Consider the following 261,162-nt stretch of genomic DNA (forward strand, 5'->3'; position numbering starts at 1 on the left):
TCCCTTCCTATTTGAAATCAATTTAAAAATTTAAATTTTTTTAAAAAGAATCCAGAATCCAGAAATAAATCCATGCCTATATGGTCAATTAATATTTAACAAAGTATGCAAGAACATACAATGGTAAAAAGAGTCTATTCAATGAATGGTGTTGAGAAAATTAGGCAGATCCATGCAAAAAAAATGAAATTAGACCATCCTCTTACACCATATATAAGAATAAACTCAAGATGAATTAAATACTTAAATGTAAGGCTCAAAGCCATAAAACTCCTACAAGAAAACAGGCAGTAAAATCTCTGACATTTCTCTTAGTAACATTTTTTTACAAAATAGCTCCTTGGACAAAGGAAACAAAAGAAAAAGTAAACAAATGGGATCATATCAAACTAAAAACATTTTTCACAGCAAAGGAACCCATCAACAAAATGAAAGACATCCTACTGAATAAGAGAAAATATTTGCCAATGATACATCTGATAAGAGGTTAATATCCAAATTTTATAAAGAATTCATACAACTCAACAACAACAAAACAAACAACCCAATTAAAAAATGGGCAAAGGACCTGAATAGACACTTCAAAGAGGACATGCAGATGGCCAAGAGACATATGAAAACATGCTCAACTCACTAATCATCAGAGAGATGCAAATTAAAACCACACTGAGATATCACCTCATGCCTGTCAGAATGGCTGTCACCAATAAATTAACAAAAGATGTTGGAGAGGACATGGATGGAGAAAATGGAACCCTCATGCACTGTTTGTGGTAATGCAGACTATTGCAGCCACTGTGGAAACAGTATGGAGGTTCCTCAAAAAATAAAAATGGAACTGCCTTATGACCCAGCAATTCCACTTATGGGAATATACCCAAAGAAATCCAAAACACTAATTTGAAAGAATATATACACCCCTATGTTCATGGCAGCATTATTTTCAATAACCAAATATGAAAGTAACTAAAGTGCCCATCAATAGTGAATATCCATTTCCAGTGGATAAAGAAGGTGTGGTACATATAGACAATGCATAAAAAGAATGAAATCTTACCATTTGTGGCAGCATGGATGGACTCAGAGGGTATTATGCTAAGTGAAATAAGTCAGTCAGAGAAAGACAAATACAATATGATTTCACTTATATGGAATCCAAAGAACAATATAAATGAACAAGAAAACAAAAGCCTCAGATACTGAGAACAGACTGATGGTTGCCAGAGAAGAGGGGATTGGAGAGGGGGTGAAAAAAAGTGAAGAGATTAAGAAATACAAATTGGTAGTTTAGTCATGAAGATATAAAGCACAGCATAGAAAATATCCTATACGTATAATAAAAGGCTAATATGCAAATCGACTCTACAGAGAAGACCAGTTGCTATGACATGCACTGACCACCAGGGGGCAGACGCTCAATGCAGGAGCTGCCCCCTAGTGGTCAGTGCGCTCCCACAGGGGGAGTGCCATTCAGCCAGAAGCTGGGCTCAGGGCTGGTGTGTGCAGTGGCTGTGGTGGGAGCCTCTTCCACCTCTGAAGCAATGCTAAGGATAGCTGACTGGTGGCTCCCTGTGGGTAGCAGGCCTAAGCTGTCAGTTGGACTTCCCTCAAGGGCTCCTGGACTTCAAGAAGATTCAGGCTGGGGCTGAGGGACATCCATCCCCCAGCCAGTGAATGAATTTCATGCACAGGATTCCTAGTAGTCAATAATCAAACCTAATAATAGAGCAATATGTAAATTAACCATCACTCCGCTACACAAGCCGCAGCCACTGGCCAATCAGAGGGAGTATGCAAATTAACCCAACAAATATAGCGGTTAATTTGCATACACAGAGGGAGGGAGGAGTGAAGACTGAAGACAGCATAGAAGGAAGAGGGAGGGAAAGTAAAGCAAGGTGGCTGCGACTGCTGGAGGGAAAGCACTGGCAGTGCATGCAGGGCAGGGTGGGGCGAGGCGTGCAGCAGCAGCACATGCGGCAGAGGAGGCGGCTGCCGAGGCAGCAGCAGCAGGCGAGGCGGGTCGGGCATGCGGAGCGAGGCACACAGCGGTGATGGCAGCATGTGCTCAAGGCCACGGAGACAGTGGCAAAGGTAGCCTCAGGCGCGGTGGGGCAGGCTGGACGGGCAGGGAGAGGTGGGGGTGGTGGGAGAGAAGCCCTCAGGAAGTCTTGCAGGAATATTCCTGCAACAGGTGCCTAGTGTTGTAATAACTATGTATCATGCCAGGTGGGTCCTAGAAATAACAGGGGAACTCTTTGTAAAGTATATGATTGTCTAACCACTATGCTGTACACCTGACACTAATACAAAATAATATTAAAGGTAAACTTTAATTTAAAAATGGTTCATATGGTACGTTTGATGTGATGTATATTTCATTACAATAAAAAAAAAAAAGTCAAAAGCAAATGGCCAAGTTATTCCTTGCCTTGTCGTTGTAGCAGCCACCAGAGCTGAATCAAGGTGACAGCCAGCCCCCAGGGTTCCTAATCATGGCCCCTCCCAATGGCTTAAGAGTAGTTGGATTAGACAAGTTGGCCATCTGATCTTCCAGCCTGGCTTGCAGCCCCAGCTGGCGGCGAGGGAGGGAGACGGAGGCGGGGGGGGGGGGGGGGCACAGTGGAGGGCCTCTCCTATTTCTCCTGCTGCTCTTCACTCACATTTCGCCCCCCTCCTTGTTCTTCATCTCCTTCTCAAGTGCCGCTCCTCTTTCATCCACCATAGGGTGGTACCCGAGTGAGTCACTGGACCTTGGGGAGCGCACGTGTGTGCCCAGGTGCTGAGTGACTCTCCAGGGCAGTAATCTGCTTTCTGCTAAAACAGGACTTGATCTTCTGTTAGCCCTAATCATCAATTAGCACCCTACTCTGCAGAGCCAGTGATGGCCCAGGACTCACTGCCATCCCCACCTCCTCCTGCCTCTGCCATCTCCCCTTCCCTTCCCCAGGCTCTTGGGGCCAACCCATGACTGAGCTCAGTGGGGCAAACCAGTGTGATGCTGGGCAAGAGAGGGCCTGGCAGGTGGTGGGCAACTTCCAGGGCTCAAGCTGGAGGCTTCCCCCAGATGTCCTGACCCTCCTCTGCCAGACTCTCCCTGAGATGGCACTACACATTGTTCTCAAGGGGCTTCCGACCGTCACGGCCAGGGCTGGGGGCAGGCGGGACTAGCCTTCTCCCTTTATTTTATTTTTTATTTTTTAAATACGTTTTTATGGATTTCAGAGAGAAGAAGAGAGAGGGAGAAGAGATAGAAACATCAATGATGAGAGAGAGTCACTGGTTGGCTGCCTCCAGGACGCCCCCTACTGGGGAGTGAGCCTTCAACCCAGGCATGTGCCCTGACCAGGAATCAAAGTGTGATCTCTTGGTTCATAGATTGACTCTCAACCATGGAACCACACCTGCTGGGCATAGTCTTCTCCCTTTAGACAGAAAGCAAACCCGGCCCAAAATGTCAAGGTTACCCCATCCAAGGCCACCCAGCCAGTCCATGGTGGTGCCAGGAACAGGTGGTCCTGTGTCCGGTGCTCAGAAGGGACCAGATGGGACAGGCGATCTCAGAGGAGGCCCATTTCCAGCTCTCACATCTTCAGATGCTCTGATTCTTTGACCCTGGAGCTTCCTACAACCCAGGAAGAGGGAAAAGTGTGGATTTGGAAGTCACAATGACCGGAGGTTGACTTCTAAGGATCTGACATTGTCACATTAAGCTACACTGTGAGCCACTTGAACATGTTCCCGCTAGGAGCCCCCTGCTTTCGCTTATTTTGGGTATATACCCAGAAGTGGAATTGCTGGATCACGTAGTAATTCTATTTTTAATTTTTTGAGGGATTGCCAAACTGTTTTTTCCACAGTGGCTGCACCATCACGATCTAATTTTAGGATATTTCCATCACCACCAAAGGTATCTCTGTTCCCATTAGCAGTCATTCCTCATGGCCCCACCTCCTAGCCCCTGGCAACCACTAATCTCCTCTCTGTCTCTGGATTTGCCTATTCTGGACATTTCCTATGAATGGAATCAGACACTATATGGCCTTTCTGACTGGCTTCTCTCATTCAGCATCATTTGAGGTTCATTCATGTTGTGCCAGGGGTCAGAACTCCATTTCTTGTTATGGCTGAACTCCATTGTCCACATCTTGTTTATTCATTCACCTGTTGATTCAATTTTGGACTGTTTCTATCTTTTAAAATATTTTTTATTGTTTTTTTTTTTTTTTTTTTTTTTACATAGAGGAAGAAAGTGGGATAGAGAGAAACATTGATGGGAAAGAAACATCAATCAGCTGCCTCTTGCACACCTCCCACCTGCAACCAAGGTACATGCCCTTGACCGGAGTCGAACCCGGGACCCTTCAGTCCACAGGCCAGTGCTCTATCCACTGAGACAAACCAGTTAGGGCTATCTTTTGACTTCTTATGAATAGTGCTGCTATGAGCATTCCTGTACAAGTTTTTTTGTGTGTGTGTGTGTGTGGACATGTGTTGTTGTTTTTTTAAAATATATATTTATTGACTTCAGAGAGGGAGAGGGAGAGAGAGAGAAACATCAATGATGAGAGAGAATCATTGATTGGCTGCGTCCTGAGCACCCCCTACTGAGGATCAAGCCCACAACCCAGGCATGTGCCCTGACCATGGAATCAAACCGTGACCTCCTGGTTCATAGGTCAACGCTCAACCACTGAGCCACGCCAGGTGGGCTGTGTGTACATGTTTTCAGTTCTTCAGTGTAGATAGATACCTAGGAGTGGAAGTGCTGGGTGTGCTTTCTCTTGCAGTTGAGAAAACACAGCTTTCCAGGTGCCCTTGGGCAGCGAGCCCAGCTTTCCAGGCTGCCAAAGGGCCCTGGCAAGGCTGTGGCCAGGACTCTTTCCTTTAATTTCATGCAGAGCCTCTAGCCCGGCAGCTGGCACGTGGCAGGCACTGACCAATGCCAAGAGCCATTCTTGCTATGGGTGGCCCAGCCGGGGCTGCACACAGCTACAGCCCTTAACTTGGCAGCCAAGGCTTTCCCTCCACCTGCAGGAGTGGCTGCACCACCGGGAACTTAAGTGTGGAGTGCTGAAGGGCCATGGCACTGAGAACAGGGCAGTGAGGCCATGAGGCCTTGGCTTTATTGAGCTTATGGCCAACGCAAAGGAGGTGGCTAAAGGCAGCTGGATTTCAGAACTGGCAGAAGCCACGAGAAAGGATGTGCTCCCTAAGTGGGGGTTCTTTGGAGGAGGGTGGAAGGTCCTCAGTAAAAACAGGTACCTGGACAGTGTAGCTCAGTGGTTGAGCATCAAGATATGAACCAGGAGGTCACATTTTGATTCCCGGTCAGGGCACATACCTAGGTTGCGAGCTTGGTCCCCAGTTGGGGTGGGGGAGCGGGGGTGCAAGAGGCAGCCAGTCAATGACTCACTCTCATCATTGGTGTTTCTATCTCTCTCTTCCTCTCCCTTCTTCTCTGAAATCAATAAAAGTATATATTTAAAAAAAAAACACAAACAAAGCAGGTAAGCCCTAGCCGATTTGGCTCAGTGGATATAACATCGGTCCTCGGACTGAAGGGTCCCAGGTTTGATTCTGGTCAAGGGCACATACAATACCTCGGTTGCAGGCTCCATCTCTGGCCCTGGTCTGGGCATATGCAGGAGGCAACTAATTGATGTGTCTCTTTCACATCAATGCTTCTCTCTCTCTCCCCCTCCCTTCCCCTCTCTCTAAAAATCAATGGAAAAATATCCTCAGGTGATTAACAATAACAACAACAACAAAAACAAGTAAGGCTGCAGAATGGGGCAATTAGCAGGGAATTGGTGCCCCTGCTAAGTGCAGAGCCAGCAGCAGCCAGACTACGGTGGCTGAGGAGGGACAGCAGAGGTGACTCATCTGGAACACTCTGTGGAGAGGTTTACCTTTGAAGGCAAGTGTAGAGGGAGGCTGTAGTCAGGGGCAGTGCAAGGAAAGGTCGTGAACTCAGGGGAAGGAGGCATGAGCAGGGGAGTCTGAGTGTGTGGGCACCTTCAGGTGCTGGGGAGGAGGGGGTGGCATAGATGAGCTCCCTGGTAACTGAAGGAGCTGGGGTTCATGGTGAGCAAAGGGAGGGGAAGCAGAAAACAAGTGAACTCTCCCCACCCTCAGGCCGCCCCTCCCCTCCGGGGGGAGGAGCCCCCATCAGTGCAACTTGCATGCACATGGGCACAGTGAGATGGCCTGACCTTCAAGGGGCTCCATTTCCACGCCTGAGCCTTACAAAGCCTCCCAGCAGCCCCCACCTCCAAGAGCTCTGGGGCAAACCAGCTGAGAAAGGAAGATTTGGGCTTTGGGCTGCTCCCCTTATCTGAAAATCCTGACCCTTGAGCCTACTTGACCCAAGAGTGGGTGTGGGCCTGGCTGGCATGGCTCAGTGGTTGAGCATCAACCCATGAACCAGGAGCTCATGGTTTGATTCCATTCAGAGCGCATGCCCTGGTTGCAGGCTCAATCCCCAGTGTGGGGCATGCAGGAGGCAGCCAATCAATGATTCTCTTTCATCATTGATGTTTCTATCTCTCTCTTCCTCATCCTTCCTCTCTGAAATCATATATATTTTTAAAAGAGTGGGTGTTGGATGCTGGAGCTGACCAGTAGCCCCTGAATGACAGGTGGACAGATAAGTCCAACATAGTTCCATTGTGAAAGAGAAAGCTAAGGGACAGCCTGGCTGAAGGAGCCAGGGGCAACCTTGATTGCCTGCCTTGTTAAGCCTTATGGAAATTTTTATCTTTAGATACAATCAGTAGGGTGAGTAATCTTGGGAGGACACATGCGTTTATATTGTTCTCTATGCAAGGGCACCCAGGGGTTAAGCATAAGGATTCCAGTAAACACCCAGGGGCCTGCATATGCACAGACTTGTTTGAAAAGGTCAAGGAATAATTAGAGGTACCGCCTTGGACACTTTGCTAAGTCTCCTCTAAGTCTGAATTCTGATAAACAGGGCAGGCAACCTTCTACACACTTCCCTTTTCTCAGAATGTTCTACTTACAACTTTCCGACCAAGTCTCTTGTGCTCCCCTAGAGTTGGGCAGTAGGACAGAACAGAGGACACATGGACAGGAGCGCAGGTCCTTGGCGGCTCCTGCAGCCGTCTCAGAAAGCCAGGTACTGTGGGTTTGGTTGCAGGCCAATCCCTCTGAGCTGCCCTCATGGGCTCGCCTAAGGAGCCAGGAGGCCAGGGCTGAGGGAGGAGGAGGTCTAAGTCCAGGGCCCAATTAAGAGATCAGATGGTGAAGAGTTTGGGGGCTTTTGAGGTGAGGAGGCCCAGCTGATCCTGCAGGCTTGTATAAAGCACTGTAACCCCCAGACAGCTCGAGGGCTGGCGGGCACCTGGGACAGGGCTTCCCAGAGCCATGACCCAGGAGTGGGGCCCCCAGAGGCTTGCAGGCAGGCAGCTGCAGGCCAGCTTTGAGGACAGCACCCCTTCCAGCATCTTCACCTACACCAACAGCAACGCTACCAGAGGTGAGCGGGCAGGTGCCGTGGAGGCTGGGTTCCGATGGCTGAAGCAGGGACACCAGGCCCAAGTGGCCACACGGGGGGCCATAGTCCGCCCACCCAACCCAAGAATGTCTTCTGCACTGTGGTGCCAGCCAAAAGGGTTTTCTCTCTTAGTTTATGTTTTTTTTTTTAGCAATATATATATATATATATTGAGTTCAGAGAAGAAGGGAGAGGGAGAGAGATAGAAACATCAATGATGACAGGAAATAATTGATTGGCTGCCTCCTGCACAACTCCTACTGGGGATCGAGCTCAAAACCCAGGCATGTGCTCCGACTGGGAATCGAACCATGACCTCCTGGTTCATGGGTCAACGCTCAACCACTGAACCACACTGGCCTGGCTCCCTTAGCTTTTATGATGACATGAATTGGGGGGGGGGGTCCTTTCTGAATAGAAAAATACACAAGAATATAAAATATGAGCCCTGGCCTGTTTTGCTGAGTGGTTAGAGTGTCTGCCCATGAACAGAATGGTCTCAGGTTTGATTCCTAGTCAAAGGCATGTACCTCAGCTGCAGGCTCTATCCCTGGTCCACAGGTGCTGGAATGTGTGGGAGACAACCAATCAATGTGTCTCTCTCACATCGATGTTTCTCTTTCTCTCTCCCCCCTCCTCCCCCACCTTCCACTTTCTCTACAAATCAATGGAAAAAATATCCTCGGATAAGGATTTTTTTAAAAGAATATCAAGTATGCATTTTCTCATTTTAAGCATTTTTATTGATTTCAGAGAAGAAAGGAAAAGGAGATGGAGATAGAAACATGGAAATATCAATGATGAGAGGGAATAATTGATCCACTGCCTCCAGCATGCCCCTCATTGGGGACTGAGCCTGCAATCCGGGCATGTGCGCTGAGTGGGAATTGAACCGTGACCACCTGGTTCAAAGGTTGATTTTCAACCACTGAGCCATGCTGGCATGGCTCAAACATGCACTGCAAACCTCGTAGGCTCCCCAGGCCCTTTGAGAATCCCTTTCCCATGCAAGTTCATTACTCTTTCCTCGTGGCCCCTTATTCCAAGTGAGCACTCATTACATTCACGTCTGAGAAAGGATCTGGTCTGACTCACCTTTGCATGTTCTGAAGCCAAAAAGAGGCAAACTCCAGGAACAGGAGGCTTGAGGGTAAAGATGAGTGACTTCTAGAACCTTCGGATCAGAAGAGGCTGTATTGGTCACCTTGTGCAAGTCCGTGTCCATGTCTGGGGCCTGCGCCTTACCCGGCACATTCTGGGGGTAGAAGTTTGCTCCACTCCTGGGGCTGCCCTTCCACTTAGAGCTGGCCCATGGCGAGAGAGAAAGGCCCCAAAGAAACTCAAAACTGATGAGGTAGCTGAGTTCCGCCCTGGGAGTGACCCAGTCCAAAAGCTTTGCCTGTAAACCATTCAAAGAGATTAGGGCACCAGTGATCCCCAGCCCTAGACCTGTCCCCAGGTCCCTCCTCCAAACCAAATGTTTCTTGACTGCCAGGGCAGTGATCAGCAACAGGGTGCCTGGACCAAACTGGTTGAGAACCCTGAAGTTCCCATCAATCAGAATAATTGATGGAGATGGAACAACGCTCTCCATGAGGGCCTCTGAAGCTTCATCAGTGCCAGATTCCTTTCTGTAAATTTTATCTCCTCCCCCCCATCCCCGCCCCCAAATTCAAGTGTCTGTCAAAGTAGACAGAAAAGTATAGCAACGCCCTGGGTCTCAATCATTTGTCTTATTTCATCTCTAACTCTCTCCACTAATCCCTTCTTCTGATTTCTGGGAGCAGATCCAGGACATCACCCCATTTCCTTCAGTATGCACCTGTAGGAGAAAAGGACTCTGGGAAACATAACCATAGCCTGACCGGCGTGGCTCAATGGTTGAGCATTAAACCATGAACCAAGAGATCGCGGTTTGATTCCTGGTCAGGGCACATGCTTTGTTTGCTTGAATCAGAGTTCATATAAGACCCACGTGTCCTTATTAATTGATAGATATGTCTTTATATCCTTTTTTAATTTAGAGGTTCTCCCTCGACCTAGTTGGGATTTATTTGTCAAAGTAAATGAGTCCCTGGACTCACTCACCCACTTCAGACTCTGCTGATGTCTTCCTATGTGTGGCTTCCCATGCCCAACCCACTTTCATCGTCAGGATGTTTCTGTAAAATGTCTACTCTGAAGGTCTGCTGAGAGGTCAACTGGGTTTGTCCTGTGTTTTGACAAGACTTGGGGGGGAGGGGCTTTTTATCAGGGTGTTGGCAGCTCCTGAGCCCAAGGCCCAGACCCATTAAACCACTGTGGGTTGCAAAAATGGCATTTTTAAAATATTTTTTTTATTGATTTTTTACAGAGAGGAAGAGAGAGAGATAGAGAGCTAGAAACGTCGATGAGAGAGAAACACCGACCAGCTGCCTCTTGCACACCCCCTACTGGGGATGTGCCCGCAACCAACGTACATGCCCCTAACAGGAATCGAACCTGGGACCCTTCAGTCCGCAGACCGACCCTCTACCACTGAGCCAAACCGGTTTCGGCAAAAAAAATGGCATTCTGACTGTCTTCTTCTGTTAGCTGGATTACATCGATAAAGAGAAACATGCCCTCATCTACTATTGTGTTCCCTCGGGAGGGGGCGTGGTGTACTAGTTTATGGGAAAGACAGGAGAAATGTTTGATTCTTCCCTTTTATCTCTCTAATTTCAAAATAGTGACTTGGTTCCCCAGTGAAGCCAATTAAGGTTGATCTCATAGGTCGATGCTTAAGCACTGAGCCACGCTGGCTGGGATCCCTTCTGGTATTTTTTAAGAATACCTTCTCGTGCTCATTTCTTCCCAAAATGAGTCCCAGGGTTTTCAGGAGGGAGGAGCAGGGTTGCGCTGCTAGAGGCCACTCCTTCTCGGCCCCCCACGTTCAGAGTGCCCCAGTCCCTCCGTCACCATGCAAGGCCCTGTTCCTGCCCTGTCCCTCTTATTCCTGCCCACCCAGTCTGGTCTCTATGGGTTGTCTGAGAAGGACACTCAGTCTGTTTCACTTTTTACATTTATTTATTGATTTTTATTTTATTGATTTTTTACAGAGAGAAAGGGAGAGAGCTAGAGAGCTAGAAACGTCGATGAGAGAGAAACATCGACCAGCTGCCTCTTGCACACCCCCTACTGTGGATGTGCCCGCAACCACTGTACATGCCCTTGACCGGAATCGAACCTGGGACCTTTCAGTCCGCAGACCGATGCTCTACCAGTGAGCCAAACCGGTTTCGGCCAGTCTGTTTCATTTTGAAACTGCCTCAGCCCCTTGCATTTGCTTGCAAGCTGGAGTATTTCAAACATCTCGCAGTTCCAATTGCTATTCTCACACTGACCTCTGTACTTTCCGGGGAACTCCGATGTACACTAGAACATCTCAGAGTCTCATCGTGGTGGTCCCAAGGGGTTGAGTTAACTCTCAGCTGGGGAATCTGAAGAGGTTTCTAGAAGCCAAGAGCATCAGAACTGGGCTTCATAGCATGGAAAGCAAGAGGACCGGGTGCAGGGAAGAGTGGGAGTGATTATCCAACAATAGCCCAGCTGGCATAGCTCAGTGGTTGAGCGTGGACCTATGAACCAGGAGGTCAAGGTTCCATCCTGGTCAGGACACATGCCTGGGTTGTGGGCTCGATCCCCAGTGTGGGGCGTGCAGGAGGCAGCTGATCAATGGTTCTCTCTCATCATTGATGTTTCTGTCTCTCCCCCTCTCCCTTCCTCTCTGAAATCAATTTTAAAAGATTTTTTTTTTAAAGAAGATCTAACAAAAGAAAGACGTGAAGTGCGCAAGGAAGACAGTATAGGGGGTGTGGAGGTTCAGGAGAGCATAAGCCTGCCAATGGCACTACAGGGGGCTGGCCCAGTGTCCGGGGGGGGGGGGGGGGGCGTGAATCAGAAGAGGGAGAGATACCCAGCAGAGATGATGAGGAATTTCACTTTGTCAAGTTCAAAGATGCTTGTGCAGCTGTCCAGCGAGCCAGGTCCTCTGGCCTAAGAGATGGGATTAAGGGCAGGTTGTTTGAAGATGTACAAAGCGAGAGAGAGAGAGAGAGAGAGAGAGAGAGAGAGAGAGAGAGAGAGAGAGAGAGAGGGAGAGGGCACTGCAAAGGCAGCAGGTAGGAGAGCGGGAGCGTTGATGGGCGGCCATCTCGGGGGGAGAGGATGGATGGGTATAGCTGTACAGGCAGATGAGGCCACTACCTACCCTGTCCCTCCTGCCTCCAGGCCCCTTTGAAGGCCCCAATTACCACATTGCCCCCCGATGGGTGTACCACCTCACCAGTGCCTGGATGATCTTCGTGGTCATTGCGTCTGTCTTCACTAATGGGCTCGTGCTGGTGGCCACCATGAGGTTCAAGAAGCTGCGCCACCCTCTCAACTGGATCCTGGTGAACTTGGCTGTGGCTGACCTGGCGGAGACCATCATCGCCAGCACCATCAGCGTCGTGAACCAGATCTACGGCTACTTTGTGCTGGGCCATCCTCTGTGCGTTGTGGAGGGCTACACTGTCTCCCTGTGCGGTAAGCCAGCTGAGGGCCCGGGCTCCGGAGAAGACCCAGCCTGCTGTGCATAAAAGGCATGCCCCACGTGTGCCTGCAATGCACACGTGTGAAGAAAGACAGACGTGCAGGAGAAAGCGGGCCTGGGCCATCATTCAGGTGGTGGGGGGGGGGGGGGCTGCTTGTGCAATCCAACACACCCTAAGTGCCTACTCTGAGATAGGTTCTGCCTGTTTGTTTGGGTTTTTTTAATGTGTATTTTTATTGATTTCAGGGAGGAAAGGAGAGGGAGGGAGAGAGAATCATCGATCAGCTGCCTCCTACATTCCCCATACTGGGGATTGAGCCTGCAACCTGACCGGGAATTGAACCGAGACCTTCTGGTTCATATGTCTACGCTCAACCACCTTGAGCCATGCCAGCCTGGCCAGGTTCTGCCTTTGGACAGCCACTTAGGGGCCATGCGGCTGTGAGGAGACAGCTATAGAATCAGATGACCTCAAAACAATGTGGGAGGGGAGGGCTGTGGGCACCCCGAACAGAACTCCCACTATCAGGGCCGTGTTCCCTGTCAGCTCACCTGTGTTGGCTTTTTCCAGGGAAAGAAGCAATTCTCAGATCTCTTTCCCCATCCCCATCACTAATGTCTCTGTGAGCTGTGGCTCTATTCAGGTCAACATTGCCATGTCGTGGAGGAGCTGAAACATTTTTAAATGATTGATTTCTTTATTTTTATTGATTTCAGAGAGAAAGGGAGAGGGAGAAAGAGAAAGAGAAACATCCACAATGAGAGATAATCATTGATTGACTGCCTCCTGCATGCCCCTCACTGAGGACCGAGGCCCTGGGAATCAAACCATGACCTCTTGGATCATAGGTTGATGCTCAACCACTGAGCCATACCAGCCGGATGCCTGTACTTCTGAACCAGTTTTGGTGCCATGGACACCCCCTGGCCCTCAGCAGAAACATATGCACCCCTTCTCAGAAGAATATTTGCAAATGCACACGAGGTCCATGAGATTACAAAGGACTACAATGATACTGAAATATAGTTATCAAAGTATTAAACAGTAATTAGCAACATAGTCTTCATTAAGATATTAGTATTAAAATTATAATACTAAGTTATAGTATATTATCTATAATAATAAAAGCTTGATATGCTAATTATCGGGTCTAGTAATAATTAATGTCGTTTTTTAACATTCGTTTAAAATCTTGCTTGGCGTTGACTTGTATTGACATAACCTTCAAACACGTGGTATCTACAGAACGTGTGAAGTGCAATTAACAAGTTTTACTTGAAAAAGTTTGTGTTTGGTTTGGTTTTTGTTGCAAAACTAGGGCTAAGAAGATGGCGGATGAAGAGCATATTCGGTACTGCATGCTTTACGAGTTCCAATTAGGAAGAAAAGCAAGTGAGGCTGCAAAAAACATCTGTAGTGCTCTTGGTCAAGATGCAGTTAGCGCCAGAAAATGCCAGCATTGGTTTGAGAAATTTCGCGAGGGAAATTTTTCGTTAGATGACAAGAGTGGTCAAGGCCGTGTGTCCAATTTTGATCAAGAAGCTCTTCAAGCTCTTTTGGTGCAAAATCCTCAAATTACCCAACAAGAGCTTGCGACAACTTTAAATTGTTCACAAGAAACAATTTCCAATCAATTGCGTGCACTTGGCAAAGTCCAAAAGTTTGGAAAATGGGTTCCTCATGAGTTGACCGACAACAACCGTAATCAAAGAGTCACAATTTGCAGTTCGCTCCTCTCTCATCAAAACCGTTTGCCGTTTTTAGAGCAAATTGTTACCAGAGATGAACAATGGGTGCTGTATGTTAATTTGAAAAGGCGGCCTCAATGGTTGGACAAAAATGAGGCTCCGCAGCCCACGCCAAAACCTGACTTGCATGCGAAAAAAGTGATGTTGTGTGTTTGGTGGAATTTTAAAGGAATTCTTCATTATGAACTTTTACCATCTAACCAAACCATTACAAGTGCAGTGTATAGTGCCCAATTGGAAAGGTTAGCCCAAGCTTTAAGAGAAAAAGAACCCGCGCTGATTAATCGGAAGGGCGTAATTCTTCACCACGATAACGCACGACCGCATACTGCAAGAATCACTGCTGAAAAACTGCGCCAGTTGGAATGGGAAGTTCTCCCTCAACCTGCATATTCTCCTGATATTGCCCCTTCCGATTACCATTTGTTTTGTTCTTTGCAAAACTTTCTTCTTGGAAAAAAATTTAATAATGAAGAATGCCTCAAAAATGCATTGACCGAATTTTTTGCATCAAAATCACAAGAATTTTACAACAGAGGGATTAAAATGCTTCCTGAGCGTTGGGCACAAGTAGTAGAAAACAACGGCAACTATATTGTTGATTAAATTTTGTTGTATTGTTTAAATAAATTCGATTATAAAAATATTAGAAAACGACATTAATTATTACTAGACCTAGACTGGACATCCTTCTGGATAAGCTGAAGCTGCAAGAGAAGCCCAGGTCGAGGGTGCCAGAGGGAAGCCGGCGCAGGCAGCCAGGAGAAGGAAGGCCTACTCTTGACAAATTTTGTGCATCGGGCCTCTAATAATTAAATAAATAGTATTGAGTATTTTCTAGAATATTAGTGACACCATTTTTTTGAAAGATATATTTTTTTGATTTTCTATAGGGATAAAGGGAGAGGGATAGAGAGTTAGAAACATCGATGAAAGAGAAACATCCATCAGCTGCTTCCCGTACACACCACACTGGGTTTGTGCTCACAACCAAGGTACATGCCCTTGACCGGAATCGAACCTGGGACCCTTCAGTCCACAGGCTGATGCTCTATCCACTGAGCCAAACCAGTTAGGGCAGTGATACCATTTTTTATTAAAGTATCAAATAACTGGACCTGGCCTGAAAGTCATTGAAATTTCAAAGTGGTGCCCTAGCCAGTTTGGCTCACTGGATAGAGCATTGGCCTGTGGATGAGAGCGTCCCGGCTTTGATTCTGGTCAAGGGTATGTACCTCAGTTGCAGGTTTGATCCTCGGCCCTGGTTGGGGTGCATGTGGAAGGCAACCAATCAACGTGTCTCTCTCATATCAATGTTTCTCTCTCTCTCTCTCTCTCTCTCTCTCTCTCTCTCTCTCTCTCTCTCACTCTCTCTCTCTCTCCCTCTCTCTCCCTCTCTCTCCCTCCTTTCCACTCTACCTAAAAATCAATGGAAAGCCCTAGCTGGTTTGGTTCAGTGGATAGAGCGTCGGCCTGCAAACTGAAAGGTCCCAGATTCAATTCAATCATGGGCACGTGCCCAGGTTGTGGGCTTGATCCCCAGTGGGGGGCTTGCAGGAGACAGCCAATCAATGATTCTCTCTCATCCTTGATGTTTCTATCTCTCACTCTTCCTTCCTCTCTGAAATCAATAAAAATATACATTTAAAAATCAATGGAAAAATATCCTCATGTGAAGATTAAAAAAAAAAAAGAGAGAGAGATTTCATAGTGGTAATAAACGTAGTGATATTGAGAAATGCCTGCCACCTCTGTAAAGTGACCGAGCCATGGGCACTGCTAATACTGTCACACCCATAACAGAAGGAAATGCCGGTGTCAGTTAGAGGTTAGTAGAAACAAAGATGTCATTTTTCCCACCCCAGTCCATGGCCACCTGGATTGTGTGCACAGACCTCTGGGTCTGAGCAGCACAGAAGACATTGTCTTCACCTGCTAAACAGAGGAAGGGGGTGAGATATCAGGGAAGGGTTCCGAGGACCTAAAGGAACGTGTGCTTACTGGCAGGAGGGGCACAGCTCTTGGCTGGGATCAGAGCATGTCAGTGGGTCGGGCTGGTGTGTTCACGGCCATTGGTGATTACCTCAATGCCCTCACAGGAAAGGCTGGTGGCCAAGTAGAAGAACAAGGGGAAACAAGGTGGACCATGGTCGAATCAGAGGGGGCAAGGAAGGGCCCAATGGGGGAAGACGGGAAAACAGGACTTAGAAAAAGAAATTGACCAAGCCTGGCCGGTGTAGCTCAGTGGTTGAGCATCAGCTTATGACCCTGGAGGTCATGGTTCGATTCCTGGTCAGGACACATGCCTGGATTGCCGGCTTGGTCCCCTGTGTGGGGCGTGCAGGAGGCAGCCGATCAATAATTCTCTCATCATTGATGTTTCTATATCTCCCCTTCCTCTCTAAAATCAATCAATAAATATTTTTTTAGCCCTGACCGGTTTAGCTCAGTGGATAGAGCATGGGCCTGAGGACTCAAGAGTCCCAGGTTTGAATCCAGTCAAAGGCATGTACCTTGGTTGCGGGCACATACCTAGTAGGGAGTGTGCAGGAGGCAGCTGATTGATGTTTCTAACTCTCTCTTCCACTCCCTTCCTCTCTGTAAAAAATCAATTTTATATATATATATATATATATATATATATATATATATATATATAAATTTTTATTTGTAATTGACCCAGAGACCCAGTGCCCCCTGGACCTGATAACACGCTTTGGAGAATGAGGGTTCGCAGGTGCTTGGGGAGCACCTCTGCATCCAGAAAGCTGCCGGCTGGTCCGGGCGGAAGAGGTGACGTAGGAGGCTCCAAGCTGCCATCTGTCTGTTCTCCCCCGCAGGGATCACGGGGCTCTGGTCCCTGGCCATCATTTCCTGGGAGAGGTGGCTGGTGGTCTGCAAGCCTTTTGGCAACATGAGATTTGATGCCAGGCTGGCCATCGCAGGCATCGCCTTCTCCTGGATCTGGTCTGCGGTGTGGACAGCCCCGCCCATCTTTGGTTGGAGCAGGTAAGGATGCCAGGGTGCCCAGATGGCGCCTTGCTAGGACCAAGAGGGGAGGGTCAGACTCGTGATTCCCTTTGTGACCTCGGGGCAAATGGGTTTCCGTCTCTGGGCCTCCATGGCCCCACGACTAACGTGACGTCAGGTCCAGCTCTCCCTGAGGCCCCTTCTAGCGCGCAGTGTTTATGAGTGTGTGAATCTGGCCGCTGGAGCATGGCTCCAAGCTTTTCCCGTGGTCTCCAAGCCGGAGGTGCTTGCAGGAACACGAGGAGAAATGCCTACAACTTCAGGCAATGGGCTGATCGGGTGGCCCCCAGAAAAATGATTCCGTTATTCCCAGGTTCTTAGAAAGCAAGAGGGTGAAAAGGGGATGTGATCAAGGTGATGAAAATGTTCTGAAACCAGATAGTGGCAGTGAAAATACTAACTGCCACCGAACTGCTCACTCAAAAACGGTCAGCCCTAGCCAGTTTGGCTCAATGGATAGAGCGACGGCCTGCTGACGGAAGGGTCCCAGATTTGATTCGGTCTAAGGCATGTACTTCAATTGCAGGCTCGATCCCCAGGGCCCGTGCAGAAGGCAACCAATCGATGTGTCTCTCTCTCACATCAATGTTTCTCTCTCTCTCTCTCTTTCTCTCTCTCCTCCTCCTCCTCCTCCTCCTCCTCCTCCCTTCCACTCTAAAAAAAAAATGGTTCATTCATGTAATGTGAATTTAATTTCAATAAAAAACAACCAACAACCCTACTGGTCAGTGGCATGGCTAGTCTGGGGGTCACATTGCGACAGGCTGCCGTCTCTTCTCTCCAGGTACTGGCCCCATGGCCTGAAGACTTCATGTGGCCCAGACGTGTTCAGCGGTAGCTCGTACCCTGGGGTGCAGTCGTACATGATTGTCCTCATGATCACGTGCTGCATCATCCCACTCAGCGTCATCATGCTCTGCTACCTCCAAGTGTGGCTGGCCATCCGAGCTGTAAGCCCCCGTGCCCTCCTGGCTTCGCCCCTGGCTGGTAGGATCATGAAGGCCAGGGATGTGTGGGCACGGACAGAGGGTCACCCGGTCTGCTCCCCTGTCCCCAAACCAGACGTGAACCTGGCACTTACAGCTCTGGCTCCCTGTCCTTGTCTTTATAGAATAGCAAGGGATTACCCCAGTAATGGAGCGGTGCTGCCTTCCTCCTGAGCCGGCCAGATCCGGAAGTGAAACCTGCAAATCAAGGAATGTTGTCAAAAGGGTGCCACTGGAGGGCCCTGGTCCCCTCCACTGGCCTGTTGGGGCAGGCTAAGAAATGAATTCGCATGTGCCATCTGCCCTCCAGGCCCCTCTCCTCCCTCCTCTTCCTCTTGGGAAGCTGATCTGTCCACAGCCACGCCCCTCCTCCCCTGGGCGAGCTGGGCTACCACGGGGGCAGCCCTGTAGGAAACGAGAGCAAGACAGCAGAGTGAGGATGGGTCCTGGGATGCTGGGAGCTCTGTGCTCCCCTTGTGGTCTCCTGGATACAATAAGTTGTCCCTTTATCAGTGAGCTAAGCTGCCATTAGCTTGATCTGGATGTGCCATCTGTTCCTGTTGGGATCCTGCTTGGCCCCCGTGGTAGATGGCCCCTGGGGTGGCGCCTTTCCTATATGAAGCTGCCTGCGCCCACAATCCGATCAGCCTGGGCTTATGAGCTCTTTTTAGAGTGGAGGTCATGGGCTCGAGATAAGCTCCCCTCATCTCACCACCTTCAGCCTGGGATATCCGCCCCCCACTTCCTTCCCCCACCCTGTTGGCAGTCAGGGATCAGAAGCAACTTAGCTGGCTCCCAAGGCGTCCAACTACAGCTTGGGCCATGTTACGTCTGAGTTGTGGAGCTCAGGCTCCAGAATGTGTTCCCTGCCCTCACAGTTTCCCCTCGTGCCCACTTGGCTGTCTGCAATCAGATCTTCTCCTGCTCAACCCCTCAGATCTGAGCACAGGAGGGAGCATGCTGATAAGGGGACCAGGGGAGGCTAAGAACAGCCCCCTTGACTCCTGCCCAAACTCGCAATGGGAGCCAAGCTAAGCCAGGAGTTTGGAAGGAAGGCTCCAGCTCGGGGCCATATCAGCCAGGTTCAGCTGCATGTTGCCTCAAAGCTTGCACAGCTCTCGCGAGACCACCCTCCAGAGAGCTGTAGGCCAGGCGTGCACTCACTCAGATGGGAGCTGGTTGCTGGCTGGCGAGGTGCTATAGTGGGTGAGCCCATCTCGTTCTCCCCATGACCCTGCCAGGAACACAAGTCCCTTCAGGTTCAGAGCCCTGAGAAACTCTCCTCCTCACTGTCCCTTGGCACGACCCTCTGTCTCCCCCAGGTGGCGAAGCTGCAGAAAGAATCCGAGTCCACCCAGAAAGCAGAGAAGGAGGTGACGCGCATGGTGATGGTGATGATCCTGGCATACTGCCTCTGCTGGGGGCCCTATACTTTCTTTGCCTGCTTCGCTGCTGCCCACCCTGGTTACGCCTTCCACCCTCTGGTGGCTGCACTGCCAGCCTACTTTGCCAAAAGTGCCACTATCTACAATCCCATTATCTACGTCTTTATGAACCGGCAGGTAAGTCACACCATCGACACAGCAAACTAGAAATAGACCATGGAAGAGCCCCGTGATGTCTCCCAGCTGGAATAGTGTCTGGTCTCCGGAACAGTAACCGGAGAAGGCTCAGCACGTGACCCAGGCAGCCCTCCTTCTGGGTCATTTTATGGTCTGTCTCTGCCTGAAGGTGGGCATTGCCTGCAGGGCCTGTGTACTGTGGCTCTCATCCTTTCTGTTGGCTTGAGGGCTAGCCTAGAGCTGGAACACCGGAGGACTGCCTGGACATGGCTACTTATTCTTAGGTGTGCACTTCCTGCCATTCTTGGCGCAACTCTTCTCTCAACCTTCATCTTTCCATCTTCAAACTCTAATTCTGACAGGACATAAAAGAGGCTCTTCTTGCCAAAACCGGTTTGGCTCAGTGGATAGAGAGTCGGCCTGCGGACTGAAAGGTCCCAGGTTTGATTCCGGGCAAGGGCATGTACCTTGGTTGCGGGCACATCCCCAGTGGGGGGTGTGCAAAAGGCAGCTGATCAATGTCTCTCTCTCATCGATGTTTCTAGCTCTCTATCCCTCTCTCTTCCTCTTCGCAAAAATTCAATAAAATATATATATATTTTTAAAAAGAGGCCCTTCTTGGCTGCACTGACCTCTGGCTCTCGTGGCTTTATAGATTAGTTTAGGGTGGACACACTGTGGTCCCACCCAAAGTCTCCCTAGATGGCAGCCAGCATGGACTGGCATACTGGGCCTCCACAGCAAACTGCCCATGACTCCTAGACTTTTATTTTAAGATATATGTTATTGATTTTTTTTTTTTTTTACAGAGAGCAAGGGAGAAGGAGAGAGAGCCAGAAACATCGATGAGAGAGAAACATCAATCAGCTGCCTCCTGCACACCCCCTACTGGAGATATACCCGCAACCAGGGTACATGCCCTTGACCGAAATCGAACTTGAGATCCTTGACTTCACAGGCCGAGGCTCTATCCACTGAGCCATACCGGCCAGGGTGACTCCTAGACTTCTTGATAGATATAGGTGACTATTGAGGCTCATCATCTTCCAAGTGCAATTTGCCTTATTCTTCCTTGAATCTATCACACCCACTTCATTAGGGTGCATCTATGATGTGACTTGGTGACCAGGAAGGTCTTGGGTTAGAAATACTGCCCCGCAGGGACCTCCTGTTGCACCACATGCAGCCTACTCCTTCCAACTGGCTTTCCTCTGCTCGTCCATTTCACAGCTGCTCCATGGCTGTGCTCCCTCCTGCCTGGCCTTGAGTTCCTTAAGCATGCATACTTTGGGTAATGTTTAAATATTCAGTAGCCCGGCCAGCATGGGCTAGTGAATATTTAAACATTTCCAAAGGAATGCATGCTTAGGGAACCAGGAGGTCACAGTTCGATTCCCGGTCACGACCCCCAACGTGGGGCGTGCAGGAGGCAGTCGATTGATGATTCTCATCATTGATGTTTCTATCTCTCTCTCCTTCTCCCTTCCTCTCTGAAATCATAAAATGTTTTAAAATAAATAAATATTCAGTAGCACAATTGATTTGCCAGGGTTCCATTCCTGGCACCTCAATACCCAGAGGACAGTTCAACCCCAGATCCCTGTTTTCTGTCTTTCATGCAGGTCTCTTTTTAGGCCTGGCTTTTGTTTGTGGAATCCTAGGCTAGCTTGACAGGTACTGTCTTTGCTTGAGTCTTTCCGTTCTCCCCCCTCCTAGACAGATGTCACACTTCTGGACCTCTCCAGGCTTTCAAACTTTCTTTCACCTTTTCACACTGTTACCCCTTCCTATTGCATTCTGAAAGAACTTTCTGGAATGGAACTCCATGAGGACATACATGATGAAACCCTTAGGTCACAGTCTGGCACAGAATGGGTGCTCAGTGGGTAGACGTTAAGTGAATGTGTTGAATGAATTCTTAGCCTCATCTGCCAGCTCTTCAGCTGAGTTGATTCTGCTCTTCAGCCCATTTCTTATGTTATCAATGTCAACAATTACGTTTTTCATTTTTTGAGAGTTCTGGTGTTGGAGGAAGCTGGAGGTAATCAAGAATAGGCTTGGGCTCTAGCTGGTTTGGCTCATCGGCCTATGGACTGAAAGGTCCCAGGTTCAATTCCTGGTCAAGGGCACATGCCTGGGTTTTGGGCTAGATCTCCAGTAGGGGGTGTGCAGGAGGCAGCTGATCAATGATCCTCTCTCATCATTGATGTTTCTATTTCTCTCTCCCTCTCCCTTCTCTGAGATCAATAAAATTATTTTTTTAAATACATTTTATTGATTTTTTTTTTTTACAGAGAGGAAGGGAGAGGGACAGAGAGCTAGAAACATCAATGAGAGAGAAACATCGACCAGCTGCCTCCTGCACCCCCCACTGGGGATGTGCCAGCAACCAATGCACATGCCCTTGACCGGAATCAACCTGGGACCCTTCAGTCCGCAGACCAATGCTCTATCCACTGAGCCAAACAGGTTTTGGCATAAAATTATATTTTAAAAGAAAGAATAAGCTTAGAATATATAGGAATGCATCATATCTGTGTTCTCAAAGCATTTTGGTTAGCTGTGATGATCTGAAATCTAACCTGAGAAATAAATACGGCCCAGATCTCTTTAGGGATCAAGCAGCAAAGAGCAGGGCCTTCCTGGTGACAGAAGACTCTCTTGGCTAAAGAGACCAGGTGGTGGCTACACTGTTGTTTACCTAGTCCTCACCTGGCCTCAAATTGATGGAATAGAGCCAAGTCGCATGGCTCAGTGGTTGAACATCAACCTATGAACCAAGAGGTCACAGTTCAATTCCCAGACAGGGCACATGCCCGGGTTGGGCACTTGGTCCCCAGTGTGGGGCATGCAGGAGGCAACTGATCTTAATGATTCTCGCTCATCGATGATATTCTCTCTCTCCCTGTCTGAAATCAATAAAAATATTTTTTAAAAATTGATGGAATAGAAGCAAGATGGCAAACACATCCCCTTTCACTAAAATGCCTCTTACCAGACATTCTGGAGACAGGTCACTCTATGTATGCATGGGCCCCTTAGCTGGCATCATCTTTGGTCACTGCATGAGTTCCCTGGGGTGCCATGACGAACTACCACAGATTGGGTGGTTGTAAGTAACAGAAACATTGGGTCTCCTAGTTCTGGAGGCCAGAAGTCTGAGATCAAGATGTCAGCAGGGCTAGCTTCTGCTAAGAGCTCTGGGGGAAATCTCTTCTACCTTCTGGTGAGTACTTGCTATTCCTTGGTTTGCAGATGAGTCAGCCTGATCTCTGCCTTCACCTTCACATGGCCATCTTCTCTCTATGCCTGTGTGTCTGTGTCCAAATCCCCTCCTACTTACCAGGACACCGGTCATTGCATTAGGGTCCACTCTACTCCAGCTTGACCTCCTGGGAATGTATATCTTTTTTTCAAATATATTTTAAATGGATTTTTAGAGATAGAGAGGAAGGGAGAGGGAGGGAGAGAGAGAGAAACATCAATGAGAGAGGAAGTCATCGACTGGTTGCCTCCTGCACGCCCCCCATTGGGGAATCAAGCCCCCAATCCGGGCATGTGCCCTGACTGGGAATCAAACCAGCGACCCCTTGGTTCCTGGGTCGGCACTCAACCACTGAGCCACACCAGCCTTGTGTAATGTATATCTTAACCACATCTGCAAAGACTATTTCCAAATAAGGTCACATTCATAGACCCCAAGCATTAGGACTTAAACATACCCTTTGGGGGGCCACGATGTGACCCAAATAGTCACCATCAGCTTCCAAATTAGATGACTTAGATGACCAGACAGTCAGAAATAGACCATCCTCTCATGCTAGGAACAACCTGAGTCTTCCTCCATTCACTTTGTAGAATTGTGAATGATAGGAGAGAAGGTGTTGAGTCATCCGGGTGACACTTAATGAATACCTTCCTCTGAATGCCCTAAGCATCCCCTTTAGCATAGCGCTAAACAACCCTTCCTACTCTGCTGAATAACACTTTCTGTCCTGCCAGTTTCGAAACTGCATCTTGCAGCTTTTGGGAAAGAAGGTAGATGATAGCTCTGAACTCTCCAGCACCTCCAAAACAGAGGCCTCGTCTGTCTCTTCGGTGTCACCTGCATGAGTCTCTCCCAGCCCCAACCACAAAGAGATCTGCCTCCTGCCAGAAAATGTCACCCCTGTCCCACTCACCAGGGCTTTGACCATCACCGCCACCATCCCTTCTCCATCCTGTGAAGAAAATGTAACTTCTCTTTGCCAGAAACAACCAAGTCACAGAGGGGGGGCCTGAGCCCCCGGGTGTTCAGTCCCTGGGTCACTAGAGGGCACGAGGGGTTTATAGAGGAGTGCAGCACTGTACTTCTGGAGACTTTAATCTTTTCCAAAGTCTGCAGATGATAAGGAAGGATTGTGAGAAAGGGAACTGCGGGCTGGGTGGGCACCCACACACCTCTTACGGGCCTGGTGTTGACAAAATCTGAAAGCCAGATCTAAGAAGTGGCCTCCTGGGGAGGGCTGGCTGGATGCCCTGATGCCTGGAAAAGAGAGGAGCTGCCCACCCAGACCCTTTAAGGCCCGTCTGGCAGAAGCTTGGCATCCTTGGAATACAGTCTCCATGTGGAAGCGACCCAGACCTGCCAGTCCATGGCAGAAATGGCATGCCAATTCTGCCAGGCCAGGATCCCAACCCCGACCAGCACGATCACGGTGCACATGCGCAGGCGCGACTTCAACAGTGTCAATGGAAAGGCACACCCGGTTGAGAAGAAGACCAAGAAGATGGTGGCCAGCATGAGGAGCAGGTTCAGAAATCGGAACACAAACTTCCGGGGACACTGTCTGAGATTCTCTGTCATCTTCGCTTGCGTCACTTGCTGTAGAGTTTCCAGCTTGGATATGCGACACTGGAACGTTTCCATGACCTCCTGTAGGTGATAAAAACACAGGCCCTTGCCAGAGGTCAGAAGGAAGGTGCGGACATTGACCTGAGTGCCTAAGGGTTGCACAGCAGGTGTTGGTGAGCTGAAGATTTAGGAGGGAAGCTGAGAGCCTACAGCACCTATACGCTGAGGGCCCTGTCCTGGGAGGGTCCATGTTTCCCAGTAACAGTGAAGGTCTCATCTGACTTGATCCTCATCCAGCGTGGTCTGAGAGGTGTAAGGTCTGAGCAAGGTCAGGTGTAAGGTCTGAGGGTGTGGAAGAGAGTAAGGCTATCTCTCTCAGGAGAGGGGGATCCATCACCCATGCTTGCCGCTCCAGGGTCAAAAGCAGGGGTTCCCAGCTGGTGTTCCCTGCACCCCCAGCAGCTCCTGGGTACAAATCAGTTCCCTTTACAGGTGGCTCTGGGCTCAAGGGTGAGAACTGCAATGCCCAAGTTCCCAGATCAGTTAAGGTGGGGGGAGAGGGGAAGTGGAGCATGAACATAAAGATTGGGCCCCGCCAGGTCTCAAACAAATGTGGGGGTTGCCATTGAACCCTCAGTGGGGGTACAGCTTGAATATCTGTCTCTTTCCCTGGGTTGGAGGTTGCCAGAACAGATTCTCTCATCCTTGGCTTCTCTCCTCCCTGCATCCTTCTCACTGGTCCTTTCTCAAAAAGCTCCCCCGGGAGGAACTCACCCATATTTCCTTGGCTTTTTCGTAGGAAAGATAGGCCATTTTCTCTTCAGCATAGGACAGACTCTGTTTGAGGCAGTAAATTTCATCCAGGTGCTGCTGCAAGTGTTCGTTCACCAGTTCTGCCATCAGTGATTGCCTTGGGAGCAAAAGAGAAAGTACAGTAATACACCCTGAGTACCCCGCCCAGAGCTTGTGCTGGCAATGAATGGTCCTCCATCCAGACTAGACTTGGGTGTTCACTTCGGCAGCACGCCTATCATAATAAAAGTGTAATATGCTAATTAGACCGGACAGCCGAACGACCTTCCGGACATCCGTCCAGATGATCTTCTGGACGAAGCTGTGGCTGCGAGGGCTGAGAGCCCAGCCCCTTGCATGAATTTCATGCATCAGGCCTCTAGTACACTAAAATTGGAATTATAAGAGGAGATCAGCATGGCCCCTGTGCAAGGATGACACGCAAATTCATGAACCATTCCATATATTTTTTTAAAAAGACTAGACTTGGGTTTAGGATCTGCTTTCCTCTTCTGGCCCTCAGCACCAGTCAACCCCAGCCTACTCTTCCAGGTCTGCGCCTCAGCCACACCCACGCCGACAGTCACGTTATCTCCTATATACCATCCCCCTTTTGTAACGGCTTTGCCAAAATAGAGATAGAGTAGACGTTGTAGAAATCAAGATCTAAATTATCCCCGTATGCTATTAAATTCCATATGTATTCCCAGCGCCAGTGTTTGGCATGCAGTAGTTATTCCATAAAAATCTGTGGGTTCTAGAGATGGAGCAGCCAGGAAAGACCACATAGTATATGCTTCTATTTATATGAAATGTCCAGAATAAACCAATCCAGAAAAAACGGAAAGAGAATAGTGGTTGCCGGAGCTGGAAAAGGGGAAGGTGCGGAGTGACTACTAATGGGGACTGGGGTTTCTCTTTGGAGTGATGACAATGTTATGGTCTGTAATGAGATAGTGGTGATGGCTGCACAATTCTGTGACTATATAAAGACTACTCAAGTGTACACTTTAAATGGATGCATTTTGTGGTATGTGAATTATATCTCAATAAAGCTATTATTAAAGCAAATAAGTAGAGGATTGTGGTCATGGTTGCACAACTCAGTAAATTTACTAAACATCATAAAAATGTACAGTTAAGACAGTGAATTTTATGGCACGTAAACTATATCTCAGTGGATCATTAAAAACATATAAACGAGCCTGGCAGGTGTGGCTCAGTGGTTGAGCACTGACCTATGAACCGGGAGCTCATGGTTTGATTCCCAGTCAGGGCACATGCCTGGGTTGTGGGCTTGATCCCCAGTGTGGGACATGCAGGAGGCAGCTGATCAATGATTCTCTCTCATTGTTGATGTTTCTATTTCTCTCTCCCTCTCCCTTCCTCTTTGCAATCAACAAAAATACATTATATATACATATACATATACATATACATATACATATACATATACATATACATATACATATACATATTAGGATACATATATATGTATCCTAGTATATATAAGATTTGAGGCAAAAATGCTAAATGTGAAAATTTGAGAAAGATCGGGGGTAGGTATACAGTGTCGATCATGTTATTCTCAAATTTCCCCTGGGTTTGGAATGTTTCATAGTTTAGAAAAATCTCTGAGGTTCTTCATTTAGGCAACAGGAAGGACAGGGGGCTTCTAGAACTTTCTTTTAGGGAATAGCTGAGGAAGGCTTGACCCAAGCCAGGGGCAGTGACACCGGAGAAGAGGAAAGGTACCAGAGAGCGCTGGAGTCCAGGGCAATGAAGGACCTGCACAAGAACATAACCAATGGTGCTGTCATCCGGACAGGGAATGTGAGGCAAGGAGGCAGTTTGGTCCTATTTTGAGAACTTCACTGACACCTACGTGTAGACATCCCCCAGGCAGCTAATAAGCTGAACCCTCATTTGTTGAAAGCCAAGTCATCAAGCGCTGATTCATAGCAGTGTTTCAAGGAACATTCCATTAGTCTCTGCCCTGCTTCCTGTTGAGAAGAGAATGGGCTGACAGCATGGCTGAGGCTACTGCCTACAGAGAGGGGGAGAGGCAGGGTGCTGCCCTGGAAGTACATACCCCATGATTATCTTTCCATTACCGGGAAAGATCTAGCCACAAGAACATTTAAGATATTAACTGTATTCAAGTATGCTTTCATGAATATATTCTCCACGAATACGAAGGAAGTCAATGAATAGATTCTTCATTAATGTATTTCTAAGAATGTCTTAATATATTCCTGAATGTATTCTTGAATAATTTAGTGAATAAGAAGATGTTAGTTCATAAGGATATTCTCTTGGTCTCTCCTTCCCTTGCCCCCAGCCTCCCTACCTTCTGGTAGCAGTGCCCCGGCCTCGGCACAGCTGCCTCTTCTCATTATCTCTTTTTTAGTCAAAGACCCCTCTCCATCCAGCTCCTACCATCACAGAGGCAAATGGAGCACTCTGAAAAGTCTTCTTTTTTAAAATATATATTTTATTGATTTTTTACAGAGAGGAAGGGAGAAGAATAGAGAGTTAGCAACATCGATCAGCTGCCTCCTGCACACTCCCCACTGGGGATGTGCCCACAACCAAGGTACATGCCCTTGACTGGAATCGAACCTGGGACCCTTCAGTCCACAGACCAATGCTCTATCCATTGAGCCAAACCAGCCAAGGCTGAAAAACTTTCTTATGAAGACAGAATGATGACCAGTCAACCAAAATGTCCCCTAAATCTCCCAAAGCTGATAAGGCTGCCCTCTTCAATACAAATTATCCTGAACTGTATTGTTGTGAAAGATTATACTCTTTTTTAAAATACATATTTTTTATTGATTTCAGAGAGGAAGGGAGAGGGAGAGAGATATCGAAACATCAATGATGAGAGAGAATCACTGATCAGCTGCCTCCTGCATGGATGGAGCCTACAACCCAAGCATGTGCCCTTGACTGGAATGGAACCCGAGATCCTTCAGTCTGCAGGCTGGTGCTCTATCCACTGAGCCAAACCAGCTAGGGTCAAAAGATTATACTCCTGACTATACCTGAGGATTGGCTTTTGGGCAAATTGACTCTGCAGCCTAGATGAGAAATCTAAGATAGAGAAACAGATGTGGGGGCGGGGCTCAAACAGTAGGGGTACGGCTGGGGAATGCGGCAGAGTGGGCAAAGCTCCTCCTGAGCATATGTGGACCCTAATTGCAATCACACACATCCTGTAAGAGAGAGACCAGCCCTAACCGGTGTGGCTCAGTGGATAGAGCGTCGGCCAGTGGACTCAAGGGTCCCAGGTTCGATTCCAGTCAAGGGCATGTACCTTGTTTGTGGGCACATCCCCAGTGGGGAGTGTGCAGGAGGCAGCTGATTGATGTTTCTTTTTCATCGATGTTTCTAACTCTCTATCCCTCTACCTTCCTCTCTGTAAAAAATCAATAAAATATATTTTTTTAAATTTTTTAAAAAGAAAAAAAATCAACCCACTACACAGTGGGGAGATGGCATTCCCCAGAAGGCAGTCATTTGCAGAATAAATATCCCGGAAGTGATGTTGTACCCCAGTTCAGCCATGAGCACACGTGAAGGGATCAGGGCTGTCGAGCCGACTCCAGTCCTGTCTACACACCATTCCAGCAGACAGGATGGCAAAGCGCCTGCCTAACTGGTGAGCGTCAGCTGGGCTCACGGCCACTCGGGCTATCTCCTGCCATTCCAGCTAGAACCGCAGCTGCCAGACCGCCCAGTGGAGCCTAGAGCTGGAGCCTCACTGGCCAAGCTGGTGTGCAACTGTGGGCAGGGGGTCAGCCCTCTTCGCCGCGGGGGCCCGGGCACCAAGAGAACCACTGAGCTGCTCTCTTCAGCTCCCTTTCAGCTCTGGCAGACAGTCCTGGGGGCTGTCCCCAAAGCCAAGGTGGCAGAAGGGGCTCCTCCTCACCTGCATTTCTCCTCCTGAAGGCACTCCAGCGACATCTGCAGGTCTGTGAGGTACATCTCCTTTAGGCTCTGATAGGACATCTGGAGGCCAAGGTGGACTTTCTGGGCTTCTTTGAGCTCTTCCTTCACCTTCTGCAATAGCAAGTTTGCTTTCGACTCTGGCAACCTTGCCGGTGACCTCTCCTGCTGTGAGGCCGGCAGCTGACTGTCCAGTGGGAGGGGCCTGCCAGACGAGGTGGTGGCTAAGTCATCTTTTCCACCTGGCTTGGAAGACTCTAGAAACGGGGCCTTCTCCCAGGGCTGCCGCCCATTGTCCGGGCTGCTCTCCTCCTTTGCCACTGAGCTCTTGGGCTGGCAGCCCCTCTGCAGCTCCTGCAGCTGCTGGTGACACTGACGGAGCCTTCGCTCTATCTGGGCGATGGTGGCAGAGGCCCGCTGGTTCACCTTCTCGAAGGCCTGGCGGATGTGCAAGGCCTGGCGCCGGTCGGCTTTAGACACCAGCTTGAGGTAGCTCTCAGTATTCTGGTCCCGGCTGGCCTTCTCCACTCTCAGCTGCTCTAAGAGGTAGAGGGTGCGGTGCTTGATGCTCTTCTGTAAGTTCCGGGCCATCTCGCCATGCAACAGGCTGGAGTGGCCGCTAAAGCCCTCCTTGCTGGGTGACAAGGATCTGGATCTGCACGAGGGAATGTTGGAGGGGAAGATTGCACGTGGGCTCTTGGTGTATTCCTCCTGCATTGGGAAACAAGTAAAAAATCAGGTACTACTCCATAAGCTGCAAATGGTAGGAGAACTGAACACACGATTGCCTCGCTCTACAAAAATACTTACACGTATGCAGAGATATCATACTTATGTGTGTTAAGATTTATGCGTTTGAGATGGGCCCAGCACAGACCAGAGAAGTCAGTTTCGACTTCCGGACCCCTCTCCCCTCCTTTTCAGCACTGACTTCCTGCTTTATGGGTGTACCTCACAGCACCTCAGATGGCTAGATTACTCTCTCCACACACACCCATTCTGTTCCTGGGATTCCTCTCTTTCAAGAAGGACCAACTGTGCACCTCATTTTATTAAAAACTGATCTTGTCCTAGATGGTTTGGCTCATTGGAGAGAGTGTCGGCCTGCAGACTGAAGGGTCCCAGGTTCGATTCCGGCCAAGGGCACATGCCCGGGTTTCTGACTCAATCCCCAGTAATGGGCGCGCAAGAGGCAGCCAATTGATGATTCTCTCTTATCATTGATGTTTCTATCTCTCTCTCCCTCTTCCTTCCTCTCTGAAATCAATAAAGAAATTTACATATATAAACTGTTCTTGTAAAGTAGGGAATAAACTCATTCCCATTAGGCCATACACCTTGCTGTATTGCTACTGCCGAGCAGACTGAAGAGATAGCAGACTTTTAGTGGGTTTGGGTTAGTGCAGTGGTGGGCAAACTCATTAATCAACAGAGCGGCAAACCGCAGCTTGCAAGCCGCATGTGGCTCTCGAGCTGTAGTTTGCCAACCATTGGGTTAGTCGCAGGAGTCTTCAAACTACGGCCCGCGGGCCACATGCGGCCCGCAGAGGAGTCTGATCCGGCCCGCCAGGTTTTTTGGGCAGTGAGCGCAGCCGAGGTGTTACAGTAGGAATTAGTAGTTCATATAATCCGGCCCTCCAGCTCTCTGAGGGACCGTGATCTGGCCCCCACTTTAAAAAGTTTGAGGACCCCTGGTAGTGGTTAGAGTGTCAGCCTGCGGATTGAAGGGTCTCAGGTTCGATTCCAGTCAAGTGCATGTACCTCGGTTGGAGGCTCGGTCCCCAGCCCCAGTCAGGGCTTGCGAGTGTGAGGGAGGCAACCAATTGATGTTTCTTTCTCTGTCTCTTCCCCTCCCTTCCATTCTCTCTTAAAAAAAAAAAAATCAATGGAAAAAAATATCTTCAGGTGAGGAGTAACAACAAAGAAGATAGTCGGAGAGCTTTGCAACTTAGCAGATTTTTATCCTTTATTCAGTCATTCATTCAACACATACTTCCTGATCGCCTACTGAGTGTTACAGAAGCCAGATACATTCCTTGTTCTCATAGAGCAAACATGTCAAACTCGCAGCCCATGAATATTTTTGTGGCCCAGACAATATAACGGTATGTAAGAAACATTTTAATAAAAATTTAATAACTTAGCCGAAACCGGTTTGGCTCAGTGGTAGAGCGTCGGTCTGCGGACTGAAAGGTCCCGGGTTCGATTCTGGTCAAGGGCATGTACATTGGTTGCAGGCACATCCCCAGTGGGGGGGGGGGGGGTGCAGGAGGCAGCTGGTCGATGTTTCTCTCTCATTGACGTTTCTGGCTCTCTATTTCTCTCCATTCCTCTCTGTAAAAAATCAATTAAAAAATTTAATAACTTAATTTTATCACTATAAATAAATATCAACAATATCCTATTATACGTAATTATTAATAACGACCTACAATGTTCGCTAATGACTGATGACTATAATTGTGGTGCATTTGTTTCCCTTACGCGCCTTACGTGCAGGCGCACCATTTCTCTCCACTCATACCAGCAGCGAATATTTTAGCAGCCGATGGCCGCGTCTTTAGTCCTGTACTAACTTGTTTGGTGTGCGCAACAGGAAATATTTCTCCTTCAGAAAACAAGAAAAATAGGTTTATTTGCATGAAACTTATTAATTTGTGCAGTTATTCAGTGTCTGGTAAGTGAATGTTCAAGAAAAAAAAGATTAATTTTTATTAAAGTGTTCTATTATTTTATATGAACAATGACTCATTTATTTCAGCCCTTTGTGTTCAGTATGTCTCTATCAAAATAAGCCTATGTTTCTATGTAAATGGAAGCTTTTGTTGTTTTGCGGCCCGCATACACTTCAACCTTGGTTCTGTGGCCCGTGTTAGCCTTTGAGTTTGACATGCTTGTCCTAGAGCTCATAGTTCAGAATGGAAAATTATATTGTGACACGAATGAATGAGTCTCTCACATGGCGAAGGATGACAGAGTTTGCTACCCTGGGGCCTCTTGGGAGAGGTATGGGGGACATCTGTAATACCGTCAACAATCAAAATATATATCTTTAAAAATTCGCTGACCCCTGCTTTCAACTATACTTGTATATACCATTGGTAAATGAAAGAACTAATTATTTAAAATGAAATAGGAGCCGAAACCGGTTTGACTCAGTGGTAGAGCGTCGGTCTGCAGACTGAAGGGTCCCGGGTTTGATTCCCGTCAACGGCATGTACCTGGGTTGTGGGCACATCTCCGGTGGGGGGTGTGCAAGAGGCAGCTGGTCAATGTTTCTCTCTCATTGACGTTTCTAGCTATCTCTCTCCCTTACTCTCTGTGAAAAATCAATAAAATATATATATTTTTAAAAGAACGCAACGGGCCCGGTCAGCATGGCTCAGTGGTTGTGTGTCAGCCTGCGGACTGAAAGGTCTATAAACCAGAAGGTCACGGTTTGATTCACAGTCAGAGCACATGCCCGGGTTGTGGGTTCAATGCGCAGTGTGGGGTGTGCAGAAGGCAGCCGATCAATGAGTCTTTCTCACCTTTGATGTTTCTCTCTCTTTCTCCTCCTCCCTTCCTCTCTGAAATCAATAAAAATATATTTTAAAAGCATATAAAATATATTTTAAAAATGTTGGATCTTACAAATAGTTTTAAAAATTTATTTGGAAGAAAAAGTGCAAAAAAAAAAGCTAAGAAAATTTTGCAAAAGAATAATAAATATGGTCTTGAGACAACTGGCTTTTTGAAAAATATTAGAGTGCTTCCTGATAATCTTATCTATAATAATAAAAGCGTAATATGCTAATTAGATAGGAGGAACGTCATGAAGGGTTTCCTTCTGGACAGAGCCGTAGCAGGCCGCCTGCGGCAGTGGCAACGGCAGCAGGGGCCAAGGTCCTTGCAGGAATTTCCTGCATCAGGCCTCTAGTGTAAAGCTGAGACAGAATAAAGAGCTAAGCATAAAAATGAAACTGTGAAAGTGCGAGGAGGACATGATAAGTATATTTTTTATAATCTTTGTGTAGAGAAGCTCTTTCTAAACCACTCAAATCAAAATGCCATGAAGCAAAAGATTTACATATTTTACTGCATAAAAGTATTTTAAAACAGTCTTATGAGGAGACAAAAAGCATAAAGTTAGATTTTTGGTTCAAACACTTGCTTCTCCTTAAAAACAAAGTTATCTCTGTTAACATTTTTTAAAAATATATTTTATTGATTTTTCACAGAGAGGAAGAGAGAGGGATAGAGAGTTAGAAACATCGATGAGAAAGAATCATTGATCAGCTGCCTCTTGCACACCCCCACTGGGGATGTGCCCACAACCAAGGTACATGCCCTTGCCTGGAATCGAACCCGGGACTCCCCAGTCCGCAGGCCGACGCTCTATCCACTGAGCCAAACCGGTCCTGGCTCTGTTAACATTTTTTTTAAAGCAACAGATTGAGGGGAAATTTTTGCTATATCTCTAATAGATATAACAAAAAATCCTTACAAATTAGGAAGCTACAGAGAAAGAATCCAATGTAAAAACTGTAAGGGATAGCAATAGACAATTTAGAAAGTATAGACCACGAACGGCAATAAACACACGAACAGCAATAAACGACTACAAGGAACTTGGGCAAACGTAAACCAAAGCATTTACTAAATACGATTTTCTTGTCCATCAGAATGTCACACATTCAAAGGCTAACCACAGTCAGCGTGGATGATATGAGGAAATGAACACTCGTGCATTTTGCAAATAGGAGCACACATAGGAGCAGGGTTTTTCTCGAGCAGTCAGAGGTATCGATGGAAAATATCAATGTCCTTTCACCGAGCAAGAACGTAATGGGCTTGCGATCTAGCCTCATTCAGGGACATGGGACCCCCTCGGGGGCTCGGCAGTTTTCAAGATGGTTGCCAGTGGTTCAACTTAGGGTATAGCGTCGTGGACATGGTGTGGCTGGGAGCAAGGCTCGGTCTTGGTAGCCCGTCTCCAAATCCGAGAGACATGCGGTCTCCGAGACCCGGTGTGACCTTCATACGGACGGGGACCCTCATACAGAAAGCAACGGGAACCCCCTCAAGTCAGGCCCCCCTGGGAAAGCTGCTGGCCAGCGTTAGGCTAATACCACCGAAACACACGGGTCTCGCCAGACAAAAGATTCCAGAAAGAAAGGTCAGCACAGAGACACCTGCTGCCTCGGAACCCTCAGCCTGCCTCCTGTGCTGCGAAGTCGACCCAGGAGCTGGGCCGTTATTGGGTGAAGGAAAGCGCACCTCAAAATTGTAAAGATGAGAGCGTACTCTTTTAATAGTGTGATAAAAATGTGCAAACCAAACTTCGGCATTGCAGCTGTTTTGGAAGTGTACGAATTGAGAACTACTTTACTATTTCCGCCATCTTGTCACCTACAATAGTATCTAGTTCCAGACCTTGATAACTCAAAAGTAGATCCTGGACACCCCCCCCCCCCCCCCCCCCCCCCCCCCCCCCCCCCCCCCCCGCTCTGTACAATCCAAAAAGTAGACCCTGAATTCATGTACAGAGGCCGTCCTCCTTGAATTAATAACACGAGGAGAGATATAAAGGAATTCACTGATTTTGGAAAATATCATATATGCAAATGATATCATATATGCAAATGAAGTGTTCAATATCCACTTAATTGGGCGCGCGCGGAGGGATCCTCGCGTGCGCGGAAGGCTCTTCGCCGAGGGAGTCTGTACATCGGCCTATAAAGGTCTGAAGCGCCCACGCGACGCCATTTTCTCCTCGGACTCTGTCTGGGCAGCAGCCATGGCTGAAGCTGAGGTGCCCGTTGCCATGCCGGAGGAAGACAAACCCGATGCGGAAACCGTGCAGGTGCTCCGGGACCTGGCCAATCGCCTGCGCATCCATTCCATCAAGGCCACGTGTGCCTCGAGCACCGGGTAAGGCGCCTTCTTCGAAGCCACAGCGGCTCCGGCTCCGGGCTGAAGGCCTAGCGGTTGTGAAGTGACGGTTAGAGCCGGGGACCCGGAGTGCTTGGTCATAAAGGCCCAATTTGGGGCTCATGGGGTTCGGCTTCCGTTTCAGGCGCCAGCCAAGCGTGGCTGTGGCTCCACCAGTTCACTTAGTGCCGCGCCATGTGCTCGGGCCCTAGCGCCTCAGCCCGGGAGCCCACGCGGGCTGGACGGGGGAGGGGAGGAGGCTGGGGGGGAGGGGGCTCCTTCCTAGCGATTGGAGCGGGAAGGCTGGGGTTTTCTGTGTAAGTGATCGCCGTCGTCACGCGGCTCCCGAAACCCAGGGCATGGGGGTTTAAAGAAATAAACCCTAAAGGGGAGCTGTTCGGGCTTCTAGTATTTTCAGGATTGTTTGCATCCATATTCCTAAGAGATGTTAGCAGTTTTGTTGTATTTGGTTTTAGTGTAAAGTTAATGCTGGCTTCAAAATGCATTTCCAAGTGTTTCCCGCCAGTTTTTTGTTTTCGGTGCTTTTTGAGGATTGATGTTAATGCTTTCAAATTCAGGCCCAGCCCTGGCGGGTATGGCGCAGTTGGTTGCACAGTCATCCTATATAGGAGGTGGGCTTTTGTTCCCGGTCTGGTTGCACGTGTGTGCGTGCGTGCGTGCGTGCGTGTGTGTGTGCGCGCGCGTGTGTGCGCGCGCGCGCCTGTGCGTGTGTGTGCGCGCGCGCAGTGCGTGCTTGCGTACGTATGCGTGCTTGCGTACGAGCGCGCACGTTGCATCCCAGTTGGCACGTGTTTGTCCATGTTTCACTTTCCTCTTCCCAGCCTCCCTCTTCGCGTCCCCTCCCCCCTTCTCCCCTCCTTCCCCTCCCTCCCTCCTTCCCTCCTTCCCTCCTTCCCTCCCTCCCTCCCTCCCTCCCTCCCTCCCTCCGAAACAACAACAACAAAAAATCAGGCCCTAAGTTTTCGTTTGCGGCAGAAGTTTTTGATTACTGATTCCATCTTTTTTGTTAGTTATGGTTTTTTTCTCGACTCTGTATTTCTTTGGATTGTCTTAGGTTTTCAGTTTCTAGAAATTTTTTTTTTCTAGGTTAGCCCATTTATTGACGTACAATTATTCACAGTACTTTTTATAGTCCTTTTTATTTCTGTAGAATTGGTAGTAATGTCTTTTTTGTGTCTCAGATGAAATTAGTAATTTCAAATCTTATTTAATAATTTAGTAAATTTTTTTTTTTTTTTTACTTAGTCTGGCTAAAGGTTAATTTTAATGTTTTCAAAAAACCAACTTATTTGTTGTTTTCTCCTGGTTTCTTTTATTCATTTGTGCTCTAATCTTTATTATTTTTTTTCTTTCTGGTAACTTTGGATTTAGTTGTTTTCCTATTTCAAACCTTGTAAAATCAGGTTTTTTACTTGAGATCTTTGTTTTTTAATGGAAGCATTTGTAGCCACAAATGTCCCTCCCGGCACTACTTTTGCTATATCTCATACATTTTTGGCAAGTTGTATTTTCATTTATTAAGTATTTTCTAATTTCTTGTAATTTCTTCTTTGATGCATTGGTTGTTTAAATTTAAGGCCTGGCCCTACCTGGTTTGGCTCAGTGAATAGAGTGTCGGCCTGAGGACTGAGAGGTCCCAGGTTCGATTCTGGCCAAGGGTACATGCCTGGGTTGCAGGCTCCATCCCCAGTAGGATGCATGCAGGAGGCAGCAGATCAGTGATTCTCTCTTATTATGGATGTTTCTATCTCCCCCTCTCCATTCCTCTGTGAAATCAATACAGAAATATATTTTTTTTAATAATAAATTTAAGGCCTGCCTATTTTTTGGATTTTCAATAAACTTATATTTATCCCCTTACCTTCAAAATTAATTCAAGTTTGTGTTTTCTCAAGGGATTTCTAACAGCTGTTAAATCCAAATTATCCCCTTAGGTCAGGGGTGGGTATGGTCGTGCCCATGGGCCCCAGAGATCATTTGGTCTGGCCCTGCCAGGGTATTAGGGATGAGTTAATTAAATGTTTGGTCCAGCAGTTCTGGTTGTCCTGCCTTTAGGGTCAATTTGCATATTACCCTTTTATTATATAGGATTTTGAATATTAACCCCTTATCAGCTATATGGTTTGCAAATGTAGTAAGTTGTTTATTTCATTTTGTTGTTGGTTTCCTTTGCTGTGCAGAGTTTTTTAGTTTGGTGTAGTCCCGTTTATTTTTATTTTGTTGTTTGAGCTGTAGGTGTCATATCCAAGAAATCATTACCAAGACTCATGTCTAGAAGCCTTCCTTTCTGTTTTCTCGTAGGATTTTAATGGGTTTAGGTCCTACATTTAACTCTTAATCCATTTTAATTTTTATGAGTGTTGTAGTATATGGGGTCCAGTTACATTATTTCATATGTGATTATCCAAGTTTCCTAGCACCATTTATTGAAGAGACTGTCCTTTGTCCATTGAGTATTCTTGGTTCACTTGTCAAATATTAGTTGAACATATATATGGTTTATTTCTGACTAATGATATCACAGATAAATTCAAGCAAGTGAATGAATCTTCAAGTGCTTATGGAGTCACCAGATTGTGAAGTTACTGGGCCTGAAAGTGTCCTTAAAAACAGCTTGGGAGGCAGTGGCTCTGCCTCTTTTTCCCTTGGTTGGATTCTTCCAGGGCTGGGAGCAATGACTGCTGCTTCTGGTCTGAGGAGACTGGGTTGAGAAGCCTCCCCAGGCCCTGGATGCTTGGTGAGCTGCCTGTGATAAGTGACCTATGCCATTTCTGTCTTTCAGCCACCCCACATCATGCAGCAGTGCTGCCGAAATCATGTCCGTGCTATTCTTCCACATCATGAGATATAGACAGGACGACCCCGAGAACCCGAACAATGATCGATTCATCCTTTGCAAGGTAAGCAGGCATGGGAGCTCAGGGCTTATTCATATGCTCGCTGAAACTCACTTTGAAAGCCACCATGTGGCCCTGGTTGGTGTTGCTCAATGGTTGGCATATCAGCTCACACACTGATTCTATTCCCAGTCTAGGGCGAGTCCTGGGTTGCAGGTTCAGTCCCCATACTACTTGGCACATGTGGGAGGCAACCAATGATATGTCTCACATCGGTCTTTCTCCTACCCTTTCTTTGTTTTTTTCCCCCTTTCTCCATACTTTCCTCTCTAAAAAAATCAATGGAAAAAAATACCCTCAGGTGAGGATTAACAAAATATAAAGATAAAAAAGCCACCATGTGGCAACAAGACAAAATGGGCTCTGTTTATCTTTTTTTGTTCTTTTTTCTTTTTCCTTATGTCTTAGTCCATTTGGGCTGCTATAACTAAATACTGCAGACTGGATGGTTAATAAACAATAGAAATTCATTTTCACAGTTTTGGAGGCTGGAAGTCCAAGATCAAGGCACCATCATGGTCGCGTTCTGGTGAGAGCCCTCTACCTGGTCACAGACTTCTCACATGGAAGAAGCAGCTTCTCTAGGGCCTCTTTTCTAAGGACACTAATCCCATTCTTGAAGGTTCTGGTCTTGTGACCTCATCACCACCCACAGACCCCACACACCTCCTAGTACTGTCACCTTGGGCAATAGGTTTTCACGAACATTTAGGACCACAGCACCAAATAAAGATGTAAAAGGTTGTAGGGAGGTGTGTGGAATGAAGGATGACTTGTGGCACCTACACACCCTTCCTTTCCTTTGGTGGCTCCCCTACTCATCCCACTAGCACAGAGTTACCCTTGGCAGGGCCTTGCTGCTCTCATTCTTTGTCACGTGGGTAGAAGTGGGCAACATAGCGAATCCAACTTGCTGAGCTTGAGGAAAGTTGAATTGGATTTGAGGGACACCCTACCCTGCCAGTCAGCTTTTTCTTCCATTTCTCTGCAGATTTGACTTGAGGACTTTCTCATTACATCAGATATAGTGTCAGGTACCTCATTACATTGGGTGATGGGAAAGAAAAGGAATATTAAAAGCAAGATCGATTTAGAAAGAATGTACAGCTCTGTGTAGCTCTTGGCCCTCCTCAGTTGTGAGTGTCTCCCTGCACAGCATAAGGGTTCCTGGAGAAGAGAAGGAGAGCCTCTATAAGGGCACTTCACCATGCCAGCATTGTGCTGGTGCCCTGCCGCCTGAGGAGGGCTCTCATCCCCATCGTACCCACAGAGTACAGCCTTGAGAAAGTAGTTTTGCTCGTTCCCTCTTTAAATACAGGGAGGCCCTAGCCAGCTTGGCTCAGTGAATAGAGCATCAGCCTGCGGACCAAAGGGTTCCGGGTTCAATTCCGCTCAAGGGCATGTACTTTGGTTGCAGGCTCCTCCCTGGCCCAAACAGCCCGGGCCCTGGCCAGGGCTCATGCAGGATGCAACCAATCGATGTGTTTCTCTCACATCGATATTTCTGTCTTTCCCTCTGTCTTCTACTCTCCCAAAAATCAATGGAAAGTACCTCAGGTGAGGGTTAACAGTAATAAAGCCAGGAGAAGCAGAGTTTGTCTGAGTGCAGGGTCCAGGCTGGGTCCAAGGGCATGCACGGCAACTGGAAGCCAGAGCTTGTTATTGGAGTAAAGTAGGAGCCATGGAGAAAAGGATGAAGCTAGAGAACCGTTAGTGTGACAGTTCTGTGAGGCTAGAGATGCAAAATGGAGATGGAGTCTCGGGTCACAGAGCACATGGAGAAAGCTAGGGAAGTCAGGAGCCCTGAGAGGAGCAGAGGAGTTGGAATGGGAGAGAGTTACAAATACCCATCCACAGTAGTGACAGCACACTAACTTCTGCTTGATTAGAGCTGACATTTAAATGGAGGGAGGGAGCAGACAAGAAACCAACCTATAAATAGCCAGCTGGCATATCAGATGGGGCTGAGCATCCTGGATCCAAGGGAAGTGGAGGAGGGATAGGACTTACTAGTTGAAAGAGATGGTCCAGGGTGGCCATGATGCTGACATTCAATGAGGATTTTGGAAAAGGTGAGGGAGTGAGCAGTGTGCCCATTTAGGCACAAGCCCACTGAGAACTTGAGGAAGAGGGAGCAGCAGGTACTAAGGCCCCAGGGTTTTCAAGGGGCAGCGAGGAGGCCAGGGCACTCAGAGTGGTTGGAGGGAGAGTAGGAGATGAGGGGAACCAGAGGACAATCCCTCACCCGAAGGACAGGCCAGTGCAAGAACTTGGGCTCTACTTAGCATAAGATTGCAAGACTTGGTCAGTTCTTGGCAGAGAGTAACGAACAGGTTTAGGTTTTAACAGGCTCTCCCATGGCAGCTGTTGAGAATGGTTATGGAGGAGCAGGGAAGCCACTGCAGTGATAGAAAGGAGAGAGAAATTATTAGCCAGGCCGAGATGGTGGCAGTGGGAGGATCAATAAGTTCAGTGGGCCTTATGAATCCGTATTCTCCAGAAAGATGGAACGTTTTCATTTGTACATGTCCGGATAAAAGGCCTTGTGAGATGGCAAGGTTCATACTTGGGTTTTCTGCTTTGCTCTTGGGCCCTATGCAGTCTGCCAAGCAGAGGAAAAGCCTCCCTCTACGTTCCCAAAGCTCCAGTTGCCATTTCCGTGTTGCGTTGATTGCCTATGGTCCCCTGTGTGTGATCTGAGATTTGGGGTGCATGTGGTTGTAGTGAAGAGGAAGTCATACCACAGGGGTGGAGGGGACATTCTGAGGAGCAGCCTGTGGTTCTCAGTGCCAAAAGTTGGCCTAATACTCGCCTTCCTGTGTCCTTCACGTGCACCCAGGCTCATTTGATTCCTTCTCTCATAGCGACTGGCATTTGTTGATGTGGCAATCGGATGGTATGGACCAGGACTGGGGGCTGCGTGTGGGATGGCATATACTGGCAAGTACTTTGACCATGCCAGGTAAGTTTCTTGCCCAGAAACCATTTAACTGTCCCCAGGCACTTCGGCTTTATTTAATCAAGTTTCTTTTTCTGAAGAAGTTCCTTTCTGAAGACAGACAGATCAATGCCTTTCTCACAGGGGCACGTGCCCAGGTGCTGCTGAAATGGGAGCAAGGTGGAGGCTGGTAGCTGGCGGGGGCAGGGGTGGGGGGAGTGCTGTCCCAGAGTTGGCCATGGTTATGTGCATGTTCAGAGCTCCTCAGTTCCTGGTCCCAGCCCAGGTGGCCCTTCGGGAGGCACTACATGCTTCCCCCACTGCTCAGGTAGCTGCCTGCTCCATTTCCCGTAAGTCTGTTGGCATTTTTCATCTCTCATTATTGCCTCTATCACTCCCTATCCTACATTTAACTTTTTAAAACATAACGGCGTTTTCGTGGGGTCTGGGTTGTGGTTTATTGATATAAATGTTTCTGCCACGGAGGAGTTTACTATTTGCAACAGAACATACGCTCCTGAGGTAGAACATTTTGATTGTTGTTATTATTGTAAATAAATTTGTAAGATCAGAAGTAGAAGGTGGCAGAGCTTCAAATGGAACTTACAGAAAAACTATGTAAATGTTTGGGTGTTTAAGGGAGCAGCTTTCTCCCCATCCCCTCTTGTGTGCTGAGTCCAGAGAAGGGGCAGAAGAACCTAGAAATAGCCTTCATAGTTAGGAAGAGAAAACTAGCCAAAGGTGGTAAACCCCATCTCATGAGACCTAAGCTTTTAAAGCTGTGTTTCCTCAGCTGTTGAGTTGGAACAGGGCGGACAAGGAAAATAGTCTTAGGAACTTGATGATCTGAAGCAGCTGCCTCGGTCTGTTCCTTTGCTTCTCTCCTTGAAACATGTTCCTTGAGTGGCCCTGAAGAGACCCAAGCAGAGTCCTAAACTGCTTTTTGCTTTCCCCAGCTACCGCGTGTTCTGCCTCTTGGGAGATGGTGAGTCTTGGGAAGGCTCCGTTTGGGAGGCATTGGCCTTCGGTGCTCACTACAGTCTGGATAATCTCATGGCCATCTTTGACGTCAACCGCCTGGGCCGCAGTGGCGTCTTGCCCATTGAAAACTGCATCGAGATCTATCAGAAGCGCTGTGAAGCCTTTGGGTAACTCTCCTTCCTGTCTTGTGTCACCTCTTTCTGCCCATACCCCCTTCACCTTGTAACCTGGCTCCTGCTTGGTTGATAGGTGGAACACTTACGTGGTGGACGGTCGTGATGTCGAGGCGCTTTGTGAAGTGTTCTGGCGAGCAACTCAAGTAAAGAACAAGCCCACTGCTGTCATTGCCAAGACCTTCAAGGGCCGGGGCATTCCAAGTAAACAAATGTTTCTTTTCCGTTTGGGGATGTTAAAAACATCTGTCAGCACAAAAGACGAGGCAGGAGACTCAGGCTGGCCAGGCAGAAAACTGACTCAGTGTACAATGGCTTTGCTTGAAATATGGATGGAGGCTGGAGGCTCTTGCTCTCCTTGGCTCTTATAGGTAGCATATCTGGTGAGAGGGGAAGGGAAAGCCCAGGCCCCCAGCAAGTGAGCAGTGGTTTTCTGCCCACACAAGAAAGTAGCTAGGAGGATGGTCCAGTTAGAGGACTGGCAGGGAATGATCTCCACAGGAGTGCAGACTGAGAAGGTGCTGCTGCCCACATGCGCAGATGTAAGGGTGTACACAGTCACACATGCTTGCCTATGCCCACACTATCAGGGAAAACACAGGCAACTAGTAATATGGTGCCTCTAGGAAAGGGTCTGGGGAAGGAGGGGGTTTTGAAAGTCTTCCTGCAGATGCCAAAGCTGACAACCTAAAGTTATTCTCAACCTGAAGTTGTTCCTCTCAAATATAAATAGTTGTAAAGAGTGTGATTTTTTGGGGGGTGTTTTGACATCAAAATTTTGTAATAAAACTGTTTTATGACTTTTCCCCAAAATTCAGTCTTGCTCCGGTATCCCATTCAGGAAATGACCACCTGACCAATTTGCTTCTGGCAGAAACCTTGGTATCATCCTTGCCTCTAACTCTTCCCTTATTTGCCCCCTACAGACATACCCAGTGCACCATCAATTCTGATGTCTGCCCCTAAAGTATGTCTCAGATCTGTTCACTCTTCTCCATCTCTCCCTAACCACAAGGCTGCTATGGTGATCTTTCTTTTCTACAACACAGGTCTTAGCACTCACCTCCCCCACTCCAACCCTTCAGTGGTTTCCCATCTTGCTTTGGACAAATCTCAAAACTTCTTACACGCCGGGGTCCTCCGTGGTCTGCCTTGCCTGTCTGTCTAGCCTCATCTCCCTCACTTTCCCCTCCATTCACCGGCACATGGACCAGTGGCCCCCGCAAGAGCTTCTTGGCCTTTTGTCTAGGCCACATGTGTCAAACACAAGGCCCGTGGGCCAAATCTGTCCCGCCAGGCCTTGCAATGTGGCCCGCACCGCGCTGTCATCACTGCACTCCGCTGCATTTCTATCACAATGACAGTTTATGACTGTTCAGTAAACCATTCGGCCCGCGATTTAGGCTGGATTTTAGATTTTGGCCCCTTCTCTGATTGAGTTCGACACCCCTAGTCTAGGCTGTCCTCTGGGAGTGCAGTACCATCTCAGGCTGCGCCACGTTTTCACTCCTGTGAGTCCTTGGCTGACATCTTTTCCATCAGAATATCTTAAATATTAGTGGAATAAACATCTTTTCTTCCTCTGGTTGCAGGCGTTGAGGATACAGAAAATTGGCACGGAAAGCCAATGCCAACAGAAAGAGCAGATGCAATTATCAAATTAATTGAGAGCCAGATAGAGACCAACTTGAAGCTCACGCCAAAATTCCCTATTGAAGACTCGCCTCAAATCAACACCACTGAAGTACAGATGACCTCTCTGCCTATTTACGAAGTTGGTGACAAGGTAAGCTAACTGCTTTATCTGCTTCTTTTCTAAATACATGGGATTCTTTCTTTACTCAGATATCCAGGATGAACCAATTATTAGGTGGTGTGACACCTACTTAAAGGTTATAAGCAATTAAGATGGATTTACCTTTTATTTACTACGTCTGATATTTAGTCTTTGATTTTAAACTTATATCTGAATTTTCTTATCAACCATTTGCTACTTATAGTGCTCAGTGTTGTATAGGTTTTGCTTGTTTCCTAAATTCAGTTTATGGGTTGGAAATCTGCATGAAAAAATTGTGTCTACTCTAAGAATGGGGGCCTGACTGGGCTGATCTTTTTGAACTTTTTGTGTGTGTGTTGTTGTTTTTTAATATATTTTATTGATTTTTTACAGAGAGGAAGGGAGAGATATAGAGAGCTAGAAACGTCGATGAGAGAGAAACATCAACCAGCTGCCTCCTGCACACCCCCCACTGGGGATGTGCCCGCAACTCAGGTACATGCCCTTGACCGGAATCGAACCTGGGACCCTTCAGTCCGCAGACCGACGCTCTACCACTGAGCCAAACCGACCAGGGCAAGAGTAACTTACTTTTAATCTTTACTCCTGGTCTATTTCAAGCCACCTTGAATATAGGGAAAAACAAGCGCATCATTCCAATTCATTTAAGAAACCAAAGCATGATAAATCTAGCTCTGGCCAGTATGGCTCAGTTGGTTGTCATCCCGTGCACCAACAGGTTATCAGTTTGATTTCCGGTCAGAGCACTTGTTCAGGTTGCAGATTGGATCCCAGTTTGGGATGCATGCAGGAGGCAACCAGTTGATGGTGATGGTTTTTTCTCTCTGCCTCTCCCTCCCTCTCTCAAATTAATAAAAACAAAACTAGACCAAAAGAAAAACTATATAGATCAGCCCTCACGACTATTAGTGTAAAAATTCTAAATAAAACGGTCACCAATTTCAACTCCCATTAGTATACAAAGTATATGCAAATTAGTAATTCAGAAGATACATCAATATTAGAGAGGAGGAAATTATCATTTTGATGCATGGGAAACATAAGCAATTCATAAAATTTACTCATTCATGTTATGTGTTTAAAAAAAAAAACAGCCGGGTCCGGTTTGGCTCAGTGGATAGAGGGTCAGCCTGTGGACTGAAGGGTCCAGGATTCGATTCTGGTCAGGGGCATGTGCCTTGGTTGCGGGCACATCGGGGGGGGGGGGCGGTGCAAGAGGTAGCTGATCGATGTTTCTAGCTCTCTATCCCTCTCTCTTCCTCTCTGTAAAAAAATCAATAAAATACATTTTTTTAAAAAATTCTTAGCCCTGGCGAGTGTGGGTCAGTTGGTTGGACATTGCTCAGCATCCCCTTTGGCCACAGGCTGATGCTCCAACCACGGAACTGCCCAGCCAGGGCTTAAGGTCTACATTTTAATTTTTAGAGCTGAAAAGTCAAAGGCATTTACATTTTGGGAAATTAAATTATTTTTATCCTCACCTGAGGATACATTTTCGTTGATTTTTTTTTTTTTTTAAGAGAGAACGGAAAGGAAAGAGAAACATTGACTGGTTGCCTCCCGTATGCACTCTGACCAGGAATCAAACACACAACCTTTTTGGTGCACCAGATTACCTTCCAACCAACTGAGCTACCTGGCTAGCACAAGGGAAATTTAAATTTTTTAAACTAACAGCCAGGACCGGTTTGGCTCGGTGGATAGAGCGTCGGCTTGGGGACTGAAGGGTCCCGGGTTCGATTCCGGTCAGGGGCATGTGCCTTGGTTGCGGGCACATCCCCAGTAGGGGGTGTGCGGGAGGCGGCTGGTCGATGACTCTCATCGATGTTTCTAACTATCTCTCTCCCTTCCTCTCTGTGCAAAATCAATAAAATATATTTTTAAAAAAAAATAAAATAAATTTTTTAAACTAACAAATGGTACAAAAGAATACACTTATTTTTGAGAAATTGATACCTTGTGAGGCAAATAGGCATTTAAGATTCACTAGCAATCCATTTTTATGACCCTAAAGAAAATTATTGGTGAATCACAAATTTGCTTTCTTCATTTAGCTAGATAACAACTTGTAATTCTACAAAATGTTCACCTCCTTTCTAAATCCATTCTAAGAAACTACTGTTTGACTTTTCCAGGTTGCTACTCGCAAAGCCTGTGGTTTAGCTCTGGCTAAGCTGGGCCATGCAAATGAGAGAGTCGTTGTGCTGGATGGTGACACCAAGAATTCCACCTTCTCTGAGATATTCAAGAAAGAGCACCCTGAGCGCTTCATTGAGTGCTTTATTGCCGAGCAAAACATGGTGTGTATGCTGTGGGCATCCCTCTCTGGTCTTCCCACTGATTAGCAGTGGCCTGCTGGACACATGAGTCCCAGCCCACCTTACAGTTTTTCTTTCCGTGTATAAAAGTAAAGGCACTGGAGGGGGAGAAATGTCTCCAGGGAAACTGGTAGAAACTAGTTGGGCAAAGGCTAACGGATAGTTTCCAGGACTGCTGGGAGGAGCATGGTGGACTACCCAGCACCCTGTCCCGAGAGGCCGCAGCCATCTGACCCCAAGGCTCTACGCCCAAAACCTCCTGAGCTCCCTAGAATCTCTAGGTGGCCCTCCTCTTTCTGCCCTGCTTATAATTAAGCAACCCGACAGCCACCCAGAGGTTAGGAGGTCGAGAAAGCTACAAGAGAGAACGATTTCTCTCTCCACTGTAGTGCAGGACCTAATATATCCTAGATACTCTAATGTGCCAATTGCAACCTCAAGAATGCCAGTAGAGCTGTGGTCTTGGATAAAGTTGTTTGCTTATCTGGGCTTCATCTCTCCCTGGAGTGATATTAATGCAGGAGTCTGTTAAAGAGTGAAAGGAGGTAATGCTAGTAAAAGCCTGGACTTCTGAAGGGCTGTGCCAGTACAGAACAATGCACACCTGTCTTCACATCACAGAAGCCAAAAACAGCACTGGCCAGAGAACTGGGCCAGCAGAGCTCACATGACCACCAGAGAGATTTTATTTGGAACAAGTAGTATTTACCAATCTTGTAATTAGTTGCCGGCTTTTAAAAGTCAGAGTTTATATAGACTCTGAATTTCTGGATTCTCTTCAAGAATGGGAAAGTCTGGCAACACTAGGGCAGCATTTCCTCCAGTCAGCTGGAGCCGTTTAGATGGGCCGTGTCCCTGCCTCCCACCAGCCTGCTCATTCGCTCACAGTGCTTCCCTGGCCCTGTCACTGTTGGAATTTAAGACCCCCTGTTCAGTAAAAGTAGGTCATCACAATTGTAAGAATATGTACTTTTTTTTCTGTAAGTCTCATTAAGCTATTTCCATTTTGAGTGGAAAGAATACAATCCATAATTTTCTGAACTGAGCCTCCTATCAAAAAGCTTGCTCCCCAACTCATTGATGATCCCTTCAGTCGCCAGTCATATGCTCTTCTGCCTACTAATACGTTCTCAGGGTTGGAAGAGGTAGTAAAGAAGCAGCCAGCACGTACTGTCCAGTGCCATGGTGAAACTAGTGGGTAGTGAGAGGGTGACCAGTGCCAATTGGGTAGCTTCAGAAGAGGTGACCTTAAGCTGAGACTTAAATGACAGGAAGTCGGCCATCCACAGCTCTGAGAGGTGGCATTCCCAGCAGAGGGCACAGCTCTCTCTGACAGGCTCAAATTTGAGATGTTTGTGGAGCAGAAAAAAGTACAGAGTGGCAGAAGCATGGTGACTATTAGAACAAAATTGATTCAGAAAGGTTACCAAGGACCAAATTTTACAGGGCTTTTGCAGGCTACAACCTCATGCAAGTTCCCAGTGGGGGACAAATGAGGAAGGGTTTAACCAAGCCCCAGGACTCAGTCCAGTGTCCCTGAGGAAGAGGTGTGCACTATCCACACACCCATCGTGGGCGGGAGTAGCAGCGGCCAGTGGGAAAGGGGCATTGTCCTATGCAGTGCTGCTGAGGTCAAATACAAGGAAGTGGAGGTCAGGCCAACTCTTGCATTTGGCACCTTCAAGGTCCCGTGTAGGGTTGGTAGCCTATAAAAAGGCGGCCAGGCAGAGAGTGGGAACAGGGAGAGAAGATGTGAAGGTGGAGATGGGAGGGTGAAGATGGAAGATAACGGCGCATGTTCAAATGGTGAGTGAACCCAAGAGAAGGAGAAACTGAATACAGGAGGGGAGGGGATAATGACATAGTCAGAGATGCCCTTGAGAAAGGAAAAGGATGAGATTCAGCACGGCAAGCAGGCCCACCATGCCTCCCAGCAGCACAGTGAAGAGGCCAGATGGGGGGACCTCCATAGTTCACCTCTTATTCCCCGGGAGGTGTGAGGTAACGGCACCAGGAAGAAAGGCGTGCAGAAGGTTTGGGAAGAGAAGGAAGGAGACCCGCAAGGACTGAGGGCAGCCATGGGTGTCCCAAGCTTTTCCTTTTTGCATTTGAAGAGCCAGGTCAGCACCATAATTCCTCTGGTTCCTGGCAATGTTCAGGGGACACTCTGGGTTTGGGGTCTCCCTGGGTATGTGCCTGAGATGGGGTGTACAGAGCAGGGTGTTACCAGGGAACCATGCATTCTACCCTGGGAAAGGGGGGCAGTTAGGGGTGATGGGGGCCTTGTCCAGAGGTATTCTGATGAACTTTCTTGGTGTTAACAGGTGAACGTGGCGCTGGGATGTACTATTCGTGGCCGGACCATTGCTTTTGTTTGCACCTTTGCTGCCTTTTTGACCAGAGCATTTGATCAGATCCGTATTGGAAGCATCTCCGAATCCAACATCAACCTTATTGGGTCCCACTGTGGGGTGTCCATTGGTATGAGTTCTCAATGCCATCTTAATAGTCTTTCTAGTTGACAAAGATTAGTATCTAAATGGTTAAATTGCCAGTGTATGTAGGGTTTCATAACATTTGATTATTTGTAACCACTTAAAAATGATTTTAAAGTTCCAGGATACTCGGGGTAACTTCCGAGTGGGTCTCTTGATATTACTGTGAAATGCCCAGTCTTGCAGTCATTGAGAAGTAATTACCTGTCCTGAGTGCCCCTTTCATGGTTAGCCACATACTAGGCCACCCCAGAATCACAGATTCCTTTCTGCTCTTGGTGTGGTCACGGCACAGGGAAGTGAGGAGCACAGCCTGTGAGGGCTTTGCCTGGGTGAAGCAGCCTGGTGCGATGGGATGGGAAGCTGTGAGAATCCTGATACTTAGGGAGTGAGGCCAAGGAAGATGACACTCTCGGGGCATTAACCTGGCAGGACATGCTCTGGAAACAACGGGAAAAGGGGAAGCCAGGAAGAGGGTTGAGAGATGGTGTGCATTAGCAGTGGATAGAAGATAAGGATGAATCTGAAAAAGTCACATTGCTGACAGATGGAGAGTTCAAAATTGCCTGGGAAACATCAGGGAATCCTGGTCATGAGTGACAGAAATGAGGACTTGGGAAAGACGGAGGTGCCTGATGTACTGGGGTGGGGCAGGACCCCTAGGTAGATTTGACAGCTTACATTTGCTGCTAGAATGCTGGAGGGGAAGGGAGTGTGGGCCATAAGTGCACATTTTGGAGTTATCTCTGAGAATCCCTGGGAGAGCTAGACTGGCCAAGATGTCTCTGGGTGGGACACATGCAGGGGGAGAGAGTGAATTGAAAAGAGAGGAAAGCCTCTCAGGAGAGCCTCTCAACAGCATGTCAGGGTTGGCCTGGGCAGAGGGCCTGGTAGGGATTTCGGGGTCTTTGCATAGAGCTGGGTATAGTGAAAGTTTCCAAATAAGTCAGTGATGTGAGACATGGCTCTAGGGCCAACGCAGAAGAGTTCTGAGGTTAGACACTTAGCACAGGCAATGCAGTGTGCATAGTAATAGCCCCCTTCCCAGCTAGAAGAGGCAGGCCACCCTAATATACACTGGGCTTTCTCTCTTCATTGTGTTTCTGATCCAAAACTGTTCCCAAACAAACCCTAAGGCCTCCATAATCACAATAGCACCCCAAGGTAAGCAGTGAATAAGACCAAGTCCTTCTAAAACCCCCCGTCTCTTGATGGAGAAGATAGAAGAGCAGAGAAGGAAAGACAAAGGTCAAAGGACCCTTTAAGGAGAAGGGGACAGGGACAGAGACTTGATTGACGGGGTGGACTCAACCACCGGTGCTCAAGAAGAGCATGAAGTCCCCTTGGACAGCAGTGGCAATGCCCAAGTGTCAGAGGTTGGCAAGGGTCAGGACCAAGAAGAGATCACTGATTTGTTGATCTGGAAGGTCAATTAGCCAAACCTCAAGGGTCACAGTGGTGTCTTGAGGGAGACAGATGTGTGACAGATTGTAATTATAAGGCATTGTATTGGCATAAGAATTGGACAATTTTGTAGGCTCTGCTCCAGTTGTGGCCACCCTTCCCTCCCACCTCCCAGGTGTCAGTCAGCGCTGCTGCTGATCCAGCAGAGGAAGCGGTCCTAGCTTCTTGGTCTGTCTTACGTTCTTGTTGGGCTGTGGCTTTGTTTCCTCAGGTGAAGATGGCCCCTCCCAGATGGCCCTGGAGGATTTGGCCATGTTCCGAACAATTCCCAACTGCACCATTTTCTATCCAAGTGATGCTGTCTCCACAGAGTATGCTGTGTTCCTGGCGGCCAATACTGAGGTATTTTTCGGGGGCACTGATTCGGACAGAAAATGCTTCTGAGCTCTGCTACTAGTTTGGTATTGATGTTTTGATTTTTCCCCTTTTTTTCTCAGCATAAAGGTAATATTCATTATGGAAAATTGAGTTGTAGGATTCCTTTTAAAAATAGAACCATTAGCTAATAAAGGTGATTAAGCACATAAAACATGAACACATTCAAAGACAAACAATCAGAGGGATGCTGGCCACCTGATGGCCCAGGACTTGGCGAGAAGAGGGAGCCTGGGGCTCTGAGGCAGGGAGCTTTCAGCTGGGCCCAAGAAGTGAGCTCCAGCAGGGAGCCATCATGTGCTGGCCTTAGATATGCCCATGCCACCACCTGTGACATCCAGAAAGCTGGAGAGGCCTGCGAGACCACTGCAGACAAGCCCTAGGGTCCCCAACCTGGCTCCACCCTCAGAAACAGTGCAGATGAGCAAGAGTATGGCTTCTGCCCCACTTTCTCCTCGTGAAGTCTCACACAAGGGCATCAGATTAACACCACCTAATTCCTGCCCAGAATCCAGTTACAGGGGCATCTGGGGGATGTAGTTTTCACCTTTCCAATCATTCCAGTTGTCACCAGACTCTCCTCACTACGTAGCCCTGCACCCACCCATTCCCCTGCACATGTGACTGAGCACAGTTAGGGTACACTGTGGAAATTCCATTCTAAGCATTTGTAATGTGTTGGAGACAGGTTTCTTTTTTTAATGTTTTCATTGATTTCAGAAGAATGGAGAGAGAAACTTCAATGATAGAGAATCATCAGTCAGCTGCCTCCTGCATGCCGCCCATGGGGATCGAGCTCACAACCCAGGCACATGCCCTGACTGGGAATCTTAACTGGCCAGGTTCAGGGGTCAACACTGAACCACACCATCTGGGCTTGAACTTTTTTTCCCCTTCACCTAAGTGGGCTCAAGCTTATGTATGTTCTGTACTTGAGTTTTTACTTACTATATCCTAGAAATTGTTTTATGCCTGTTTATATACAGAGTGATCTCATGTGCTGGAGGATTCCATTTCTAGGAAGATCAAGAGAGGCAAAACAAAGCTGTGGTGACAAATCAGAGCAGAAATTGTCGCTTGGGCACAGGGAAGGGCAAAAGGGAACTTTCTGGGCAGATGAATGCAATCTGGACTCAGGTGATGCTTATGTGGTATAGGCCTTTGTCAGAATGTGTGGAGCGCTCCACTGAGGTAAATTTTACCTCAACAAAACCATGGAATATAATTTACTTACAACATAGGGATGAATGAACAAAAGCTGTTTCTAAATTAATATACTATCCCTGTAAATTAATTAAATACTTTAGACATTTTGCCGAAACCGGTTTGGCTCAGTGGTAGAGCATCGGTCTGCGGACTGAAAGGTCCCAGGTTTGATTCCGGTCAAGGGCATGTACATTGGTTGTGGGCACATCCCCGGTGGGGTGTGCAAGAGGCAGCTGGTCGATGTTTCTCTCTCATTGACGTTTCTAGCTCTCTATCCCTCTCTCCTCCTCTCTGTGAAAAATCAATAAAATATATTTTTAAAAAATACTTTAGACATTTAGATACTTATACTTTATGTGTTGATAAAAATGTATTTATATCTTACCGTGGAAATATTAAGTCACTTTATATTCCAGTGTTTAAGGCATTTCTAAGGTTGAAGCATTACAAGTTATTTTGGAGAAAATTAACTATAACATTGTGTTCTGACATTTCTATTTAACACGAGCCAGTGCTCCTGCCCTAAATTTATGTTCTGTGTGGGTACAGAACAGGTCAGTGTGGATTTGAGAAAGCTTTTTAAATCAGTGAATGTAGCATTGTGGAAAGCTTGTCACTGAATGCATCGCCAGGGTTCTACATAGGCTTTGCCTGGCTCAGTAGTAACCTGACCAGGGGAGAGCTTACCTGTTTGCCAGTGGTTTGCCTTGCTCCAAAATGTGTGCTTTATTTTAGTAAAGTACTGTTGAGTCCTCCCTCCCTCCCTGCCTTTTTTTTAAAGGTTTATTCATTGGAAATTGAGTTAGACTTTCTACTACTTCTGGTTTCTGTTTATACCCTAGGGGATATGCTACATTCGGACCAATCGACCTGAAACTGATGTTATTTACGCCCCAGAAGAAAAATTTGAGATTGGCAAGGCCAAGGTAAGCCCTTAAGCTCTCCAGTGCCATTTCATGTGCAGATCACTTCTAAAACTAGCACTAGGTATCCTCACAGTTAAGGCTTTGTCCTTCCTTTGTTCTAGTTTTTAAAAAATCAGCTGGGACCTTTGCTTGCTTTTCCTCCAAAAGGAACATTTTACCAATATCAGCCAGAACTGAACTTTTCTCCTCTCTGAATGGAGTCTCTCTTTGTTGAATTTTTAATGATAAAGCAGTACAACTCGAAGGTACTTGAGTTGCTTGACTATAACTTAATCACACAGCCTCGAGCTAAACAAAATAATAGAACCCTTTATTTCAAAGGAATAACAACAGATCTATGAGATTCTGGTTTTGCATCCTCAAGGCCAGGAACAAAAGGAAATGCGAACCATCTTGCTGCTGGCGGTGTGGCCCTGAGATGGTTTTTGCACATTGGATGTGGCCTTACTTCCTGGGTACTTTCTATCTCCCTCATCCTCTCAAAAGCCCTGGAAGCACACATTGTTAGCGGCCATATTTTAGAGATGAGGATCAGAGGAGGTGAGCAGCTTGCTTAGGGTTCACAGTGAAGAACAAGAGTTCATTGCATAGGAAAGTTTTATGCCCTATTATATGCCTTTTAGAAAGTCATTAGTACTCGTCTTAAATATGAGAAAGACCAGTAGCCATTCTTGAAGGAGCTACAGGTGACATCCTACTTGGTTCCTAAGGGCTAGGCTGCTCCAGAATTTATAGTTGCTAGTGCTCAGAATGACTGTAAGCACCGAGTGGCTTTAGTGCATAATAAAGCAGGTATATCCCGACAGCCTATGCCTGCCACCACACTGGGTGGAAAAGCTGCAGTATTCACTTTCAGTGTCCTATTGTCCTCTGTATGCCCACATTTAAATTCAAGGCCATATGTTTTCCTCTGGGGCATGAGGGTTTCAGTGATAGTCAGAGGTCTCCAGAGCTTTCTCATATCTCTCCCTTTCCCCCCAATATTTGCCCTACCCTAACAAAATTCCCTAATGGTAAAGGATGTGAGTTAAAATGCGTATGATAATATGCATGTTATGGATAATTCAAGGGCTGACTTTTACAAAAGAGACATAAGAAGGTACTGTGTGTGATTTTATATAGAGAGAAAGAGGGAGGCTAGGATATTCTCAGAGAATGGAGTGGCTTAGAAGGCCTGAATATCTGTACTGTCATAGGAAAACCTATAAAGATGGCTGAAATGAAGACTAATTCCAGGTGCCTTTGGTTGGGGAGCTTTGAGGAAATCAAACTCAGAAAAAAGCCGAAGGCCCCGTCTTTGCTTGCAGAATAGCAAGTGAATGAGAGCATGGGCTTGACATCAGATGGGCCTGGTTGCTTGTCTCAGCCCTAGGCAAATTCTTCCTGCTCTGAGATTCGCTGCCCTTGGCTCCAGAATGGGCCCACAGAGCATGTACAAAATGTCCTCAAACGGTTCCTGTTAACATACATGTTCACCAGTGGAGTTCAATCTGTTTTTGCTCACCCAGCAAGATGTCTAAGCAGTCCTTTCCAGACTCCTCAGTGGATATGAGTCCATCCTCTGGCTGAATATGAGCCATATAACTCACTTCCGGCCCCTCTGTCTTTTAGGTCCCTGTTTGATATCCATCTTCTTTGTTAAAGTGTCCTTTTGTTTATGTATTGTGTAGGAACTTAGTAATTTGGCACTGAAAATCATGAGGAAAGGTCGATGAATTTGTAAAACATGAAGGGGGTTATCAAAAAGTGTCATTTTTCAGTGAGTTGATTCAGCTTTTTTTGTAGTGAATTATTAAGGTGTGAAATTGGGGAAGAGCAAAAGGTCAGTGAAGAGCAAGCAGTGTTAGCAGAGGGCCTTCCACCTTTAGATGTGCTCTCAACATAGTAACCACAGCATTTTTGTTTTGCGGGTACAATACCAGGTCATTCGCCAGAGTGTCGATGACAAGGTCACAGTTATTGGAGCTGGAGTTACTCTGCATGAAATCTTAGTCGCTGCTGATGAACTTGCCAAACAAGGTCAGTTTGTTGTCAGTAAAAGTCGAAGTTCCAGCTGGTGAGAGGTGGGACTTGGGCTGTCGCATGTGCCCCAAACTGGTGGTCTTATTCTAAGTCTGCTTCATATGCCAAACTGGTCATTGCTCTTCTCCAGATATACCTATCCGTGTCATTGACCTGTTTACCATTAAACCCCTGGATGCTGACACCATCATCGCCCACGCAAAATGCACTGCTGGCCGGATTATTACAGTGGAGGATCACCACCCAGAAGGTACGTCTTTTCAGAGTGCTCTGGCAGGACATGTTTGATTGGAGGCGCCCCATGCTCCTGGGCATCACCTCCACCAACCACTTACCCAGCAACCTTTATCGCTGCTCCTCCCAAGCATACCATCTTAGGAGTCTCTTGCCCACCTACTCATTGTGTATTCCCCAGCATAATGCACAGTGCTCTGGTCCCTGGGTGGCTCGGTGGCACCACAAAGGAATGTCTAACTCAGCATTGTGGACAGGGAGGGCTCATGAAGAGCTTCACAGTTGCTTTTTAGTTTTGAATTAATAGTTTGCACCCCCAAAGAATAGGAGCTGGGTAGTGTTTGGCCGGGGAAAGTTAAGTGGGCCAGATAAGGGGATGGGGAGTTTCATGTCAGGGGTCCCAAAAGCACAGCTGTGATCAGCGTCTCTGGAAGCACTCCCAGTGCCCTCATGGCTGAGATTTACCACGTTGAAAGGGCACAGGTCAGGGAGAGAGAACCTCAGGCCTTGGGCTCCCTCCATTCCTCCTTCCCTCCGTCCCTTCCTCCCGTGGGGCCTGCCAGATACTCCCCGCTCTTCAGCCGTGAAAAATGCATCACTACAGACCCAGGGAACCCACCTGAGACCCAGCACCCTGGGTTTTACTGGGGGCTGGTCATGTGAGAGCCCCCCCCCCCCCATTGCCAGGCATGTACCGAACTTCCCGGCTCCCAGGTGCTCCACGTAAACCACACTTGTACAAACAGTCCAGGTGCAGGGAGCACCCTTATGAGTAGGGGAAGTGTCATGTTGGCCGAGGGGACTTACACCAGCCCACTGTCCAGTTGACACCCGAGGGCCAACCTTGCAAGTGGCCCTTCCTAAGCTAATCACCTCAGGCCTGCCAGTTGCTCTTTTCTTTACAGTTCATTTGTGGATTTTAATCGTTTGGGGGTTCCTGACAGCGTTGAGTATCTGAGCTGCATAGTCCCCTGTATCCATGGAGCCTTGTTGAGAGCCCCTCACTAGAGTAGGTGGGGCTGGGAGCGATTTTGGAACCTACAGTGTAGAATGAGAACTTCTGAGCAGTCAGGAATGATTGCTTCCATGAATCAATGCTAGTGAAAAATCTTTCTCCTGGAAACCAGCCAATTCAAAGGCCTGCAAGCCATAGGGCATTAAGGATGGCTACCCATTTCCAGGACAAAGCCTAACATCCCTCCCTTCCACAGGTGGCATCGGGGAGGTTGTGTGTGCAGCTGTTTCCATGGAGCCTGACATCCTGGTGCACGGCCTGGCAGTACAGGGAGTTCCTCGGTGTGGAAAACCGAGCGAACTACTGGATATGTGTGGAATTAGTGCCAGACACATTATAATGGCTGTGAAATGTATGTTAACCAACTAAAATAGCTGCTGACATCTCTACATTCATACATGTTGACAAACCATTTAAATCTATACTCTTTGTGCTTTCTTATTCTTTCTTGTTCTTAAAACAAATTAAAAATCTTGCAGTTAGGCCATAACTATGTGTACAAGTGCTACTCGCATGTTTAAGCAATTAAAGTGGGTTTTAAGATTGTACGTAAAGAAAATGGGAACTGTAGACTGTAACCGCCTGGGTCGTGCAGCACCACGCTGTGTACTGCTGACCCAGGTGGAGAATGCATGTGCTGCCATCCTACCTGCAGCTTCCTGGGAACTGTGTGACTGCAGTGGCTCTGGAATTTCATCTTCCCTCTCGCGGTGTGTGAGGCAGCAGTGAAAGCTCTTAGATTGTCCTTTGCTGCTTGAGGTGACTTGTCTATGAAGAAAGGATACAACTAGTTCTAGCATACACACTGCACTCTTGTGAGGTCTCACATGTCTCATTTGCCCAGTGACCAGACCTAACTGTAAACTCAATTATATCCATTTACTTGTTAAGACTTAATAAAGCATTACAAAGACAACTTCTTGGCTTCATGTGTGCCTTGTATGTGTGATTTGGTTTTTCCTGGGTAAAATCATCAGCAAGGAAAGAGCTGTCTAAACCAGGAGGAGAAGGGGTACTGAGCAGGAGATGCACCACAAGAGGACAGTGTATTGGCCTGGAAAGCCATCCCTGAGCCGCCTCCTTATTTCAGCTGTGAGTATATAAATCACGTGGCTAGAATGCAAGAAAAAAGTACCAGCCAGATAAAGATGGGCTCAAACTTGAAAATAATTTAAAATGGACTGGATGTGTCTTGGTGTGTCATGGTCCTTATTTTTATTGCTTTCATGAACTGGTCATCAGGAGTCTTTGTCCTGGAATCTGAGGTAGGGACTGAAGAACTGTCCTCACTCGAGAGTGGGCCTACTCATTCTACTCCTGCCCTTTTAACCACTGAGCTTGTTTTCCTAGCCTGTAAAATTAGCGTATTTGTTGTGCTTAGATTTCAAAAAATTAGATTTTAATAATAGATATAATACAAATATCAAACAATTTAAAAATCAAACTTAATTTTTTGACAGAAATCAAAGGAACATTATAGAAAGTTTACTAAATGCACATAAAAATTTTTACCTCAAGTATCTCATACTCCATACAATTTCACCCATTAAAAGTATACAATTCAGTGGTTCTACGGTAGTATATTCAGAGTTGTTACGCAACCATTAACCGTGGTCAATTTTAGATCTGCATCACACCAGAAAGAAACACTTCATTCCTTAGTAGTCACTCCCTACTCACCTTCCCAGCCACTGGCAATCATGTATTTTCTGTCTCTGAATTTGCCCGTTCTGGACATACATATAAAGGAAATCACAGCTTGTGGCCTTTTTGTGTCTGGCTTATTTCACTTCGCATAATGCATTTGAGGCTCATCCACATTATAGCATCTGACAGAACTTACCTTTTTAAGGCCATGTAATAGTCCATCCTCTGTACAGACCACATTTTATCCCTTCATCACCTGATAAACTTTTGAGTCGTTTTCACTTTGTTTTCCATGAATAATGCTAAGAACATTTGTATTCAAGTTTGTGAATACATAGGGTGTCCCAAAAATGTATGCACACATTTTCATTGTAAAGGCAGTGTTTATTAAAATATATTTCATTTAAAAAACTGAGCTATCAGCTGTTACAGGATATATACATTTTTTTGTGGGGGGGGGGACACCCTGTGTATTTTCACTTCCCACGTCTATACAAACCTAGGAGTGGAATTGTTGGGTCATATGGTAAATGTTTACTCTCTAGTGTCTGTGTGTGCATTTAAAGAGTTTTGTGAGAGTGAACCAGAATGACGGCTGTGACATGAAACCAGAATGTGTAGCTATGTATTAGCACCACATTTGGTTGAATCCGGGTGTAAACTGCCCCCATCTGGTGATGCCTACAACAGAAACAGTGTAGATACCACCCGTGATTAAAGTGCCTGGATTCAGGCCCCCTCAGGTGCTTTGAAAGAACAGTAGGGCCTATCTTGTAACAGGCACTGAGAGAAACCATGATCACTCGGAAAGGAGTGCCCTGTGGCCAGCCTGACCCAGGTGTAGCTTCTGAGTGCAGAGTAACCAAGGTGTGGGGGAGGACAGGCACACAGTAAACTGGCATAGGCACTGAATGTTCCTCAATTGTCCCTGAGTCTTCAGAATGCCCCCTTCTCTGAATCCCTTCCATGGGAGAGCGGCATTCAGGGAGGGTGGCCCGCTGTTTGGCCTTCATCCCAGGTTAGCTACTTGGGCTGGTGGGGCAGTGACTAGGTAACCCACTTTGCCTGTTTATTTCATCTGTAAAAGGAGATGCCGCTGCTCATGATGGTGATAGTATCTATCCCACAGGACTACGGCCAAGATTTTACAAGTGCCATCGACATGAGAACAGCCCTGCCTTCCTGACCCGTTCCTCTTCCCCAGCCCTGGCTGGGCCCTCCGCCTGCCCCACCCCCTTCCTGGCCTCATTGGGATTGTCCAGGGCTCAGCGGCGGCGAATCGGCCCGCCTTTCCCCACCCTGACCAGCCCACCCCTTCTCTGCAGCCCTGGCTGCTCACATTCCCCTCCGAATCGCCTGTGTTTTTACTGGTGCGCCCTCTACCCACCATTTGACAGCCTAGCGCCGGCCGGCGCCGGGCCTAACCCGAGCACGCCAATCCTTATGTGGGCGGCAGTGCAGCCACGTCATTGGGTTTTGTTCCGTCACTCATTGAGACTCAGCCAATCAGCGCCGCCATTGAAAAACTGGGCGTGGAGGGCAACGCCAGAGGAGCGAACACCCACTGGCAGCTGGAGCAGGGCTGGTTGCGGCGCTCCCCGCTCCCGGGCATTCCTGGGACAAGGGTTAGACACAGGAAAAAAGCCTACTTTCACCAGAAGGGGGGCTCTGAGGACTGGGGGCTTCCTGGTGGTCAGTTTCAATTGAGGCCAACCAGATGTCCCAGTTCCAAGTGGCGGGATCCCGATCCTCCAATCACTGCCCTAACTTTCACATGAGAAACATGGAGAAAGTGGGAATTCAAATGACACTGGGATTCTGTAGCCCACGCAATGAAACACTGTGTTTGATTTTCAGCACTGTCAGCGCTGCAGATACAGATTGCGGGAATTTTCAGGGCTGTCATTGAAGTCATTTGCTTGTCTGTCATACTGTGGCTTGAGCAGAGAGGAAAGGAACTAGAGCTTGGATATACACACACAGACACACACACACACACACACACAAATATATATATATATATGATTGATTTTTAGAAAGAGGGATAGAGAGTTAGAAACATTGATGAGAGAGAAACATTGATCAACTGCCTCCTGCACAACCCCTACTGGGGATGTGCCTGCAACCCAGTTACATGCCCTTGACCGGAATCGAATCTGGGACCCTTCAGTCTGCAGGCTGACACTGTATCCACTGAGGCAAACCGGTTTAGGGTATAAATATATTTTTTAAATATGTTTTTACTAATTTCAGAAAGGAAGGAAGAGGGAGAGAGAAAAACATCAGTGATTAGAGAGCATCATTGATCGGCTGCTTCCTGCACGTCCCACACTGGGAATGGAGCCCACAACCTGGGCATGTGCCCTGACCAGGAATTGAACTGTGACCTCCTGGTTCACAGATTGATGCTCAATCCCTGAGCCACTCCGGCTGAGCTGGAGCTTGATTATAAGGGGCTAGAAGACTGAATGTGCAAAACGGGATGCCGCAGTAGCAGAGATGGTACAGGAAGAAGCTGCCAAGGGGAGGAAGAGAAGTTGGTGTCATCGGAAGCAGCACCGCCTTCAGGTCACTGATTCTTTGGTGGCATCTCTTTGTGGCTTAATCCATCGGCTGAGATTTTTTTTTTTAATATATTTTTATTGATTTTGTACAGAGAGGAAGGGAGAGAGATAGTTAGAAACATCGATGAGAGAGAGAGAGTCATCGATCAGCTGCCTCTTGCACACCCCCTACTGGGGATATGCCCGCAACCAAGGTACATGCCCTTGACCGGAATCGAACCCGGGACCCTTTAGTCCCCAAGCCGACGCTCTATCGATTGAGCCAAACCGGTCTCGGCTCGGCTGAGATTTTTATTGCAATGACTATGTGTTTGTACTTCTAAAGTGTTTTGGGTGTTTTTTTCCCCAAGTACACCTGGGCTTTTAAAATTATCTTTTATCTTTTTTTTTTTTTTAATCCTCGCCCAAGGATATTTTTCCATTGATTTTTAGAGAGAGTGGAAGAAAGAGGAAAAAACAGAGAAATATCAATGTGTCTAACATTGATCCGTTGCCTCCTGTACGTGTCCTAGTCCGGAATCGAACCTGGGTCCCTTTGGTCCACAGACCAGCGCTCTATCCATTGAGCCAAACCTGCTAGGGCTATTTCTTATCTTTTTTATTCCTTCTTTTGTATCTTTATTTTTGTTGTGTCTCAGAAGCCATTGAAGATTCTGGCAGTTGGAGTAGCTTTATATCACAATAATGCAAACAACTCATAAATATCCATGAGAAACGCTCTCTGGTTTTATGAAAATTCAAAGGTAATATCAATCTATATTTCTAAGTCCCTCTTATTAAAAGGTTAAGCATCAACCTATGAACCAGGAGGTGAGGGTTCAATTCCCAGTCAGGGCACATGCCCAGGTTGTAGGCTTGATCCCCAGTGTGGGGCATACAGGAGGCAGCCGATCAATGATTCTCTCTCATCATTGATGTTTCTATCTCTCTCCCTCTCTCCCTTCCTCTATAAAATCAATAAAAATATTTTTTCAAGGTGGTTCTTGTTTTCACCCTCCCTGCTTCCTTATGTGCTGGCCCAAGGCCTGGGGGATATTCACGTGGTCTCACCCCAACACCTCTGGGACATAGTGATGTGCCACACGCATGACCGAGGAAGCTCTGAGTGAGGGAGAAGCTGGGCTGCAGAGCTTAGCCCGCAAAAGGGGGTCAGGCTTGGATCCCAAAGTCTTTGATCCACACCCTGCCTTGCTAGCTGGTGACTCAGAAAAAAACTACTCAACCTTCTTTGTCTTGCTCATTTCCTCATGGAGGATAGGGATTGACCTGCTACTCACCTCCCAAAGCTGCCAAGAGAATGAGGGGCATGAGTCCAGGCATGTTGCAAACGCTCACAGCCATTACCGAAAATTACATGCCCTGGCCTCTGACAGTTACGCTCTGGGAACATCGATGGGGGCTACTCCTCTCTGCCAGATTCTCCATGAAGACAGGCAGTGTCTTCAATTTTATTTTTTTAATATATTTTTTATTGGTTTCAAAGAGGAAGGGAGAGGGAGATGGAGGGGAAGGGGGGGACAGAGAGAGGAAGGGGGAGGGGAAGGGAGGGAGGAGGGGGGAAGAAGGGGAGGAGGGAAACCCAGCTAGGCAGCACCTCACTGGGCCCAGCCCCACCCACCCCCGTTTTCATTTGCTCTGTTTCCCCAGGGATTTCCTTCCCTTACCTGCAAGCCACATATGCATTTAAAGAATGTAACTAGCCCTACCTGGTTTGGCTCAGGGCATAGAGCATAGGCCTGCGGACTGAAGAGTCCTGGGTTTGATTCCGGTCAAGGGCACATGCCTGTGTTGGAGGCTCAATCCCCAGTGCGGGGTGGGGGGTGCCGGAGGCAGCCAATCAATGATTCTCTCATTTTTTTAATTTTCTTTTCTAAAATCTAGATTATTTCTTTTCTTTTCTTTTTAATATATATATTTTATTGATTTTGTACAGAGAGGAAGGGAGAGAGATAGAGAGTTAGAAACATCGATGAGAGAGAGTCATCGATCAGCTGCCTCTTGCACACCCCCTACTGGGGATGTGCCCGCAACCAAGGCACATGCCCTTGACCGGAATCGAACCCGGGACTCCTCAGTCCCCAAGCCGACGCTCTATCCACTGAGCCAAACCGGTCTCGGCTGATTCTCTCATTATTAATGTTTCTACTCCCTCTTCCTTCCTCTCTGAAATCAATTTTATACTACACACACACACACACACACACACACACACTGAGTGGCCAGATTATTATGATCTCTGAATGCATAATAATCTGGCCACTCAGTGTGTGTGTGTGTGTGTGTGTGTGTGTGTGCACATCTCACATCAAAAACATTTTATAAAAAAGAATGTAACTAGCCCTGGCTAGTTTGGTTCAGTGGATAGAGTGTTGGCTTACAGACTGAAGGATCTGGGTTCGATTCTGGTCAAGGGCATGTACCTAGGTTGCAGGCTTGATCCCCAACCCTGGTCCAGGCAAGTGTGGGGGTCAACCAATTGATGTGTCTCTTTCACATCAATTTTTCTCTCTGTGTGTCTCTCCCCCCACCCCTTCCACTTTCTCTAAAAATACAATGGAAAGCCTGGCCAGTGTGGCTCAGTGGTTGAGCATCAGCCTATGAACCAGGAGATCAAGGTTCCATTCCCGGTCACGGCACATGCCCAGGTTGCAAGCTTGATCCCCAGTAGTGCAGGAGGCAACCGATCAGTGATTCTCTCTGGCCATTGATGTTTCTATCGCTTCCTCTCTAAAATCAATAAAAATAGCCGAGACCGGTTTGGCTCAGTGGATAGAGCGTCGGCTTGGGGACTGAAGGGCCCGGGTTCGATTCCTGTCAAGGGCATGTACCTTGGTTGCGGGCATGTCCCCAGTAGGGGGTGTGCAGGAGGCAGCTGATCGATGACTCTCTCTCATCGATGTTTCTGGCTCTGTCTCTCTCCCTTCCTCTCTGTACAAAATCAATAAAATACATTTAAAAAAAAATATTAAAAAAAAAAATAAAAAAAAAATAAAATAAAATCAATAAAAATATATCTTCTAAATAAATAAATAAATGGAATAGCAAGCAATGTTGTTGTTGTTGTTTTTTAAAAAAATCAATGGGAAAATATCCTCTGGTAAGGATTAACAAACAAACAAAAACAAACAAAAAGCATGTAACTAAACACTTCTCATTGCATATTTTCTTGTCTTCCTTCCAAACTGAACTGGCATCCTGGAGGGCAGGGGCTGGGTACCTGGCAGTCACCACCACTAACCCAGGCCCAGGCAGCACTGGGTCATGTTGACCAACTCCCCAGGCCACAGTGATGGGCCAGCAGGCCTACCCAGCAGCCTGGGTCAATGGGCAATTGGCAAACAAGACTCAGGCTTTCCGCTCTAAGTCTCCTTATTCTGGTTACGTGTGGGAGAAAACCTCCATGCCCAGAAACACAACCCAGTAATCATCAATTGAGAGCTTAATAATTTTGATAATATAAAAATGTCTCACTTCCTGCATCCAAAACAACCAAGTCTAGTCTTTTAAGACTAAAGACAAAAGGAGGGGAAATAGTCGAAACCGGTTTGGCTCAGCGGTAGAGCGTCGATCTACGGGCTGAAAGGTCCCAGGTTCGATTCCGGTCAAGGGCATGTACCTTGGTTGCGGGCACATTCCTGGTGAGGGGTGTGCAGGAGGCAGCTGATCGGTGTTTCTCTCTCATCAATGTTTCTAGCTCTCTATCCCTCTCCCTTCCTCTCTGTAAAAAAATCAATAAAATGTATATTTTTTTAAATGAGGGGAAATATTTACAATATATGTAACAAAGGTCTAACAGCCCTAATGTATGTCAAGTAGGGTCTTTTGGGGAGATACTTATATAGTGTCTATTAACATGTGAAATGCCCATAGGTTTTGACCTGGCAATCCCGCTTAGTGGAAATCATCCTAGAGGGAGATTGACACATATTCGAAGCTGGTGGTTGCAGCATTAATGGGAATAGCAAAACAAGAGAGACAGTACAAGAATGGGACAGTACATCAATTGGGATTCCTTATGTAAATTACAGTACCTGTATTTCATCAAATACCAAGACATTTGTGTACTGACACGGAAGGATCTCAAAGTATATTATTGCTCGGCAGGTGTGCTCAGTGGTTGAGCATGGATCTATGAACCTGGAGGTCACGGTTCCATTCCTGGGCAGGACACATGCCTGGGTTGTGGGCTTGATCCCCATTGTGGGGTGTGCAGGAGGCAGCCAATCAATGATTCTTTCTTTCTCTCTTTTTTTAAAAAAAATATTTTATTGATTTTTTTTTTTTTTTTTTTTTTTTTTACAGAGAGAAAGAGAGAGAGATAGAGAGTTAGAAACATTGATGAGAGAGAATCATTGATCAGCTGCCCCCTACACACTGGGGATGTGCCCGCAACCAAGGTACATGCCCTTGACCGGAATCGAACGTGGGACCCTTCAGTCCATAGGCCTATCCACCGAGCCAAACCGGTTTTGGCAATGATTCTCTTTTATCACTGATATTTTTCTCTCTCCTCTCCCTCTCTCAAATCAATAAAAATATGTTTGAAAAAAAGATATATTACTAAGAAAATCACAATCAAATGTATACAGAATAATTCTAAAATAAGAATTTTTGAATATATTTTCATCTGTTTTTTTTTCCTTAGGTCTCTTGTTGGTTTATGTTCGATTGTTTCTTGTTCTGTTTTATTTTTGCAATGTGTCAGATGTCCTTTGATGCTTATCCTCTGCTAAGAGAATGCAAACTGAGTGAAACAGATCCAGGCCTTATCCCTTAGGCATTAATTCTTTTCCGTAAGAACACAGAGACAAATATAAAGATAAGGACAAAGACATCTGTACAGCTATCAAATACATAAATAAAATATTTTTAAAAGTGTATGTTTTTAAAACTGAATAACTATGTTGGTGATTGCATAGAAAAATGTAGTTACTGGTCTGGTCTGTCTCCACTCCCCCCACACACCCATGCCCACCCTCCCCAACTCTCCCGACTCCAAGGCTAAGCAATTGGACTTCCCTGAATGAAATCTTTCAATAAAATGGTTCTTGCCGAAACCGGTTTGGCTCAGTGGATAGAGCATCGGCCTGCGGACTAAAAGGTCCCGTGTTCGATTCTGGTCAGGGGCATGTACCTTGGTTGCGGGCACATCCCCAGAAGGGGGTGTGCAGTAGGCAGCTGATCGATTTTTCTCTCTCATCGATGTTTCTGGCTCTCTATCCCTCTCCCTTCCTCTCTGTAAAAATAAATAAATAAATAAAATGGTTCTTGACTGATTCTTCGGAGGTTCATGCTACAGCTTGGAATCCCAAGGGTTCAACAGCTAAGCTGCTGAGAGATCAGAAATGAAATACTGGGGGTAAGAGATCAACAAAAGAACTTGTATGCATATAAGCATAAGCAATAGACACAGACAATGGGGGGTGTAGACTGGGACTGGGGGCAGGGGCAGGCTGGGAGATGACAATGGGGGAGGAAGGGAACATATGCAATGCTTTCAACAATAAAGAATTAAAAAAAGAAGAAGAAATGACGTACTGCTTCCTCTTTCCTGGGGCACTTTCTGTATTAGAAATGGGACTTTATCAAACACACTGGGAAACCAAGAGGTCCCAAACCTCCTGGCTGCCATTTGTCTGTCAGCCCGACTCCAGTGCCCAAGCCACTGTTCCCTTGGCCACCGGCTCCTTGCCAGCCTGGGGACCCTGAGGATGCCTCATTCAGAGGAATGACTTCCTCCTCCCCCTCCTCCGCCTCCTCCTCCTCCTCCTCCTCCTCCTCCTCCTCCTTCTTCTTCTTCTTCTAAAAAGGTCTTCCCCAAGCTGGTTAGGCTGAGTGGATAAAGCATTGGACTGCATGCCGAAACCGGTTTGGCTCAGTGGATAGAGTGTTGGCCTGCGGACTGAAGGGGTCCTGGGTTCGATTCCGGTCAAGGGCATGTGCCTTGGTTGTGGGCACATCCCCAGTGGGGGGGGGGGGGTGCAGGAGGCAGCTGATCAGTGATTCTCTCTCATGGATGTTTCTAACTCTCTATCCCTCTCTCTTCCTCTCTGTAAAAAAATCAATAAAATATCTATATTTTTAAAAGCATTGGACGGCAGACTGAATGAAGGGTCCCAGGTTCTATTCCAGTCAAGGGCACATGCCCAGGTTGTGGGCTGGATCCCCAGAAAGGGGCATGCAGGAGGCAGCCAATCAATGATTCCCTCTCATCGTAGATGTTTCTCTCTCTCCCTCTCCCTTCGTTTTTTGAAATCAATAAAAATAAATTTTAAAAAACAAGATCTTGTCTTCCCACCAGCCTTCAGAGAGCTCAGAGTCCTTACACCTCAGCAGCTCTCCTCCCTCAGCCTTAGGAAACGGCCAGAAGGCAATGATTGGTTTGATGTTAAGATTAGAACAAACAGCCTATTTGTCTACTATCCCACAGCCTGGAATATCTAGATTTTTTTTTTTATTTAAAAAAAGAAAGAAAATTATAGTTAGATGAAAAACAAAATTGTTAAAATCTTGCTTAAGCTAATGTTGTTTTGTTAAAAAAAACACACACACACACACAATTATGTACTTTTAAAGTGTGCAGGGTGGTCATGTAAAATGGTATAGCCAGTGTGGAAGGCAACTCAGCTTTTAAAAAAACACACACATATTTATATTGATTTCAGAGAGAAAAGGAGAAGGAAAGAGAAACATCAGTGATGAGAGAGAATCATTGATCGGCTGCCTCCTGCCTGTCCCCAACTGGGATAGAGCCTGTATCCAGGACATGTGCCCTTGATCAGAATCGAACTGAGGACCTTCAGTCCACAGGCTGAGGCTCTACCCACTGAGCCAAACAAGCCAGGGCTCAGCTGTTTGTTTGAAAGCTACACACCCATCTGCACGGGACCCAGGCATTGCAGGCTTGGGCACTTAGGCCCAAGAAGGGGAAACTTGTCATCACAGGAAAGCCTGGGCTCCAATGTTCAGAGCGGGTTGTCTGTAGAAGCCAGAGACTGGAACAAGCAAGCTGCCTCAGTGGGTGGATGCCGGAAGGAAGGACTACAGCCAGCAATGCGTGCAGAGGAAACACTAGCAATGCGTGCAGCAGCGAGGATGGCCCTCCAGGCACCATGTGAGTGGGAAAGGCTCAGCCAGTTACACACTGCATGCTTGCACTCATGTAACCAACGGCCTTCAATGACAAACCTGTAGGGATAAGACGAGAATACTGGCCAAAACCAGTTTGGCCCAGTGGATAGAGCATCAGCCTGCAGACTGAAAGGTCCCGGGTTCGATGCCGGTGAAGGGGATATACCTTGGTTGCAGGCACATCCCCAGTGGGGGGTGTGCAAGAGGCAGCTGATCGATGTCTCTCTCTCATCAATGTTTCTAACTCTCTATCCCTGTATCTTCCTCTCTGTAAAAAAAATCAATAAAATAATAATAATAATAATAATAATAATAATAAAGAATAAAATACTGGCCCTGACTGGTTTGGCTCAGTGGATAGAGCCTCAGGCCGTGGACTGAAGAGTCCCGGGTTCGATTCTGGAGAGCATATACCTTGTTTGCAGGCTCGATCCCCAGTAGGGGGCGTGCAGGAGGCAGCGGATAGATGTTTCTCTCATGTTTCTAACTCTCTATCCCTCTCCCTTCCTCTCTATAAAAAAAAATCAGTAAAAATATATTTTTATAAAGAATAGAATACTGGTTGCATGGGTTGGCGGGAGGAGAAGGGGAAAGGCTGTGGCTATGAAAGGTCACCCGGAGGGATCCTTGTGAGGGAACAGGCTGGACACTGATGGCAGTGGCGGCCCCTGGAATCTACACGTGTGATCAAAGTGCACAGCGCTGTGCGTGCGGCCGCCTACACATGCACACGGACGTACCCCGGAGCAGCTCTCAGCTGGCATCGATGCCATTTCCTGGTGTGGGACCCTAGGGAACGGCAGGAGAGGCCCAAACCTGAGACGTTTCTATGGAATTTCCCTTCAATTTAATTACCTAAAATATAAGTTCACACCAAAACAACGCAAGCATGCATACTGTGTACAAACAAGAGGATTCTCCCGGCTCTGCATGGAAAGTCCCTGCTTTCCCACATTGGACGGTTCCCCGTCCACAGACAGCTCACCCCACCAAGAAGAAAGAAGCTCGCGAACATTAAGCCAAGAGGTGGGAAGGAGAACGGCTGGCCTTGATTGGGCAGAACAACTGTCCGTCAGGCTCGAGGGGCTGAGCTACGTAGGGTGGGCTGGGGGGCGGGACTTGTCATGAGCCAAGCGTTTTTATTGGTGGAACCAGCGAGACTGTGTAGGAAGAAAGGCGGGACTTCCTGTCGGCGGGCTGGTGACGCCCTGAGACAATGGAAAGACTATTCGGCTCCGCCATCTCTTCCCGCCCCCCCCCCCCACACCCCGATTTCGCCATAGTCACGATTCCCTAGACCCGAGGTTCTCGACCTCCCCCCTAGAAAAAAGCCACCACCTAGTCCAGGCCCTGGGAGATTCTGGGGTCTCAGTCGGAACCCGGCAGGACTTGCCCACCTTCCTGACGGGGCCAGGCCCCTCCCAATGGCCAGGGACAATGTACTGGAGTCCGGAGGAGACCGGTGAGGGGAAAGGAGGGCGGCGACCCCCCCCCCCCCAGATGGCAAAGGGCAGGGTCACTCCGTCTGGGGCCCCGCCCAGCCTGGCCAATGAGAGTGGCCTTGCTCCCAGCTCCTGGGAGCTCCCATCCTCCCAGGGCCCCAAATGTACCCCTCACCCACCCCCCACTCCCCCCCCCACTCCCCCCACACAATCACACACTCATTTCCGGGCCCACTGTGTTCCAGCACCTCCCGAGTGTATCTGGCAGTTTGTGTCAAGCACGGACCACAGACAAAACCACCCAGGAGCGGGTACCCAGGGAGGGGCACGCCATTGAGGCCAGTCACGGGGACTGTGTGTCCGCCAGAGGGCCTGGCTGACCGGCCCTGGAGGGGAGAAGGCAGGAGGGACAGTGTTCCCCGGGGACCCGGCAGGGTGGTCCTGAGGGAGGGAGTCCTGCTTACACAGGCCCGATCTCCTCCAGAGGCCCTGCGCTGCCGCCATCAGCTGTGCCCGCTGCCCCTCACCTGGACAGGCCACGGGGAGCCCTGCAGAGGGAGCTGGCGGCTTCTCTGGAGGAGGTGTGCTCACAAACACCCATCCTGGGGGTGCTCACAAACACCCATCCTGGGGGTGCTCACAAACACCCATCCTGGTGCTCACAAACACCCATCCTGGGGATGCTCACAAACACCCATCCTGGGGATGCTCACAAACACCCATCCTGGGGTGCTCACGCTGGGGGCGGGGGAGAGGCGGCAGGTGCGTGGCAGCCCTGCAGGGCGTGCTCACACCCAGGTCCCTGGCCTGCCCTGGGGTCTCTGATGTTGCAGATCTGACCTGGGGCCTGAGAGTCAGCGATCTCGCCCCCTCCCTGTGATGCTGCTGCTGGTGGTGCAGGGATCCCGCGGAGAGAAGCACTTCCTCGAAGGCCTGAAGCCCCTGGGTGTGTGCCCCCTGCCCTCCGAGGGGCTGGCTCCTCTGATGGCCCCCGAGGGTATGGGAGATGCTGGGAGACCCTCGCCCTCCAAGACCAGGGGCCGCCTCTTAGCGGCATCAGCCTTCCTGCCTGCCTGCCTGGGCGGCCTGCAGGGCCCCGTGCCCAGCCCCGGGGGGGGGAGGGGTCGGTGTGCGGGTGCTCAGCGATGCCGGGTTTGATGACCACATCGGGCTTGTAGGAGAGAGAGATCAGGCTGGGCTGGGGTGGGGCTGGACAGAACTCTGAGGAGGAAGAGGGAAGGCCACACCCCAGCTCGGAGATGGCTCCTGTGCCCCCAGAGAGCAGGAGCGTGATGTGGGGGCACAGGAGCCCAGAGAGCGGTTTTCTGCCTGGGAACTCCCCTGACAGGAGGCAGGGCTGGGGTGCGGCCGGCCCTCTAGCTGCTGGGAACCCCGCTTCACTGCGGAATGCTCCCCACCAGGAGGGGGTCCCAGCACCTGGGCCAGTGCCAGCAGCACCCTCCTCCCTCGGCCCGTCTGCAGGGGTCAGAGGCCGGCCTGTTCGGGGCCACGGCGGCCTGCGGTCTCGCTGGAGCGGCAGGTGAGGCACGGCCAGGCCTGGCCCCGATGGCCCGAGAGCCCAGCGCTGAGCGCACGCTGGCTGGGGAACAGAGCGGGGAGGAACCCTGGGCCTCCGTTTTCCACGTTTCCTCCCCGGAACCCTCTCTTCCTTTTGGGTTGTCGGGCTGGGCCCTGGGCCCTGTGCCCTGTGCCCTGGGTCCTGGGTCAGCTCTTCCTGCGTTAACGACAGGAGCCCTGACTCACATCTTGTCACTTTTCCCCTCGTTTTGTCACTCGTCTCCTGTCTTGTGGTTTGGGGCTGTGTTTGGTCGGGCAGACAGCGGCGGTGTCCACGCCATCAGCCTCTCCAGGCTTTTCCTATGGCTCCGGGGCTTCTTGTCGCTTGGTCTGCTCCTGACTCACTTGGGAGTCCGTCTCCATTGAAAACTGGGCCTTAGTTCCCTGTTGCTGATAACAAAGGGCCCCAATCATAGCTCCCCGGTGAGACCAACACAGGATTCCCCCAAGGGTCTGAGGACACGGTGCCAAAGGGCCTGGCGGGGGTCAGGCTCCGGGGCCTCCCTGGTGGGAGGGCCTCTGCCTCCCAGATCTCTCAGCGGCAGGGCCAGGGGCCTCAGTGCCTCCCCACGGGGCCTGGCCACCCGGCTGCTGAGACAGGGCTGCCCGGGACCAGGGCAGAGGGGGGAGCGGCTCAGGATGGAAGACAGTCTTTCTCACTCCGTCTGTCAGGGACGGGCCCTCCCTCTGCCTGTCTCCACGGTCACACGGTCGACGCCGGATCAGGGCCGGGGGGAGACGGGGCTGAGGTGCTCTGCTCACAGCACAGGAGCAGGCTGCGAGGAAGGCCTGGCTCCGAACCTGGGGCTCCGGCGTGAGGACCTGGCCCCGCCCAGAGCAGGCCCCTCCAGAACGTGCCTTGTCTCAGGGAGGGCGGCCAGTGCTAGCCCGGGACCAGGACCCCGCCAGCAGGGCCCGGGCGTGCGGGCAGGGGCTCTTTGTCTCTAAAGGGCTGTGAGCCAGACACACAGAGAGAGGAGAGGGCCTTGGAGCCCCGGTGCCCGCATGTGTGCGCTCGGCCCTTCCTGGGACTGGGCAGCCCTGAGGGCGGTCCCAGCCGCTGGAGAGCTGGGCTCAGGGCAGGGAGCTCTTCCTCTTCACAGCAGCGCGGGCAGCGCCGGCCAGTCCCCACCCAGGCTGGGCCGCAGGATGTCCTGACCTCCGTGTCCCACACTGGCTCCGTGTTGCCTCCATTCCTTCTCCAGGGCAGGGGCAGGGGCAGGGGCAGGGGCAGGGGCAGCTACCCTCTAAGGCAGGGTGACCTCTGGCTGCACACAGGAAGGGCATTGCCCTCCCCCTGCTGCCCCCTCCCGCCTTCTTCCAACAGCCTAAAGGTGGGGGCAGGGAGTGGAGTGTGTCAGCTGGCCCTGAGCTGGGTTCTGGCACAGGGTTGGGGGGTGAGGGTGGCAGTGCCAGTCTGGGGTGGGGCCGGGGCAGCCGAGTGTCCATTTGTCCAGGAAGGAGCTCCCACTGTGCTGAAGGAGCCCCTTTGCATCTGGTTTCCCTGGAGACGTGGCCGCCCAGCCCCGTGGTTCCTGGCAGGGGCCCAGAGGTGACTTCCCGGTGACGCATCTGCTGGCTCTGAATTTGTCACACAGGTTCTGTGGTCGGGGAGTCTTTTCTTGTTGGCTCTGGCTGCCAGGCAACCCCGAGCCCTCGGTGCCAGCTCCTGGCACTGCCCCAGATGCTGTGCGCTTCTTGAACCCAGGACAGCGAGTTTCTGGGGAAGCCAGGCTCCGCTTCTGGCAGCAGGTGACGCTGGCGGGCCTCGCCTCAGGGACCCTGGCCCTGACTCTGGGGACATCACCAGGGCGCAGGGACATGGGTGCAGCCCTGGCTCCCGGCCACCTGACCTCTGACTCGCTACCCGCCTGTGCCACACTGAGCCCCCTCCCCATCCCTGGCACTGGGCAGCAGCCACAGTGAGGAGGGCGCTGCCCTGCGGTCTGCCCTGGGGCCTCCGGGCCAGGCAGCTGTGGAGGGCTGGGCGGTGCTGGGCGGTGCTGGGCGGGCACTGGGCCCCCCTCCCCACTCAGGGCCCTTTCCCGGGGAGCTCCTCCTGGCGGCCTGCCCTGAGGATGAGCAGTCACAGCCCCAACCAGGGCCTGAGCCCGTCCGCCCTCAGTGACCGCTGTGCCTCACCCTGTGCCGGAGGACCCAGCCCTGACCCTGAGCACGGACGTCTGCCCCCTCGTCGCCAGCAGCTGTGCTGACCCCAGGGTAGCCCCTGCCCTGCCGGCTGCTCAGCCGTGTCCTCCCCCTGCCTCTTGGCTGTGGCCTCGCCGGGCCCCGGAGCCCTGCCCTGACCCCGTGCTGGTCACGGAGGCGGCGGCAGCCTGACCTCCAAGCGGCTGGGTGTCCTCCTGCAGGGCCGGCCCCCTGGGCACGCCTGGGCCCAGGAGGAGTCCGGGTGTGACCGGCCCTGCCTCTGGGCCGTCTGCGGCCGGATGGCCGGGCCTGGCTGGGGATGGGAACGTCCTGGGGCACTGAGTGCACCAAGGGCCCAGGTCACACCAGCACCACGCCTCCCCACCGCCCTGACTTGGTGTCTGCCCCCCGTCAGCCCCTGCTCCCTCCAGGTTCCCAGGGGGCTGCCCTGAGCACCGGGGCCCCAGGCCCTGGATGGGGTGAGGCTGCCCAGCTGGAGGGCCAGCGGGAACCCCAAGGGCCCCCAGACCAACGTTCCCCGGTTCACAGGCTGGACCCCCTCACTGGCGTGGGGGGTGGCAGCCCTGCCCTGAGGACCGTGCTCCCCTTTCCCACCTGGACCCCAGCCCCTGCGGGGAGGGCAGCAGGGAGGGCAGGTGTGGGGTGTGGCGGGGGCAGGGGTGGAGCTGCCTGTGGGGTGGGGGTCAGCTCAGCCCTCCCCCTGCCCTGCCCGCCTGGACTCGGGGCAGACAGGACCTGCGGGGCGGGGGGCGGGCCCCAATAGGGTGACCAGCATCTCCTGCCCATTCGGTCGGTGAGGTGGGGAGCCTGGGAGGGCATGTGGCCGGGCCTCCCCTCTGCTCCTGCTCCTCCCGGTGCGCAGCTCCGTGTGAGGCTGGGGGGCCGCCCTGTGACTCTCACAGTGTGACCCCGGCTCCTGGCCTGGCCTTCCCTCCCCGTGTCCTCCCAGCAGCCAGGATGGCGTCTGGGTTCGCTCAGTGGCTCGGCCGGGTCCCGGGCCATGTGCCCCAGCAGCGGGAGGTCCTGGTGGCGCTCTGGTTCCTGGGCCAGCGGCGGCCCCCCCCACCCCTGGGCCCTCCTGCCCGTGCCCGGCAGGGCTCAGGCTCAGGCCTGCTGTGTCCTGCAGACGCAGCCCAGGGTGGTCCCGGGGCCTGTTCCCCCAGGTGGGCATTTCCGTCCTTGCTGCCCCAGGTGCCACAGCTGCCTGGGAGTGACAAGGCCTCTGGGGCGGGGACAGGCCCCTGGAGGCTGGGAGCCGTCTCCCTGGGGGCCCAGGAGGCAGGCATTAGGGAGAGGCTGGGGGCGGGACTGCCTCCTCTTAGAGCGGCCAGCCTAGGAGGAGGCAGGAGGCGGTGGTGTGTCAGGGAAGGGGGTGTGTGCTGTGTGTGTGTGCAGTCCTGGGGTCCCCTGGGCCGAGGGGAGAAGGGCCTGTTCGCCTGCTGGTGCTGCAGGTGTGTGGGCCGGGCTCTGCCTCCTCCTGCTCCCCCTCCAGCTGGGTGGCTTCCAGCACCCCCAGAATACGCCTGCCTCTGAGGACGGCGGGAGGGGGAAGTGTGGACCAGGGGTGGGGCCTCCTTCACTGAGGCGTGTCCCGCGTCCCCTGGGGCAGAGTTTAGTGTGGGGACTGGCCACCCAGAGCCCAGGCAGCAGTCCCGCCCCAGGGCAGTAATAGCGAGGATCCAGAGCCATTTTCCAGTCCTTTAAGACCTCAGAGTCCCTGCAGGTCCATCCTCATGGAGCTGCAGATGTGCATCCATTGCGTTGTCTTATAGTCTGCCTGCTTGGTGCTGGAACCCACATGCCTCAGTAGGCGCATTCTCCAGCTTAACAGCTGGCTATTGTATAGCATGGGGGTCAAGGCAAGGGCATCTCTGGGCCTGTCCAGTGCTTTCTGCCACTCCCCCTGGACCATCTGAGAGAGGCCAAGGTCATGGGTGAGATCAGGAGTGGTGCTTCTGGGCTCCACCCTTTGCCCCACCAGCAGGGCACTCCTCTCTCAACCTTCGGCCCTCAGGGTGCATCTCAGCTCCTCCCACAGCCACATGCACCGCCCATGCTGTTCTGTCCAAGGCCCCAACAGGACTCAGCTCAGGTGGTACCCCCAAAGGAAGCAGAGACATGGTCTGCTGGACTGTAGGCCACTGCTGCTCCCTGCTGTGTCCGCAGGGAAGAGGGGGGTGGATCAGGGGCCTTAGTCATCCAGTGAATACTGGAGCCCCCCGTTGCTATACAGGGAGGACCTCAGAGCCCTTGGGGGCTGTGGGGAGGTGAGTTTGCAAGGAAGGGAAGTAGTCCCAGCCCTGGAAAATACTAGGTAGAGGCCTTCAAGCCTGGGGTTCCCTTGGGGGCCCAGGGAGCACTCAAAAGCCTTTGGGTTGAGGTACCCAGAGCACTAGGGAGCACTCCGGTTTCTTTTGGGTCTCCAGAGTTCTAGGGGTTGGGTGTGGAGAGCCCTTGGGACCACCGGAGGGGTATAAGAGGACTCGGGATCCCACGATGCCCTGGGGAGTGAGCCACGCCCAAGGGGGGTCCTGGGATGGGGATCCAACCTCCTCAGGAGGTATCAGAACTCCTTGGGATGGGAGTGTCCTCAGAGCCCCAGGGCAGGAGGCTGGAAGCCGCTTGGCTGGGAGCCCTCAGCAATCCTCCATGTGGCACATGGGGATGAAGGACTATGGTTGCCCATGGGGAGGAAATGAATGAGAAGGGGGAGACTGTGTCACGTGGGTGTTGCCTCTTTTCTCATGCCAGACACCACAGTGGTTGCCAAGCACACCTACCTAGCCTACCCCTCAGATGGAGGACCAGAGACTTGGAGCCATTCTACCCAGAAGCCATGCCATCCCTCTCCCCTTCCTTGGGATGCCCCAGGCCCAGCTCCCATTGCTCATGCTGTCCCTTTCCTCCACCACAGCTTTGACGAGTCAGCCTTGCCCTTCACTAGGCTCCACATTCTTTCCCCGGGCAACAGCAGCCCCGGGCAGTGTTTGTGGGGGTTCCCTCCTGACATAATTGAACTTGGGATCAGTTGCTGAAACAAGATGTGTCACTGTGCCCCTCTGGGGTCCTTGTTCTGCCCCTCCCCCTCTTACAGGCTCGTTGATCTGACCATCAGCTTTTATTATCAGTGATGAGGCAGCATTCCCTGCCCTGTCACTGCCACTCCGCCCATAGAGCATCCAGGTTTAGCCTTGCACTGGGATGGCGAGGGGCAGTGGCTGGAAGTCTGGGGCGTCTGTGCCACAGGTGTCTGTGCACTTGGGGAGGAGCCTGGTGGGAGTGGCTTGCAGCAAACAAGGGAGGCTCTGCAGCTGCGGGAGTGGTGAGAGAAATAGAAGCAATTCATTTCTTTCATTCTTTTGAATATCTTTTTTTAAAAATATATTTTATTGATTTTGTACAGAGAGGGAGATAGTTAGAAACATCGATGAGAGTCATCGATCAGCTGCCTCTTGCACACCCCCTTACCGGGGATGTGCCCGCAACCAATGTACATGCCCTTGACTGGAATCGAACCTGGGACCTTTCAGTCCGCAGACCGACGCTCTACCACTGAGCCAAACCGGTTTTGGCTAAAAGTATATTCTTTAAAAATGTGGGGAGGAACTAGGATACAGCAGAGAAATGGCCAGGAGCTGGGGTAGGTGGGTCCCAGTCCCAGCCCTGACCTAAGCTTGCTGTGAGGCCATAGCCAGCCAAGGGCCCCGAAGGCTCAGGAGCCCATGGGTACTTTATGGGCGCTGTGTCGAGGCTGACACCTGCTGAGTCCTACCACCTGTCGCCAGGAGCTGGTCAGAGGAGTGATATCAGGGCCCCGCCTGTCCTGGAAGCTTGGCCTCACCTCTGCTTCCCACCTGCCTGCATGGAGCACACGCCTATGTGCTTACCCAACTTGTGCTGGCAGCGCACCAACAGGATGCACAGCCTCATGGCATTCTACCCTGGGTTCCCTCTGTATCCACTATAAGTACGTGTACATATTGAAGATTAAATACCAATAGCAGAAAACCTGGAGATAAATAAGGACAGTCAGTTGAAGAATCGGATTACCCAGAGATGGCAGGGCATCTCAGATGATGCTGACTGCCCCGTGTCACTAAACAAGCCGCTTTCTGGAAGAAAAGGCCCATTAACACATGCTGCCCCTTAGATGCCAAGGTCAGCGTCAGCTCTTCCTGCTTAAGGCACATGCAGCCAGCATTGTGCGCGCCGCCTCACCTGCATTTCCAGCTGGGTTTCCATAACCTGTGGCGCCGCAGTTATTTTGAAGAGTAGTTACAAGAGGTCTGGCAGTAGACCCCACGGGCAAAGCACAAATGTGTCTGTGGGTGGAATGTGCCCAAAGCAAAGAAGGAGGGCCAACAAAGCCAGGTGGGGATGTCTGAGACCTAGGGCGGAGGCCCCAGGCAGAGGGGCCCAACCCTTCCCCAGCAAGAAGAGCCCACACGTTAAAAATAAACTTTTTATTGTGTGTCCACGAAAACAGAAGTCAGGGTGGCCTTTGGTTAATCCCCCAACAAGGTGACAACAACAGGAGGCATGCAATGACAACAACTAGGTTCTCCTCTCCAGGAGAAGGGGCTTGCCCTCCTGGGCCCTAAGGGTCAGGGGCAAGCAGGGTCGGGAGGAAGGTCAGCCCGGGCCCGCCATGCTGCAGAGAGCCCAGGTCTGCCGCCTCCCAGGCAGGACAAGGTAGGACAAGGCACCCACAAGCTAGAACACACACGAAAAGTCCCCCGCCCCCCTCCCCCCAACAAATACTGCTAAGGCAGTTGGCCAGCACTTCCGTGAGCAGCTGGCCACGGAGCCAGCCGGACCCTCCGGTGTTCCCTTAGAAGGGGTTGCGGTCCTCGGCCTGCATGGAATAGTAAACCAAGAGCAGGAAGGCCGCAAACACCACAAAAAGGAGCAGCTGGCCCCAGAGTGGGACCTGGCGGTCCTGGCCCAGCCCAGCCCCAGGGGCCTGCTTTTCTGGCCGGATGGCTCGGCGGGCGAGCCACGAGGGGGTGGAAGATGAAGATGAGGACATGGAGGAGGAGGAGGAGCTGGTGGGGTAATAGGACATGCCCAGGGAGCTTCTGGTGATGTTGGAAACTGGGCGGTAGTGCGCGATGCTGTGGTAGGCACTGTCCCGGCCGTACACGGGGCGTTCCCTGAGGCAGAGAGGGAAGCAGATGGGCCAGGAGGGTCTGGGCCCAGACTCAGTCCTGGCTCCTGGCCTTCCCCACTACTCACCTATTCTTGCCATCCTCTTCTGAAGAGTAGAAACTGTCCTCACGCACCTGAAGAAGAGAGTCAGGGTGAGGAGACACTGTCGGGGTCAGCGCGGTCCTTTCCTATCAGTCCAAACTCCCCTGGCTGGCCTGTCCCCGCTCCAGAACCCTTCTGAATCCCTGGCCTTATGTCCACGGGGCTTTGCCACTTGCTCAGTAATTGTCCTGACTGCGTGCACTGTTACCTTCTGCCCCAGGATTCTCAGAAAGAGCTCAAACCCAGATCCCAGCCCGGGGTGCAAAGCAATGTCCCATGGGCTCTAGTCAAACAGTTCTGACGACACCCCCAAAGGAAGCCCCTGACCACGTAGGTGTCTGCGGATCCCATATCTTCCTGGAGGCTTGAGAGCTACCATTTGCACCCAGGGGCCCCAGTGGTTTATCCAAGCCCAGCTCTGACCCCCTGAGGTTGTACCGGAAGTACAGGGTGCCCGGCAGCTAGCTCACCTGCTGGTGGAAGGTGTCAGCATCTGCGGACTGGCGGAAGCCCTTGGATGTGCCCGCAAAATCAGGTTCGCCGTAAGTTCTGGTGCTCATGTAGCTCTCCTCATAGTAGTCATCATTATAGCCTTGGGAAAGGGGGGAGGTGGCGGTAGTAGAGGGGGCAGTGGTGTCCCCCACCTGGCCCCATGGTCCTAATTTGAATCCTATCTGGGGCCTGTGACACAGCTGCTCCCCCCCCCATGGCTGGTGAGGGACAGTGGGGACTGAGGTCTCAGGTTCTTCCTGACACTGGGGCCCCCTGAGGGAGTGGAATTGAAGAAGACGGGGCCCATCCCACCGCTGTCTTACCCTTGCTCTGATAAAGTAAGGCATCCTCTTTCTTGGGCAGATCGTACATATCCGAGTCCGCCGAAGCCGAATCTGAGTCTGAAGGGGGGGAAGGGGGGGAGGGGGGAGCAGGACCATTTGCCCCCACGTTCTTTTCCTCACGCCCCTCCCCGCCAGAGTCCCGGCCACACCCGCGCCACCCAGTCCTCCCGATAGCGCAAAATACGTCCCCACAGGTGGTCGGAGGGGGCCCTGGGGTGGGGTGGGGGACCTCACCGGAGAGCCGATAGGAGAATGAGGATGTGGACGAGTTGTGGGGCGAGAGCCTTCGCCTCTGAGTCTCGTACTCGAAGATTTTCTTTTCGTAGAGCTTGCGAGTGGAGCCTGGCCAGACATGGAGCGCAGGGGAGGGGGGGGGTCAGGGACGGGGGCCCAGAAGCTGGGGAGGGAGTCCCAGGAGGGGGCGCGCAGTGCGGGCTGGTACCCGGGAGGGGGGGCACAGGAAGGGGAGGGGGCCGCCCGCCGCCGCATACCCACGACAGGCCCGTGCGGGATGTTGTACTGCCGCAGCACAGCGGCCAGCTCAGCGTCCGACAGGACCGCGTAGTCGTCCATGGCGGGAGGCGGAGGCCTAGCGGCTGCCCGGACCGGGCGACACGGGCCTAGCTACGGTTGCCTCGGAGCGCGGCGGCGGCGGAGTGCCTCGGGAGCGGCAGCACGCGCGTCACGCTCGCGTCACAGTCGCGGGGTGCGCGCGCGCCGCGCAGGGCGGAGCCAGTCCGCTGGGAAGCAGCCAGCGCAAACCGGTCTGGTCTTGGGAGGGGGCGGGGCGGGGCTGGTGAGCCCAGACCTCACAAACGAGCGCGATTGGCTAGAGGCGAAGGAGGGGCGGGGCCTGCGCGGCCCCGCGCGGAGCCGAAGCAGCTCAGACCTGTTGGACCGTGGGAGCTGGCGGGGCTGCGCGCTCAGGGAAAGGGGCGGGGTCGGCGAGCCGGCGTCACGCGCAGTGGAGTTCGGGCTGGACGTGAGGGAGGGGCGGGGCCTGCGCGCGAAGGAAAGGCGAGTAGACCCGCCTGTACAGGGGGCGGGGCGGGGCCGGCGAGCGCAGACGTCACCCACTGGTGTGTTCGGGCGAGAAGTGAGGAGTGGGGCCTCTGCGAGTGGAACCGGCAGAAACCGGCTAGAGCCTGAAAGTGGGGCGGGGCCGGTAGCGCATGGCGTGGCTTGCCTTCTCTGAGTCACGTGGGCTCGCCCCTTCCCCGCAGCCCCTGCTACCCAGAATCGGGGGTTTCCTGGGCCGCCCCTGGCAGGCTGCCCGGCCAGTACCAGGAATGGGCCCTTTCTAAGGGTGAGCCCTTGGAAAGCTTAGGTCCCAGACCTGGGGCTGTTGCAATCGCTTTGAGTGCATGTGCCACACCCCGGACGCGACCCCAGGCAGAGCCCAGGCCCTAGGTTGCCCCCAGGCCTCCCCCCAACCACCTCCCCCCAGTTCCCTTCCAGCTTTCCAGTCTGCATAGCTCTGGCCTGTGCACCTGCACCCTGTGGTCCCCACCGCTTCCCTCCCTCCCTGCTCCACCCGGGAGGAAATGGGGCACTGGGCCAGGAGGCTGCCAGCACTCCAGGAGCAAGCAGCCTTGGAAGTGGCCGGACGTGCCAATAATGGGCACTGGCATAGGACACCATGTGATGTGTGTCCGCCTTGGGGTTGCCATCCACATGGGGCACTAGGGGTTTCCCTCCTGTGTGAATGGCCCCTGTGCCCCGTGTGCCCCATGAGATGGCCAGACAAGGAGCCAATGGGGCCCTTCCAGACCCAGAGTGGTCTGCTCAGGGCTTCCAATAGGCTTGGCAGGCTCTGAGCACCTGGGTGTGCGTGAGTTTCAGTGCTATGAAAGTTTAGCCCAGTGGTCGGCAAACTCATTGGCCAACAGAGCCAAACATCGACAGGACAACGATTGAAATTTCTTCGGAGAGCCACATTTTTTAAACTTTAACTTCTTCTAACGCCACTTCTTCAACATAGACTCACCCAGGCTGTGGCATTTTGTGGAAGAGCCACACTCAAGGGGCCAAAGAGCCGCTTTTGGCTTGCAAGCTGTATTTTGCCACCCTCGGGGTTAGCCCCCACCCCCACGCCAGGACAGGGGCCCAGGGACTGAGGGGGCCAAACCACAGAAAGCACCAAGGCCCACTGAGGAGCCTGGACTGTCACTAGGAGTTGGTAAGGGCCTTTGTCAGTCAAGAGCTGTCCCATGGAGATTCTAATCAAAGACAGCCAGTGGAGTGTGCGGCCAACTGAGGTGCCTCTCCCTGGGCAGGCCTAGAACTGGGAACATGGGGAAATGAGGTGCTGTCCCTGGTCTCCTAAATGACAGCTGGTGAGGGGGAGAAGAGAGGTGGGCTTTGGGTCAGACAGGCTGGCTGGCCCGGCTGGTGCAAGGTCACAGATCAGTTCTCCATGGAGGGGAGAAGGTTCCCAGAAAGAGTGGTGAACACACGGGCCCCTGGACTGACCGCAGACAAAGACCCTCAGAAGAGTCGCTGTTGCCAAAACCGGTTTGACTCAGCAGTAGAGCGTCGGTCTGCGGACTGAGGGGTCCCAGGTTCGATTCCGGTCAAGGGCATGTACTTTGGTTGCGGGCACATCTCCGGTAGGGGGTGTGCAAGAGGCAGCTAGTCGATGTTTCTCTCTCTTCGACGTTTCTAGGTCATCTCTCTCCCTTCCTCTCTGTAAGAAAAATAAAATATATTTTTTAAAAAAAGAAGAAGAAGAGTCGCTGTTGACTTGGCTTTCAAGTAGAGGTGGGGCCTGCTCTGTCTCCTGAAAGACGCAGAGGAGACGTGTGGCTCCCCAGACACGTGCATGGCCTCAGAGCAGGGAGAGAGATGGCGTTTGGGCTCCGGGCCGCTCAGAGGCTGCCTCGTGGAATTTAGAGTTTTGGCAAGATCAGATTCCCCAGCACCTCTCCAAGCCTTCTTCTGCAATGTTGGCCCCGATCCCGGAGGCCCAGTCCTCCCCCATGCCACCCCTCCCTGTATGCATCCAAGCTGTTTCCTTATGAGGTCAAGGAATTCTAGGTCTGCCGGCTCCCCAAGGAACACCCCTCCCCCGGCACCTGCCTCGGCACTCGGCCTTTTATGTCCCCCACTGGTGTCCCACTGTGAGGTCCCACCATAGATGGCACCAGGAGTCTGAGCTGTGATGGTCCCCTGCGTCCACCCTGTGGCCTCCTGGAGCTCGAGGACAGCCCCACCGAAGGGCAGATCCATCCCAGACCACCAGAAACCAGCAGGTCCTAGTCCTCATGGCAATGACCTGGACATTTGGGGCCTAGCAGGGGTCTGAGTCCTCAGAGGACTCCTGTTGGAGGCAATCTAGGGCCTCCACGGAACTACAGCCAGGATGAGAAGGCTAGGAAGCCACCGAGTCCAAGTCCAGAGTAAGAAGGCAGTTTCGCCCTAGCGGGGTTGGCTCAGTGGATAGAGCGCCGGCCTGTGGACTGAAGGGTCTCAGGTTCGATTCCAGTCAAGGGCAAGTACCTAGGTTGCAGGCTCAATCCCTGGTCCTGGTCAGGGCCCGTGCGGGAGGTAACCAATTGGGGTGTCTCTCTCACATCGATGTTTCTCTCTCTCTTTCCCCCTCCCTTCCACTCTCTCTAAAAATCAATGGAAGGCTATCCTCAGGTAAGGATTAACAAACAAAAAAAAAGAATACAGTTTCTCCTTTAAGGGTGGGGAATGGCTTCTAAGCAGTCTATTGTATAACATGCAATTCCAGCCAGATTGGAAGTTGTAAGAAAAAATAATAACACGAATATATTTCTCAGCACCCATGTCCAAGGACATACATGTTTTGAGCTATTCGTGTTTTCTGTAAGATCAGAATCTTCTTCAGGTTTGAGCACTGGACCAAACTGAACTTTTCAAGGACGTACGAGAGCCTTTGGCTTTTCCCCAGTGTTTGAATTCTTTGCAACAGCTCCGATAGTAACAAAAGTCTTAAGATGGTGATCACTGTGAAAATGTGTGTGTGGAAGGGAGATTGTAACAAACCGCATAAAACAATGAGTGGTTAGCGAACCAAAAGGCTCTCTCTCAAAGAATGCCTTGTGCTCCAACCCTGGAACCATTGGCGCAAAGGGGAGCCACTGGCATGGCCAGTTGGAGAGCCAGCCTGCCTTGGCAGCAGGAATGAAGCCGATTCTAATGGTTTTCCAAAACCTTTAACACAAGGAGATGACATTTTTTTAACGCCAGGGAACAGCTAGCTGGTGCTGGACAAACCTTCGTTCCCGCGAGACCTGGAAGCAGCAGGTATGGAGAACTGCGTGTGGGGGAGAGGAGATGTGTGGAGGGGGAGGGAGACAGAAGTGTAGAGAGAGGATTCAAATGGAGTGAGGGTTCGGGGATCCAGCCACTTGGCCACTGCCCCTTTCCTGCCCCCTCACCTATTGTAACCCTGACAATGCCTGTGGGAGGTAAGATTCCCTCCTTGAAGGACAGGCGTGGCCATGAGCACCATTTCAGCCACCAATGCAGCTGAGGTCAGGCCACTGATCGATCAAGTGATCATCATCCACCTCCCTCCCCAGTGGTAGGGGTGGGGGGGCCCGCCAGAGCGAGCAGTGAGAGATGGAACCCCTGGCGCTGCTGGGAGACCCCACCACGGGTCTAGGTAGAAGGGTCAAAGGTCAAGGTCAAAGGGAGGCTTGGAGAGTGAGAAACACCTTCTCATTGGCGTTAGGCTGTAGATCGCCACATTCATTTAGCAGGTGTGACCAAGCTTTTCCTTCCTCTGCCTTCCTTTATCCCTTCCTCTCCTTTATTCTCTTTTGAAAATATACTTTTATTCTGAGAGGCATGAAGAGGGAGAGAGAGAAATGTCAATGATGAGAGTCATGGATCGGCTGCCTCTTGCACGCCCCCCACTGGGGATCGAGCCCGCATCCCAGGCATGTGCCCTGATTGGGAATCGAACCATGATCTCCTGGTTCCTAGGTCGACGCTCAATCACTGAGCCACGTCAGCTGGGCCCCTTCCTCTGTTTGAATGACTGAGGACAGAACAGAAAATACCCAGGTGCTTTACAGGTACGAAGGGAGGGGATTTTCGTGAAATGTTTGTTTCAATTTTTGGTGTCAGTCTGCACGCGCACACCTACTGACTGAGGATAGAAAAAAGTCATTGTTATTGTGGGCAACATGTGAAAACGACACCGCTCTATGTGGCCTTCCTCGGAAGTGACACAGGCTGAAACTGAAGATACCAGGAAATGGGCATATAGAAGAGGAACAGGGAGCCTGGCAGAGCCAGGGCGTGGCTGTGCCCACCCAGCTCACAAACACTTGGCTCCTTTCGGCTGCTCCTCACCGGGCACTCCCAGGCTTCGGGGCTGTACCTGATCGCGCTCCTAACAATTCAGAGTGCCCTTCAGAGGGGCCCAATTGGTGGCAGCTGGGCTGCTTGCTTATCACAAGGCTTCCCAGCCCCGCTGGGGCCCTGTGGCTGCTAAGCATTCAGTGGATACCTGCAAAGGCCTGTGGTTCCACTCCACCCCAGAGGACGGAATCCCACTTACTGGCCAGTCCAGGCTTGGGACAAAGGTAGGGACCATGCCTGGGTGGCTCCCTGGAGGAGGTGGCCTTTCTGGCTGTGTGGAGACGTGGGCCCTGCAGACCCCACGGGCTCTTTAGAAGAACCTACCCCCCCCCCCCCCATCACCCCAGCGGTCCTCGAAGGGCGGTGAGCTCATCGAGGGGGGGCACGTCGCCAGGCAGCCTGGGTGCTTGAGCTCACGGCGCGCCCCCGCCCCCCAGCCCCCCTCCCCCGCTCCTGGGCGATTTTACCAATTAAGGCTTTTTCGCCGGGCCGGGCCGGGCCGGGTGCAGGGCGGGCGCGGGGCGGGGGTGCGGCCAACAAGAAGGCGAGCGGCGGCGGCGGCCCATTCGCGTAGAGGCTCCGGGCGCGCGGCGGACGCCAGCGGAATCCCGAGGCGCCGGCTGCGGGGCGCGCAGGCAAGCCGGGCGCCACCCTGCGGTTGAGGGCCGCCCGCAGGGACCGCAGGTGAGGCCCCCGCGCGGGATGGTCCCCACGCCGCTCACGGACTCGGGGCGGGGGTGGCGAAGGCGCGCGGGGAAGCCCGGGAACGCGGGCGCCGGCGTGCACCCAAGACCCAGCCAAGTGCAGCGGAGGTGCAGGAGCGCGAACGCTGGCGGAGACGCCCCCTGCTCCGGGAGCGCGCTCCCCAGAGGCTGCCTTCCCTAGTGTCCTCGCAAAGCTGTGGGAGCCCAAGGCCATGGGGGTCCCCGAGAAGGAGCGTGTCTGAGCGCCTGATAGAATATGGGCTCGTGTGGGTGCCCACGCGCTGGCCACTGCATCACTGTGTGGGTGCCCGTGAGCTGCCCCAAGAGCAGGGAATAGTGTGGGTCAAAGGTGATTGATCGACTGGAAGGACGCTTGGCAGGCAGTGGGCCACCTGGGAAGGCAACAGCGGGCTCTTCGCTGTCACCAGTCCTCAGGGCACCAGCTGGCTTGGGCACAGCGGAGCTGGCCCGGGGCTGGTGCGCTCCATGGGGGCCAGGGCAGGGCTTCAGCCAGGTACAGAAAGCAGGATCGCTTCAGACAGACCAGGTTCCTGGGCTGGGCTCTGTCCCAGGTTGGCTCCGAGGTGGATGTTTCACTGCCAGCCAGGATGTGAGCGGCAATAAACCCAGATTCCCAGGTGCAGGAAAAGTAGGTGAAGGCCGTTGGCAGGCCCGCCTGCACGTGCTCCACGCAGCGTGGCCAAGGCGGGAGCTCCGGGAATGAGTGCCCTCACCTGCGGCACCTGGGCAGCCCAGGTCTCTTCTCACTGTGCCATTCTCAGGCTTTCCTGGCTAGCTGAGGCGCCCCTGTGAGAGGGCCGGGCCTGGGGTCTCAGGGCCGGGGGCGGGGTGGGGGCGGGGTGTGTCTAACATCCAAGAATCTACTCCAAATAAGGGAAAATATGAAAGAGCTGGATTTAGGCTTCCAAGGACTGCCTGATCTGGGGGCTCTGTGGTGGGGCGCCATCTGGTGGTGATAAGATGTCCCCTAGGGACAAGAACCTACACCCCCAGCCCCGTCTCCCCCAAATAGGGAAAGACGAGGGCTGGAAGCCAGGACACCTAGCTTCTGCCCACCTTTCTGTTAGCGTTGATTGCTGGCCAGTTACTCTGCCTCGGTTTCTATGCTCTCTGAAGATTAAGGAATGAACACAGACGATCCAGTTGCACGGCATTTAGTGAAAAGAAAATCAATTCTTGATGTAATGCTGTCCTTGGGCTTTCCAGTGGGGCCAGAGGGAGCGGAAGGATAACTTAGCGTGTCTCGAGCGGAGCCTGGCAGGAAGGGGTCCATCCGGGTTCCCCCTTCACAGCTCTCCCTCCCACCTTCACTCCAGTTCACAAGACACTGGTGTGGGGGTTTGTGCAGGTGTGGCGGAGAGTGCTCGGGAGAGGGGAGAGGGCGCAGGAGGCGGGCCTCAGATTGGGAAATGGCATTTGGAGTCTCTACCACCACCATTGGTGGGGAAAACCAATCGTGTGACAGTAGCCCCTACAGGAGCACGCTGGCGGGTAGGGAAGATGCCCGCTGGGACCAAAGCCCCGCCGTGGGTAACGCAGGCACTTAGTCATGCAAGAGTCAACCATATTTGGACATGACATGCTGGCTGAACCAGGGCTTGCTCCCACTGGTCTTTAGCAGATAACTTAATTATGGCTAGTCATCAGCTCAATCTAAGAATCCAGTAGGAGGGACGGAGACTAAAGAAGGGAACATACTGGAGAAGGAAGGCACATGGGACTGGGAGGAACAAGCCCACTCTGGGGGTGAAGGCTTCTCTTGATTGAAGAGGATGGCAGTGAGTGTCTCCAACAGGCTTGCTGGTGTCCATGTCCCCACATCAGCCTCCTCACTGTCGCCAGAGTTATCTACTAGACATTTTTTAAAATATATTTTATTGAATTTTTATAGAGAGGAAGGGAGAGAGCTAGAGAGCTAGAAACGTCGATGAGAGAGAAACATCGACCAGCTGCCTCTTGCACACCCCCTACCGGGGATGTGCCCACAACCAAGGTCCATGCCCGGAATCGAACCCGGGACCTTTCAGTCCACAGACCGACGCTCTACCACTGAGCCAGACCGGTTTTGGCTATCTACTAGAAATTTAATTTTGAGTGAATAGTTCCCCATTGCCCTGGCAACACAGTCCAGGCCTAGCAGTCTTCTCTGGTTTGTCCCTCTCAGTCCCCTGCTCCCACCCTGTTCTCACAAGGGCCCCCTCTGCATGGCCCCGGCACTGAAGCCCACCCAGACCCAGGTGCTCAGAGCCTGCCAAGCCTTATTGGAAGCCATGAGCCAATGGAGGGCCCCTGGCCCCCTGCCTGGCCACAACGGGGCTCTGGGACCAGTTAGACAAGAGAGGAAACCCCAGTGCCCCAGGTGGACAGCAACCCCAGGCAGATACTCGCTGTCTATGCTCACATCACATGCCCGCGGTGCCCTCTGCCAATGCCCATTGGCACACCGGGCCCCTTCCAAGACTGCTTGCTCCTGGACTGCTGGCAGCCTGCTGGCCCAGTGCCCCATTTCCTCCGGAGTGGAGCAGGGAGGGAGGGAAGCGGTAAGGACCTGCAGGCTCAGGTGCACAGACCAGAGATGTGAAGGGCGCAATGCCTGGCCAGGAGCGAGGGTCTAGGGAGCACCCTGGGAGGCAGGGTAGGGTCCGGGCTCTGCCAGCAGCCACTTCCCAGGTATGGGGCACGTGCTCGCAGCAGTGCCTGGCCCTGACCGTGCTCTCCACGGGCTTAATCTTAGGAGCGGGGCCCCTTCCCGGCTGCTGCTGGGGCACCGGACAGGGTGTGGCTGGGGAACCCCCAAGCTGGAGCCCCAGGGGGTGGGGTCAGGGTTGTGCTGCTGCGAGGGGGCGGAGCCCATGTGACTCACAGAGGGCAAGCCATCGCTATGGCCCTAGGGGCCAAGGGGAAGGAAAGTCCCTTGTATGGCTTGTTCGCTGGAGACCGAGACCCCGTGGTCCAGGGCCAGAAGCTGCTCCGCCTTTCCTGGCTGCAGGGTTTTCTGCAGCACTGGCGTGAGGCCGTCCTTGTCCCATTTGGAGTCCAACAAAACTTCCTCGGAGTACAGGGGTCTAGGGGGGTAGGAATGGGGGTCCTTGGGGGGCATTCCGAAGGGTGAGGTGGGGCGGGCCGCCCCCCCCAAAGCCCCACCCCATGACCACGCCCCATCGTGACCCCGCCCCCAGTCCGCATTTAAAGGGCTCGCTCTCTCCACAGCGCAACCTCCGCTGTCTGCATCGCCCCTTGCACGCCGGAGTGCCTGCGACTTTAATTAAAGGGCCGTCCCCTCGCCTAGGCTGCAGCACCGCCCATCGGCTCCTCGCGCCTCAAAATGAGTAGCTCCCACTCCCGAGCGGGCCAGAGCGCGGCGGGCGCGGCTCCAGTTGGCGGTAACGACACGCGAGACGCCGAGATGCCGGCCACCGAGAAGGACCTGGCGGAGGACGCGCCGTGGAAGAAAATCCAGCAGAACACCTTCACGCGCTGGTGCAACGAGCACCTCAAATGCGTGAGCAAGCGCATCGCCAACCTGCAGACGGACCTGAGTGATGGGCTGCGGCTTATCGCGCTGCTCGAGGTGCTGAGCCAGAAAAAGATGCACCGCAAGCACAACCAGAGGCCCACCTTCCGCCAGATGCAGCTGGAGAACGTGTCGGTGGCGCTCGAGTTCCTGGACCGCGAGAACATCAAGCTCGTGTCCATCGGTGAGAGCGCGTGCCGCCCCGTGGCGCCGGGAGGGCGAGGGCGAGGGCGGGGGGCTCCGCATGTCCTTCCATCTCCCCCGGGTAGACCCCTCCCGGCCACCCTCCCCGAGTCGTAGTGCTTTCCCGGCCCTCTCCCCCCCTCCCCCCGCCCCACCTCGGCCGAGGGGCTCCGCGCGGGGCCGGGCCTCGAGAACAAAGGCGCGCTGGCAGGCTGGCCCCGCCGCTGTGCGGACCGCTACGCGCCCCCGCCCGCCGCGCCCCGGCTGGCCCGCGCCCAGGCTGAGCTCACATCCTCCGCAGGCCGTGCCCCCGCCCCTTCGCCTGCTGTGGGAGAGGGCTGGAGGGTGGGCACTGGCCAGGCTCTTGCCCGGCGCCCAGCGTCCCATCCCTGTGCAGCGGGAGGCCCGGTTTCTCTACCTCCCACCGCAGTTGGGAGAGGGCTTTCTGACTTTTCAGGTTTCCCTGTGGTTCCTAAACAAGGGAGTGAGAGTTTGTGGGTTCCATTGTTTAAGGCGCTCAGCTGTTTCTGGTCTTGGAAGATGCCCCCCCTCCTCAGAGATGGCTCTCACCCCCAGTTGAGATCTCCCCCAGGGAACTTAGGAGGCCAGAGGAGGGCATGGCTAGCAAAGCAGTACCTGGAATGAGTTCTGGGTGTCAGCCAGTGACGGGAGCTGGTTTGTCGTCTGCTGGGACACTGAATTACTCTTGAACTTGGGCCAAACTCTTGTTTCCGTGTAGGACTTGGCTTTTCTGCCTCTTGAATGCAGGAGTGGGTTGGGAGGTACTCCAGCGTGTGCTGGGCTCCCTGCCAGCCCAGTGTCCGTGTCACTGGACTGGTGATGCTGGCATTGACCGGGCCTGCTGTAGCATCCCTGGCTCTTAAAGTGGCACCCACGCCGGGACAGGCACCAGAACGGCATTGTACAACAGGGAGAGAAGGGACGTGCACTTTTTTTTTTTTTCCCAGAGTTGAAAGGGACCTTGCAGTTGGCCCCTTGCCCCGATGCGGGCCACGCTGAGCCTGAGAAAGTGAGAGAAAGACCAAGATTCAGGTGCCTCCAACCACTCCGGCCTCCAGGGCCTCACCTCTTTCTTTGGAATGCCTGTGGAGGCTCAGGCCCACCCCCCAGTCCCAGTGTGTGTCTAGCCAAGCTGAGTCATCTCTGAGCCTTGGGTGGGGGGGCAACCGGATGTGGGGAGGCGGGCCACACCCCAGTTGTCTGAGGGGGGGTCTCCTCCTCCCTTCTCTTTTGAGCTGGCTGGAGCAGGCCTAGTTCCCAGAGCTTTGCCATATAAGGCAAAAAAATGTTGGAAAGCAGCAGTGATTAGGGGAGGGAGGGGGCAGGCTGGCCCCGGGGCTGGGGAAAGGGGGTGGGAGGGGGCGGGGCCATCCAACCAGGCACTCTCCCTACGCCCTTCCCTCTCTCTTTTCTGAGGGGCGTGGGGAGGGCCCTAGGCCTGCCTCCTGTGGACCAGGGGGTGGGCCCAGCCTGACCCACCAGGGCTGATGAGCTTGGCCTTGTGTCCCCTCCTGGGTCACAGTGGGCCGCAGGCCTCGTTAGGGCTCTTCTGCTGGACCCAGGACTCTGGGGATGGGGGCCTCGTGGGAAGCCCTGGTGGGAGGTCCTGTGTATTTGGTCTTCTCTGAGCCTTCCAGTCACCACTAGCCTGAAGCCCCCTCTCCACTCTCCCACCATTTGGGGACAGTGCAAGCCAGGGTGCGGGACAGAGGCCACTCTGCTCTGAGTGGCTCAGCAACTCCTCAGGGTGCTGCCTACTGGACTCAGAGGCCGCCCGCCATTGATCACCCTTTGATGGCGTCCATCCCCTTCTCCCCACCCCCAAGTTGACTCACTACACAAGTATTTTGATTGGGGGCTGGGGTAGGTTGGAGGCAGCAGGGGATTCAGAGATGAGCTCTTAGAAAGCTTGGCCTTGCTCTGAGCCCCACTCCCAGCCCCTCACCCCTTTAAACCAAGACCCACAAGGGCCTTGGGTGGGTCCCACAGCTCAGAGGGGTTCCCATGGTGACAGGGTGTAGGGTGCCCGCCCTAACCACTTCCCCTGTGGTTAGCTTGGTGGCTGCCCGCCCACAGCCCCACAGCCCGGCAGCCCGTTAGGTGGCAAGGAGGGCAGGCAGCAGCCGGTTGGGCTCTGCTGAGGCAGCGGGACCAAGGACCCCACCCATGGCCTCCGTTACCCCAGTTCTCAAGCTGGGCCCTGGGCGGCGTCCAACCCAGCCTCAGTGGCTCTGCCTTCCTCCTCAGGCTGGGCGAGGGGGCCCCCAGAATGTGTCCTCATCTTCCTGCTGGGCCCCAGTGAGCCACAGTCCATTGGCCCAACTGGTGGTTCCATTGGGCTTCCCGCCCCTCCCCTGTGCCGGGACCATGCCTGACTCCCAGCTTAGTCCTGCGGGGGTTGGGGGCCACTAAGGAAGTGCGGGGTGGAGCTTGCACCCTCCACCCAAAGGGTCTTGCCTAACACCTCCACTTCCCTTGCCTCATTGCACCCCCCCTGGGGCAGTAGTTGTATTTCCCAACTGCCCCACCCACCAGCCTTCCTCTTCCCCTTCCTTAGCCCCCGTCAGGGGCCCTGGCATCCTGGCACACTAGGGCTGCGCCGATCCGCTCCTACCGCTTGTTGCCTGGAAACCCGTGGTGATGCGTGACGGGCCCCTGCTTGTGTTGCTGCAACGCACTCATCCTGCTCACTCCAGGGCTTTCCGCCTGCAGCTGTCGTCAGTCCTTCCTCTTGTCCCCCAGGGCTTCCAGCAACACCCCTAACTACTATATGGGGGGTCATCTGCCCCCAAAAGTCTCCTTCCCTCTGAAACCACCAACATCCCCTCCGGGGGCCTCTCTCTCCATGGGGTGCCCTGTGCTGCCATGCTCCCTACCACCTGGGAGCCACCTGGCACCCTGTGTGTGCCCCCTCCCCACACGCAAGCCCACGTGTGCACATGTGCACGGGGACACATGAGTGGGCCCCCTGCTCCCCAACACCGCCACCCTTTCCCCCACAGACAGCAAGGCCATTGTGGATGGGAACCTGAAGCTGATCTTGGGCCTCATCTGGACCCTCATCCTGCACTATTCCATCTCCATGCCCATGTGGGATGAGGAGGAGGATGAAGAAGCCAAGAAGCAAACGCCCAAGCAGAGGCTCCTGGGCTGGATCCAGAACAAGCTGCCGCAGCTGCCCATCACCAACTTCAGCCGCGACTGGCAGAGTGGCAGAGCCCTGGGCGCTCTTGTTGATAGCTGCGCCCCCGGTAAGGAGCGTTGGGAGTAGGAGGCGCGGGGCTGGAGCTGGGGCTGTGCGTAAGATAGCGGATACGGCCCTAGCTGGTTTGGCTCAGTGGATAGAGTAGGGGTGTCGAACTCAATCAGAGAAGGGGCCAAAATCTAAAATCCAGCCTAAATCGCGGGCCGAATGGTTTACTGAACAGTCATAAACTGTCATTGTGATGGAAACGCAGCGGAGTGCAGTGATGACAGCGCGGTGCGGGCCACATTGCAAGGCCTGGCGGGACGGATTTGGCCCGCGGGCCTTGTGTTTGACACATGTGGGATAGAGTGTCAGCATGCAGACTGAAGGGTCCCAAGTTCGATTCCGGCCAAAGGCACATGTCTGGGTTGTGGGCTCGATCCCCAGTGGATCAATGATTCTCTCCCATCATTGATATTTCTATCTCTCTTTCTCCCTCTCTGAAATCAATAAAGAAATATAAGAAATAAAATAAAAAGATAGTGGATACGGCCTGCAGGGGAGTCTGGAGGACCCCAGACTTAGTGGTTCTTGTTCCGCAGGCCTGTGTCCTGACTGGGATTCCTGGGACGCCAGCAAGCCTGTGAACAATGCGCGGGAAGCCATGCAACAGGCTGATGACTGGCTGGGCATCCCTCAGGTACAGCTCCGCCTGGACGGCCAGGGCTGTCCAGGGACCGAGTCCCAGGGGGAGCGGGGTCCTATCCTGGGAATCTGAGGCCCGGAGGCCAAATGGCTCTTGTCTTTTGACTGTGACAGGTGATCACCCCCGAGGAGATTGTGGACCCCAACGTGGACGAACACTCCGTCATGACCTACCTGTCCCAGTTCCCCAAGGCCAAGCTGAAGCCAGGGGCTCCCCTGAGACCCAAACTGAACCCGAAGAAAGCCCGAGCCTACGGGCCAGGTGAGCGAGACGGGGCCTAGAGCGTCCTTTCGGAACTTGGAGGTCCCCGGGGGTCTTCAGGGGCATGGCAGCCAGGTTCTCAAATGCCCCCCCGAGAGGCAGACGGGAATGGGTCTGGGCTGGTCCAAACTGGCCACTTGCGACTAGCCACCAACCCAAGGTGGGACCAGTTCAAGGAGGGAGCAGCGAACCACTTTACTGTAAGTGGAGACCAAACCCCGCCAGGGTCTCACGCAGGAGGAAGGGCCCAGGCAAACCCAAGCGAGAGTTCTAGAAAACAGGCCCAGGCCTGTCTCACAGCGAAGGAACAGCTGGGGCCCAAGGCCAAGCTCCGCGCACCCGTGTTCACGCTGAACTGACTCAGCCAGTTCTGAGTGATCCACGGGGATGGCGGGGAGGGGGCTGAGCTGCGGGAGGAGATGCTGCTGAAGGGTGATGGGGGAGGGGGAAGGCCATGGCCCTAGCAGCCAGCCATGCCTTTGTCCTCCTCCCTTGGCAGGCATCGAGCCCACAGGCAATATGGTGAAGAAGCGAGCAGAGTTCACTGTGGAGACCAGAAGTGCCGGCCAGGGAGAGGTGCTGGTGTATGTGGAGGACCCAGCTGGACACCAGGAGGAGGTAGGGCCACCTTCAGGTGGGGCGGAGCACTGCAGTGCCTCCATTTAAAGGGGCTGCTCTTGCCTGGCCGGCCAGTGTCGCTCAATGGTTGAGCATCGACCTATGAACCAGGAGGTCATGGTTCGATTCCTGGTCAGGGCACAGGCCTGAGTTGCGGGCTTGGTCCCCAGTGTGGGGTGTGCAGGAGGCAGCCGATCAGTGATTCTCTCTCATCACTGATGTTTCTATTTTTCTCTCCCTCTCCCTTCCTCTCTCTGGAATCAATAAAAGTATATTTAAAAAAAAATAAAGGTTCTGGTCTTAGCAAAGGCTCACGGGCTCCTTGTTACCACAGGCCAAAGTGACTGCCAATAACGACAAGAACCGTACCTTCTCTGTCTGGTATGTCCCCGAGGTGACGGGGACTCACAAGGTGAGCCCTCAGCCCGGGGGGAGGCTGGCGGCAGGGACAGCTGCTGTGGGGCCCCGACTCTCTCACAGCCTGCCCCTCCCGGACACAGGTCACCGTGCTCTTCGCTGGCCAGCATATCGCCAAGAGCCCCTTTGAGGTGTACGTGGACAAGTCCCAGGGCGACGCCAGCAAAGTGACTGCCCAGGGCCCCGGCCTGGAGCCCAGCGGCAACATCGCCAACAAGACCACCTACTTCGAGATCTTCACCGCAGGTGAGGGGAGGCGGCTGGGCAGGCGGTTCTGGGGTGGCAGACTGTTGCCGGGGTCCGGGCGCAGCCAGCCTGGAGGCTCCGGCAGCTAAGCTGGTACTTTGTGGCAGGAGCTGGCTCGGGTGACGTAGAGGTCACGATCCAGGACCCTACCGGCCAGAAGGGCACTGTGGAGACTCAGCTGGAGGCCAGGGGTGACAGCACCTATCGCTGCAGCTACCAGCCCACCATGGAGGGCACCCACACCGTGCACGTCACCTTCGCCGGCATGCCTATCCCTCGCAGCCCCTACACGGTTACTATTGGCCAAGGTAGGCTGGGCCCGGCCACCTCCGTCCCCCATGGCTGGGGCCTCCCACGGGACGGTCGGTTGGAGGGTCCCACTCCAGCCCTCCCCACCATGGCACCCGGGGTCTCTGCTTCCACTGTTGGGGTGAGCTTTCTTTCCTCCCCCGCTGGGGCCCCTCTTCCTGCTCCTCTCGCCCTCTCCATCTCTCTTTCTCTTCACGCTTTCACCTTCGGAAGAACTTGCTCGAGCTGTCTAGAATCCTGCTGCTCTCTGCTCTGCCCACAGGGTCAACGGTACTTGGATCTGTCTTCCTTTGGGAGGGGCGGGCTGGGTGGGGCCGGGGAGCTGGGGTGGAGCAGGAGGGGGGAGGCTGTCACATCCTGGTCTGGGCCATAGGTCTGTCCTGGGGTCAGGGTCCCTTTTATTTCTTTCTGGCATGTCCCTCCCTATCTCCTGGGGCCGATTCTGAGGGTCCCCACCCTCCTCCTGATGGCCCAGCCCTGCGGGGAGCAGCAAGGGAGGGGTCGCCGGTGTCAGCCCCGGTGGCTTCATGAGCCCTCTGCCCACAGCTTGTAACCCCAGCGCCTGCCGCGCCGTGGGCCGGGGCCTCCAGCCCAAAGGCGTGCGGGTGAAGGAGACCGCTGACTTCAAGGTGTACACCAAGGGCGCGGGCAGTGGGGAGCTCAAGGTCATTGTGAAGGGTCCAAGTAAGTCAACCCGCAGCCGAGGTGGGCAGTGGGCGCCCCAGGGTGCTGCTGGGCAGGCCTGAGGCCCTCCTTTGTCTCTGGCAGAGGGCGAGGAGCGCGTGAAACAGAAGGACCTGGGGGATGGTGTTTACGGCTTCGAGTATTACCCCACGGTGCCTGGCACGTACACCGTCACCATCACGTGGGGGGGCCAGAACATCGGGCGCAGGTGAGGCCCCAACCCAGTGCTCAGAACCAATGCACTGTAACCCCCCGACTCTGCTCAGGGCCGTGCCCCTCCAGGGCAGTGCCCCTCAGCACACACCCCCGTGTGGCTTTCTCTCTACAGCCCCTTCGAGGTGAAGGTGGGCACAGAGTGTGGCAATCAGAAGGTTCGGGCCTGGGGGCCTGGCCTGGAGGGCGGTGTCGTTGGCAAGTCAGCGGACTTCGTGGTGGAGGCCATCGGGGACGACGTAGGCACCCTGGGTGAGTTGGGGGCTGCAGCGTGGGCACCCTGGGGCCCCCTGCCAGGCTCCAGGGCACTGATAGAATTGGTGGCTATCGACAGGCTTCTCCGTGGAGGGCCCGTCGCAGGCCAAGATCGAATGCGATGACAAGGGCGATGGCTCCTGTGATGTGCGCTACTGGCCCCAGGAGGCTGGCGAGTATGCCGTGCACGTGCTGTGCAACAGCGAGGACATCCGCCTCAGCCCCTTCATGGCTGACATCCGGGAGGCGCCTCAGGACTTCCACCCGGACAGGGTAACGCCCACGTGCCCCTGGCCCGGGTCTTGGCCCCCTGATGCCTCCCCTTGCGGGCTGGGCCCTGGGCTGCAATCCCCAGGGGTGTTTCCCTGCCACCCCGTTTCCTTGGTGACCTGCATTTGGTCCCCTGAGATCTGGGTGGCTTCCCATCAGGTGAAGGCACGTGGCCCTGGATTGGAGAAGACGGGCGTGGCCGTCAACAAGCCGGCGGAGTTCACAGTGGACGCCAAGCTCGGCGGGAAGGCCCCTCTCCGGGTTCAAGTGCAGGTGGGGTGCCCACTCGTGGCGCAGAGGTGGGGGTGGGCAGGCACCCAGATCTGGGTACTGACTGGTTGGCCACCTACTTTCCAGGACAACGAGGGCTGCCCCGTGGAGGCATCAGTCAAGGACAACGGCAACGGCACTTACAGCTGCTCCTACGTGCCCAGGAAGCCCGTGAAGCACACGGCCATGGTGTCTTGGGGCGGCGTGAGCATCCCGAACAGCCCCTTCCGGGTGAGCCGGCCCTCCCACGGGCCTTGGGCAGCCCTTCATCACATCTTCCTAGGGCACCTGTCCCGGGTTTACCTATAGCTCTCTTAGATCAAACGTGAACCCAGCCCTACCCGGTTTGGCTCAGTGAATAGAGCGTCAGTCTGCGGACTGAAGGGTCCCAGGCTCGATTCTGATCAAGGGCATGTACCTTGGTTGCAGGCACATCCCCAGTGGGGGCTGTGCAGGAGGCGGCTGATCGATGGTTCGCTCTCATCGATGTTTCTAACTCTCTCTCCCTCTCTCTTCCTCTCTGTAAAAAAAATCAATAAAATATATTAAAATAAAATAAAAATAAAACGTAAATCCTAGACAGCTCACCCATTCCAAGTATATAGCTTGGTAGTCTTGAATCCATTCAGAGTTGTGCGATGGATAACACAATTGAAGACTAGATAAGGTTTTGTTTTTTTTAATTGATTTCAGAGAAGAAGGGAGAGGGAGAGATTGAAACATCAATGATGACAGAATCATTAATCGGCTGCTTCCTGTACACCCCCTACTGGGGATTGAGCCACACTGACCGACCGGGCAAGACTAGATAGTTTTCATCATCCCCAAACCAAAGCTCCTCTACCCCCCAAAATTCCCCTCCCTCAACCCTGAGCAACCACTATTCTGCAATCTGCCTGTTCTAGACATTTGCTAGTGATGGAGCCATGCAATGTCTGGCATTTTGTGTCTGAATGCTTTCACTCAACATAATGTTTCCATTGTGATTCTCCATGGCTGCCTGAATTGGTACTTCCTGCCTTTTCATGGCTGAATGATAGTCCATTGTATGGATTAGACCGCATTGTATTTACCCAGTTGTTTGTTGATGGGCCTTTGTTATGTTCTCCCTTTTGGCTGTTGTGAGTGGTGCCACTGGGCGCATTTGGGTACAAGTATGCAGACAAGTGATCTCATCTCTCTGGGTAGGCAGATGCATAAGAGCCGAATCACAGCATCACATGGTCATTTTATGGTTAATCATTTGAGGTCCCTTCCCAAGATGGTTACACCATTTTGCGTGACAGCCAGCAGTCGATGAGGCTGGTAATGCCCTGGTCCTTTCCTTGTCCTGTGCAGGTGAACGTGGGAGCCGGCAGCCACCCAAACAAGGTCAAGGTGTACGGCCCGGGAGTGGCCAAGACAGGGCTCAAGGCTCATGAGCCCACCTACTTCACCGTGGACTGCACGGAGGCGGGCCAAGGTAAGGCGCCGGCCTCAGGTGGGTGGACATGTGGATGAGGCATCCACATGAGGTCCCAGCCCTTACTCCCTCCCCTGCTGCAGGCGATGTCAGCATTGGCATCAAGTGTGCCCCTGGTGTGGTGGGCCCCGCTGAGGCCGACATCGATTTTGACATCATTCGCAATGACAACGACACCTTCACGGTCAAGTACACACCGCGTGGGGCTGGCAGCTACACCATCATGGTCCTCTTTGCTGACCAGGTGGGTGTCGCTGCTTCCCACTCCCAACACCGCTGGGCATTGGGTGCTGTTCTTCTCTTAGTCCCCTTCTCCCGCCATTGCAGGCTACGCCTACCAGCCCCATCCGGGTCAAGGTGGAACCCTCCCATGATGCCAGCAAGGTGAAGGCTGAGGGCCCTGGCCTCAGCCGCACAGGTGAGGATGACCACCCTCTGGAGAGGTCGGGGTCCTCAGGGGGGATGGAGGCAACGTGCCCCTAATGGCTGCCACGTCTCCTTAGGTGTTGAGCTTGGCAAACCCACCCACTTCACGGTCAATGCGAAAGCCGCTGGCAAGGGCAAACTGGATGTCCAGTTCTCGGGAACGGCCAAGGGAGAAGCAGTGCGCGATGTGGACATCATCGACCACCACGATAATACCTACACGGTCAAGTACACTCCTATACAGCAGGTACGCCCTTAACCTCTGCAGCTGTGCACCCCTTCTACACCCACCACGTCCGAGGTCCTTGAGCGGTGGGCTGGGGGGGGCTGCTCCAGGAGGCTTCCCGCTCACTGCCATTTCCCACCTGGGAGACGGTGGGCATGAAGGCCAGGGGTGGAAGAGGAGAGCCAGTTGTCTGGCCGGTGTGGCTCAGTGGTTGAGCATCAACCTATGAGCCAAGAGGTCATGGTTTGATTCCAAGTCAGGGCACATGCCCGGGTCGTGGGCTCCATCCCCAGTTGGGGGTGTACAGGAGGCAGCCGATCAATGATCCTCTCATCATTGATGTTTCTGTCTCTCTCTCCCTCTCCCTCCCTCTCTGAAATCGGTAAACATTTTTTTTTAAAGGAGAGCCAGTGTCTCTCTGACCAGTCCCCAATTCCTAACTGGGGAAGCTGCAGGCCAGGAGACCAGGGTCATGACCTATGACTACCCTTCTGTTCCCCTCCCAGGGCCCAGTGGGCGTCAATGTTACCTACGGAGGGGATCCTATCCCTAAGAGCCCCTTTTCCGTGGGGGTGTCTCCAAGCCTGGACCTCAGCAAGATCAAGGTGTCCGGCCTGGGAGAGAGTAAGTAGTCAGGGCCCTCGTGGTTACCGAGGATGGCCCAGAAGCTGCCCGGGCTCAGCGTCACCGTTCTTCCCCTTCTTCTGTCATCTCAATAGAGGTGGACGTTGGCAAAGACCAGGAGTTCACAGTCAAGTCAAAGGGAGCCGGTGGCCAAGGCAAAGTGGCATCAAAGATCGTGGGCCCATCGGGCGCATCGGTGCCCTGCAAGGTGGAGCCCGGCCTGGGGGCTGACAACAGTGTCGTGCGCTTCGTGCCCCGCGAGGAGGGGTCCTACGAGGTTGAGGTGACTTACGACGGTGTGCCTGTGCCCGGCAGCCCCTTCCCTCTGGAAGCCGTGCCCCCCACAAAGCCTAGCAAGGTAACTGAGGTATGGGGGCCGCCCTGTCTTTCCCAGACACGCTCTTCCCCTTTATGGTGCCGAGGCCTGCTTATGCCCGTCTCATGAGGGAGGGAAGCCAGAACGAGAGGAGGTAGATTGTCCTCGCTGATTTGGCTCAGTGGCTAGAACGTTGGCCTGTGGACTAAAGGGTCCCAGGTTCGATTCCCAGCCTGGGTTGGGGGCTCGATCTCCAGTGTGGGGCATGCAGGAGGCAGCCAATCCATGAGTCTCTCTCATCATTGATGTTTCTCTCTCTTTTCCTCTCTGAAATAAAAAAATATATTTTTGAAAAAAATTAAAATTAGCCAAAACCAGTTTGGCTCAGCGGATAGAGCGTCGGCCTGCAGACTGAAGGGTCCTGGGTTCGATTCCAGTCAAGGGCATGTACATTGGTTGTGGGCACATCTCCAGTGGGGGGTGTGCAGGAGGCAGCTGATCTATGTTTCTCTCTCATCCATGTTTCTAACTCTATCTTCCTCTCTGTAAAAAAGCAATAAAATCGCCGAAACCGATTTGGCTCAATGGATAGAGCGTCGGCCTGGGGACTGGAAGGTCCCGGGTTCGATTCCGGTCAAGGGCATGTACCTTGGTTGCGGGCATATCCCCAGTAGGGGGTGTGCAAGAGGCAGCTGATCGATGACTCTCTCATCGATGATTCTAACTATCTCTCTCCCTTCCTCTCTGTACAAAATCAATAAAATATATATTTTGAAAAAATCAATAAAATATATTTTAAAAATTAAATTTTAAAAAAAGGAGATAGATTGAAGTGGGTGCCAGGGGTCAAGGGTCAGGGAGGTGGTGTGGTTTCAGCTCTTGACCTGCCCGTCTCTCCTCAGGTGAAGGCGTTTGGGCCAGGGCTGCAGGGCGGCAGTGCCGGCTCCCCTGCCCGCTTCACCATCGACACCAAGGGTGCCGGCACGGGCGGCTTGGGCCTGACCGTGGAGGGCCCCTGCGAGGCGCAGCTCGAGTGCCTGGACAACGGAGATGGCACATGCTCCGTGTCCTATGTGCCCACCGAGCCCGGAGACTACAACATCAACATCCTCTTCGCCGACACTCACATCCCCGGCTCCCCATTCAAGGCCCACGTGGTGCCCTGTTTTGACGCATCCAAGGTCAAGTGCTCCGGCCCTGGGCTGGAGCGCGCCACGGCTGGGGAGGCGGGCCAGTTCCATGTGGACTGCTCAAGTGCAGGCAGCGCAGAGCTGACCATCGAGATCCGCTCCGAGGCCGGGCTGCCCGCCGAGGTGCACATACAGGACCACGGTGACGGCACGCACACCATCACCTACATCCCCCTTTGCCCCGGCTCCTACACCGTCACCATCAAATACGGTGGCCAGCCTGTGCCCAACTTCCCCAGCAAGCTGCAGGTGGAGCCCGCGGTAGACACTTCTGGTGTCCAGTGCTACGGGCCTGGCGTTGATGGCCAAGGTGAGAGGCCCCACTGTGAGGCAAGGGGTCTGGGGGCATCTAGGGTGCCCGGAGCCCTCGGAGCCCATGCCTCCTCCTCATTGCCCCCCTACAGGCGTCTTCCGAGAGGCTACCACCGAGTTCAGCGTGGATGCCCGGGCTCTGACGAAAACTGGAGGGCCCCATGTCAAGGCCCGCGTGGCCAACCCCTCAGGCAACCTGACCGAGACCTACGTGCAGGACTGTGGTGACGGCACGTACAAAGTGGAGTACACGCCTTACGAGGAGGGTATGCGCCAGGGCTCCCCGGGGCTGTGGGGCATGCGTGGGGTGGCCCGGGCTCCTCCTCACCCAGCCCCCCATCCTCCAGGACTCCACTCTGTGGACGTGACCTACGATGGCAGCCCCGTGCCCAGCAGCCCCTTCCAGGTGCCTGTGACCGAGGGCTGCGACCCCTCTCGGGTGCGCGTCCATGGGCCAGGCATCCAAAGTGGCACCACCAACAAGCCCAACAAGTTCACCGTGGAGACGAGGTGAGGAAGTGCCCAGGAGGCAGGGGGCATGATGGGCCATGAAACTCCAGGACTAACTGGCTGTCTGTCTGGACCAGGGGAGCTGGCACAGGGGGCCTGGGCCTGGCTGTAGAGGGCCCCTCTGAGGCGAAGATGTCCTGCATGGATAACAAAGATGGCAGCTGCTCGGTTGAGTACATCCCCTATGAGGCTGGCACCTACAGCCTTAATGTCACCTACGGCGGCCACCAAGTGCCAGGTGAGGAGGCAGGTCGGCTAGGGCTGGGCTGGAGCCACCCGCTTGCCCTCCACCCCGTCTCACACACAATCCATCCCTCTGCCCCCCACCCCAGGCAGTCCTTTCAAAGTGCCTGTGCATGATGTGACAGACGCCACCAAGGTGAAGTGCTCTGGGCCTGGCCTGAGCCCAGGCATGGTCCGTGCCAACCTGCCTCAGTCCTTCCAAGTGGACACGAGCAAGGCCGGTGTGGCCCCACTACAGGTCAAAGTCCAGGGACCCAAAGGTGAGTGGCCAGACGCTTAAGAGCAGGAGGTTGGGTCTAGCCAGTGTGGTTCAGTGGTTGAGCACCAACCGATGAACCAGGAGGTCACAGTTTGATTCCCCGTCAGTGCGCATGTGCGGGTGGCAGGCTCCATCTCCAGTGTGGGGGCGTGCAGGAGGCAGCCGATCAATGTTTCTCTCTCATCATTGATGTTTCTCTCTCTCTCCCTCTCCCTTCCTCTCTGAAATCAATAAAAACGTATATATATATACGGTATTTTTTAAAAAGAGCAGGAGGTTGGGAGGATATGATCCTCTTTGAGAGGGAAGAGAGCAGAGTCTTGCCTGAGAGGGGGCTGGGCACAGCTGAGTCCCTGCCGTCCGGGTGGTGGGGCTGAGGGCTCAGGAGACTGGCTGAGGCTCTGTTTGGGACTGGGGCCAGGCCTGGTAGAACCAGTGGACGTGGTGGACAACGCTGACGGCACCCAGACCGTCAACTACGTGCCCAGCCGTGAGGGGCCCTACAGCATCTCTGTGATGTATGGGGAAGAGGAGGTGCCCCGCAGGTAAGAGGCAGCTCCCTGCCCAGCTGGGGGCGGCAGGCTGGGCATCGAGAACCTTCCAAACCACTCACAACGCCCTGGCCTATCAAACAGCCCCTTCAAGGTCAAGGTGTTGCCTACGCACGACGCCAGCAAGGTGAAAGCCAGCGGCCCTGGGCTCAACACCACCGGCGTGCCCGCCAGCCTGCCTGTGGAGTTCACCATTGATGCAAAGGATGCAGGAGAAGGCCTGCTGGCTGTCCAGATCACGGTGAGCTGGCGGCCTGGGCAGCTCCTCGTCCCGCTGGGTGCCACTGCAGGCACAGGGAAGGCCAGGGAAGGTGGCGGCCCAGGCTGGAGCCGTGTGCAGCATAGAGCATGCAGCTGGGGCACTGAGGTCTCTCCTGGGAATGATGCCAGCCCGGGCAGGTGTCCTGTGTCTAGAAGATGGTGACGGGCACAGCCTTCCCCAACCACACACCAGCTCGTGCCTCACTTTGAGCACATTAGCAAAGCCCTTAGTTCCTCAATTTGCCCACTTGTGACATTAGTGCTGGGAAGGCCCTTGGGTGGAGGATGGGAGCCGAGAGGTACTCATGGGGATAAAGCAGAACGGGTGCCAAGATCCCCGGCCCTGCTTGTTCTCATGGGTGACAGGAGCTTTGAGCATTCGGGGGACCTGTCTTCTGGCCCTTGCTAATGGAGAAATAACAAGACAATGCTGGATGCAGGCAGCTATTTGCGGCCATGACGGCTGAGTGACCTGGAGGCTGTTCCTACAGCAGCAGCACCTGGTGCTGGCTCCTTTAAGGGAACCTGAGCCTGGCCGGTATGGCTCAGTGGTTGAGCATCAACCTATGAACCAGGAGGTCACGGTTCTATTCCTGGTTGGGGCACATGCCCTGGTTGCAAGCTCAATCCCCATTACGGAGCATGCAGGAGGCAGCCGATCAATAATTCTCTTTCATCATTGATGTTTCTCTCTTTGTCCCTCTCCTTTCCTCTCTGAAATGAATAAAAATATATATTTTAGCCAAAGAGAACCAGAGGTGATCCTGGGCTGGGCAGGCTTATGACAACCCCCTCTGTCCCCTGTGTTTTGCCACACAGGACCCCGAGGGCAAGCCCAAGAAGACGCACATCCAAGACAACCACGATGGCACGTACACGGTAGCCTACGTGCCAGATGTGACGGGCCGCTACACCATCCTTATCAAGTATGGCGGCGATGAGATCCCCTTCTCCCCGTACCGTGTCCGCGCCGTGCCCACCGGGGATGCCAGCAAGTGCACGGTCACAGGTGAGCCCGCCCGCCATCGGCCACGGCGCTCAGCACGGGGCTTGGGTGTGCCTGTGTGCAAGGACTCGCTGCTTGGGGCAGCGTGTGGGAGTGGGGGCCGCCCCCTGAGTGACTCACCTGACCTTTCTCCTTGCTCTCTGCCCTCTCACCTCAGTGTCAATCGGAGGTCACGGGCTAGGTAAGCTGCTTGCCGGGGCCACTCCCAATGCCCCTCCTGCCCAGAGGGCAGCTTCCTTTCCTCTTCCGTGCTGATTCCCAGGACAGTTCCAGCTGCAGCTCTTGGCAGGGACAGAGGGGGGGGCCGGAGGGTTAGGGCCCAGGGAGGCCTCCGGAGCTGAGCATGAGCGCTCCGGCCCGCCCCCTCTCTGGGCCTCTGTTTCCCCATCTGAGAAGTCGGGTTGCAGCTGAGAGCTTTGGGGTGAGGTGCATCCTGAGAGGCACCCCACTGGGGCCCTGGGGTCTGGGGATCTCGGCACTCCAGGAAAGCCCAGGAGGCGGGCAGCAGGCCCTTCCTTCGTGCTCCCTCCTTCCATGTCAAGGGCTCCTGCATAGGCTAAGGGGACAAGGGGCCTCCCGATGGGCGAGAGTCCCCAGCCCTGGCCAGATCCACAGACCCTCATCCCCACCTCCCAGGGGCCTCGCGTCCCGGGCCGGGGGAGGCGCAGCCTGCATGAGCGGGTGGGGCTAGCTGGTAGTGCAGTAGCGCCAGCGTCGACTGCTTGGGCGGCCAGCATGGCGGGGCCCGGCCCAGCCTCAGAGCCCCAAAGTGCACTCGGTGGCCAATCTGCCCTCCCCGCCTCCTCTCCTACCCCCATCCCCCCAGCAGTGACGTTATTCAGAGCCAGCCCCAGGCAGGGACACCAGTAAGAGGTGATTGCTACTTAGGAGGTTCCGAGGGCTGCAGGCCTGGAGCTAGGGCGAGGGAGCCAGCCCAGGCCCTGGGATCTGAGATGACAGGCATATGTGCCCAGGACAGGGGGACCAGACCTTGGGGACCAGAGGCAGGGTCAGGCCTTGGTTGAGGGAGTGGTCTCGGTTTACCTGGCCACTGTGTGCAGAACAGAGATAGCTGACGTTACTTTTATTTTTCATTTATATTTTTAAAATATTTTTTATTGATTTCAGAGAGAGAGAGGGAGAGATAGAAACATCAATGATGAGAGAGAATCATTGATGGGCTGCCTCCTCCATGGCCCCAACACGGGATCGAGCCCGCAATTCGGGCATGTGCCCTGACCGGGAATTGAACCATGACCTCCTGGTTCATAGGTTAATTTACGCTCAACCACTGAGCCACACCGGCCGGGCTGAAGTGCCTTTTCGATCAGCTGGGGGGGGCGGGGACCAAGTTGGGAGGTGTACTTTGAAGATGGAGCAGCCAAGACTGGCTGATGGGCTGGATAGGAAAAGTGGGGATTCAAGAGTCACTGAGGTGGGGGCCCAAACCACTAGCTAGATGGCGGGTTCAGTCCCCAGTTGGAGAGAAGGGGTGTTGGATGGGAATGAGGTGAGGCCTTCCAGGGCGGAGTGGGCAGCAGGTGGCCAGTTCGGGACCTCAGGAGAGCCGCAGAAGGCCCGCACAGAGCCTAGGGCAGCCTGAGCCCTCGGCCACATGCTCCTGGGGGCTTCCCCGGGCAGGGCCAGCCTGCCTGTTCCTTTAAGCCTTAAAGTTTAAGGCCTCACAGCCCACCACCCCCTGAGCCTCCACGGCTAAGCGCAGGTGTAACGTCACTGCCCCCCCACTTCCCTCAGGCACTCTGGGGCCCTGGAGGCTGCTCAGCTGCTCTGCCCTTGCAACCTAGAGGCGGTGGCTGCGGCTTGGGCCTCCTGTCCCCCTCCCTCCGGGTGCTGCCGCTGCTGTGCGCTGTGCTGCTAGGGCGCTAACCCCGCTGCTCCCCGCTTCCCCGCTCCTAGCTCCCTGCCTGCTCTGGGCTGTGCCCAGCCACCCCTCACCACGAGCCTTTGGTCGAGCGAGCATTCTCAGTTGTCAGGAAACTTTCATTTCCCCTTCAGGCCTGGGTGGGGGGCGGGGGGCGAGTGTCACATCCCCCCACATCGCAGCAGGACCCCGCCTCACCGCGTGCGCACACAGCACTGGGGGCCGGGGCCAGGCCACGGGGCAAAGCCATGGGGCAGAGGCAGCTGTGTGCTAGCCGGAGCACTGGCACTGCTCAGCGAGGTCCACGGCACCAGCTGAGGCTGAGTTGGCACAAGAGGTGGCAGCAAACGCTTGTGCCCCAATGGCAGCAGCGGCCTCACGGGCCTCCAGGCCCGCCCTTCCTCCTAAACGCCTTTCCCACATGGGGGCTGCCCCCAAGACAGGGCTCCCTGGCCTGAGGTGGCTCGAGGGGACCTTTCCTGCCTTCTGAGAAACGACTCACCGTCCCAGCTCGGGGGTCAGGGGCGGGAGGCCTGGCTGTGCTTGGTGGTGGCATAAAAGGCCTGGGCGGGCGGCAGGCAGTGGATAGGAGCAGCCTGAACACCACGCTCATGCCCTGGCCCCCCTCTGGGGACCCGCCCTGCCCCACTAGGTGCTGGCATCGGCCCCACCATCCAGATTGGGGAGGAGACGGTGATCACTGTGGACACCAAGGCTGCAGGCAAAGGCAAGGTTACCTGCACTGTGTGCACACCCGACGGCTCCGAGGTGGACGTGGACGTGGTAGAGAATGAGGATGGCACCTTTGACATCTTCTACACGGCCCCGCAGCCGGGCAAATACGTCATCTGCGTGCGCTTTGGCGGCGAGCACGTGCCCAACAGCCCCTTCCAAGTGACGGTCAGAAGGGGCTAGGGGTGAAGGGTCTGGGGGGGACCCATCCTGAATGCCCCCCCACCACCACCACGGGTTACTCTGTGATTTCAGAGCCTGCAGCTCTTGTGTTTGCTCTGCAGGCTCTGGCTGGGGACCAGCCCACCGTGCAGTCTCCGTTGCGGCCTCAGCAGCTGGCCCCACCATACACCTATGCTCCCGGCGCCCAGCAGACCTGGGTATGGCCTGGCCCGCCGCCTCCAGCTTGCCTAGCTCTAAGGGACATAGGGGGGCTGGCCAGCTGGGTGTTCCATGAGGCCCGTTCTGGCACATGTGAGGAGGGACCCCAAATCTTCCTACTTGGGACTCCCTCGACTCCTACCGCCCTCACTTGGGCCCTCTGTCTCCACTGCAGGCCCAGGAGAGACCCATGGTGGGTGTCAATGGGCTGGACGTGACCAGCCTGAGACCCTTCGACCTTGTCATCCCCTTCACCATCAAGAAGGGCGAGATCACAGGTGAGTGAGAGCAGGAAAGAGCTTGGGAGCCACAGAGGTGGCTGGAGGGGACCGGGATGTGCCAACGGGCTGCCCTGACCCTGTCCCATCCTGCAGGAGAGGTACGGATGCCCTCCGGCAAGGTGGCACAGCCGTCGATCACCGACAACAAGGACGGCACAGTGACCGTGCGCTACGCCCCCAGCGAAGCTGGTCTGCACGAGATGGACATCCGTTATGACAACATGCACATCCCAGGTGTGCCCTCCCAGAATGCCACCCCCGCCTCACAGAGGCCTGGGGCAGCGGGAGGGCTCGGGGGCCAGCGCAAGGCCCCCATTCCACATGGCCCCTCTTCCTGCCTCAGGAAGCCCCCTGCAGTTCTACGTGGATTACGTCAACTGTGGCCACGTCACCGCCTACGGGCCAGGCCTCACCCACGGAGTAGTGAACAAGCCTGCCGTCTTCACAGTCAACACCAAGGACGCAGGAGAGGGTGAGTGGCAGCCGGTTTGGGCCTGTCTGTGCCATGGATGCCCTCAGCCTGTGGGGAGCTGGGTGCAGGAGAGAGACTCCCAAAGGGGGAGTCCCCTACCCTGCCCCCCAGCCCCTGCTTGCCTGTTGGGGCTCTCCCTCATCTCGTACTGGGTCCCGTTCCCGCCCTCACCCACGATTCTCCATAGGGGGCTTGTCCCTGGCCATCGAGGGGCCATCCAAAGCAGAAATCAGCTGCACCGACAATCAGGACGGGACGTGTAGCGTGTCCTACCTGCCAGTGCTGCCCGGCGACTACAGCATCCTCGTCAAGTACAACGACCAGCACATCCCAGGAAGCCCGTTCACGGCCAGGGTCACAGGTGGGTGCCCGTGGGGAGTTACAGGAAGAGGCATGTGGCCTGACTGGCGTGGCTCAGTGGTTGAGCCTCGACCTGTGAACCAGAAGGTTCCCGATCAGGGCACATGCCCGGGTTGGGGGCTCACCTGCAGTGTGAGTCATGCAAGAAGCAACTGATTGGTGATTCTCTCTCATCATGGATGTTTCTATCTCCCTCTCCCTGTCTTTCTTTCTTTCTTTCTTTCTTTTTTAATATATTTTATAGATATTTTACAGAGAGGAAGGGAGAGAGATAGAGAGCTAGAAACGTCGATGAGAGAGAAACATCGACCAGCTGCCTCTTGCACACCCCCTACCGGGGATGTGCCCGCAACCAAGGTACATGCCCTTGGCCGGAATCGAACCCGGGACCTTTCAGTCCGCAGACTGATGCTCTACCACTGAGCCAGACCGGTTTCAGCCCCTCTCCTTGTCTTTCTGACATCAATCAAAATATATTTTAGGCCTTAGCCAGTTTGGCTCAGTGGGTAGAACATCGGCCTGTGGACTAAAGGATCCCGGGTTCAATTCTGGTCAAGGGCACATGCCCGGGTTGGGGGCTCGTTCCCCAGTAGGGGGTCTTGCAGTAGGCAGCTGATCAATTATTCTCTCTCATCATTGATGTTTCTATCTCTCCCTCTCCGTTCCTCTCTGAAATCAATAACACGTGTGTGTGTGTGTGTGTGTGTGTGTTTTAAAAAGGCAGGTGGCAGGGTGGGTGCTGTTTCTCTCTGCTTCTGGACACTCAGTGACTGTCCCCTGCCAGGTGATGACTCCATGCGCATGTCCCACCTGAAGGTGGGCTCCGCTGCTGACATCCCCATCAACATCTCCGAGACGGACCTCAGCCTGTTGACGGCCACCGTGGTGCCGCCCTCGGGCCGTGAGGAGCCCTGTCTGCTGAAGCGCCTGCGCAATGGCCATGTGGGTAAGAGGCTGAGGGACAGGGCCTTCTGGAAAGGAGGGGGGTTGGGGCGGGGCATCCCTTTCCCTGACTGACAGCCCTCTCTGTGCCCAGGGATCTCCTTCGTGCCCAAGGAGACAGGGGAGCACATGGTGCATGTGAAGAAGAGTGGTCAGCACGTGGCCAGCAGCCCCATCCCCGTGATGATCAGCCAATCGGAGATCGGGGATGCCAGCCGCGTGCGCGTCTCTGGCCAGGGCCTCCATGAAGGCCACACCTTTGAACCTGCGGAGTTTATCATCGACACCCGTGATGCTGGTGAGCGATGGCAGCCTGCCCGCCAGGGGGAGCCCCACTATGCTTGGCTCTCTGGCTCAGGGGTGTCCCCTCCACAGGCTACGGCGGGCTCAGCCTGTCCATCGAGGGCCCCAGCAAAGTGGACATCAACACGGAGGACCTGGAGGATGGCACGTGCAGGGTCACCTACTGCCCCACGGAGCCTGGCAACTACATCATCAACATCAAGTTTGCTGACCAGCACGTGCCTGGTGAGTGTCGCGCACGCGCATTTCTCCCTGACCCTCCTGATCGCATCCTAGGGCCCGGATGTAACCTGTGTGGGTGCGGGCCGTGCTTCCATCCTGCAGGCAGCCCCTTCTCCGTGAAGGTGACAGGCGAAGGCCGAGTGAAAGAGAGCATCACACGCAGGCGACGGGCCCCTTCAGTGGCCAATGTTGGCAGTCACTGTGACCTCAGCCTAAAGATCCCCGGTAGGAGCTGTAGGGAAGTGGGGGAGGGGCTGAGAAGGGCTGGTAATCCCGATCAGAAGGCCCGCTCACCAGGCTGTCCCCCACCTGCAGAGATTAACATCCAGGACATGACAGCCCAGGTGACCAGCCCCTCAGGCAAGACCCACGAAGCCGAGATTGTGGAAGGGGAAAACCACACATACTGCATCCGCTTTGTGCCCGCTGAGATGGGCATGCACACGGTCAGCGTCAAGTACAAGGGCCAGCACGTGCCCGGGAGCCCCTTCCAGTTCACCGTGGGGCCCCTAGGGGAAGGGGGCGCCCACAAGGTCCGCGCCGGAGGCCCCGGCCTCGAGAGGGCCGAGGCTGGAGTGCCAGGTAGGCCTGCTTCCTGCCAGCTTCTTGCTTTCCTGGGCAGGGCCGGGGGTTGGAGGGGCTGAGGTCAGGGGAGAGGCGCGCATGCGCGCCACTCACCAGACACTGCTTTGCCACAGCCGAATTCAGCATTTGGACCAGGGAAGCCGGCGCTGGGGGCCTGGCCATTGCCGTCGAGGGCCCCAGCAAGGCTGAGATCTCCTTCGAGGACCGCAAGGATGGCTCCTGCGGTGTGGCCTATGTGGTCCAGGAGCCAGGTACCGAGGGCCGGGCCGGGGTGAGGGGCAGCCATGCCTCAGTGTGGGTGTTGGTCGGGTCTATGCAGACAGTCCTGCTCGGCTCCCCTCCCCACCTTGACCCAGGGCCACTGGGCTGTCCGTGGGAGGCGGGAGGCTACAACGCAGCCCTGTGGGGCCTCATCCTCTGCGTCTCTCCCTCTGCAGGTGACTACGAGGTCTCCGTGAAGTTCAACGAGGAGCACATCCCCGACAGCCCCTTCGTGGTGCCCGTGGCTTCTCCGTCTGGCGACGCCCGCCGCCTTACTGTTTCTAGTCTTCAGGTGAGGCACTGAGAGAAACCGCCCGCCGGGGGCTCCTGGCCCGGCCAGACCAGAGCCAGTGCGCGGAGCAGGCCTCGGCCCCGTGTCGAGTGACCCGCCCAGCCCTCTGCTCTGGCCGGGTGCAGCCCGCGCTTTGGGTTGGCAGGACACACCCCTGGCCACCGCGTGGGGTTTTTCTCGTGTCTCAGGTCTAAAGGCTTTGAACAGAAGCCTGTGCCCCTTGAGCACCAGGGCTGAGGTTTAAAGAGGGACAGCCTGCAGGGGCTGGGTGCTGCCCAGCGGGTGGGGCCGCCCTCCCTTCACCCTGCCCCGGGGGTGTGATTGTGGAGCGCATGCATCTGGGGGGGGCGCGGGGGGCGGGGGGAGCAGGGGTGTATGTCTGAAGCTTGTTGCCCCTCGAGAATCAATGGCTCTCCCTCTTTAAACCAATTTGGACGCCAGATGGGTAAGTGCAACCGTTTGGGCCTCCTGCTCCTGGGACCCCGCCCTCCCTCATTCTGCCCACCCTCTAACCGCCTCTGCTGTGCTTCCAGGAGTCAGGGTTAAAGGTCAACCAGCCAGCCTCTTTTGCAGTCAGCTTGAACGGGGCCAAGGGGGCGATCGATGCCAAGGTGCACAGCCCCTCGGGAGCCCTGGAGGAATGCTATGTCACAGAGATCGATCAAGGTGAGGCCCTGTCCCTGCCCTGCCACCCCGCCACCTGCCCTGGCCTCACTGGGAGCAGTGGGCCTGGCCAGCCGGCGGGAAGCAGGCTGAGAGTACGAGAGGAGGTACAGATTCTGGGAGCAGCCAAGACGGGGCCCACACCCGGGCCCCCTCAGCCAGGCGACCCTGCCACCACTCATGACCCACGCCCCTGGCATCGGGCTCAGCAGCCACGACTGCTAGAAAGAAGACAGCCTCCTGCAGGGTCCGGCGCAGTCTCCTGAAGGAGAGGCCGCAAGTCCAGCCCGAGGGCTCAGGGCCCTTAGCCAGGGCATGGCACCTACAGACAGGCCTGGGCACCCAGGGCTGGGAGAGGGTGAGGGTGTGCATTGCTGCGGGGTAGTTTCACTAGTGTCACAGCCTAGTCCTGCCCCTTCCCAGCTGTGTGGCCCCGAGCCAGTTGCTCGCTGCCTCTGCGCCCCAGTTAACACGCAGGGAGCTAGCTTGGCATTCGTGGTAACCTTTCTTTTGGTTGTTGTTCATCCTCACCCAGGGCTATTTTTCCATTGATTTTTATTTTATTTTATTTTTTAAATATATTTTATTGATTTTTTTACAGAGAGGAAGGGAGAGAGATAGAGAACTAGAAACGTCGATGAGAAAGAAACATCAACCAGCTGCCTCTTGCACACCCCCCACTAGGGATGTGCCCGCAACCAAGGTACATGCCCTTGACCGGAATCGAACCCGGGACCCCTCAGTCCACAGACCGACGCTCTACCACTGAGCCAAACCGGTTTCGGCATTTCCATTGATTTTTAAAAAAATGTATTTTATTGATTTTTTACAGAGAGGAAGGGAGAGGGATAGAGAGTTAGAAACATCGATGAGAGAGAAACATCGATCAGCTGCCTCCTGCACACCCCCTACTGGGGATGTGCCTGCAACCAAGGTACATGCCCTTGACCGGAATCGAACCTGGGACCTTTCAGTCCGCAGACCGACGCTCTATCCACTGAGCCAAACCGGTTTCGGCTCCCATTGGCTTTTAGAGAGAGTGGAAGGGATGGGGAGAGACACAGAGAGAGAAACATCGATGTGAGAGAGACACATCGATTGGTTGCCTCTCACATACGCCCTGACTGGGTCAGGGATGAGCCTGCAACAGAGGGACATGCCCTTGACCGGAATCGAAGCCAGGACTCTTCAGTCCATAGGCTGATGCTCTATCCCCTGAGCCAAACCGGCTAGGGCCATGGTAACTTTTTTAAAGAGGCAGTGAGATGCGTGTTTTGCTTGTAAAAGATTTCAGTCCAGATGAGCCCCGATAGGCTGCCTGGGCATCTACAGCTTCACCTTAAGTTTTAGGGGGTCTGTGCGGGGGGGTGTGGGTGCCCAGCATGATCCATGGAAGAAGCTGGGCTCAGGCTGGCAGGCAAGGATCGCGCCTCACAGTTGTCACTTGCTCGGTTTGTGGGGAGGGACCCAGGTCCACAGCACGCCCCTCTGCTCCTCAGATAAGTACGCCGTGCGTTTTATCCCCCGGGAGAATGGTGTCTACCTGATTGATGTCAAGTTCAATGGCACCCACATCCCCGGAAGCCCCTTCAAGATCCGAGTTGGGGAGCCCGGGCATGGAGGGGACCCGGGGCTGGTGTCTGCCTACGGAGCCGGCCTGGAAGGTGGCGTCACGGGTAAGTCACCTTCTAGGGGGCCCCCATCTAAGATCTCAGTGACAACAGGAGGCACACGAGAATGACAAAGCTGTGCTGCTGGGTGGGCAGTGCGGGGCTGGCGTGGGGTGGGCCAGACCAGCTCTGCCTGACCTCCCGTGTCCCCAGGGAGCCCAGCTGAGTTTATCGTGAACACAAGCAATGCGGGAGCCGGTGCCCTGTCGGTCACCATCGACGGGCCCTCCAAGGTGAAGATGGATTGCCAGGAGTGCCCTGAGGGCTACCGCGTCACCTACACCCCCATGGTACCTGGCAGCTACCTCATCTCCATCAAATACGGTGGCCCCTACCACATCGGGGGCAGCCCCTTCAAGGCCAAAGTCACAGGTGAGCCTCCGCAGCCGACTGCTGGCGCCCGCCTCCGCGCCTGGCCCTCAGCTACCTCTCAGCCCCACCTGCTCTGCCCCACAGGCCCCCGTCTCGTCAGCAACCACAGCCTCCATGAGACATCGTCAGTATTTGTAGACTCCCTGACCAAGACGGCCAGCGTCCCCCAGCATGGCGCCCCAGGCCCAGGTCCCACTGACGCCAGCAAGGTGCTGGCAAAAGGCCTGGGGCTGAGCAAGGCCTACGTGGGCCAGAAGAGCAGCTTCACCGTGGACTGCAGCAAAGCAGGTGGGTGCCCGGAGGGAGCACGGGGAGGAGGGTGGAGGGTGGGGATGTGTTCATTCTGCCTGGCTGGTTAGGTCAGTGGTTAGAGCATTATCCTGATACACCAAGGTTGCGGGTTTGATCCCCAATCAGGGCACATATAGGAATCAACCAATGAATGCATAATTAAACGGAACAACAAATCATGTTTCTTTCTTTCCTCTCCCTTTCTCTCCCTCCCCCCCTTCTCCCTCCCTCTCTCTCCCTCTCTCCCCGCCTAAGTCAATAAATAATTTTTTAAAAAGAAAGGGCTGCCAAAACCGGTTTGGCTCAGTGGATAGAGCGTCGGCCTGCAGACTGAAAAGTCCCAGGTTTGATTCTGGTCAAGGGCATGTACCTTGGTTGCAGGCACATCCCTGGTGGGGAGTGTGCAGGAGGCAGCTGGTCGATGATTCTCTTTCATCAATGTTTCTGGCTCTCTATCCCTCTCCCTTCCTCTCTGTAGAAAACCAATAAAATATATTTTTTTAAAAAGGGGGGGGAGCTGGGGGGTCAGCATAGTTACAACTGAAAATGGGGGTGCTCGGAGCCTGGGACTGAGGCCTTCTCCCCTCTCCCCGCCAGGCAACAACATGCTTCTAGTGGGGGTGCATGGCCCCCGGACGCCCTGCGAGGAGATCCTGGTGAAGCACGTGGGCAGCCGGCTCTACAGTGTGTCCTACCTCCTCAAGGACAAGGGGGAGTACACGCTGGTCGTCAAGTGGGGCGACGAGCACATCCCGGGCAGCCCCTACCGCGTCCTGGTGCCCTGAGCTCTGTGCCTGTGCCAGCGGCGACTCCCAGGACCAGAAGTGTCCCCGTGCCCACCGCCCCCTCCCAAGCAGCCCCCCCTCCCCCCTCCTCAGCCCCGGAGCCCCGGCCAGCCCCGGCCGCCCCGTCACTGCAGCCACCCCCGCCCTGCGCTCACCTGCCTCTGCTTGGGCAAAGGAGAAGGCGAGCGGCGGGAGCCGTTGGTGGCTCCGCCTGTCTTCCTGGGGTGGCGGGTGGGGGCCTGTGCACGACCACCTGCTAGCTCCCTTCCCTAGCCGAGAGGAATAAAGCTCCGCTTTCATTCTCCCGAGAGGGCTCTCGCTTTCTTACAAGGACGCCGACAGGGTGGGTGGCACACGGGCTGCGGCCACAGGCTGCTGAGCTCCAGGCCTGGCCCTGCCTGCTGACCCCACCCCCTAACTCCAGAGGCCCCCTCTGCGCCGGCCGCCTCTGCCTCTCTGGAATCAGATCCATGCAGGGCAAGGGGGTATAGCACCCCCAGAACACAGCCTGGTACACACCGGAAATAGACAGTGTCCTGGGGAAAGGCTGGGCCCTGGCCGGGCAGCGGGATGCCAAGGGCTGGGTGGGAGGACCAGGTAGCCAGCTGGAAATCGCAGCAGAGCCTGGCCATCTAGACCACCCCTGGGGGAAGGGACTGTCGCAAGGTCCTCTGCCCCAACGGGCAGATTGTAGGTCTCTCATGGCTAAGGTGTCCAGACGTCCCGCTTTTGGCGGGACGGTCCCGATTTTTAACAATTTGGGGACGCGGGACAAATTGTTAAAAATCGGGACGTCTGGTCACCTTACTCATGGCCCCTCAGCAGGCAGGTGGAAATATTCGAGGAACTGCTGTCAGCTTCAGAGTTTGCCCACTCCCACCCAACCCCAGGTGCCCTTGTCTGGCCTGCCCTCCCTCCATGAGCACGCTTTGCCATGGCTCCTTGGGGCACTCAAACCCACCACTTACCTGTCCATCGCCTCCCACCCAACTATCTCCCACTCAAAACAACCAGATCTTCCAGGTGCTCTGCCATGGGCAGTGGGCAGCCTCCTCTCCCACTTTAGCGTAAGGGCCCATAAGGCAGCTTTCAGCCCTGCATGGCTCAGTGGTTGAGCAGCCACCTATGAACCAGGAAGTCACGGTTCAATTCCCGGGTCAGGGCACATGCCCAGGTTGTGGGCTCCATCTCCAGTGGGGGGCGTGCAGGAGGCAGCCGATCCATGGTTCTCCAATTGATATTTCCACCTCTCCCTCTCCCTTCCTCTGAGATCAATCAAAATGTATTTTAAAAAACATTGAACTTGCCCTAGCCCAGTGGTCGGCAAACTCAGTCAACAGAGCCAAATCTCGACAGTACAACGATTGAAATTTCTTTTGAGAGCCAATTTTTTAAACTTAAACTTCTAACGCCATTTCTTCATAATAGACTTGCTCAGGCCGTGGTATTTTGTGGAAGAGCCACACTCAAGGGGCCAAAGAGCCGCATGTGGCTCTTGAGCCACAGTTTGCCCACCATGGCCCTAACTGTTTGGCTCAGTGGATACAGCGATAGCCTGAGGATTGAAGGGTCCCAGGTTTGATTCCCATCAAGGGCACGTGCCTGGCTTACGGCCTTGATCCCAGTGGGGGACGTAGCCAATCAATGATTCTGTCATCATTGATATTTCTCTTTTCCTCTCTGATATCAATAAAGATATATTTTATTTATTTATTTTTATATTTTATTGATTTTGTACAGAGAGGAAGGGAGGGAGATAGAGAGTTAGAAACATCAATGAGAGAGTCATCGATCAGCTGCCTCTTACACACCCCCTACTGGGGATGTGCCCACAACCAAGGTACATGCCCTTGACCGGAATCGAACCCGGGACCCTTCAGTCCCCAAGCCGACGCTCTATCCATTGAGCCACACCGGTTTCGGCCAATAAAGACATATTTTAAAAAATCAGCTTACAGAGCTCTTCCGCAGGCATGCTGGCCACACGCCTTCCAGAAGCACTTTGGGGCCAGCATGAGCCCGGAGCTCTGGACACAGTTGCTTCTTGGCTCAGGAGAAACCATGAGCTCAGAGGGAGACGGGGGGAACAATGCAGTGGCCAGTGGCCTGCTCCCCAAGCCTGTGCTGGGGTTCCACCCCCCAATTCTACCCTCGATAGCATGTGGTGGACCCTCGCTGTTACTGCCCTGGGGCGGGACTGCTGCCTGGGCTCTGGGTGGCCAGTCCCCACACTAAACTCTGCCCCAGGGGACGCGGGACACGCCTCAGTGAAGGAGGCCCCACCCCTGGTCCACACTTCCCCCTCCCGCCGTCCTCAGAGGCAGGTGTATTCTGGGGGTGCTGGAAGCCACCCAGCTGGAGGGGGAGCAGGAGGAGGCAGAGCCCGGCCCACACACCTGCAGCACCAGCAGGCGAACAGGCCCTTCTCCCCTCGGCCCAGGGGACCCCAGGACTGCACACACACACAGCACACACCCCCTTCCCTGACACACCACCGCCTCCTGCCTCCTCCTAGGCTGGCCGCTCTAAGAGGAGGCAGTCCCGCCCCCAGCCTCTCCCTAATGCCTGCCTCCTGGGCCCCCATGGAGACGGCTCCCAGCCTCCAGGGGCCTGTCCCCGCCCCAGAGGCCTTGGCACTCCCAGGCAGCTGTGGCACCTGGGGCAGCAAGGACGGAAATGCCCACCTGGGGGAACAGGCCCCGGGACCACCCTGGGCTGCGTCTGCAGGACACAGCAGGCCTGAGCCTGAGCCCTGCCGGGCACGGGCAGGAGGGCCCAGGGGTGGGGGGGCCGCCGCTGGCCCAGGAACCAGAGCGCCACCAGGACCTCCCGCTGCTGGGGCACATGGCCCGGGACCCGGCCGAGCCACTGAGCGAACCCAGACGCCATCCTGGCTGCTGGGAGGACACGGGGAGGGAAGGCCAGGCCAGGAGCCGGGGTCACACTGTGAGAGCCACAGGGCGGCCCCCCAGCCTCACACGGAGCTGCGCACCGGGAGGGGCAGGAGCAGAGGGGAGGCCCGGCCACATGCCCTCCCAGGCTCCCCACCTCACCTACCGAATGGGCAGGAGATGGCTGGTCACCCTATTGGGGCCCGCTCCCCGCCCCGCAGGTCCTGTCTGCCCCGAGTCCAGGCGGGCAGGGCAGGGGGAGGGCTGAGCTGACCCCCACCCCACAGGCAGCTCCACCCCTGCCCCCGCCACACCCCACACCTGCCCTCCCTGATGCCCTCCCCGCAGGGGCTGGGGTCCAGGTGGGAAAGGGGAGCACGGTCCTCAGGGCAGGGCTGCCACCCCCCACGCCAGTGAGGGGGTCCAGCCTGTGAACCGGGAAACGTTGGTCTGGGGGCCCTTGGGGTTCCCGCTGGCCCTCCAGCTGGGCAGCCTCACCCCATCCAGGGCCTGGGGCCCCGGTGCTCAGGGCAGCCCCCTGGGAACCTGGAGGGAGCAGGGGCCGAGGGGGCGCTGACCCCAAGTCAGGGCGGCGGGGAGGCGTGGTGCTGGTGTGACCTGGGCCCTCGGTGCACTCAGTGCCCCAGGACGTTCCCATCCCCGGCCAGGCCCGGCCATCCGGCCGCAGACGGCCTAGAGGCAGGGCCGGTCACACCCGGACTCCTCCTGGGCCCAGGCCTGCCCAGGGGGCCGGCCCTGCAGGAGGACACCCAGCCGCTTGGAGGTCAGGCTGCCGCCGCCTCCGTGACCAGCACGGGGTCAGGGCAGGGCTCCGGGGCCCGGCGAGGCCGCAGCCAGGGGGCAGGGGGAGGACACGGCTGAGCAGCCGGCAGGGCAGGGGCTACCCTGGGGTCAGCACAGCTGCTGGCGACGAGGGGGCAGACGTCCGTGCTCAGGGTCAGGGCTGGGTCCTCCGGCACAGGGTGAGGCACAGCGGTCACTGAGGGCGGACGGGGTCAGGCCCTGGTTGGGGCTGTGACTGCTCATCCTCAGGGCAGGCCGCCAGGAGGAGCTCCCCGGGAAAGGGCCCTGAGTGGGGAGGGGGGCCCAGTGCCCGCCCAGCACTGCCCAGCCCTCCACAGCTGCCTGGCCCGGAGGCCCCAGGGCAGACCGCAGGGCAGCGCCTCCTCACTGTGGCTGCTGCCCAGTGCCAGGGATGGGGAGGGGGCTCAGTGTGGCACAGGCGGGTAGCGAGTCAGAGGTCAGGTAGCCGGGAGCCAGGGCTGCAGCAGGCCTGGCATCTCCAGGGGCCCCACACCCATGTCCCTGCGCCCTGGTGATGTCCCCAGAGTCAGGGCCAGGGTCCCTGAGGCGAGGCCCGCCAGCGTCACCTGCTGCCAGAAGCGGAGCCTGGCTTCCCCAGAAACTCGCTGTCCTGGGTTCAAGAAGCGCACAACATCTGGGGCAGTGCCAGGAGCTGGCACCGAGGGCTCGGGGTTGCCTGGCAGCCGGAGCCAACAAGAAAAGACTCCCCGACCACAGAACCTGTGTGACAAATTCAGAGCCAGCAGATGCGTCACCGGGAAGTCACCTCTGGGCCCCTGCCAGGAACCACGGGGCTGGGCGGCCACGTCTCCAGGGAAACCAGATGCAAAGGGGCTCCTTCAGCACAGTGGGAGCTCCTTCCTGGACAAATGGACACTCGGCTGCCCCTGCCCCTGCCCCTGCCCCTGCCCCTGCCCCTGCCCCTGCCCTGGGGATGGAGAAGGAATGGAGGCAAGACGGAGCCAGTGTGGGACACGGAGGTCAGGACATCCTGCGGCCCAGCCTGGGTGGGGACTGGCCGGCGCTGCCCGCGCTGCTGTGAAGAGGAAGAGCTCCCTGCCCTGAGCCCAGCTCTCCAGCGGCTGGGACCGCCCTTAGGGCTGCCCAGTCCCAGGAAGGGCCGAGCGCACACACGCGGGCACCCGGGGCTCCGAGGCCCTCTCCTCTCTCTGTGTGTCTGGCTCACAGCCCTTTAGAGACAAAGAGCCCCTGCCCGCACGCCCGGGCCCTGCTGGCGGGGTCCTGGTCCCGGGCTAGCACTGGCCGCCCTCCCTGAGACAAGGCACGTTCTGGAGGGGCCTGTTCTGGGCGGGGCCAGGTCCTCACGCCGGAGCCCCAGGTTCGGAGCCAGGCCTTCAGCGCAGCCTGCTCCTGTGCTGTGAGCAGAGCACCTCAGCCCCGTCTCCCCCCGGCCCTGATCCGGCGTCGACCGTGTGACCGTGGAGACAGGCAGAGGGAGGGCCCGTCCCTGACAGACGGAGTGAGAAAGACTGTCTTCCATCCTGAGCCGCTCCCCCCTCTGCCCTGGTCCCGGGCAGCCCTGTCTCAGCAGCCGGGTGGCCAGGCCCCGTGGGGAGGCACTGAGGCCCCTGGCCCTGCCGCTGAGAGATCTGGGAGGCAGAGGCCCTCCCACCAGGGAGGCCCCGGAGCCAGACCCTCGCCAGGCCCTCTGGCACCGTGTCCTCAGACCCTTGGGGGAATCCTGTGTTGGTCTCACCGGGGAGCTATGATTGGGGCCCTTTGTTATCAGCAACAGGGAACTAAGGCCCAGTTTTCAATGGAGACGGACTCCCAAGTGAGTCAGGAGCAGACCAAGCGACAAGAAGCCCCGGAGCCATAGGAAAAGCCTGGAGAGGCTGATGGCGTGGACACCGCCGCTGTCTGCCCGACCAAACACAGCCCCAAACCACAAGTCAGGAGACAAGTGACAAAACGAGGGGAAAAGTGACAAGATGTGAGTCAGGGCTCCTGTCGTTAACGCAGGAAGAGCTGACCCAGGACCCAGGGCACAGGGCACAGGGCCCAGGGCCCAGCCCGACAACCCAAAAGGAAGAGGGGGTCCCGGAGAGGAAACGTGGAAAACGGAGGCCCAGGGTTCCTCCCCGCTCTGTTCCCCAGCCAGCGTGCGCTCAGCGCTGGGCTCTCGGGCCATCGGGGCCAGGCCTGGCCGTGCCTCACCTGCCGCTCCAGCGAGACCGCAGGCCGCCGTGGCCCCGAACAGGCCGGCCTCTGACCCCTGCAGACGGGCCGAGGGAGGAGGGTGCTGCTGGCACTGGCCCAGGTGCTGGGACCCCTCCCGGTGGGGAGCATTCCGCAGTGAAGCGGGGTTCCCAGCAGCTAGAGGGCCGGCCGCACCCCAGCCCTGCCTCCAGTCAGGGGAGTTCCCAGGCAGAAAACCACTTTCTGGGCTCCTGTGCCCCCACATCACGCTCCTGCTCTCTGGGGGCACAGGAGCCATCTCCGAGCTGGGGTGTGGGCCTTCCCTCTTCCTCCTCAGAGTTCTGTCCAGCCCCACCCCAGCCCAGCCTGATCTCTCTCTCTCCTACAAGCCCGATGTGGTCATCAAACCGGGCATCGCTGAGCCCCTGCACACCGACACCCCCCCACTCCCCGGGGCTGGGCACGGTGCCCTGCAGGCTGCCCAGGCAGGCAGGCAGGAAGGCTGATGCCGCTAACAGGCGGCCCCTGGTCTTGGAGGGCGAGGGCCTCCCAGCATCTCCCATACCCTCGGGGGCCATCAGAGGAGCCAGCCCCTTGGAGGGCAGGGGGCACACACCCAGGGGCTTCAGGCCTTCAAGGAAGTGCTTCTCTCCGCGGGATCCCTGCACCACCAGCAGCAGCATCACAGGGAGGGGGCGAGATCGCTGACTCTCAGGCCCCAGGTCAGATCTGCAACATCAGAGACCCCAGGGCAGGCCAGGGACCTGGGTGTGAGCCCGCCCTGCAGGGCTGCCACGCACCTGCCGCCTCTCCCCGCCCCCAGCGTGAGCACCCCCAGGATGGGTGTTTCTGAGCACCCCCAGGATGGGTGCTTCTGAGCACCCCCAGGATGGGTGTTTCTGAGCACCCCCAGGATGGGTGTTTCTGAGCACCCCCCAGGATGGGTGTTTGTGAGCACCAGGATGGGTGTTTGTGAGCACCCCCAGGATGGGTGTTTGTGAGCACCCCCAGGATGGGTGTTTGTGAGCACCCCCAGGATGGGTGTTTGTGAGCACCCCCAGGATGGGTGTTTCTGAGCACCCCAGGATGGGTGTTTCTGAGCACCCCCTGGATGGGTGTTTGTGAGCACCCCCAGCATGGGTGTTTCTGAGCACCCCAGGATGGGTGTCTGTGAGCATCCCTAGGATGGGTGTTTGTGAGCACCAGGATGGGTGTTTCTGAGCACCCCCAGGATGGGTGTTTGTGAGCACCCCCAGGATGGGTGTTTGTGAGCACCCCCAGGATGGGTGTTTGTGAGCACCCCCAGGATGGGTGTTTGTGAGCACCCCCAGGATGGGTGTTTGTGAGCACCCCCAGGATGGGTGTTTCTGAGCACCCCCAGGATGGGTGTTTGTGAGCACCCCCAGGATGGGTGTTTGTGAGCACCCCCAGGATGGGTGTTTCTGAGCACCAGGATGGGTGTTTCTGAGCACCCCCAGGATGGGTGTTTCTGAGCACACCTCCTCCAGAGAAGCCGCCAGCTCCCTCTGCAGGGCTCCCCGTGGCCTGTCCAGGTGAGGGGCAGCGGGCACAGCTGATGGCGGCAGCGCAGGGCCTCTGGAGGAGATCGGGCCTGTGTGAGCAGGACTCCCTCCCTCAGGACCACCCTGCCGGGTCCCCGGGGAACACTGTCCCTCCTGCCTTCTCCCCTCCAGGGCCGGTCAGCCAGGCCCTCTGGCGGACACACAGTCCCCGTGACTGGCCTCAATGGCGTGCCCCTCCCTGGGTACCCGCTCCTGGGTGGTTTTGTCTGTGGTCCGTGCTTGACACAAACTGCCAGATACACTCGGGAGGCGCTGGAACACAGTGGGCCCGGAAATGAGTGTGTGATTGTGTGGGGGAGTGGGGGGTGGGGAGTGGGGGGTGGGTGAGGGGTACATTTGGGGCCCTGGGAGGATGGGAGCTCCCAGGAGCTGGGAGCAAGGCCACTCTCATTGGCCAGGCTGGGCGGGGCCCCAGACGGAGTGACCCTGCCCTTTGCCATCTGGGGGGGGGTCGCCTCCCTCCTTTCCTCAGGCTCCTGGGGGCCCCAATACACTGTCTCTGGACATTGGGAGGGCCTGGCACCCTCAGGATGGTGGGCACATCCTGCGGGGAGCCGGGGATGGGCGCCCGACTAAGACCCCAGTATCTCCCAGGGCCTGGACTCAGCTGTTTCTTCTTCTTTTTTTTTTAATCATTTATAGACATTTTTTAATTTTAATTATTATTATTATTACGAATGCATAGATATCAACACTCTAATTTTTTAAAAAAAACTTTTGTTCTTTTATTCTGTTAGATTATGATCTATGAGTTTACCATTTAAGTTTCAGATACGGGAATTTACTTATGTTTTTGTTTCTTCTTTCTGGGAGGGGAGGAAGACCGAGTCTGGGGCCAGGGCGTAGTCCGCGCGTGGGGCCCCGCCCAGAGCGCATCTACAGTTCTCAAATCATCTCAGCACGCCCACCGGAAGCTCCGCCCCTTAGGGACTGAGCTCCGCTTTCCTGCCACCTCTTCCGGACAGATTAGCCAATGACAAAGCTCTTCTTCTGAGGAGACCCGCCCTCAACCCGTCAGACGATGCTGACAGACACTTCTTTGACCAATCAAAGCGAGGCGTTCTCTAGCACCGCCCCCTCTAGCCTCCGACTTCGGGAGCGCTCGTCTTGGGCGTGGGCTGGGCTGGCTGTGGACAGTGCGGCCTAGAGATCCTCGCGGGGACTGCAGCTACGGAGTCATCCTGTCTGTACGCTAGTCTGCTTGTGTACTTTTCGTGTGATCTTGTATTTTGAAGTAATTAAGTTCACAGGAAGTTCCATAGAAACGTTCAAGACGCAGGGCCCCTCCCACAGTTCCCTAGTGTTCGCATCTTGCACACTTAGTACAGTCGCACACCAGGAAATGGCATTGATGCCAGCCGAGAGCTGCTCCGGGTTACACCCGTGTGCATGCGCTGTGCACTTTGATCACACGTGTAGATTCCTTTATTGATTTTTTACAGAGAGGAAGAGAGAGGCATAGAGAGTTAGAAACATCAATGAGAGAGAATCATCGATCAGCTGCCTCTTGCACACCCTCTACTGGGGCCATGGCATAGTCCGCGCGTGGGGCCCCGCCCTTGACCGCAATCGAACCTGGGACCGTTCAGTCCGCAGGCCGACGCTCTATCCACTGAGCCAAACCGGTTTTGGCTCCAAGTGACCTTTCGTAGCCACAGCCTCTCCCCTCCTCCTCTTGCCAACCCATGCACCCAGTATTCTATTCTTTTTTCTTTCTTCTTTTAAAAAAAATATTTTTATTGATTTTTTTTTAAGAGAGGAAGGGAGAGGGATAGAGAGTTAGAAACATCAATGAGAGAAACATTGATCAGCTCTCTCCTGCACGCCCCCTACTGGGGATCGAGCCTGCAAACAAGGTGCATGCCCTCCGCCAGAATCGAATCTGGGATCTTTCAGTCCACTGAGCCAAACTGGTTTTGGCCAGTATTCTCGTCTTATCCCTACAGGTTTGTCATTGAAGGCCGTTGGTTACATGAGTGCAAGCATGCAGTGCGTAACTGGCTGAGCCTTTCCCACTCACATGGTGCCTGGAGGGCCATCCTCGCTGCTGCACGCATTGCTAGTGTTTCCTCTGCACGCATTGCTGGCTGTAGTCCTTCCTTCCGGCATCCACCCACTGAGGCAGCTTGCTTGTTCCAGTCTCTGGCTTCTACAGACAACCCGCTCTGAACAGTGGAGCCCAGGCTTTCCTGTGATGACAAGTTTCCCCTTCTTGGGCCTAAGTGCCCAAGCCTGCAATGCCTGGGTCCCGTGCAGATGGGTGTGTAGCTTTCAAACAAACAGCTGAGCCCTGGCTTGTTTGGCTCAGTGGGTAGAGCCTCAGCCTGTGGACTGAAGGTCCTGAGTTCGATTCCGATCAAGGGCACATGTCCTGGATACAGGCTCTATCCCAGTTGGGGACAGGCAGGAGGCAGCCGATCAATGATTCTCTCTCATCATTGATGTTTCTCTTTCTCTTTCCTTCTCCCTTTCTCTCTGAAATATCAATACAAATATATTTTAAAAAAGAAAGAAAGAAAGAAAGAAAGAAAGAAAGGAAAGAAACAGCTGAGTTGCCTTCCACACTGGCTATACCATTTTACACTATAATATGTTTCACCAACATATTATAGTTATTCAGTTTTAAAAACAGAAACTTTAGCCCAGCCAGCATGGCTGAGTGGTTGAGTGACAACCTATGAACCAGGAGGTCATAGTTTGATTCCTGGTCAGGGCACGTGCCTGGGTTGCAGGCTCGATCCCCAGTGTGGGGTGTGCAGGAGGCAGTCAATCAATGATCCTTTTAATTTTATAAATATTTTTTTATTGATTTCAGAAAGGAAGGGAGAGGGATAGAGAGATGGAAACATTGACGATGAGAGAGAACCACTGATCGGCTGCCTCCTGCATGCCCCCCATTGGGGGGATCAAGCCCCCAACCCCAGCATGTGCCCCTGGCCGGAATCAAACCCAGAACCCTTCATTCCACAGGCTGATGCTCTATTCATTGAGCCAAACCACCTAGGGTTGCACACTTTTTTTTTTTTATCAGAGAGGAAGAGAGAGGGATAGAGAGTTAGAAACATTGATGAAAGAGAAACATTGATCAGCTGCCTCTTGTGCAACCCCTACTGGGATGTGCCCGCAACCAAGGTACATGCCCTTGACCAGAGTCCAACCTGGGACCTTTCAGTCCACAGGCCAACGCTCTATCCACTGAGCCAAACCGGTCTCGGCAACAATTTTCTTTTCTAACTACATTTTTCTATGTAATCACCAACATATGATAGTTATTCAGTTTTAAAAACAGAAACTTTAGCCCAGCCAGCATGGCTGAGTGGTTGAGTGACAACCTATGAACCAGGAGGTCACAGTTTGATTCCTGGTCAGGGCACGTGCCTGGGTTGCAGGCTCGATCCCCAGTGTGGGGCGTGCAGGAGGCAGTCAATCAATGATCCTCCCTCATCATTGACGTTTCCATATCTCTCTCCCTCTCTTTTTCTCTCTGAAATCAATAAAAATGTGTTAAAACAAACAAACAAACAAACATGCACTTTAGCCCTAGCTGTTTTGGCTCAGTAGATAGAGCATCGGCCTGCTGACTGAAAGGTCTCAGATTCGATTCCAGTCAAGGGCATGTACCTTGGTTGCGGGCACATCCTCAGTAGAAGGTGTCTAGGAGATGGCTGGTCAATGTTTCCTCTCATTGATGTTTCTACCTCTCTATCCCTCTCCCTTCCTCTCTGTAAAAAATTCAATAAAATAAATATTTTTAAAAAAACACCATACATTTGATTGTGTATCTTTTATATATTTTTTTATTGATTTCAGAGAGAAAGGGAGAGGGATAGAATCATCAATGATGAGAGAAAATCATTGATTGGTTGCTTCATGCACACCCCTACTGGGGATGGAGCCCACAACCCAGGCATGTGCCCTTGACCGGAATCGAACCCGGGACCCTTCAGTCCCCAGGCCAACGCTCTATCCACTGAGCCAAACCAGCTAGGTAGGACTTATTGTGATTTTCTTTTACTTGGTAATATATCTTTGAGATCTTTCCATGTCCGTACACAAATGTCTAGCTCACTTCTTCTCTGGCTGCTTGGTATTTGATGAAATACATGTACTGTAATTTACATAATGAATCCCAATTGATGTTCTGCCCCATTTTCTCTCTTGTGTTGCTATTCACATTAATGCTGCAACCACCAGCTTTGAACATGTCAATCTCCTAAGATAATTTCCAATAAGTAGAATTGATCTATGGCATTTAACATGTTTGTTTGTTTGTTTGTTTTTTAACATGTTTTTGTTGTTAATCCTTATTGGAAGATATTTTTCCATTGATTTTTAGAGTTGGAAGTGCCAGGAGAGACAGAAACATCAATGTGAGAGAGAATTATCAATTGGTTGCCTCCCACACCCACCGTGACTCTGGGCTGGGGATGGAGCCTGCACCTGAGGTGTGTGCTCTTGACCAGAATCAAACCTGGTACCCTTCAGTTCATGGGCCCATGCTCTATCCACTGAGCCAAACTGGCTAGAGCTAATATGTTAGTAGACACTACATACGTATCTCCCCAAAAGACTCTCCTTGTCATACACTAGGGCTGTTAGTCCTTTGTTCTATAGGTTGCAAATATTTTTCCTCAGATTTTTTAGCTTAGTTCTTGCCCACATTTCATTGCTGTTCTTTCCCGCCTACGTTGTAGCAACTTGTGAATTTTGCGCATCACCTTCAGCTTGAACTCTTTGCAGACAGGTTCTAGGATGAACTTCAGGCTGGGACTGGATTTGCAATGGATTCACCATCAAAGCTTAATGCCCCCTCTACTGGGTCATTTTCTCAGATGTTTCATTTTTATTTTTAAATATATTTTATTGACTTTTTTACAGACAGGAAGGGAGAGGGCTAGAGAGATAGAAACATCAATGAGAGAGAATATGTATTGATCAGCTGCCTCCTGCACACGCCCCACTGGGGATGTGCCCATAACCAAGGTACGTACCCTTGACCAGAATCGAACCCGGGACTCTTCAGTCCGCAGGCTGACGCTCTATCCACTGAGCCAAACTGGTTTTGGCATTTCTCAGATGTTTTAAAAAAGACAGTCTGAGGAAAAATGTTTTTTCTCAGATATGTTTATTAAAGATGCTCTATAGACACATTTGCTGACACTCAAGCTGTATCAGTAGCACTAGCAAAGAACCTTAGTAACTTGACTCTCAACCCTAGTATCAAATTCCCTCCCCTTCCACAAAAACATTCACCCCAACAGCAGGAGAGAGAAGAAGAATTCACAGGGTATCTAGAGGGAAGGAGTTATGGACTGGTCTACAGGAGGAGACATGGAGTGAGGCCAATGGCAAGTCTTAAAATAGACTCCAAAGGACTGTTTCCAATATGGCTGAGGAGAAGGAATGAGGCTATTCAAAACCGCAAGAAGAGCAATGAATCTGTTCTTCAATGTGGCTGTAGCCATTGACTCTTTGCATCCAGGTTCTTTTCCTGGTATTGCTGAGAATTATGACACGGGGTCATTCATTTGAGGAATACACCTTATTCTTGTACTCATTTATTTTATTTTATTTATTTTTTAAAAAAATATTTTTTATTGATTTTTCACAGAGAGGAAGGGAGAGGGATAGAGAGTTGGAAACATCGATGAGAGAGAAACATCGATCAGCTGCTTTCTGCATGCGCCCTACTGGGGATGTGCCTGCAACCAAGGTACATGCCCTTGACCGGAATCGAACCCGGGACCTTTCAGTCCTCAGGGCGACACTCTATCCACTGAGCCAAACTGGCCAGGGCTTCTTGTACTCATTTAAATTATAACACTTTTTTTTATGTACTATTTCAATTTTTAGTAGCAAATGTGTGTATAGGGCATCTTTAATAAACTTGAGAGGCATATCTGAGAAAAAACATTTTTCCTCAGACTGTCTTTTTTAAAACATATTTGTATTGATTTCAGAGAGGAAGAGAGAGATAGAAACATCATGATGAGAATTATTGATTGGATGCCTCCTGCACACCCCACACTGGGGATGGAGCCAGCAACCTGCCGATTGAACCTCGATCTCCCAGTTCGTAGGTCAACAATCACTGAGTCACACACGCTGAGCCTGTCTTTTGCCTGTGAAGAAGTTAAACGTTTTGAGCAGAGGCAGCGCCTGCTCCAGAGCTCAACATATGGTCTGAGGATCCTGCAGAAAAAAAAGTGGGCTCTGTGTGAGGTGACCAGGTGGCTGCGGTGTGGAGGCTGTGCGTTAACAAAGTATCCATGGAGAACACTTACAACTCAGTGGATTCAAAACCCATTTAAAAATTCAGAAATAAAGCTGTTGCATGAAGGCAGATCAATAGCCCTAGCTGGTTTGGCTTAGTAGATAGAGTGTTGGCCTTCACACCTAAGGGTCCTGGGTTTGATTCCAGGTCAAGGTCACGTACCTCAGTTGCAGGCAGGCTTCTCCTTAGCCTGGGCCCTGGTCAGGGCAGGTGCAGGAGGAAGGCAACCAATTGACGTGTTTCTCTCACATCAATAATTCTCTCTGTCTTTCCCTCTCTCTGCTACTGCCTCTGAAGAACCTCCTAGAAGGATTAAAAAACACACACACACACACAAAAACACCAAATCAATGGACTCTGGGATATCCTTGCTAAATAGTTTCAAAATGGGTCATTCTAAAATGGGTTTATGTATAATCATCCTATATAATAAAAGCCTAATATGCTAATTATCCAGTTGGCCATCAACCAATCAAAGCGTGATATGCTATTGATATGCTAAAGCAGCTCAACTGCTTGCTATGATGTGCACTGTCCACCAGGGGGCAGGTGATCTGACCAGTAGGTTAACTTGCTGCTGGCGTCCAGCAGATCAGGACTGAGTGGTCCCTCCCCAGCTGGCCAACTTCCCACATCTCTCCCCAGCCCCAATCTTGCATCAGTGGGGTCCCTCGGCCTTGGCCTGCACCCTCTTGCAATCTGGGACCCCTTGGGGGATGTCGGAGGGCCGGTTTCAGCCCAACAGCAGAATGACAGGTTGCTATGACTCACACTGACCACCAGGGGGCAGATGCTCAACGCAGGAGCTGCCCCCTGATGGTCTGTGCCCTCCCACAGGGGGAGTGCCACTCAGCCAGAAGCCCAGCTCACAGCTGGTGGGTACAGTGGAGGTGGCAGGAGCCTCTTCCGCCCCCTCAGCAGCATTAAGGTTATCCAACAGCCAGCTTAGTTGAACATCTCCCGAGGGCTCCCAGACTGCGGGAGGGTGCAGGCCAGGCTGAGGGACTCCCTCCTCCAGTACACAAATTTCGTGCACCGGGCCTCTAATCAATAATAAGAATTTTCATAAAAGTACTGGCTGGAATGGCATCTTCGTATGGTACAGATATAGATGCAGCAAACCTCAGGGAAACATTCCCGAATTTGCAATATGAAGTCAGGATTAAAATGATCTTACATGGGAAGAAATTGGTATACAGTGTTTCTGAAGAAGATCATAGTAAGTTTTATTTGCATGCTTCTTAGAATCTAAGCCATGATAATGATGGAATAATTTTTGGAACAAATGTTGACCTGAGAAAATTAACACGTGTTTTTCAGAGGGGATTAGTGCAAAAGTCTAACTGAAAACCCAACCTTTTCATTATTCAGGCCTGCCAAGGTATGGAACTGGACTGTGGTATTGAGACTGACAATGGTTATAATGGTGTCGTGACATGTTAGAAAATGCCAGTTGAGCCCGGTGTGGCTCAGTTGGTTGGGCATCCTACCATGCACCGAAAGGTTGCTAGTTCGCCGAAACCGGTTTGGCTCAGTGGTAGAGCGTCGGTCTTCGGACTGAAAGGTCCCAGGTTTGATTCCGGTCAAGGGCATGTACATTGGTTGGGGGCACATCCCCGGTAGGGGGTGTGCAAGAGGCAGCTGGTCGCTGTTTCTTTCTCATCGACGTTTCTAGCTCTCTATCCCTCTCTCCTCCTTTCTGTAAAAAATCAATAAAATATATTTAAAAAATACAAAGTTAAATTAAAAATAAATAAATAAATAAATAATAAACAAACAGTACTTAAAAAAAAAAAAAAAAAAAAGGTTGCTAGTTCAACTTCCAGTCAGGGCACATGCCCTGGTTGCTGCTTGACCCCCAGTAGGGGGCGTGCAGGAGGCAGCCAATCAATATCTCTCATTGATGTTTCTCTCTCTCTCTCTCTCTCTCTCTCTCTGAAACCAATTATATACACACACACACACACACACACACACCCGTATTTTTAGGACCATTAGACGCACTTTTTTCCCCCCAGAAGTGGGGGGAAAAAGTCCCTGCGTCTTATGGTCCAAATATAGCCTACACATATACTTTAAAAAAAAAGTTTTTTTACTTGCCCGGCTCTGTGTGGTCTCTGTGTGCTTGCCCAGCTCTAAAATGGTTCTAAATGCTGCTGTTTACTTTACAGGGTTGATTACATGTGTTTATGACTGTGATGTTGGGTTTTAATGCACATAAAATATTTTAGGACACTATTTGTTTCAGAATCTTTTTTTCTTCATTTCTCTTCTCTAAAAACTGGTGCGTCTTATGGTCCGGAGCGTCTTATGGTCCGAAAAATACGGTGTGTGTGTGTGTGTGTGTGTGTGTGTGTTTATATATATATATATATATATATATATATATATATATTTGGTATATATATTATTTCTTTTTTGATTTCAGAGACGAAGGGAGGAGAGATAGAAACATCAATAATGAGAGAGAATAATTGATTACTGGGGATCAAGCCTGCAACCCAGGCATGTGCCCTTGGCTGGAATCGAACCCGGGACCCTTCAGTCCACAGGCTGATGCTCTATCCACGGAGCCAAGCTGGCTAGGGCTGTATATATAAATTTTATAACATTCACCTGGGGCCGGATTCACTGCTAGGGGTGCCCTTACTAGAATTCCACTTAGAACGTTAGTGCATACAGCTGGTGAGAAGTCCAGCATCTCACTTTGTTGGCTGACTGAACTTGGACACACTGGTGGCCTGTGGTGGTTTTGATACCAGAGCTGTCCTGGCAAGTGGTGGAGGAGGGGATCCCCAGGCTTGGGGAGAGGGGGATTTTGGAGTAGATGTATCCCATTCCAGTGAACACTCCACTCCGAAACCCTGTTCCACAGGCAGGCCTGGAAGCACCTGTTGTCAGTGAGGCATTGAGAGCCCTCAGAGGCGAGACACAGGTTTCTTTGCAAAGCTCTGGAAAGACCACAGTGTCTCTGGGAAACAGGCAGCCTCCTACAGCCCGAAATGCTCTAGGCCTGGAGCCAAACACCTGACTGGGGTTGTCACAGAACAGGCTCACAGACTCTAACCCAGTGTCCAGACCCAGAGCCCCCGGGTGGAAGGGCTGGGTGCCCTGGGAAGGTCTCTGCACCACTGTTGGACGTGCACATTGTTAGGGTCGCCAAAGGAGGAACACATGAGGCCAAAGGGGGTAAAGAATTACAAATTTCCAGCCAAAACCGGTTTGGCTCAGTGGATAGAGTGTCGTTCTGCGGACTGAAGGGTCCCAGGTTCGATTCCGGCCAGGGGCATGTACCTTTTTTGCAGGCACATCCCTAGTGGGGGTGTGTGCTGGAGGCGGCTGATTGATGTTTCTCTCTCATTGATGTTTCTAACTCTATCCCTCTCCCTTCCTCTCTGTAAAAAATCAATTATATATATATATTTAAATTATGAATTTATTATGAACACTAGATGGCACCAGAACCCAGGGATGGGGATTCAGAGGTTTTAAAGCAGGCGTCTTCAAACTGCGGCCCGTGGGCCACATGCGGCCCGCAGAGGAGTCTGATCCGGCCTGCCAGGTTTTTTGGGCAGTGAGCGCAGCCGAGGTGTTACAGTAGGAATTAGTAGTTCATATAGTCCGGCCCTCCAGCTCTCTGAGGGACCGTGATCTGGCCCCCACTTTAAAAAGTTTGAAGACGCCTGTTTTAAAGGATTCTAGGTGGGCTTTTTAGGCTGGGAATTCTCTGAGCAGATCCGGATCCTGGTAAGGTCCAGAGAAGGATCATGGTCTTAGCAAGTGGAACGTGGTCTAAGGAGCAAAAGGGAATGTCGGGTGTCAGTTCCCAGGGGAGGAGGTATCAATTTCAATTATTCAATCATGAAGCATCCATCTTGTATGAAAACTGCTGTTTGAAATTTTAACCCTGCTGTTTGGCTTCTGTAAATTCTTCCTTCGTAAGACTACTTCCACTTCAGAGAGGCCATTAAACCTTCCCCAGACAAGGTTATCAGTGCTGGCACCAGGCTAGGCCTCTGGTTGAGGTCTCAAGGTGAAGCACATACGGGCTCTTTAAGAACTTGCAAAAGGGGCCAGAAACACTCCATATTTGGGAGACAAAGAAGGTAAAAACATATAAATAGGGAAAATTCCTGCATGTTGGGACCCAGAATTTGAGGGATATTTTTCTCTGGACCTTTGTGTAATAAATGCAACTCCATCTCTCTAAGTATTGATTTATTCTTCTTCTGTTTTCTGTAGCAATCAGCTCTCACATTCCAACCTTTTTGCCCTAAAAAACAAATCAAAACAAAACAAAACAAAAACACCACCATCTTTCCAAGCCATTTACTACAGTACCAAGTTATCCCTGAGAAGAGCAGGTATGCTTGACAGGATTCCCCCCCTCGAGGGCCACACACACTCCCCTTGGTCAAGTAACACTAAGAATATTTTGTTATGCCGAAACCGGTTTGGCTCAGTGGATAGAGCGTCGGTCTGCGGACTCAAGCATTGGCCTGCGGACTCAAAAAAACAACACAAGCCGAAACTGGTTTGGCTCAATGGATAGAGTGTCGGCCTGCGGACTGAAAGGTCCTGGGTTCGATTCCAGTCAAGGGCATGTACATTGGTTTCGGGCACATCCCCAGTGGGGGGTGTGCAGGAGGCAGCTGATAGATGTTTCACTCTCATCGATGTTTCTGACTCTCTATCCCTCTCTCTTCCTCTCTGTAAAAAATCAATAAAATACATTTTAAAAAACACACAAAAAACCACCATCTTCGATTCCGGTCAAGGACATGTACCTTGGTTGCGGGCACATCCCCAATGGGGGATGTGCAAGAGGCAGCTGATCGATGATTCTCTCTCATCGATGTTTATGACTCTCTATCCCTCTCTCTTCCTCTCTGTAAAAAATTCAATAAAATATATTTTAAAAATAGAATATTTTGTTACTTCTCGCCTTCCCCATCTCCAGAAGCTTGGACAGACAAGTCTGGTGGATAGCACATTTCTGGGTGACTGCCTCCAGCTCTGCTCACCTCTCCCTGGCTCTTGGGCTCCTGGGGTGGGGGGCAAATCCATGATTTATTATTATTATTATTATTATTATATTAATTTTTTTTTTTTACAGACAGTAAGGGAGAGGGATAGAGAGCTAGAAACATCGACCAGCTGCCTCCTGCACACCCACTACTAGAATGTGCCCGAAACCAAGATACATGCCCTTGACTGGAATAGAACCTGGGACTCTTGAGTTCGCAGGTCGATGCTCTATCCATTGAGCCAAGCCAGTTTTGGTTATTATTTTTTAAAAATTGATTTTAGAGAGTAAGAGAGAGGGAGAGATAGAAACATCAATGATGAGGGAGTATCATTGACCAGCTGCCGCTTCATGCCCCACACTGGGTATTGAGCATGTGCCCAGATCAGGAATCCATCCTGACTCTTGGTTCATAGGTCTATGCTCAACCACTGACCCACGCTGGCCCAGCTGAAACAATGCTTATGGAGAGCCGCCCAGACACACTCAGGTGGCATGGTGGGACTTGGTGTGTATTTTGGCGGCGGAGGTGGGGTGGGGGGCACATTCTGGGCCCTGGGAGGGTGGACACTGCTCTCCTGGGAGGCCTGGACTGGATGGGTCCGGAGACATAGTGACCGCGCCCTTTGCCATAAGGCATCTCCTCTTTCTCCATCAGGAGCACAGTGTCTCTTTTCTCTGCCCCAAGAGGGTGGGCAGGGAGGACCCAACAGTGCCTACGGGGCCTGGAACCTGGATTTCGGTGGAGGATCGCCGTCAGCCTTTTCCCCCTGGGTGGGCGAAGGCCAGCCCGTATCGGCACAGGCTGCGGGCTTTTAGGTTATCGCGGGGGGTGGGGGCGTGCCTCGGCCTCCGGCCTCCCTATCGACAAAGGAATGTAAGCCGAGGCTCCAGCATGGCGCGTCCCCTGCGGGCCCTGAAGCCCAGAGGGAGGCATAGAGAGCTTGTCCCGGGCAAAGTGAATCCTAGGAACCAGCGCGCAGCCGCTGTGAGCTCCACTCGGGGGTACTTTCCCCTTTTCAACTCAAGAACAAAAGTTTTTCTTAGTTACAGCAAAGCCTGGGGCCGAGTCCTACGCCCAAGATGGCCAGTTGGGGAAGGCTTTCCCGTGCTGATGTGGCTGGCCTCCATTCGCCAACTCCCCACTGCGTCCAGGCGCTCCGCCTCTTTCCCGTTCTGCGCATGAACCCGGCTGCCTGCGCGCAGGCGCAGAACGCCGTCGCATCTATGGTTTTGCAAGTGTGCTAGAGTGTCCTCCCCGCCCTCGCGCAGACTCTATGGTTCTTACGCGCGAAGAGAGGCGACCTATATAAGGCATGCGCAGGCGTGGGAGCGCCTTTCCCTTCGGCGTGGTGAGTACTTACGGGTGCAAGTTCCCGCCGTGCCCTTGCCGTTTCCCTCCCGCGGTTGGAACCTTGTCCACGTCTTCTGACTTTTTCTGTTTCATTGTAGCCACTGAAGATCGTGGTGTCGCCATGGGTCGCCGCCCCGCCCGGTGGTGAGTATCGAATCCATATGATTTCGCTGCTGGGAAGAGAAATAGGAGCATTTGCTTACTTAAGGCAGTCGTGCGGTGGAACCTCTCTAGTACACCCAGCTTTTCCTTTTTTGGGAACGGACTCCATCGTTCTCCCCTATACCTTCCGGATCGCAGTAGGTCTTCGTTTAAGTCATGTGGTGGTTTCACTTAAAACTTGATACCGCTCTTGAAGCGCTTCCACAGTGTTATTGGGGGGTTGTAGTGACCCTTTCCTGCATTTCCGAGCCAGTTTCAGGCTGGAAGCGACTGCCGCTTCGCATCCCGCCCTTTGTCCTGGAAATTCGCCGCCTTTTGAGGCTCAATGCCTTCTGGGCCTTTTGTGTGCCTTGCCCTTGTTTTCAAGTCTTGTATGGCCTGCAGAGGGCGTTGGGAGTCCTTCACATGGCTTGGAGGCCAAACGCCACGTGCCCAAAAGTCTAGGGTGGACGACATGAATGTGCTGCTTTTATGCAGCAGATATGCAGTAGAGTTGAGCGGTGTATTTTAACTGGGAATGTCTGTTTCAAAGGATTGGCGCTGGAAGAAGTTGGAAACCCAGTAAGGAGCGGAGAAAGATTTTTGCCTACATGGTTGTCCTCTTAACTCTTTGCCCCCTAGATGTGACTCTCTTTAGCACCACACCAGACACGGAGGTAGCTTACAGATTGGCTTGTGCCATCCCCTCCTTTGGTCGTGGTGGGAGCTCTGAAGTGCCCATTGATTAGTTCACTTGTGAAACCTGGGTTTCTCCCCCCCTCCCCGCAGTTACCGGTATTGTAAGAACAAGCCGTACCCAAAGTCTCGCTTCTGCCGAGGTGTCCCTGGTAAGTTGCACGAGAGCTCCTCAAATGTTTGGGTGCACCGACTCGGTTGTCGAGGGCACCCCACGCACAACTGACCCAAGGCTTTTTCCAGATGCCAAGATCCGCATCTTTGACCTGGGGCGGAAGAAGGCCAAAGTGGATGAGTTCCCGCTCTGTGGCCACATGGTGTCGGACGAATATGAGCAGCTCTCCTCTGAAGGTGAGGTTCAGGATTCCTGGTCAGTCACGCCTATTCCTATGTGCTCCCCAGCTAAATCCGGAGCTCACTGGACTGGAGTTTCCAGTTCCTTAGTCATGAACACCCAAATGTGAGCTTTGATGAGTGCTTCTGTGCCATCCTTAACTCTGCTGCCTTCCTCCCCCCCACCTAGCCCTGGAGGCTGCCCGTATTTGTGCCAACAAGTACATGGTGAAAAGTTGTGGCAAAGATGGCTTTCACATCCGAGTTCGGCTCCACCCCTTCCACGTCATCCGCATCAACAAGATGTTGTCCTGTGCTGGGGCTGACAGGTAAGCCTGAGGGGTCTCTGTTGAGCTTGATTACAGTAGAGCAAAGAGATGGCCCCACATAAGGACTCAACCATGCATGGCAAAGCCAGCCTAATGGCTGGCAAGATGTCATGGGCACTAATTTCTCTGCTACTCTGCAGATGAGCAGAGACAAAAAGGGAGGGCTGAGCCTCTGGGCAGCAGGGGGAGGAAGTAGCTTTGAGCCTGGTGCCAGCCATCTGCCAGCAAGCGCGTTGCTAGGGCAGTTGCATGTTGGGCTTTCCGATGAGCCCAGGAGCACCCTGGCAAAGGTTCTGTTTGAGTCTGTTTTGGGGTTCACTGCAGCCAATTAAGCCGACCAGGCCCTTTTCCCCATGGGGGCCTGGTGTGCAATGGCTGCAAACAGCAGCATCCTTGGTAGTGTACGCAACCTGTTGCTTAGTATGGGTTGCCCTAAGGGACCTTGGATACAGCCCTTTCTGGTGGACATTCGTGTCTGAACTCACGCTGCCCTCCATCTAGGCTCCAAACGGGTATGCGGGGTGCCTTTGGAAAGCCCCAGGGCACAGTGGCCAGAGTCCACATTGGCCAAGTCATCATGTCCATCCGCACTAAGCTGCAGAACAAGGAGCATGTGATTGAGGCCCTGCGCAGAGCCAAGTTCAAGTTCCCTGGCCGCCAGAAGGTAAGAAGTGCGGCCACCTTTGGTCCCTCCTTCCCTTGCCCAGGACACCCCCCCCCCTCCCAATATGTATACTGAATTCTTTGTTTTTTTCCCCCCCAGATCCACATCTCCAAGAAGTGGGGCTTCACGAAGTTTAATGCGGATGAGTTTGAAGACATGGTGGCTGAGAAGCGCCTCATCCCAGATGGCTGTGGGGTCAAATACATCCCTAATCGTGGTCCCCTGGACAAATGGCGAGCCCTGCACTCGTGAGAGTCTCGGTGCTGCCCCCACCTTACACCCACCAATAAATCAGTTTTCCATCCATGTCTTTGTGTTTGGATTCATGGGGGATTGGGGACCTCTGGGAACCCTAGGGTCGCTGTCCTTTGTCCTCCAGGGAACAAATCAGCCCAGCACAGTAGCAGGTACCCCAGTTTTTCCCCTTTGAAATGTGCCACAGGGCCTGGCAAGAGCTGACCTTTGGGCAAATAGTGTGCAGCCCCAGACCATAACCATGACCTCAACTTGAACTTGCCCCTAATGTCCTGCTAGCTGTTCTAAATTATTAATGACTTATTAAGAGGCATATCAATTGATTGCTCTACTGATCTAAGCGTTCACTGGTTGATTCTTAACAGGTCCCCTGGCCTGCTATCCAACCTACAATCTCATTGGGGTGGCACTCCAACCAGTTGGGCTCCTGACCAGGGCACTTTTTACTGCCCCGTTCTCTGGAAAACAGCAGTCCTGGAGTTAGGCCCTTCTCTGATGTGTGTCCTGTTTGTGGCCTCACGCTATCACAAAGGAAACATGCATAAGTTCACAACTTATTACAGTTGCAACTATCCCATGAGAGCTGGCAGGTGTATTTTCTGCATCTGTATCCTTGGTAACCACTCCCTGGGGCTACACACAGGATCTGCAGGACACCAAGAAGGCCAGCCCCATTGAATGCTACCTGCCCCAGGAAGTGTGTGAGGGGGGGAACACTGGCTGCTGAGGGGCAAAAGTGGCATGGTATGTTGATGGCCTGGAGACCTGGGAACCCTAGCTGGTTTGGACAGCGTTGGCCTGTAGCCTGAAGACTCCTGCATTTGATTCCAGTTAAGGGCACATGCCCAGGTTACAGAAAGCAGCCAATCAGTGGTTCTCTTGATGTTTCTATCATGCTTCTGAAATCAATAAAAATAGATTTTTTAAAAACACCTGGACCCTGGCTGGTTTGGTTCGGTGGATAGAACTTTGCTGAAAGGTCCCAGGTTCGATTCCCGGTCAAGTATGCATACCCGAGTTGTGGGCTCAATCCTCAGTGGGGGTGTGCAGGAGGCAGCTAATCAGTGATTCTCATCAGTGATGTTTCTCCCTTCCTCTGAATCAAAAAATATATTAGAAAACAAAAAGGCCTGGGAGAAAACCGTGCTGTCCCCACCCACACTACCCATTTCACAGAGGAAGAGTCTCAGGCCGATGATGGGAGGAACTTGCTCCATGTCTGTGCACCTGTGTCCCTCCATGTCCCCTTCCCTGGGACAGGCCCCGGGCCAGGCAGGGCTGGGTGGGGCTGTGGCTCCTGGTCCTCGGAAAGCAGTTTCCCTACAGTGACCAACCTACCCGAACTAAGGGGTCCAGCACCTCCTCCCTGGCCACCTTGCCCAGCGTCAGCCTCTGGGCGTTGAAGGCGCAGATGCGAAAGGCCTGGGCCACCCCCACCAGGACCAGGAGCAGGAGCAGGAGCACAGCTGGGCAGCGCATGGCTGTGTGGGCCGGTGGCACCCTCTGCAGGAACCCAAGGTGGCGGCGTCCCAGCCGGGCCAGCTGTGGTTCCAGAAGGACCTGGGCTGTGGACAGAGAAAGGGATGCTCACCCTGCTGCCCAGCGCCAGCCCTGAAGATGGCTGCCATTTCCCTCTGTGGGCACCTGATGTGGGCACACGGCTCGGCTTCACTCTCTTCATGGCAATAAAATACACAGGGCGTGGAACAGCTTCTTCACCAGGCGAGTGGCGTCAAACACATTCATATTGTGCAACCATCACCACCATCCAAACCCAGGACTTTCTCAGCTTCTAAACGGAAACTGTCCACATGAAACACTAACCCCCCATTTTCCTCCAGAGCTTTGGCACCAGCCACCCTCCTTCCTGTCTCTCTGAGCTTTGCTACTCCAGGCACCTCACAGAATGGAATCAGTGTCCTTTTGTCTGGCTTATTTCACATAGTATAATGTCCTCAAGGTTCATCCATGTTGTAATGTGTGTCAAAATGTCCCTCTTTTTAAAAAAAAAAAATATTTTATTGATTTTTTTTACAGAGAGGAAGGGAGAGATATAGTTAGAAACATCGATGAGAAACATCAACCAGCTGCCTCTTGCACACCCCCTACTGGGGATGTGCCCGCAACCAATGTACATGCCCTTGACCAGAATCGAACCTGGGACCTGTCAGTCCGCAGACCGACGCTCTATCCACTGAGCCAAACCGGTTTCAGCGTGTCCCTCCTTTTTTTAAGAATATATTTTGTTGATTTTTTACAGAGAGGAGAGTGATAGAAACATCAATGAGAGAGAAACATCGATGCAGCTGCCTCTTGCACTCTCCCCACTGGGGATGTGCCCGCAACCAAAGTACATGCCCTTGACCAGAATCGAACCTGAGACCCTTCAGTCTGTGGACGGTGCTCTATCCACTGAGCCAAACTGGTTAGGTCTCTCTCTCTTTTATTTTTTTAATGTGTTAAGTGCCTAGTCAGGTGACTGACACTACACTTTCTGTCCGGAAGACAAAACAGGCTGGGCGCTTAACATGTTAAGCCCACAGAACCCAGTATTCCCAGGTGGTCTCCCATCCAACTACTAACCAGGCCTGACCCTGCTTAGCTTAGACCCGTGGTCGGCAAACTGCGGCTCACAAGCCACATGCAGCTCTTTGGCCCCTTGAGTGTGGCTCTTCCACAAAATACCACGGCCTGGGCGAGTCTATGTTGAAGAAGTGGCGTTAGAAGAAGTTTAAGTTTAAACAATGTGGCTCTCCAAAGAAATGTCAATCGTTGTCCTGTTGGTATTTGGCTCTGTTGACTAATGAGTTTGCCGACCCCTGGCTTAGAAGGTCAGAGGAGATGAGGAGTGCTCAGGGTGGTATGGTCATAGACAAAATCTCCTTCCTCGTTAAGGCTGACCGATATTCCGCTGCATGGCTAGCCCCGTGCTGCTCGCCCATTCCTCTGTGAGTGGACACTGGATGCGACCACCTTCTGGTACTGTGCATGCGGCTGCTGTGAGCATGGAGAACAGGTATCTTTCAGGTTCCTCCTTTCGGTCCTTTTGGGTAAGCACCCAGAAGTGGAATTGCTGAGCCTCATGGGAACGCTGCTTAGCCTCATGGAGGACGTGGCCTACTGTCTTCCATAGCAGCTGCACGGAGTCTATTCCTGGCAGCTGTGCACAAGGTGCAATCTCAGGGGTGACCCCAGTTTTTCACCACCATTGCAAGCACCATCATAAACACCCTAGTCCACTCCTTTAAAAAAAAAAAAAATATATATATATATATATATATATTTTTATTGATCTCAGAGAGGAAAGGAGAAATAGAAACATCAATGATGAGAGAGAACCATTGATCAGCTGCCTCCTGCACACCCCACACTGGGGATGGAGCGCACAACCCAGGCATGTGCCCTGACTGGGAATCGAACTATGACCTCCTGGTTCATAGGTTAAAGCTCACCCACTGCACCACAGCAACCGGGCTGTTTTTAAAATTTTTTTTATTGATTTTGGAGAGAGAGAAACCTTGATTTACTGTTCCACTTCTTTATGCATTCATTGGTTGGTTCCTGTATGTGCCCTGACTGGGGATCGAACCTGCAACCGTGGCCTATCAGGATGATGCTCTAACCAACTGCGCTACCTAGCCAGGGCACTAACTGCTTTTACTGAGCTCTGTTCCCTCTCTGACGTCATGTCCTCTGCAGGTCACCTGTGTACGCCCTCCCACATTGACTGAAGGACTGTCCTAACATACCCCAAGGAAACTTGGGTGTTCCATTTGTGGGCGTGTAACACAGGGACACAGTGATGTGTCCACAAAGCAAACATCATGCTTACAAAGCAGAATTTCTTACAGTTGATTTCTGTCATTACATGACAGCCGGTTCATATATGTTCTGTGCATCCGTAGCCTTGGTAACCACTCTGCTCGGGGCCACACCCTATGAATGTGCCAACGTGGGCTGCCTGCACCTCATGGGCTTTGCCACAGGCGTTGGGTGTGTTTGCAGCTATTTTCATTAGCTCACACGAGTTTGAATGCATCTGCCATTGTTTTCGAGTGAGTGTGTGTGTGTGTGTGTGTGTGTGTGTGTGTGTGAACTGCTTATCTCCAATTTTGTATCTACTGGGATCTTCACGCTAATTCACGTGGATCCCATGTGCATACAGGTGCCCCAGTGACATATCTGTTCCACACATGTAGTGTCCTCCTATCTAGCTTTTTGTTCTCAGTTTGTATGTGTTTCCTTTTTGTCATAATTGTTCATGTGTTGTGATTCCCTTTGCGAAGCCCCTTTCCCCTCCCCCAGCCTCGGGCCCCTGCCTTCCTCTTACACATCCTCACGCCAGGCACAGGCCCAGCAGAAGAACGCAAGCCAAACCGAGGAAAGGCAGAGGGGTGCAGTCCAATAGGGCAGGGCTGGGTAGGACCAGGTTGGGCAAGACAGAGCAGGGCTGGGTTGGGCAGGACAGGGCAGGGCTGGGTTGGGTAGGACTGGGCAGGGCCCAGCTGGGCAGGACAGGGCAGGGCAGGACGGGGCTGGACAGGGCCGGGCAGGGCTGGGCAGGGCCGGGCAGGGCTGGGCAGGGCCAGGCTGCGCTGCAGTCGAAGCCCTTCAGGAGTCGCTTTGGCCCAGGGCAGAGAGCCTGGAGAGGCTGGGGTTTGAGTCCTAAGGGCAGTGCTGTCAGTCATCACATCTTAGGCAGCAGATACCAGGGTGGGTGAGGCTCAGGCCCCCAGGCCCAGCTGTGGGGGCAGGAGCAGCAGGAGCAGCAGCTGGGACAGCAACAGAGCAGCCAGGCTGAGGGGCCGGGCCCCGTGCTCCGCCCGGCTCAGGCTCAGGCTCAGCTCCACCTCCACGGGGTAGTGGTCACTGACGTTGAGGGCCTGGGGCGAACAGAAAGACAGTGTCAGGGCCCAGGGACTTCCCCGAGGCCATTCCCGCTGCCTCGCTTTACCTGCTCCTCGGTGAGCCGGAAGCTCCGGGGGAAATTGAAGGCAGAGGCCGCGTGCAGCAGCCTCCGGCAGCGCTCCCCGTGCAGCACGATGCGGTCGTAGGCGCAGTGGGTGCTGGCGCGCACTGTGGTGTCCTCGCCATCGGGGATCGCCCAGTAGAAACCGGCCTTAGTGCGCAGCGTCAGCTCCCCCAGGCGCTTCTTGGCCAGGGAGCCGCAGTCAGCATTGAAGTCCCCCAGCAGGATGATGTCCTGGAGAGGGCGCAGCTGTTGTCAGGCCACACGCCATCCGGGTCCCCCTCTCCCCCATGCCACCTGCCCGGCCCTACCTCGCTCTGCCAGCGCTGGGAGGCATCCAGAAACACGTCATACAGGGCGTTCAGCTCCTGCTCCACGGTCTTCGGAGAGGTGTGTAGGGGGACCAACACCAAGCTGGGAAGGTCTGCAAGGCCCCAGGGGTAGAGGGCTCCCACCTGCTCATGGCTCTTCTCCCCGCGGCCCCCTCTGGGTGACCCACCCCCCAGGGGAGCCAGCCAGCCCCCCAGTTCCCGCTGCCCACAGGCCGGCCAGCCTTCTTCCCCTCTCACCCTTGCTGGGCAGCGTGAACTTGGCCACAAAGGGCTCCCTGGTAAAGAGGTCATCATCCTGGTCATCGTACAGGTAGGAGTCCTCGATCTGCATCTTGTGGGGCCTGGGGGACCGAGGGATAGGAAGCAGCATCCCCACATCACTGATTCTGGTTTGCAAGTGCCACATCGGAGCTGCCACTCAGGGTGGGGGCCTCTGCCAGCAGCTCTGTTCCATATGGGCACAGCCTCCCCCCTCCCCCAGCCTTTCCCCCCGCCTCTCTTCCTAGCCTTTTTCCTAGAATTTTATTGGGAGAAAATTCAAACCATAAGCCCGGCCGGTGTGGCTGAATGGTTGAGTGTTGACCTATGACTCAGGTCCTGGTTGGATTCTTGCTGGCCTCAATTCCCAGAAGGGGGCATGAAGGAGACAGCCGATCAATGGCTCTTTCTCATGATTGATGTTTCTGTTTCTCCCTCTCCTTTCCTCTCTGAAATCAATAAAATATCTTTTAAAAAATTCACATACCGCCAAAACCGGTTTGGCTCAGTGGATAGAGCGTCGGCCTGCGGACTGAAAGGTCCCAGGTTTGATTCCGGTCAAGGGCATGTACCTTGGTTGCGGGCACATCCCCAGCAGGGGGTGTGCAAGAGGCAGCTGATTGATGATTCTCTCTCATAGATGTTTCTAACTCTCTATCCCTCTCTCTTCCTTTCTGTAAAAAAAAAAAAAAAATTTTTTTTAAAAATTCACATACCATAAAATTCCAGTGGCGTTTGTTACACTCACACTGTGGTAGAGCCCTCGCCACAATCAGTTTTAGAACAATACAGTTGTCATCCTCAAAAGGAACTGTATCTGCTGAAACCGGTTTGGCTCAATGGATAGAGTGTCGGCTTGGGGACTGAAGGGTCCCGGGTTCGATTCCGGTCAAGGGCATGTACCTTGGTTGTGGGCACATCCCCAGGAGGGGGTGTGCAAGAGGCAGCTGATCGATGACACTCTCTCATCGATGTTTCTAACTCTCTATCCCTCTCTCTTCCTTGTAAAAAATCAATAAAATATATTTTAAAAAAAAGAAAAAGGAAAAAAAAAAAAAAACAAAAAAAGAAACTGTATCCATTAGCATCCACTTGGCAGCCAGCCACTCATCTCTTTTCTGTCTCTGGATTTGCCAATTCTGGACATTCCGTGTGAATGTAATCAACTCATATGTGGTCTGGCCCTGGCCAGTGTGGCTCAGTGGTTGACCATCATCCCATGCACCAGGAGGTTGCTGGTTTGATTCCTGATCAGGGCACATGCCTGGGGTTAGGGCTCAATCCCCAGTATGGGGCGTGCAGGAGGCAACTGATTGATCTTTCTCTTTGTCTCCTTCTCCCTTCCTCTCTCTCTAGAATCAATACAAAGATATTTTTAAAAAAGTAATATGTGGCTCTAACCGGTTTGACTCGGTGGATAGAGCGTCGGCCTGCGGACTCAAGGGTCCCGGGTTTGATTCCGGTCAAGGGCATGTACCTTGGTTGTGGGCACATCCCCAGTAGGGGGGTTGTGTGCAGGAGGCAGCTGGTCAATGTTTCTCTCTCATCGATGTTTCTAACTCTCTATCTATTCCTCTTCCTTCCTCTCTATAAAGAAATTAAAAAAAAATGTTTTAAAATAAATTAATAAATAATATGTGATTTTCTGTATCTGGCTTCTTTCCCTTAGCATCAACTCCAATGTTCACCCATGTTGGAGCATGGGCCAGTATTTCATTCCCTCATATGGCTGAATCATATTCTTTTTTAAAAAAAATTAAAAATATATTTTATTGATTTTTTTACAGAGAGGAAGGGAGAGAGATAGAGAGCTAGAAACATCGATGAGAGAGAAACATCAATCAGCTGCCTCCTGCACACTCCTCACTGGGGAGGTGCCTGCAACCAAGGCATATGCCCTTGACCGGAATCGAACCGGGACCCTTCCGTCCGCAGGTGGATGCTCTATCCACTGAGCCAAACCGGTTCCGGCTGAATCATATTCTGTTGGAGAGAGAGACTGCCTTTTATTTGTCCAGCCATCAGCTGAGGGACACTTGGGTCATTTCCACTGAGGCGTTATGACTGATGCTGCTATGAGCATTCCTGTGTGGACATTGTTCCTCCATTATTATTACTTTAAAAAAATATTTTATTGCCCTAACTGGTTTGGCTCAGTGGATAGAGTGGCGGCCTGCGGACTCAGGGGTCCCAGGTTCGATTCCGGTCAAGGGCATGTACCTTGGTTGCGGGCACATCCCCAGTAGGAAGTGTGCAGGAGGCAGCTGATCGATGACTCTCTCTCATCAATGTTTTTAACTCTCTATCCCTCTCCCTTTTTCTCTGTAAAAAAACAGTAATGTATATATTGATTTCAGAGAGGAAGGGAGAGGGAGAGAGAAACATCAATGAGGAGAGAGAATCATTGATTGGCTGCCTCCTGTACACCCCACACTAGGAATCGAGCTCACAAGCAGGGCATGTGCCCTGACCGGGAATCGAACTGTGTCTTCCTGGTTCATAGGTTGATGCTCAACTGCTGAGCCATGCCAGCCGGGCACCCCTTTTATTTTGGAGTGAATTCTAGACATTATATACTTCCATTTATATAAAGAAATAGGTGCTCCGCCGGTGTGGCTCAGTGGTTGAGCATCTACCTATGAACCATTAAGTCATGGTTCGATTCCCGGTCAGGGCACATGCCCAGATTGTGGGCTCGATCCCCAGTGTGGGGCGTGCAAAAGGCAGCCGATGAATGATTCTCTCTCCTTATGGATGTTTCTATCTCTCTCCCTCTCCCTTCCTCTCTCTGAAATAATAAAAACATATAACAGCCCTGACTGGTTTGGCTCAATGGATAGATCGTCGGCCTGTGGACTCAAGGGTCCCAGGTTCGATTCCGGTCAAGGGCATGTACCTTGGTTGCGGGCACATCCCCAGTAGGGGGTGTGCAGGAGGCAGCTGATCGATGTTTTTCTCTCATTGATGTTTCTAACTCTCTCCCTTCCTTTCTGTAAAAGTTCAATAAGATCTATTTTTAAAATATATAACAATATTAAGGAAAAAAATAGGTCTCCTCCCTGACAGTCCCCCTTGCCCTCTCGATCCTGACCCTGAGGCTGTCCTCCCGGGATCTGAGGGCTGTTTCTGGAACCCGGGTCCACTGGAGGCCCACAACAGGCCCCCTTAGAGCCTCTTCCCAGAAGCTGCAGTCAGCCACCCACATGGGGCAAGACACGCCCGAGCCCTAAGGGCTTCCACCAGAGAGGGGGGGGCGTGACATCTGTACATGGATGAGGCCTGCTGCAGGGCAGGTGAACACTGAAGCTGGCGAGGCTAGAGGAGGGCAGAGCCCAGAATAAAAGGGCCGAGGAGATAAAGAGGGAGAGAAGGTGAGGGCTGCCCTGGGAGGAAGGGGTCTGGGACTACTCAGCCATCTCACAGCGGGCCAAGTGCCAAGTCCGCCCCGGCCACCGTATGTACTTACCTGTAGATGTACACATACTTCTCCACGTATGTGCTGCGCCCCAGGAAGGGGCTGCTCAGAAATGTGTAGGGCCCGGAGTTATCAAATCTGCCAGGAAAGGGGAGCCCAGAGTCAGGGACCCCAAGACTCGAGGGGGTCCCCGGGTTAGACCCCCAGAGCCCAGCTCACCGGTTGAGTTCTCGGATCAGGAGGGAGATGGCGCTGCCAGTAGAGTCCACCAGCTCCTGCAGCACCGTGATGTCGCAGCGAGCCAGGATCTGCAGGACACCAGCAAGGCCGGCCCACTCAGTGCCAGCTGCCCCAGGAGGGATAAAGCCCCTGAGAAACTGGCACTGGCCACTGATGTGGGCCAGAGTGGCATGGTGTGCTGGCTGTGGCCCACAGAAGTGGGCCCAGAAAAGACCTGGGTGGGCCTGGCCAGTGTGCCTCAATGGCTCCATGGTTAAGCGTCGACCTATGAACCAGGAGGTCACTGTTCCATTCCCGGTCAGGGCACATGATCAGGTTGTGGGCTTTATCCTCAGTGTGGGGCCTGCAGGAGGCAGCCAATCAGTGATTCTCTCTCATCGTTGATGTTTCTCTCTCCCTCTCCCTTCCTCTCTGAAATCAATAAAAATACACTGAGTGGCCAGATTATTATGATCTCTGAACACATAATAATCTGGCCACTCAGTGTGTGTGTGCGTGTGTGTGTGTGTGTATTTTTGTTTTTTGAGGCCCAGTGCATGAATTTGTGCATGGATGGGGTCTGGCCAGCCTGGCCACGGTGAGGGGACATGGGCGGTTGGCCGGCCTGCCTGCTGGTCGAACTCCTGGTGGAGGGGACAATTTGCATATTAGCCTTTTATTATATAGGATATACACTGAGTGGCCAATTATGAGTTCAGAGATCATAATAATGTGGCCACTCAGTGTACATGAAAGAAACAAAAAGATCTAGGAATAGTGCTCCATGCCTCTGCACCCTTGTTTCTTGATGTCCCTTTAAAAAAAAAAAATCTGTTTTTATTGACTTCAGAGTGGAAGAGAGAGGGAGAGAGAGACAGAAACATCAATGATGAATCATTGATCGGCATGACCTCCACCGGGAATCGAGCCCGCAGCCCAGGCATGTGACCTGACCGGGAATCGAACCGTGACCTCCTGGTTCGTAGGTCAACACTCAACCACTGAGTCACGCCGGCTGGGCTTTCTCGATGTCCCCTTCTCTGGGCCAGGCCCCGGGCCAGGCAGGGCTGGGTGGGGCTGTGGCTCCTGGTCCTCGGAAAGCAGTTTCCCTACAGTGACCAACCTACCCGAACTAAGGGGTCCAGCACCTCCTCCCTGGCCACCTTGCCCAGCGTCAGCCTCTGGGCGTTGAAGGCGCAGATGCGAAAGGCCTGGGCCACCCCCACCAGGACCAGGAGCAGGAGCAGGAGCACAGCTGGGCAGCGCATGGCTGTGTGGGCCGGTGGCACCCTCTGCAGGAACCCAAGGTGGCGGCGTCCCAGCCGGGCCAGCTGTGGTTCCAGAAGGACCTGGGCTGTGGACAGAGAAAGGGATGCTAACCCTGCTGCCCAGTGCCAGCCCCAGAGCTGCCAGCCCCGAAGATGGCTGCCTTTTCCCTCTGCGGGCACCTGATGTGGGCACATGGCTGGGCCTCACTCTCCTCATGGCGATAAAATACACACTGCGTGGAACTGAGCTTCTTCACCAGGTGAGTGGCGTCAAACACATTCATATTGTGCAACCATCACCACCATCCAAACCCAGGACTTTCTCAGCTTCTAAACCGTGGTTCTCAACCTTCCTAATGCCTCGACCCTTTATTTATTTATTTTTTTAAATATATTTTATTGATTTTTTCACAGAGAGGAAGAGAGAGGGATAGCAAGTTAGAAACATTGATGAGAGAGAGTCATCGATCAGCTGCCTCCTGCACGCCCCTACTGGGGATGTGCCCGCAACCAAGGTACATGTCCTTGACCAGAATTGAACCTGGAACCCTTCAGTCCGCAGGCCGACGCTCTATCCACTGATCCAAACCGGTTTCGGCCAGGTTCCTCCTTTCCGTCCTTTTGGGTAAGCACCTAGAAGTGGAATTGCTGAGCCTCACGGGAATGCTGCTTAGTTGGTGGGGGAAGTGGCCTACTGTCTTCCATAGCAGCTGCAGGGCGTCCATTCTCGGCAGCTGTGCACAAGGTGCAATCTCAGGCCTTTCACCACCATTACGAGCACCATTTTCATGAACATCTCTCTCTCTCCACTTCTGAGCTTTTTTTAAAAGTGTATAGTTACCTTTATTATAATTCATAAATGCATTAGAGATGGATTTTTAAAATGACAATTAAGCTCTCTTGAGCTTCTGCTTTCTGTTCATTCAGCTATGCCCTAGCCGGTTTGGCTCAGTGGATAAAGCATCGGCCTGCGGACTGAAGGGTCCCAGGTTCGATTCCTCATCAGGGCACATGCAAGGGTTGTGGGCTCCATCCCCAATAGGGGGTGTGCAGGAGGCACCCGATCAATCATTGACGTTTCTATTTCTCCCTTCCTCTCTGAAATCAATAAGAACATATTAAACGGAGCCAAAACAGGTTTGGCTCAGTGATTAGAGCGTCGGTCTGTGGACTGAAAGGTCCCGGGTTCGATTCTGGTCAAGGGCAAGTACATGGGTTGTGGGCACATTCCTCAGTGGGGGTGTGTGTAGGAGGCAGCTTGTCGATGATTCTCTCTCATTGAAGTTTCTAGCTCTCTATCCCTCTCCCTTCCTCTCTGTAAAGAATCAATAAAATATATTTTTAAAAAAGAGCATATTAAACGCAAAATAAAATGATCTCAGATACACCAATCACCCCACTGCAGTGTGTGATGGCCCCTATCCCACTCTCCACCTCACCGGTGAGCCCTCTTGTTCGTCTTATCAGCTCAGCCCTCATCTTCCTGAGGGTCTCCGTGTATTTTTGTCCTAGACTCACCCAGACTTTGCTCTCTCGGGTTCAGCTCCTTGACCCACCCTGTCCATGTGGCTCTCACTCAGTGACATTGTAAGTCCTTCTACTTCTGTCTGCCTGCTCCCTTCTGTCACCTTCCCCCTGGTTCTTTCCAAAAATAGGGACTTTTTAAAAACGCCACGGGACGCGGGACAAATTGTTAAAAATCGGGACTGTCCCGCCCAAAGCGGGACGCCTGGTCACCTTACGCTTGGGGCTCACTTTCTGCCTCTCTCAGGCTCTTCCTGCTTCTGTTTTTCTTGGCCTCTCTGTTTTAAAAAAAATTATTGATTTTTTTTTTTTTTACAGAGAGGAAGGGAGAGGGAGAGAGAGTTAGAAACATCAAAGAGAGAGAAACATCCATCATCTGCCTACTGGGGATGTGCCCGCAACCAAGGTACATGCCCTTGACCGGAATCGAATCTGGGACCCTTGAGTCCACTGATACTCTATCCACTGAGCCAAACCGGTTAGGGCTTCTTGGTCTCTCTTGTTCGTTCATCTCTCATGGCTTCTCTGCATATCTCCACTCTCCTGGCTGGGCATGGTGCCTGTTCCTCCCTGTCACCTGCTCTGTCACTCATGCGAGTTTGGGTCTCCCGCCCTGGTGCCTATTCTGGGACGGATGTGTGTGGAAGGCAGCCCTGGGCTGGCAAGGGCAGGCACGGAGGCCCTAGGGCCAGAGGCCCCCCGGAGGGTCCCGGACAAGAACCAGAGTGACTGTACCTGGCAACAGCCCAAAGCCCAGCCTGGGCTCCCAACACCTGGCGTTGGCCCCAGCCTTGGGGTTCCCTTCCCCTCTCATTACCCTCCACCTCGGGGGTAACATTGTCCCTCCCTCTGCCCAGAGGGCTTCCATACCTGCGCAGAACAGCTTGTCTACACACCTGCCTCAGCTGTAAGCGGATCAGGACGCCCCACGGAATCGCAGCAGCTGCCTCTCAGGGACCAGAGAGAAGAGGAACAGGATGTCGGTCAGCTCCACTCATGCAGGCCCCGGCCGGCGGTCCCTGCCCCGCCCAAGCGCCTGCAAGCAGGGCGGGCTCCTGGCCCGGGACAGCGGGCCGCCCGCCCACTTTCCCACCAGGCCCCGCCTTCCCGCTGCGGGCGTGGGACCCAGCCGGGCGGAGGCCCCAGGCTGCGGGCAGATGTCACATCTGTGAGTCAGAGATCAAGCCACGGCAGCTCGTTAATGAATGGTTGCCTGTGCCGAGGGCGGGGAAATGCTGGCGCCTGAGTGCAAACCCCTAGGCGCATTCTCCCAGGCCGGGCGCTCAGCCCCAGGGCTTTCCCAGGCGGCATCTGCGGAGGGAAGATGCAATGGCTGGAGCTGGTGCCGGACTGGAGGGGCGCGAGAGCTTTTAATCCACGTCCTCCCGCCGGGTCCTCTGTGGCTGCACAGAGCGGGCTGAGGACCGTCCCTGAGAGAAGGGGATGTGAGAGCTGCTAGCTCAGCACCGCTTGGGGGCCGGCCCTGTCCCTGTCGGAACAACTGGGGGACCCCGGCGGCGTCTAGGGTAGGAGGCGGGTCTGCCGTGGCTGGTTGTGGAGCGGTCATCAGGACAGTGTCGCCGTCGCCAGGATTGGGGGTGGTGATGAGCAGGTTGGAAAACAATTTTACATCAATAAAATGATTTAAAATAAAAGATAGACCTCTTTAGGGGTACAGGGCTTTCCTTTGGGAGTTATGTTTTGGAACTAGTTTGACGTGATGGTTGCCAACACTACAAATGTATCAAGTGATATACTATGTATATATTGCTACATATGTTACATCACATGTTACATTGTATATCAGATACATGCATACAGGTATCTGTAATATTGTAATTATGTAGGAGCACATGTGTAACAACGTGTATGTTGTATATATAAAATATACAATTTAAAATATTATAGCCCTAATCAGTTTGGCTCAGTGAATAAAGCGTCAGCCTGCAGACTGAAGAGTCCCAGGTTTGATTCCAGTCAAGGGCATGTACCTTGGCTGCGGGCACATTCCCAGTAGGGGGTGTGCAGGAGGCAGCTCATCAATATTTCTAACTCTCTATCCCTGTCCCTTCCTCTCTGTAAAAAGTCAATAAAATATATTTTTTAAAATAAAATATTAGCCGAAACTGGTTTGGTTCAGTGGATAGAGCGTCGGTCTGCGGACTGAAAGGTCCCAGGTTCGATTCCGGTCAAGGGCATGTACATTGGTTGCGGGCACATCCCCGGTAAAGGGTGTGCAGAAAGCAGCTGGTTGATGTTTCCCTCTCATCGATGTTTCTAGCTTTCTATTCCTCTCCCTTCCTCTCTGTAAAAAAAAAAAAAAATCAATAAAATCTATTTTTAAAAAATACAAAATAAAATATTATAAAATACCATAGCCCTAGCTGGTTTTCGATTCCGTCCTAGGGCACATGCCCGGGTTGCGGGATCCACCCCCCGCCAGCAGGGGACGTGCGGAGGAGGCCAATCAATGATTCTCATGGATGTTTCTATCTCTCTATCCCTCTCCCTTCCTCTCTGAAATAAAAAATAAAAAATAATAGATAAGTAAATAATAAGACTTTAAACATAATAAAAAATAAAATACCATAAAACGGTTTAATTTTATGTTGTATGAATTCTACCTCAATAAAAATAAGGGGGGGGGGGAACACGAAAGTAGAAATGCTCCGCTAGCCCGGACTTTGAGCGGTGTCAGGTAATGCCGCTGGGCAGCCCACGATTTTCCTGGGAGGAACAGACAAAAGGAGCGCAGCGGGCGGCGCCGGGCACTGAGGCTGCGCCGGGCTGGGCGGGGCCGGGGCGGGGCCGGGGCGGTCCCGGGGGCGGGGCGTCGCTGCCGTCAAGCGGCCCGGCGCGTTTGCGACAGGCGGCGGCGGTGGAACGTGGGGACTTGACCGCTTCGCTTTCCCCCGGGTGGGCGGGGGGCGCGTGGTTTCCAGCTGCCACTCCTGTCGTTCCTCGCTGCGATCCCCGACTCCTGATCACGGTGGGCTGGCCGGTGGCGAGGGGGGCCGGCCGGCCTCTGGCCGCCCCGCGAGGTGACCTTGTTCGAGTCCCCTGTCGCGCTGAGACGCGGCGCGAGTTGCTGGCGTAGACCAGTTAGTCACCCGGCTGTGGGGCAGTTGAGGACACCCCAGCAGCTGCCCCGGGGCAGGGGAACGGCCGGGCCGTCGGGAGCGGGGGAGTGTGTGTGGGGGATGCCCCTTCATGTGAAATGGCCGTTCCCCGCCGTGCCGCCGGTCACCTGGACCCTGGCCAGCAGTGTCGTCATGGGCCTGGTGGGCACCTACAGCTGCTTCTGGACCAGTGAGTGGGCTTGGCTGGGGGGGAGCCCTGGGCCTCAGGAGAGGAGGAGGCCAAGACCCCCACGCTTTTCTCTCCCCGCCAGAGTGCATGAACCGCCTCACCGTCCACAACAAGGAAGTGCTGTATGAGCTCATCGAGAACCGCGGCCCGGCCACGCCCCTCATCACCGTCTCCAATCACCAGTCCTGCATGGATGACCCTCATCTCTGGGGTACACGGGCCAGTGTGCTGGGCACAGGGAGGCAGGGAGAGAACCCCGGCCAGGGCCAAACCGAAGCAGAACAAGCTCACTTCCCGCTGGGCTCTTCAGAGCTCTGGGACTACTGTTTCCGGGAAGTCCAGCCCCCGTGTGACCCCTCCAGCATCCTCTCAGGGAAGGTGATTTTTGGAGAGACCCTCAGAAGTTTGGAGGGAATGAGGAAGCGAGGAAATGGCCACAGGGCAAGGTCTGACCATTTACTCTGTTGCAGCAGGCCTGGGGAACCTGTTTTCTAAATCGTGGAAGGTCCCACAAAGTCTTGGAACCTTGGGAACAAATCCGAGGACCCGTCAAGGAAACTCTGGGTTAGGGGCTGAGAGACCTGTATCCTGGTTCCAGGTTTGCCCCAGGCTGAGTTTGTACCCTTCAGCCAACCTTATTTGGGAGCCGGATTCCCCACGTACAAGTTCCTGCCCTGCTGACTTCACAGGGACTTGCTTTCACTGCTGAATGCAGGAGGTTAGACTCTCTTACAGCTCAGGGGCAACCACCTGGATAAATCAGCCTTTCAGAACTCATCCTGGCTGCTGCTAGGCAGAGAATGGTCTGAGTGCCACTGCCAGATTCCAGGAGGTATATATATATATATATATATATATATATATATATACACACACACACACACACACACTCACACACACACACACACACACTAAGTGACCAGATAATTATGATCTCTGAATGCATAATAATCTGGCCACTCAGTGTATGTCCTATAGAATAAAAGACTAATAGGCAAATTGTCCCCTCAACCAGGATTTCTACCAGCAGGCAAGGCTGGCCAACCGCCCATGTCCCCTCCCCTTGGCCAGGCTGGCCGGACCCCACCCATGCACAAATTCATGCACCAGGCCTCTAGCATTATGATGTTCAGAGATCATAATAACCTGGCTACTCAGTGTATATTTGTATTTATTTCAGAGAGGACGAGAGAGATAGAACATCAATGATGTGAGAGAATCATCAATCGGCTGCCTCCTGCATGCCTTACACAGCGGACTGAGCCTGCCACCTGAGCATGTGCCCTTGACTGGGAATCGAACCATGACCTCCTGGTTCACAGTTGATGCTCAACTCCTGAGACATTCCAGCTGGACAGGAAGGAGGCGCAGTGGTCGCCAACCAGTGCTCCATGGACCACTGGTGGTCTGTGCGGTCCGAAAGGTTGGCGACCGCTGGAGAGCATTCCAGTAGCCTGGACTATGGTGATGGTGGTGAAACTGGAGAGAAGGTATAGAAAAGGCAGCAGCAAAATATATTGGGGAGGTAGGCAGACCAGACATGGTGACTGATCAAACATGGGGAGTGGGACAGAGCAAGGAGCCGGTGAGAACGTGGGAGGCCGGCCCAAGGTTCCAGAAGATGCCACTTCAGGGCATCAGGAACTGGTAGTGACCCTTGTCCCTCATTCCCCGAAGTGGGGTGACAGAACAAGGTGCTTCCAGGAACAAGGTAAGTGGAGGCATGAAAGCTTTCCTCTCCTCCTCCAGGGATCCTGAAACTCCGCCACATCTGGAACCTGAAGTTGATGCGTTGGTGAGGAGGAATGAGCCCCTCCCAATGGGCCCGGCAGGACCCACCCGTCTCTGCCCAGATTTGCCTTCCTCCTGCTCTGACCAGGAGGCGGCAGCCAGCAGCCCAGGCAGGGCATGGGGTGGGGCGGCGCAGGTCCTCTGTGCCTCCGGTTCACATCGCTGACGGTGCCAGGCAGCACATGGGGGGCGGGGAGGGTCGGGAAGCAGGGCGCGGGGGAGGCGGACATGACTGTGTCTGTCGCCACTCCAGGACCCCCGCGGCTGCAGACATCTGCTTCACCAAGGAGCTTCATTCTCACTTTTTCAGCCTGGGCAAGTGCGTGCCTGTTTGCCGAGGTGAGTTACTCCTCCGGGAGGGCTGGTGGGCTGGTGGAGGCAGGGAGACGCTTTTGCGGGTTTCTCTGGCTTGGGCTTGGAGCAGGTAGCCTGGTGGCCAGTGCCTCTGGCTTGGAAACACTGGGAGTGGAGGGACAAAGGTGAGACAGGCAGCCTGGGAGAGGGAGGCCTGAGGCCCAGCTCCATCGCTGGAGGAGTGCCGGTTCCTCAGAGAGAGAGCTCCATTCTCTGCGCAGGCCTGAGGATTGTGCCAATCTGGGGCCCTGGCGTTAGAAGTCAGGGAGGCACCAAGGGCATGTACCTCTGTTGCAGGCTCGATCCTTGCCACTGGTTGGGGCACGTGTGGGAGGCAACCAATCGATGTGTCTCTCTCACATCGATGTTTCTCTCTCTGTGTCTCTCCCCCTCCCTTCCGCTCTCTCTAAAAATCTATGGAAAAAAATATCCTCAGGTGAGGATTAACAAACAAACAAACAAACAAAGGAGTCACTGGTGGCAGTGTGTTATCTGTGGTGCTGGTGGCTGGTGCTGCAGGCTGCAGGGAAAACAAACTTGTGGAGGGAGGTGTGTACCATTGAATGATTACCGGGCACCTCTGAAGAGCCTATGGAGGTCGGGGCCATTCTGGTATCCATTCTCCACATATGGAAGGATTGAGCTGCTGGGCCAAGGTCATTGGCGAGATGTGGCAAAGCCAGGATTCAGATCCAGGGTGCTCTTTTCTCAGGAGAAATAGAATATTTCCCGGCAGAATGTGAAAGGAAAAGCATTCTAGGTGCATGTGTCAGGCACTACAGAGGTCATCGATAAGGGCAGAAAATGCAGGCTGGCTCCCGCTGCAGGCCTGGCTCCGTGGTTGAGCATTGACCTATGAACCAGGAAGTCATGGTTGGATTCCTGATCAGGGCGCGATCCCCAGTAGGGGGTGTGCAGGAGGCAGCTGATCAGTGTTTCTCTCATCATCATTGATGTTTCTCTCTCTCTCTCCCTTCCTCTCTGAAATCAATAAGAATATATACTTAAAAAAAAAAAAAAAGAACAGTTGGGAATAAAGATACTGGAGACTCAACCACAAACTCACAAACATAGAGGCGAGATTGCGGAGGGGAAGAGCAGGGAGAGAGCAGGGACCCAGGATAGCACCTCAGAGCACAGAAGGAAAGAGAGTCTGTGAGGCAGCAGGAAGCAGTGGCCACAGAGGAAGTAAGCAAAGCCGTAGGAGCTTCTGGGGCTGGAGAGGGGGAAGCGAAACACCAGTGGTGGCCACTTCTTCCAGAGCTTGGTGGTGAGGCAGAAAGAGGAAGAAGTAACCAATGGCCCTGGCCAGGTGGCTCAGTTAGTTGGAGCGTCATCCCATACACCAAAAGGTTGCAGGTTCGATTCCCAGTCACGCCACATACCTAGGTTGTGGGTTTGATCCCTGATCATTGCAGAAGGCAATCAATCAATGTTTCTGTCTTATACTGATGTTTCTCTCTCTCCCTTCCTCTCTCTCTCAAATCAATAAAAATGGCCCTAGCCGGTTTGGCTCAGTGGAGAGAGCGTTGGACTGTGGACTGGAGGGTCCCGGGTTCAGTGCCAGTCAAGGGCACATGCCTGGGTTGTGGCATTGATTCCCAGTGGGGAGGCGTGAAGGAGGCAGCCCATCAATGATTCTCATCATTGATGCTTCTCTCTCTCCCTCTTCCTTCCTCTCTGCAATCATTAAAAATTGATTTAAAAAAATAAAATCAGCCGAAACCGGTTTGGCTCAGTGGTAGAGCGTCAGTCTGGGGACTGAAGGGTCCCGGGTTCGATTCCGGTCAGGGGCATGTACGTTGGTTGCGGGCACATCCCCGGTAGGGGGTGTGCAAGAGGCAGCTGGTTGATGTTTCTCTCTCATCGACGTTTCTAGCTCTCTATCTCTCTCCCTTCCTCTCTGTAAAAATCAATAAAATATATATTTTTAAAAATCAATAAAATGTATCCTTAGGTGAGTATTTAAGTAAAAAAAGGCCTACCTGGTATGGCCAAGTGGTTGAGCATCAACCTGTGAACGAAGCGGCCACTGGTTTGATTCCTGGTTGGGGCACATGTCCAAGTTGCAGGCTTGATCCCCAGTCGGTAGGCATGTAGGAGGCAGCCAATGGATGGTGATTTTTTTCTCATCGATATTTCCATCTCTCTATCCCTCTCCCTTCCTCTCTCTCTGAAAATCAATAAAAATAGTCTGGCTGGCATGGCTCAGTGGTTGAGCAACAACCTACAATCCAAGAGATCATGGTTTGATTCCTGGTCGAGGGCTCATTCCCGGGTTATGGACTCAATAAAAGGCAGATCAATGGTTCTCTCTCATCATTGATGTTTCTATTTCCCTCTCCCTTCTTCTCTGAAATCAAGAAAAAATATTTTTTAAAGAAATAAAAAATAAAAATTTTAGAAAATTAATAACACATTTTTTAAAAATATATTTTATTGATTTTTCACAGAGAGGAAGGGAGAAGGATAGAGAGCTAGAAACATTGATGAGAGAGATACATCGACCAGCTGCCTCCTGCACACCCCCTACCAGGGATGTGCCCGCAACCAAGGTACATGCCCTTGACCGGAATCGAACCTGGGACCCTTGAGTCCGCAGACCGATGCTCTATCCACTGAGCCAAACCGGTTTCGGCCACATTTTTTTTTTTTTTTTTTTACAAAAAGAAGAACCAAAAGGTGTTAATGGTGTTAAGGGGGAGGTTTTATTTTATTTTATTTTTAATATATTTTTATTGATTTCAGAGAGGAAAGGAGAGGGAGAAAGAGATCGAAACAATCAATGATGAGAGAGAATTATTGATCGGCTGCTTCCTGCATGCCCCACACTGGGGATGGAGACTGCAACGCAGGCACATGCCCTTGCCTAGAATTGAACCCAGGACCCTTCAGTCCAAAGGCTGATGCTGTATCCACTGAGCCAAACCAGCTAGGGCAAGGGGTAGTTTTAAAAAATATATATTTTATTGATTTTTTTTTTTTTTAACAGAAAGGAAAGGAGAGGGATAGAGAGTTAGAAACATCGATGAGAGAAAACCATCGATCAGCTGCCTCTTGCACACCTCTTACTGGGGATGTGCCCCCAACCAAGGTACGTGACCTTGACCGGAATCGAACCTGGGACCTTTCAGTCCACAGGCTGACGCTCTATCCCACATGTGTCAAACAAAAGGCCCGCGGGCCAAATCCGTCCCACCAGGCCTTGCAATGTGGCCCGCACCGCGCTGTCATCACTGCACTCCTCTGCATTTCCATCACAATGACAGTTTATGACTGTTCAGTAAACCATTCGGCCCGCGATTTAGGCTGGATTTAGATTTTGGCCCCTTCTCTGATTGAGTTCGACACCCCTACTCTATCCACTGAGCCAAACTGGTTTCAGCAAGTAGTTTGTTTTTGTTTTTGTTTTTGTTTTTGTTTCTGTTTTTGTTTTTTAATTATTATTTCTAGTTGGTCAAAATAAAGCATGGTAAAGTCCAATAAAATACCTCAAATAAATGAAAATGAAAAGCTGCAGCACCCATGCCTCCAAATCCGCAGATGACGTACTCCCCAGAGACAGTGCCTATAATACTTTCTCATTTGGCTGCTTTGGGCGGCTGTCTCTTTTCTCTAAGGCACAAGCAGACGCTACAGTGTCATGGCTGGTGACCATGGAGCTGTCTGCCATGCCCTGTTCTCAGATGAGGACTCTGCTCTTACACCCTGTCCCCGAGTCTCAGTTCCCTCCCTTCTACAACCTCAGACAGAAGCAGCCCGTGTCCACTTCCTGTCTCTTTGACCTGCATCTAAAGAGGTATTGCACAGTTGAAATCAGAAAGCAAAAAAACCCCCTAAAAAACAGAAAGCAAAATCTTAATCCTCGCCGAAACTGGTTTGGCTGAGTGGATAGAGCGTCGGCCTGCAGACTGAAAGGTCCCGGGTTCGATTCCGGTCAAGGGCACGTACCTTGGTTGCAGGCACATCCCCAGTGGGAGGTATGCAGGAGGCAGGGAGAGGGATAGAGAGTTAGAAACATCGATGAGAGAGAAACATCGACCAGCTGCCTCCTGCACACCCCCTACTGGGGATGTGCCCGCAACCAAGGTACATGCCCTTGACCGGAATGGAACCTGGGACCTTTCAGTCTGCAGACTGACGCTCTATCCACTGAGCCAAACCGGTATCGGCTAAAATATATTTTAAAAAATCTTAATCCTAAACACCTTCAGCGAGAAAGTGGGCAGGGACAAGCCTTTCATCAAATGCATTTGATGGACAGCAGAGATGTAACGTGTTGAAGCAAAGGAACTATCTGGCATACCTTGCTTCTGTGTTCCAAAAAAATTCCCTTTTCCTCCAAGCATAGGCCTTGTGATACGCATGAAGTATCGGAGCGATCTTGCACAAGCTCTACAAGTGAGTAGAAAGACCATTTGCAAAAGCTAAACATTATGAAGAGTTGCACCCAAAGCATAGCATTATTTTGTATTATTTTTATTTAATATATTTGTATTGATTTCAGAGAGGAAGGGAGAAGGAGAGAGAGAGATAGAATCATCAATGATGAGAGAGAATCACCGATTGGCTGCTTCCTGCACATCCCGCACTGGGGACTGCGCCCACAACCATGATCACGGAATCGAACCACGACTTCCTGGTTCCTAGGTTGATGCTCAGCCACCGAGCCACGGCCGCCTGGCTAGAGGAGATGCTTTAACAAGGGATGTCAAGGGCCGCGAAGTGGTGCAGTCGGGACTGAGCGGGCTTGAGAGAGACAGTCATCGGAGGGGGTCTGTGTGGACCGTGCAGGGAGGAGGAGGGCTGTCCTGAGCTGCCGCTTCGTTCTGTTCCGCGGGAGAGGGACCGACAGGCCCGGGAGAGTGGAGACTGATGGGGAGAGGCCTTTCCTCGGCAGGAGACGGTGTCTACCAGAAGGGAATGGACTTCATTTTGGAGAAGCTCAACCATGGAGATTGGGTGCACATCTTCCCAGAAGGTCAGTGGGGCCGGCGGTGGGGCAATGCTCCCGGGAGTATGGACGAGGCCCCGCCCCCTCCAAAGCTTCCCCTCTGTCTCGTCCCTCCCAGGAAAAGTGAACATGAGCTCCGAGTTCCTGCGCTTCAAGTGGGGTAAGGGCTGCTGGCCCTCTGGGGCGGCTGAACGTGTTGGTAACAGCGGCCAGGGGCCAGGGGCTGAGCCAAGGGCTGGCCCAGGGGAGCCGGTGTGAACTGGGGCGGGCAGGCTGGCCCCCGCCGCAGGCCAGCCCTGAAAGCTTCGCCCAACATTTCTGTCTCCCTCCGGGCAGGGATCGGGCGCCTGATCGCCGAGTGTCATCTCGACCCCGTCATCCTGCCGCTGTGGCATGTGGGTAAGCCTTTCTCTGGGGCAGGCCTGGGCCTGGGGCTGGGGGCAGGGAGAGGGGCTTTCCGAGGGGCCAGGCTGGGGCCCGGAGCTTCCCCGCTACCCCCACGCCTGCTGCCAGCCTTCTGTTCCCTGTGCCACAGGAATGAACGATGTCCTTCCTAATAAACCACCATATGTTCCCCGAATCGGACAGGTAAGTAGGGGCTGCTGGCCTTTGTCTGTCTGTCTGTCTGCCTGCCATCTGGCCCTTGGCTGCCACTCGGCATTCTAGGAGCCAGGTTCAGGAGGAGCTGAGCTCAAGGCTGAGGCCCAAGTGGTACATGGACAGGGCCTTCCTATAGGGCACCAAGCCCCAGAGAGGGAGAGCGAAAGAAATCAGGCCCTGGCAGGGGTGGGCCCTGGGGTTAGGACAAGACAGGACTCTAGAGCATGGACCCTGGGACTGAGATGGCTCTTGCAAGCCACTGAGCCCCGTCCTAAAGAGGGAGAGTGGCCCAGCCAGCATGGCTCAGTGGTTGAGCTATGAACCAGGAGGTCATGGTTCCATTCTCGGTCAGGGCACGTGCCCTGGTTGTGGGCTCAAGCTCCAGTAGGGGGTGTGCAGGAGGCAGCTGATCAATGATGCACTCTCATCATTGATGTTTCGCTCTCTCTCCCTCTCCCTTCCTCTCTGAAATCCATTAAAATATCATTAAAAATAAATAAAAATGAAGAGGGAGAGTGGCCAGAGGGAGCACCTAGCAAGTTTAGGGGCAGGACTGCAGGTCCCCCAGGGCAGTTGGGCTGGGGCTGTGGGCGCTCCCCCTATTCTAATCACCCCGTGGCCGGTGTCCCTGCAGAAAATCACTGTGCTCATAGGCAAGCCCTTCAGCGTCCTGCCTGTGCTCGAGCGGCTCCGGGCAGAGAATAAGTCCACGGTGAGTTTCCCAGCCTGCCCCTGGCTGGCCTTCGCCCCTCTCGGCTTCCCATGGCTTCTGGCCGCAGCTCCCAGAGGCCTCCCGCTCAGCCTGGTCCTTCCCCGCAGGTGGAGATGCGCAAAACCTTGACCGACTTCATCCAGCAGGAATTCCAGGGCCTGAAGACCCAGGCGGAGCATCTCCACAACCACCTGCAGCCTGACAGATAGGCCCTGCCCTGCGCAGATCCTGCCCGGCTGGCTCACAGTCCCATGAGGTCCCCCGAGCCTGGGGAAGAGGCAGCCCCAGGACCTGGTCCCCAGCTGCCAGGTGCCCAGTGCCGCCTCGGGTTCTCGCCCCTGCACACGGCTGGGCTGGGCTGGACTGATGCCTGGAGCTCAGATGGAGTTTTTAGACAGAGTCCTTCGTCACCCTTACACCCTTAAAGGGCACCCTCCCCTAGCTGGTGAGCATTCCAGCTCATCTGTGGTTTTTGCAGTTGAACAGGGTTGCTTGGCCACCAAGGGAGGGAAAAGTGTAGGCAGTGGCCTCCTTCTTGCCTCCACGTGTGGTCTCCCAGGGCTGGTGTCCGGAGGGAAAGCAGTTGAAGGGGGGATGGGCGAGTAGACTGGGACTTACGGAGGGCCCACAAGGCCATTACCTTGAGCTGCTCACCACCTCCTCAGGGACAGTCTTTGGCCAGTGCTTCCTTCTGCCCAGGCTTCCGACAGGCCCGGGAGCTTCGGGCAGCCACCCCCACTCCCACCCCCCACTGTAGCAGGAGAGCAGCCCACGACCTGGCCAGTCGTCCCATGCTGGGGCCCAACTTATTCCTTCCTGTGTCCCGGACATCACTCAGGCCCCCTGAGGCTGGATTTCTATGTTTTATAAAAAATAAAGTATCTGTTGTGCTGTTGTACCCCTGGCCTCTGTACGGGTGTGGATGGGAGGTCAACCGCTGGGCAGGGAGGGGGCGTGCAGGAGGCAGCCCATTAATGATTCTCTCTCATCACTGATGGAGCCTCAGAGCCCCGGGCGCAGCCAGAGCACGGGAACAGATGGTGTCGAGCTCCCCGTGTGCACCAGCCACTGACTTCAGTCATCCCCATGACAACCTTGTGGAAGTAGGAATTAATCTCCTTTTGCAAAGGAGGCGGAGCAAGGCTGAGCGAGTTGCTTCAAAGCCCATAGCAAAGTAGGGAGAAGCAAGGAGCAGCCCAGTCCTCCCCTCTCTGAAATCAATAAGAATATATTAAAAAAATATATATATATTATTATTATTTTTTTTTTAAAGAGAGAGGTTGGGCCGAGACCTGTTTGGCTCAGTGGATAGAGCGCCAGCCTGCGGACTGAAAGGTCCTGGGTTCGGTTCCGGTCAAGGGCATGTACCTTGGTTGCAGGCACATCCCCAGTAGGGGGTGTGCAAGAGGCAGCTGATCGATGATTCTTATTGATGTTTCTAACTCTCTATCCCTCTCTCTTCCTCTCTGTAAAAAATCAATAAAATATATATATTTTTTAAAATAAATAAATAAAAGAGAGAGGTTGGGACCATGGGTGGGAATAGCCGATCCAGGGTGGTGGCGCTCCTGGCAGAAGCAGAAAGCAAATCCTCTCTAGAGAAAAGCAAGCTCTGCCCTAGCTGGTTTGACTCAGTGGATAGAGCGTCGGCCTGCAGAATGAAGGGTCCCAGGCTTGATTCCAGTCAAGGGCATGTACCTTGGTTGTGGGCACTTGACCAGAATCAAACCTGGGACCCTTCAGTCCGAAGGTGGATGCTCTATCCACTGAGCCAAACTGGTTAGGGCAAGAAGAGAAGATTTAAAGACGGTCAGAACTGCAACTGTGTAGTTTTAAACAAAAAGCTTTTTAAATTACCAGAAGGGGGGAAAAATCACTTCAGTGTAAAAAAAACCCAAAAAACACTTGTAAATAAATATAGGTAAAAACAGACAGTTGGTCAGTATGCATGTATACGTGCAAGTGTAACATATGCTGTGATAGCATGTTGCATATTTTCATCTTATGTCTCAACGACATACTAATTTCCATAATTTTGTTTTGCATGATTTTATTTTTAATTTTATTTTTTTAAGAATTTACTTTCTTTTAAAAATATATTTTCTTTACTGATTTCAGAGAGGAAGAGGGAGGGAGAGATAGGAACATCAATGATGAGAGAATCATCAATTGGCTTCCTCCTATATGGTCCCTCCTCGAGACCCAGGCATGTGCCTTGACCCGGAATCGAACCGTGACCTCCTGGTTCATAGGTCAAAGCTACATCACTGAGTCATGATGGCCAGCCCCACGGAAGTTTTCTATCCTCATCTTACCTGCTTCCTGGCAGCAGTGGACACTGACTTTGTTCATCATAGAGTCCTTGAAACCAAGCTTCTCCCTGGGTTTTCCCCTCCTCTTTGATGCTTCTCCCATTTCTCTTCTGGACCTTCCTCCCTGCTCATTGTACATGGAGCATGTCAAACTCGAAGGCTAACCTGGGTCAAATAAACAAAGTTGAAGTGTATGCGGGCCACAAAAAACACACACACAAAAGCTTCCATTTTCATAGAAACGTAGGTTTGTTTTGATAGAGACATGCTGAATACAAAGGGCTGAAATAAATGAGTCATCACTGACATAAAATATCAGAACATTTTGCTGAAACCAGTTTGGCTCAATGGGTAGAGCTTCGGCTTGGGGACTGAAGGGTGCCGGGTTCGATTCCGGTCAAGGGCATGTACCTTGGTTGCGGGCATATCCCCAGTAAGGGGTGTGCAAGAGGCAGCTGATCAATGACTCTCTCTCATCGACATTTCTAGCTCTCTATCTCTCTCCCTTCCTCTCTGTGAAAAATAAATAAAATATATTAAAAAAATATCAGAACATTTTAATAAAAATTAATATTTTTTCTTGAACATTCACTTACCAGACACTGAATAACTGCACAAATTAAATAATGTCACACAAATAAACCTATTTTTCTTGTTCTCCGAAAGCGAAATATTTCCTGTTGTGCACGCCAAACAAGTCAGTCCAAGACTAATGACGTGGCCATGGGCTGCTTAACTATTTGCTGCTGGTATGTGTGGAGAGAAATGGTGCGCCTACGCATAAGGGAAATGAATGCAACACGATTATAGTTGCCTCTTTTTTTATATATATATATTTTATTGATTTTGAACAGAGAGGAAGGGAGAGAGATAGAGAGTTAGAAACATCGATGAGAGAGAGTCATCGATCAGCTGCCTCTTGCACACCCCCTACTGGAAATGTGCCCGCAACCAAGGTACATGCCCCTGACCAGAATCAATCCTGGGACCTTTCAGTCCACAGGCTGAAGCTCTATCCACTGAGCCAAACCAGTTTCGGCTGCAATTTTTTTTTTTTCCTAGAACAGACTTTATTACTCAGAGAACATTTTAGTGCTGGTAACCCTGCCCAAGTAGCAGGGATGCCCCCAGGAGACGAGCCCTGAAATTATGACACTGAGAGCTCATGAAGCATTTCTGGCACATCTGCCATCCAAGATATATATGCACACACACCTCATCTTTACTCTGGAATTAAGCAAATCCTCCCCAGGGAGGGGGCAAGCATCTCTAGGTTTATTACCATAAATGTAAGCTAAAAGCAAATCTCTAGAAAGATGAAGGGAATTTTTAATGATTTTGGAAAGTGTCCAGGAAGGGAGGCTTATATTTATCATAGCTTATCAATTTTCTTTGCTAAGAAGGCCCTAGCCCTAGCCGTAGCCGGTGTGGCTCAGTGGATAGAGCGTCAGCCTGCAGACTGAAGGGTCCCAGATTTGATTCTGGTCAAGGGCACGTAATTTGGGTGCAAGGCTTGACCCCCATCCTAGGCCTGGTTGCCAGAGGCAACCAACTGAGATGCGTCTCTCACATCGATGTTTTTCTTTCTCTGTCTCTCCCCTTCCCTATAAAAATCAATGAAAAAATAGCCTTAGACGAGGATTTAAAAAAAAAAAAAAGCCCTAGCTGGTTTGTTCTGGTGAATAGAGTGCTGGCCTACGAACTGAAGGGTTCTGGGTTCAATTCCGGTCAAGGGCAGATATCTTTTTTTTAAAAAATATATATTTTATTGATTTTTTACAGAGAGGAAGGGAGAGAGATAGAGAGCCAGAAACGTCGATGAGAGAGAAACATCGACCAGCCGCCTCCTGCACACCCCCCACCGGGGATGTGCCCGCAACCAACATACATGCCCTTGACCGGAATCGAACCCGGGACCTTTCAGTCCACAGACTGACGCTCTACCACTGAGCCAAACTGCTTTCGGCAAGGGCACATATCTTGGTTACATGCAGGAGGCAGTCAATCAATGAGATTCTCTCTCATCATTGATGTTTCTCTCTCCCTCTCCCTCTCTGAAATCAATATAAATATATTTTAAAATGTACTTCCAGCCCTAACCAGTTTGGCTCAGTGGATAGAGCGCCTGCCTGCGGACTCAAAGGTCCCAGGTTCTATTCCGGTCAAGGGCATGTACCAAGGGCAGCTGATTGATGTTTCTCTCTCATTGATGTTTCTAACTCTCTCCCTTCCTCTCTGTAAAAAAAAAAAATCAATTAAAAAATATTTTTAAAAAATGTACTTCCAGCCAAAACCGGTTTGGCTCAGCGGTAGAGCATCGGCCTGCGGACTGGGGGGTCCCGGGTTCGATTCCGGTCAAGGGCATGTACGTTGGTTGTGGGCACATCCCTGGTGGGGGGTGTGCAGGAGGCAGCTGGTCGATGTTTCTCTCTCATCGTCGTTTCTAGCTCTCTATCCCTCTCTCTTCCTCTCTGTAAAAAATCAATAAAATATATATTTTTAAAAATGTACTTCCAGACCTTTGGTTGGTATAGAAGTTCAATGACTCTTTCACACAGTCACCAGACCTGCAGAAACAACTCTTTGGAGAGCAAGCAAGCTGTGGTTGATGGGCGGGCACCCAGGCTGCCGGGCAGGCACCGCTGGAACTGGGAGCTGGAGAGGCCCTCTCCCGCTGGAACGCACCACACTCCTGTGCACAGTTTGAGCCAGAGTGTCTTTGAGTGGCCGGAGTGGCTCTGGGTGGCCAGCCCCACAGGACCTTCGGCATGTGCGCTTCCAGGGCTGAGAGCTGAGGAGATGGCGAGGGAAGCAGTGCGGACTACAGTTGTCTGGGACCCTTGTACTCCCGGCTGCAGGTGAGCAGCCAAGAGAGCTTTTCCTTTCCTTTCCTTTTTCTTTTTCTTTTTTTTTTTTTAATATATTTTTATTGATTTCACAGAGGGAGCGATAGAAACATCAATGACGAGAAAGAATCATTGATCGGGTGCCTCCTGCATGCCCCGCACTGGGGGTCGAGCCTAAAACCCAGGCCTGTGTCCTTGACTAGAGTCAAACCTGGGACCTTTCAGTCTACAGGCCGATGCTCTATCCACTGAGCCAAACCAGCTAGGGCAGAGCTTTTCCTTTTTAATGTTATCCCCTGTCCTCTGCAGACAAAGCTTGTATCACTCTTGCGGTGCAGAAGGAAAGTTTGAATGTGTACTAATACTAGTACAGTTGCCACTTTTTAGCAACTTTTGGAACTCCCGTGCGCGCAGATCATTCCAACAGCTCTGCTACATTGTTGCGTTTCCCTCAAAGAAAGTATCTCAAGGCTTCTCTCCGGCACATCTGAATGGCTGGCATCGCCCCTCTTGCACAACTCAGGAACGGCCTGATGGAAGGGATGCACAGGGCAAAGTATGGGGAAGGGGCGCGGCGCCCCCAGCCCCTTCTCCCAGCCCCCCAGGCACCCCACTCTCCCTGGTCTCCACTGCCGCTTGCAATTTGAAGCAGAAGATGAAACCTGGGCCAAGCCTTGGGCGTGGGGACCTGTGGAGCGGAGCCCGCCTCGCCCAGCCTGTCCTATCCTGTCAGTGCCAGCTGTACCTACTGGGTGGCAGTGAAACTGACAGAGCTCCTCCAGGCTGTCCCAGCCCCGCAAGGAGCGTGCGCGCCGGAGAAGCGATTGGCCAATCAGCGCACAGGAGCGGCTGTGAGTGGCATGCGCTTCCTTCAATCTTCTGAAGCCCTGGCCCCTGGCCTGCGTCCTGGCCAATGGGCGCGCGGGGGCGGAGCCCGGGCGGGGGCGACGATCACCTGATCTGCGGCGGCGGCGGCGGTGGCCGAGGCCGTGGTGACTGAAGCTGTGATGGCGGCGACAGCGGCGGCTCCGGGGCAGGCGGGGACGCTCAGGGCCCCAGCGTTTTGTCAAATGAAGTGGCTGCCGGTGCTGCTGGCGGCGGCGGCGGCGGCGGTGGCGGAGCAGCAGGTGCCGCTGGTGCTGTGGTCAAGCGATCGGTGAGCGCGGCGGTGGGTTGGGGCGGGCTGTGCGGCGCCCGGTGGCGGTTGGGGTGCCCTCGCTCTGCTCCTGGGCTGTTCTCGGCGAGAAGCTGCGAGGCCTAGAGGGGACTGTCCCTTGCTTGGCGGCCTACGGCGAATCGGCCGGATCGGAACCTCCGGGACCCACACATCAAACTGGGAGCCCGTGGGTTTCGGATCGTAAGCCTTGCGTCCCCACTTGACAGCACCTTTTCTGTCCACAGGGACTTGTGGGTTCCTGCGGCCGACACCCATGAGGGCCACATCACCAGCGACATGCAGCTCTCGACTTACTTAGACCCCGCCCTGGAGCTGGGCCCCCGCAACGTGCTGCTGTTCCTGCAGGACAAGGTGCGCCAGTCCCAGCCCTCTGTCCCTCAGTCATCAGGAGGCAGGCGGGCCCCTCCCCCCAGGATAAGGAGACCCCTTCCCCAAGGGAAGCTTCAGTGACCTTGTCCCAACTGCAGGGAGGTGTGGCTCTTCTCTTGGGAAGGCCCGTCGGAGAAGGCTCAGTGGAACTAGAGTGAGGGCCCAGAAATGGCACCAGCTTGATTAGGGGGAGAAAGTGGTCAGAGGCCGGAAGTCTACAGAGTACCATGAACTTGTCTGACCTGCTCTATATGGTGGGGCTGATTGTTGGCGGATGAGAAGACAGATGCCCAAGGAGGGGAAGTGACTGGCTCAAGGTCACACAGCTAATGGGTGGCTGAGTTGTGATTCTAGTGGTAATGATCATAATAGAGAGAGAGAAAAAAAATGACCACTTACTGAGTGCTTCATGGGCACTGTGCTGAGCTGATGTCATTGTCTTGGTTTTACTACCAAGGAAACTAAGGCTTGCGGAGGTGCAGTGATTGGCTGGGTTGTGCACACCACAGTTGGTTCCAGCCTGAGTCTGTCAGACCCTACCTGCGCTCTCCCTCCTGCCCCAGGCCAGTTTGTGCTCATAATTGGGTTTGTGCTCCCTCCCTTCCAGATCTCTCTGCCTCCAACTAGGCACTCAGCCCATGAAAAGACTCGAGGGCACTGTAGGTTTGGCGTTTGGGAAGCGATTGAGCTTCTGCTTGTCCCTTCCTTGTATGGTTCATTCCTCTCATGGTCTTGCTCCATCATTGTGGGTAGCCTGTGGCGGGCATGCGCTCCTGTAGCCCTTCCAGGAGGCGGTAACTAATGTAGTCAGACTGGAACTCAATTCTAGTTCTACTACCTGGCCTTTGGTCTGCAAATGCCTGTTTCTGCATCGGTAAAATTCAGATACTGCCTCAGAAGAATCGTGAGGAGCAATTCAGAAAATCCATGGAACACGCCTCGCTGGATCCCTGTCTGATGGCATTCACCCATGTAGCAAATATGAACTATCGTCCAGGCGTCTTCAAACTACAGCCCGCGGGCCACATGCGGCCCACAGAGGAGTCTGATCCGGCCCGCCAGGTTTTTTTGGGCAGTGAGCGCAGCCGAGGTGTTACAGTAGGAATTAGTAGTTCATATAGTCCGGCCCTCCAGCTCTCTGAGGGACCGTGATCTGGCCCCCACTTTAAAAAGTTTGAGGACCCCTGATTCTACTCTGTGCCAGTTATTAAGTGTTGGGGACATAGCAACGAGCAGAATAACCCTAGCCCCTACCCTGAGGAAGCTGATAGTCATGGGAGCATGACAAGTCAATGCTGAGTTCTTACAATATGCCATCATGTCAGTGCTATTGTGTGTAGAGAAGAAAGAAACGGGCTAACCCTATTGTGGTGCGCACAAATGCAGCCAATCATTGCCAGAGGGACTGGCAAGCCTATTTAAGGGAAAGCTGACCAGGCAAGGCTCACTGAGCAGAGACCTGAATGGAGGTCCCTACTGAGCCAGGGAGCTATCCCGTGGAGGATGTTTCTGGAAGAAGGTACAGCATGTGCTAAGGCCCTGGGCAAGACGGAAGAGCTGCTGTCGCTGGAGTAGACAGTAGTGAGTGAGATTAAGGGCGAGAGGATGGTTAGGCAGGCAGCCAGGAGATGAGGAGGAAAAAGGTTAGTTGCAGTTCTAAACGAAGGTGACCAGACGTCCCGCTTTTGGCAGGACAGTCCCGATTTTTAAACAAAGATTCTTTCCAAAAATCGGGACTGTCCCGCCAAAAGCGGGACGCCCGATCACCTTATTCTAAATGAAGCCTCGGGTGACTTCAAAGCAGGAGGTGCCGCGAGGAGGAAGAGAGAGTGGTGGTTTCTGGGCTTTGCGAAGGAGAGCCCAGGTGTCCAAACAAAGGTCAGGATTCCTGCCCAGAAGGGAGAGGAAGCTGGCCAAGTGTGTATACTAAACAGAAGCTGATTAAGATCGCCTCCGGCCCTGATGGGGAAAAGCCGGAGAAAGCTGGGCGGGCGGTGGGGTGGAGGGGAAGGAGTTGAAGGGCATCTCTAGGTTGGAGAGGAAAGGGGTGTGCTTCCAGTTACTGTGGTCTGGAGGCCTCAGAAGACTTTCAGTGCTTTCTCCAGCATGTTTGAGATCTTCACCTGTTTCTCCCCTTCCCCTTCCACCAAAACCAGGAGAGGAGGGGGACTTCTCAGACTCCTTTACAAAGGTGCCATCCATGCCCAGCCAGTATGGCTCAATGGGTGAGCATCCACCTACGAGCCAAGAGGTCATGGTTCGATTGCTGGTCAGGGCACTTGCCCAGGTTGTGGGCTCGATTCCCAATGCGGGGGTGTGCAGGAGGCAGCCGATCGATGATTCTCATCATTGATGTTTCTCTCTTTCTCCCTCTCCCTTCCTCTGTGAAATGAAAAATATGTTTTAAAAAAGTCCTGTTGGTTCTAGCTGTTGCAACTGGTTTGCAGGTTCTCCTTTTTTTTTTTTTTACTTTCCTTGAGGGGGGTGGGCATGCAGTAAATGCTTCTAACTGCCACAACCCCTCCCCTAGCTTCCCTTTTCCTTACCCAGTTCCTGTTGTCGAAGGCAGGCAGCTGACTCTTACTCCTGAAGTTACCACAAGTCAGCTGCCCACACATACACTCCCAGTCCCATGACTGCCTTCCATGTTTTCTCACCCTCACCCTGCCAGGAGGGAGCTACAGAAAAGAAAGAGCCCTATCCCACTTGTCGGCAAACTCATTAGTAACAGAGCCAAATATCAACAGTACGATTGAAATTTCTTTTTTTAAAATATATATTTTATTAATTTTTTACAGAGAGGAAGAGAGAGGGATAGAGTTAGAAACATCAATGAGAGAGAATCATCGACCAGCTGCCTCTTGCACACCCCCTTCTGGGGATGTGCCCGCAACCAAGGTACATGCCCTTGACCGGAATCGAACCCAGGACCCTTCAGTCCGCAGGCCGACGCTCTATCCACTGAGTCAAACCGGTCTCAGCTGAAATTTCTTTTGAGAGCCATATTTTTAAAACTTAAACTTCTTCTAGAGCCCTATAACCGGATGGGCTCGGTGGATAGAGTGTCAGCCTGTGGACTGAAGGGTCCCATGTTCGATTTTGGTCAAGGGCACGTAGTATGGTTGCAGGCTACTCCCCGGGCCAGGTCTAGGTCCGGGTGAACATAGGAGGCAACCAATTGATATGTTTCTCACACATCGATGTTTCTCTCTGTCTTTTCCTCTCTCTTTCACTCTCTTTAAAAAAACATACAAAACTTGCCGAAACCGGTTTGGCTCAATGGATAGAGCGTCGGTCTGCGGACTGAAAGGTCCCAGGTTCGATTCCGGCTAAGGGCATGTACCTTGGTTGCGGGCACATCCCCAGTAGGGGTTATGCAAGGGGTAGATAATAGATGATTCTCCCTCATCGATGTTTCTAACTCTCTATCCCTCTCTCTTCCTCTCTGTAAAAAATCAATAAAATATATTTAAAAAAACACACACTCAAAAAAACACATACACACAAAACTCGTCCTAGTTGATAGAGCATTGGCCTGCCCACTAAAGGGTCCCAAGTTCCATTCCTGGCAAGGACACATGCCCTGGTTGCAGGCTCCATCCCCAGTAGGGGGTGTGCAGGAGGCAGCTGATCAGTGATTCTCTCATCATTGGTGTTTCTATCTCTCTCTTCCTCTCCCTTCTTCTCTGAAATCAATAAAATATATTTTTAAAAAAACCTCAATGGAAAAATATCCTCAGTTGAGAATAAAAAATATACATATATATATCTCCTATATAATAAAAGCCTAATATGCAAATTGCCCCCTTGGATAGTCATTAGACCAGGAGTTGGACCAGGATACTGGGAGTTGGACTGCTCACTGTGATGTGTGCTGACCACCAGGGGGCAGCACAGAACATGGCTGGTGTTGGTGGGGGGGGTAACAGGGACAGAGGAGGTATGGTGAGAATGCAGGGTATCCGCTGAGCTGGCTTTCACTCCGTGGATGCCAGGACTCGCACGCCCCAGGTGCCGGGCACCCATGAGGAGCCTGCTCTACACCTGTGCAGCCTCTTCCGGGTGAGCTGGGCTGCAGCCACTGGGACCACAGGGGCCTGTTGGGATCCCCATGGGTTCGCATAGGAACCGGTCTGCGAGGCCAGCTGGGAGAGAGTGCACTGCCTGCTTGGCTTCCGTGAGAGGCCCATGCTGTGCCCTGGCCCATGGCATCTTTGTGTGGGGACTTGAGCACTGTGACTTAGGCAGAGGAGGGCACATAGGGGCCTGAGGGCCCAGGTGCTGCCCAGGGCCCAGACATCAGTGAGACCTGCCCTTCCACGCGAGACGCTCGCACTTCGATCGCTGTGGGGAGCGGGCCTAAGCTGGCAGTCGGACATCCCCCAAGGTCTCCCAGACTGAGAGGGCCCAGGCTGGACTGAGCGACTCCCACCAAGTGCACGAATTTTGTGCACTGGGCCTCTAATATATCAAAGAACCTTCTATCCCCATCCCTCACCCCAAACTTGCCCTTGCTTGCTTTTCTGACCAGACCAAATCTGACTCTAAGTGAGATTTTGCTGGCCCTGCAAATGCACGGAGAAGGGGTCTGCCCCTGCCCTGGCCACTTCTGAGGCTGTCTTCCTTGCTTCCCTACTAGCTGAGCATTGAGGACTTCACGGCATATGGTGGTGTGTTTGGAAACAAGCAGGACAGCACCTTTTCTAACCTGGAGGTAAGAGTCCTCTCCCAGCTGCGGGCACGGGGGCTGTCCCACCCCCACCCCATAGCACACTAAAGAACTTTCCCGAACCTCAGTGTGGGGCGTGCTCGAGGCAGCTGATCAGTGACCCTCTCTAATTGATGTTTCTATCTCTCTATTCCTCTCTCTCTAAAAATAAAACAAACAAAAACAGCCCTGGCTGGCATGGCTCAGTGGCTAGAGTGTCAGCCTGCACACCAGAGGGTTGCAGGTTCGGTTCCCAGTTAAGAGCATGTAACCTGGTTGCAGGTTCAATCCCCACCCCATCAGGGTGTGTGCGGGAAGCAACCAATTGATGTGTCTCTTTCTACATCTCTCTTTCTCTCCATCCCTACTCTCTCCCTTCCATTCTCTCTAATAATCAATGGAAAAAAATATCCTCACTCTTCAGGTGAGGATTAAAAAAAAAGAGTAAAAAAAATTTTTTAAATCCTAACTGGTTTGGCTCAATGGATAAAGTACCCGTCCATGGACTGAAGGGTCCTGGGTTCGATTCTAGTCAAGGGCACGTAACTTGGTTGCAGGTTCAATCCCTGACCCATGCGGGAGGCAACCAATCTATGTGTATCTCTCCCATTGATGTTTCTCTCTGTCTCTCCCAATCCTTTCCACTCTCTAAAAGTCAATGGAAAAATATTCTCGGGTGAGGGGTAAGCAAAAAACAAAATACAAAAGCACACACACAACCTGTTTCCTTAGGAACCAGAGCTGCTGGCTTTGGGGGTAGAAAGGCGTAAGTGTCAGGGGCCAGGGGTGCGGGGCATTTTCCTTCTGACCCTGAATGAGACTCAATCCTGTGGGTGTGGGTACGGCTTGCAGGGGAGGGCTGCCAGCGCAGTGTGAGGGGCTGGCTCAGGCCAGGTCCCTTTTGCTAACTCATCCTCCACGTCTCCTTTGTCCCCAGAATGCCCTGGACTTGGCCCCGTCCTCTCTCGTGCTTCCTGCTGTTGACTGGTATGCAGTGAGCACTCTGACCACGTACCTGCAGGAGAAGCTGGGGGCCAGCCCCTTGCACGTGGACCTGGCGACCCTTCGGGAGCTGAAGCTCAATGCCAGCCTCCCGGCCCTGCTGCTCATCCGCTTGCCCTACACAGCCAGGTACGGCCCGGCCTCCAGCCCAGGGCTCTGGGCTCTGCTAGCACAACCCAGTCAACGATGACAGTCCTTCCGGTCAGAACCCTGAAGCCCTTCCGGAAGGCGCCCTGTATCTCCAGAAGAGACCGGAAGGGCCTCTGGCCGGGCTGTGATTCATAAGTTAGTGCCCTGCACTGAACTGGGCCTCCAGAGGGACCGTGAAGTGGGGGCTGCAGGGAGGGGCAAGGGATTCCAGGCAGGGCCTTGAGGTGAGCAAAAATGTAGAGGGATCCCAGCTGGTGTGGCTCAGTGGTGGAGCGTCGACCTCTGAACCAGGAGGTCACAGTTCCATTCCTGGTCAGGGCACACGCCCAGGTTGCGGGCTCCGTCCCCAGTGTGGGGATGTACTGTAGGCAGCTGTTCAATGATCCTCTCTCATCATTGATGTTTCTCTCTCTCCCTCTTCCTTCCTCTCTGAAATCAATAAAAGTATATATATTAAAAAACACACAAAAGATATGGAGGGGGAGGCGGAGTGCTAGGCTCATGGGGCTCATGGGGGAGGATGCTGGGGGACACACTGGGGAGGACACACTGGGGGAGCTATTTGGACTGTGGGGCTCTAACGCTCTGTCTTTTCCGTAGCTCGGGTCTGATGGCACCACGGGAAGTCCTCACAGGCAACGGTGAGTGGGTCAGGGAGGGAGCACGTTCTCCAGTCCTCCCCAGCCCTCCCTGCAGAGTGGTCCTCCGCTCCTTGGCTCCTCCCCCCCCCCCCCAGCATGGCTTCCTGCTTCTTGGAGCAGCTGGCAGCTGATCAGGGAAATGCTGGCCCTCGGGCCTCATCCGCTGGGCCTGCCTCGTGGAGATTTGGGGATGTGTAAGCGTCCTCTCTGCAGGAGCCTGGGAGCCAGTTTCCACGGAGGCAGCCTGAATCCTTTAGTGTGGGTTTAAGAGACCAGCAGCATTTCAAAAATCAGTTCCGAACACTTGTCTTCTTCTTTTTTAATCTTTCTGTATTGATTTCAGAGCGGAAGGGAGAGAGAGACAGAAACATCAGTGATGAGAGCGAATCATTGATCAGCTGCCTCCTGTACGCCCCACACTGGAGATCTAGCCTGCAACCCAGGCACATGCCCTGACCGGGAATCGAACCCTGACTTCCTGGTTCCTAGGTCGATGCCCAACCACTGAGCCACACTGGCCAGGCATCACTTGTCTTCTTTTTGCGATAACCGACAGTCATTCCCATTGGCAAGGTCACTGGAAACCTTCCACTGGGTGGGTTCGAAGTTGCATATACCTTTGTGTTTTCTTGTTCCCTTTAGTTAGGCCTGGGCATCAGGGAGCTGACAGTGGAGGCCGCAGGTGGCCCAGGGGAGGCTGGGGGTGGGCAGGATGAACAGCAGCTGCTGTCAGGGACCCTGAATGGAAACTGCAAACACTACTGACGGGAGCCGACTGACTCATCAGGGGTCTCAGTTGGTTTCTGGGGGCAGGAGGACATCACAGTGCAGACCCCTGGGGGTCGCCACCTCGGTGAGAGGGTCTCCCTGAGCTCCATGAGGAGGGCACTGATGTGGGGTGTGCAAGGGCAGGCGGTGGGAAGCGTTGCTCTCGGTGTCCACCTGTGACCGGTTCTCTGCTCTTCCCGTTGCCCCTCAGATGAGGTCATCGGGCAGGTGCTGAGCATGCTCAAGTCGGAAGATGTCCCGTACACAGCGGCGCTCACAGCGGTCCGCCCTTCCAGGGTACGTGCCTTGCCGCAGGGGCCCTGGGAGGTGCGGGCAGAGGCCACGTGGTGCAAGGGCCTGGAGGGGGGTGTGGCTCCGATGGCCTCAGTGGGGGCCAGCTTCTCCCCTGGGCCCATGTCAGGGGGGACGAATACAAACCTGCTTATTCCTGCCAGCTGCAGGTTTCTGAACGCCCTGCCAGTCTTCCTGCTGGCAAATGCTCAACTGAGTCCAGATGTTCCCTAATTGGTGGGACTAGGACCATCCCCGAGGTTTAGGGGCCAGCCAGAGAGAGCTTCCCGGAGGAAAGGCCTCTGAGTACGACCGGTGGGACCACAGATGGGGGAGAGGGCCAGCGAGGGCAGGCCACTTGGTCCGGGCCCGCTCCCAGGGCCGCTGAGAGAAGGCTTGTGGGCTGTCTCTGCAGGTGGCCCGCGATGCAGCCCTGGTGGCCGGGGGGCTAGGCCGGCAGCTGCTGCAAACGACGCCCAAACAGCCCGTGTCCGTTGTGGTCCACCCCCCTGTGAGCTATAACGACACTGCGCCCCGGATCCTGTTCTGGGCCCAGAACTTCTCAGTGGCTTATAGGGACAGCTGGGAAGACCTGACCGGCAGGACCTTTGACGCCCCATCTCTGAATATGACCGGCTCCTTCTGGAATGACTCCATCGCCAGGTGAGGGCAAAGGATGCGTCACTTGGGGTGGGTATATGTGCCAGTGGTGTGTGTTCACCATGGGACTGCTTGGGGGGGGGGGTTGCTATTGGAGGGCCCTTGAAGTGGGGGTTGCCCAGAGTTCTGCTCCCCCATGCCTTCTAGTCCTTGACTGGGACCTTGGCTGTTACTACTCCCCAGTCAGCTAGGAACCTGACACCTCCCCCTTGAGCGGCCTCAAGGCGACTGCACTATGGTGCATACCATGCCCGAGCAAGTTCTGGGGTCCCCATTCCTTCCCTGTGCAGTGAGAGAGATCACCCTCACTCCCAAAACCCAACCTGGGCACCTCAACAACCCCAAGGGGAGGGTCTTAAAGGAGGAGGGGCAGTGGGTTCAGGGGAGCCAGAGGAAGGAGCCCTCAGCTGGAGGTGGGGGACCCGCATGCTGGTTCCTGACCTAGAATATGACAGGGCCTCAGTTTTCCCATCTGTCAAATGGGGGCATTGCCTCTTCAGGTGGCTGCAAGGACCCAGGCAGCTTCCGTAGGAGCAGACTTGAGCAACGTGGTCTAAGATGCTCAAGGCCTTTTCAGGGCCTGACTTGCCTCTCACTCTGGCCCTACAGGCTTTCGCTGACCTATGAACAACTCTTTGGTGCCACGGTGACGTTTAAGTGAGTCCGAGGGGCGGTGGAGGTGTGGGTGGACTGGTGTGGCTCTGGCTTCCTCAGCTACCTGACGCCCCTGTGGTCTCCCCCAGGTTCACTCTGGTGAATCGCTTCTATCCAGTGTCGGCCCGGCACTGGTTTACCATGGAGCGCCTGGAAATCCACAGCAACGGCTCTGTGGCCTACTTCAACGTCTCCCAGATCACAGGGCCCAGCATCTACTCCTTCCACTGCCAGTACGTCAGCAGCCTTAGCAGCCAGGGCAGCATCCTTGTGCCGGACACGCAGCCCTTCCTCTGGCAGATGACGCTTGAGGATTTCCAGGTAGGAAGCAGGGAGGAGCCCAGCCTGGAAGTAGCAGGGTCTGGGTAGAGGGGAGGAAGCAGAGGCCTGAAGTCTTAAAACAAAACAAAACAAAACAAAACAAAAATAAATAAATAAATAAATAAATAAATAAATATATATCTCCTATATAATAAAAGGCTAATATGCAAATTGTCCCCTCAACTGGGAGTTTGACGGGGGGGAGGGGGGAGGGCAGGGCCAGCCCACCAACCTCGCGGCCCCTCAGCTGGCCCAATCAGCTCTGATGGGGGCAGGCCAGCCAGACCCAACCTGTGCATGAATTCGTGCACTGGGCCTCTAATATTTATATAAAATATATGCTTTTAATATATATATATATATTTTTTTTTTAATTGAGTTTTTACAGAGAGAGAGAGAGAGATTTAGAAACATCAATGAGAGACATTGATCAGCTGCCTCCTGCACACCCCTTAATGGGGATGTGCCTGCAACCAAGGTACGTGCCCTTGACCAGAATCGAACCAGGGACCTTTCAGTCCACAGGCCGACGCTCCATCCACTGAGCCAAACCGGTTCAGGCTATAAAATATATTCTTATTGATTTCATAGAGGAAGGGAGAGAAAGAGAGATGAAACATCAATGATGAGAGAGAATGATGAGAGAGAATCATTGATTGGCTGCCTCCCGCACATCCCTGGGGATCGAGCCCGCAACCTGGGCATGTGCCTTGACTGGGAATTGAACCATGACCTCCTGGTTCATAGGTCAATGCTCAACCACTGAGCCACGCCAGGTTGATACCCTTTGGGCTTGGGCTCAGGAATGTAGTCGAGAGCCCTGTCCCCACGATGCTCCTTCCCACTGACTTGGGAACCTCAGCCCTTACTGGGCCTCCCTCTCCGTGGGGCCACGCGGTCCTTTCTGTCCCCCAGATCCAGGCCTTCAACGTGACAGGCGAGCAGTTCTCCTACGCCACTGACTGTGCGGGCTTCTTCTCCCCGGCCATCTGGATGGGGCTGCTCACCTCCTTGTTCATGCTCTTCATCTTCACCTACGGCCTGCACATGATCCTCAGCCTCAAGACCATGGACCGCTTTGACGATCACAAGGGCCCCACCATCACTTTGACCCAGATTGTGTGACCCTGTGCCCGCGCGGGGGGTTATGGGTGTGATGGTGTCCAGGTTGTCACTTTCTCACCTCGAGGCATGCTGGACCGAAGGACTTCCTTCTCTTCCTACCGTAGCATGAACCCCCAACTCCCCTCAGCCTGTTTTGCTCCTATTCAACCCTGTGAGGGGCTTCCCTCGGGCTGCCCCCCCCCGCCCCCCATCTCTACCAACAGGTGTACATATTCTGCGTAGATAGTAGACAAATCTCCAAGGATTGGTGATTATAAAGGGAGGGGACATGAATTCCAGAGCCTCTCTTACTTCCCCCCTCTCTCCTTATTTATTTTCATATCTCCACCTTCAGCCCTTGCTGTTTATAGTGCTTTTGTGTAGCCAGTGCTTTGTGGGGTTCCCTGCAGCAGCCAGGAGCTGGATATTCCCTGAGTTGGGGGGTGGGGTGGGGTCAAAGTACCATTTAACCGTCCTGCTTGGCTAGTGTTGTTTTTGGTGATGTGCTTCCCGTACGCAGCGCACGGGTTTATTCTTTGTGGCCTGAGAAGGAAGGGACCCGGCAGGTGGGCTGGGCGCACTCACTGGGTTTCTGGCAGGCTTGGTGGGTTTCCTTCCTAATAAAATAAAGATGGGTCACCGTGCTTCGGCCTCCTGTCGCTCATTTCTGCACTGGACACGCGGGATGTGCTTGGCTGAGGGCTTCCGGGGAGGCGCCCAGGTGTAGCTGTAGCCAAATGAGGTTGGGTTTTGGGGGGTGGGGGGGCGGGAAGGGCTGCAGGAGCTCGGGAGGAAGATGCAGAGGGTCTTTAGCAAGCTGGACCCCCGAGGAGCTAGTGCAGAGAGGGGGCTGCAGTGCACCTGCTCGGAAGGGCCAGGGCGATCGGAGCCTGGAGATGACAGCTGTGACAATGGCAGCCCTCCAGTCCCCCGGGACCCGGGCTGCAGCAGGGGTGTGTGCTGGACCGCGCTGAGCATCCCACAGGGCGGGGCCGCGCCCCGGCTCCCGCGCACGGATCCCCATCCCCGGTCGCAGCACCGCCGCCGGCAGCCCCGCCCGCCCCGCCCCGCTCCCCTCCCTCCGGGGCTTTCGGGGAGCGGCGCCGCCCGCGGAGCCCGCACCGGTGCAGAGGCCAGGGCCCCGGCAGCCCTCCCGGGAGGGGACCCAGGGAGGCGGGGGCCCCCCCGCCGTGCGCGGCGGCGCACAGGGAGGGACGGACTCTTTGACGCGGCGGAGGGATCGCGGGGGGGGCCGGCTGTCGCGCCGCCATCTTTGGTCCAGTGCGGCGGCAGCGGCGGCGGCGGTGGTGAAGCAGGAGGAGGAGCCCCCGGCGCTGGCACCCAGGCCCGACCATGGATGAAGAATACGATGTGATCGTGCTGGGCACCGGCCTCACCGTAAGTGCGGCCCCGGGCGCCCCGAGCCCCGCATCGCCCCATCCATCCTCCCCGCAGTGCTGCCGCCCCCGACCCATCCTGTCACTGCCATCAGCGGCGCTGCCCGCCCCGGCTAGCTTTCTGGTCCCCGAAAAAAACAGCCCCGTGCCCATCCCCGCGATGTCGCCTCTACCCACTGCCGTGGCTCCGTCTCTAAGAAATGGCCCCCGTTTTTCCTGCCCCTAAAACTCGCCGGGCCCCGACAGCCGGCCCCTTCTGCTCTCCCCATCCCAGCCTACGCCCCGACTCGACCCTATACTCCCCAGAGCCCCCGCCCTATACCCCCCACTCAGCCCTATACCCCCCTGAGCCCCTCGCCCCGACACCGGCCCGTTCAGCATCCTCTCTCATCTTGCGCTAATCCTGATGAGGATGAAATATAAGGACCTTGGTCAGGGGCCCTCGGCCAGGGTGGACCCTCATCTTGCCTTCTCGGCTTTTTAGGGGGCCTGGGGACCCAGGGAATGTTCCAGAAAGAGCAGTTGTGGGGGCAGTGGCCACATTCCCGCTACTCCTTCTATCCCCCCCCCCTCCAGTTTCCCATGGATACCTCAGGCTGACTAGTGTCGGCAGCCTTTGTCTTTGGGTTAGTGACAGTGACAGTGAATGGTGGGGTGTTTATCTCCCCCCTTCCCTCAAACCCCGTTGGGCTGCTCCTCAGAGAGACATTTCCCTCGGTGGTGGCGCAGGAGCCGCTGCCCTGGGGGGAAGACTCCAGGTCAGGGGCCACTCAGAGGACCCAGCAGCCCAGGGTGGGGTCTGCGATTCCTGGATCTTGCTAAGCCTTTCTTCCCTTCCCTTCCCTTCCGGGGGTCCATCCAGCTGGGTCTCCCCTGTGGCTCATTGTATCTCACCTGTCTTTTCTTGCAGCTCTGGGTAGAGAGCTGGTGTAGCTAGATGCCTCTCTCGGTGTGGGAGTTGCTGAATAGCTCATCCGTGTGCCTGCTGGCTCCCCTCTCCTGCTCTGCTCCCATTATTTCTTTCTCTCTCTGCCCTGCAAGGTTATAAAGGAGACTGTGGTCAGCTCAAACCATTGCCCCCTCATTTTAGGCCACTCGGCCAGCAGGGGGTGGTGGTGGTGGTGGTGGTGGTGGTGGTGGTGATGGTGATGGTGGTGGTGGTGGTGATGGTGAAAGGAGCTGTCCATTGGTGTGGAGTCTTTCTAGCTTTGCCGTCCTCTCCCATTTGGGGTGGGGAACCAGTAAGGGCTGCTGGTGGGAATGGGGGCAGGTGGGAGTGCAGCCAATGCCATCCCTTGTGCAGGAATGCATCCTGTCAGGCATCATGTCTGTGAATGGGAAGAAGGTGCTGCATATGGACCGGAACCCCTACTATGGGGGCGAGAGCTCCTCCATCACACCCCTGGAGGAGGTGAGGCCGCCGAGCCCGGGCCCATCCCTTGCTACCCTCTTGCTTAGAGTGCTGCGGCGGCTCCTTAGGGTTTCTGGGCAGGAGGGGCGGGGGCGGGAGGGGTGGTCTTAGAGGTGCCTCTCTTTCTCTCCTCCCTGCTTACAGCTGTATAAGCGTTTTCAGTTGCTGGAGGGGCCACCGGAGTCGATGGGCCGGGGCCGAGACTGGAATGTTGATCTGATCCCCAAATTCCTCATGGCCAATGGTGAGGGAGACGCAGGACGTATTGCGGGGGTGTGTGTGTGTGTGACTGGGACAACCAGAGAGGGCTCAGGCTCCAAAGGAGGGGCAGCTAGAGCTGTTGAGGGAGCCATGTTGATACTGTTGCCTTTCCTTCCGCACCCTGCAGGGCAGCTGGTAAAGATGTTACTATACACAGAAGTGACTCGCTACTTGGACTTCAAGGTGGTGGAAGGCAGCTTCGTCTACAAGGGGGGCAAGATCTACAAAGTGCCGTCCACTGAGACCGAAGCCTTGGCTTCCAGTGAGTACGGGTCCCCTGAGCCAGGGGATCTTGGGGGTGGGGGCAGCCATCCAGAACAGGGCGTCCACCACCCAAGGTCACATTCCAGAAGTCCCTTGCTCTGTCTTTTCTCTCCCGCCCTGGGCTGACCCTCACACTGATTGCCAGGAGGGAAGTCCGTGTACACGGGGGATGTGGAGGGCGGACTCCATGAAAGACTTTAGCCTTTTAAAAAAATGTCGGAGAGAGATAGAAATAGCAATGATGAGAGAGAATCGTAATCATGGATTGGCTGCCTCCTGCACACGCCACCCCCCACCCCGAACAGGAGATCAAGCCCTGACCGGGAATCGAACCACGACCTCCTGGTTCACAGGTACATGCTCAGCCACACCGAGCCACACTGGCTGGGCAGAATTCAGCTTTTGTTAGGGGCTGCACCTGAACAGCGAAACATCCTCCAGTGTCAGAGCCAGGAGGGCCCTCACAGCCTTTCCAGATGGGAAACTGAGGCTGAGAAGGGCAGAGGGGTTCCTCGAAGGACACATGGCAGTGAGCAAGATAACTTAGCCGGGAGCTACGGACCCTGCTTCCTTGGCCTGCCTGGCGGGGAGGAGAGCTTTATGTTCTGTGATGTGAAGGCTTTTCTCGCATCATCTCTGCAGATCTGATGGGGATGTTTGAGAAAAGGCGCTTCCGCAAGTTCCTGGTGTTTGTGGCAAACTTTGATGAGAACGACCCCAAGACCTTTGAGGGCGTCGACCCCCAGAGCACCAGCATGCGCGAAGTCTACCGGAAGTTTGACTTGGGCCAGGACGTCATTGACTTCACTGGCCACGCCCTGGCGCTCTACCGCACCGATGAGTGAGGGGAAGCTGTCATGGCGCCCTGCACCGCACCTGGCCTGAGCCTTGCTCCCCACCCCTGCCTACTGCTCCTTCGGTCCAGTGTGCACATCTCCCGTCCTCAGCCTCACCCTCACCTGTTGGCTTTTCCATTCCTTCCCCGTGTTTAACCCCTAAGTTTCCCCAGGCCAATGAGGGCGGGGGATGCTAGCCTGGTGCCTGGGTGGGGGTGAGCTGGGGGTTCTATTGAGTCTCTTCTTCTGACCTTGTGCCCCTTCCCCCCAGCTACTTGGACCAGCCTTGTCTCGAGACCATCAACCGCATCAAGTTGTACAGCGAGTCCCTGGCCCGGTATGGCAAGAGCCCATATTTATACCCACTCTATGGCCTTGGAGAGCTGCCTCAGGGCTTTGCAAGGTGAGACCACAGCTTCTTTCAGTTGGCAGTATTGAACAGGACTAAGGCTAAGAATGGGAATGGCCCTTGAGCATTTTCCTGGCATCCTGTACTCTGCCCTCTTGGGCTTCACTTACTTTGCATCTTCCTTGGGTGCCAGGGTGCCAGGGTGCCGCAGCAATGTGTTGAAGTGCAGAGTGGAAGGGGCAGGCCCCTGCAGATGGGGCTTGCTCGGCTCCTGCCCGTCAGGTGGTGGGAGGACTGGGCCGAGGTCCTTGGAACCTTGAGTCAGGGCTTGCTCAGAGCCTTTAGACTTGTTCCTCAGACCACTTCCGTGGGAGCTATGGCCCCATGCCACCCTTAACACTAGCCGTTTACAGGGTATTCTGGGTGGGTCCTCACTATGACTCTCTTCACCATAGATTGAGTGCCATCTATGGGGGGACATATATGCTGAACAAACCTGTGGATGACATCATCATGGAGAATGGCAAGGTGGTGGGTGTGAAGTCTGAGGGAGAGGTAAGCTTCCCTGTGGCGCAGTCATGATGGCGTGGGCGGAATCTGTTCTTCTCCTTAGAGGTTCTCTTCCCAGTGACCCTGGCTCTGCGGGGTCTGCTGCTGCTCAGCTCTGGGGGCCTTGGGTTGGGCACTGGAGCGCCAGGAGTCTACATAGCCATCCCTGTTGGCAAGAGGTATCTCTCCAGGCCCATGTGCCGTGCCAGTGGTCTGGGGAGTATTCCTGATCAGTGTCAGCAAAGGGGGTCGCCCAGCTCGGCATCGCGGGCGTACTTCCCTGAGACGCAGGATGAAGCTGTTTGCTACATACAGGAGGGGCAGTGGCTACATAGGAGCTGCCAGCCCTAGCCGTGGGCCCATCTCCATGACCACCGAGGGGAGTGTCGGGTAGGGACAAGGCCTTTTGGTGCTTTCACAGGTGGCCCGATGCAAGCAGCTGATCTGTGACCCCAGCTACATTCCAGACCGTGTGCGGAAGGCTGGCCAGGTTATCCGAATCATCTGCATCCTCAGCCACCCCATCAAGAACACCAACGATGCCAACTCCTGCCAAATCATCATCCCCCAGAACCAGGTCAACAGGAAGTCAGGTGGGCGAAGCTCCACGTGACTTCCTCCAGGGTGTTGTCTTTGGGGTGACTCTGCCTGATCCCTCCACGGAAGAATAGAGACCCGCATCACAGTCCTCATGACCTGGGGCCCTAGGGACCAGGGGGCTTGGACTCTCCCCCTTCGTGAAGGTGGCAGCTTGGATGCTGCCTGCCGTGTGGAGCTGGGGAGGGTCAGGCGGGCCCAAAGTGAGCCAACCCCCAAGAGCCCTTTGCGTGCTCACGTTAATGGAGCGTTTCCTGCGGACAGACATCTACGTGTGCATGATCTCCTACGCACACAACGTGGCTGCTCAGGGCAAGTACATCGCCATCGCCAGCACCACGGTGGAGACCTCGGAGCCCGAAAAGGAGGTTGAGCCGGCCCTGGAGCTACTGGAGCCCATTGACCAGAAGTGAGGGGCTGGGGCGGGGAGGACACGGAGCCGAGGAGCTGGGGGGCTAGGGGATGGGTACCGTGGAGGGCAGGGCTGTTGGTGAGACCTGTCCCCTCCCCTCCATCTGCCCGTCAGGTTTGTGGCCATCAGTGACTTGTACGAGCCCATCGACGATGGTTCTGAGAGCCAGGTGAGCAGCCTGTCCTGGCCCCAGCCCCTGGCTGCTTGCCCAGGGCCCCTACCCAACTCACCCTGGGCCCCGGCTCTGGCTGTTTTCAGGTGTTCTGTTCCTGCTCCTATGACGCCACCACACACTTTGAGACAACCTGCAACGACATCAAAGACATCTACAAGCGTATGGCAGGCTCCGCCTTTGACTTTGAGAACATGAAGCGCAAACAGAACGATGTCTTTGGAGAAGCTGACCAGTGATTGCTGACCCTCCCCCGGCCCCAGATGCCCCTCCCCTGTTCTCCTCCAGGGCTCGGGAGACGGGCATGGCTGGGCACCCCCCTCCCCCTTCCCCCCGTTTCCAGCATCCTCTGCTTCCCCCACTACATTCCTGTCACCCACCTCATTGATTCACTGACCAAATCCTTAATCTTAGTGATGGTTTGGGAGATGGGCGGGGGGGTGGCTAGCATCCTCTTTCTTGGCCCTTCCTTATCCTGGGAAAAGAGGGTTCCTCTCCTTGTCTGTGTTTCTTCCTCCGACCCCGAATTCTTCTGTTCCGTCCGGGAAGAACACGGAGGGAAAGCTGACTTCTGCCCCCACTGCTCTTACTCCCACTGTAGTGGCCTTTGGAGATCCCCCTGCCTCCCCCCACCACCTCTTGTGTGTTGGAGAGAAGGGGCCCTCCCAGCACAAAGCTTCATCCCTCCCCTCCCTTCCCCTCCCCGTTAATTTATTCTAATTTATTAACTTCCGCCTCCCCTGTCTGAGAAGAGAGTTCTGGCCCCGCCTTGCAGTCCTGGGGCGGCCTCGGGCTGTGGAGCAGCCCCGGCTCCCTGGGCGGCCTGGGATGGGGAAGGGCTTGGGCGTGGCCCCGTTGGAGGGTGACGTGCTGTTTTTGTTTGTGTCTTTGTATTTGTGTCCTTTGTTCCCGAGAGAAATGTGAGCAAAGCAGAAGGAGGTGGGAAAACGGATCTAGACCCCCAGTGTGCCCTGCCCCCACCCTTTCCCTTAGTGGTGGGAAACCCCTATCTTTCAAAGTGAATGTGTGCCCTTCCCCAACCTCTAGTGTATTTCACAGGAAACAAAACCTCCCAATAAAACTGTGTGGAAACCTGAGCCCAGGTCTTCAGCGTCATTTCCCCCAAACTGGGCACTTGGGCACCGGGTAGGGCCTCGGCTTTCCTGGGTGGCATGCGGTCCCCGTGAGTTTGGGACTCTGGCTGAGGGTGGCTCCAGATGGCTACAAACAGGTCGCTGTCTTCATCAGGGAATGAAACAGCTCCTGGACGGATGGCACCTGCGCAGAGGAAACGGGTCACAGAAACCTGGGGGTCAATGTGAAAGGACCTGGGAAGGGGTCTGGCCTGAGGCAGGGTTGAAGCAGAGGAGCAGGGTCCTTGCCTCCCAGTCAAGAAAGAGGAGGCAGACGGGACCCAGGTCTAGGGAAATGGGGGATTGGGGTCCAGTCTTGGGTGCCTGTCGAACAGGTGGAAGCAGGGGAAATGGGTTGCCTGGGCAGCAAGGGGGAGTCGCCTTGGGCCAGATCATCAGAGAAGTGGGGTTCTCAGAGGGCTGGGGGTGGTGCTGAGCCTTGGGATAAACAGGAGGAAGTAGGACCGGGAAACCCAGCCTTGGGCCTGGGGTTCACGTCGAGGAACGGACTGGGAACCGACTGGGAACCGACTGGGAACCGACTGGGAACCTAGGGAGTGTGCGCGGGGGTGGGCCTCCGGGGGTCACGTGGTGGGGTGGCTGGCGCTGCTGCTCTGGGCGTGGCGGGGCGCCCGTGCGTTCTGTGTTGGGCGACGTCACAGCGCGCAGGCGTCTGCTGATTGCCAGGCAGCCGGAGGCTTTGCCAGGCGACTGTCGCTGTCTTCGCTGCTGCCGCTGCCACAATGGCTCAGTACAAGGGCGCCGCGAGCGAGGCGGGCCGCGCCATGCACCTGATGAAAAAGCGGGAGAAGCAGCGGGAGCAGATGGAGCAGATGAAGCAGCGGATCACCGAGGTGCGGGCTGGGCGGGGCCGCCACAGAGCATGCGCGCTACGCACTGCCCCCCGGCTCCCTGAGGCCCCTGGCGAACCCGGGAGGGAGACCCTTGCTTGCTGACCTCCGGCAAGGGTTAGAAGCTCATCTGTATAGTGCGCCCAGAAAGCTGAGCCGACCTTGCTTGTGACAAGCCTCCAACAGGCAGTGGTTCATATTGGTCACATTGGGGAGCCCCTCGCAGGCACAGAGCATCCTGGCTCTGGCTCCTGTGCCCTGACAGTTAGGTCTGTGCCCTGAGCCAATGGATCCCAGGAAGGGCAGGCCCTGCAGGTCCAGGCCAACCCACCAGAGCCCTTTGCCCTGCAACCTTTGTCCAACTGATGCTGGGGTGCTAGCAGGTGCCAAAGGCCTTCAGGAGTGGGGTGTCAGGAAGGAGGAGTTGTTCTCCCCCCCCCCCGCCCCTTGGGCCTTTGCAGTAGACTCTTCCTTTGGAATTCAGGACATGAGGGGCAAGCAGGCTCCTACCTATGTACCATGGAAGCCGGGCCCAAGCAAAAACCCTTATGCTGAGGCCTCTGTTCATATGCCACTCAGTGCTGACTCTGGCCAGCCAGAGGTACAGCATCTGGAGCTAAGAGGGAGCCATATTGCTCAGTGAGGGACTAGGTCTCTTGGCCACTCCTCACTCTCCTGTCACCCCTTGACTTGGGTCTCCAGAGCTTCTTCTTAAAAGCTGGGTATTGCCCGGGCAGTGTAGCTCAGTGGTTGAGCATCGACCTATGAACCAGGAGGTCACGGTTCCATTCACGGTCAGGGCACATTCCAGGTTGCTTGATCCCTAGTGTGGGGAGTGTAGGAGGCAGCCAATCAATGATTCTCTCTCATCACTGATGTTTCTCTATTTCTACCCTGAAATCATTTATATATATATATATATATATATATATATATATATATATATATATTAAAGCTGGGTATAGCCCTGGCTGGTGTGGCTCAGTTGGTTTGAGCATTGCCCTGTACACCAAAAGGTGGGGGGTTCGATTCCTGGACAGGGCACATACCTAGATTGAGGGTTTGATTCCTGGTCGGGGCACATGCAGCAGGCAACTAATCCATGTTTCTCTCTCTCTTTCCCTCCCTCTCTCTAAAATTAAAAAAAAAGGGCCGAAACCGGTTTGGCTCAGTGGTAGAGCGTCGGTCTGTGGACTGAAAGGTCCCGGGTTCGATTCCGGTCAAGGGCATGTACCTTGGTTGCGGGCACATCCCCGGTAGGGGGTGTGCAAGAGGCAGCTGATCGGTGATTCTCTCTCATCGATGTTTCTAACTCTCTATCCCTCTCCCTTCCTCTCTGTAAAAATATCAATAAAATATATTTTAAAATAAAATTAAATTTAAAAAAGGCAGGTAGAACCCATGGATCTAGGGTGCTGAGGGAACTCTGGTACCCAAAGGGAGGTCTGGAGGGGCCAGAGCAGCTCAGAGGTCACAGGAAAACAAGCCCATGTAGCTCCCTCAGCACTGAGAGAGCCCCTCGCAGCCCTGTGGAAAGTTCCATCCACTGGGGAGTGGGGACATGTTTCTGCCAAGGTCACGCTATAGGCCAGGAGCAGATCTGGGGCTGGAACGCAGACCCAGGTCCCCACTTCCACCATGGTGTGGTGGGCGGTCCTCACTGCCGCTCTCCCTCCCTTACAGGAGAACATCATGAAATCCAACATTGACAAGAAGTTCTCTGCGCACTACGATGCGGTGGAGGCAGAGCTCAAGTCTAGTACCGTGGGTAAGCAACACATGCCTGTCACCCTCTCCTGGACCCAAAACCGTTGTTTTACTGGCTCTGGGTGGCCGATCCTTAATCCCGTGTCTCCTGGCCTCGCAGGACTGGTGACCCTGAATGACATGAAGGCCAAGCAGGAGGCACTGGTGAAGGAACGCGAGAAGCAGCTGGCCAAGAAGGAGCAGTCAAAGGAGCTGCAGCTGTGAGTCCTCTGTGCTGGCAGCCCCCCGCCAAGGTGTAGCTAGTGCACATGTGTCAAACACAAGGCCCGCGGGCCAAATCCGTCCCGCCAGGCCTTACAATGTGGCCCGCACCGCGCTGTCATCACTGCACTCCGCTGCGTTTCCATCACAATGACAGTTTATGACTGTTCAGTAAACCATTCGGCCCGCGATTTAGGCTGGATTTTAGATTTTGGCCCCTTCTCTGATTGAGTTCGACACCCCTAAGCTAGTGCATGGAATTGGATCATGCTGGCCCCTGCCTCTTGAACAGGGACCCTTGTGTCCTAATCAGAGCACTGCCCATGAACTTGAAGTGACCCAGGGCAGTAGGACTCCTCAGGGTCTGTACCCCATGGGCCTACCCTGAGCCCATAAGTGGCTCTGGTCCATAGAGGGGGCCTCGGGTGAGGATGTGGTGATGATGGCTATCCATGCCTCGCAGGAAGCTGGAGAAGCTGCGAGAGAAGGAGCGCAAGAAGGAGGCCAAGAGGAAGATCTCCAGCCTGTCTTTCACCCTGGAGGAAGAGGAGGAATTGGAGGAAGAGGAGGAAGAGGAGACCCTGGATGAGGAGGAGTTGGAAAGAGAAGGTGAGGGCAGGCTAGGGGCACCACTCTGTCCCAGGTTTCTAGCTCGAGAGCAGTGGTCGGCAAATTCATTAGTCAACAGAGTGGCAAACGGAGCCACAGTTTGCCGACCACTGCTCTCGAGTGAAGCAGCACATCCATCACCCAGCCTCCATTGCCCGCTGTGTTTATGGTCCTGAACTTTACATGTCAGGGCAGGAGAGAAAGAGCCAAGTCTGCACTGTGTATAGAGCCCTAGCTTGCTTGGTTCAGTGGATAGAGCGTCAACTTGCGGACTGAAGGGTCCCAGGTTCAATTCCAATCAAGGGCACATGCCCGGGTTATAGGCCTGAGAGAGGCAGCTGATCAGTGATTCTCATCATTGATGTTTCTCTCTCTTTCCCTCTCCCTTCTTCTCGGAAATCAATTTTAAAAATATTTTTTATTTATTTTATTGTTTTTTTTTAATATATATTTCATTGATTTTTTTTTACAGAGAGGAAAAGAGAGGGCTAGAGAGAAACATCGATGAGAGAGAAACATCGACCAGCTGCCTCTTGCACACCCACTACTGGGAATGTGCCTGAAACCAAGGTACATGCCCTTGACTGGAATCAAACCCGGGACCTTTCAGTCCACAGACCGACTCTCTATCCGCTGAGCCAAACCGGTTTCTGCAGAACCACCATTTTAGTTCATGTACCAGTTGGGGAGTCGAATAAGTCCCAGTGTTCGGGACCTTGGCAAGGCTGGCCTTCCCTTCCCTTCTCCCAGTTGGCTGTGAATGGGAAAATAGAATATCATGCACTTTGGGGGCTGTTGTGAGGATTAAATGAGACAGCAGATATGTGGCTGTGGGACCTGGCCAGGTAGCTCAGTTGGTTAGAGTGACATCTCAATACACCAAGCTTGTGGGCTCAATGCCCTATCAGGGCACATACAGGAATCAACCAATGGCCCAGCTGGCATGGCTCAGTGGTTGAGTGTCGACCTATGATCCAGGAGGTCACACTTTGATTGCTGGTCAGGGCACATGCCCAGGTTTCGGGCTCGATCATCAATGTGGGGCGTGCAGGAGGCAGTCGATCCGTGATTCTCTCTCATCATTGATGTTTCTGTCTCTCCCTTCCTCTCTGAAATCAATAAAAATCTATTTTTATTTTTTTAAATATATTTTATTGATTTTGTGCAGAGAGGAAGGGAGAGAGAGAGAGAGTTAGAAACATCGATGAGAGAGAGTCATTGATCAGCTGCCTCCTGCACACCCCTTACTGGGGATATGCCCGCAACCAAGGTACATGCCCTTGACCGGAATCGAACCCGGGACCTTTCAGTCCCCAAGCCGACGCTCTATCTATTAAGCTAAACCGGTTTCGGCAAAATATATTTTTAAAAAGAATCAACTAATGAATGCATAAATAAGTGGAACAAATCAATGTTTCTCTCTCTTTCTCTCTTTTTCCCTCTCCCTTCATCTCTCTCATTTTCTCAAAAAATCAATAAAAAAGAAAAGATGTGTGGCTCAGTGGATAGAGCGTCGGCCTGCAGACTGAAGGGTCCCAGGTTCGATTCCGGTCAAGGGCATGTGCATGGGTTGCAGGCACATCCCCAGTAGGGGGTGTGCAGGAGGCAGCTGATCCATGTCTCCCTCTCATCGATGTTTCTAGCATTTTATCCCTCTCTCTTCCTTTCTGTAAAAACTCAATAAAATATAGTTTAAAAATATAATAAAATAAAATAAAGATGTGTGACTGTGATGAGCGCAGCTCCTGGAACAGAGAGGGCCCTCACTCAAGCACCCACTCCTCTGGGTGCCCCACCCACCCAATGCAATGGAGCCTTTGCTCCCTCAGACACTGGCCCAAATGCCATCAGGTCACAGCTGATGGAACAAGAACACAGTACATGTATATGTGCATGTGCATGTGTGTGCATGTGCATGTGGAACCTGTAGACCCAGTGCAGGCTGCTGTGCCTGGGAGCAGAGGGCAATGGGTCCCAGCCAGAGTAGTCCAGGAAGACTCCAAGGAGGTGGCGTTTGAGCTGGGGCCCGAGCGACAAAGAGCCAGGACCCATCGTGCAGCTGACCTCTGTGTTTACTTTCTGCCTCCAGAGATCCCCACAAAGAAGAGGAAATTGGGGAAGAACCCAGATGTGGACACAAGCTTTTTGCCTGACCGCGACCGCGAGGTACATGCAGCCTGACCCCAGCCCTGGCCCTGACCTTGGCAGAGGCTTTTGCTCAGGGAACAGGGCCTTGCATGCTCTCTGAGCATCCCGGGGCATCCTCCCTGTATCCCTTTCCTCTCCCAGGAGGAGGAGAATCGGCTCCGGGAAGAGCTTCGGCAAGAGTGGGAAGCCAAGCAGGAGAAGATCAAGAGTGAGTGCTCATGCTTAAACTGGTTTGGCTCAGTGGATAGAGCATCAGCCCAGGAACTGAAGGATTGTGGGGTCATTTCCAGTTAAAGGCATGTACTTCAGTTCAGGCTCAATCCCCAGCCCCTAGCCCCGGTGAGGGCGCATGTGGGAGGCAACCAATCGATGTGTCTCTCTCACATTGATGTTTCCCTCTGTGCCTCTCCCCCTCCCTTGCACTCTCTAAAAATCAATGGAAAATATCCTCAGTTGAGGATTAACAAACAGAGTGAGTGCTCACCGAGTGGGACCTGGGGTGCTGAGCCAGTGAGAGGCCTGGGCTGGAGGCTAAGCCCCAGGGAGCTTGCAGGGGCTGGAAACTCATGGTTCTGGAGACTAAGTGGCAATTCTGCTTTGTAGGTGAGGAAATTGAAATCACCTTCAGTTACTGGGATGGCTCTGGGCACCGGCGGACAGTCAAGGTGGGCAGTGTGGGGCCTGTGCGCCTCAGACTCAGTGAGGAGGAGCTACAATCCTGGTTTTGGACCCTGCAGGGTCCTTCCTGTGGGGGCCCCTGGGTATCCTGGGGGGAGCAGGGAAGAGGGCCTGGCCGCCTGTGATCCCATCTCTGGGGTCCCATCTTTCCCTTCCAACTCTCTGGCTCGGACCTCATGCAGATGAAAAAAGGCAACACTATGCAGCAGTTCCTGCAGAAGGCGCTTGAGATCCTACGCAAAGACTTCAGTGAGCTCAGGTAGGGTGTATGTGCAGGTGTGAGCACGTGTGGACATGTGTATGTGTGTGCATGTGTGCACATGTATGTGCATGTGGAACCTGCTATCCCAGCTCTGGTACCAGAAGCCCCAAGTGGTGTCTGCTGCATGTGGCTCACCTGGATGACTGCCCCCTGTGTACAAAAGTGGCATGCGGCACTGACTGTGCTACTGAAAAGAGGGTCAGGATTCTTTTTATATACAATATATACTAGAGGTCCGGTGCACGGATTTGTGCACCAGTGGGGTCCCTCGGTGTGGCCTGCAGGGATCGGGCCAAAACCAGCAGTCCAAGGCTGCCTGCCCTTCCTGCCTGTGGCTCTTGCCTGGCGCTCACCAGCCCTGCGTTTGGTGCCCCTCCGTCAGCTGAGCAGTGCTCTTGTGTGGGAGTGCACTGATCACCAGGGGACAGCTCCTGTGTTGAGCATCTACCCCCTGATGGTCAGTATACGTCATAACAACCTGTTGTTTGGAGGTTCAGTCTTTACTGAGGTCAGTCTCTTAAGCTTTTATATATATAGATATTTAAAATTTTTAATTTATTTTGAATATATTTTAATTGATTTTAAAGAGGAAGGGAGAGGGAGAGAGAAACATCAGTGATGAGAAAGAATCATTGATCAGCTGCCTCCTGCACCCCCCCCTCACTGGGGATGGAGCCCACAACGTGGGCATGTGCCCTGACTAGGAATTGAACCGTGACTTCTTGGTTCCTAGGTCAACACTCAACCACTGAGCCACACTGCCCAGGCAGAATTCTTTTTCCATCCCTTTCACCACACATAGCTTAAGTGGGAGCATGGGCCTTTGCTCTTTAGCCCAGATGTGGGGAATGAATAGTGGGTACTACTCCTGGGCTCACCAAACCTAGTAGCCGGCCTCCAAGCAGTCAGGATTGCGTCCCAGCTCCAGCATTGGTCTCCTTGGCTGCTGCTGCTTCATCCATCATGCTCTCCTGCCTTTCTCCTCAGGTCAGCAGGGGTGGAGCAGCTCATGTACATCAAGGAGGACCTCATCATACCCCACGTGAGTCCCTTCTCTTCCCACAGCCCTGGCATGGGGAGGGTTGGCGGGCATCGGCCTGCCTGGGGGCTTCGTAGGACAGTCTGCTCTGCTCTGGGCTTTGGCTCGGGCTGGGGAGCGCAGTGTGGATAGCTGTGCCTGCATCCAGCCTGCACGTGGGAGAGGCTGGGGTCATCAGCCACGTCTTTCCTGTCCTTGGCTCCTAGCACCACAGCTTCTACGATTTCATCGTCACCAAGGCCCGAGGGAAGAGTGGTGAGTGCACCCGGCCCAGCCCCTTACCTTCCCCAGCAACTCGCCCGAACATCTCAGGGCAGCAGCCTGAAGGAGGGCTGGCTGCTTCTCCCCGTAGGCCCGCTCTTCAACTTCGATGTTCACGATGATGTGCGGCTGCTCAGCGATGCCACTGTGGAGAAGGATGAGGTACAGGGATGCAGGGGCGCTAGGTCAGGGGAGAGAGGAGCAGTGGATGGAAGAGAAGTAGAGAAGACAGGCCCTGGGGAGTATCACGCTAAGTGAAACAAGCCAGTCGGAGAAAGACAAGTATCACATGATCTCACTCATATGTGGAATCTAATGTACAAAATAAACTGATGAATGGAGTGGATCCAGAGACATGGAAGCATAGAACATACTTCAGAATATCGGAGGGCAGGTGGGGGAGGGTGGGTGGGTGGAAAGAGATCAGCCAAAGAACTGTGTGCATATATGAATGACCCATGGACACACACAACAGGGTGGTGAAGGCCTGGGGCGGGGGGTGGGGTGGGCTAGAAGGGGTCAGTGGGGAAAAAATAGGGGCTATATGTAATACTTTCAATAATAAAGATTAGAGCCGAAACTAGTTTGGCTCAGTGGAAAGCGTCGACTGCGGACTGAAAGGTCCCAGGTTCGATTCCGGTCAAGGGCATGTACCTTGGTTGCGGGCACATCCCCAGTGGGGGAGGTGTAAGAGGCAGCTGATCGATGATTCTCTCATCAATGTTTCTAACTCTCTCTTCCTCTGTGTAAAAAATCAATAAAATATATTTAAAAAATAATAAAGATGAGAGAGAGAGAGAGAGAGAGAGAGAGAGAGAGAGAGAGAAAGAGAGAGAGAGAAGAGAGAAGAGAGAAGTAAGGTCCCTGGGTGACCCTGAGCACAAGGCCTGGCTGGCCCTTCTCCCTTCCTCAGTCACATGCGGGCAAGGTGGTGCTGAGGAGCTGGTACGAGAAAAACAAGCACATCTTCCCCGCCAGCCGCTGGGAGCCCTACGACCCCGAGAAGAAGTGGGACAAATACACAGTAAGAAGGCCCCGCCCAGGTGGCCTGGTGCTGGGCTGGCCAGTGGGAGCTGGGGCTGGGCGCTGGCCTGCTGGGGTAGGGTGCCCTGTCCTGCTAGGGGCCCCCGCGATAGGCCAGCCCGCCCCACTCAGCTCGGCTTCCCTTCTCTGTCCCTTTGTCCCCACACCAGATCCGGTGAATGCAGAGATGGAGCAGGCTTGTTCCCCCAATCCCCTCCAGTCTCCAGAAGCCCAGCTCCCCCATCCTGTGACGTCACCGATCATCCCCTGCCCCTGATGCTGTCAGTTACTGCTTTTTTCTGTGCAATAAAGAAGTTGTGCCCAGCCGGTATGGCTCAGTGGTTGAACGTCGACCTATGAACCAGGAGGTCACAATTCCATCCCTGGTCAGGGCACGTACCCGGGTTGTGGACTCCATCCCTAGTGTGAGGCATGCAGGGAGCAGCCAATCAGTGATTCTCTCTCATCATTGGTGTTTCTATCTCTCTCTCCTCCTCCCCTTCCTCTCTGAAATCAATAAAAAAAATATTTAAAAAAAGAAAAAGAAAGAAAGAAATGCACATGTTAGAGTCAGAGCACCTATGTTGTGTTTTATTTAAAAAACACATTTTTTTTTTTTTTGCCCAGGCCGGTGTGGCTCAGTGGATATAGCATTGGCCTCCAGACTGAAGGGTCATGAGTTCGATTCTGGTCAAGGGCACATGCCTTGGTTGCAGGCCCTGGTTGCTCGATACCTGGCCATGGTTGGGCCATGTGCAGAAGGCAACCAATCAATGTGTCTCTCTCACATTGATTTTTTCTCTCTGTCTGTCCCCTCTCCCTCTCACTGTGTCTAAAAATCAATGGAGGGATATCCTCTGGTGAGGATTTAAAAAACAAAAACAGCCGAAACCGGTTTGGCTCAATGGATAGAGTGTCGGCTTGAGGACTGAAGGGTCCCGGGTTCGATTCCTGTCAAGGGCATGTACCTTGGTTGCGGGCATATCCCCAGTAGGGGGTGTGCAAGAGGCAGCTGATCACTGACTCTCTCTCATCGATGTTTCTAACTCTCTATCTCTCTCTCTTTCTCTCTGTACAAAATCAATAAAATATATTAAAATAAAATAATAAAATAAAATAAAAAACAAAAACAAAAGAAAAACAATACATTGTTGAGCTATAATTCACAATAACATAAAGTTCACCATTTTAGCCATTTGCGAGTGTGCAATGCAGGGGTATTTCATACACTGACAATGTTATACAACCATCACCTTTATCTAGTTCCAGAATATTCCCAGCACCCCAAAAGGGGACCCCATGTCCATTAGCGGTCTCTTCCCCCAGCCCCTGGCAACCCTACTTTGCTTCCTGTCTGAGTGGATTTTCTATTCTGGAAATTTCACATAAATGGAACCATACAGTATTTGTGGTCTTTGTGTCTGGCAAGAGAGTGTGTTAGGTGGGGGTGGGAGGGTGGAAGAGGGTTGGGCAAGAATGTGAGTCTGTGGCGGGAGAAGGGGAGCATTTACAAGCCTCAGCGGCCTGGGCAGGCCCAGCTGTCCCTGCGGCCAGCCCGCCCTCCCCAAGGCACCAACGTGGCATTGTGGTTCTTCACAGTGATGGGAGGGGCGTTCCGCTCCAGGCCTCCCTCCCAGGCCGTGGGGCTTCTTTTGTGTCTCTAAGTTGCTTGTTCTATAGGAGACAGAGGTGTCCTGTGGCTGCTAGCTACCCTACGTCACTACCACAGCCGTGCAAACCCACCCTGGCCTTCCTTGCTCTGGGCCCTTCCCAGTATCTCTCCTGAATCCAGACATGAGAAGGCTGTTATGAACCCGGCTGGCGTGGCTCAGAGGTTGAGCATCAACCTATGAACCAGGAGGTCACAGTTCAATGCCCAGTCAGGGCACGTGCCTGGGTTGTGGCCTCGATTCCCAGTGTGGGGGGTGCAGGAGGCAGTTGATCAATGATTCTCTCTGATCATTGATGTTTCTCTCTCTCTCCCTCTCCCCTCCTCTCTGAAATCAATTTAAATATACACTGAGTGGCCAGATTATTCTGATCTCTGAACACATAATAATCTGGCCACTCAGTGTGTGTGTGTGTGTGTGTGTGTGTGTGTGTGTGTGTGTGTATATATATATATATATATATATATATATATATATATATATTAGCGGCCCGGTGCATGAATTCTTGCATGGGTGGGTCTGGCCAGCCTGGCCAGGGGAAGGGAGGGGACATGGGCGGTTGGCCAGCCTGCCTGCTGGTGGAACTCCTGGTGGAGGTGGACAATTTGCATATTAGCCTTTTATTATGTAGGATATACACTGATTGACAGGACCCCTACCAGCATGGCTCAGCGGTTGAGCTTTGACCTATGAACCAGGAGGTCATAGGTCATGGTTTGATTCCTGATCAGGGTACATGCCCAGGTTGCAGACTTGATCCCCAGCAGGGGGAATGCAGGAGGCAGCCAATCCATGATTCTCTCTCATCATTGACGTTTCTATCTCTCCCTCTCTCTTCCTCTCTGAAATCAATAAAAATATATTTTTTAAAAAGAGAGAGGGCAGGAGACAGCGGCTGGCTGGAAGGGAGTTTCCCAGCTCTGGGTCTGGCCCAACCTCCCTGAGGGCTTTGCTGTGCGCAGAGACTGCTATGCGCTTCTCCTGCGGGCGGGACCCTGGGTTCGGTTCAGCCACAGCCCAAGGAGGCCTGGCTGGTAGCTGGCGGCTCTCCCTCCGGCTTCCAGGCCCTGGGTTTGGGATGTGGCCATCTGGGGTCACTTGGAGGAGGAAGGAGGGCGAAATAGACCAGGGCACCTCGGGCACAACCGGGAGGGGGTGGCCAGGCCTGACCTCAGGTCATGAACAAGTCTGGGCAACCTCAATGGGACCTTTTGTTTGGTTCCGGGAACCCTAGAGAGGGGATTGTGTGGCCTCTGCACCACCCCCCTCCTGCATTCTTTGAGAAGCAACCAGAAGAGCAGGCCTCCGGGGGAAATGAGCCCCTCTCAGCCACCTCATCCAATGGCAGACGTTTCCACCTTCAGCCTCGTGCCTTCAGGAAAACAAGCTCCTGGAGACCCAATTTTGGGCCCTGGCAGAGAAGGAGCTGGTTTCTGGAAGGCCCTCTTAGGTTCCTGGGAGGTTGGGCTGAGGCAGCACGGAGCCCTTGGGGGTCAGGATCAAGGGGCAGGAGGACTGTCAGGGAAGACCTACTTCCTTGTGGCCAGTGAAGAGATGGGAAAGGCTGTGCCACAGTGTGTGTGTGTGGAGGGGGGCTGAGGGAGGACCCCCTGTCCTAAGTGAGGACTGTGGCAGCAGCCCAGAAGGCCAAACTGGAAGAGCATTGGCAAAGCAGGCTTCTTTTAAGAAATACATATTTTTGTTGATTTCAGAAAGGAAGGGAGAGAGAGAGAAACATCAATGATGAGAGAGAATCATTGATCAGCTGCCTCCTGCACGTTCCACATTGGGGATCACACCTACAACCTAGGCATGTGCCCTGACCGGGAACCGAACCGTGACCTCTTGGTTCATAGGTTGATGTTCAACCACTGAGCCACGCCTACCCGGCAGGAGCAAGCTTTCAGCTGTCCCCTGAGTTTCTGCCAGGAGAGGGGACTGTCTAGCCCTTGGGATCGTGGATTCTTATGAATGTGAGGCTCAGAGGCAAGGTTGGGCGGTGGCAGAGAGCAGTTGTGGAACTGCTGTCTGATGCTCTAACTTCACGAGGTCACTGGAGTCAGTAAGCGATCAAAACAACATTTCTAGGGACCAAAGACACAAGGGAGAGATGAAGGCCAGCTGTACCTTGCTTGCCCAGGCTTCGTTCAGTGTGTGTGTGTGTGTGTGTGTGTGTGTGTGTGTGTGTAAACAACCAGTAGGGCCCTAACTGGTTTGACTCAGTGGATAGAGCGTTGGCCTGTGGACTTAAGGGTCCCAGGTTCGATTCCGGTCAAGGACATGTGCCTTGGTTGCAGGCACATCCCCAGTAAGGGGTGTGCAGCAGGCAGCTGATCGGTGTTTCTCATTGATGTTTCTAACTCTCTCTCCCTCTCCCTTCCTCTCTGTAAAAAATCAATAAAATATATATTAAAAAAATAAACAACCAATAGGGAATTAGAAAATGTACCAGCAAGATGACATCGAAGCTGACAAGAATGACAAGTCAGCCGAAACCGGTTTGGCTCAATGGATAGAGCGTCGGCTTGGGGACTGAAACGTCCTGGGTTCGATTCCGGTCAAGGGCATGTACCTTGGTTGCGGGCATATCCCCAGTTGGGGGTGTTCAAGAGGCAGCTGATTGATGACTCTCTCTCATCGATGTTTCTAACTCCCTATCTCTCTCCCTTCCTCTCTGTACAAAATCAATAAAATATATTAAAAAAAAAAAAAAAAAAAGAATGACAAGTCAGCCATTCTAAAACTGGGTGATCCACTTGCAAAGACATGGGGTGAGCAGGGACTGGAATGGAGGGAAGGAAGGAGGTGAAGGAGAGGCAGGGAGGAAACATCAGAAACTTCACAGAGGTAGCTGAGCAAAAGGGGTGATGCTGATCTTTTCTTGTTTACCTTGATCTGTTCTGCGGAGGCCAGAAATCCATCTGGTCCACACACCAGCATGAAAGGGTGGACCTTCTGATGCCTCACCTTTGCCCAGCTCTCTGGCCCAGTTCTCCCAATGCCCCCAACAAAGAAGTGTTTGTACTGGTCACTTAATATATTTGAATCTCCTACATGTCTCTCTCTCTATGTGCATGAAGAGCCTCTTCATTCTTTTTTTTTTTTTAAAGCCGCATAATTAATTTTTCAGATATTGGCAAATTTTTTTCCCTGGGGCCTGACCCACTTTGCAGCCCCACCAGCAAGTGAGAGAATCATGGCTCTCCGGAGCTTCACCTATAGGGTACTGTGACTTCCCACCAGAGGATATAGGCAACCTGATATGGGACATGTGGTCTCTCGTTTTCCAACTGAGGAAAAATTCATAGAACCAAACTATCAATAACTAGTCACCATTTCAAAATGCACATTTAGTGGCATTTTGTACATTCACAATGCAATGCAACCATCACCTTCGTCTAATTCCAGGACATTTTCGTCACTTCTAAAGGAAACTGATATACATTAAACAGTCCCTGGCAGCCATCTACTTTCTACCTGTATAAATTTTCTGTTCTGGAAGTTTCACATAAATGAAATTATACAATTAAAGATCTATATAGGCCCTAACTGGTTTGGCTCAGTGGATAGAGTATTGGCCTGCGGACTCAAGGGTCCCAGGTTCGATTCCAGTCAAGGGCATGTACTTTGGTTGCGGGCACATCCCCAGTAGGGGCTGTGCAGGAGGCAGCTGATTTATATTTCTCTCTCATCAATGTTTCTAACTCTCTCTCCCTCTCCCTTCCTCTCTGTAAAAAATCAATAAAATATATTTTTTAAAAAGAAGGAGGAGGAGGAGGAGGAGGGAGGGGAGGAGAGAGGAGACAGACAGGGAGAATGCCACTTGACAAGAGAGATGGCGTGAGGCATTTACAAGCCAAGGAATGCTAAGGATGGCCAGCCGCTCAGAAGCTGGAAGAGACAATAAGGGGCTCCCCTAGAGCCGATGGAGGGAGCGTGAGCTGGCCCACTCCTCAATTTCATTTATTTTTTAATTGATTTCAGAGAGGAAGGGAGGGAGAGACAGCAACATCAATGATGAGAATCATTGAATGGCTGTCTTCTGCATGCCCCCTACTGGGGATCGAGCCAGCAAACCGGGCTTGTGCCCTTGGCCAGAATTGAACATGGGCCCCTTCAGTCTACAGGTCGATGCTCTATCCACTGAGCCAAACCAGCTAGGGCCCACTCCTGGATTTCAGACTTCTGGCCTTTAGAATTAGGAGAGAAGAAATGTTCGTTGTTTTAGCAACTCAGTTTGTAGGATTATGGCAGTAACAAAAAACACACACCATCCAGAAAAACGAACTTCACATGGGTTATAGACCTAAAAGTAAAAGCTAAAACTAAATAACATGGGGAGGGAGATCTGGGGGAGATAATAGATCAACCGAAGGACTTGTGTACATGCATATAAGTACAACCAATGGACATAAAACTCTGGGGAGAGAGGGTATATATGGGAGGGGAGGCAATGTTAAAATATGTACACAGATAATAATTTAATTTTAAAAAATTAAAAAATGGTACATGGGAGCTATTTCTACTATTCTTACAGCTTTTCTGTAAGTTTGAAATAACTTCAAATTATAAAATTAAAAAGAAAGTAACCAATTCTATCCAACATTTGACTGGGGATTCCAGCCAGGGCAATTGGGCAATAAAATGAAATAAAAGTCATCCAGATTGGAAAGGAAGAGTAAAACTATCTCTTTTCTCAAATGACATCATCTTGTGTATGCAAAATCCTAAGAAATCCACTAAAAACACTATTAGAGTTAATAAATGAGTTCATTAAGGATAAAAGATCATTCATCACCCAAAAGCAATTGCATTTCTGTACCCTAGCAATGAAAAATCCAAAATGAAATCAAGAAAGCAATTCCATTGACAAACAGCATCAAAAAGGATAAATACTTAGGAATAAATTTAACAAAAGAAGTACACTGACAACTACAAAATATCACTGAAAGAAATGAAAGAAACCCAAAATAAATAGGAAATCTTCTGCTTAAGTCAGTTCTCTGGAGAAATAGAACAGAGTACACACACACACACACACACACACACACACACACGTATTTTGAGGAATTTGCTCATGTGATTGTGGGGGTGGCGAGTTGGGAAGTCCCAAATTTGTAGGGCGGGCCAGCAGGCTGGCGGGCAAGCTTTCTATGTCACAGTCTTGAGGCAGAATGTCTACTTCTTCAATTTTGGTTGTTAAGGGCTCCAGCTGAGTGGACGAGACCCACCCATGTCATGGAGGGTAATTTTTACTTAAAGTTGATGTTGATCATATCTACAAAATGCCTTCACAGCAACACCATGGCAATGGTTTGATTAAATCACCAGGGATTACAGATGAGCCAAATTAAAATTAATAAACACGACATTAATCATCAGAACATCTCATGTTCATGGATGGAAAGACTTAATCTTGTTAAGATAGCAGCCTTTCCCCACATTGATCTAGGAGATTCAATTCAATCCGTATTAAACTCGCACTGGCTTTTTTTTTTTTTTTCCTGCAGAAACTGACAAGCTTGTCCTAAAATTCACATGGAACTGCCAGGGACCCTGAATAACAAAAACACTCTTGAGCCGGGACCGGTTTGGCTCAATGGATAGAGCGTCGGCTTGGGGACTGAAGGGTCCCGGGTTCGATTCCGGTCAAGGGCATGTACCTTGGTTGCGGGCACATCCCCAGTAGGGGGTGTGCAAGAGGCAGCTGATCGGTGACTCTCTCTCATCGATGTTTCTGACACTCTATCTCTCTCCCTTCCTCTCTGTATAAAATCAATAAAATATATTTTAAAAAAAACACTCTTGAAAAAGAACAAATTTGGAGGACTCACACCTCGTGATTTCAAAACTACAGTGATGAAGACACTGTAGGATGGTCCCAGCTGGTTTGGCTCAGTAAATAGAGCCTCAGGCCCCAGACTGGAGGGTCACAGGTTCAATTCTGGTCAAGCACACATACCTGGACTGTAGGCTCAATGGCCTCGTTAGGGCATGTGCCAGAGGCAACCAATCAAAATCTCTTTCTCTTTCTCTCCCTGTTCCTTCCACTCTCTAAAAATCAATGGGTGAGGATTAAAAAAAGACAGTGTAGGATTGGCATAAAGATGAACATATATATCAATGGAACAGAATTGAGAATCTAGCCAGTTTGAGTGTCAACCTATGAACCAGGAGGTCAGGGTTCCTGGTCAGAGCATATGCCTGGATTGTGGGCTCAGTCCCCAGTGTGGGGCATGCAGGAGGCAGCCGATCAATGATTCTCTCTCATCATTGATGTTTCTATCCCTCTCTCTCCCTCTCCCTTCCTCTCTGAAATTAACAAAAATATCTATAATAAAAAAAAATGTAACATGCCAATTAGACCAGGCGGCCTTTTGGACAAAACCAGGGCTGGGAGGGAAGCCCAGGTCCCTGGTGCCAAAGGGAAGCTGGTGCCGGCAGCTGGGGGAAGGAAGGCCAATCTTGCATGGATTTTGTGCATCGGGCCTCTAGTATTTTAAAAAAGAAGAATTGAGAGTCCAGCAATAAACCCATACATTTATTGTCAATTGATTTTTTGAAATATGTTTTTTATTGATTTATTGAGCATCAAGCCCACAACCCAGGCATATGCTCTGACCAGGAATCGAACCCTGACCTCCTGGTTCATAGGTTGATGCTCAACCCCTGAGCCACACCGACCAGTGTACTTTTATTTTAAAAACTAGTAGCCCTGAACACAAATTCGTGCACCAGTACCTCTCCACCCACTGCTCCACCCTCCTGTAGCTCCCCCCTCATAGCTTGCTGCCCTGCCCCCTCCTTCACTGCCCTCTTGTAGTTCGCTGCCACACCCTCCCGCAGATCCGTGATCTGGTCATTATGCGGTTGGTGTTATGCCTCAAGGCAAAGGGATAATTATCATATTCCTCTATTATTATATAGGATTAGGGACCTGTTGCAGGAATATTCCTGCAAGACTTCTGGTGGGCTTCCCTCCCGCCACCCCCACCTCTCCCACCCCCCCACTTCTCCCACTGTGGTGGAGGGCCCTGCCCACCCTTCCTGCTGGGCCCGCCCTGCCCCACCCTGCACACGCTGCCTGTGCTTTCCCTCCAGTAACTGCAGCTGCCTTGCTTTCCACTTTCCCTCCCTCTTCCTTCTATGCTGTCTTCGGTCTTCACTCCTCCCTCCCTCCCCGTATGCAAATTAACAGCCATCTTTGTTGGATTAATTTGCATACTCGTTCTGATTGGCTGGTGTGTGTAGCGGAGTGATGGTTAATTTGCATATTAATCTATTATTAGGTAGGATGATATGAGTAAGTTTGTCTTCATGGTCCCTGACATCTGCTGAACTATAGAGCCAGACTTCATCAGTAGGGCTGTGTGGTGCCTTGTATCTGCCTCCTGACATCCTGTTTACCATCTCTAGAAGGCTCAGCTTCTGCAGAAGCTGGACATATTTTTTGAAGGATATGAAAGAGTGAGAGAGATTCGGAGCCCAGGCCAATGGCATCAAATGCACTGATTTGTCTCTTGGTCCATTCTATTCTGGCTTCAGAGAAATAAGACAGTTGCTAATGAGATCTGTCCCATGGTGTGTAGTTTCTGTACGTTGAACTCTCTCATTTCAGAGATCTTGTTCCTGGTCTTGTTTCTGTTCTAAAGGCTCATCAGGTTCTTCCCCCTCCCCCTCCTGGACATGGAATCTATCTCTTCAGTTTTGGTTTGTTGTGTTTTTTGTTGTTTTTTTTCGTTTTCATCCCAGAAATGCTCACATTTTCATGTCACAGATACTCCTTCCTATTAGCTTCCTGTGGAAGCAATACAGGAAACACTAGATAATTAGGAGTCAAAACACTTTATTAATAGTTGCACAGACCTGATGTAGTGCTGGTAAAAGCCTGAGTTCCTCTGGTGAACAATTATGCAGCAAAAGCACATGTGTGCTGAGGGTCTCCTGCTGTGCCAGACAGTTTGTCTGATACAATGGAACCAAATCAGACATACGGAGCTGGGTCAGGGAAGGAGACAGTCGGAAACAAACCCTAGCTGGTTTGGCTCAGTGGATAGAGTGTTGGCCTGCAAACTGAAGGGTCCCAGGTTCAATTCCAGTCAGGGCATGTGCCTGGGTTGCAGGCTTGATCCCCAGTGGCGGGCGTGCAGGACGCAGTCGATCAATGATTCTCTCTCATCATTGCTGTTTCTTTCTCTCTCTCCCTCTCTGAAATCAATAAAAATATATGTATATTTTTTTTAAAAAATCACATAACCCTGACTCGGTGACTCAGTGGTGAAATGTTAGCCTATGAACCCGGAGGCCACGATTCAATTCCTGGTCAGGGCACATGCCCGGGTTGTGAGCTCGGTCCCCAGTGTGGGGCATGCTGATCTCTCATCATTGATGTTTCTATCTCTCTCTCCTTCCTTGCTCTCTGAAATAAATATATATTAAAAAAAAACAAAACACCATCATATAAATAAGTGGTTGCTTTATGTGAAATTAAAAAGGAGATGTTGGGAATATGTAGATAAGAAGGGATTCTTTTTTCTTGTTTAGAGATGCCAGGAAAGCCTTCTAGAGTAATTCATGCTTAAATTGAAATTTTAAAAATGAATAGGCATTAGGCATTACATACGTGCAAATGTATGGTAGAGAAAATGGCTGTGCAAAGGCCCTATGACAAGAAGGAATAGGGCAAATGTATAGAACTAGAAATGTGGCTGGCGTATAGATAATAAGGGACGGCATAGCATGAGATGAAGATAGAGAGCTAGGGGTTGGATCATGTGGGCCTTTATGAGTCATCCCCAGGATATTTTTTTTTTTTTTCCTACCCCAGATATTTGATTTTGAAACAAAATTTGGACTCTTGATGCTGGAACCCCAACTTCCTCAGCAAGTTGTAGGAATCCATCCCGGGACACAGGTTGCTGGCAGTGCCGTGCTGAGGGTGTGTAACTGGGAGAAAGTCTAGCTGGTTGACACTGTCTACCTTCTCTCCTCTGAGTCTTTTTAAAAATATATATTTTATTGATTTTTTATTGAGAGGAAGAGAGAGAGAAAAAGAGTTAGAAATATCGACCAGCTGCTTCCTGCACTCCCCCTACCAGGGATGTGCCTGAAACCAAGGTACATTCCTTTGATTGGGATCAAACCCGGGACCTTTCAGTCCGCAGGCCGACGCTTTATCTACTGAGCCAAACCGGTTTCGGCTCTGCTGTCCTTTGAGTCTTGCTTCTAAGTCCTCCTCAGGTTGTGATCTTCTCTGGATTCGGTGCCTAGCTCGATTCTAAAACCAAATCTGGATTCTAGACTCTTTAGTGTTGATTTCTAAAGCAAGCTGGGTAAGGTTTTTGGTTGAATGCTTTGATGAGGATTATATATATATATATATATATATATATATATATATATATATATATTTCAGAGAGGAAGGGAGGGGAGGGAGGGAGGGAGGGAGAGAGAGAGAGAGAGAGAGAGAGAGAGAGAGAGAGAGAGAGAGAACGAACCACTGGTAGGCTGCCTCCTGAACTCCCCACACTGGGGATCCAGCCCACAACCCGGGCATGTGCCTTGACTGGGAATAGAACTGTGACTGGCAATAGAACAGTGACCTCCTGGTTCATAGGTCCACGCTCAACCACTGAGCCACGCCCTTGGGGCTTTGATGAGAATTTTCAATTGATCTCCTGTGGATTCAGCGTGGCTTCATGTACCATTCATTGTCTTTGGAGAGTTGTCTTGAGCCATGTTGGAGGAGAGAAATCTCAACCTTTGACCAGGAGACCGTCACATTTTTAATGTGTGACTTACATGATAGATGAATTATACCTCAAATCTGTTTAAAAAGGAAAAAAAAGGGGGGGGGCGTAAGGGAATGAAATCCCCAGTCTCCCCCCCGCCCCCTCCCGTCTCTGGCTGGGGAAGGGGCCAAGTATAAAAGGTGACAGCTCTCGAGTCCTTGTGCTGGCCTTTTGCACATTATTATAATACTCCCAGGCCCTCCAGGTTATGGACCGTTGCGGGGAGCGTGTCCTAAGCCAGGGTGCACCTGAGGGGTCAGGGAGCAGGTGAGGCAGCAGGTGACCCCGGTGCGTCTCCGGGCGCCGGGGCGGGGCGGGGCGGGGCCGGCGCGCCCCCGAGTCCGCCGTGCGCAGCCCCGGGCCCGAGGGGGTGTGGCGTGGGTGCGAGCGGGTCCCAGGGTTGCCCGAGGCAGCGGGTGGGGAGGGGGGGAGAGGCGCGCGCTGCGGACGCGGCCATTGTGCGAGTGTGGGGGGGTCAGCTCGTCGGGCGGGGATCCCTGCCGCTGCCGAGGCCCGGGCTGTGCGCTGAGCCTCCCCCCAGACCCCGGAGAGGAGCGGCCCCGGCCCCTGCGCCCCGCCGCCCGGCCCTCCGCGGGCGCCCCCGCCCAGCGCGGTGGTACGGTCCGGGTTTAAAAGGCCCCGACGGCCGGGGGCCTGCCCAGTGTGTGGGCGGCGGCGGCGGGTTCGGTGGTCGGGACCCGGGCAGAGGGCGGCGGCGGGGGCGCGCCATCGGAGCCGGTGTGGGGCTCGGGGACGCGTCCACGTGGCTGGTGGGCGGCCACCCGGAGCCAGAGGCGGCGGCGGAGGGGCAGGTAGGTGGCCGCCATCCCCCGCCGCCCGCGGGGGGCAGCCTGTTCTGGGGTTCGGGCAGCCCGAGGGTTCCGTGGGCCTTGGCGGGGTGGGGCCCCACCTTCCCTCCTGCTCCTCGGGCGCAGGCCTGACGGATCCCCCATGCCCCGCTCCGGCAGGGACGTCCACGCCGAGCCCAGCCCCCCTACCCAACCGGGACCCTTTGTGGCGGAGGAGCGGCCTCTCCGAGGACTGCTGTGGCGCCTCCATCCACTAGGGTCCCCGTGGGTCGGGCGAGCGATGCCCCTGGTGGGGGCAGGGCGAGCCTGGCGAACACCACGGTGGGGGCATCGCGGGCACTGGGAGCACTGGGGAAGGGGCGCTGGAGCCATGTCCCTGCGAGGGCCGGTCTCCTCCCTGGGCTGTAGCGGAGGGGTGTGCGTGCGTGCGACGCCCCAGGCTCCCAGTTACAGGTGGAAGTTGGCATGGGGTGCTTGGGATACAAATCCTGCCTCCCCAGGCCTTCCCCCTGACCTGTCCCGGCCCCCATTCCTCTGCTTGTGTCCCCGCGGGGTGCGGAGGAGGTGAGGGTGCGCTGCGGCCTCGCTTCCCTCTCGCCTTTCTTTCTTCTCTGGCTGTTGCGTTAGGGGTCTCATATGCCAACCTGACAAAAGAGCCCCTGAAAGGTGATCGGGCTGAGCTGAAACTTTGCCGTTTCCAGCTGGGCCTGCTCCTTGTTCTAGCAAATGCATTTTTTTCTTTTCTGTTCTCTCTTCTGCACCTCCCTGGTTTGGCTCCTGGCACACACACCCCCCCGGCCCTCCCCCTCCCTGAAGCTGGGTACCTGGCGTCTCCCTTGGGCTTGGGCACTGAGAGGGCAGCGCTAAGCCCTGCCTTGGTGGCTGCCCCGGTGGCTGCTATGACACTGCCGTGCTGTGTTTGCCACCTGGATGTGGCAGGAGAGCTGGGTGTGGCCTGGGGGGTGAAGACTCTGGCAAGCTGCGTGCTGTCCTTACAGCCCGGACCCCATTTCCCCAAAGTCTCTATTTGAGGACTGTGATCCCCTTTCAATGGGGTTCCGTGGGCCCCCCCCCCTGGCACCTCTCCTCCTCCAGCCAACCTCTGGATCTGGACGGAGAGCCGCACGGGGCTGCCCGGGCCATCTGGCTGTGCCTGAGCAGAGCCTGACTTATGTCTGTCTCGGTGGTGCCTGGTTGGGGAGTGGGGGGTGGGGGGGAGAGAGCAGGCGAGACTTGGCTTTGTGTTGGATCGGTAGGCCAGACAGCAGGCTCCTGGACAGCCGGCCGAGGGAGGCCCTCGGGCTGAGGAGGCAGCTGGGGCCAGCAGTGGGAGTGTGGTGGTGGCACAGGGTCCAGTCTTAGGCCTTGATGCCCCAGACCTCTGTCCTGAGGCCCCTGGTGGCAATGCCACTCTGGAGTGGTGTCCCCCCCCCCACTCCCTACCCTCCCCCCGCTGGTGATTGTTCTCTCCCTGCCTTCCCCCTTCCCCCAACTTGGGCGTGGGGCGTCTCTGTGGCCTGGGGTTTGCCGGCTGTGGCTCTTGTGTGCGGCCAGCCCTCGGCTCTGGGATCTGGTGTCCGGGGCGCATTCCAGGATGCCTCTGCCAGCATCTGGCTCTGCTGCCCCCTTGGGTGTGGCCCAGTTGAGGCGAGGCCTCCTGGCTCCTTTCCAGGGCTGGGGGGTTGGGGGGTGGGGGATGATTGATGGCCCCCAAGCCTGCCTGCGCTCTCTGCTCACTCCCTCGCCCTGCTGGAGGCCCCTCCTCTCTCTCCCAGCCGAGGTCACCATCTGGGGCTCCGGCTCTGGCATGGTGGTGGGTGAACGAGTGACTCGCACCCACTGTGGCACGGAGCTTACCCTGCTGGGGGTCCCGGGGCAGAGAGAGAGAGTTTGCAGCCTGGGCCAGGGGCCTCTCACTGGGCACTCCCCATCTCTCCTCAGGCTCTTCCCTGGAGCGCAGCCGCCGGCCATGCCCACTGTGTGCCTCCTCCCGCTGCTCCTCCTTGCCATGGGGGGGGCCCTGGGTGGCAGCAGGCCCTTCACCGCCTTCTCAGTGACAGACACCACCCTCACCCACCTGGCTGTGCACCGGGTGACCGGGGAGGTGTTTGTGGGGGCAGTGAACCGGGTCTTCAAGCTGGCTCCCAACCTGACCGAGCTGCGGGCCCACGTCACGGGGCCCGTCGAGGACAACGCTCGCTGCTACCCGCCCCCCAGTATGCGCGTGTGCACCCACCGCCTGGCGCCCGTGGACAACGTGAACAAGCTGCTGCTCATAGACTACGCGGCCCGCCGCTTGGTGGCCTGCGGCAGCATCTGGCAAGGCATCTGCCAGTTCCTGCGCCTGGACGACCTCTTCAAGCTGGGCGAGCCCCACCACCGCAAGGAGCACTACCTGTCGGGGGCCCAGGAGCCCGACTCCATGGCCGGGGTCATCGTGGAGCAGGGTCAGGGGCCCAGCAAGCTGTTCGTGGGCACCGCCGTGGACGGCAAGTCTGAGTACTTCCCCACCCTGAGCTCCCGCAAGCTCATCAGCGACGAGGACAGTGCCGACATGTTCAGTCTGGTGGGTGAGCCTGCCTGTCCGTTCCCCCTCCTCCCCTCGCCTCTCCTCCAGCCCCTGGAGAGCCAGCACCTGGGTCCCTCCCGCCTGCACTCTGTCCTGGCTCCACCTCCAGGAGAGCCCAGGTCCTAGAGGGGACAAGCTCCTAAAGACAGGAGGATGGGCCGTAACCGGTGTGGCTCAGTGGATAGAGCGTTGGCCTGCGGACTGAAGGGTCCCGGGTTTGATTCCGGTCAAGGGCACTTACCTTGGTTGTGGGCACATCCCAGTGGGGGTGTGTAGGAGGCAGGTGATCAATGTTTCTCTCTCATCGATGCTTCTAACTTTTTATCCCTCTCCCTCTCTGTAAAAATAATAATAAATAAAAAAGACAGGAGGCTGGGCTGAGGCCCAGGATGGGGCTGGGCTGGGCTCCTATGACTGTGTGGGGCAGGGGAGGTCACGAGGGAAGCCCCGGGGGAACCATGTTGGGGGGCTGAGAGGCCCAAGTTTGGGAGGTAGGTGACAGAGCCAGGTCTCACCCCTGCCTTCTCCTCGACCCGCCCTCCAGGTGTACCAGGATGAGTTTGTCTCCTCGCAGATCAAGATCCCCTCCGACACCCTGTCCCTGTACCCTGCCTTTGACATCTATTACATCTACGGCTTCGTGAGCGCCTCCTTCGTGTACTTCCTGACGCTGCAGCTGGACACGCAGCAGACGCTGCTGGACACGGCGGGCGAGAAGTTCTTCACGTCCAAGATCGTGCGCATGTGCGCCGGGGACTCGGAGTTCTACTCCTACGTGGAGTTCCCCATCGGCTGCTCCTGGCGCGGCGTGGAGTACCGCCTGGTGCAGAGCGCGCACCTGGCCAAGCCCGGCCTGCTGCTGGCCCAGGCCCTGGGCGTGCCCGCTGACGAGGACGTCCTCTTCACCATCTTCTCCCAGGGCCAGAAGAACCGGGCCAGCCCGCCCCGGCAGACCGTGCTCTGCCTCTTCACCCTGAGCACCATCAACGCTCACATCCGGCGCCGCATCCAGTCGTGCTATCGGGGGGAGGGCACGCTGGCCCTGCCCTGGCTGCTCAACAAGGAACTGCCCTGCATCAACACCGTGAGCGCAGCGGGCTTCAGCCCTGGCACCTCTGCTTCTCCCGCTCAGGGACGCTTGTCCCCTCTCATCCTCTCCCTGCGTCTGCTGCTGCTCCTCCTCCTCCCCTTGCCTGCCTTCTCACCAGCTCTCTTGGCGCCCACTCTCTGCTTGTGGATCATGCCTCCCTCTCTCCCTCTTCCTGCGCCTCCATCCATCCCCAGTTTGCTGCTTCTTGTTCCATCTCCCGAGTGTCCCTCAATGAGTTAGCGAACATCTGCCATTTTTAAAAAATATATATTTTATTGATTTTTTACAGAGAGGAAGAGAGAGTGATAGAGAGTTAGAAACATCCATGAGAGAGAAACATCGATCAGCTGCCTCCTGCACACCCCCCATTGGGGATGTGCCTGCAACCAAGGTACATGCTCTTGACTGGAATCGAACCCGGGGCCCTTCAGTCCACAGGCCAGCGCTCTATCCACTGAACCAAACCGGTTTTGGCCTGCCCTTTTTATTGATTTCAGACAGGAAGGGAGAGGGAGAGAGAGAGACAGAAACATCAATGATGAGAGAGAATCATTGATTGGCTGCCTCCTATATACCCTACCCTGGGGATCAAGCCTGCAATCCGGGTATATGTCCTAACCCGGAATTGAACCAAGACCTCCTGGTTCCTAGGGCAATGCTCAACCACTTGCAGGCCCAGGCATCGCTCTCCTTTCCCACTCCCGCACCCACTCCTTCCACCTCCCTCCGCCATCTCCTTCCTGCATCTGCCTCCTCAGTCCCCAATTCCCATGGGGTCCAGGGCAAGGGCTTGGTTTTAGCTGGTGGGGAACAACTTGCAGATCCTGCTTCCTCCCCTAATGTGGGGTCTCGTGGCCTCTGTCCAACTGCTGGCCCCCCTTCCCCCCCAAGCTTCGACTCTCACACGCATTCCCGCTATCTTCCCAGCCCATGCAGATAAATGGGAACTTCTGCGGGCTGGTGCTGAACCAGCCGCTGGGAGGCCTGCACGTGATTGAGGGGCTTCCCCTGCTGGCGGACAGCACTGACGGCATGGCTAGTGTGGCCGCCTACACCTACCACCAGCACTCCGTGGTCTTCATTGGCACGCGCAGTGGCAGTCTGAAGAAGGTACGCCCTGGCCCCCTTGGCATGTACATGTGGGGGCAGACAAGACATGGCATGAGGAGTAGAGACAAGAATGTGCAGAAGAGCCCTGTGAGGGCCCGGACAGTACACGGCCCGTAGGGGAGGGGGGACTTCCCAGGCTGGGCCCCAGGAACAGCCCCCACAGCCATCCACCCCTCCCAGCACCCATGCTGGCTTTGGGTCCCGGATTCGATTGCTATGGCCGTGGGAACAGAGACCAGACCTGTCTTGGGGCGTCCCTGCAGGAGAGCAGATGGCCGTGGTTGGCCATCGTTGCTAGATCCTTAGTCAAATGGATGCGGACATAACCGTCTTTACCCTCCTGTCCGTTCCTGTGCAGTGGGGCCTTGGTTGCTGCTGATCCAGGACCCGGGCTGGTGGGACATGGGGAGACGGGTTCCTGGGACCTCTGGCGTGTCCTAAAGGGACAGGAGTCAGGGCGGCTTCCGCTCCTCATCCTGTTTGCCAGGCGATGGCAGAGCTATCCCCAAGGGGCGGGGGAGGTGTGGGTGGCTAAGGTCTCGGGCCGAGCCTGCTCCCTTGGGGTATAATTCCCACCCCATACGCTTCCCCTGCTTACAGCATACATTCCAGGGCTTTTAGTAAGTTCGCAGAGTTGTGCAACCCTAACCACCCCTTACCACCGTCTCATTCCAAAACATTGTCATCACCCTGAAACCCTCTTCCCCTCTGGAGGTCACCCCTGCAACCCAGCCCTGGACACCAATATCTCTGTCTCTATCTCCTGGGAGTGCTTTCTGGCTGGCTGAGTCACCTCCGAGGACCTCCAGGGGCTGGCCTTTGAGCCCTCCGTCCCCAGCCCCTGGGGACCGCGGGGTCAGGGGAAGTTCAAGTGCTGAGCCAGGGCCCTGGCTTCGGCTCAGCCACAACTTGGGAAGTCGCCTGTCGTCCCTCTTCCCCGGTCTTGTGGCCCCAGGTCCGAGTTGATGGCTCCCAGGACGCCCACCTGTACGAGACGGTGCCCGTGGTGGACGGCAGCCCCATACTCCGGGACCTGCTTTTCAGCCCCGACCACCGGCACATCTACCTCCTGAGTGAGAAGCAGGTGGGCCCGAGGCGGTGGCGGCGGGCGGCTGCGGGGCGACGGGGCGGGTGCTGACGAGGCTGTCCCCAGGTGAGCCAGCTCCCGGTGGAGACCTGCGAGCAATACTCGAGCTGTGCGGCCTGCCTGGGCTCCAGGGACCCGCACTGCGGCTGGTGCGTGCTGCAGCACAGGTGAGAGACCAGGCGGGCCGGGAGGTGACCATGGCTCAGGGACACTCTGCTCCCAGGAGGAGCCACCAGGCGTGTCGGCTAGGGAGGGCGGCACCTGCCCTCACCCGCATGCTCACGCCTCCCAGCCCGGCCCTTGCGGCCTCCCCCTCCCTCCCCTCCCGCAGTCTCCAGCTGGCAAGCAGACCCTCCACACCGTGGGCCAAGGCGCTGTGGCTGGGCCCGCTGTCCCCCTCCCCCCAGGCTCCCAGTGAGCCTTGGACAGACCCTCCCGGGCAGATGCGGGATGGGCTCTGGCTGACCCCACGCAGATGCTGCCGAAAAGGGGCCTGCCCAGGCGCCTCGGCCCCGCACGGCTTTGCGGAGGAGCTGAGCAAGTGTGTCCAGGTGCGGGTCCGGCCCAACAACGTGTCCGTGACGTCGCCTGGGGTGCAGGTGAGTGGGGTGGCTTGCAAGCAGGGCGTGGGGGCAGGCGTGTGCTGAGGGATGCCTCCCGCTGAGCCCCCTGCCTCCCGCAGCTGACTGTGACCATGCATAACGTGCCAGACCTCAGCGCGGGCGTGAGCTGTGCCTTCGAGGAGGCGGCGGAGAACGAGGCCGTCCTGCTGCCCTCCGGGGAGCTGCGCTGCCCCTCGCCCTCTCTCCAGGAGCTCCGGGCTCTCACCAGGGGGCACGGTCAGTGGCTGGGCTGCTCGGGAGGGGGCGCTCTCCGTCCCCGGCTGCCTCACGGCTGCCCTTGGCCTTGCTGCAGGGGCCACGCGCACTGTGCGGCTGCAGCTGCTCTCCAAGGAGACGGGCGTGCGTTTCGCCGGGACCGACTTTGTCTTCTACAACTGCAGCGTCCATCAGTCGTGAGTAGCGGCCTTGCTGACCTCTGCCCCCATGTCGCCGTGCAGGCCTCACATGGGCCCTGGCGCCTTCTTCCTTTGTTTCCCCTTTGTCCCCTGGGAGGGGTGGCGAGGGGGCAGCCTGGCCTTCTGTATTGTTTCTGAAGCCTTTCTCCTCCCTGCCACCCAGGTGCATGTCCTGCGTTGGCAGCCCCTACCCCTGCCACTGGTGTAAGTACCGCCACGTGTGTACCAGCCACCCCCACGAGTGCTCCTTCCAGGAGGGAAGGGTCCACAGCCCGGAGGTGAGGCGGGTGCCGCGCGGGGCGGGGGGTGCGAGGGGGGGGCTGGCCTCTGGCTTCTCTGCCTTTGATTCTCCTTTGGTTCCTTTGATTCTCAATGCGGGGCCGGCGCCCCGCTGGGCCAGGATGGCAGCAGCTGGTGCGTGGCTGACGGGCGCTCTCCCTCCTCCCCAAGGGCTGCCCTGAGATCCTGCCCAGCGGGGACCTCCTGATCCCGGTGGGCGTCATGCAGCCCCTCACGCTGCGGGCCAAGAACCTGCCGCAGCCACAGTCGGGCCAGAAGAACTACGAGTGCGTGGTGCGGGTCCAGGGCCGGCAGCAGCGCGTGCCCGCCGTGCGGTTCAACAGCAGCAGCGTGCAGTGCCAGAACGCCTCGGTGCGGCCCTGCAGTCCTGCCCCCGCCTGTGCCCCGCACCCCCACCTGTGCCCCACTCCCCCGGCCTGTGCACCCCATCTCCCTGGCCTGTGTCCAGCTCAGGACACCTTCTGAGGGGTCGTGGTCCCTCTCCCCCAGTACTCCTACGAAGGTGACGAGTATGGTGACATCGAGCTGGACTTCTCTGTGGTCTGGGATGGAGACTTCCCTATTGACAAGCCTGCCACCTTCCGAGGTGAGGGGCAAGATGGGGCAGAGGTTCCTGGCCAGCGTGGCTCACTGGTTGAGCGTCGACCTATGAACCAGGAGGTCACGGTTCGATTCCTGGTCCAGGGCACATACCCGGGTTGCGGGCTTGATCCCCAGTGGGGGGCGTGCAGGAGGCAACCGATCAATGCTTCTCTCTCATCATTGATGTTTCTATCTCTCTCCCTCTCCCTTCCTCTCTGAAATCAATAAAAATGTATTTAAAAAAAAAAAAAAAAAGAGGGGGCAGAGGAGCTTGCCTCCTGGGGCAGAGTTGGCACGAGCAGGGGCCAGGTCTAACAGGGGGACCTTTAGTGGCCCTGGCTCCCCACGGCCTGCCCCAGCAGCGCCCCCTGTGTCCGCAGCTGTCCTGTATAAATGCTGGGCACAGCGCCCCAGCTGTGGCCTCTGCCTCAAGGCCGACCCCCGCTTCAGCTGTGGCTGGTGCGTCTCGGAGCACAGGTGCCAGCTGCGTGCCCACTGCCCAGCGCCCAAAACCAACTGGATGCACCCGAGCCAGAAGGGCACGCGCTGTAGCCACCCCCGCATCACCCAGGTGAGCCCCCCGCCCCTCCCGCATCCGAGGCACCCAGCGGTCTGGCTCCGCCCTATCACCTTCTGTCCTGCTCCTCAGATCCACCCGCTCATGGGGCCCAAGGAGGGGGGCACGCGAGTCACCATCGAGGGGGAGAACCTAGGCCTCACCTACCGGGAGGTGGGTCTCCGGGTGGCAGGCGTGCGTTGCAACTCCATCCCCGCTGAGTACATCAGCGCCGAGAGGTGAGTGCGGCTGCGCGGGGGCCCAGGCTGCTGCTCCGAGGCTGGCCCTGACCTTGGCTGTCCCCTGTCCCCTAGGATCGTGTGTGAGATGGAGGAGTCGCTGGTGCCCAGCCCGCCGCCGGGGCCCGTGGAGCTGTGTGTAGGCGACTGTTATGCTGACTTCCGCACGCAATCCGAGCAGCTCTACAGCTTTGTGGTGCGTGATCCGCCCGGCCCTTCCCGCACCCACCCCTTCTTTTTTTTCTTTTTTCTTTTTAAAAAAACATATTTTATTGATTTTTTTACAGAGAGGAAGGGAGAGGGATAGAGAGTTAGAAACACAGATGAGAGAGAAACATCGATCAGCTGCCTCCTGCACCCCCCTCCCCCACTGGGGATGTGCCCGCAACCAAGGTACATGCCCTTGACCGGAATCGAACCTGGGACCCTTCAGTCCGCAGACCAACGCTCTATTCACCGAGCCACACCAGCCTCAGCCACCCACCCCTTCTGAGGGCGCAGGACCCGCACTGGGCTGCCCCCTCCCTCCCCTCAGGGTTGCTTCTCCCACAGACCCCAACATTCGACCGCGTGCGGCCCATCCGGGGCCCGGCCTCCGGGGGCACAAGGCTCACCATCTCGGGAAGTTCTCTGGACGCCGGCAGCACTGTCACGGTGATCGTGAGGGATGGCGAGTGCCAGTTTGTGAGGTGGGTAGGGCCCTGCCGGTCTTGGGATGGGCATCTGGTTGCCCGGCGAGGGCCCCGAGTCACCTGCTCAAAGCTCTCCACTTGCATGTAGGAGGGATGCCGAAGCGATCGTGTGTATCTCGCCCGTTTCCACCCTGGGCCCCAGCCAGGCCCCCATCACCCTGGCCATTGACCGTGCCAACATCTCCAGCCCCGGAGTTCTTTACACCTACACCCAGGACCCTACCGTCACTCGCCTGGAGCCCACCTGGAGTATAATCAAGTAAGACCCCGGAGAGAACGGTCCCCAAGCTCCTGTCCTGGGGCCTTGCCAGATGGCTGGGCCCTTGGACATCAGATTACACCTCCTCCAAGCTGGAGCCCTTAGCCCGGCCGGTGTTGCTCAGTGGTTGGGCATCGACCTATGAACCAGGAGGTCGCGGTTTGATTCCCGGTCAGGGCACATGTCTGGATTGTGGGCCTGGTCCTCAGTAAAGGACACGCAGGAGGCAGCCAATCAATGATTCCCTCTCATTATTAATGTTTCTCTTTCTCCCTCTCCCTCTCTCTGAAATCAATAATAAAACTATATTAAACCTGAGCCCTGCTGAAACCGGTTTGGCTCAGTGGATAGAGCGTCAGCCTGTGGACTTAAAGGTCCCAGGTTTGATTCCGGTCAAGGGCATGTACCTTGGTTGCGGGCACATCCCCAGTGGGGGGTGTGCAGGTGGCAGCTGATCGAGGTTTCTCCCTCACATCGATGTTTCTATCTCTCTCTCTTCCTCTCTGTGCAAAATCAATAAAATATGTTAAAAAAAAATACAAAAGCCTGAGCCCTTGTTGGCAGAGGGGGCAGGGTCCTCCTGACAGAGCACCTGGCACCCACTCAGCGACCTGAGGTGTGGGAGGCCCCAGGCTCCACTGCAGCCTTCATAGCTCTCCCGGGCTGGGCTGGGGACACTGGGGGACAGAGGCTGAGGCCCCTCCTCCCTGTCCCCAGCGGAAGCACTGCCATCACTGTCAGCGGGACCCACCTGCTGACAGTCCAAGAGCCCCGAGTCCGGGCCAAGTACCGAGGCATCGAGACCACCAATGTGAGTGCCAGCTGCCCTCGCCCCGCCCCTGCCCCTGCCATGCCTGGTCTCCTGTGCTGGACTGCCTGCCTTTGTCCACACAGACGTGCCAGGTTATCAACGACACCGCCATGCTGTGCAAGGCCCCTGGCATCTTCCCGGGGCGGCCCCAGCCACGGGCCCAGGGCGAGCACCCTGATGAGTTTGGCTTCCTGCTGGACCATGTGCAGACAGCCCGCTCCCTCAACCGGTCCTCCTTCACCTACTACCCTGACCCCAGCTTCGAGCCGCTTGGGCCCTCCGGCGTCCTGGATGTCAAACCTGGCTCCCACGTGGTGTTGAAGGTGCTGGTGGGGCGCAGGGGCTGGGAGGTGCGGAGCGGGGGCTAGGGGGGCCCCTGGCTGACTGTGCCTTCCACACACAGGGCAAGAACCTGATTCCCGCGGCAGCGGGCAGCTCCCGCCTCAACTACACCGTGCTGATCGGGGGCCAGCCATGTGCGCTCACCGTCTCGGACACGCAGCTCCTGTGTGACTCCCCCAGCCAGACGGGCCGGCAGCCTGTCATGGTGGGTAGGGGGTGGGAAGGCCGCCAGGGGCCTGTGGGGGCGGGGGCGGGGGCCAGCTCACGGTGAGCCTCTTTCCCAGGTGCTGGTGGGTGGCCTGGAGTTCTGGCTGGGCACCCTGCACATAACCGCCGAGCGGGCGCTCACCCTGCCGGCCATGGTGGGGCTGGCGGCCGGGGGCGGGCTCCTGCTGCTGGCCATCACGGCCGTGCTGGTCGCCTACAAGCGCAAGACTCAGGACGCGGACCGCACGCTCAAGCGGCTCCAGCTCCAGATGGACAACCTGGAGTCCCGCGTGGCTCTGGAATGCAAGGAAGGTGCCTGCAGCGGGGGTGCGGGGCAGGGCGGGGGTGCGGGGTCCCGGCCTCCTCTTGGTCTGCTCACTCTGCCTCCCGGCCCCGCCCAGCCTTCGCCGAGCTGCAGACGGACATCAATGAGCTGACGAACCACATGGACGTGGTGCAGATCCCGTTCCTGGACTACCGCACCTACGCAGTGCGCGTGCTCTTCCCGGGCATCGAGGCCCACCCGGTGCTCAAAGAGCTGGACGTGAGCCCCCGCCCGGCCTGCCCTCGCCCTGCCACCCCCCAGGGCCGCCGCACCACCATCTGACGCACCCCCCTGTCCCTCACAGACGCCCCCTAACGTCGAGAAGGCCCTGCGCCTGTTCGGGCAGCTGCTGCACAGCCGCGCCTTCGTGCTCACCTTCATCCACACGCTGGAGGCCCAGAGCAGCTTCTCCATGCGGGACCGTGGCACCGTGGCCTCGCTCACCATGGTGGCCCTGCAGAGCCGCCTCGACTACGCCACCGGGCTGCTCAAGCAGCTGCTGGCGGACCTCATCGAGAAGAACCTGGAGAGCAAGAACCATCCGAAGCTGTTGCTGCGCAGGTACGACTCGACCCCAGCCCCGTCCTCCGCCAGCCTGCCCCCCGAGCCGCCCCAGCCCTGCCCGGCCAGGGCCCCAGTAACCTTTGCGCCCTAGGACGGAGTCGGTGGCCGAGAAGATGCTGACCAACTGGTTCACGTTCCTGCTGCATAAGTTTCTGAAGGTGCGCCGGGCAGGGGGGCTGCGGGCAGGGGGGCGGGGAGGCAGCTGGCCACAGGACAGGCAGCCACGTGCCCGCTGTCCCTGCAGGAGTGCGCGGGGGAGCCCCTCTTCCTGCTCTACTGCGCCATCAAGCAGCAGATGGAGAAGGGCCCCATCGACGCCATCACGGGCGAGGCGCGCTACTCCCTGAGCGAGGATAAGCTCATTCGGCAGCAGATTGACTACAAGACGCTGGTGAGTGGGGAGCCCGGTGGGTGGAGCTCAGGCAGGGGGGGAGGTTCTGGCCCAGGACCTGCCCTGCACATCTCCTCGCCCACAGACCCTGTACTGCGTGTGCCCAGAGAGCGAGGGCAGCGCCCAGGTCCCCGTGAAGGTTCTCAACTGCGACAGCATCACCCAGGCCAAAGACAAGCTGCTAGACGCCGTGTACAAGGGCATCCCCTACTCCCAGCGCCCCAAGGCCGAGGACATGGACCTGGGTGAGGCCTCCCCTCTCCTCCCTCCCTGGACCCTGTCCTCCGGGGTCTCCGGGGACACCGGGCAGGATCTCACGGGCTGTCTGTGGCCCGCAGAGTGGCGCCAGGGCCGCATGGCCCGCATCATCCTCCAGGATGAGGACGTCACCACCAAGATCGAGTGTGACTGGAAGAGGGTCAACTCGCTGGCCCACTACCAGGTGAGGAGCCGGGGCCCTGCCCACCCCCGGGCCCCCCTGGGAGCTGTGGGCCTGCCCTGGTGACACAGGAGCAGGGTCGCTGCTCCCTCCCCCGTTGGGGAGCCTCGGGAGCCATTCTGTACACCCTGCAGGGTCTGGACAGCGGGTGACCTGGGCCCCCAGGCTCCTCGGCTGCCTGCACTGCCCCCTTTCTCTCTGGGGTCTCCAGGTGACAGATGGTTCCTTGGTGGCACTGGTGCCCAAACAAGTGTCCGCCTATAACATGGCCAACTCCTTCACCTTTACCCGCTCCCTCAGCCGCTACGGTAGGTGTCCTGTGTGGTGGCCTCCCTGTGCCCTGTGAGGCTGTGACTGAGGTCACAGGGAGCCCCTGTCGGAGCAGCCAGCTTGGCTCCGGTGGCTTCCCTGGGCCTTGGCATTGGAAGGTCTGCCATTCCTTAGAGCTTAGTAGTGGGGTGGGCCAGCAAGAGCATACGGGTCCCCTCAGCCTGCTGGGCCCCCACGACACGGAGGGGTAAGCGTGCCCAGCAGTGGCTGGTGGGGCCCCGATGCCTAAGGGGCCGACTGGTCCTCTGCCCCAGAGAGCCTGCTCCGCACAGCCAGCAGCCCCGACAGCCTCCGCTCGCGGGCGCCCATGATCACGCCTGACCAGGAGACGGGCACCAAGCTGTGGCACCTGGTGAAGAACCACGACCACGCAGACCACCGCGAGGGGGACCGTGGCAGCAAGATGGTCTCCGAGATCTACCTGACGCGGCTGCTGGCCACCAAGGTGCGGGCCTGCCCCGTGCCACCCTGCTCACTGCCAAGCCTCCGACCCCCTCTATCCCGCTGTGGGGACACCCCGACCCGGCTCCCTCATGTTTGCTGTCCCCCTGCAGGGCACGCTGCAGAAGTTCGTGGACGACCTCTTTGAGACGGTGTTCAGCACGGCTCACCGGGGCTCGGCCCTGCCCCTGGCCATCAAGTACATGTTCGACTTCCTCGATGAGCAGGCCGACCAGCGCCAGATCAGCGACCCTGACGTGCGCCACACCTGGAAGAGCAACTGGTACTGCCCCGTTCCCTCCTGCTGCTGGCCCCTCTAGGGGTGGGTGGTCGGAAGAGGCTGCTGGCTTTGCCAAGACTCAGTCTGGGCAACCGATGGGAGCTGGAGTGGTTGTCCAGGCAGGAGGACCAGCATCCAAGGTGGCAGCAAGCAAAGGGGGCGAGTGAGCGCAATTCGGAGGTGGGCGCTGTAGAGCATGTGGCTGGGGTAGTGGGGCCAGTACCCAGCAGTGGCCCTTAGCCCTCGGGGCCTTGCCTGGGGCAGAGATGCTGCTAGCTCAGCCCATGGGGTAGCTTTTTTTTTAAGAAATATATTTTTAGCCCTAGCCGGTTTGGCTCAGTGGATAGAGCATCGGCTTTCGGACTGAAGTGTTCCGGGTTTGATTCCAGTCAAGGGCACATGCCCAGGTTGCGGGCTCAATCCCCAGTAGGGGGCATGCAGGAGGCAGCCAATCCATGATTCTCTCATGAATGTTTCTATATCTCTTTCCCTCTCCTTCCCTCTCTAAAATCAATTAAAATATATACCTATATATTTTTTAAAATATTTTATTGATTTTTTACAGAGAGGAAGAGAGAGGGATAGAGAGTTAGAAACATCGACCAGCTGTCTCTTGCACCTCCTGCACCAGGGATGTGCCCACAACCAAGGTACATGCCCTTGACTGGAATCAAATCTGGGAATCTTTGAGTCCGCAGGCCAACGCTCTATCCACTGAGCCAAACCAGTTAGGGCAATAAAAAAATATTTTAAAAAATAAATATATTTTTTATTGATTTCAGAGAGGAAGGGAGAGGGAGATCAAGATACAAACATCAATGATGAGAGAGAATCACTGATCAGCCACCTCCTGATCAGCCACCTCCTGCGGGTTCGATCCTACTGGGGATCGAACCCGCAACCTGGGCATGTGCCCTGACCTGGAATCAAACCATTACCTCCAGGTTCATAGGTTGATGCTCAGCCACTGAGCCAAGCCTGCCGGGCCCTGTGTGGTAACTCTTTATGTCTCTGGGAGAAACTTAAAGAAAAGGCTGTTAACCCTAAACGGGTCACTCTTGCTGCTCTGGGCAAGATGTGGGCTGGCCAGCCAGGCACCGTGGAGGGGAAGGGGAAGGGGAAGGGGAAGGGGAAGGGGAAGGGTTAGGGTTAGGGTTAGGGTGGAAGGGCATTGCGAGGGTGCTTCTGGGAGACGACGGAGCTGCGGATGTGTCCGTCCATGTAGCCTGCCCCTGCGCTTCTGGGTGAACGTGATCAAGAATCCACAGTTTGTGTTCGACATCCACAAGAGCAGCATCACGGACGCCTGCCTGTCGGTGGTGGCCCAGACCTTCATGGATTCCTGCTCCACGTCTGAGCACCGCCTGGGCAAGGACTCCCCGTCCAACAAGCTGCTCTACGCCAAGGACATCCCCAACTACAAGAGCTGGGTGGAGAGGTGGGCCCTGCCTTGTGGCCCCAGGTTATGGGGAGGTGGGACCGAGCAGTCCAGGGGAGCTGCCCCTCTGTGGCTGGCTTCTCTGATGTGGGCCAACTACAGGGAAAAGGCCCAGAGGCTGGCCTGGCAGCCAGGGCGGGGACTTTGGCGTTTGTGCCACCTGCCCGCATGTGTGAGCTCAGAGTCCCAACAGGTACTACCGGGACATTGCAAAGATGGCATCCATCAGTGACCAGGACATGGACGCCTACCTCGTGGAGCAGTCCCGCCTCCATGCCAGCGACTTCAGTGTCCTAAGCGCACTCAGCGAGCTCTACTTCTATGTCACCAAGTACCACCAGGAGGTGTGTGCTGCCCCCGGGGCGACAGAGGCTTGGTGGGAGTCGAGGAATGCCACTAGGACGTGGAGGGGACAGAAGGGATATGCAGCCCATCTTTTATTTATGTTTTAATACTAGAGGCCCCGTGCATGAAATTCTTGCAGGGTAGGGGGTTCGTCATCCCAGCCTGTGCCCTCTTGTAATCTGGGACCACTCACCCTAACTGCTAGCCTGCCTGCCTATTTGCCTGCTCACCCCTAACTGCTCACCTGCCTGCCCACCCCTAACCACTCACCTGACTGCCTGCTCAGTACGTGGCACTGTGACCACTCATTCTGCCGTAATGTTTGATTAGGCATATATATATATATATATATATATATATATATATATATATAATCATTGATTTCAGAGAGGAAGGGAAAGGGAGAAATAGAAACTTCAAAGATGAGAGAGAATCATTGATGGGCTGCCTCCTGCACTCCCCACATTGGGGATGGAGCTCGCAACCCAGGCATGTGCCCTGACCAGGAATCGAACCTAGGACTTCCTGATTCATAGATTGATGCTCAACCACTGAGCCACACCGACCAGGCAGGAGCCCATCTGTTAGATGATTGCTCATGATCATTCCCCCAAGCAGGCCCCTAGACCCAGCACACATGACAACCCCCTTGATGCTGGGATTTAAAGGACCCAGAAGAGAAGCCACCGGCTAGAGTACAAAGTTCTGGTTGGGCAAGTTCTGGTGAGGGCCGGGGCATTGGGAGGGACAGGCTGAGGGGGTTGGGGCCAGAAGGTGGGCATGGACAGCCCTGTCTAGGGCTTGTGGGATTTGTGACTGGAGGTGGCAGGAGGCAAGGGACATGGAGGTGTGGACTTCAGGATGTATTCTTGGCTGAAGATCCGGATTTGTGAGCCAGGGCATGGCCCTGAAGGCTGGGCCTGGATGAGCTCAGCCAGGGCGGCCAGGATTGGGTGCAGAGGGAGAGGCGACCCGAACACTGAGCTCTGGGGCCTGGGACACTCAGAGGTGGCAGAGGAGAAAGGGAGTAGGTAGCAGAGACAGAAGAGGAGGTGGCCAGCGGGTGGGACGGACCCCAACAGTACAGAGATGATCCTGGAACATGTCTGAGGAACCCGGCCCCCCATGGAGGAGGGTCAGGGAGGAGCGAGCGCTCAGCTGTCAGGTGCTGCTGATAGTCAAGGAGCGAGGGCCTGAGCATGTTGGCTGGCTTCGGTGACAAGATCATGGAGACCTGAACGAGAGGTTTTTTTTTTTTTTTTGGGGGGGGGGGGATGAATTAAGAGGGGATGAGAAAGGGAGACCGGGAACCGTAAGTCCAGACCACTTGTGGGAGGGCCGCATTCTGGCTGTGGAGAGAGAGGAGGAGGGATACAACCCAGCTGAGGTGGATCTGGGGTGGAGGAGATGAGGGTGTGCTCAGAGGTGAGAGATTGGAGCCTTTCCCACGGGAATAGGGCCACAGGTGAGGAGGGACGCACTGAGGCAGGGGGGAGAGGAGAGGTGAGGAGGGATGGGCTAAGGCAGGGGGGAGGGAAGAGGTGAGGAGGGAGGGAAGAGCTCAAGGCTTTGCCCGGGATCAACCCGCCTCCCACGTGGAACCCAGCTCCGGCCTCCCTCCCGCAGGTGCTCACCGCCCTGGACAGAGACGCCTCCTGTCGGAAGCATAAGCTGCGCCAGAAGCTGGAGCAGATCATCAGCCTCATGTCCAGCAACAGCTAAGGGTGGTGGAGCCGGTGAGGAGGGGGCTTCCCGGTCCTGGTCGTCGTCCTGTCGAGAGGGGGGGCTCACGCCTGGGGCTCAGGGCTGAGCCCGGGATTGGGTGGCACAGGCCAGGTCACCGGGCCAAGGTGCCCCCGAACCCCCTTCATTAGTGCCTTGCTTTGGGCCCTGCAGGCGGGGAGGGGGTGACAGGACCTAGCCCCCCACCCCAGCAGCAGCAATACCCCCAGCCTCCTGCCCTTGTGCCCAGGTGTGTGACAGCCCCTGCCCCCCTTACTATTTATACCCCCAACCACCTATTTATTTAATTTATCTCTGCCTCACCGCCTCCATCTGTAAATACCCCCTCCCCCCCCGGGATGTTGCCAACCTCATTCTCTTCCTTGAGTTGTCCCGACCCTGTGACACCATCAGCCTTGGCATCTCGCCCTTGCCATGGCCTCGGCACCAGCAGCGCTTGGGGTGATGCACCCTAAGCTGCCCTCGGACTGTGGCTGTGCCAAGGGGGCCCCGCAGCCGGACCCCAGCGCCCCCTCCAAACCTCTCGGGACTTGGACTGCGCATCCTCACGGGGCCCCGTTCTCTCCAAGCCCCCGAGAGCTGTAACTAGACGTTCCGGGGCCTGACCTGGGCCTGGGGCTCCAGAACTTTCTCCCGGCCCTACTGCCAAACCTCCTCAGTGTTGTCTGACTTGCCTTGGACCCTCATCCTCAGCTGCCCAGTTCTGCGCCCGCCCCGAGGGGGCCGAGGCGGCAGTGCCTTACTCCTTTGTGTTTTTGCCTCTTTGGAGGAATCTGGCCCCATCTCGAGGTCCCGGAAATCCCACCCTCTCCTCTTTTGTTGCATGAGTTTTCCTTTGTTCATGTACATTTTTTTTTTCCTAATTAAACATTGGGAAAATGGAGTCCGCGTGGTTCTTCTCTCGGCGCAGGTGGGTGGGCGGGGAACACGGAGAGCAGGTGGGGAGCACGGGGAGCAGGCGGGGGGCTGCAGGATGCCTTTGTGGGAGAAGGGTAACGCACTGCAGCATTCCCGGGGATTTAAGGAGATCCAGGGCCATGTCCAGCTCTTCAGCAAGTGCTGGTGGCTCTGCCTTCAAGAGTAACGTGACCAGAGGTCCCGCTTTTGGCAGGACAGTCCCGATTTTTAACAATTTGTCCTGCAACCCGTGGCGTTTTTAAAAAAAAGTCCCAATTTTAGCCCTGGCCGGTTTGGCTCAGTGGATAGAGCGTTGGCCTGCAGACTGAAGGGTCCCAGGTTCGATTCTGGTTAAGGGCATGTACATTAATTGTGGGCACATCCCCAGTGGTGGATGTGCAAAAGGCAGCTGGTCGATGTTTCTCTCTCATCGACGTTTCTAGCTCTCTATCCCTCTCCCTTCCTCTCTGTAAAAAATCAATAAAATACATTTTTAAAAACAAATAAATAAAATAAAATAAAGACACGGCTTGTAGTCCGCAGTGCTGCTGGGTCCCTATCAGGGAAACAGCGTCCCACTGAGACCCAGCTTTCATTCTCTTGTCTGTCTTTTCTCAATCCTTCACCACCCCCACCGAATCTGGCTGAGCTGGTGCGGCACATAAGGCGCCCTGGGACTGAGTATGCCATGGCTGTGCCAGCTCGCCACAAGTGTTGGCCTAAGAACCAGGAGATCATTGATTCCCAGTCAGGGTACATGCCTGGGTTGCGGGCTCAATCCCAAGTCGGGAAAGTGCAGGAGGCAGCTGATGGCGCATCATCAATGTTTCTAGTTCTCTCCGTTCCTCTCTAAAATCAACAAAAATGTACCTATTTTTAAAATCACCATTGTGAAATTGCAGAAACTAAGCCAATGAGGTGATTTTTAACCTCGGGCAGGAAAAAGAAACCCCAAGAATTGAACAAAATCATTTGGGGAAAAGGGAGAGGAGAGCACAGTAGATAGTGGTGTCAAAGAGCTAAATTCTCATCTATGCATCAATAAGGTCTTAAGAATTATTTTTAAAAAAGGAATTTCTTTAAAAAAAAAAAAAAGGTAAAGAGAAAGTGACCATCCCTGCCCTAGCTGGTTTGGCTCAGTGGATAGAGTAGGGGTGTCGAACTCAATCAGAGAAGGGGCCAAAATCTAAAATCCAGCCTAAATCGCGGGCCGAATGGTTTACTGAACAGTCATAAACTGTCATTGTGATGGAAACGCAGCGGAGTGCAGTGATGACAGCGCGGTGCGGGCCACATTGCAAGGCCTGGCGGGACGGATTTGGCCCGCGGGCCTTGTGTTTGACACATGTGGGATAGAGCATCAGCCTATGGACCGAAGGGTTCTGGGTTCGATTCCCACCAAGGGCACATGCCCCGGTTGCAGGCTCGGTCCCCAGTGTGGGGCCTGTAGGAGGCAGCAGCCAATCAATGATTCTTTCTCATCATAGTAGTTTCTATTTCTTCCTCTCCCTTCCTCTCTGAAATAAATAAAAATTTAAAAAGAAAATCTGATTTTTTTAAAAAGACACCCTCCCTGTAGCCACTACAGCAGCTGCACGCTGTCCGGTGAGATGCTTCACTGTTGTCATGACCACCAGCAGTATCCCCATCGACATACCTCTCTCCCTCCAGCTCACAATGTGCTCCCAGCTCTCAGTGGCAGACTGTTCACACCGGTGGAGTAACAGGGACTGCCCTGGCCCTGCCACTTCCTTGAAAGAACCCCCAAACCAGACACAATATGTGAAGCACAGGCTGTAAAGACAAGGGGCGTCAGACATTGAAGGACAGAGCTGTCTGGGAGAAACAGGAGGTGTGCCTGCCTCTGCCCCAGGACTGTGTGGGGAGGGGCTTCCTGGCAGAGGCCAGTGGCCACCCCACATTCAGGAGAAGGAACTGGAGTTCTCGCACCCGGAGTTTGGGGCGGGGAGGCCCAGAGGGAAGCGTGGCAGAGGGCGGGACCCCCGCGTGTCCACAGAGGGTCCCCCCGGAGTATCCCGCTGACCACTGACCAGCACACGTGCGTGAGGGACTGCGTGGGGCTGGGCAGTAGCCACCGCAGGGTGAAAGGCGCTGCTGCCCAGCGCTCACGCAGGACAGGGACTGGGGGTGGCTGTCCCCGGCGGCCAGGATGGCAGACCTCAGGATTCGGGAGGCATCGGGCGGGCGCTCAGAAGGATCTTGCCTCAGTAGTGTGGGGACAATGACTCCTACACAGAAAGGGCCCACATAGAGAATCGTATTCAGCTATTTCTAAGCCACTTAGCAAAGCTCACAAAAGCATGTCTAGGACTACATAGACATCCAGCACTGCCCTAGCTGGTTTGGCTCAGTGGATAGAGGGTCAGCCTGCAGACTGAAGTGTCCTAAGTTCTATTCTGGGCAAGGACACATGCCTGGGTTGCAGGCTCCATCACCAGTAGGGGGCGTGCAGGAGGCAGCAGATCAGTGATTCTCTCTCATTGATGTTTCCCTTTCTCTTCCTCTCCCTTCCTCTCTGGAACCAATAAAAATGTATTTTAGCCAAAACCGGTTTGGCTCAGTGGTAGAGCGTCAGTCTGCGGACTGAAAGGTCCCAGGTTCGATTCTGGTCAGGGGCATGTACCTTGGTTGTGGGCACATCCCCGGTGGGGGGTGTGCAGGAGGCGGCTGGGCGATGTTTCTCTCTCATCGACATTTCTGGCTCTCTATCTCTCTCCCTTCCTCTCTGTAAAAAATCAATTATATATATATATATATATATATATATATATATATATATATATATATATATATATATTTATTTTTTTTTAAGTATTTTAAAAAGAGATAGCCAGCACTCCAGGCGAAATCATGAAATCATGTCTGGCATCCAATCTAAAATTACCAGGCACGCAGAGAAGCACCAAAATACAACCTCATAACGAGAAAGGATATTAGCCAATTGAAAGGCATCCGACTTGAAAAAGGAAGCAAGCCACCTTTATTCTAAGAAAACATGATCATCTTGCAGACAATCCGATGGCATCTATAAAAAGAGCTGCTAAAATAAGTAAGTTTAGCGAGAGCTGCAAGATGATTTACAGGGAGCTCATTCTTTCCAATGAAAGGCTTACACCAATTGCGCCAGCACTTTGCTTCACTGACATGGGTCAAGGCCAGTGGGCCCACAAAGCTCTGCTTTTCGTATTTTGGGGTTGTTTGCTCTTTTCATGCAAACTAGATTTCAAACAAATTTTTGCCAAGGAGACAAAACAGTGACAAGGCTGTGGAAAATCAGCATTCTGGCTTCATCTGAGGATCTTTTCTCCATTGATTTTCAGAGAGAGTGCAGGGGGCGGGGAGGTGGGGGACAGAGAGAGAAATAGAGATGTGAGAGACACATCAATTGGTTGCCTCCCGCACGTGCCTTGACCTGGGCCAGGGATGAAGCCTGCAACTGAGGTACATGCCCTTGACCAGAATCAAACCTGGAACCCTACAAGCCGAGGGCCAATGCTCTATCTATTGAGCCAAACCGGCTAGGACTTCTGTAGTGCAATTTTGCACTGTAGCATGAGAGCTTTATACAATAATTCATAAATATTTAACTCAGTAAGTCTACCTCTTGGAATCTATCTTTTTTTAAAGTATATATATATATATATTTTTTTTTTAAGGAGAGGAAGGGAGAGGGATAGAGAGCTAGAAACATCAATGAGGGACAAACATCCATCAGCTGCCTCCTGCACACCCCCTACCGGGGATGTGCCCACAACCAAGGTCCATGCCCTTGACCGGCATAGAACCTGGGACCTTTCAGTCCACAGGCCAACGCTCTATCCACTGAGCAAAACCGGTCAGGGCTGGAATCTATCTTAAGGAAACAATCATTCATGCTAGGGGTGTCGAACTCAATCAGAGAAGGGGCCAAAATCTAAAATCCAGCCTAAATCGCGGGCCGAATGGTTTACTGAACAGTCATAAACTGTCATTGTGATGGAAACGCAGCGGAGTGCAGTGATGACAGCGCGGTGCGGGCCACATTGCAAGGCCTGGCGGGACGGATTTGGCCCGCGGGCCTTGTGTTTGACACATGTGATTCATGCAATGATTTATATACAGTGGTGCCTCACACAACGAACTTAATTCGTTCCAGGAGCAAGTTTGTTATGCGAAAAGTTCGTTATGTGAAACGTGTTTTCCCATAACAATACATGTTAAAAAAAATAATTCGTTCTGTAGCATAAAATATGCTAAGATGACATAAAAAAGATAAATTTTTTGTTATTATTTTTATTTAGATACATCATGATATAAAAAAAATATTGAGTTTAACTTAAAAGGACGACTGCCGTGATACGTGCGTGATTTAATTCGTAATGAAGAACGATTGCCGCGATACGTGCTTAACTTAAGCGCAGTGACTAACGACTGCCTGCAGTGCCTGCGCGGAAGGATGCAATACATCGGCAGCGATCGTGGAAGCTCGGGCAAAGCGGTCGTGGAAGCTCGGGCGACTTCGTTGTGTGAAACGAAGTTCGTTGTATGAATCATGAAATGAAGTTTGTTGTGTGCAGCGTTCGCTGTGCGAGGCGTTCTTTATGCGAGGCACCACTGTACAGAATTCCAGCTCAATCCCCAGTGGGAGGCCTTCAGGAGGCACTGATCAATGATTCTCTCTCATCATTGATGTTTCCGTCTCTCTCTTCCTCTCTGGAATCCATAAAAATATATTTAAAAATAAAATAAGAATTCAATTGAATCATTACCTATAGTAGGACAGAAATTGAAAATAATGTAGTCAATAATGACATTATAATATATGTGTTATGCCTCCATTCAAAAATGCTTTTGAAGAATTTTTAGAAAGAGGGAAAGTTCAGCCCTAGCTGGTTTGGCTCAGTGGAGAGAGCATCAGCTTGTATACAAAGGGGTTCTGGGCATATACCTACCAGCCCAGGCCCTGATTGGGGCATGTGCAGGAGGCAACCAATTGATGTGTTTCTCTGGCATCAATATTTATCTGTCTTTCCCTCTCTTCCACTCTAAAAACCAATGGGAAAATATCCTAGGCTGAGGCTTAAAAAAAAAAGAGTAAAAGTTCATGTTAGATGAAAAATATTAGTGAAGCCTTGGCCAGGTAGCTCAGTTGGTTACAGCATTGTTCCACTATGCCAAGGTTGTGGGTTTGATCCTTGGTCAGGGCACGTACAAGAAGCAAACAATGAATGCATAAATAAGTGGAACAATAAATGGATGTGTCACACACAAAACAATAAAAAACAAAAAAGAAAAATAGTAGTAAAAATGCTAACCTTGCCCTGGCCAGTTTGGCTCAGTGGATAGCACATGGGCCTGCGGACTGCAGGGTCCCAGGTTCAATTCCGTTCACTTCCCAGGTTGCGGGTTTGATCACCCCCAGTAGGGGGCGTGCAGGAGGCAGCAGATCAATGATTCTCATCATTGATGTTTCTATCTTTCTCTCCCTCTCCTTTCCTCTCTGAAATCAATAGAAATATATTTTTTATTTTATTTTTTAAAGCACAATCTATTTTTTTCTTTTTTTATTAAGATATTATATGTGTACATACCTTACCAATCCCCACCCCCCCCATTCCCAAACATGCCCTCCCTCCCCATAGAAAAATATTTTTTAAAATGCTAACCTTGCAAAATTTTATAATTATATTATTGTTATGTTTACTATATAAATACAGCTAGGAAAAGAAGGAAAGATTCCAAAATGTTCACAGTAGTTGTCTTTAGCTTCCTTGTAGTGTTGGAATACCTGATCCCCAGACCTCCCCTCCAGCACTGGGACAAAGACAAGACTATTAGGAGGTGCTGTAGTTGAAAAGAAACTCAGACAGGGGAGAGAAGCTCATTTTTATTTGCTGTAGTGACAAACACTTAAGCACCAAACAAAACAAGTGGACCACAATTATCCAAGGGCCAGTACAAAGAAAAGATGAGGGCCTGGATACAAGGTTGGGCCTCAGCCCCCCCTTTTCCCAGCCCAGGCTCAGCGGGGAAGAGGGGGCCCGAAGCGCTGCATGGTCCGTATCACTAGGGAAAGCTGGTCAAGAAAGTTCACGATGGAAGTTCGAAGGAGGCGAGAATCTTCAGCTCTCCAGTGGCTGAAAGTGAGAGGGGAAAAAAAGAAAATCAGCCAGGCCCTGGTGGCTCAGTGGTTGAGCACCAACCTCTGAACCAGGAGGTCACGGTTTGATTCCCGGTCAGGGCACATTTGGGGGTTGCCTGGTAGATTCCCAGTGTGGGGCGTGCAGGAGGCAGCTGATCGTCATTGGCATCATCTGTCTTCGGGACCATTTCTCCCTCCCTCTCTGAAATCAATAGGAATCTATTTTTTTAAAAAAAGAAATTCAAGTTAGAGATGATGACTCCTCCCTTCCTTGCTCTGCCCCTCAGGCACTGCACTGAATCTTTTGCTGTCCCCATGGCAACACCCCTTAGAACGCACCAAACCTAACAATTGAGTGTTTCCGCGGTGACTGGCCCTGCCACCTGCTGCCCCGCCTCCTCCCCGCCCCTTTTGTAGAGCTTACACCACTAGGACGCTACCGTCCACAGCTAATTCCTTCTGAACCAGTTCTCCGTGAGGTTCCACATCTGGGGCCAGGGATGCACGGGCGATCTCTGCCTCCAAGGGGGACGGGAACGGCACACTGAGGGCGCTGGTGGGGATTCCGTTAAGGCACCATCCACATCGACGTTGGGTCTCAGGTCCCCTCCCAGGCCACCTTGGCTAATCTAACCCCCTCCAGGCCACCCTTGGGCCTAATTCCCACCAGCCACCCCGTTACTCCCCTGCTCTCATTTCTTCCCCTCCACACTGCCCCTGGCCCATCTCTGCCCCCCTTTCGGCCCGCTCGGTGGGTCCCGAACACAGCCCGCGGCGTATTTCCGCTGTGCCCCCGCCGTAGGATACAACGTATGCTGATTTCCAGGCCTTCGGTCCAGGATTGCGGCGTCTCCCCCGCTCCCAGAGACATGCTGTGCTCGCGCAACGCGTGGATCTGAGCTGCGTGTATCGCCCGCGGGGCCCGCACCTTCCCGGACCCGGGCTCGGGCTCGGTCTGAAGCCGCCGCGTGCATGCCGTCTGACTCCGCCTGCCTCCGCCTAGCTCCGCCTTCGACCCCGCCCCTAGAGCGGCGTTCTAACAAGGCTCCGCCCCTTTACGTTGACCCCGCCCCTCGCGCTGACTCCGCCCCTCAGGCCTGCGTAACCAGGCCCTAGGGAGGCCCCCAGTTGTGGGGTCAATTCCACCACGCTGGCCCTGCCACCCGCGAGTCCGGGAGACCCCGTGGCGGACTCTCTCACGAAGCTCCGCCCTGAAGAGCGAAGTTAAACGGGATTTCCAGGGCTCCGGCACAGACGCCCCGCCCGCCCGCGATTCGGTTGGGCGGGAGATTGGTTCCTACCCAGCCAGCCCTGCCTCTGCCGGGAGATGTGTCATTGGTTGCCTAGCCTGCGCGCGCTTCCTCATAATGCCCCGCCCCTTAGTGACGTGTAACTCAGTGCGCCTGCGCAAACCCTCCCCCCCCACACTTCGTGCGAGGCCATCAGGCAGGGGGCTAGTTTCCCACCCAGTCCCTTCTCTGGGCCCAATGTTCCCAAGAAATGTGGCTCAACGTTTTTGTAGTGATTTGTGGAGGGAGGTGGGGTCGGATAGCCCACAGAGCTACTGCTCTGCACTCTGCCCCCGTCGCCCATTTAGAAGGAGAAACCAAAAGTGGCTTTACAGGGGTCGATGTGTCAATCATACAATATTTGCCTTTCAGAGAGACCACTAAGTAGGCAAGTGTGAAAATCTAGCCTGCCAGCAGGGAGGCCCGCACAGAGGCAAGGAAGGAAAGGATAAGGACCTGACATGAAGTAGTGGCAGTGGGAACAGGGCTAATGTCATGTGAAAAATCAGAATGCAAATCTAAAGTCACTAAAATCTCAACTTAGTAAACTACTCAATACATACATTGAAATCCTATAGCAATACACCAAAAAGTAAATGTTTCTTATCTCTGTTTGATAGCATTGTGGGTGATAGTTTCCTTTTTGTGTATTCCCAAACATTTCTGACAGTGACCTTATATGAATTTTTATTTTTTAAAATATATTTTATTGATATTTTAAAGAAAGGAAGGGAGAGGAATAGAGAACTAGAAACATCGATGAGAGAGAAACATGGATCAGTTGTCTCCTGCACACCTCATACTGGGGATGTGCCCGCAACCAAGGTACATGCCTTTGACCGGAATCGAACCTGGGACCCTTCAGTCCGCAGGCCAACACTCTAGCCACTGAGCCAAATTGGTTAGGGCTTATGTGAATTTTTAATCAACAATAAGTTTTGATTAAAACTTATTGCTAGTTTTCTATTTTCCTCCTTGTAATCATAAGGAAGGACAAAAAGCTGAACTGTATCCTTAAATCCTGTTGTATTTCAACAGAGCCTAAGCAGCCCACTTCTCTCCGTCTTCATTGCTAGTCTCCAGTGGGAGCTACCACCTCCCTGAACTCCTTCCACAGCTTTCTACCTGGGTTTCTCTACACCTGCTCCTCTAGAGCCTGTTCTCCGCACAGCAGAACCAGGTCTTCATTAAAAAATATATTTTTTTTTCTTGATTTCAGAGAGGAAGAGGGAGATAGAAACATCGATGATGAAGGAATCATTGATCAGCTGCTTCTGGTGCGCCGCCTACTGGGGATCGAGCCTGCAACCCAGGCATGTGCCCTTGACTGGAATCAAACCTGGGACCCTTCAGTCTGCAGGCCAACGCTCCATCTACTGAGCCACACCAGCTAGGTCTTAATTTTTAATATAAACCACATCATATCAAATTTCTGCTTAAAATATTTTTATTGCCCAGCCAGGCATGGCTCAGTGGTTGTACCTTGAACTGTGAACCATGAGGTCATGGTTTGATTCCCTGTCAGGGCACATGCCCAGGTTGTGGGCTTAATCCCCAGTGTGGGACGTGCAGGAGGCAGCCAATCCATGATTCTCTCTCATCATTGATGTTTCTCTCTCTCCCTCCCTCTCTCTCTCTCTCTCTCTCTCTCTCTCCCTTCCTCTCTGAAATCAATTAAAAAAAATTTACCCCCCAAAAAAGGGGTACATGGGAACAATCCGGCATGTGCCCTGACTGGGAATCAAACCGTGACCTCCTGGTTCATAGGTGGTTACTGAGCAACATTGACAGGGCTTTGCTTAAAATCTTAAAATTATTTCACATTTCCCTTGGAATCAAATCCAAAGTCTTCGTTGTAGCTTATAAAAAGCCCTGGGTGCTCTGGCTCCCAACCCTTTCACCCTCTCCCCCCACCTTCTCTCTGTAAAAAATCAATAAAAAAAAACTTTTAAAAAAGCAAAGTGCAAAGGACACACACACACACACACACACACACACACTTATTGGGGAAAAAAGAGATAGGAAGGAGAAATTCAAAACTGATGAAAATAGTCACCTATGGAGGTTGGCATGGGTATAGGGTTTCTTAGAATGTACTGTTGACATTGAAGCATTGTAAAATCTTTTTTTTAAATATATTTTATTGATTTTTTTACATAGAGGAAGGGAAAGGGATAGAGAGCTAGAAACATCGATGAGAGAGAAATATCAACCAGCTGCCTCCTGCACAGCCCCCACTGGGGATGTGCCTGCAACCAAGGTACATGCCCTTGACCGGAATCGAACCTGGGACCTTCCAGTCCGCAGGCTGACACTCTATCCACTGAGCCAAACCGGTTCCGGCAAAGCATTGTAAAATCTTTAAAATATATTTTATATTGATTTCAGAGAGGGAAGAGGAAGAGATAGAAACATCAATGATGAGAGAGAATCATTGATCGGCTGCCTCCTAAACACCTCCTACTGGGGACAGAGGCCACAACCCGGGCATATGCCCTGACCAGGAATCGAACCGTGACCTCCTGGTTCATAGGTTGACGCTCAACCACTGAGCAACACCAGCCAGGCTGTAAGTATTTTAAACGCCCCAAAATACATTTGAAAGAGTGAGAAAATCACATGCTGAAGTTGAATTTTAAAAAAATGAGTCTAACTGCTTATCCAATTTATAACAAAACCGCACAACGACAAGGATTCAAGTGCCTTTTAAACTCAGCTGTCTGGCTGTGCTCCCTTCATCAGATATATTCTCAGGACCAAAGGCACTGGCTTCACTCTGAGGGTGTTTGCTGTCAGCAATGGCAGCGATGAGGTGACTGTGAAGCTATTTTGGGTGTGCTTTAAGACAGACTCTAGCTGGCAGAGCCAATGAGTAAATATATCCATGCTTCCGGGAATGAAAATTCTCACTTTGGAACAAGGGAAGGTGGCAAAGAACTGTGATGTTGGATTGAAATTGGGGATGGCAATATAAGCTTTTTGAAAAAATTGATTTCAGAGAGGAAGGGAGAGGGAAAGAGAGATAGAAACATCAATGATAAGAGAGAATCAAGCCCGCAACCCGGGCGTGTGCCCTGACCGGGAATCGAACCGTAACCTCCTAAGTCATAGGTTCAACCACTGAGCCACACCGGCCAGGCTGCAGTAAACATTTTGACACCTATTGAAGGATCTCAGCATTGGGGCCTGCAGGTGTCCATGGAGCCATCCCATACTCTAGGGGCAAAGGCTGCTCCATCCTCACATGCAGTCCCGTATCTTCTCATGACAGCTTGAGGCCTGGACCAGCCTCCTGGTCCCTTCCCATCACTCATTGCTGTAGCATTTTCTCCCTTTCCTGCCTGCTCTTCCCCAACCTGCCCATCTCTGTCTTGCCACACACAAGCTTCTAAAACGAGGGGTCCTCAGTTACTGTCACTGTCTCCTCCCTTCCCCATACAGTAGTTGCTTCTTGCCCCTATCCCTCCCCCCAAAATCACCAATGACCTAAAAAAAAAAGAAAGAAAGAAAGGAAGGAAGGGAGAAAGAAAGCCAAAATGGGTTTAGCTCAGTGGATAGAGCGTCAGCCTTCAGACTGAAAGGTCCTGGGTTCGATTCCGGTTAAGGCATGTACCTGGGTTGCGGGCACATCCCCAGTAGGGGGTGTGCAGGAGGCAGCTGGTCGATGTTTCTCTCTCAACGATGTTTCTAGCTCTCTATCCCTTTCCCTTCCTCTCTAAAAAAATCAATAAAATATATATTTTTTTAAAAGAAAAGAAAAAAAAACCTCATCCGAGGAGCTAGGACATTTTCTCCATTGATTTTAGAGAATGAAAAGGAGGGGGGAGGAGGAGGAAGAGAAGGAGGAGGAGAGGAGAAACTTTGACGTGACAGAGTCACATCGTTTGGTTGTCTCCCGCATGTGCCCCTGAAATCCAGGCTTGTGCCCTTGACTAGGAATAGAACCCGGGACCCTCTGGTGCACAGGCTGACACTAACCACTGAGCCACACTGGCCAATGACCTTCTGGTTACTGATGCAGCAGAGGCTCTGGCCTGCCCTCACTTTGCCTCTTGGCAGCCCTCTGGAAGGGCATTCTTGGCGTCTGACACTGAGCTGGCTCTCCCTGTGGCCTTGCATCTGGGGTTGCATCTCCAGTTGGTGATGTTCCTCAAGGCCCAGTCCTCTCCCCTTTTCACGCCACCCTCTCTGGAAAGCCACCTCATCCGTCTTCACAGTTTCTAGGGTGTCCTGTCACAGGTAACTCAGATCACAGAGGGCTGCAGAAGGCTCTGGAATCAGACTGGGCCTGGCTCCATCAGCTCTCCCTTGACGGAGGCTCCATCACACGCCCAGGACTCCACTCCCGTCTCTACATCCTGCCTGCTCGCCCTGCTCAGTTCCCCAGCCCCATGTCCAACTGCCCAGAGGTCTCCTAACCCCCAGATGGCCGTCACCCCCAAGCTGGGAGAAATGTCACAAAGAACCCAAAGACCACCTCGAGGGTCTGAAACGTGCATCTGCGTGTCACTCCCCTGCAGCGACAGTTGCCACTTGGGGACCCCATTTCCCCTTCCCAAGGACCTGGCTTTTAAAAAATATATATTTTATTGATTTTTTTATAGAGAGGAAGAGAGAGGGATAGTTAGAAACATCGATGAGAGAGAATCATCGACCAGCTGCCTCTTGCACACCAACCAAGGTACATGTGGGGATGTGCCCACAACCAAGGTACATGCCTTTGACCGGAATCGAACCTGGGACCCTTCAGCCCGCAGGCTGATGCTCTATCCACTGAGCCACACCGGTTTTGGCGGACCTGGCTTTTGTTGAGAATTCCCGCTCCCATCCACAGCACATGCGCGCCCAGCGGGGCTGGCCTCCCCCTTGCCCACCGCAACCCGCCCCTGGACAAAATGATTGGAGGCACGACCCAGTTCTGACCAATAAAAATGAGTTTATTTGCTGGAGGCAAGTGAGAAAGAAGCTATGCTACGGGGTGGGCGAGAAGGTGCTGGCTATGGAGGAGGGGCCCGTGGAAGCGGCAGGCAGCCATCTTTGCTCCTGAGGCGGCGGCCTGGGGTGAAGCAGACAGTGCAGAGCGCAGAGGGGAGGTAGGAAGAAATCGGGTATTTGGTGAAATTGTTCATCTGCTGCCAATACCCCTGGACGTCTCAGTTTTGTAAACCGGTGAAGTTTCCTTTTATTGTTTAAACCAATTTCCCTTTATGGTTAAACCAACGATTGGAAACCAAAAGCAGCCTGGCTGAAAAGAGTTCTTTTTTGGATCCAAGTCTCACATTCACCTTTAGTGCTATTGAAAATGTCAACATAAGAATTCCTGACTCAGAATAAAGGAGGGCGTTGGCAAGTCTGTCACGTGAGCGGCCAGATCACACGGGCTCCCACGCAGGCCCTGCTGGTGGATAGTCCCGGCTCTCAGGTGGGGCCGGGGGCTTCCATCCGCTCTTCAAATCCTTGGCCCAGAGGCCTCCGTCCGTCTTCCCAGCCCAGGGCCTCAGGCAGGGAGGGCGGCAGGGCTGGGTCTCCATCCTCGTGTGCACACGGCTTCCTTCCGGCCTCAGGCGCCCTGGGTGACCTCCAAGGAGCAGGCGCCTGGGTGAACGCTAGTGCCCACATACCAGGCAGGTGGGAGGACCGGTGCCACCAGGCTGTGCTTCTGCCCACTCCCTGGCACTCTGAGGTTTCCTTTTGGGCAGTGGGGGGGAGTGCAAAGTGAAAGCCCTTGTGCACACGTGGTGGGGGAGGGTCCGCTTCCGTTCTGGGGGTGAGCACATGGCATGGGGGCTCGGCTGAGGCCTGGCTCTGGCGCTGCCTTGCCAAGTCACCTCAAGCCAGTCACCTGTCATCCTTAAGGAGCAGGAATTACCCGTGGCCAGCGGGGGTCAAGTATATAGGGTGCCCACGGAAGAGCTTGACAGGAAGAGCCAGGACACCCCATCTCTGGGCCACGCTTGGCTATTGCTTGGCTTCTGGCCTCAGTTTATGGGACATAAAGGGGAGGGCCGCTGCAGACACCCACCCCGCTCCGCCCCGGGTCTGGAGTCAGGAAACTGAGTGAGGCTTAAGGAGTGGCCTTCACTGGGCAGAGTCGATGGCTGGGGACCAACATGGCACAGGGACTTGCCTGAGGTCACACCACAGAGCTGGGCCATGTTCACCCCCGACTCCCCAAGCTGCTTTTCCTTCATCGCGTGCACACTGGCTGCAGCAGCTGGGGGCGCCCAGGACTGGCTGGCACTCGGCCCCCCACCCAGGCCGGACCTGCCAGAGGTCTGCAAAGGAATCGCCTGAGGGTTTAGTCTCAATGGGCACAACATCAGATGCCCAAGCCCAGCCCTCGGCATCTTCCAGACAGCCCCTCTCTCTTTCTCCTCCGGAGGCACTTAGAGAAGTTGGCTGGACTCGGGTTGGAGCTCCAAGGAGTCTCGGCCGTCCCACCTTTTGTTCGAGGTGGAGGAGCCAACCCAGGTCAAGTGCATTCAGCGGTGCCTGGCACCTCTCAAGAGCCGGGTACAAGTTCCTGGGTACCCACCAGCTAGGATTATAAGCCAAATCGCAACATCAGAACACATTTAATGCTACATGCAGCTGGCAGCCTGGCCGGGCTCATCCCCACACTCCGTGAATCTTATTTAGAGAACCCCTTCTCCTTAACTTCCGTGGCTTCGGGGTGCAGGAAGCGGCTGGCTAAACGTTCGATGTCATCCAGGGTCAGGCGGCTCAGGGACTTCTCGTAATCCTGAGGAGAGAAGGCCAGGGGGATTCGGGGGGGTGCCCATGGGGGGACACCAGGCCAGAGGCAGGTGGGAGCAGCTGGGACAGGAGCGGACGTCTGGGGCTACCCTTCTCACCCTCTGTAGCTGATCTAGGACCCTGTTGGCATCGGCGGCACTGAAGTGGCGGGCCAAGACTTTGGCGATGAGCTGCCAGGCGGGTGGGCGCAGGGGCGGGGCCTCTGCCACTTTCTGCGTGGCGCTTTCCTCCACTAACACCTTCTCCAGAGGTTTGACCACGAGGTTGAGCTTGGAATTGGGCCCGATGCTGTAATCGGAGAGTCTTTTCCCATCTGCCAAAAAGAGATCGATGAAGTCACGACCAAGGGCGGTGGGGGCGGCCTCGGGGATTGCTGTTGCATCTGGCTGAGGAGGGGTCAGCCACCGCCCCGAGAGTCCAGTGGCCGATGCCCCAGCCCTAGCTCGGCCTGGACACCCGACCGCGATCTCATGCAGGGGCTCCCCGGTCACCCCCTCTCACCTCCTCTCCCCGTTACCTGCCAAGGCCTTGCCCTTGAACAGCAGCCGCTGCTGGCGCACAGGGACGTTCAGCTTCTCGGAGACCAGATGTTTCAGCGTGGACACCAGCTCATCCTCCGCCACCTGGCCGGGCCGAGGGCAGGAGCGGGGGTTGAGCCCGCGGCCCCCGATGTAGGCGGCTCTCCCGGCCTCCCCAGCGCGGCTGCCAGCCCGCCCGCCCGCCCGCCCGCCCGCTCCCCACCCTCAGCCCAGCCCGGAGCCCCGGACACGGAGGGGATCGCGGGCCAGGGGACGCTACCTGCAGGCTGCACTCACGGCCCTGGAGCGCCTTCACCGTCAACTGCATGGCGGCCGCGGCGGCGTCCATCCAGGCCGACACGCACCCCGCAGCCCCCTGCCGCGCGCCGCCGCCCCGGGCGCGCGCCGGAACCGCCCGCCGCCGCCGGAAGCCGCGAGAGGGCGCGCCCGCCGCCTTGGCGCCGCCCTGGCCCCGCCCCCGGCCCGCCCTGCCCGCGTGGCTCCCGGAGGCGGCGTCCCTCCGGTGTCCCGCTTCCTCCCCGCCCAGGGGCCGCCCCGGGTGGCAATCCCCGTCCTGCGATCGGGCAGGAGGGTCTGCCAGGACGGGGAGGACCGAGCTGGGCCCGGTGGGCTCCGTGGAGAGCTGGGGGTGGGCAGGAGGGAGGGCCAGAGCCCGCTCGCCCCGCCCTGCGAACGGCCTGGCTCGCCCCGCATGAGTAGCTGGTCGTGGTGCCATCACCCAGTCTGCCTCTCTGATCCACACAGGGCCCCGCCCTGGCAAGCTTGCCACACCGGCCACTGGCTCTCTGCCTCCTCCATCCCAGCCTGGCGGCCGGAAGCCAAGTGAACTTGGCAGCAGGCGGGGAGCCAGGCCTCCGCTCTCATTCTCCCACGGCTCCTTCGAGAGCAGAGGGCCACTTTTAACCGAAGGGCAGCGTGGGGAGGAGAGGCTGAGAAAGTCTGAGCAGAGGTCACCGTGCCACCCGAGCCAGCCCTCCACCCTGGCCCACACCTACTCAGTCAACACCCTTCTGCCCCGCACCCTCAGGCCCCAAAGGGCAGAGACTGGAAGAGACCCGAGCTTGCTTCTGTCTTTTATTGAAATATATTTTCTGGGCAGTGCCTGCCTATGGAACTCAGCATGGCCTCTTTGGCACTGAAAGCTGAAGAATAAAAAAACCAGTAACAAAAATAAGCCTGGATTTTTTCTGAGTGCATAGTGCATGAGAACTAAAGGCCTTTGGTACACAAGAACGGGGGGGTGGGGGGGGGTAGCCGGGGAGGGGCAGGAGAGGGGGGTGGCAAAAGCATGGCTCCCCCCAGGGGGCCTCAGGGAACCGGGCACAGGCTGCTATAGATGAAGTGCCCAATAACCAAGGCCAGCATCTCCGAGGTGCCGCTCAGCGCCACAATGAAGGGGGCCTGCGAGGCGTAGTCGGCTTGCAGGCGGCGGAGGGACAGCTGCAGCATGGCCAAGGCCAGCACGCTGTTCTGCACCCCCACCTCGATGCTGACCGTCCGCCGCTGGGCCACGGGCAGCTTCAGGCACATGGCCAGGCAGTAGCCCACCAGGAGGCCCACCAGGGGCACCGTGAGGCCCACCAGCACGATGGGCAGCCTGACGCCCGCCAGGATGAAGACCCCCATGCGGTAGGCCAGGAAGAGGCCGCCCAGGAGCAGCGCGAAGCTGAACGGCTTGATGACCTGCAGCAGCAGCTGTGAGAACTTGGGGAGCTTGGACTTGATCAGCACGCCCACCACGATGGGGATGGCGATGAACAGCAGGCTGCCCAGGATCTTGGAGATGGGCACGTGGAGTGTCTCGTGGATGCTGAGCAGGCGGCTGTACACGGCGGAGGACAGGGGCAGGAAACCGGTGGCGGCCACGGTGGAGATGAAAGTCATGGAGATGGCCAGGGTGACATCCCCTCCGAGGAGGAGGCTGAAGAGGTAGCTGCCCCCGCCACCAGGTGACGAGCAGGTGATGATGAGGCCCAGAGCCAGGGCCTGCGGCAGCATGAAGACCTTGGCCATGAGGAAAGCGTAGAAGGGCATCACCAGGAACTGGCCCAGCAGGCCGAGCAGCATGGGCTGGGGGCTGTGCAGGAGCCCCCTCAGGACCTCCAGCTCCACTTTGCACCCGAACGAACACTTGTTGACAAAGATGAGGGGCAGCAGCAAGTAGAGGATCGGGTTCTCGGAGAAGTGCACCAGGCCGGTGCCAACGGTGGCAGGGGCATCCTCGGCGGGTGACACCTTGATGCAGAAATCTTTCCGCTCCTCGATCAGCGTGGGGGGGGCTTCGTTGGGGTCCAGAAGCTGGATGTGGAGTGGGGCTAGCCCCGGCAGGCCCGAGTGGATGCCCACCACGAAGCCGCCCCCACTGCCCCAGGTTATGGCACTCACGTTTTGGATGGTCAGCACCTCCGTGGCCAAGGAGGTAACTCTCAGCATGGCGGGGGGCCCTAGCCCGTTGCCCTGGCCTGGGTACTGGCTCGAGATGACGATAATGCCCTCACTATCCTCTGGGAACTCGAACTCCACCACGGAGCCGTCCCCGATGCTCAAGTAGGGGCCCCCCGGCAGGGGCCCGGGGTGGCCCAGAGCTGTGCTGAGGTTGGCAGTGGCCGTTCCCTGTGCCCCCCAAGACAGGCTGGCAAGCAGAAGGGCAGCCCTGAGCATGCCTAGGGGGCCTTGGCAGCCACTGCCCCCTCCTGGGCCAGACCTCAGCTGGGAGCTGCTCCTTGTCAATGCCATGGCTCCTGGCAGAGGATGGGGAGCCTAGGCCCTCTGTGGCTTAGGAGGGCAGCCTCGCTGTTGCCTTTGTGTTGTCCTGAGAAGGATCCATGGGCGGGGCCTTCCTTGAAGACTGAGCTCTTCCTAAGGAGAGAAGGGACACAGGGAAGTGGCTGGTGAGGGCGAGCACTGGTGATCCTAGGAGCATGGGGACCTGGAAGTCCACTGCTGAGAGATTCAGCGGGCCCCCTCCCCCAAACCTTGGAACAGAAAGGCAATGTCTAGTGCTGGCTCTTGAGTGCCATTCGGCTGCCCCATCGCAGTGGTCGGCAAACTGCGGTTCGCGAGCCACATGTGGCTTGAGAGCCCCGGTTTGCTGCTCTGTTGACTAATGAGTTTGCCGACCACTGGCCTAGGGGCTTAATCACAAGGAACAACAAGAGCCTGTAATGATTGGAATCGAGAGTCTAGGTCAATGGTCAGCAAACTCATTAGTCAACAGAGCGGCAAACCGAGGCTCGCGAGCCGCAGTTTGCCGACCACTGCCCTAGTGCAACTGCCTCAAGCTTGCCATCCCTAACCAGAGGGGCCCCCTACAGATGGGGAGTTCCCAGTCAGCCTGCCCATACCTGCTGGTTTCCATGGGCTTGCCCCCAGGACGGTGACCCCGCAGAGGTGCCCTGATATCAAGGGATTCGGGAGAGCCTCCCAATCCTGTCACCACTAGTCTGATTTTCACCCGCTTCAAGACACAGCTAGAGCCCAGCTGCCATGGCTCAGCGGTTGAGCGCTGACCCAGGAACCGAGATATGCTCGGGTTGTGGGCTCGATCCCAGTGGGGGCTCTCCTCTCTCATCGATGTTTCTATCTCTGGCTCAGGCCGGGTCCAAGAGGCCAGCAGAGAGCAGGTTAGGGCGCCTGAGCGCCAATTACCAGGCAGAAAGCAATCGGCAAAGTGGTGTGGACAGCAGGTGACCATCAGGACAGAGGCCCCAAGAGCTGATGTCCGCCACTGACATGCAGTCGTAAATGGGGTTGCCATGGCTTTCTGGCCTCTCTTACCTGCTGACAGTGGTGTGATGGAGGGTCTGGAAGGGTGCAGGTCCCTTCTCCTCATGGAAGTTCCTGGAAGGAAAAGCAGGAGGGGCTCAGAGAGGGCCACATAGCCGCCTGGGGGGGGGGGGTCTTTTCCTCCCAGCAGTTTCCACTCCCTGGCAGTCGTAGAATTCGAGCCACTGTGCCATGTCTGAGGGGCTCTGCTCGGACTCTTTCGGGTGCCCACAAGCAATCCTACCTGAGCTTGGAACTCCCAGGTGGACTTGAGTGCTTCTAGGGGGTGGGTGCCTCAGGGTGAAAGGAGGAGGTGTACCTCCTTTCATTTCTTTATCTGGGCGGCCCCACCCTATTGTCAAATCGCCTGCTGGAACTGGGGCAACCAGGATGGGGACACAGCTGTTTTTCATCACTACTGTTGGTTGCCACATGCCCTGCAGTGTCCCAAGCCTGGAAGAGGCTCCTGGCCCTCTAGGTCCTATGAGTCTTTGGCCCTGGTCTCCCTCATGTGAGACTAGGGAGCAGGGGAGTTCGTGGGTGGAAGGCAGGTGAAGCCAAGACTCACCCGTGGGAAAGTCTCTACCCCAGTGCCCTGGGACGCCATGGCCTCTGCTGAAGTTTGGGCCACTTACCTCGGAGGCTTTTTGGTCCAGCCTGGTGTCCCGCCGCTGAAGAGAGAGGCAGGAGAACCAGAGTGGGTATGTGAGGAGGAAAGTGAAGGGGAGCCACAAGGAACAGATGGAGACACCCGGGACTGAGATCACGGGGGTGGCAGGAATCAGCTCAGAAGGGAGAGGAGGCTACGGGCCATTGACCCCGTCCTTCCAGGACGGTGGGCGGCTCTGTCACTGCTAGAAGGGTCTGGCCCAGGTCCCACGCCATTTCTGCTCGAAGGGTCGGAGGAGTTTGTGCAGAGGTTCCCCGAGGCAGGGAAGGGAACCCCGAGGCCCGCAGCTTTGCCCGCATCGGCCAAGGATTTGGTGTTAAGAATAGATGACAGCGCTGACCCAGGGCTTCTCCCTACCTGGGAGTCTAGAAAGTTGTCGCACTGGGCACGGGCAGAACTCAGGAGCCAAGCGGGGAGGGAGGGAGGGACGGAAGGAGAGGCGCGCCCGCAGCTGACAGCTCCGCGATCTGCCAGAGGGTTCCAGGTTCGCGGCGGGGGCAGAGGGGGCCTCACGCCATTCTGAGGCCCCGCAGCCGCGCCAGGCCTCATGAACGCGGAGCGGCGGCCCTTCCCCGTCTGGCCGGGGCTAGAGGTCGCCTCCTTTCCGCCCTTTCCGGCCCGAGGCTCTCATCTGCAGCCACAAGCCCCGAGCTCAGCGTGGGCGCCAGACCCTGCCGGGCCTGGCGGACGCTGGCGAGCTCGGGGCCCGCAGGGGCCAGCCCCGCCCCCGAGGCCCCGCCCCCGAGGCCCCGCCCCCAGCGGCGCCTGCTCAATGCTCTAGGCTGGGGCCTTCCCACCGGATGTGACGTAATGGGAGCGACGCACTGGCGCAGGAGTGTGGATCTGGCCATCTTCCTGGTCACAGTTGGTAGCTGCTGGGTGTGGTCTTAGGAGGCGCGGGAGCTGCGTGGGAGTCGTTCATGATCGTGGGTCGAACCCTGGAGTCAAAATAAGACCACCAGAGGCTGCACATTGATTGAAAAAGCAGGCAAGGCCAAAACCGGTTTGGTCCCAGGTTCGATTCCGGTCAAGGGCATGTACATTGGTTGCGGGCACATCCCCGGTAGGGGGTGTGCAGGAGGCGGCTGGTTGATGTTTCTCTCTCATCGCGTTTCTGGCTCTCTATCTCTCTCCCTTCCTCTCTGTAAAAAAAAAAATCAATAAAATATATTAAAAACAAAACAAAACAAGAAACCCTGACCAGGGATTGAACCCACAACCTATTGGTGTATGGGATGACACTCCAACCAACTGAGCCATGGACCAGGGCAAAACCTATGTGCTATTTTTATTATTATTGATTTCAGAGAGGAAGGGGGAGGGAGAGAGAGAAACTCAATGATGAGAGAGAATAATTGATTGGCTGCCTCCTGCATGTCCCCTACTGGGGTCTGAGCTTACAACCCAAGCATATACCCTGACTGGGCATCAAATCGTGCCCTCCTGGTTCATGGGTTACTCAGTCATTAAGCCCAGCACTGGATGAAACCTGTGTTTTTATATTCCAGCTGAATAGGAATTGGTGCCAGGGTCAAGGAGAGCAAATGCAGACAGAGGCTTGCTCCCCATTACCATCAGTGACGTCAGCCTTCACTGAAAAGCCAGAGTAGGCTGCTGGGGTGTCTGACAGGCGGCAATGTGGAGGCTTTCTCTACAGGACAAAGGGAGGGCTAGATTAAAGGCCAGATCATGTTTGCAGTTAATATAACAGATATCTAGTTTCAAAAGAGAAGTCGTCTGGACTGAGAACAGAGAACAAATTATAACAGCTGAACCAATACAAACGCACCTCAGATGGGAGACCTGCCACCTTATTTTTTTTAAAATATATTTTTTATTGATTTTGTACAGAGAGGAAGGGAGAGAGATAGTTAGAAACATCGATGAGAGAAGTCATCGATCAGCTGCCTCTTGCACACCCCCTACTGGGGACATGCCCGCAACCAAGGTACATGCCCTTGACCGGAATCGAACCTGGGACCTTTCAGTCCCCAAGCTGACGCTCTATCCATTGAGCTAAACCGGTTTCGGCCTGCCACCTTCTTAATAGGCTCACAATGATGATCCTGAGAGCAGTTCCTACCTTTTGCTCTCCAGGCAGGGGCCGCCCGGAATGCTCTGTGATAAAAATAAGCAAGCATGGAAGGAAGTCATGTTCTATATAAGCCCAAGGAGGGGAGGTATTTGATCTTTTAAAAAATATATTATTAAAAAAAATAAAAAATATATGTTATTGATTTCAGAGAGAAAAGGAGAGGGAGAGATAGGAACACCAATGATGAGAGAGAATCATTGATCGGCTGCCTCCTGCACACACCCTACTGGGGATCGAGCCTGCAACCCGGGCTTGTGCCCTGACCGGGGATTGAACTATGACCTCCAGGTTCATAGGTCAATGCTCAACCACCGAGCCACGCTGGTTGGGCCCTGGATATATTTGATCTTTACAGGGAAGTGTAGTGCCTACGTAGCATCAGGTCACAGTACCTCAGTTTCCTTTTGGGGGAGCCATCTCTCCTTTACTCTCAGTATACAAGGCTTGCATGTGGATGACCCCAGTGCTGGACTCGGGGGTAGGCATATGCCCAGGGATAGCCAAGCAGAGCCACACAGACTGATGCAAGGATAAGCCTATAACCCAGTCTGGACCAATGAGACTCAGTCCGCAGGGAATAGAGGAACTATTGGGAAGGTGAGAGCTGTTTTTTTGTTTGTTTGTTTGTTTGTTTTAAATATATTTTTATTGATTTTGTACAGAGAGGAAGGGAGAGAGATAGAGAGCTAGAAACATCGATGATAGAGAGTCATCAACCAGCTGCCTCCTGCACACCCCCCACTGGGGATATGCCCGCAACCAAGGTACATGCCCTTGACCGGAATCGAACCCGGGACCTTTCAGTCCCCAAGCCGACGCTCTATCCATTGAGCCAAACCGGTCCCAGCGAGAGCTGTTTTTTTGGCTGGGGTTGCCTCCCCCTACCTGGGGGAAACATGTTTGAAAAGGAATAAAATACAGAGAAAAGCAGAGCCAAGAGGTGGAGAGAGCCCATGTCCTGGTGACATTTAAAAAATATATATTTATTTTTATTGGTTTCAGAGAGGGAGAGGGAGAGAGAAACATCATCGATGAGAATCATGAATTGACCGCCTCCTGCACGCCCCCTAGTGGTTGATCAAGCCTGCGACCCAGGCATGTGCCCTTGACTGGAATTGAACCTGGGACCCTTCAGTCCTTTAGGTGGCTGCTCTATCCATTGAGCCAACCCAGCCAGGGCCTGGTGACTTTATTAGAGCTGGTATCACCTGTGGGCTTTGGGTACATTACAGGAATAATAAGTCCCCCTCCTATTATTACTTAAATTTTTTTTAATTGATTTTAAAGATATATTTGTTGTTCCACTTATTTATACACCGAGTGGCCAGATTATTATGATCTCTGAACGAATAATAATCTGGCCACTCAGTGTATATCCTATATAATAAAAGGCTAATATGCAAATTGCCCCCTTAACCAGTTCAACCAGCAGGCAGGCTGGCCAACTGCCCATGTTTCTACCCCACCCATGCACAAATTCATGCACCGGGCCTCTAATATATATCATATATATATATATATATATATATATATATATATATATATACACACACACACACACACACACACACACACTGAATGGCCAGATTATTATATTTTCAGAGAGCATAATAATCTGGCCACTCAGTGTATCAGTGTATATTTATTGGTTATTGGTTGATTCTTGTGTGTGCCCACACACACACAAACACACACACTGTGGCCAGATTATTATGCATTCAGATATCACACATAATAATCTGGTCACTCAGTGTATATTTGTCAAACCCACAGACTACCATCCAAGAGGGAACCTTAATGTCAACTGTGGGCTTGAATGATGATGATGTATGTGGTACTGTATTTTTTTTTTGTTGTTGTTTTTTTTGTTAATCCTCACCCAAGTATATTTTTTCCATTGCTTTTCAGAGAGAGTGGGAAGAGGGGGAGAGAGAAACAGTGCTTGCCTCCCACATCACCCCAACCAGGGCTGGGGATCGAACCTATAATACAGGTATGTGCTCTTGACCAGGAATCGAACCTGTGACCCTTCAGTTCCTTGGCCAGTGCTCTTCCACTGAGCCACACATACCTGAGTTCACCATACTTTTTGCTCAACTTTGCTGTGAACCTAAAACTCTAAAAAGGAAAATCTCGCCCTGGCTTGTTTAGCTCAGTGGTTAACCTATGGACTGAAGGGTCAAGGGTTTGGTTGCTGGTCAAGGGCACGTACCTAGGTTTCAGGTTCGATCCCTAGCCCCAGTTGGGAGACAACCAGTTGATATGTTTCTCTCACATCAATGTTCCCCCCCCCACACACACTTCTTCCCTCCCTTCTACTATCCCTAAAAAAGAGAAAAGAAAAGAAAAAAAATATTCTCAGGCCAGAATTAGGGGAAAAAAAAAAAAAAAAAAGGAAAAAAAGTCTATGAAAAAATGGATACATGTACAGTGTCAGCTTCCATGATCAGCATCTTCTGGACAAGCAATCTGGGCCCTCCTCGGGTCTCCACTTCCCTGGCCCTCCAAGTCCTGGCATCACAACCAAGGCCTCTCCTTCATGCCTCCTCACTTCTCTTCAGCCTGCTTTTAAAATCTTTTGTTTCTTAACAACTCGCTCGCACTCTGACCACACTGAACTCCTAGAAGGCAGAAGTTTGGGAAGCCCACCTCCAGAACAGGACTTGAAATTCCATCACCCCTACCATGGACCCCTCGAGGCTGCCTGGCTGGTGCCCCATCTCCTCCCATCTAGAAAGTCTAACCTGCCTTCTTTTCTTCTTCTTTCTTTTTCTTTTCTTTCTTTCTTTTTTTGTTTATCCTCACCCGAGGATATTTTCCCATTGATATTTAGAGAGAGTGGAAGGGAGGGGGAGAGACAGAGAGGAACATTGATGTGAGAGAGACACATCCATTGAGACACATTGATTGGTTGCCTCCTGCATGCGCCCTGACCAGGACCAGGGAATGAGCCTACAACCGAGATACATGCCTTTGACCAGAATCGAACCCATGACCTTTCAGTCCACAGGCCAACGCTCTATCCATTGAGGCAAACTGGCTAGGGCAGTGACCTCTCTTCCTTTTCTGACTCCATACCATAGTATCCCCCGCACCCCCTCCAGCAATGTGGTATTCCAGCAAAACTGTTATAGTTTCTTGCTGGTTCACATTCAATGAAGGGAACTAGAACTAATCTGTGAGAAATGATAAATAGTCCACGTGACTGTGCCCTTTGCAGTCCTGATTTCAAAGGCATCCAAGCGGAGTGCTGTGGGGAGACAGTGGGTTTCCTGCCCAGAGAGCAGAATAGTCTCTCTCGGGCAAGGATACGGGCTACCAGCTGGCGAGCTGCTCGGCTTGCTACCTGAGTCACAGCTCAGCGACAGCAGGACACGTCTGCGGCAGAGTCCTGGAGACAACAGCAGTCTGCTAAGGCTGTGCGGTGGGTTGGCTGAGCCTCCAGGCCATGTCCCGCCCCCAAGGACAATACCATCCGACTCCATGTTGAATACACACATTCCACTGAGGCACCGATTTATTAAGAGGTCATCTAGAAGCTGGGTCCTGTGACAAACTGCAGGAGCTGTCACCCACTGCACCAGGGCCCGTGACCAGGCTCACTACTTTCCTACCCTGGCCAGCCAGGCTCTAAGGCGGCCCCTTCCTCCGGAGAGTGGGGCAGGAGGCAGCCAGGTGGATCCCTGCTATGAGCCACCAGATGTGGCTCACCGGAAGGAAACCCGTGGGAAACAGGACTAGCCGCAGAGCAGTGAGCGGCTCTGGGCAGAGAGGTTCCGGAAGTTGCCCTACCAGGCGGCTGTGCAGCCAGGGGGTGAGCACCCAGGGCCTTGGGAAGTGGGTGGGGGCTGACTAGGGAAAGCAGCCTTAGGAAAAGAAGGAGATGGGTACCTGGGTACCCCTGCCAAAGTACAATGAGGCTGGCCATCGCAGGCCCCACCACCAGTCACGCACGTGGGCCACCGCGCACCGCCTCGGAGCCCTGATGTGTTGAACAAGGGAGCACTCCTGGCCGGTGTGGGGTCGGGACTCAGCCCTGCGCTGGCATCACTGCTGCCTCCTCCTGGGCCAGGCACACGCAGCCTCCTGAGCCCGGTCCTTGCTTGGCTGGCTAGCTGGCTGTGCTTCTCCTTGGGATGCAGCCTTCCATCTCCAGCGCCTCGGGCCACCCTTCATACTTGTTGGTGTGCCGGCTGTTCTTCATATGCTGCGGGGTCAGGGGAGGGGGGAGTCGGCCTCAGCTCTCAGGCACCCCAGAAAGAACTGGCAGTGCCCCTAGGCCGGTGTCAGCCAACCGTGCACTCTCAGGGCACCCGCCCCCTCTGTCTGTCCTGGCACCTTGATCTTTCTCGTGGAGAAATGGCCCTGGCTGCACGGGAAGCCCTCCGCAGGGGCAGGGAGAGGTCGGCTGCACCTCTGTGGGCCTGGCACACGCTGGGGAGGGAGGGCAGGGGTCTGTCTGTCCGCCTGTCTCTGCCCAGCCCACACGGAGCTGCTGGAAGTTATAGAAGAGCAAGCTCAGAGGGAGTGTTTCTTCTCTGGGCGGGGGTGGGGGGTGGGGGTGGGGTGTTAAACTGCTCTTTTGGTAACCAGAACCTTCCAGAAATCAGCGGGAGGCTATTTCTTTTGTCCCGCTGTGGGGACACCACAGCTTTCACAGAATAGGGAGCCTCCCCAACAATGAGGAGGGCACTGGGGGCTTCCCAGCCCCTCGCATGGGGCATGACACGGGTGGCCCCAGAGGAGCCTCCAGCCAGCCAGCAGCCAGGCTGGTGGAGAACGGCATGCAGCATGACTCTGGGTATTGGGTTTTGGGAGGATGGGGAGCACCAAGCATCTTTTTTTTTTTTATAATATATTTTATTGGTTTTGTACAGAGAGGAAGGGAGAGAGATAGTTAGAAACATCAATGAGAGAGAATCATTGATCAGCTGCCTCCAGCACACCCCCTACTGGGGATGTGCCCGCAACCAAGGTACATGCCCTTGACCAGAATTGAACCCGGGACCTTTCAGTCCCCAAGCCGACACTCTATCCATTGAGCCAAACCGGTTTCGGCGAGCACCAAGCATCTTGAAGATGTGTAGGAGGCGAGTTGCCAGTGGGCAACACTCAGAGTCCTTTTGGGGCCTGGCCGGCAGGCTCAGTGGTTGAGCATCGACCTATGAACCAGGAAGTCATGGTGCGATTCCCGGTCAGAGCACATGCCCAGATTGTGGGCTCAATTCCAGGTGGGGGGTGTGCAGGAGGCAACCCATCAGTGATTCTCTCTCATCGTTGATGTTTCTCTCTCCCTCTCCCTTCCTCTTGGAAATAAATAAAAAGAAAAATAAACTTAAAAGAAATTCATACTTGTAAAAATAAAAATAAAGCCGAAACAGGTTTGGCTCAACGGTAGAAAGGTCCCAGGTTCGATTCCGGCCAAGGGCATGTACATTGGTTGTGGGCACATCCCCGGTAGGGGGTTTGCAAGAGGCAGCTGGTCGATATTTCTCTCTCATCGATGTTTCTAGCTCTCTATCTCTCTCCCTTCCTCTCTGTAAGAAAATCAATAAAATATATATTAAAAATAAATAAATAAAGACACTTGCCCTAACTGGTTTGACTCAGTGGATAGAGTGTGGCCTGGGGACTGAAAGGTCCCAGGTTCGATTCCGATCAAGGGCAAGTACCTTGGTTGTGGGCACATCTCCAGTAGGAGGTTTGCAGGAGGCAGCTGATCGATGTTTCTTTCTCATCAATGTTTCTAACTATCCCTCTCCCTTCCTCTCTGTAAAAAAATCAATAAAATATATTTAAAAAAATAAAAAAATAAAGACAGTTAGGGATGAAATCCATCCAGGACAGACCGGGAGAGGCCAGGGCTGCCTCAGTGGGGGGTAGGGCAGGGTTTGGGGAAGACTGCAGTATGAACAGAAGGGGACCTCAGGAGATGCAGGCAGGAAGCCTGGGCCCGCTGCCCTGGGCTGGGAAACGGAGTTGCCAGCCTCCCCCGCACCCTGTACCTGCTCAAAGGGGCTCTTGTTCTGCACACCCTTGGCCCCCACAAACACCCAGCTGTCCCGGAAGGCGAGCTCCTTGACGTTCTTGCTGCCCAAATCGCTGAAAAGCTTCCTGGTCTCTTCGTTCATCCTGCCGCACAGAAGGAGAAGGTGTGAGCGGTCGCCATAGGAGGGCGGGGCTGAGGCTGGCCCGGGCAGGCACTTACTTGGTGGCTGGGTCGTCGTAAGATGCCACAAACACCAGGGTGCCTTCATGCAGTGGCCGGATAAACTTCAGTAGATCGTTGACATCTGGGGGCACAGGTCCCATGGGACACGGAGCATCAGGCACCACTGGGCTTCCCTCCCCCACCAGCCCCCATTCTCCAAATGAGGACACTTAGAGTAGGGACCAGGCCAGGGACACACCCCACTAAAGGTCACAGGAGTGAACTGGGATAAGAAGCCAGGGCACTCCCCATGGCCACACACCTGTCCCTGCCCCCGCCTTTTCCAAACCCAAGGAAGTGCCCGAGAAGCCCCCAGCGAATGGCCAGAGGAAGGGCAGTGTTTAGGGGAGGGAAACCCAGTCGTTCTGCCGCAGTCAAAACTGGGGCGCCAGGCGGCCACTCACCTCCTGCCCACATGTCGAAGGCCCGGGCTTCGATGAGCTCACCACTGACTCCTGGATTAACAGGGAGGATGGGGTGTTCCTGGGCAAGCCACCAGGGCAAACCCACCCTGCCACCTCGGTCCTCCCACACTGGGTGCAGCCCTTCTGGAACCTTTTCAACTGTCCCCCCCCCACCCCCATATCAGCCTGGCTGGTGTGGCACAGCGGTTGAATGTTGACCGATGAACCAGGTCATGGTTGATTGAGATTCTTGGTCAGGGCGCATGCCTGGGTTGTGGGCCCGATCCCCAGTAGGAGGTGTATAGGAGGCAGCCGGTCAATGATGTTTCTCTCTCTCTATCTCTCTCCCTTTCTCTCTCTCTCTAAAAATCAATAAAGGGCCGAAACCGGTTTGGCTCAGTGGATAGAGCGTCGGCCTGCAGAATGAAGGGTCCCAGGTTCGATTCCGGTCAAGGGCATGTACCTTGGTTGCGGGCACATCCCCAATAGGGGGTATGCAGGAGGCAGCTGATTGATGCTTCTCTCTCATCGATGTTTCTAACTCTCTCTCTCTCTTCCTTTCTGTAAAAAATCAACAAAATATATTTTTAAAAAATCAATAAAGGGAAATTTTTTAAAAAAAGCAAATATATATAATATATATACACACACACACCCCATATTCCTGCCAACTATGCCCCTTATTCAGACAGCTGTGGCCCATCCAAGGCTGCAGAGCTCCTGCCTGGCATTTGAGACCTTCCAGGTGCGCCCTTCAAATTCCTGGAAACTCCTAATTATTTCCTACGATCATCCTTTTAAAAAATATGTATATAGTTTTTATTTCAGAGAGGGAGGGAGAGATAGAAACATCAATGATGAGAGAGAATCAATAACCAGCTGCCTCCTGCATGCCCCACACTGGGGATGGAGCCGGCAACCGGGGCACGTGCCCTGACTGGGAATCGAAATCGAGCTGTGACCTCCTGGTTCATGGGTTGACTATGCAACCCCTGAGCCACACTGGTCGGGCTCTCCTGCTGCCATGCTTTTGTTCACTGAGTCACTTCCGTGGACCTTTCAGCGAGCACAAACCCCTTTCCCACCTCCTGGGGAATTCTGAGGGGAGGGGAAGGGAGGGGAGGGAAGAGGAGGGCTAAGAGAAACACTCAGATGCCTCCTCCTTGTGGGGAGGGAGTGGGGAGGTCACAGCTCAACAGGGTTCCACTTTCCTCAACCAAACGCTGACCCCGCATCAGAGGGAACTTACCATTCACCAGGGCAATGTTCAGTCCTCGACCCACGTTGTCCTTGACACTGCTCATGAGCCTAGCCAGGGGACAGCCCTCAAGTGGCACGTCTGCTCCATGCTTCTGCTTCTGCTCACCCATTCCTCCCCCAGCCCCCCCTCCAAAGAACTCACATCTTGTCCTCCAGGCAGATCTTGGGCCCGATGACATTGGCAGCCCCGCTGACCACGCGGAAGGCCAGGTGCTCCTCAGGACACGGCTGGGGCAGGCCGCACTTGTACTTCCTGGCCCGCGGCTCTGGGCGGGGACAGTAGGGGTGACCCATGGGCCTGGCCCTGGATCACCCGAAGTCTGAGAGAGGGAGGTCGGGGCCGGCCCACAGGGAGGAGTGACTGATGCCTGAGCAGGGGACCAGGGCAGGACTCAGGCCAGGAACACCTCCACAGACACTCAGTATCCCCTGGGCCGCAGGGCGAGGTGACAGGGACCCCTAGGGAGACTTTTCTGCCACTGATCGGAGAAGAGAAAGGAGTAGCAGCTGGGAGGGCAAATGTACAAATGGGAGGGCAAATGTACAGATGAGCGTCTGGCCAGAACAGACTGCAGGAGAGCAGTAACTAAGAAAGCACCTGGCCCAACCGGTGTGGCTCAGTGGATAGAGCGTCGGCTTGGGGACTGAAAGGTCCCGGGTTCGATTCCGGTCAAGGGCATGTACTTGGTTGCGGGCACATCCCCAATAGGGGGTGTGCAAGAAGCAGCTGATCGATGATTCTCTCTCATCGATGTTTCTGACTCTCTATCCCTCTCTCATCCGCTCTATAAAATATCAATAAAATATCAATAAAAAAAAAGAAAGGAAGCACCTGGCCCAACCGATGTGGCTCAGTGGTTGAACGTTGACCTATGAACCAGGGGGGTCATGGTTCGATTCTTGGTCAGGGCACATGCCCTGGTTTTGAGCGCGATCCCCAATGGGGGCATGCAGGAGGCAGCCTGTCAATGATTCTCATCGCTGATGTTTCTATGTCTCTCTCCCTCTCCCTTCTTCTCTGAAATCAATTAAAACATTTTTTTTATTGATTTCAGAGAAGAAGGGAGAGAGATGAGAGATAATCATTGACTAACTGCCTCCTGCACACCCCCTACTGGGGATTGAGCTTGCAACCCAGGGGCAAAATATATATTTTTTAACAAAGAGAGACAGCACCTGATTCCCACGGGGCACAGGTAGAAGGACAGAAGGACAGCCTCTGTCACAGGCTATATTGCGTCCCCACAAAAGATATTTAAAAAATACATTTTTAATAAAGCAGCAAAAGGTAAACAAAAGGTAAAGCTGAGTACAATATTCTTTATCCTATTTTTTTCCCAATTTTCTATAGATTTGAAGTTATTTCCAAGTAAAGGAGTACGAATCATTTTTTAAAGAATGTGTGCAATCACTTTATTAAACTGATAATTTTATTTTCCTGGATTGGTTTTATACCTTGCCAATAAACACATTTATGTCCCCCTCCCCTCAAATTTTTTTTTATTGATTTCACAGAGGAAGGGAGAGTGTGAGAGAGATAGAAATATCAATGATGAGAGAGAATCATTGATCGGCTGCCTCTTGCATGCCCCCTCCTGGGGATAGATCCCTGATGCGAATGGAACTGTGACCTCCTAGTATAATACATAGGTCAATGCTCAACCACTGAGCAACACCGGCTGGGTTGGAATGGAAATTCCTATCCTATGCCTGTCCCACCAGTGTATTCTGGAAGCAGAGAACTTGTTTCCTAGGTTCACGGTGTGCAAGCGGCTCAGCGGGCTGTGCTGGCCAGTTTGCAGAGAGATTAGTGGAGACCAGAAACCCTGGAGAGCTGGAGGCGGGCAGGGGTATCACGTAAATAGGAGGAGGGGCAGGCCCCGAAGGGCAGGGAGGTCACGGAGCCTTACCTGCCGTCACTGAGTTCTCTGGGCCTGTGGGTAGAGAGTTGTTTGTCAGTGTGGGGCTGCAGCAGGACAGCCTGGCCCTATACAGTCAAGGTGGTGGAGCAGCTGGCTCAGAGGCCAAGGGTTAACCAGTTGATCTTGGCTGATCTTGGCATGCTCTTGGCCGATCTTGGCATGCTCTTACTCAAGTCTAAATGATGCTCATATGCAAAGCTCCCTGCTCCAGGAAAAGGGTAAATTGGAATTGCACAAAGTACTTAGGTCACCAGAGAGAAGGTGTAGTCCCCTGATCATGTCAGAGCTCAGCAGAATGTCCGCAGGGAGCAACCAGGGAGTCATCCCCAATGTTCAGCGGAAGTCCCTCTGCCCCTAACTCAGGCCCCGCCCACTTCAATTGGGCTCAGAACGAATCAGCAAATCAGCGGGGATTTGCTGCTCAGCCAAAGCAACCTCCTAACCAGAAGGCTGTGCTGGATGCCAGGAGTCAGACGAGGAAGAGAAAGGAAATCCAGGCCACTCCCACCCCCAGCCTGAGCCTCAGCCCAGGGGCCCAGGTGGCCACCATGGGGACCTCTGTACCAGGCAAGGGGAAGTCGCACACTCACTGATGAAGAGTTGCTGGATGCGAGAGAAGCCAGTGCCAGGCCCACCCAGGAAGATGCTGACTATGATCCAGGTGAGAGCCACAGTCACAACCAGGGCCACGATGCGGAGCGGGCCTGGAGGCAGGACAGACAAGGCAAGGCCACCTCAGATGCCAGTGAGCTCCCAGTGATCCCAGGGCCTCTTGCGACCAGACCTCCCCATCCACTTGGGATGAGGTGACTGGAGGACAGGAAGGTGGAGACCTGTGGCCGGCCACCGGCCAGAGGGGGGCAGTTCCAGGGCTTAGCTTGGTTTCCCCAGGCAGGTGAGTTCTCACTGCTCAAACGGGCTCTCGTACTCCCCTAGGAGCACCCAACCAACTGCCCGAGGCTGCCCAGGTTTGTGATCCACCTACCACATCCTCTTCTCCTGTTGTGATGGAGGGGGTCCCTAGTCCCTTTTTTTTTTTTTTTTAAATTTTAAATATATTTTATTGATTTTTTAACAGAGAGAGGAAGAAAGAGGGATAGAGTTAGAAACATCCATGAGAGAGAATCATTGATCAGCAGCCTCTTGCACACCCCCCACTGGGGATGTGCCTGAAACCAAGGTACATGCCCTTGAGCGGAATCGAACCCGGGACCCTTCAGTCTGCAGGCCGATGCTTTATCCACTGAGCCAAACCGGTTTCAGCCCTAGTCCTTTGGATCCCTAGCTCTCCTTCCTGCTCAGCTTTCTCTTTGTGTGTGTGTGTGTGTGTGTGTGTGTGTGTATGTGTTTTAATTTTTTTAAAATTGATTTCAGAGATGAAGGGAGAGGGAAAGACAGAACCATCCATAATGCGAGAGAATCATAGATCGGCTGCCTCCTGCTCGCCCCCACTAGGGATTGAGCCTGTAACCTGGGCATGTGCCTTGACCAGAATCAAACCCAGGACCCTTAAACTAGGGCCCTGCTCTGGTTTCTTGGAACAGCAATCATCCCATCTCTGTCTTTTCTATTGTCAACATCTCTCCTCCTGCCCCAGCTGGTTTTTCTTAGTAGTTAGTGTCGGCCCGCAGACAGAAGGGTCCTGGGTTCGATTCCAATCAAGAGTGTGTGCCTTGCCGAAGCCGGTTTGGCTCAGTGGATAGAGCGTCAGCCTGCGGACTGAAAGGTCCCCCAGGTTCGATTCCAGTCAAGGTTATGTACTTTGGTTGCGGGCACATCCCCGGTAGGGGGTGTGCAAGAGGCAGCTGATTGATGTTTCTCTCTCATCGATGTTTCTAACTCTCTATCCCTCTCCCTTCCTCTCTGTAAAAAATCAATAAAATATATTAAAAAAAAAAAAAAAGAGTGTGCCTCGGTTGCAGGCTTGATCCCTGGCCCTGGTTGGGGTTCCTGGGGGAGAAAGGCAACTAACTGATGTTTCTCTCTCCCCCTCCCCCACTCTAAAAATCAATGAAAAATATCCTTGGGTGAGGATTAACAAAAACAAAAACAAAAACGAAAGCTCGGCTGGCGGGGCTCAGTGACTGAGCATCCACCTATGAACCAGGAAGTCGTGGTTCAATTCCCCGTCAGAGCACACGCCCTGGTTGTGGACTCCATCTCCAGTGTGGGGTGTACAGGAGGCAGCTGATCAATGACACTTTCTGGTCATGGATGTTTCTCTCTCTCTCCCTCTCCCTTCCTCTCCCTTAAGTCAATAAAAATATATTTAGCCCTAACCGGTGTGGCTCAGTGGATAGAGCATTGGCCTGCACTGAAGGGTCCCAGGTTCGATTCCAGTCAAGGGCATGTACCTGGGCTGTGGGCACAACCCCAGTAGGAGGTGTGCAGGAGGCAGCTGATCGATGTTTCTCTCTCATCGATGTTTCTAACTCTCTATCCCTCTCCCTTTCTCTCTGTAAAAAAATCAATTAAAAATATCTATTAAAACCAAAAACCAAAAACACCTTCTTTCCAAGGCCACCTATGACATTCTTGGTGTCACCTCTGATCTTTCTTGATTTCTGTCTTCTGCCCCAGGCCCTCCTGCTGAAAACAATTCCCCGCTGGATTCCAGAGCAACACAAGCTGGCCCATCCTCCTTGCTTTATCCCCCTCCTCTACCCTCCCCGGAAAATCTAAACTTTCCCAGGCTGTCTTCTCTGCCTGCTCTACTTTTCTTCCTCTACCCTCCTCATACATGCTCTCACCTACTCCCCGCCTTGAATCAACCCCCAGGGAGCCGTGGCAATCTATGTTTTTGCCCCAGCCTTGAGCCTACCCCCTCCCGGCCAGTTCCCCACTGGCTCGCTCCACTGGAATGCATTAATAATGTGGCAACCTTACCAGGTGCACAGCTCTTGAGTTCTGTTTTCCACCCCCAAGCTGTCCCTCCCTAATCCACGTTCATCCTTCCTTACCCAGCCCACAGCTGGGCTAGCACTAGGCTCATATTCAACCCAAGCCACTTGGGTCAGCTTCTCCTTTAAGACCACTACTCTCCACCCAGTCTGATTGCTCCGAGGAGCCTTTCTCCCCTCCCACAACCTGTTTTCCAAACAGCGACCAGTTGCCCGAGGTGGTAGAAACTCACTATCCTGATCCTCATCTCACAGGTTGAGGAGCTGAAATGCTCGCGAGTGGAAGGGTTTGTTCAAGGTCCTGGAATGAATGCTTGTGCATAGTCCTCCGTTTCCAAAAACATCGGGACCCCTCCAGCTGCAGACCCCTGGACACCTGGGCCGGCCAGGTCTCCTTTCCAACTTCCTCCTATTCGCTGTGGAAGCCACCCACCTGCCAACCTCATGTCCACGTCTCCCGCTGGGCTGGGGCCGCCGGCAGGTGAACTGTTTGGGGACCGTGCGGTCTGGAGGTAACAAAGCAGAAGAGCAGGTTTGGGCGGGGGTCAGGGCTGAGCCAGAGCGGGCCGGGCGCGATCGGTGCACCGACTGGTTCATTCACCTGGCCAGGCTCCGGGGAACGCGAAGAGAAGCCCTGTGGGGACGAGAGGGGTCTAGGAAACGCGTTGGCTCCAGGTCGATCGCGCGTACGGAGCCTCTGGGTCTGGGAAATGGAAGTGGTTCTCAGACGCAGGCCCCTCCCATGGGAGGCCCGGAGCTCCGGCCGCCCCTCCGGGCCCGGGGGCCTGCGACGCGGGCTAGGCCGGCCGGAGACTTGCCGGCCGGAGATGCGATCTCAGTCGGGGGCAACCCTGGCAGGCCGGCCGCGCTGCCCTGCTCAGCGGAGGAAGGAGAGAGCGAGTGCAGAGGACACAGCAAGGCCTGGCAATGGCGGCCCGGGGCGGGGCCACAGCCCGCAGGCACCACCCCCGCCTGCGGTGAGGCCAGGTGGAGGGTGGGTGTGGAAAGCAGCGGAGGCCCCGCCCCTGTCCTGGGAAGTCCCGCCCACAGGCCTCCTCCTCCATTTGCTGCAGCCGCCGGGTGAGAATGGCCCGCCTCTGACGTGTGCTTGAGAAGAGCTGATTGGTCGTACAATGGGAGGAGCCCCATCCAGCCCCGCCCCTGTCGCACGTATGTCCCGCCCCAGAAGTCTCCCGTCAGAGGGCAGTTTGCTAGGAGAGTCCAGTTTCTCAGGCTTGGAGTGCTGGGGTTACGCTGGTGCCCTCTGGTCGGATTTCTGAGGCCTAGAGAGAGGCGGATGGATCTGGGGGCGTAATTAGAGATTGTTTTAAAGTGGATATATGTGCCTTTTATTTTTTTATTTTATTTTATTTTATTTTAAAATATATTTTAGCTAAAACCAGCTTGGCTCAGTGGATAGTGTCAGCCTGCAGACTGAAAGGTGCCAGGTTCGATTCCGGTCAAGGGCATGTACCTTGGTTGCGGGCACATCCTCAGTAGGGGGTGTGCAAGAGGCTGCTGGTCAATGTTTCTCTCTCATCGGCGTTTCTATCTCTATATCTCTCTCTTCCTCTCTGTAAAAAAATCAATAAAAATATATATATTTAAAATATTTTATTGATTTTTCACAGAGAGGAAGGGAGAGGGATAGAGAGTTAGAAACATTGATGAGAGAGAATCATCCCTACTGGGGATGTGCCCTCAACCCAGGCACATGCCTTTGACCGGAATCGAACCTGGGACCTTTCAGTCTGCAGGCTGACGCTCTATCCACTGAGCCAAACCAGTTTTGGCTATATGTGCCTTTTAGAAACACGGAGGTACAGAAGAGGATGCAGGAGAAAACACCAGAATACGACGAACCAGAGACCAGGAGGCACAGGCTCCCGATGCCTTTCCTTGCACTCTGATTTCTAGATGGCAGCGCGTTCACACTGTCTTCCACGGCGTTCTGATGGTGGGAGGGGAGAATACCTGCTCCTCTAGCCTCTCTCAGGAGGAAGTCCCTGACACCACTCAGTGCACCTGATCACCCACTGCACTGGGAGAGCTGGGCCCACCCCTGCCAGCGGGACTCCTTCTGGAGGGCAGCAGCTGGGTGGCATGGCGACCACAGAAATATCCGTGCCCTTTGACCCCATGACCTCACTGACATTCCAAAATGCAGAGAAAGCTTATACAGCTGGGCGGTGCCGGATCTCTGGTTAGAATCCAGTAGCTTCTACACTGACATACACAAGACTCTCTTTCTAAGTAGATAAAGGTAGTCAGTTTCAGGGCCCTGCTGCTGCAGTCGGGGGTTAGTATTTAGATTTTGTTATGGAGTTTGGTCTTAGAGATGGTGACCATGTGCCAAACCCTCACATATTTGTGGGCACTGAACCTCACTGGTCTCTCCTGAAATGCTCATAGTTGTAATGTCCCCTAGAGGTAGCTCCCGGGCTTCTGAGAGTGTAACTGAGAGCATCTGCCAGATGGTTGTTCTTAGAGGACAGTGTAGAGAGGATTGGACCCTCATGCTACAGGCACCCATGTCCCAGACCCGGTACAGGCACTCGCATGAGGTGGCAGAGTGTCTCCCTCTGGGCCCTCTTGCTTGTGGCCCAGTGTAGCTCCCACAGCTGAGGTGCCAGTTGACTATTTTGCCTTGGGTCCTCATGTGCCCCTTGATACCACCAACAGATCCCTCTTTCCCTCTCTCAGTGTGGACACCGATGGTTCCGTTGTCAGTTGATGACGTCATGTGTGCTTGTGTGCTTCTGCTTCGGTGCAGGTACCTCCTGCCTCTGCCCCAGGTTTGGCATCCAAAGCTGAAGTGGCAATCGAATCACCTCAGTGGTCCCTTATTCCCCTCTGCCGTGTGGGTGACAAAATTTGTGCCCTCAGTTGACTGTCTTCACCCAGGCCCTCATGTGTGAGCACCCGGTGTGAACTGATAGTTGGTGATCCTTTGGGACTTTATGTCTCTATCTAGTCCCTCCATTCTCCTTTCTGGCATAAATATCAGTATCTGGGCTTTTTGTTGATGCTCTCACCTGGCCCCTAATATCTCTGACTTGTGTAGCTACACAGAGCTGACGTGACATTTGAATGCCCCCGTCTGCTCCAGTGTAGCTCTCATCACTGAATTGTGTTGTGTCTTGGATCCTCATGCTGTGCCTCAGGGTAGGGACTCAGATCTGAGGGAACATTGAATACCCTCATCTGTCCCTCACGCCTCTACCAGAGGTTAGGCATCAAGAGCTGGTGTGAGCCCAGCCAGTGTGGCTCAGTAGTTGAGCATCTACCTATGAACCAGAGGGTCAAGGTTCGGTTCCTGGTCACACGTGCCTGGGTTAGGGGCTTGATCCAAGTGGGGGGTGTACAAGGGCAGCTGATCAATGATTCTGCCTCATCATTGGTGTTTCTCTCCTTCTTCCTTCCTCTCTAAAATAAATTTTTTTTATTTTTTTTTATTTTTTTTTAAGAACACATAAAAAAGAGCTGCCGAAACCGGTTTGGCTCAGTGGTAGAACGTCGCTCTGCGGACTGAGGGGTCCCGGGTTCGATTCCGGTCAGGGGCATGTACATTGGTTGCAGGCACATCCCCAGTAGGGGGTGTGCAGGAGGCAGCTGGTCAATGTTTCTCTTTCATTGACGTTTCTAGTTCTCTATCCCTCTCTCCTCCTCTCTGTAAAAAATCAATAAAATATATTAAAAAAAAAAAAAAGAGCTGATGTGAGCCCTGGCCGGGTACCTTGGTTGGTTAGAGGGCGTTCCCAATATGCCAAGGTTGTGGGTTCAATCTCCAGTTAGGCCACATACAAGAAGCAACCAATGAGTGCATAAATGGGTGGAATATCAAATGTTTCCTCATCCCTCCCTTTCTCTCAATTAACAACCCCCCCCCCCTCAAAAAAAAAACCAAACCCTGATGTGAAAGGTGACTCCACTAGTGAGCCCTTAAGCCCCACTATAC

The 261,162-nt window shown here is 53.6% G+C and overlaps 16 protein-coding genes, 1 long non-coding RNA gene and 2 other non-coding genes across 39 annotated transcripts; 11 read left to right on the plus strand and 8 right to left on the minus strand.

Moving 5' to 3' along the window:
* The first annotated feature begins 7,374 nt into the window (after positions 1-7,374).
* Positions 7,375-23,514, plus strand: LOC118706479 (long-wave-sensitive opsin 1). The gene is made up of 6 exons (XM_036415823.2): positions 7,375-7,501; positions 11,771-12,067; positions 16,664-16,832; positions 17,638-17,803; positions 19,162-19,401; positions 23,404-23,514. Exons 1-6 carry the CDS (start codon positions 7,390-7,392, stop codon positions 23,512-23,514), a joined length of 1,095 nt encoding a protein of 364 aa, XP_036271716.1. The 5' UTR covers positions 7,375-7,389.
* A 424-nt stretch (positions 23,515-23,938) lies between these two features.
* Positions 23,939-29,695, minus strand: TEX28 (testis expressed 28). Its single transcript, XM_036415822.2, has 3 exons — positions 28,962-29,695; positions 25,010-25,145; positions 23,939-24,316 (listed from the first exon to the last, which is right to left on the minus strand). The coding sequence occupies exons 1-3, from the start codon at positions 29,693-29,695 to the stop codon at positions 23,960-23,962; spliced, it is 1,227 nt and encodes a 408-aa protein (XP_036271715.1). The 3' UTR covers positions 23,939-23,959.
* LOC118706489 lies at positions 25,392-25,496 on the plus strand. The gene has a single exon (XR_004984041.1). It is a non-coding gene; the product is annotated as a U6 spliceosomal RNA (small nuclear RNA).
* A 10,919-nt stretch (positions 29,696-40,614) lies between the features above and the next one.
* Positions 40,615-56,661, plus strand: TKTL1 (transketolase like 1). Its single transcript, XM_036415783.2, has 11 exons — positions 40,615-40,771; positions 41,704-41,895; positions 41,978-42,105; positions 43,494-43,687; positions 45,835-45,999; positions 48,342-48,498; positions 50,188-50,318; positions 52,400-52,483; positions 54,406-54,502; positions 54,636-54,755; positions 55,951-56,661. The coding sequence occupies exons 1-11, from the start codon at positions 40,737-40,739 to the stop codon at positions 56,121-56,123; spliced, it is 1,476 nt and encodes a 491-aa protein (XP_036271676.2). The 5' UTR covers positions 40,615-40,736; the 3' UTR covers positions 56,124-56,661.
* Positions 56,662-76,733: 20,072 nt separating this feature from the next.
* EMD (emerin) lies at positions 76,734-79,076 on the minus strand. The gene is made up of 6 exons (XM_036415803.2): positions 78,863-79,076; positions 78,606-78,713; positions 78,351-78,428; positions 78,006-78,127; positions 77,521-77,567; positions 76,734-77,438 (listed from the first exon to the last, which is right to left on the minus strand). The coding sequence occupies exons 1-6, from the start codon at positions 78,942-78,944 to the stop codon at positions 77,117-77,119; spliced, it is 759 nt and encodes a 252-aa protein (XP_036271696.1). The 5' UTR covers positions 78,945-79,076; the 3' UTR covers positions 76,734-77,116.
* A 5,162-nt stretch (positions 79,077-84,238) lies between these two features.
* On the plus strand, positions 84,239-113,772 carry FLNA (filamin A). Of its 5 annotated transcripts, XM_036415683.2 has the most exons (48): positions 84,239-84,392; positions 87,644-88,131; positions 91,154-91,402; positions 91,941-92,038; positions 92,158-92,305; positions 92,805-92,923; positions 93,258-93,335; positions 93,424-93,586; positions 93,694-93,894; positions 94,442-94,579; positions 94,664-94,787; positions 94,908-95,044; positions 95,127-95,320; positions 95,477-95,590; positions 95,675-95,818; positions 96,926-97,049; positions 97,133-97,293; positions 97,377-97,467; positions 97,553-97,722; positions 98,208-98,325; positions 98,421-98,683; positions 99,544-100,141; positions 100,236-100,409; positions 100,491-100,653; positions 100,731-100,891; positions 100,986-101,156; positions 101,577-101,700; positions 101,791-101,947; positions 102,787-102,976; positions 103,131-103,154; positions 105,508-105,755; positions 105,872-105,967; positions 106,144-106,246; positions 106,343-106,483; positions 106,593-106,721; positions 106,909-107,082; positions 107,866-108,027; positions 108,118-108,321; positions 108,399-108,551; positions 108,651-108,773; positions 108,864-109,130; positions 109,247-109,384; positions 109,571-109,686; positions 110,220-110,352; positions 111,849-112,025; positions 112,173-112,391; positions 112,476-112,679; positions 113,280-113,772. In XM_036415683.2, the coding sequence occupies exons 2-48, from the start codon at positions 87,759-87,761 to the stop codon at positions 113,465-113,467; spliced, it is 7,944 nt and encodes a 2,647-aa protein (XP_036271576.1). In that variant the 5' UTR covers positions 84,239-84,392; positions 87,644-87,758; the 3' UTR covers positions 113,468-113,772. The 5 variants fall into 5 exon arrangements, with proteins under 5 accessions (XP_036271576.1, XP_036271574.1, XP_036271577.1 ...); XM_036415681.2 differs by having other exon boundaries at positions 112,173-112,679; XM_036415684.2 differs by lacking the exon at positions 103,131-103,154.
* Positions 92,859-113,017, minus strand: LOC118706419. The gene is made up of 3 exons (XR_004984026.1): positions 112,977-113,017; positions 104,226-104,231; positions 92,859-92,986 (listed from the first exon to the last, which is right to left on the minus strand). It is a non-coding gene; the product is annotated as an uncharacterized LOC118706419 (long non-coding RNA).
* Positions 113,773-133,559: 19,787 nt separating the features above from the next.
* RPL10 (ribosomal protein L10) lies at positions 133,560-136,048 on the plus strand. Of its 2 annotated transcripts, XM_036415726.2 has the most exons (6): positions 133,560-133,724; positions 134,511-134,569; positions 134,661-134,768; positions 134,941-135,079; positions 135,581-135,743; positions 135,843-136,048. In XM_036415726.2, exons 1-6 carry the CDS (start codon positions 133,702-133,704, stop codon positions 135,993-135,995), a joined length of 645 nt encoding a protein of 214 aa, XP_036271619.1. In that variant the 5' UTR covers positions 133,560-133,701; the 3' UTR covers positions 135,996-136,048. The 2 variants fall into 2 exon arrangements, with proteins under 2 accessions (XP_036271619.1, XP_036271620.1); XM_036415727.2 differs by lacking the exon at positions 134,511-134,569 and having other exon boundaries at positions 133,579-133,724.
* Positions 135,398-135,533, plus strand: LOC118706482. Its single transcript, XR_004984034.1, has one exon. It is a non-coding gene; the product is annotated as a small nucleolar RNA SNORA70 (small nucleolar RNA).
* A 4,011-nt stretch (positions 136,049-140,059) lies between the features above and the next one.
* On the minus strand, positions 140,060-149,092 carry DNASE1L1 (deoxyribonuclease 1 like 1). 2 transcript variants are annotated; one of them, XM_045573503.1, is made up of 8 exons: positions 148,880-149,092; positions 146,319-146,545; positions 145,192-145,280; positions 145,024-145,110; positions 141,537-141,640; positions 141,279-141,391; positions 140,953-141,201; positions 140,060-140,881 (listed from the first exon to the last, which is right to left on the minus strand). In XM_045573503.1, exons 2-8 carry the CDS (start codon positions 146,457-146,459, stop codon positions 140,723-140,725), a joined length of 942 nt encoding a protein of 313 aa, XP_045429459.1. In that variant the 5' UTR covers positions 146,460-146,545; positions 148,880-149,092; the 3' UTR covers positions 140,060-140,722. The 2 variants fall into 2 exon arrangements, with proteins under 2 accessions (XP_045429459.1, XP_036271606.2); XM_036415713.2 differs by having other exon boundaries at positions 148,854-149,092.
* Positions 149,093-150,826: 1,734 nt separating this feature from the next.
* TAFAZZIN (tafazzin, phospholipid-lysophospholipid transacylase) lies at positions 150,827-160,598 on the plus strand. 2 transcript variants are annotated; one of them, XM_036415716.2, is made up of 11 exons: positions 150,827-151,292; positions 151,375-151,503; positions 151,766-151,906; positions 153,042-153,087; positions 153,337-153,422; positions 158,338-158,418; positions 158,510-158,551; positions 158,728-158,790; positions 158,927-158,979; positions 159,626-159,703; positions 159,811-160,598. In XM_036415716.2, the coding sequence occupies exons 1-11, from the start codon at positions 151,184-151,186 to the stop codon at positions 159,910-159,912; spliced, it is 930 nt and encodes a 309-aa protein (XP_036271609.1). In that variant the 5' UTR covers positions 150,827-151,183; the 3' UTR covers positions 159,913-160,598. The 2 variants fall into 2 exon arrangements, with proteins under 2 accessions (XP_036271609.1, XP_036271610.1); XM_036415717.2 differs by lacking the exon at positions 151,766-151,906 and having other exon boundaries at positions 150,829-151,292.
* A 5,203-nt stretch (positions 160,599-165,801) lies between these two features.
* On the plus strand, positions 165,802-177,350 carry ATP6AP1 (ATPase H+ transporting accessory protein 1). Its single transcript, XM_036415700.2, has 10 exons — positions 165,802-166,017; positions 166,263-166,389; positions 171,047-171,121; positions 172,053-172,246; positions 172,868-172,908; positions 173,888-173,973; positions 174,383-174,630; positions 175,237-175,284; positions 175,371-175,602; positions 176,518-177,350. The coding sequence occupies exons 1-10, from the start codon at positions 165,869-165,871 to the stop codon at positions 176,725-176,727; spliced, it is 1,410 nt and encodes a 469-aa protein (XP_036271593.1). The 5' UTR covers positions 165,802-165,868; the 3' UTR covers positions 176,728-177,350.
* Positions 177,351-177,948: 598 nt separating this feature from the next.
* On the plus strand, positions 177,949-184,051 carry GDI1 (GDP dissociation inhibitor 1). Of its 2 annotated transcripts, XM_036415701.1 has the most exons (11): positions 177,949-178,104; positions 179,407-179,514; positions 179,659-179,758; positions 179,903-180,037; positions 180,682-180,880; positions 181,147-181,278; positions 181,680-181,779; positions 182,195-182,366; positions 182,635-182,779; positions 182,897-182,951; positions 183,041-184,051. In XM_036415701.1, the coding sequence occupies exons 1-11, from the start codon at positions 178,060-178,062 to the stop codon at positions 183,191-183,193; spliced, it is 1,344 nt and encodes a 447-aa protein (XP_036271594.1). In that variant the 5' UTR covers positions 177,949-178,059; the 3' UTR covers positions 183,194-184,051. The 2 variants fall into 2 exon arrangements, with proteins under 2 accessions (XP_036271594.1, XP_036271595.1); XM_036415702.1 differs by lacking the exon at positions 179,659-179,758.
* Positions 184,052-184,734: 683 nt separating this feature from the next.
* On the plus strand, positions 184,735-193,252 carry FAM50A (family with sequence similarity 50 member A). Its single transcript, XM_036415714.2, has 13 exons — positions 184,735-184,941; positions 186,622-186,706; positions 186,806-186,905; positions 187,370-187,515; positions 189,605-189,681; positions 189,805-189,871; positions 190,267-190,328; positions 190,524-190,600; positions 191,591-191,645; positions 191,849-191,897; positions 191,995-192,065; positions 192,817-192,927; positions 193,097-193,252. Exons 1-13 carry the CDS (start codon positions 184,831-184,833, stop codon positions 193,103-193,105), a joined length of 1,020 nt encoding a protein of 339 aa, XP_036271607.1. The 5' UTR covers positions 184,735-184,830; the 3' UTR covers positions 193,106-193,252.
* Positions 193,253-204,884: 11,632 nt separating this feature from the next.
* Positions 204,885-223,237, plus strand: PLXNA3 (plexin A3). The gene is made up of 33 exons (XM_036415686.2): positions 204,885-205,199; positions 207,138-207,762; positions 208,310-208,849; positions 209,783-209,965; positions 210,921-211,049; positions 211,119-211,219; positions 211,528-211,651; positions 211,735-211,891; positions 211,968-212,067; positions 212,234-212,348; positions 212,521-212,721; positions 212,860-212,956; positions 213,333-213,523; positions 213,602-213,747; positions 213,823-213,943; positions 214,300-214,436; positions 214,528-214,698; positions 215,416-215,509; positions 215,593-215,832; positions 215,913-216,056; positions 216,136-216,370; positions 216,460-216,602; positions 216,688-216,944; positions 217,039-217,105; positions 217,192-217,338; positions 217,424-217,583; positions 217,677-217,780; positions 217,989-218,085; positions 218,362-218,552; positions 218,662-218,831; positions 220,054-220,266; positions 220,460-220,610; positions 222,238-223,237. The coding sequence occupies exons 2-33, from the start codon at positions 207,166-207,168 to the stop codon at positions 222,331-222,333; spliced, it is 5,619 nt and encodes a 1,872-aa protein (XP_036271579.1). The 5' UTR covers positions 204,885-205,199; positions 207,138-207,165; the 3' UTR covers positions 222,334-223,237.
* A 5,884-nt stretch (positions 223,238-229,121) lies between these two features.
* On the minus strand, positions 229,122-230,709 carry LAGE3 (L antigen family member 3). The gene is made up of 3 exons (XM_036415730.2): positions 230,201-230,709; positions 229,818-229,946; positions 229,122-229,388 (listed from the first exon to the last, which is right to left on the minus strand). The coding sequence occupies exons 1-3, from the start codon at positions 230,365-230,367 to the stop codon at positions 229,274-229,276; spliced, it is 411 nt and encodes a 136-aa protein (XP_036271623.1). The 5' UTR covers positions 230,368-230,709; the 3' UTR covers positions 229,122-229,273.
* Positions 230,710-237,240: 6,531 nt separating this feature from the next.
* On the minus strand, positions 237,241-238,397 carry UBL4A (ubiquitin like 4A). The gene is made up of 4 exons (XM_036415728.2): positions 238,237-238,397; positions 237,956-238,061; positions 237,537-237,751; positions 237,241-237,424 (listed from the first exon to the last, which is right to left on the minus strand). The coding sequence occupies exons 1-4, from the start codon at positions 238,303-238,305 to the stop codon at positions 237,314-237,316; spliced, it is 501 nt and encodes a 166-aa protein (XP_036271621.1). The 5' UTR covers positions 238,306-238,397; the 3' UTR covers positions 237,241-237,313.
* Positions 238,398-239,038: 641 nt separating this feature from the next.
* SLC10A3 (solute carrier family 10 member 3) lies at positions 239,039-243,138 on the minus strand. 4 transcript variants are annotated; one of them, XM_045573518.1, is made up of 4 exons: positions 242,770-243,138; positions 242,378-242,413; positions 241,755-241,817; positions 239,039-240,836 (listed from the first exon to the last, which is right to left on the minus strand). In XM_045573518.1, exon 4 carries the CDS (start codon positions 240,711-240,713, stop codon positions 239,286-239,288), a length of 1,428 nt encoding a protein of 475 aa, XP_045429474.1. In that variant the 5' UTR covers positions 240,714-240,836; positions 241,755-241,817; positions 242,378-242,413; positions 242,770-243,138; the 3' UTR covers positions 239,039-239,285. The 4 variants fall into 4 exon arrangements, with proteins under 4 accessions (XP_045429474.1, XP_036271592.1, XP_045429476.1 ...); XM_036415699.2 differs by lacking the exon at positions 242,378-242,413; XM_045573520.1 differs by lacking the exons at positions 241,755-241,817; positions 242,378-242,413.
* A 4,849-nt stretch (positions 243,139-247,987) lies between these two features.
* Positions 247,988-258,283, minus strand: FAM3A (FAM3 metabolism regulating signaling molecule A). Of its 10 annotated transcripts, none has more exons than XM_045573524.1 (11): positions 258,031-258,283; positions 257,806-257,847; positions 257,638-257,710; positions 254,895-255,008; positions 254,293-254,316; positions 252,525-252,686; positions 252,372-252,430; positions 251,123-251,173; positions 250,716-250,800; positions 250,513-250,639; positions 247,988-248,714 (listed from the first exon to the last, which is right to left on the minus strand). In XM_045573524.1, the coding sequence occupies exons 1-11, from the start codon at positions 258,266-258,268 to the stop codon at positions 248,619-248,621; spliced, it is 1,071 nt and encodes a 356-aa protein (XP_045429480.1). In that variant the 5' UTR covers positions 258,269-258,283; the 3' UTR covers positions 247,988-248,618. The 10 variants fall into 10 exon arrangements, with proteins under 10 accessions (XP_045429480.1, XP_045429481.1, XP_036271618.1 ...); XM_045573525.1 differs by having other exon boundaries at positions 252,525-252,648; positions 254,293-254,336; XM_036415725.2 differs by having other exon boundaries at positions 252,525-252,648; positions 257,638-257,714; positions 257,839-257,847; positions 258,031-258,130.
* Between the last annotated feature and the right edge of the window lie 2,879 nt (positions 258,284-261,162).

The sequence above is a fragment of the Pipistrellus kuhlii genome, unplaced genomic scaffold, assembly GCF_014108245.1.
Source record: "Pipistrellus kuhlii isolate mPipKuh1 unplaced genomic scaffold, mPipKuh1.p scaffold_m20_p_51, whole genome shotgun sequence".
In the NCBI taxonomy this organism is placed as follows: Eukaryota; Metazoa; Chordata; class Mammalia; order Chiroptera; family Vespertilionidae; genus Pipistrellus; species Pipistrellus kuhlii.

What these genes read in the sequence shown, in the direction of transcription:
- LOC118706479 (XM_036415823.2), top strand. Translation starts at nt 7,390, where the DNA reads ATGACCCAGGAGTGGGGCCCCCAGAGGCTTGCAGGCAGGCAGCTGCAG. An exon ending in CCCATCTTTGGTTGGAGCAG is followed by an intron (nt 16,833 to 17,637) that starts GTAAGGATGCCA and finishes TCTTCTCTCCAG; the next exon opens with GTACTGGCCCCATGGCCTGA. An exon ending in TGTGGCTGGCCATCCGAGCT is followed by an intron (nt 17,804 to 19,161) that starts GTAAGCCCCCGT and finishes TGTCTCCCCCAG; the next exon opens with GTGGCGAAGCTGCAGAAAGA.
- ATP6AP1 (XM_036415700.2), top strand. Translation starts at nt 165,869, where the DNA reads ATGGCGGCGACAGCGGCGGCTCCGGGGCAGGCGGGGACGCTCAGGGCC. An exon ending in TGGAATGACTCCATCGCCAG is followed by an intron (nt 174,631 to 175,236) that starts GTGAGGGCAAAG and finishes CTGGCCCTACAG; the next exon opens with GCTTTCGCTGACCTATGAAC. An exon ending in GGTGCCACGGTGACGTTTAA is followed by an intron (nt 175,285 to 175,370) that starts GTGAGTCCGAGG and finishes GGTCTCCCCCAG; the next exon opens with GTTCACTCTGGTGAATCGCT.
- SLC10A3 (XM_045573520.1), bottom strand. Translation starts at nt 240,713, where the DNA reads ATGGCATTGACAAGGAGCAGCTCCCAGCTGAGGTCTGGCCCAGGAGGG.
- DNASE1L1 (XM_045573503.1), bottom strand. Translation starts at nt 146,459, where the DNA reads ATGCGCTGCCCAGCTGTGCTCCTGCTCCTGCTCCTGGTCCTGGTGGGG. An exon ending in TGCTGGACCCCTTAGTTCGG is followed by an intron (nt 145,281 to 146,318) that starts GTAGGTTGGTCA and finishes GGTGTCCTGCAG; the next exon opens with ATCCTGGCTCGCTGCGACAT. An exon ending in CCCAGCGCTGGCAGAGCGAG is followed by an intron (nt 141,202 to 141,278) that starts GTAGGGCCGGGC and finishes CGCCCTCTCCAG; the next exon opens with GACATCATCCTGCTGGGGGA.
- TEX28 (XM_036415822.2), bottom strand. Translation starts at nt 29,695, where the DNA reads ATGCAGGAGGAATACACCAAGAGCCCACGTGCAATCTTCCCCTCCAAC. An exon ending in CTTCAGGAGGAGAAATGCAG is followed by an intron (nt 25,146 to 28,961) that starts GTGAGGAGGAGC and finishes TTTGCTCCCAAG; the next exon opens with GCAATCACTGATGGCAGAAC. An exon ending in AAAAAGCCAAGGAAATATGG is followed by an intron (nt 24,317 to 25,009) that starts GTGAGTTCCTCC and finishes TATCACCTACAG; the next exon opens with GAGGTCATGGAAACGTTCCA.
- FAM3A (XM_045573524.1), bottom strand. Translation starts at nt 258,268, where the DNA reads ATGGAGGAGGAGGCCTGTGGGCGGGACTTCCCAGGACAGGGGCGGGGC. An exon ending in CCCCCGACTGAGATCGCATC is followed by an intron (nt 257,848 to 258,030) that starts TCCGGCCGGCAA and finishes AGACCCCTCTCG; the next exon opens with TCCCCACAGGGCTTCTCTTC. An exon ending in GTTCCCCGGAGCCTGGCCAG is followed by an intron (nt 257,711 to 257,805) that starts GTGAATGAACCA and finishes TGTTACCTCCAG; the next exon opens with ACCGCACGGTCCCCAAACAG.
- GDI1 (XM_036415701.1), top strand. Translation starts at nt 178,060, where the DNA reads ATGGATGAAGAATACGATGTGATCGTGCTGGGCACCGGCCTCACC. An exon ending in CCAGGTCAACAGGAAGTCAG is followed by an intron (nt 182,367 to 182,634) that starts GTGGGCGAAGCT and finishes TCCTGCGGACAG; the next exon opens with ACATCTACGTGTGCATGATC. An exon ending in CTGGAGCCCATTGACCAGAA is followed by an intron (nt 182,780 to 182,896) that starts GTGAGGGGCTGG and finishes TCTGCCCGTCAG; the next exon opens with GTTTGTGGCCATCAGTGACT.
- UBL4A (XM_036415728.2), bottom strand. Translation starts at nt 238,305, where the DNA reads ATGGACGCCGCCGCGGCCGCCATGCAGTTGACGGTGAAGGCGCTCCAG. An exon ending in GCCGTGAGTGCAGCCTGCAG is followed by an intron (nt 238,062 to 238,236) that starts GTAGCGTCCCCT and finishes CGGCCCGGCCAG; the next exon opens with GTGGCGGAGGATGAGCTGGT. An exon ending in TCCTAGATCAGCTACAGAGG is followed by an intron (nt 237,425 to 237,536) that starts GTGAGAAGGGTA and finishes TTCTCTCCTCAG; the next exon opens with GATTACGAGAAGTCCCTGAG.
- LAGE3 (XM_036415730.2), bottom strand. Translation starts at nt 230,367, where the DNA reads ATGCACGCGGCGGCTTCAGACCGAGCCCGAGCCCGGGTCCGGGAAGGT. An exon ending in CCTGGAAATCAGCATACGTT is followed by an intron (nt 229,947 to 230,200) that starts GTATCCTACGGC and finishes AATCCCCACCAG; the next exon opens with CGCCCTCAGTGTGCCGTTCC. An exon ending in GACGGTAGCGTCCTAGTGGT is followed by an intron (nt 229,389 to 229,817) that starts GTAAGCTCTACA and finishes TCTCACTTTCAG; the next exon opens with CCACTGGAGAGCTGAAGATT.
- TKTL1 (XM_036415783.2), top strand. Translation starts at nt 40,737, where the DNA reads ATGGCATATACTGGCAAGTACTTTGACCATGCCAG. An exon ending in AAGTACTTTGACCATGCCAG is followed by an intron (nt 40,772 to 41,703) that starts GTAAGTTTCTTG and finishes TGCTTTCCCCAG; the next exon opens with CTACCGCGTGTTCTGCCTCT. An exon ending in CCACTGTGGGGTGTCCATTG is followed by an intron (nt 48,499 to 50,187) that starts GTATGAGTTCTC and finishes TTGTTTCCTCAG; the next exon opens with GTGAAGATGGCCCCTCCCAG.
- RPL10 (XM_036415726.2), top strand. Translation starts at nt 133,702, where the DNA reads ATGGGTCGCCGCCCCGCCCGGTG. An exon ending in TGAGCAGCTCTCCTCTGAAG is followed by an intron (nt 134,769 to 134,940) that starts GTGAGGTTCAGG and finishes CCCCCCACCTAG; the next exon opens with CCCTGGAGGCTGCCCGTATT. An exon ending in TCCTGTGCTGGGGCTGACAG is followed by an intron (nt 135,080 to 135,580) that starts GTAAGCCTGAGG and finishes CCCTCCATCTAG; the next exon opens with GCTCCAAACGGGTATGCGGG.
- TAFAZZIN (XM_036415716.2), top strand. Translation starts at nt 151,184, where the DNA reads ATGCCCCTTCATGTGAAATGGCCGTTCCCCGCCGTGCCGCCGGTCACC. An exon ending in GGATGACCCTCATCTCTGGG is followed by an intron (nt 151,504 to 151,765) that starts GTACACGGGCCA and finishes CTGTTGCAGCAG; the next exon opens with GCCTGGGGAACCTGTTTTCT. An exon ending in ATGTTCCCCGAATCGGACAG is followed by an intron (nt 158,980 to 159,625) that starts GTAAGTAGGGGC and finishes GTGTCCCTGCAG; the next exon opens with AAAATCACTGTGCTCATAGG.
- FLNA (XM_036415681.2), top strand. Translation starts at nt 87,759, where the DNA reads ATGAGTAGCTCCCACTCCCGAGCGGGCCAGAGCGCGGCGGGCGCGGCT. An exon ending in GTTCACGGCCAGGGTCACAG is followed by an intron (nt 107,083 to 107,865) that starts GTGGGTGCCCGT and finishes GTCCCCTGCCAG; the next exon opens with GTGATGACTCCATGCGCATG. An exon ending in CTATGTGGTCCAGGAGCCAG is followed by an intron (nt 109,385 to 109,570) that starts GTACCGAGGGCC and finishes CTCCCTCTGCAG; the next exon opens with GTGACTACGAGGTCTCCGTG.
- FAM50A (XM_036415714.2), top strand. Translation starts at nt 184,831, where the DNA reads ATGGCTCAGTACAAGGGCGCCGCGAGCGAGGCGGGCCGCGCCATGCAC. An exon ending in AGGACCTCATCATACCCCAC is followed by an intron (nt 191,646 to 191,848) that starts GTGAGTCCCTTC and finishes CTTGGCTCCTAG; the next exon opens with CACCACAGCTTCTACGATTT. An exon ending in CCACTGTGGAGAAGGATGAG is followed by an intron (nt 192,066 to 192,816) that starts GTACAGGGATGC and finishes TCCCTTCCTCAG; the next exon opens with TCACATGCGGGCAAGGTGGT.
- EMD (XM_036415803.2), bottom strand. Translation starts at nt 78,944, where the DNA reads ATGGACGACTACGCGGTCCTGTCGGACGCTGAGCTGGCCGCTGTGCTG. An exon ending in CCCGCACGGGCCTGTCGTGG is followed by an intron (nt 78,714 to 78,862) that starts GTATGCGGCGGC and finishes ATGTCTGGCCAG; the next exon opens with GCTCCACTCGCAAGCTCTAC. An exon ending in CTGACACCTTCCACCAGCAG is followed by an intron (nt 77,568 to 78,005) that starts GTGAGCTAGCTG and finishes TCTCTTCTTCAG; the next exon opens with GTGCGTGAGGACAGTTTCTA.
- PLXNA3 (XM_036415686.2), top strand. Translation starts at nt 207,166, where the DNA reads ATGCCCACTGTGTGCCTCCTCCCGCTGCTCCTCCTTGCCATGGGGGGG. An exon ending in GAAGGGTCCACAGCCCGGAG is followed by an intron (nt 212,349 to 212,520) that starts GTGAGGCGGGTG and finishes CTCCTCCCCAAG; the next exon opens with GGCTGCCCTGAGATCCTGCC. An exon ending in GGCGAGTGCCAGTTTGTGAG is followed by an intron (nt 214,437 to 214,527) that starts GTGGGTAGGGCC and finishes ACTTGCATGTAG; the next exon opens with GAGGGATGCCGAAGCGATCG.